The sequence below is a fragment of the Hypomesus transpacificus genome, chromosome 13 (assembly GCF_021917145.1).
Source record: "Hypomesus transpacificus isolate Combined female chromosome 13, fHypTra1, whole genome shotgun sequence".
NCBI lineage: Eukaryota > Metazoa > Chordata > Actinopteri > Osmeriformes > Osmeridae > Hypomesus > Hypomesus transpacificus.
The window spans coordinates 12,087,687-12,307,686 of NC_061072.1; the positions used below are offsets into that span (position 1 = coordinate 12,087,687).

Consider the following 220,000-nt stretch of genomic DNA (forward strand, 5'->3'; position numbering starts at 1 on the left):
CAATACAGATTTGGCTCCTTAAGAAGCAAGAAGAAGCCCTGCAATTGGTCGACAGGACCCAGACACGGCCCAGCCTATCACTCACCCCGACCTGATTACCTTGACCTGATTGGCCCTGCTCTGAGGACACATAGCTGCGATTGGGTGATTTGCTTAGGCTAATGCAACAATGTAAATGACCGCCAGCGCCATATATCTTCATCACACACACATACACGTGTACACACCATGTATCTTCATCATGCACACACACACACACAGAGACACACCAGGCAGGGGTCCTAACCCCCCTGGAGACTGTCTCATTCAGTTTCCCAGCCCTCCATCTCAGGGTCTAGTGGGTCTGAATGCTGGCAGATTGTATTGGGGCCACTCTGAGCATTGAGGCTATTGATCATAGCAGAAGTTCTCACTTCAGCATGGTGATACAATCCTCTTTGAATCACAGACTCAATACTGAGGTCATTCTTTTTCTTCATAGTGTTTTGTTGCTCCACCAGATCTCTCTCTCTCTCACACACACACACACACACACACATACAAACTACTAACGGAAAGTATGGACTACTACCCCCATCTAGTGGTTCAAAGTAGACACCAAACAAGAAGCTGTAAAGTACAATAATTCCGTTCTCAACTTCAAAGGACGCATGATGTGTCTTCACACAAGTTAGGACACACAGTTTACTATAGACAAAACAGAATCTGCTCGTCTCAACAAATACTGATGCATACAAGTATTTATTCTAAATATAACATAACATACTTTTCCAATGTTGTAGCGAAATAACAATATGCCTTTACATCCACATGGTGGCAATGACTCCTAACTTTCAGTCTGAAGTTGTTGTAGTCTAAGTCCTGTTTTCCCCATGGGACCACAATTCCCATGAACACTTGCGGTTCTCCCTCATTCCCAAACGCTCTCCCTTAGTAGTGGAGGTCAGAAAAAAAACTTTGGGAAAGAATCCCTGGAATTTGTTTCCTGTGAAATTTGGCAAGAGTAGCAGCGGACGAGCGGACGGCCAAGAACAGGGTCGCATTGAGCAAGGTCTGAGGAGATGGGAGCTCAGAGCAGCGCAATTACAGACGGAGTGGGGAGAAAGATGAGAGCGAGCAGGGTCTAGGAAAGTTTACTTCTACGGGAATTACCCACTTTCCAACCTCGATCGGAGCGGACAGACTTGAGGGATTTAGACATGGCTGAGCCCTTGCTGAAGCGAACCTTCTCGCGGCTGCGGGGAAAGGACCGATCCCGGCGGAAAACGGACACCAAACTCAATGGTAACTTTATAGCCACATTTAAATCCCCATACTTTTAAAGGTGTTCTGATGTATAAGACATGGACACAGTGTCGCTCACAAGCCGTGGATTGTGGGAATAAATATCCAACAGATATGTTGTATACATGGTACCCCCCCTATTCCGAAGTTGGGACATGATTTGTTCAGTAGCATTAGATCGTTTTTCACACATCAGTTAATAATTAGGGAAGAGCGGTTAGTGTAATTAATGGGCGATAACCAGAGTCGACCTTAGGCTACATCAGTGATGTAAATAATGTGGAATGTATTTGTAAAGTTTCTCAAAAGAAAAGTCTGTTTTTGCATTGTTTACATTCCCGACCAGACAGACGGACTAGGCTATCGGCAGAGCGGCACAAAGAGGGAGGGAGGGAGGAGGGGGTGCGCCATGAGAAAGAAAAGGGCTACCGTTATCTGGGAACGGGCCATAAGCAGACATCGTTTGCATAAGTGCGAGCATTACATAATTGATCCATTCACTACTGTAGCAATACTGAACTCCGACAGGGTGGGGCTGTCCGCTTCAGACCCGGGAACCCGGGGTCTTCCGCTTACCGCATGTGCCGGTCTGGCAGGTCCTGACCCCTGACCTCTTGATGAGCGCTTGAGATGGTGTCCTAGACTCATGAACCCACTCCTTCCTCCTACTTAGAGTAGATGTATGAAAACCATTGTGTGTGTGTGTGTGTCTGTGGTGATGTCCATGTGGTGATGTCCATGTTATCACCACTCATGGTTGGGTGTGAAAGAAACAAAGCAAGGGGGCCTTGGGACTAAGAGTGCATTATTCACTGAGTCACTACTACAACACATAGAGTTGTGAATCCAGTCTTTCTGAATAGTTGGCTGGAGTTTCGCCATGTAGGGCAGGGCCAGAAGTCAGCACCAGGCACTGACTTGGCACCGCTGTAGGGTGGGCCTGGGACAGATAAACCTGTGTTTGCCCCCAGGTTGACCAGAGCAGTGACAAACACAAGTGTTGTGTATATGTCTGTGTGGGTTTTCTCTCCTTCGTTGTCTTTAATTGCAGCTGACAGGCCAGACCAGGGAGTGACACCAACATTACCTCCAGTCAGGAAAGGGTTGGCCTGCCTGTCTATCTGCCAACCTGCCTGTCTATCTGCCAACCTGCCTGTCTATCTGCCAACCTGCCTGTCTATCTGCCAACCTGCCTGTCTATCTGCCAACCTGCCTGTCTATCTGCCAACCTGCCTGTCTATCTACTCGCATTCCTGCCTGCCTGTCAGTCCATAGTCTCCCATAACTATAGAAGCATCCCAGTTAAACAGCCTGCTGACAAGTTTTGTTGAAGGCAAACTTAAAGAATTCACAGCTGGCAGCTTTTCTCTCTTTCTTTCTTTTCATCTCCCCCTCTCTCTCTCTCTCTCTTTCTTCCTCTCTCTCTCCTCGGACTGGGAGCTTCCAAGACAGTTGACTGCGAAGTGCTGAGCTTACATATTTTTCTCTCACGCGTGTGTCACCGTCAGCCATGTGCATGTTTGAGAGAGGGGCAAGCTGTTTCTGCAGCCGGACCTGAGTGAGTTTTGTTAGTTAGCTGGTTGATGTGCCAGGCTGCCAGAGGGTTAGTGTTAAGGTCAGGGGTCAGGGGTTAAGATCCGGGGTACTGTGAGGACAGCAGTCCTGGCCTCCGCAGTGTTCCTGACCCCAGAACTCAGGGGAATGTTAGCCTCTGTATCACATTTCTGCCCTCATCTCTCAAGTCTCTCTACCCCCCCTCTCTGCGTCCTGGTCTTGTTGTTGTCTTTCCACATTCTAGTGTCCTTGCCTCCGGTGCCCTCTATCCTCTCCCCCTCTCGTCCTGTCTGCCCTCTGTCATTCCCCCTCTGCCTCCCTCTCTACCAATCCCCCACCCGTTCTTTGTCCTCTCTCCTCTGTGCACACCCCCCCCCCCCCTAGAATGTCTCTGTGTTATGTCTAAAATAGGAAAAGTTGCATGCTCGATGGTTCACTGTGTGTGTGTGTAAACTCCATGCCACTTGAGCACCATAGTGTGTCTGTGTGTGTGTGTGTGTGTCTGTCGGTATAAACGCCATGCCCCTTGGACACTAACACTTATCAGATTGAGAGCCAAAATTAGAAGCATTACAGACCAGAGAAATTTGGCAATTTTCTCCAAACCTCAGCTTCACACACTGAGGTGACTGAGGTGTGTGTGTCTGTGTGTGTGTGTGAGAGAGAGAGAGAGAGAGAGAGAGAGAGGAGAGAGAGAGAGAGAGAGAGAGAGAGAGAGAGAGAGAGAGAGAGAGAGAGAGAGAGAGAGAGAGAGAGAGAGAGAGAGAGAGAGAGATGTTAAGGCTGGTGTCAGCATGTTGACCTTGCTTGTCTGTCCAGCTGCAGGTCAGAGCAATAGAGAGGTGTAAGCATATGCTCCACAACAAGTCTGCTGGCCTTCATACTGAGCTTTTCGTGTGTGTGGTGCTTGTGATTCTTAGCTCACCAGGAACTGTCAATAGAACTCTTTATCTTTGACCATCTGTGAACCACATGAGTTCTGACACACAGAAGACTCTTTCTCTTCTCTCTCTTTCTCGTCCTCGCTCGCATGCTCTCTCTCGGTCTCTCTAATGCTCCATCTCCCCCCTCATTTATGCTTCATATTCTTTTCATGCTTAGGGAGGGACTGTCTTTCTGCAACCGTTCTAAGTCCAGATCCCCAGCCCTCATGGTGGTGAGTGTCTCTCTATGACTCACATTCCCATAGTTCCTCTGGTCCTTGGCCGTCACACTGGGCCATGAACTACTGTTGTTGCTCAGTGTCTGTCCCCGCACTCCCAGTGTGTGCTACACCAGACCTCCAGCCAGGTAAATGGGGAGGGCTGACAGTTAAGACTGTCTGCTTGGGATCAGGAGCTTGCTGGTTCCTTCCCCAGCCTTGTCACCCGGCCCAGTGCCTCTACGCAGGGCCCTCAGCCTGATGAGCTGACGTGGGGGTGAGACCCAGCAGCAGATGTCAGGGTCCTGTCCCGGGTTTGGACCCGTACACCAGGCGAAGGAAACAGGCTTACTCCACAGTAGCGCAGCCTAAGGCCCACCGCCATTATGCAATGAAAACAAGAGGACTGGTCAGACACAAGCTCACTTCCTCTACTCCCTGCTTCCCCTCTTTCACTGTCGAAATATTTATATTTGCAACTTTTTTTCTATCTCTTTCTTTTTTTACTACTTCCTTTTCCTTCACTTCCTGTCGGCTGCTCTGTTATAGTCGTTAGATTTTTTCTACCCCATTAGGGAGAGAGAGAGAGACAGACAGGGGCACAGAGGAGGTGGCAAAACATTGTTTCTAACTCATGAAAAGGTACACATGTACCGTGGATGGTTGTGTTTGTCTGGTCAGCGAGACTAAGTCCAGGGACACTGACCATTATGTTTAGGCTTGGTGTCACGTGCTACATTCAGAAGTCTCTGGGTTGATATTGATACAGCTCTTGTCTGTAATCACTGACCTCTCTGGAGCTCCTTTATTGACCCCCCCCCCCCCCCCCCCCCCCCCCCCCCCCGGGAGGTCAGATGACCAGTTCTTATTTATTTCTAATAACGACCTGTTCTGGAGAAAAACTCAGCAACACAACATCACATGCAACATCTAGGATAATGTACCGTATGTTCACTTAGCAGGGGGGGAGGTTCAAATGCTCTACCGCTGAGCTTTACCCATCCCCAGGAATCTGTTTAGTCCCCAGTAAAACAGATGGAACAGAGGTTAAGAAGGTACTGTACAGCTACAAAGGGAACTGGTCAGTCCTTGCATGCATGCAGTGGTCAGAATGTTGTTAGTCATAAATGGGTCAGTGTGTGTGTGTGTGTGTGTGGTTTACACGTTGGGATGCTAGGGAGTTTCTCTGTCTTGTATCTGATGATCATCCACACGGTTCCTGTAATTTAGCCCGTCCAACTTCCTCTCTAAGAGCATCCCTGGAGGGGGTGTGTGTGTTGTTAGTGTATTTGTTTGTTTACCGTATATCTTTAGGATTTGGAACCAGGGCTTGACTGAATGCCCTCTGCCTGGACTAAGACAGAGCAGTGGGGCAGTGACTGAATGCCCTCTGCCTGGACTAAGACACAGCAGTAGGGCAGTGACTGAATGCCCTCTGCCTGGACTAAGACAGAGCAGTAGGGCAGTGACTGAATGCCCTCTGCCTGGACTAAGACAGAGCAGTGGGGCAGTGACTGAATGCCCTCTGCCTGGACTAAGACAGAGCAGTGGGGCAGTGACTGAATGCCCTCTGCCTGGACTAAGACAGAGCAGTAGGGCAGTGACTGAATGCCTTCTGCCTGGACTAAGACAGAGCAGTGGGGCAGTGACTGAATGCCCTCTGCCTGGACTAAGACAGAGCAGTGGGGCAGTGACTGAATGCCCTCTGCCTGGACTAAGACAGAGCAGTAGGGCAGTGACTGAATGCCCTCTGCCTGGACTAAGACAGAGCAGTGGGGCAGTGACTGAATGCCTTCTGCCTGGACTAAGACACAGCAGTAGGGCAGTGACTGAATGCCCTCTGCCTGGACTAAGACAGAGCAGTGGGGCAGTGACTGAATGCCCTCTGCCTGGACTAAGACAGAGCAGTAGGGCAGTGACTGAATGCCCTCTGCCTGGACTAAGACAGAGCAGTAGGGCAGTGACTGAATGCCCTCTGCCTGGACTAAGACAGAGCAGTAGGGCAGTGACTGAATGCCCTCTGCCTGGACTAAGACAGAGCAGTGGGGCAGTGACTGAATGCCTTCTGCCTGGACTAAGACAGAGCAGTAGGGCAGTGACTGAATGCCCTCTGCCTGGACTAAGACAGAGCAGTGGGGCAGTGACTGAATGCCTTCTGCCTGGACTAAGACAGAGCAGTAGGGCAGTGACTGAATGCCCTCTGCCTGGACTAAGACAGAGCAGTAGGGCAGTGACTGAATGCCCTCTGCCTGGACTAAGACAGAGCAGTAGGGCTTGACTGAATGCCCTCTGCCTGGACTAAGACAGAGCAGTGGGGCAGTGACTGAATGCCTTCTGCCTGGACTAAGACAGAGCAGTAGGGTAGTGACTGAATGCCCTCTGCCTGGACTAAGACAGAGCAGTAGGGCAGTGACTGAATGCCCTCTGCCTGGACTAAGACAGAGCAGTAGGGCTTGACTGAATGCCCTCTGCCTGGACTAAGACAGAGCAGTGGGGCAGTGACTGAATGCCTTCTGCCTGGACTAAGACAGGAAATAGTAGGGCAGTGACTGAATGCCCTCTGCCTGGACTAAGACAGAGCAGGAGGGCAGTGACTGAATGCCTTCTGCCTGGACTAAGACAGAGCAGTGGGGCAGTGACTGAATGCCTTCTGCCTGGACGAAGACAGAGCAGTGGGGCAGTGACTGAATGCCCTCTGCCTGGACGAAGACAGAGCAGTGGGGCAGTGACTGACAAAACTCACTTGTCAGTCTCTCTCAAACATGCACATGGCTGACATACTGTATACACATATTTATTGAAAGTCTAAAACACAATAGACATAGTATAGGGATTTAGTGAATGATACACGTAGTATACAGAGAATAAGTAGAAAAATAATTTATAATAGACTTCCATCTGACTGAAGCCTAATAAGGAAACTTCATCCAGCCATAAGGAGTTCTATTGTGGTCACTGTGCAATGCATTGTGGGAAGGCAGTAAAAGGATTTTGGTAGAGCCACCGATCTGCTGCAGGCTGAGAGAGATGTATGATCTCTCGTCTCACCCACCTCCATCTCTCCCTCTCTCTCACCAAAGCCTGTCTCTCCATTTTTCCTATTGCTCTCTTTCTTTCTCTCTTTACTCTTTTAACCACAAATTTGGCCTATGTTCAGAGAGAGAGAAATAGAGCAAGAGAGAAAGAGAATCAACAGTATATCCCTTTTTATTTTCCCTTCATTCGTTATTTGAGCATCTATGAGACTTACACAGGACAGGATGGAAACTTCCAGAACCCCAAAAAATCCAGCCAGCGTTTGGAAAGTGGCTCAGTTTCCTGGCAAGGTTGGCCAGCGAGTAGAACAATTATTACTTTACTGGTTATAGCCGGGAGGGAGAAATGTGGAGTTGAGAATATCATCGAAAGGGAAAAACAGAAGTCGGAGAGAAAGAAAAAGAAAGGGGGGAAGATAGAAAAAGAGTAGAGAAAGAAACATGGCTGTACTGTGGAGAGTGTAGGTCACCGGGGCTCTGCAGTCTGTGGGGACTTCAGTTCATGACTGCAGACCTTGTGTGTGTTAGTGGGACTTGGTGTGTATCTGTGTATTTTAAGGCACTGCCATGAATGGTGAATGGATGCATGTGTGTATGGATGTGAATTTGAGTGTGTGTCTGGGGGGATGGTGTGTGTTAGAGTTTGTGCGTGTGTGTGTGTGTGTGTGTCTGCAGCTGTGCAGAGGCCTAAGCACAGAGCGGTCATTGACATCTGCAGGATGACAGCTGTTTGTTCAGCCAAGGCCTTAGACCCCTTCTCTCTCTCTCTCTCTCTCTCTCTCTCTCTCTCGCTCTCTCTCTCTCGCTCTCTCTCTCTCTCTCTCTCTCTCTCTCTCTCTCTCTCTCTCTGTGTTTCTCTCTTTCTCTCTCTCTCCCTTTAGTCGTCTAGACCAATCTATCAGAGAACAAGAAGTGTGTGTGTGCACTCTGATAAGGAGCTCCACATTTGTTCCAAACCTCAGCACTTTGTGCCTGTTTGAGATCTATTCTTGGACTGTCTTTTTAACTTTTAACCTCACCAAACACACACACACACACACCTCTCTAAGGCCCTCTGATCCTAGCGTTGGCCCTGCAGTGAGCACAGGAAGTGGTGTGCAGTCTTAGTCCCCGCCTCACTTCCTGTGAAAAGGAACAGCCAATCGGGCTAAGTGTCAACCCAGAAAGTTGTCCTCTCCCACCCATGTGTCTATAGTTTGCTGGAGCTCTGCCTAGTCTGCACTAAAACTCCTACACTTATCCGGGTCTAATCAGATCTGTGTATTTAAGTCAACAAAAGCACATAGAACAGCTATCCTGGACCCCACTTGATTTGTTTTTACAATCATATGTTTGATGTCTGTCATTGAATGAGGACAGTCACAAGGTACACACACACATACATACATGTACACATACACAAACACATACACACACACAGCCAAGTGGGAACAGAAAGGGAGGATGAGGGCAACAGGAAAGAGAGCAGAGAAGAGGTAGGGGGAAGGAAGGAGGGAAGAGAAAAGAACAGTATGCAGAGAGAGAATTCCAGATGTGCAGGATGTCAGAGGGAAAGGGAGAAAGAGGGAAAGACAGGGGAAGAAGGAGAGAAATGGGGTGAGGGTGGAAGAAATATTTATCCAAAAAACCACTAAACTTCTCTCCATCACTCCCTCTCACATTCTCCCTGCCCCCTCCTCTCTTTCTTGGTTAGTGCCTCTTCATTCCCTGGCTCTCTTCTCCCCTGCTTATGGTCATCATGACTCACAGCAGAACACAAGGCTCTGCAGCAGAGACAAGCATGTTTTTCTAGAGATTCAGTCACAAAGATTCATCATCGTCATTTTCGCCCCTACCTTCATCTGACCAGTCCTGCCCTGCTCCAACCAGTTCTGCCCCCCTGACCAGTTCGGACGGGATGTGATTAGTTCAGCCCACATCTGGGCAACTCCAAACCAATCAAACGTGATTTCTTATCTTTCTATTCACTCTTGAGGAGGAGGATGATGATGATGATTTTTGTGTGTTTATTCTACAGACATACAAGGGAAGAGCGACACCACTCCGACCTCGTCATCGTCATCAGTGCTGGTGTCTGCACCCCCCCCGGCAGAGGATTCCCCCCCCCTTCGGACTCAGATCACCGTTGCCAAGAAACGGCAGTGGGCCAAGCAAGCTTGCTCCTTCAGGGACCCCCATGCCCAGGCCTCCAGTCTGGCCTACAGGTCTCAGGATCGGGAAAGCAGCTCAGGAAAGGCCCAGGCTTCTCCACCGGCCTGGAGCCAGAGGACAGTGACTGAGGACGGCTTGGAGAGGGGACATGCCAACTCAGGCTGTGAGCAGACGCTCTCTACGCCCCCCTGTGAGTCTCCCAGCGTCGGCACAGGCCTCCCAGAGCTCACCCTGCCGCTGGCTGGCATCCCTGAGATCTGTGTCCCCTGTAGCACGGTCAAGCTCTCTGGCCAAGGAGCCTACCTTCAGAGCCTGGACAGGAGTAGCCGAGCCTGGATACTGTCCACAGGAAAGTCCCAGGCGTCGGAGGAGGCCAGGTGGCTGCTGCCCTCTGGCTGTTTGTCAGAGGGGAGGCAGCAGGGCCTGGAGGGGGACAAGAACATCTGGTACAACCCCATCCCCGAGGAGGAGGACTCTGGGGGGGGGGCGGGCAGGATAGACCGAGAGAGGGACAGAGACAGAGAGAACCCCTGGCGAAGGAGAGGAGAGGTGGAGGGAGGGGGGGACAGCGTGCTAGACCCCCAGACCAGAGCGCAGAGGCGGGCAGGGCTGGTGGTGACGGCCGACATCAGTGGAGGGGCAGCGTGTCTGGAGCGCCATGCCACCCAGTGTCCATCAGGTGGAGCCAGTCCAGGGAGTGCCCACCGCACCTCTGACATCACAGCAGAGAACACAGGTAGAGAGAAATCACTAACAGGAACAGGATAGTAGTTCAATCGTCTTTAAGGTTTGGTTAATGTTGATGTTGAATTTGTTTTGTTTTTCCGTTTATGTTTAATTCCGCACTTTTCTCTCTCCTCCCCCCCCCTCCCCTCCTCTCAGACCTGCTCCAGTGTGAGCCTATGGTGTCCGCGTCCTCAGACAGCCCCGCCTCTCAGAAGAAGGGAGGCGGGGCAAGCCCCAGCGGGGCCTCAGAAAGCCCCGGCTCTCAGAAGCGTGGGGGTGGGGCCAGCAGCATGATCGACAGGATCAAATCTCCGGGCACCGTCAGGAAACTCTCCATGAAGATGAAGAAGCTTCCGGAACTCCGACGTAAACTCAGCCTGCGCTCCTCGCGCTCTGCCCGTCAGACGGCCACCAGCTCCTCGGCGGCGAAGGATGGCGAGGGGTCGTCGGCGCCCCACTCTCCCTCCGGCGGTCGCAAGGAGGCGTCCAGTAACGTCATCAGCCGCTATCATCTGGACACCAGCACCCCGGCGCGCCCGCAGAGACGATCCTCCAGGGGGCGCCACACCAGCAAAGGGGGATACCTGAGTGACGGGGACTCCCCTGAGCTGCTCCCCAGACAGGCCTCCTCCTCCTCGGCCCCCCGGGGCAGTGGGGGGGTTACAGGCCAGGAGGGAGGGGTGAGGGAAGTGAGCGAGTTCACCCTCTACAATGGAGCCGACCAGCCCAGGTGTGTCCACCGGGTGTCTGGCCTGCTGACTGTGCACCTGCTGGGGCTAGGCGAGCTGCTCAGGTGCTCTGTCTCCCAGGGCCCTGGTTCTGTTGTCCCTTGTCATGGTTCCATTACCCCACCAAGCCTTGCTCCTGGTTCGACTGCCCCTGCTCCCTGTAGGCCTGAGGCCAGCAAGGAAGTGTTCTGTGCCATCCAGGTGGACGGGGTGACGCGCGCCCGCACCTCCCTCCTCACCTGCCGCGGCCCCGCCCTCCCTCTGAACCACACCTTCCACCTGGAGCTGGAGAGGGCCAAGCTGCTCCGTCTGGTGGTGCTCAGCCCACACACACCCAGTACCAACCAGGGCCAGGGCCAGGGCCAGACCCGCAACCGGGTGTGTGGCCTGGGGGCCATCTCCATACCTCCTCTGTTCAAAGGTAGGCAGGAGGTGTGTGTGTGTGTGTGCTGCTATTCATTTGGAAGTACTGCTGAAGCGTGCATAGCTGAGGATGGGCTTAGTGACAGCAAGAATTCATCGAGGACTTTACTTCCAGAAATGACAGATAACCACTCACTCTTCTCTCCTCCTCTTTGTTCCTCCCCTTCCTCCTCTCCTCCTCTCCTCTCCTCGCCCCAGCGAGTCGTTCCCAGCAGCTGTGTGTGCGTCTGGAGCCCCGGGGCCTGCTGTATGTGAAGCTGACGCTGCAGGAGCAGTGGGACCCTCCGTCCCCCCGCCCCTCAGACCAGCAGCCCCCTGCCGTGTTCGGCCTGGAGCTGCGCCACCTGGTGGACAAGGAGGGCTCTGCCTTCCCCGTGCCACTCCTCATCCAGAAGTGTGTGGCTGAGATCGAAAAGAGAGGCCTTAAGGTACGTCTGCGTGGAGAGTGTGTCACTGTATGTCTGTCCTTGTCTATGTATATGTGTCCAATTAGTTGTGTGTGTGTGTTTAGGGGGTGGGCCTGTATCGTCTATGTGGCTCAGCTGCCGTGAAGAAGGAGCTGAGAGACGCGTTTGAGAGAGACAGCGCTGCCGTGACCCTTAATGAAGACCTGTATCCTGACATCAACGTCATAACTGGTCAGCACTCACACACACACACATCCTACATCATACACTAGCAGTATGTCCTTCCTGTATGAGTCCATATGTTGCATGTTTGTGGGCAGGCATTCTGAAGGACTACCTACGGGAGCTGCCGTCGCCCCTGATCACCAGGACCCTGTACGAGGTGGTGCTGGAGGCCATGTCGTTGCGTGCCTCCCGAGCTGCAGACCTGCGTGCTGCAGATCCCCAGCTGTCCCAGAGCACGGTGGCCTTGCTGCAGTGCCTGCCTGAACCTGAGAGAGTGAGTCAGTCTGTGTGTATGTGTGTTCCTCTCTCTCTCTCTCTCTCTCTCTCTCTCTCTCTCTCTCTCTCTCTGCCTTTCTCTGTCGCTCTGTTTCTCTCTCTCTATCTCTGTCTGTCTCTCTCTCTCTCCTCACCCATCCCTCAGGGAAACAGAGATGTCCTGTCATTGTTGTGGTTGCCTCTTCTACCTATCCCCTGGGAGATCCGGGGGAGACGGCTCGTCCTACTGGGCGGATGGGGGGGACGAGGGGAGGGGAGGGGCGGAGGGGTAGAGAGAAGGCAGAGAAAAGAGGAGGCATGTGTCTGGCTCGGGGCCACAGAACAGAATGTTTCTCCCACTCTCGACCTCTCACTCTCCATTTCTCTCGTACGCTCTCCCCCTCTCTCTCCGTCCTCTGCGAGCTCTCTGATGGCCAGTCCGATGTTTGTTTGTACGACGCAGGGGCTGACAAGCTTCACCTTCTGTTGGCCACTTCCTTCCAAGATCAACAGCATAAGATGGATCCTCCCCCCTTCTATTCCCTCTCTAAGAGGAATGCTGCTGCTACATCTCGGCTCGAACATACTAGAACATTGTCCTCTCTGTGGTATTTCGATCACCCAGCGAGTGTTCTAGTTGATCCTCTTAGAAACTCTGAGGTCACATGTGGTTTAGCTTCCCCATCCATCCTGAGTGCGGGTCGGAGGTCAGGGGTATGAGTTAGGGAGGCTGTGGTGGTGATAGTTGCGCACCAGAAGGCAGTTGTACCAAGGATACCACTACTGCTCCAAAGCATGACTCTTCCCCCTGCTGGTGATACTGTGTAACTACCCCTTGGTGTCATGTCTCCTGGGTGAGACTGTGATGCCACCTGGTGGACACCTGAGTAACGGCCTCCTCTCCTTCCCCCTCTGTCCTCTCCTCCAGGCCACTCTGTCGGTACTGCTGGACCATCTCAGCCTTGTTGCCTCCTGCAGCCATAGTAACAGGATGACCCACCAGAACCTGGCTGTGTGTTTTGGCCCGGTGCTGCTGACCCCTACCCAGGAGGCCTGGAAGCCCTATCCTCCTGGAGGGCCTGCTGGGTCTGTGGCGCCGGCGGGCCGAGGGGGGCGGAGCTTTGCGCACAGTGAGGAGATTGCCAGTGCTGTGGACTTCAAGAGACACATTGAGGCCCTCCACTATCTGCTGCAGCTCTGGCCAGGTGTGGGAGGTGGGGGGGTTGCATGTGAGATGATGATTATGTAAACCACATGGCTCAGTTTTAATCCTTGTTTTTCCCCTCCTCTCCCTGCTTTCCTTCTCTCCAGTCCCTAGAGCCAGAGACAGCAATGAGCCCCAACCCCCTCCCTCCTTACCCAGCCCTGGTACCCAGAATCCGTTGCAGCGGCATTGTCAGCGTCTTCCCCTGCGCCTTGACCTGCCGCAGGATGTAGTGGTGTCACGGAGGGGGCGTGGCCGCCTGGAGAGCCCCCCTTGCAATCGTTACGCTGGCGATTGGAGTGTGTGTGGTCGAGACTTCCTATCTGGGGAGGAAGCTGATTATGACGAGGTGGCAGGTAGCGAGAGTGACCCAGAGGAAGAGGAGGAAGAAGAAGAGGAGAAGAAGGAGGAGGGATGGTCCTCGTATGTGGATGACTTTGCCCTGGACTTTGATGCTCCATTCAGCTGCAGACTAAGTCTGAAGGACTTTGATACACTGATCTCGGACCTGGAGAGAGAGCTGTCTAAACAGATCAATATCTGTCTTTGAGGAGAGGAGACAAGACAAGATGAGAAGAAAAGGGGCAGATAGTAAACAAATATATATACTAGTCAATTACCAGAGAAAGACGACAAGCAATACTCATTGCTTCAGTAATGTCCACACGATCTTTAAGTCTTGTGATATAATCTTATTAGAAATCTTACTCCCTGTCAGACTACCACAAACGAGAAATATTCTGCACCAATAGAGGGCAACATTCCAGTTCCCCTGGCAAACATCATGTGTGCATCAGCTACTTGGTAGACCAGTTTCTGTGCCTTTTGAACAGGTGCCAGTCAGTTTGACTTGCATACTGGCATTTGTTCAGTAAAGCTTGTGCCAAAAAGTATTTATTTATTTGTCCAATCCAAAGAAGTTCAGTTGTTTATCCTTAGCAGAAGGATTTGAAGATGTAATTCTATGAGAATTACTTTGAGAAATCCCCAGGAATATGGAGGGCCGATAAACAATTTTATTGTTCTCATTTCTGACTAAGAACATTGAAAAATCTGACATTTGATGATGTCGGAGATGCTGTGTGTTTCTGGTCTTTTGCACAGTAGATGAAAGCACACTCACACATGCACACACACGCACCATTCCGTGCCAAAGATCCCCAGTATGATCCAGGTTGAGTGTTATACCTGAATGTGAATTGATGTGAGTTTGATTGAAACGTAAGCACAACTCTCACTGTGGACACACACACTTCTGCTTTAGAATCACATGCTCTGACCAAAAGCTCCATTTACAAACTGTGTTGCACTTGAATTTAGAAGGAAAAAAACACCCATCTGTTGTTTAGTGATGTTTTGCTGCTTACTGTGTCATGATGCAGTACACAAGGTAGTCAGCGTTTAGTATTTTGATGTGTGCACGGTACAATATTTGATCAACTGTGACATTTGAACCCACATAAGGAATGCTATGGCCATAAATTGGAGCAGTCGCTCCCAAAAAAAAAAAGAGACAGCTTCCTTTGTTTGTTTTTGTACTTTGTTATTGAGTTGCATTGTTGTATGAACAGTATTACTTGGTATTGCACAATTACAATAAGCACTTATGTTGTTTTCTATGCATATCTGTAACCAAGGCTTCCAGTTCACTTTCTGCCTGGGCCTCGGCAGCAAGCCAGTGTTATATCAACCCCAAAAAAATAAAGCACATTATTCTATTTGCAAACCTCCCTTGTGTATTTGTTATTCGTGTGTGTATCTGTGTTTTGAATTATCCTTGAGGTGATATTGAAATTGTAGGCTATGGGGAACTATTCAAAATAATGTCCATTGATCAAACAGCTGCTATGATTGTTTCACCTGACTTTAAATATATGGGTCTTAACGAATCTTAATAAAGTACAAATAATGCCAGAAATAATTTAACTTCAACACATCTGAAGATGACCATCATAATCATGTAAACATTCCTCACAAAGATTAGCTTAAAAAACAACCAGCAGAGGTCTCTCCAGTGTTGATTTTGCACCAGTGCAGCCAAAACTCACCAACAGATGGCAATGTTGAGCAATAACATGATTAAGGGCCAAATACAAATTTGTGAAATACGTAATAAAGAGGCCCCTTATCCACTGAGATGTTTTTTTTGCGACGATCAGCTGTGTTAACGATAGCGTTAAACTCTCTGTCACCTTCAACCACTACCTGCCGTACCTACATAAGTGGTTCCGTCTTGTGGCCCTCAGCGGTGTTTTATGGAAATTACACAGGCGACGTATTTTTGCTCCAGTGCTAACATTCTGTGGAACAGGAAGGGCACGAGCCTCTGTATTTGCCCTCTAGCGGTCGATTCATGTTTGTTTTTTTCTGCTGGTTTGAAATTTTCTATTCTAAGTCATTCTGCAAGCTACCTAGCTAGATGAACTCTGCGTGTTTCTCTCTTGCCTGCTCCTCAGTCGTTACGGTATGCCTTTATTCCAAATGCTACCTTTTCTGCAAATAATATAATAAGTTGTCAATTATATATTTTGTTTCGATACATTGTTGCACAAATTCTTGTTTAACGCTCATTTTTATGTGTATTGAAATGGTATGAAGCTTGCGAGTAAGGCTAACCATAGCAGTCGATAGGCACTTAGTTAGTGCATTAAATGTTTTCATGACAAATCAATTCAATTTCGTTTAGTTTGTCTGATTAGGCAGGGGCCTAAAATAAATGTGTGCGTAAGGACTGCCACATTGACATTTTGAGGAATGAGAATTGTGGCTACTTTATGGCATTTAATTTCTGACGTGTATTTTGGAGTTAGCTGTTGTGCACTGAATATGTTTTAGCAACTGCTAACTTAATTGGAGTTGCTCACGTACTTCTTGGTCACAAAGATGCATCTGGCAGTGTCCTATCTAACTATAAAAATGTTGTGGTTTAATCGCCACTGGTTGAGACCCTAAAACGGAATGTATGTCAAATGCTCATTCTCTCCCCTCCCCCATTCTGCAACGTATAGCTCAGCTGAGCCCCTAGTAAACACAATAGAACATGTTAGACGGTGCTGATTGCTTGCAGCTCCTCCATTGGATGTCATCCGTGGCGCACGTAAAGCATGCAAATCGACCGCCAGGCTACTGGTCTCCAACTCAGAGCGTTGTCAGTGGGGCTCAAGCAAGGAAACCAAGGGGACTGGGGCGAGCAGTGCAATAATCCGGTTCTTCAGACAGAGTAGAAGTGAGATGGCGTTATGAATGTTTTCTTTCGTTACCACTTCATCAAGTCAGTTGGTTTAACATCATACAACATTCCAGTTTCTTGGAACTTTTGAGAGTTTCAACGTTTTCCAATGAATTGTACCAGGTAAGCTTGCCCGTAACGAGTGACAGTAGCTGTCTTTAACTGCGCAATAGGTAACATAGGATTGTCAAGTGTCAGTTTGAGAGTTCAAAAATCATCTGCTGGGCATTGACCATTTTGTCATTTGAAATTAAGTCATTTTAGTTGGACAATTGTTCTCAATCACTTTTGTTTTGATATGTTATCTTCAAATGCATGGTAGGCATGTCCGGTGCACATATAGTTACACTTGCAACTAACAAACTTAAGATCGGGAAATGGCTGAAATTGTATTTCTTATTTTTGCATTACTCCCTTTTTTCTAATTAAATGTATAGGTCTTGAGTCACAAATAATGAATGATTGGTGTCGATTCCTTGTATTGTGGAGACATTTAAGTAGTTACACAGCCTCATAATTATGTGTGATCCCCTTTCTGTTTTCCTACATCCTTATAGAAAGCAAATATTTGTAGTTTCTTTGGGGTCTGATGTCCTTCTATAGCATTGATTGCGTGCAAGCAATTGTGCTTGTTTTCCTCCCTGCCCCTTGCTCTCTCGCTGTCACTTTCTTTCAGGCTATCTGTTCTTCTCCAGGGTGTTTTATAAGCTAGACCTTTTGCCGATGCATAGACTTACCTTTGAACTGACTTCTTTCCCTGTCTGTGTCTGTACAGGGTTCTCCACATACTGAACCCCAGACCCCTCTCAGGCCCCATCATGCCAGTGGACATGGCCATGCGGTTCTGTCTGTCCCACTCCCCGCCCGTCCGCAGCTTTCTGAGCTCCTACGAGGACTGCCACTCCCTCTCCAATGCACCCCACGCCACCCTGCGACCCTGCATTAACACCCGAGGAGGGGCAGCGGCTGCCAGCGACCCCTCTGGAAGCCCCCGCCAGAGCAGGGGCAGCCCCACCACCAGGCCCAGGACCATGCCCAAGAAGAGGGTGGTGTTTGCAGACTCCAAAGGCATGTCCCTCACAGCCATCCACATTTTCAAAGAGTTTGAGGAGGACCCTCTGGCTGAGCTGCAGTTTGACCTAGCAGACCTGGAGAAAGCCACCGCTGGCCTGAAGATCTCCATGGAGCGCAGCCTGGTGTTGGACTTCGCCCAGCCTGCCGCGGACTACCTGGATTTCCGGAGCCGGCTAAAGAAGAACCAGGTCTGTTTGGAGAACTGCACTGTCCAGGACCGCACGCTTACCGGCACCGTCAAGGTCTGCAACGTCAGCTTCGAGAAGTCTGTCTCCGTCCGGATCACGCAGGACTCGTGGGCGACCTTCCAGGACGTGGAGTGCAGCTACATGAACAACGTGTACGGTGGGCCAGACACCGACACCTTTGCCTTCTCGGCGGAGCTGCCAGCCGCCCCGGCAGCACAGCAGTGTGTGGAGTTCTGTGTGCGGTACCACACCCCGGAGCAGACCTACTGGGACAACAACGACGGGAACAACTACCGCTTGGTGGCGTCGGATGGAGACGGAGAGCAGGCCAGCGGAGGGCTCTGCTCCGGCCTTGCCTCCTCTGCCGCCATCCCCACCCCGTCATCGCAAGAGTTCAAGCGGGACATCAAGCAGCCGGAGATGGAGTTTGATCAGTTTGGATCGCCCAGGACGTCCAGCGGCTTCTTCCCAGAGTGGCAGAGCTGGGGCCGGATCGAGAACACCACCATCTACTGGTGAGGAGGCCTGGCCGCAGGCGTCCTTTACATAACCACCTCACCCTGCAGCATCATCGACTCGAGGAAGAGAGGGGGTGTTGTTTGAGTGCTAAGCCCTCAATACCCTTGCGTTACCCTTACCACCACCCTTCCTAAGGATAAAGTGATGATACAAACAGCCAAGTTCAAGAAAACCAAGACCTCCGACTCAAGGACACTCCGAGTTGATTCCTATTCACTCGGGGACCCCAGTAACAGAGATCAACATGTTGTTCATTTTTTTTTCTTCACTCTTTGTAAAGAAAAAAGGAATGGATAAGAAGAATGGGCCTGTCTGTTCATGTTGAAGGTGAACAGAACAGTATGTGTATGTTAATATGCTGAGAGATCTTCAACAGTGGTTAGATCCTCCAACTATCCCTGCCTCGCAGTTACCCTGCCGTCACTTTGAGCTGAAAACCACAACCACAGCAGTGGCAAACAAAATGGTTGTGACACAAACTGTTGTAACTAAAAGAGATTATTAGGGCATTGGGAGTTTTAGAAATGTCAAGACGGTGGGCTTTAGGCTTTAATCGTTTTCCTAAATTTATGTGCGTGTACTAAATCATTTTTATAGACTTAACATGAATCACAAGTCTTTATAATATAGCCTAGATGCCTTCCTTTGTAATCTGATATTGATTGTCAGTTAAGCTGTATGTAATATGCTGGCATTACTGCTACACCTGAGCACAAAAAGCTAGTTTTGGGGAGGCCAGCTCTACACATGGGAGTTTGCACTTAAGTCAATCTTTTTCAAGGGTGTTTGTTCAAGGAGGTTTAATCATGTTTTGTATGTGGAAACTGTCTGGCAGATTTCCATCACTAATTTGAACGTGCCGTTTGTGCCACAAGGACAGTTGTTTTACTGGCCACAGTCAGTGTGTGGGCATGTAGTGTATGTAATGTAGCCCTGTCATGGGTGGCAGTCAGAGCAGGTGGCTTTGCACTGACAGTGAATGATGGAAACCCTTGATATGTGAGAGAATGAATGGAGACTAATGTAATGGATGGGTTCTCGTGGTACAAGAAGAGGGAGGTGCTTCATATTGAAGTTGGCACAGCAAGTTGTACCAGTTTTCAGGAGTTCCAACAGAGATTTAGGTGAAATCGCTTGATGGCAAAGCTATCCCAGTCACCAAATTAGAGTTTGTTTGGTGTGAAACTGAAAAGCTCATGTTTTCTTATGTCAGCCATAATTCTGTTAAGCCTTCTTTACGTGCAAGCTTGCACTCCCTTACCTTCCTGTCTATGTTGCTGCTGGAACATGTCCGTGTGTGTGTGTGTGTGTGTGTGTGTGTGTGTGTGTACATGTATAAGTATGCATCTAGACTATAAGCTGCTTGTCTGCAGTCACATTCATGGACTCAAGGAAGGCAGAGCTCTTCCCTGTGTGAAACACTGAAATCTGTAGATAGATGGGGGGGGGGGGAGGGGGGAGGGGTTTGAGGGAGGAAGACAGTGTGGGAGGTGACAGAGACATTAAGTATGAGGGGAGGGAGGAAGACAATGTAATGGGGGGATAGTGAGTAGATGGGGGGGGGGGGGGGGGGTGCTTTGGAGGGACGAAGTCAAGGGGAGAGTAGAATAATGTGAAGTGATTGGGTGTAAGGAGACGAAGGAAGAAAGTGATTGGGGGATGGAGAAGGAGAGGGAGGGAGAAGGAAAAAATGTTATCTGAGGAATGCAGTAGCAAGTACAGGAAGTTGGAGAAAGGAAATGACACGGGACAGTGTTCAGGACAGAGGATCAGGGTCTCAGTCCAAGTCTGCGTGTGGTTGTCAGGGGCGACAGCCTGTAAGGATTGTGATGTAAAGAATAGGTGTGATGTAAAGGGCAATGACCGGACACCTGATGACGAAGCATTTTTTGTACAGAAAGCAGATGTCTTTGTGTGATGAGTTTTAATGTAGTTTTCTGTTTTTCAAAAATAAATACATCTGAAAATAAAGAATGTCTATTTTGCGAGAGAATTGTGTCTTGATCTTTCAGATTTGTTCAAACGATTTCTGAATATGACATTATCCATTGAAGCTAGGCCTATTTACAAGTGTTCATCACAAATTGGAATACATGGGGGAGCTTGTGAGCACACATGGACCATAGATAAACACAATTATTAAGACAGGTGGTCTAGAGTAAGACTGGAGGGACTTGGAGGGCAGACAGGTGGTCTAGAGTAAGACTGGAGGGACTTGGAGGGCAGACAGGTGGTCTAGACTAAGACTGGAATGACTAGGAGGGCAGACAGGTGGTCTAGAGTAAGACTGAGACTATGTTCAACACTGCTGACTCTTGAAAATATTGTCCTGCCTTGACATGGGAAGAAGAGCCAGTTGCTAGCAGGGTCACATCTTCAAAAGGCAGCATGGCAGAAACCTGGATGTTCGGTGACAGCCTGTGGACAGTCTCAGGGTCACCACATGTACACACATACTAATATATGTTTTTCTGCCAGTTCAAATACAATACATTGATAAAACACAGAACGTCTGTTCAGGGCAGGGCATGTCCTGAGAGGGACCTTAGACTGGTTCCAATATTCTGTTGTCATATTTTGATGGTATCTCACTGTAAATATAGATAGAATGTATGCATACTAAATATTGTTCTATACTAATAAATATAAATACAAGAAGCCGAGTATAACATCAGACAGTAGATTGCATGTGAGCCAGACAGTCATGGTCACACTGTGAAGGAAGACAGATCACTTTTCCTCCTCAGACCTGCAAGTCCTACGATGACGTGTGCATGTGTGTGACTCATGTGGTGCTAATGGTCCTGATGCTTCTGAAAATAGCCCCTCCTTTTTGGAACAACCCCCTCCAGGTCAGTGAGCAGAACAAAGATAATCGTCTGGCACCCTCGGAATCGCAACACTGCTCTACGCCACAGCCTAGCTCTACGCCACAGCCTAACATAGCTACCTGACATACTTACCTGACCCTACATTCACTCCCAACAGGTAAGTAGTTCTAGAACACCCATTGTGACACATGCAGGGTTCAACCCCTCTTTTCCTTGAGTGTGATAGAACATGAAATGAGATGAACACGTTATGTGCATTGTGATGACAGGGCTGACACATGACAAATCCGGCTGTTTTTCATGTGACTACCTCTTCTAATTGTCACTTATTTCTCTGTTTAACCATTACTTTTTAAACATGCTTCATTTTCCTCTTTCTTAAAGGTCAGATACAATTCCAAAGCAAAGTTTTCTTATATTTACAGTCCGGTTTGCACCAGTTTGACTGTGCATGTTTGGGCCCAGACCACTGAGGACTGAGGACCAGAGTGAGAACAGCTGTCCAGTCACCCCACTAGCCCATGCTGTTACGTCAAACATTCCAGCTCACTGGAGCCTGTGTCTTCGCCTACCTAGCCCCGGCCCCGGTCCCCCTTTTCAGACACACACACACACTGGCACATACATAGGGAGATGCACACACACATAAGCAAACGGTCATGGAAGCCAACTTAAAGAGATCCACACATGCCCTTACCCTTTGCTGTCCCCTCACACATCCATATCCCTGTCTTACTATTATTAGACTGGGAGTCAGTGTACGAGCGGGTCTGACCACTTTCTCCAAATATGTAGCTCACTGTGCGGAGGAAGAGGAAAATATGTAGGCAAGAGCTACATGTCTGAGCTGAGTCTGCTGGTGTTAACCCTGGGCTAGGCTAGGTTAACCCGGGTTAGTCAGGACTGTGGGTCTGTATAGAGGTTTACCTGAGTTAGTCTGGGCTGGTGTCAGAAATATTAGTCTATCAATTATTGCACAGTCAGTCGGTGAACAAGTTTAAGAAAGTTTTATTGCTTGCGGCCAGCCCGCAAGGAGACAAAAACATCACACGTCATTGTACTACAAAGTTTGTCTGCTAGCATGTTGTGCTAGCTAGCTATTTAAGCAGCCCCGCTCTTTAAAGTCATTGGTTAAGACAAAGGCATGCAGATGTCCCATAGCTCTTCTTCGTTGGCTCCCTTGCATAGACCTGGTGTGCATGTTTGAGTGTGTGCGTGTGTGCGCTCTTTGACCCCAATAAGCTTGACCACATGATTCACCAAACACAGATAAGGCCAGACATCTTTTATGGCCTCTCCAGTAAGAGAGAGTGGTCAGCCCAGGTCACCTTGTTTACAAATGCTTGTGTTACCCAAATGTTACCCAAATATGCTGAACACAAAATCATTCTTATACAGGATGAATGTGTTACATCTAAAAAATTTCCAACAGCTGTAAATCTGCATAGAGGTTTACCTGGGTAAGTCTGGGCTATGGGTCTGTATAACCGTATATCTATATCTGTATATATGGGTTAGTATGTGGGTTTGTATGCAGGTTAGCCTGGTTTAGTCTGGGCTGTGAGTCTGAATGCAGGGTAATTTGGGTCAGTATGTGGGTCTGTATGCAGGGTAACATGGGTCAGTATGTGGGTCTTTATGCAGGGTAACATGGGTCAGTATGTGGGTCTGTATGCTGGGTAACTTGGGTCCCGAGGAGGCTAACAGTGGAACTGCTTGGTCATGACTGGGTGGGGACGATGACAGAGGGTTTGACACAGACAGTGAGACATTGACACAGACAGTGACACATTTGAAATTCAGTTTCTCACATACATGGTGAATTTGTCATTCGGGTAAACGATACTGAATGACATTAGTACTGTATAGTGTGTGGGCGTCATCTGAAGAACTTTGAGCAATAAGTACAGTGTGGTTCTGACTTGAATCTTCCTGCCCCTGGTCCTGCCCCTGGTCATGGTCCTGGTCCTGGTCCTGCCCCTGGTCCTGCCCCTGGTCCTGCCCCTGGTCCTGCCCCTGGTCATGGTCCTGGTCCTGCCCCTGGTCCTGCCCCTGGTCCTGCCCCTGGTCCTGCCCCTGGTCATGGTCCTGGTCCTGGTCCTGCCCCTGGTCCTGCCCCTGGTCATGGTCCTGGTCCTGGTCCTGGTCCTGGTCCTGCCCCTGGTCCTGCCCCTGGTCCTGCCCCTGGTCCTGCCCCTGGTCATGGTCCTGGTCCTGCCCCTGGTCCTGCCCCTGGTCCTGCCCCTGGTCCTGCCCCTGGTCATGGTCCTGGTCCTGCCCCTGGTCCTGCCCCTGGTCCTGCCCCTGGTCCTGCCCCTGGTCATGGTCCTGGTCCTGGTCCTCCCCCTGGTCCTGCCCCTGGTCCTGCCCCTGGTCCTGCCCGTGGTCCTGGTCCTGCCCGTGGTCCTGGTCCTGCCCGTGGTCCTGCCCCTGGTGCCGCTCTCATTCGCGCTGAGAGGAACGTTTAGGATGACTCAGTGTTGCACAGCAGGATGTTTCCTCATGGTTAACTCACTGCCAACGTTGGGACACATTCCTGCTTTACTGTAAAACTTTGTGTCATCTGAACTTTCTCAACCCTGAGGCTTGCAGTTCTAGTGTAACACATCTACCCCTGGGTTTACATCAGTGACTTCTCATGAGTGTAGACAACAGTGGTTTTCTCCTGAGATGATGGAAGTCTGCATGCTGCTACTAAAAATACCATTGTTGGCTGTTTTGTGCTTTGTACAGTGGTGTTGTCACCCGAATTGCTACATTGTGTTCCTAGTCTGTTTGCTCAGAGGAACATACAAGAACAAACAAGTTGTTCTATGAACCTAAAGTTGAGCTCAAGTGACGATTATGTTCTTGTTCTACCTGTGTGTGTTTACCAACCAGAGCACAGACTGGTAATGGTGAGGTTGTTTGATCAAGCAGTGAAAAAGTGTTCAACTGTTCACATAGCATCAGCCTGTCTCTTGCACATCCTTTCCCACACCTCTTCTCCTCCCACACCTCCTCTCCCCCCGCCCACCCCGCCCCTCCCCACCTGCTCCCGGCCTCCTCTGATGAGAAAGGAGGGTTGTTGTGGTGATTGCCTAATCAGACATGACACCCTGGCAAACCGAGGCTTGATCAACATTCCGTTCCATTATCTCCTCATTACAAAGATGGCTGCCGCTAGGCGAGGAAACCACCCCGTCCAAATACCATCTCTGATCTGTTGAAATGGGTTCTGAGTGCTCTATTTGTTGTCTGTATTTGCTGTGTTTTTGGCTCTGGTTTGTAGGCCAATGCTGACAGCCAGACAAACAGTGTTGTGTTGTTGTGAGGGGCTCGGTGTGTTCTCTCCTCCTCCTGGGATGGAGGATGTATGCGTGGGAGGCCTCTCCTGCCCCTGAAGGTGTGGCAGGGAAGCCCTGTGTTGCCGACCCGGGGGATGGTAATAATGTGTTCTTTCAGCGTCAGGGCACGCCGGTCTGGCTCAGTCTGGACTGGGTTTACAAACTCAATTTAAACCCAATTTAGAACTATGTTTAGACAATGATACTATGACTTCCATTAGTCTAAGTTGGTGTGCGTGGAAGTGAGGATTGAAAATCTGTCACTGTGAATGGAATCAAATCTCAACCTGTTGTGACATTGTACAACCCACACATCTAACACAGAGGGGTTGGCTGATGAATGGTTCATAAGATAGTTGATTAGTTAATAAGATAGGCACGTCACCATGATAGGGACATTTCCGGCCTTAACTTGTAATCTCTCGTCAGCGTTGGTAGGAAATCCCCATGGCCTCAGCCAGTAACCCTGCTTTAGCTTCTTTCCGAGCTTTGATCTTTGTTTCTCTTACACTATTTCTGGACGGCCGTGCATGCCAGACTTGAACCAAAGTGGCAGCCGTCCGTCACCTGGGTCCAGCTCCAGGGCTGTAGGAAGCCTCCACATGGACCCACCACTGGCAGTTACACACAGAAAAATACAGAGAGAATGTTTGTGTAGCTGTATGTAACTGTTGTCCTGTATACGGTACAGGCTTTTAAGACACGGGAAATGATGTGAAGTCTTCATGAGGAAAGTGGAATAGAACATATTAAAACGCTGCAATGATAACTATGGATGATATAAGAAAGAGTGCCCAGCAGCAAGTGAGCAGAAGAGAGAGACAGTAAGATAAAGAGAGCGAGATAGAGAGAGACAGTAAGATAGAGAGAGCGAGATGGAGAGAGACAGTAAGATAGAGAGAGCGAGATAGAGAGAGACAGTAAAATAGAGAGAGACAGTAAGATAAAGAGAGCGAGATAGAGAGAGACAGTAAGATAGAGAGAGCGAGATGGAGGGAAAGAAAGACAGCCTCAGAGCAAGAATGCGGCCTGTTGCTCAGAGGAAGAAGACAGCAGCCAGAGGAGCAGTTTAAGCGTGGCATGACTTTGCAACTCGGCAACTCAGCATTCCCTCATCCGCCACGGATAGCCACTTAAACTGCATCCATGGAAACAGTAACATCTCACATTAGGTATAATATCGTTTGTCAGTTCAACCATGTGAATTCACATGTGCCCAGTCAGCTGTCCTGAGAGGGGGAGGAGGAGGAAGTCTGGCTGGGGGCACAGTGTCTGATCAGAGGGTGACTGGAACTGGTGCATGTGTGCATGCATGTGTGTGTGCTGAGAGAAGAAGGACATTCCGTGCGAGACAGGGACTTCCTTGACTCCATAGAACTGTCATTAAACAATGTGATGTTGAAGATAGGAACTAATGTACTATTCCTTGTCTTTCAATGCTCTGACATGTTGTGTGTGTCTGGTGTGTGCGTGCATGCGTGCGTGTGTGTGTGTGTGAGAGAGAGAGAGCGAGAGAGAGAGAGAGAGCAAGAGAGAGAGAGCGATAGAGAGAGAGAGAGAAAGAGAGAGAGAGAGAGAGAGAGAGAGAGAGAGAGAGAGAGAGAGAGAGAGAGAAGGGGGGGGAGTGAACAGACACTCAGGAAAACAGGAAGGGATTAATCCCTATTTCAGATGAACATACATTAGCTTTATCTAATTGTTTATCTAACTGTCTACAGGCCAGAGAGTGCAGACTTGTTTTTTAATGTACAGAACATGTATGTTGATGTATCCTCTGTTTGACCCATGTGCCATGTGTAATGTGTTCATTTAGCAGACACTTTAATAAAAAACTAAACATGAGAGGGATGGTGTGATAGTGTTGCACAATGAGCCGAAAATCGAAAAGCTTGGCATGCAGTGTTGGACAGTAGTGACCTTAAGTATGACTGTGTGAGAGAGAAAGAGAGATCCTGGGCAGGTTCACAAGGTGAGAGGTCATGTTAAGAACAACCTTCCTGACCAGCACCCAGGTGTGTCTTAGTGCTGGTATGTTTGATCACACAGCTTCGACTCAGAGTGGACATGGAGCCTTACATCAACAAGGGGAAATTGAAACACGTCGTTCAAAGACTTTGACTTATTCGTTTCTGTGAAATGGCACGCTCTCTTCAGACTCAGTCTCATCCTCTCAGGATGATACGCTTCTAACTGCCTCAGGGCATCACTGCCCTCTCCCCTCATCCCTCCATCCGTTTACCTGCCATCTATCCAGAGCTCGATCTTTTTCTCCCATCCTTTTGTCCCTCCTCCTCTCATCAATAAGACGACATCCCACCCCATGAAAGAATAACAACTTGTTATCCTTTTAGATGTTGGTATTTATGACAAAGTCCAAAAGCCCTGAAGAGATATACAGTACAGCCAAAGAAATGAATGAAGATATGGATGGAGGTATGGACAAAGCTGTACATACCCCTGGAAGCCCCTCGATCTGCTGTGACCTGAGGGTCAGAGGCTGCAGGTATTGGGGTTGAGTTTGCCGGAGCGAGAGCCTGTGTGATGATTGGCTGATAGGCCTCAGGGTGTGACTGACCAGACCACATGGTACCACTCACCTCCTCTGTTGTTGATGAGAAGAGAGGAGAGGAGAGTAGAGGAGAAACTGGCCTAGCACCCTCCACATTGTGTACATGGTGCCAGCTTGTTTACAAGATGAGTGGGCATGATGCCAACCTGGCCACAGTGCCACCTAGACATGTGATAGCTACTTATTGACCAGGGACACAATAGGAGGCAGTGTTCAAATACGTGTTCAAAAGGTATCTGATGTAAGCTGAAGTGACTTCACATGCCTGCCAGTCTCCAGCCTCCCCTCCGTTAAGCCTGACATGTCTGATAACAAAGCAGGGAGAGAATGAGGGATGAATTATCTGTCTATACACCGTAACCAACGTCTCATTAATGATGGGCTGATGCTTGAATGGTCCAGGGTGCTGAGCGGTCAGCTGACAGACCGGATCTGTATCTGGCTCTCTCAGTGACTCCAAGGAAGCATCAGGTCACAACACCGTGACAGCAAATGAAAACACTTCCTCATTTAGCTGATCAAATCCAGTGCACACATACATACACACATTGTTCCAATTTGTGCCTTTTTTGATACCATATTGATGGTTCACCAGTTAAGCAAGTATAACAAAATGTGTTTTTCCAAAACACTCTAGCCATCTTTTCATGCAGGTGTGGTTGGTAGGAAAGTCAAACAAAACAATGGAACGGTGATGAATTATCTCACTATCATGGTATTGTGTGAGCGAAGGTCAGAGGAACAATGGACTGTTGATTGTGCTGGCAGCCTACCAGAACCACTGACCTGCCACAGCTGAGCGGACCAGAGAGACAGACACCGAGACACTTTCATGAACTGCACTTTCATTGGATCTCTCGGCTGGCATTTTATTGACTGACAAAGCTTGGTTCCTCAGCATTCCATCCATGTCTCTGAGTACTGGTCCAAATCCAAATTGGGTCAAGACCCAGGGGCTGGTTGCATAACAGAATGTTCAAATGTTTGAGTTCAATGTTCGTCAGTGCCTTGCTTTGGGAGTTAGGATTGTTTTGTTGGTTTCATCTATTATTTACATTTAGTCATTTAACAGACACTCTTATCCAGAGCGACTTAAAGTAATTACAGGGACATTCCCCCCGAGGCAAGTAGGGTGGAAGTGCCTTGCCCAAGGACACAATGTCATTGGGCACGGCAGAGAATCGATCTGGCAACCTTCTGATTACTAGCCCGACTCCCTCACCGCTCAGCCATCTGACTCCATATTATGCATACTAAATGCAAGTCTGCAGGTCTAACAAGATATTTACTGTATATTCTAATCTGCTTCCTGTTCAGCTTTATTAAACAGGAAGAGGAATGAAAGATTAGACAGAAACACAGCCTCAAGTTCAGATGGAAAGAGAGACACAAGACACAGAGAGAACTCTTACCTAATCTCATTTTAGATGTTCTGGTCTGTCTGGTGAGTTCCCTTCTATCCAGATCTGTGGTGTGTGTGTGTATTCAGGATATGTATAGAGCAGCATACAGGCATGAGCCAGCAGAATCTATCTATACACACCGCCCTGGGTGATGAGCTGTCGCTTAGACTGGCTGGTGTTAGAGTGGTTTGTGAACGTGCTCACTGCTTCGTACAGAAGCACAGAGAGAGAGACAGGTCTGCTGCTCTCCATGACCTGCTGTTGCACTGTTGGGGAGGAGGGGAAGAGAGAGAGAGGAAGAGAGAGAGATGGGGAAGAGAGAGAAAGACCCAGAGAGAGAGAGAGAGAGAGAGAGAGAGAGAGAGAGAGAGAGGAGAGAGAGAGAGAGAGAGAGAGAGAGAGACTGGGAGTGGAAAGAGAGAGAGAGAGAGAGAGAGAGAGAGAGAGAGAGAGAGAGAGAGAGAGAGAGAAAGACCCGGAGAGAGAGAGACAGAGAGAGAGAGAGACTGGGAGAGAGAGAGAGACTGGGAGTAGAGAGGAGAGAGATAGAGAGAGAGAGAGAGAGAGAGAGAGAGAGGAGAGACAGAGAGAGAGAGAGAGAGAGAGAGAGAGAGAGAGAGATGAGAGAAGAGAGAGAAGAAAGAGGAAAGAGAGAGGAGAGAGAGAGAGACAGAGATGGAGAGAGAGAGAGAGAGAGAGAGGAGAGGAGAGAGAGAGAGAGAGAGAGAGAGAGAGAGAGAGAGACTGGGAGTAGAGAGAGAGCGAGAGAGAGAGAGAGAGAGAGAGAGACCCGGGGGAGTGAGAGCCTGTGATGACTTTTCAAAACTGAATCTGAGAGCTTTCTGTCTGCCCCTCGGGTCTGCCTGTGTGTCTGTCCTCGTGTCTGCACAAGCTTTTGTGTTTTGTGTTGTTCTGTGTGCCTACCTGAACCCATTTGCATGCTGGTGTACATTCCTGTTCATGCATATGTGCATGCATGAATGAGATTGTATGTGTGCGTGTTTGTGTGTGTGTGTGTGAGACGTTGCAGCAGGGGCAGAAGCTGGGGCGTGTGTGTGTGTGACATTGCAGCAGGGGCAGAAGAAGCTGGGGCGTGTGTGTGTGTGTATGTGTGTGTGTGACGTTGCAGCAGGGGCAGAAGCTGGGGCGTGTGTGTGTGTGTATGTGTGCATGTGTGTGTGTGTGACGTTTGCAGCAGGGGCAGAAGCTGGGGCGTGTGTGTGTGTGACATTGCAGCAGGGCAGAAGCTGGGCGTGTGTGTGTGTGTATGTGTGCATGTGTGTGTGTGTGACGTTGCAGCAGGGCAGAAGCTGGGGCAGACGAGGCCTCAGTCAAACTGATGGATGAAAGCTGACTGCTTTGCCTCCCACCTCGTCCCTGTGAAAGACATGCCCCAGATGCAGTCAGAGAAGGCCCTCTGCGTTCCATAAACACACACACAAAGACACACACACAGACACACAGACACACACACACATGCCATTCTCTCTTGTCATTGAATCATCCTGTTTGGGCATGCTGAAGGGAGGCTCTCTTTATTAGCTGTTTAGTTTCAGTAGGATTCACATGATGTGGTTTGTCAGAAAGGATAACTACCTCTGCCTGTGTAGGCAGTGTGTCATATATTTAAAGTGAGTTGTTGGCAGCATGACATTCCATAGGTGTCTCATGCAACGTCCGGACACCCTGGTCACATGACTTGTGTCTAGTGTAACAGTGGAAATGCCAGGGGTGCGGCAGGCAGGTTCCATGCCACGGATAAAGCTTGCTCAACATGCGTGTAGCTGACTGTATGCTATCTACCTTGCAAGTGAAGGGTCAGCTGGATTGTGCAATACTGTCAACTTATCTGTGAGCCAAGTACTTAAACAGGCAAAAATCAGGAGACATGAGCTGAGAGGGAGCAGAACCAATCCATCTGTCCTCTCTACGCTTCTCCCTTCTCTGTTCCTCTCCCTCCCCCTTTCCTTTCCTCTCCTCCCCGTTCCTCTCCTCCCCTTTCCTCTCATCTCCTCTCCATCCTCTCCTCTCTTCTCTTTCCTCTAGTTTCACACAGGACCGATTCCTCTCCCACCAAATGTGGCTTATATAAACAAGATATATTAATCTCTCTTTATCTCTCTCTCTCTCTGTCTCTCTCTGTCTGACTCTCCCCCTCCCTCTCTGTTGTTTTCCACTCTCCAGTCATCATGGATTATGCTGTTATGGTCATCGTTTCAGGGAATCCTCCCTGTGACAGATGTGTGTGTGACATGGCATGACTCAGAGCTTTTCACGTTGACAGGGTTCACAGCATAACATGTCTGGAACACTGGCTACCAGCCTCACTGTCCCTCAGCAAATCACTAGGAACTGTGTGACAGAGACCTAAAAATGAAGACAGAGTGAGGCAGGAAGGAGGAAGCAGCTATTTACACACGTATACAATGTATAGAATATTGTAAATACCGTAGTCTTGTTTGAGTTGGTTTTTACTGTGTCTGTACGATGGCCATTCCTACTTGACAGGGATCATATCATCTCTAAGACCAAACTCCATTCATTAGACCAAGAAGAGGCTTGATGGTGGTATTTGATTTAGCCATACCAGCTTGTCATGATACTGTAGCATTGGTTCCACACATAGAACTTCACATCGCTCCCCTACGTTTCTAAAGGGAGGTTGATGTACCCGTGTGCCTCGTTTGTCAGCTTCAGACTAAGAATGTTGTCAGTACACGTACAGCCAGTCATCTTATATAAGAATCCTATGAGACAATGGAGTGGAGCGTGAGGTGGCTTATGCCGTTTTTATATTTCCTGTCACATTCTCCACCTGTAACTGGGGTCTAAGACGGCATGTAGGTTGTAAGCTGTAACTTGTAACAACAAAGTAAGTGGTAAACTGTTAACTTCAAACTGTTCCAACCCCTCTCATTCTCCCCTGCACCTCTCTATGCCTCTCTTTCTTCCTCATTCACTCTCTCTTTCCCTTTCATTTGCTCTCTCTCTCTCTCTCTCTCTCTCTCTCTCTCTCTCTCTCATCTCTCTCTCTCTCTCTCTCTCTCTCTCTCTCTCTCTCTCTCTTTCTCTCTCTTTCCCTTTCATTTGCTCTCTCTCTCTCTCTCTCTCTCTTACTCTCTCTCTCTCTCTCTCTCTCTCTTACTCTCTCTCTCTCTCTCTCTCTTACTCTCTCTCTCTCTGTCTCACCGTCTCTCTGTCTCACCGTCTGTCACTTTAAAATAGATCCCATCAAAGAACATTTTGTCTCAAGCCAAGGTTCCACAGTTGATTTACTGGATCTCTTCACCGTTATGTAAAGCATGGGAAGATCACTGTCCCTGAGAAGCAACAGTGACTGTTTAAGGGTGAACTCTGAGGCTCCTATATAGTATTTGTAGCATTTGACATTGTTGTATTTCTGTTTGTGCAGACTGGTGGGAATCTTGTTCCTGATGCCGCAGTGCAAATACTCACATGTGCATGGGCTAATTACCCAGGTCAACAAGAATGTCCTGTTGGCCTGATGTTGGATGTTTGGGTTGATATGCAGGAGACCATGGTTTGATATCCGGTCAGTCAGATCAGCATTCTCTGTATTATGGTCTGGCCATGCTTCCTGACCCCGATCGTAACCCCAGGATATAGATATGTGCAGGGCTATGTACATCTGAGAGTTTAATTTCCCTTTCTCCCTCCAGTGCCCCTCCTGTCCCTCCCTCTCTCTCTCTCTCTCTCTCTCTTCTGATATCCTCCACTCTTCCCACCCCTCTCGCCCCACTCACCCCTCTGCTCCCGCTCACTCCTCTCTCCCCACTCCCCCCTCCCCGTCCAGCATATGGACGGCACAGAGCAGAGACGGCAGGTTTGGAGCTGGGGGAGGTGTTGTATTTTGGAGAGGATGGAATTTCGAGTGAGAGAGTCAAAAGAGAGAAGACGTGGGACTGGTGGAGGTAGAGGAAAGGGAATGAGAGACAAGAGGTTAGATAGGATTATGACAACAAGCATGGAGAGGGGGAGATAAGAAGGAGAGAGAGAGAGAGAGAGAGAGAGAGTTGTCTTCCAACAGACAGATTCAGGCCAGGCTGCAACGCGTTCTTTGTCGCCAGACAAAGACAAACAGCCAGACTGCATAGTAGCTGTGGAAACCAACTGTCAATCTAGAAAAAAAGTATTTGAGAAAGGGCAAATAAACTGCAGACGAAGAAAAGTGTAGATAAAGCCCCAAAACTGTTTTCTGCTCGCAGTGTTGGCAGGAACGGGTCAGGATCCAAACTGCTCAAATGTATCAGCAACTTTACTGTCCATGAGGGGTGATTGTGAGGGGTGATCATTAGTGCAGAAGGAACAGCATTCTTCTTGCACAGAGAACTGAGTGCCATAAATCAGGTGATTCCAGCTGCTCTGTAATAGGTTGGTCTCTGCTACCATGGGAAATGCAGTCGATCTCAGTTTCTGTCCGATTCACTGAGAAAGAATGCATAAATCAGCACAATTTTGTCGCAGATCCTTTTTTAAATAGAAACGGATATTTACTTTAAAAGACATACAAAGACAACTATAATACATATGTATAATGTATACATTGTATATTTATATACTGTACTTAATAAGTATTTGCTCTACTTCATCTTTGATGACAAAATATATGCACTGCACAGCTAACCAATTACACCATTTCCTGGTTCTTTATGCAATGTTTAGTCATGACATATCCCTCAGCACACTCTGGGCCGGTCTGGCTGTGTTCTGGAACAACATGTACCCAGAAGCATACAGAACATATAGAGTTCATATGAAGCTGCCTGTTGTTGGCTGGGCGGGCGGGGGAGCTCTGCAGCAGTGGAGGAAGGAGAGCTTGGAACAGTCCTTGTTCCTCTGTACAAACACACTTTAGACCTGGTGCTGTTTGCAGGACATGTACTGGGAAGCATTGCATGGACACGCTCCTCTTGAGATGGTTATAGACCATGAGAGAAATGGGGTAAACCTGAACAGAACGTTTATGGAATACTTCATAGTAAATTGTCAACAATATATGTTCAGCCCCCCCCAAAAAAATGCCTTTAAAGAAGTGCATGATCAGAAGACAATGAACAGCATTGTGTAGATAGATTTAGTCAACAAAGTGGGCTCTTTATGTCGGTATCAGGATTATATTTCTGTAACTCGGTTGAACCCGGCAGCCCTACCCTGCTGTAGACCTGCTGTGTTCTACGTGTCTCTCTTCTCTTAGGTGTGCTGGGGCCAGATCATGGACAGTATACAAGCACCAGTGTCAATATGTGGGCCCTTGCCCCACAAGCAGCCTCAAGCACAAGCACTGGTCCCTTCCTCGTCGTCTAGTCTCAGCCCCAGCCTTCACCCGCAGTCCCTAGGGCAGCCAGCCGCCCACTACCCCAGCCCCAACCATGAGCCCATCTTCAGCTTGTGACAGGGGCCTCAGCCCTCCCTCCACCCCAGGTAACTTCATTGGGACATACCTTTCTGTCCTCCAGTGACCTTTAGATGGGAAGGGCAGCATCTTGTCACCACGCATACCTGCCAGTCCAGCATGTGATGAACGACAGCAGTATTTCAGAGCGTTCTAAACTTGCCTCTGGAAGAATGTGGTGTGACAGACATGGTCAGTCGGCCAAAGATAAGAGTCTGGCTGGGTGTCCAGTTTTTCTTGTCCACTCTCACACTGGCCAGAAATAACCTTAGATAAGGAATAACTGCATTGTATGTACCAGTGGTTGGCTTCTTAAATCTTCTTTCCCTTGCGACAGCACATGATTTCACACTTCTTAGACCAACTACTAAATGTTACTAAATGCAAATCACAACTAGCATGGAAGAAAAAAAACGTTACTAAAAACCCATAAAAGAATCTTACACAAGAAAAGTAAACAAAGAAGCTTTTTTTAGCTTGGAAACTCTTTCACATGACCATACAATTTAGGATGTGGATAACCTGAGAGTGGACGCCGCAAAAGATATTACATATAGAACACCAAGATGCTACATAATAACATGGCTAATAGCAACATGACTGACAATTACTTTATCACGTTCCCATACAGTATTACACATTTGGTGCCAAGTGACTATCAACAACAAATGTTACAGGTACATTTATATGGCACAACCTTCAGTAACATTTCATATCATCCTATTTAGCTTGACAAACTACTGAACAACTTGGGAGAATAATTTCCCTCTCTCGTCCCAACATTTAAAAGCCAGAAAGGAAAGTCGGATCATAATACTCTGGCACACAAACTGCCTCTTTCAATATGGTCCCAACATTTCTGAGGCCAAGAAAATATATATTAGTTTAAATATGTTAAGGTTTATTCTTTATAATTTACCAGCGTCAGAGCGTGACTGAGTTTATTCTTCCAGGCATGCAGGCCTTGGTCAGGGAGAGGCATAACTCTGGTTGGGTAGCTAAGGGTTCTCTGTCTCTTTAAGAGAGTCACACCACCCTCTTGCAGAACCTTCTTCAAACTACTTTAACACACACAGTTATTCCTACACACACTCACACACCCTCCTACCGGCACACCCAACTACAGAACACACACACACACATTCCTATCATGTCCCACATTTAGGTCATGTCTTTAAAAAGCCACGCGGCAGTTCTGTTACAACGTGCACCCCCTTCCCTGTGACCAGTCTGGTATCAATGAGCCAGAGCTTAGTGGAACAGTAGCTAACTACCTGGCAGGGCTGCCAGTCTCTGGAAAGTGTGACCTTGATATGCCTTCAGGGTCTTATGGTAACAGGTGACTTGAGCAATATCTCTTTGTGTCGTGGGTGACAGGCACCTGCCTGTGGACAGATCTCTACTGCAATCCCTGGCAGTCTCTCAAGGTGTGGAAATGTCTGTGTGCACGTGTGTGATAGTGTGTCGGTGGGTGTGTGTGTGCCAGCACATGGGAGGTTACTCCAGGCCGAAGCCTTCTGAGTTGGACATGGCGATGGTTATTTTCTGCTTGAGCTCCTTCTTGGTCTTGTACGGAGGCAGGCAGATCTGGTTGAAACAGGTGTGAGAGACCGGCAACCTGGGGATGACAGAGGGATGATAAACATGACAGACAGACAGGCAGGTGGACAGACCAACGGGCAGACAGACAGACAGACAGACAGAGAGAGAGGTCTCCTTCCTCACCAGTCCGTGGAGACGTCCATCCGGGAGATCTTAAAGTTGAGGTCGGCCACACCCCCTACTGGCACGCGGTCACTTCCTGTGGAGAAGTGCAGCAGCTTCTTCTGCATCTCGGGAGGAAACGCCAGCACCACCTCCCAGAAGGCCCTGCAGTGTGTGGGGGTGGGGGTGGGGGGGTGGCAGGTGTTACAGAGGCCTTTATTGTCTTGATATCCCATGTATCATTAGTCATTTCTATTCCTGTCTTGGGCATCAGTAATGCAAGGAGAGTCTGGACATGATGGTATGATACCTGACAGTGGGATCAGTCTTGCTGTAGCCCTCATACTGGGCCAGTCTCTGCAGGGTGCTCATGTCCAGGTTAGGACTGCCACACACCAGCACCTCCACCTCCTCTGGACGCAACAGCTGGTGGGACCACAAACACAATCTCTGTTACAATCTTGACCACACCCCAACCACTATACAACCACTGTTAAAGTCATACAGGTTTAGGTGCAGTTCTATGGGCGTGTGTGAAGCCCTCTGTGACCATTTTTGTCAAATGGTTGCCGCAAATAACATTTGATTTGATTTGATACTCAGACCTCGTGCATGCAGCAGAATGGAATTCAACTTCCTGTTCAGTTTTAGACCCCATTATACCTTAGTCATGCCTCCTCATCAGTAGACTCTCTCCATGTAACCTTCACTCTACAAAACGTATATATCTTGGCATCAGTTCACTTCGCTAAAGTAGTTAAAAATGGGAGTTTATTTCAATTTACTACAATGTATTATGCATCAGATCAGATGAATGCATGGATATTAGATGTGCTTGGCTTCATGTTCCAGGCCTGATCTGATTGAGTTTCTCCTGTGAGGGGCCACAACGTCCTTGACCAGTTTCGACCGAGCTGGGCCGGTCCCAACCTGTTATCACCTCCCAGCCCACAGCCTTATCACTGCTCGGAGCAAGGCTCCGATGGCTCCCAACACAGACACGCCCTCTGTCTCTCACCCTGTCTCTCACCCTCTCTCTCACCCTGTCTCTCACCCTGTCTCTCACTGTCTCTCACCCTCTCTCTCACCCTCTCTGTCAGCCTGACTCTCACTCTCCCCGTCTCAGCCTTTCAAATAACTCTCCCCCTCTCTCTCCCCCTCACTGTCACCCTGTCTCACCTTCCCATCCACTCTCACCCTGTCTCTCACCCTCTCTTACATAATCTCTCACACTTTCACCATTTATGTCACCCTCCCTCCGCTTACCTTTCCTATCCCTATTCCTGTGCCTTGTACCCTACCCCCTCTATCTACCAACCAATTCCCTATTCCTCCATTCCCCTGCCTCATACCCTACCCCCTCTATCTTCTATCCACTTCCCTATTCCTCCATTCCCCTGCCTCATACCCTACCCCCTCTATCTTCTATCCACTTCCCTATTCCTCCATTCCCCTGCCTTGTGCCCTTCCCCCTCCACCTTTGCTCCACTTTCCAATTAAACCATTCTCCTGCTTCAACCCCCACCCCAGTTCCCAATCCCTTACGACAAGGCTTGTTCAGGCCCTAGGATTGCCTATGGCAACTTCCCCCCAGTAGAAGGTCAGGGCAGGCTAGGGTTACCAAACCACCCTCCAACACACCTCCACCTCTCCCTGACACACCCATCCCCCAACCCCTGCCAATTCCCCTCCCCCAGCCCTCCCCCAAAACTCTTCTGCAGCTGACGGTCGGGTGGATTGTGGTCGCTTACGTAAACACAGAGAGTTTAGACAACTGTTGCATGAGAGGAGGAGGAGGGGGGGGGGGGGGGCTAATTGCTTTCTCTAGTGCTAAAATATGTTCAGCCCTCTATGTCTTGTCACTGACCAACCTAGGTGCTGGTGCATGCCACATGCATATACACATATTGATACACACTCACACTAACAAACACAAACGTCTGAGAATCAAGATTATAAAGATAAAGATCCTTTGGTTAAACTGATGACATTACAGGCTACCTAATACCAAACGAGCTACAGGATCTTCTGTCAGGGCAGATAGGTGGCCCTGGGGCAAGTAGCCATAACAACAACCCCACAGAAGAGCTCCCCCACCCCTTCATGTCATCTGGTAACAGTGAGGGGGATTAGGTTCTCATCAACCCTCCAAGAGAAACCCTTTTAAACCCTCCTGAAACTCCTTAAGGCTGCAGCACTGGAAACGCTGACTGCTGTCCGTCCAGTTTAGCTGAGCTACTGTGGCACACTACCAAGTGCTTCAGTAACAGGCCCAATAGTGGGAGGAATGCTGCTTTACTGGACACTGTGCACGCGCACACACCAAACGTAACTTTTCTTACTTAAGGATTCGGTACCTTTGGATTCAGTACTTCTGTACATGCTGGTTTGCCGAAAACCACTGAAACATGAACTGAAGACACACATGCACACATACAATCAAACGGTGGAACGTTCTCTTATTTTCTCTGAGTACAGTTAACAGCTATGATTAATGGTTAACAGTAGAGGTTTGAGGTTGAGATGGCTGTGGCGCAACAGACAGGCACTTCATTGCCTTTGTCACATACACACACGAACGCTGAGGGTTGATCAACTACCTAATATTGATCTTTAAGGTGTTGCTTTGAAGCAAAAACCGACAGGAGACTTCCATCAGTCTGACTTCTGTCATCCCTGAGTTAGGTTTATAGAGCATCACACTGCTGGACCACAGTGAACTGGAGGGTTTGTGTGGAGGAAGAACGCCTGCAACACTCATTTCCAACCAAACGTTGTGGCAACTCACTTCTCTATGTAGCTACTTTACTCTCACACAAAGCATTATTATACAAGTGGTACAACAACACCAGCCTACAGTGTGTATCCATGTGCAAACACGTAGGAGTCTGCTCCAACAGGCAGTCTAGCTGCAGTTCATTAAACAGCGGTCTGACCCAGACCAACCATATGGACAGATCATAGATAGGGCCCGGGTGTAAAACCCAGCAGGCTTGTGTGAGTCTTGAGCCTGTGTCTCTGTGGAGCCCCTGATTGATATGCATGGCTGGGAGTCCAGCCTCTGTACAGTGGGGCGGGGAGCGCAGAGGGTTTCTATAGGGCACCAACTCTCTCACTGCTCAGGCCTGCCTCTCTGGTGGCTCCAGCAGCCTGGATACTGACTGGAGACAGAGCATAGACAAACACGCACATGCAGGCAGACCCACACACACACACTCACCCACAGTTTGCCCAAATGATTGCAGTGAGTGAACAGGCACGCATACACACAAGCACATACACCCACACAACTTAGTCACACAACGTGCATGCCCACACATGCGGGGGTAATGGAGAAAACAACCAATATCACCCAAGCACGTACACACCGATGCATATAGACAAGAATGCACCCACACAACAGATACACACACCCAATTACGCACACAACTTCAACCATTAGAAAACGGTGCCAAGAGAGGGGGCGGGGTACCCCTGTGAACACATTTAGCAAGCCCGGAGAAACAGTAGGCTCTCTCACACACGTGCAGGAGCATGTGCACACGCACGCACACACAGACAAACACACACACTGAGTTTCCACTGAAACTAACACGCACGAGTGATTATGCACAGTCAACACACCCACAAATCCACAGAAATGCACGCACACACTCACGCACACACACAGTCCCCCAGCTCTTTCCCCTTCTTTCTGTTCGTCCTACCCAGGCCTCCCTGCTGCTTGATCTGGAAGTTTCGAAGAGCTCTGAGCAGCTAAAGACATGACACCGCCTGGCCTCTGTCCTGGGAACCTCCCCCACTCACTGAGAGAGAGGACGGACATCCACAGGAACTCCTCTCCTCCTCACCTTTCCCGAGCAGCCTGTCCCTCAGTAACACACAAACTATCTTTGTTGTGTTTTTTGTCTGTTGGATTATATACTATATTGTATTATATTATATTATATATAATGAATCTATGATGAATTCATCCAGTATGCAAGAACTCAAATGTTTCCCAGAGTCCCAGAGTCATCCAAGCCCTCACCATGAGTGCGTCTGAGGAGCAGACACTGTGGAAGCCGTGGTAGAAAGCAGCAAACTGGCGGTAGATGGACTTGTTCAACAGGAAGTCTATGTACAGCTGGACAAACTCTGCAGGGGCGGAAAACACATCACCACATCATCATCATGAGGAGGTCTATCAGTATGTCATGAGCAGTGACATGGTTAAGGGATGAGGAATCGCTATGCATGCAACTGGTTGAGGAGGTGCTTGAACTCATGGTGAAGCCACCAGCATGGTCCACTTACCTCTCCTGTTCTGGTTGGTGACTGGGATCTTGTCTCCTCCAGACTTCAGGTTGTAGGACTTGACGATTCCCAGTTCCTCATGGCAGACCTGTCACATAATCGTCATCATCCCCATCTTCATCTTCACCATTGTCACCATTGTTATCATCGTCATCGTCAACTTTAGCTCTATCACACTAGATACAATGCTGTGTGTGTGTGTGCTCCTACCTGGAAGTTCATACAGAAGTCCTCTTCTATGTTGCCTTCATAGTTGAGGAGCTCAGCCAGACCTCGAGCTAGGTCCTGAAACCCATCATCACTGTGTTACTGACATACTGCACCTTTAACCACATCTATGTCCTTGAGCACGTCACCACTGTGTTACTGACATACTGCACCTTTAACCACATCTATGTCCTTGAGCACGTCACCACTGTGTTACTGACATACTGCACCTTTAACCACATCTACGTCCTTGAGCACGTCACCACTGTGTTACTGACATACTGCACCTTGAACCACATCTATGTCCTTGAGCACGTCACCACTGTGTTACTGACATACTGCACCTTTAACCACATCTACGTCCTTGAGCACGTCACCACTGTGTTACTGACATACTGCACCTTTAACCACATCTACGTCCTTGAGCACGTCACCACTGTGTTACTGACATACTGCACCTTTAACCACATCTATGTCCTTGAGCACGTCACCACTGTGTTACTGACATACTGCACCTTTAACCACATCTACGTCCTTGAGCACGTCACCACTGTGTTACTGACATACTGCACCTTGAACCACATCTATGTCCTTGAGCACGTCACCACTGTGTTACTGACATACTGCACCTTTAACCACATCTACGTCCTTGAGCACGTCACCACTGTGTTACTGACATACTGCACCTTTAACCACATCTACGTCCTTGAGCACGTCACCACTGTGTTACTGACATACTGCACCTTTAACCACGTCTATGTCCTTGAGCATGTCAGTACTGTGTTACTGACATACTGCACCTTGAACCACATCTATGTCCTTGAGCACGTCACCACTGTGTTCCTGACATTCTGCACCTTTAACCACATCTATGTCCTTGAGCACATCACTTTAACATTTCCCATCAGACAGACATGGACTACATGGAATAACAGTGCTGTCCTAGCATCATGATTTTCTGGATATGCCTGTAACTAGACGCCTGCATCAATTCAAACACTTGCTTTATATCTTTCTATGAGAACTGTAACAGCACCAGAGTTATAAAGCATGAGCTGACTTCATAAATCAAAGGAGTTTTTAACACGCTATGCTAATGTTGCCAGTGGAAACCCTAGCCTGTGCAACGTCACCTTTACAGTTTTAACGAAGGGAAAATGTGACTAGCAGATTACTTCACTTCTTTCTCTATTCATTGATTCCCTTTTTCATCCCCTGTTCCTTGTTTCTTTGCTGGATCCTACAGCAAAATTTTCCTGGCAGTACAGTGGAAACAGCACAACTAGAAGGGTGGTTCTCCCTCGTACAGTAGCCATGCATAGGTATGTGGGATGGACTGGATATTGTGAGTCATTACAGTGACTTGGCTTCTCAGAGAGAGGTGGAGAAGGTTAGCCCTTCTCATCTGAGTCAAATCCAGTCCAACAGTCGTTTCACAAAGTGCAAAGTCAAACTGACAATGCACTATGTAGAACATAGTTACATAAGTGTTTCTTCCTAATAAGGAATTTCCAGTGGCAGCTTTAATGTTTTAAATAGTAAGTACAATATACATGTTCTGCTATTTTTTCCATGTGATATAAGCTTGTTAAATGACACAAACTGGAAACCATACAACATCATCTATTGGGATCACTGGACAGACAACTGTTTCTCACACGTTAGAAAACCTTTTTAACAAAATCATTTGTTTTGGGAATTGTGTTCCAATTCTAGTGGAGAGAGCGTATGCCCAAAAGAGAGATAAACACATGTAGAGGCTGTTATATAAGCCTGGAGGCCCATGGCAAGCTGCCCAGCCACACACACAAACACACACACACACCAACATCTGGCTTCAGCAAGACTGACTTGACAAATCCCACAATTTGGAGACAGAGTCATACTCTTGTATCATAATATACAATGAATATGTAACACTACTCAAAGATAGAAATAAATAATTAGTATTAGTATCTGGCTTTGTTTCGATAACATCATCGAATCCGGGAAAGCATGACACAACAAATTGTTGCGTGTTCTTAGTTTGTCAAGCTCAGTTCGCAGTTTAAAAGTGAAGCATCAGAGCCCTCTGCTGGTAAGTAAAAGTTAACATACACTATTTATGTATTCATTTATTAAAAGTGATATAATATTAGATGCTGTTTCATGACAGCATCTGTTTTTATGCTGACTCAGCAGTGAGAGCTGTGAATCTGACACCTCAGCCTCAGTGTGTGAGTGTGTTTATGTGTGTACCTGTGTGTTTGTGTGTACCTGTGTGTGTGTGTGTGTTTGAGCGTGTGTGTTTGAGCATGTGCGTGTACAGCAGCAGATTGATCCCATCCCACTCCTGTGCCATGCTCACCCTTCAGCACCTCCTCATGAGTCATCTGCACGTCCCCCAGTCCTATTACCAGCATCACACTCTGCTGTGGCCAGGTACTAATCACACTGCCAGTACAGAACTCCTCCCAGCACCCCCCCGCTTGACACCCAGCAGATAATTGTTAACAAAGTGGGGAGAACTTGACCGACTGTTCTAGCTTGGGTCAAAACCGGGTTCACCCTCTTCCCTTCAATATATTACGACCAATGATATCATCTCAAAATGACACTGCAACTCTGACCAGTCAATGCACCAACCCAGATATATAAAGTATACTTTCAAGACAATATGTTACTCAGAAGTACAATTTGACCTGGGTGGAGCTACATACCGGCATGACCTGCTGCAGGTCGTCCAGGGAGAGTGTTGCCATGCCGACAGGAGCATCTGGATTGCAGGGTGGAACCGGTGGGGTTAGAAGCTTCTTGTAGACACAGGGCGGAAAGCGGATGTCCAAAGTGATGCTGTTGTACACAGCTAGGCCCATCAGCTGTTATACAACCAGTTAAGGTTAAACAACAGTGGCAATGCAACATGCACACACATACACACAGGAAATAGGGAGGCCTCGGGGCACTGAGGTGGGACTGGAAAGGAGGTGGGAAGGAGGAAGTTTGGCCTGGGAAAGGAGCTGGGGACGGAGTGGGGACTGGGGTAGGAGGAGGGACTGAGAAAGGTGGGGAGAAGGGAAGAGGTAGGGAAGGGGAGGAGACAGGGGAGGAGGGGAGACTGAGGGAAGGAGTTTGGGACTGGCAAACGTGGGGGTGGGGAAGGAGGTGGAAAAGTAGAGACGGTAGAAAGGGAGAGACGGTGGGAGTGGGGAGGGCCTCTGGCAGCTGCTACTGTCTACATGTGGAGACCAGATGGAACTACAGACGAGAGGAAGGGGGAGGAGCTAGTGCTATATACATAGCGGTACATTCAGAGAGAGAACAAACTGATAGATGGAAAACAAAAGAGAGAGAGAGATAAGGCAGTAAGAAGAGAGACCCAGATTGGATAGAGAGAGAGAAACAATGGAGGAGAGAAAAAAGAGAAAGAGAGAGAGGGAAAGAGAGAACGAAAGAGAGAAAGAATATAGGGAGACTCATATGGGAATGAGAAAGAGAAATTAAGGCACTCCCTTGATTTCTTAAAGTCTGTCCCCTTAAAGCCCGGGGCAGTGTGCTAGCTAGGTAGACAGCAGCTTAGAAACAGTCTGAGGGTTCCTGGCATGGTCATCAGGAACATTCCACAGGATCTGAAGATGAGACTGAGCAGCGGCAGACGCACAACTAGAACTCTCCTTCATCTCTCCATCACACACCACAAGCCCCGTCAAGCCCATCCAGAAAAAGAGCACAAACACACACAAATGCCCGATGACATCACAAGCTGTGTGTTTCTGTCTGTCTATCTCTGTTCACTCTTTCGGCAACTTTTTTTCTACCATCCTTCTTATCCTCTCTCTTTCTTTTCTTCTCTCTCCCCTCGCTCTCTCTCTCTCTCTCTCTCTCCCCTCTCTCTCTCTCTCTCTCTCTCTCTCTCTCTCCCCCTCTCTCTCTCTCTCTTTCCTTCTGTCTGGCACCCCTCTGACTTTTATTCGGATCTCCCTAAAGTGACATGGCACTTTTCTATTTCTTCACATCAGTTTGTGTCCCAGACAGTGTTTTATGTACAGACACAGACTGACAGACACACACACACTCACACACACATACACAAAGAGACACATTCAGAAACCAGAGAGGGACGGACAGAACCACCTCTGTGAGAGGTGAGGTGGAAGGGAAGTGGGCAGGACAACATGTCCCAGGAGAGGCGACAGTGAGCAGGGTGACAGGAGCCCTGCTGGCAGGCTGCTTCCCTCCCTGCCCCTCATCTCTTCTGTTGGGATTGTGCAGCGAAGCAAGGCTAGTCAGCCGCAGAGAGAAACACTGCCACGTGAACACTGCTCCACAGATGACAGGCTACCGCAGAGGACCAGATATACACACACACACCACCACAGCTAAGATGAGCTCCTGTAATGTTAACATAGTGCCTTTCATCACAACATTTCTCTGTTTACAGTTAAATTTTGTAGGACCATAGACTTGGCAGCATTTAATCTAGAGAGACAGGAGCTGGATCTAGACATTGATAGGATGTTACTGTAACACGTCCTCCCTCACTGATAGGTTGTAAACATCCCACTATAGAATCAAAGGATACAGTACCAACCAATCGGAACTCAGAGTTGTTGTCACACTTCCAGCTGCTGAACCAGTGACAGTGGGAGTCCTTCTGGAATGTAAACATGCCTGGAGAGAAGGACACACACAAAAAACACATAAAACTGTAAAACATATGTCCAGATATGACACAGAACACACACACAGTCACACACAATCTCTCTTTCTCTTTCTCTCTCTCTCTCTCTCTCTCTCTCTCTCTCTCTCTCTCTCTCTCTCTCTCTCTCTCTCTCTCTCTCTCTCTCTCTCTCTCTCTCTCTCTCTCTCTCTCTCTCTCTCTCTCTCTCTCTCTCTCTCTCTGACACACACACAAACACACTCTCTGACCTGGGAGGGAAGACTACTAGAGAGCACTAGTTTCTTTTTCCAGAATCTAAGAGTCCCTGAGAGAATGAGTGTGTCTATTAATAAAGTAGTCAGCAGCGGCTGGGCTTCTCTGCCATGGGAACCTTCAACAGGCATGAGAACTAAGTCTAATGTGTGTGTGTGTGTGTGTGTGTGTGTGTGTGTGTGTGTGTGTGAGTGTGTGTGTGTGTGTGTGTGTGGGCCTGTTGAGTGAACAATGTGTGGGTGTGAGAAAGTGAGAGCAAATAGGGAGCTTGATAAATAATGGCTATTTGTATTCTTGTAGAAGAAATAGAGCAAACATTCGTACCATAGTCCATGTGAAAAATCTGACGAATCAGGAGGAGGAACCACTCCTTGGTGAGTCCGCCCATGTCTAGCCCCGCCTCTCCGACAAAGGTAACTCTTAGCTTCTTCTTCAGGTCTGCACGGTTTCTGGTCAACTGATAAAAAAAACAAAGCAAGATGGGGGTCAGATGACACATTCAACTCTAACATGAAAACCAACAGTGGCTACTGCTGAGCCAGTCACTGTGACAAAACTTGGTAAAGTGGCTAAGATTATTTAAGGTTCTGTTACATCCAAGAAGGGGTTTCTCTGGGAGAATCTACATTTCCTCTTTGGTTCCAGCCTTCAGAAGACTGAGATAACTGAAGACATGATCTCAGGACAGTGGAATCCTCCATGATTCACAATCTGTGTTAGCGTCACTGCTCAGCCCAGCTACAGTTATCATGACATCATTGTTAGCTCCAGACCTCAGCCCCCGCTACAGGTCTAACGCTCTGGCAGACAGGACAATGAGTGTGCTGCTGTTACCTAATGTGGGTTTATGTGTGCGTGGGTGGGGGTTGCACGTGTGTATGTGTGTGTGTGTGTGTGATTACCTCATCAAGTGAGTCTGTTACCAGCTGCAGCCGCCTGACCCTGATGTTGAGGAAGAGAAGGCTCATGTCCACTCTCTGTCTACGACTCACCTTGTCCACCAGGCTTTGCTGAAACACACAGCAGAGACACTGCTTTTAGCCAGGTGTAACCAAAGTGCATTCTGTGTGTACAGGTGTGTGTGTGTGTGTCTTTGACTTACTCTAGCAGTGCTGATCATTTGTTGTTCTGAGTCTCTCTGGATGATGGCTTTCTTCACCCCAGCAGACAGGATGAAGGGGAATTGGCAGAAGGTGAACCTTGGGGACAGATCATGAACACATTGAGACACATTGAGGTTAAGAGCAATGAGAAACCTGGAGTACAAATAATAGTAGAGAATGTCTGAAACAATAGGAGATGCCTTCAATGGGAGAGGCCTTCAATAGGAGAGGCCTTCAATGGGAGAGGCCTTCCTCGTACAGCTAGCAAGAGGCTGCCTCCTATCTCCTGGTGGAGCTAGCAGGAGAGTCTGACCTGGTGGAGCTAGCAGGAGAGTCTGACCTGGTGGAGCTAGCAGGAGAGTCTGACCTGGTGGAGCTAGCAGGAGAGTCTGACCTGGTGGAGCTAGCAGGAGAGTCTGACCTGGTGGAGCTAGCAGGAGAGTCTGACCTGGTGGAGCTAGCAGGAGAGTCTGACCTGGTGGAGCTAGCAGGAGAGTCTGACCTGGTGGAGCTAGCAGGAGAGTCTGACCTGGTGGAGGGGCCCTGGGCCTGCCAGGAGCGGTAGTCCTCCATGTAGTCAGTCAGCTCCAGACTGGGGTTGTAGAAGTCTGCGTAGGGCAGCAGAGGACGACTGGACAGACTGTTGGCTGCATCTGCAGAGGCAAGGAACCACAGGGCCCGAGGTCAGGGGTCAGAGTTAGAATCAATGAGCTTGGAAAAGAGGTGGAGGTGGTTCTAGAGACTCACTAAGCAGAGAGAGGACTTTTGTGGCGGAGGGGATCCACCAGGAGCACTTGGCCAGGGGCGGAAGCTCCTCCGGCTTGGAGGGGAACAGGCGAGTGGAGATGAAGAGATGCACACGCTCCACAAGGTGCTTCAAGCGCTTAGAAGACAATCTGGAGCAAAGCACAGCTCGATCAACACTCCTCATTAGCAGCAGAAACATATTACGGATAGGCGGACGGACGGACGGACAGACTCACTTCTTCAGCCAGTGCATTAAGACATGCAGATCTGCCTCTGCCAGCGCTGCCACCTGTCTCAGTAGATGAGCATAGATGACATAGGTGGCTGGACTGGTACACTGTGGGTTCTGGAAACAAGGGAGGAGGGGGTGACCGACAGAAACAGAGAGAGGCAGAGTGAGAGAGAAAGAGAGAGAGACATTGACAAGTGATAAAGAGACAGGGAGAGCAAGAGAGTGGGAGTAAAAGAAAGAGAGGGTTGTTTAAATAGAGCTCCGTCAGAAAGGAAATATGTGTTTTTCATTGCGACGGGGCAGAGAGACGTCTGGTTTGTAATAAAGAGGCTGAGACAGATTGGCATGACCGAGCAAACCAGACTGCTCTGCTCCGACATGACCTCATCTGCTACTGCAGGGGACGGGGAGAAAGGGAGAGAGAAAGAGGGGAACATGAAGAAAGGAGAGAAAATAGCTGGAGAGGAGGAAGAGAGTGGGAACCGAGAGAGGGGACAGAGAACAGGAGAGGGGGAGATAGAGGGGGTGATTTGACATGGAGATGAGGGAGAGAGGAGTGTAGAAAGCGGGTAGCGGGGGATAGAGGTACTGGGGTAAAACGAGAAGCGAAAGAAAGAGAGCAGGAGGGGAGAGAGAGACAGAAACAGAGAAGAGAGGGGAGAGTCACACAGGCCCATACGTCCAGATGGAGGGGGGAACGAGGGCGCAAGCTCGAGAAAAAGGTCTGTTTTAATAGGAAAAGCAGGTTTCTGGGTGACATCACCACCACACACTTCCACCACGCAGCCACTGCCCACTGCCTTTTAACATCACACAGAATCGGCTGCTATGTGGGTCAGGCAGACCATCAAGGGCCCACACATCAATGCAGCAGACCACCATAATCACCGTCAGACTACATCTAAACCAGAGAGAGAGAGAGAGAGGGAGAGAGAGGGAGAGAGAGGGAGAGAGAGAGAGGGGGAGAGAGAGAGAGAGAGAGAGAGAGAGAGAGAGAGAGAGAGAGAGAGAGAGAGAGAGAGAGAGAGAGAGAGAGAGAGAGAGAGAGAGAGAGAGAGAGAGAGAGAGAGAGAGCTTGGAGCGCTCAGTTAGAATCACAGTAAAACTGTTTTTACTATTTAACTCACTGCCCTGTTGAATTAAAGGAAACCATGTCTTTTAAGAAACAGAGAAAAGTAGTTTCCATCCTGTCTCCCAGACTCTGAGACTGACGTTTATGTCCATATTTGGATGTTGCCGAGCCTGCCTTTCTAGCTCATGTGTGAAGTAAACACTTAGCTATCATTATGGAGAGTGTGGTGTGTCTGTGTGTGTGTCTGTATGTGTGTGTGTGTCTGTCTGTCTGTGTCTGTATGTGTGTGTGTGTGTGTGTGTCAGTCTGTCTGTCTGCCTGTCTGTGTGTGTGTGTCTGTGCGCGCACGCCTGAATTATGACTGGAGCAAATGGTCCATGTGGTGAGAGAGGAGATCAAGAGTTTTCTCGAGTTTCTGACTGCCTTGCCAGTGACTCTGAGACAGCTATACTCAACACTGAATTTCTAAAATGACAGGGCTTAACTGTACAGCCCAAAGAGTATGTGTTTAAGTCTGTGTGTGTGTGTGTGTGTTTCATGAAAAGTACGATGTAACTTCTCTAATGAGAAAATTGCAGCTGTTTAAGGAAAGTACTCCATGTTCTACAGTCATAATGGCCTATTTATAGTCTGGCATTTGCTATCAAGCATCAATTTGTCTGTGAGTGAGTGTGCGTGTGTGCGTGTGCGTGTGCGAGTGTGTGTGTGCAAGTGTACATGCAAGAGAGTGCTTACCTGAACAAGGATGAAATAGGCCCTGAGATCATCTTTCGTCCGACGCCTGAAACAAAGGCCAGATATTTAGCCCTGTCTGCTACTCTAAGTACCAAGACGAGTGTCTACATTTAGGTGTGTAGCGATGATCGACGCCCTCACCCCTTCCATTCTCTCAGCAGACAGTTGATGATGCCCTTGAGCACAGCCTTCTGAGTGTCAGGAGGCTGGAGAAGCAGCAAGAAAGCTTCTCCGTTATTTAGACCCAGAGTGTGCTTTGCATTGGACATCGAATGCATCATCGATGACCCGAATTCTTACTTTCCCCACCATACGTCGTAACAATCGGTCATGTGAGTGAACGTACTGTGAGATTTAGTGCATCGTAGACAGCATTGACAAACTTGGTGTTGATTCCTGAGTCCTCCGTCGTGTTGAAAGGAGCATTTGCTTCTTTCTGAAACATAAACACATGTTCAGGCAGACACATGGCACAGCCATGTTCTTTACCAGGCTGACTTCTTTACATAGTCCACACCACAGTCCCCCATTCACCAAGTCCAAGTCTCTACCATTAGACGAATAGGGCTTTCTGGGTTTACAGACAGATAAGTCAGCCTCATGGTATAGCTCCAAACATCTCAGTGTAAATGTCACATTCACTTCCTGTCTGTTAGGACTCTGACGGCTGTTAAAGATGTTTTGACATCTCGACTCTCATGACCTCCATCAACTAACATAACAAGACATTTTACTGGCTATTACCTGCCCAACCCCCCAGCCTTCATGACCATCCACTCCCTCTATACCTCTGTGCTTACAAGGAATGATCACCATGGAAACCAGGCACAGGTGCTGTTTTTTTAAACGGCCTCCTGAATGACTTCATTCATTCATCTGCAGACTGAATAACAACTCGCTAAATGCCCCTTTTCCTGTGCCTCAGAAAGAGCCCATTCACACACTTAGCTCCAACCGAAACAATGACCACCTTCTGTTCCACCTATCAGCAGCAGATCACATTTAAAGAAATAATACTGAATTGTGCTATTCCAATTGTACTGTACATCATATATTAGTTTGTATTAAGGTAGGATAAAGCAGAATAAATCATGGATTAAAGCACACATGATAACTGTCCACTATTACACAATCATGACATGCAGTCAGGATGGACCAGTTCACAGCCAACCAATGGTGTCATCCCACCTTGAAGGCTGCGTTGAGTTCCAGGAAGGAGCCAAACGTGGTCCAGTAGAACTCATGGACCATCCTCCAGTCTCCTGAGACAGTGGCCCTGTCCATGTCCTCCCTGGACCAACACAACAGAAACACACACACTGTTGGACTGTCTGCTGTGATGATGATGATGATGATGATGACGATGATGATGATGTGCGTGTGTGGGTGCGTGTGTCTGTGTGTGTGTGCTCACAGGAACTCTTTGGTGGTCTTGGTTCTTAGAGGGATGACAGGGTCGGAGGAGAGGCGTGCTTTAACCTCTGGGGGCAGGATATCGATGGTGATGCGATGTTTCTGTTTGACCTCAGGACACAGTGGGGGCAGCTCTCTACCTGCAATATAACCTACTGTACATCAGTCACGTACTAAACACTATGCAGCTATATCATACAAACTGTACTTGACTTTGTATCAACTGCTCCTGTACGGTTCTACACAATGCTGTATCACAAGCTCATACATTAAATCACAACATCAAAACAGGCCGTGACACTGAAAGGCAATGGGTCCAAGTATAAGTCTCCATGTCTCCAGCAGTTTTCACAACAGCTTGTGTTGTGAAAACACTTCGGTCTGACTCAGCAGCTACACAAGACAACTACAGATGCAAACACACATTCTGTGCGCACACACACACACACACACTCTCACTCTGTTCATTCAGCTGCCACTATGCACAACAACAGACTTCTGCCTATTGCATCCAGAGCCACTTCCCCTCTGCAAAGAAAGGCCTACCATGATAGCTGTCCTTAATCCTCTAGTCTCCCTCAGCATCTTTCATCTGAGAGGAGCAGCTAACACACATCTGCCTCCCAGTTATTGTCAGTTCATTCAAACCAGACGGCCGCCGTTCACTTTGAAATTCAATAAGACTCCTTTGTGAAACACAGTGAAAGAGATTCATCTTGAAAGCTCCTCACTGATGTTTCTAAATGTCAACGTGTTCCTCTAGCACATGAGTGTTGTCATTGAGTGGAGCCCAGACAGTTGATACAAAACAGAACATCTGAATAAGAGGTGAGTGACCCCGCAGACAACACCTGGAAGCTTCATTAGCTTTAGAAGGAATTAGCTTTACATTATAAAGCACCCTTTGTAATTAAGGCTGTTACAAGCCCACAAGCTGCACCCAGAAGCACTTCTTACATCTAATTCCCACAATATATTGGTGGTTTACTAAAGAGTTTAAAATCCAATAAAGACATTACCGCCAGTGTATAAAAAACCAAGACACAGAAGAACTGACATGCCATGTCTTGGGTCGTATAAGGGTTTCAAAGTACCTTACTATGTCAGCCATTACGAATGTGTTGTAAACATGTTAACCTGTAGCTACAACAGATGGAACATACCATGTTTGATGCTGGGCAGGATAAAGGGGGAAGAAAGACAGCGACCAGCAGCATCTCTCTTCTGATTGGCTGAAGACATGAGACTGCTGATGGAAGGGTATGGCAGCTTTGGCCCTCGCTCTAAAACCTGTCAGAAAACGCATCAGTAATATCTCATCATTTATCAATTATAAATCAAGATTTTTCTTCTTTATTAGACCCTCACAAATTATAATATGTTTTGCACTCTCTAAAATTAAAACCTGCCATGGCTTTTCCACCATTGTCATGGATAGGTGATTTATAACAGTGATAGGTTACCTACTGCTAGTTTATGTACCCTTAGTATAGATAGTACACATATTTAAATTTTAGGTCCCTATATGTTTATTGTATGCACCTTCCTGCCAAAGTAAATTCCTTGTTTGTGCAAACTTTCATGGCGAATAAATCACTTTCTGATTCTGTTTCTGTGAACCCCTGGATTTACTCATTTGTTATGTATTATTATAACTGCCTTAAAAACTAATCACCATACTCTAAATTAGGCTACTCAATTAGAAACCACATTAAAACCACTGAAACCACTGCTATTTAGAGACTATTTGGCCCCTTTTATAGACAGCAGTGATAATGTTACTTCATCTGGTAGAAATGATGACTCACACAGTTCCAACAGTATATAGTTAGAGAACACAGAAAGAAGAGTTGGCCAAAACGTCCCACCCTAAAGTTTCAACACTGACACATTCTCCATAAGGCAAGCTCAGATATAATAAGGGGACATTTTACACAGGGTGAAGTATGTCTAGCTCATCTTTGCATCTTTTCCAAAAGGCAGCAAATTGAAAGTGAATGCATTTCCATACATCCTGCACTTTAGACAATAACGATAATTGGCCAACAATATTGCTGCCAATGACACAAATTAGTTAGATTTTTTATTTATTTATTGTGAATCGAATGTCATATAGTCTATAGTCTTGGTAGGTATGCTATACTTACGGATGTGGAGTGATTGAAGATCGGGGGAAGTCTGTCTCTCTCCTTCTCCCTCTGACACAACGGCGTGTTATTCTCCCTCATATTCAACAGCATTTCTTTTGCTTGTCTCGTTTAAGTTGCAGTCACAGACATTTACGCTAAAGCATATGCCCTAACAAAAAAGATACATGATACCCGCATACTCGTTAACAAAATATTCAAGAATCGGTATCTGTTATAAAGTAACGGTTATGGACCGAAAAAGGTCCAAGTCTTCATGGCAAGCAGGTGAGTACTGTAGGCTCGCTCAAAAGTTATCGAAGGCGCGCGGGCGGTCTGATGCTGCGAACTAGTATTAAACTCCGACGAGTCCGCGTCCAAATTATATTATCACTATTCTAACGAATTATCTATACATACATCATTTCCAACGCAAGGAGTCTTATCGTCTAAGTCTGTAGCGCAGCTGTAGACATGCGCCATATTGTTTGAAAAGTTCATAGTTACAAGCTTGGATACCAGAGTTGCCCTTACGTAAGCGCCCGACCCTCTCCGCGCCTCTGTAGTTGCCGTGAATGTACTGAACTTGAGTGAGAACTCAGCCCCTCCTCAGTCCCTCCACCCTGTTCTAGTGAGACGGCGAGGAAAATACTTAGAGGACGGACATGTTAATCTGTAGGAAGTTTGGCGGCTGGTAGAGATCAGAGGTCAATGGCAATCATATAATAAATGAAATATTATTTCTCCCCTACTTTAGACTGTGTAGTGGAAATGTTGTATTCTGCAAAAAATTCTAAGAAATTAAAAACGATTCAACCACTGGGCAAGCAGGATGTCTGCTCTTTCAAACATATATTAAACCTGGTTCCAAACGTTAACAACTGGTGCTGTGACAGTGAGATCATTCTCAGTTCACATTGCATTTTGCTGATTTAAGTTAACAATGACACCTGTCTTGTCTTAACTTGCTCTACTGTAGTCTGTTGCACTGTCTGATATAAGTGCCAGCATTCGTTATTTTGCATTAAGAATCACTGTCTACCTTGGTTCTAATCTAGACAGATGAGAAAGTATAAATACAGCCGTGGAACAGTCAAACTGGACTTCCCAGGTCCGTAAGGATCCTAGGTCTGTGTTAGGGTCTGACTCCAGCAGGGGGCAGAAGAGGCCTCTTTACAGACAGCCTTCCAACGGTCCTATCCGCGCTGCCCGACAGTGCAGTTTTGTACTGTTCCAAATGGGGCTGGTAGTACCTTGAGATAATTATGGACATTATTGATGCGTACCATCATCTGAAAAAGAAACAGGAGGTCAAATCAAATAGGACATTGAATTACATTTCCAGAGCAGAACACACATGCTGTGCATAGTTCAATCTGGTCCCCTATGGTGAATCAAAACACCAAGGGACATACGAACCCTAAGCAGTCAAATGAATATCTCCTGGCCTCACTCCTGTCAATCACTGCAGTCTCTCACACACACATACAAGCGGGTTTTTAGGCATATGTGTATGCGTGTGTTTGTATATCTGTCTACATTTGTGCATTGACATTTGTATGTGTGTGTGTTTATTAGTCCTGAACACTGGTTATAAAGTGGCAGCTGGTGTCCATGGGCTGTCTGCAGTCCCCTTGACCGTTGGTCTATTTTTCAGGTTGCCACTGTGTCGCTAAGCCTAAGGTAACACCATGTCCCTAACCCTAACACTCAGGTTAACACCATGTCCCAATTCCAACAGTGACACTATAGACCATGTTCATATCGTCAGCCTATCTGACAGCGTCCAACACGTTTTTTACAGTTAGAAATGTTTATGGATTCAGATTACCGGGGTTTATTAACTCTGCTCTCAACGGCAACCAGACCCTGAAACCGGATCATTATGTTTTAATGAACAAGACCAGCGTTATGGGTTTTTCCATGAAGACACCTGAGAGGCGAAGGGTGTGCTAGTCCATGTTTAGGATCCTCTGTTTTTTAATGAGGCTAGAGGCTGGAGGGTCTCCGCCAACATGTCTCACACGTTTACTTGCCAGGGAGAGAGAGAAAGAAAGAGAGAGAGGAAGAGGGAGAAGGAGAGATCGGACTGAAATCCACATTGGGGCAATGGAATGTGCCATCACTGCACAAAAGTCCAAACAAGATTCGAGGACAAAGAGAGCAAGAGCGGCTTTCCTTCACCCTGAGAGAGTAGAGGACAGGACGCTCACACACCAGCACCACACACACCAGCACCACACACACCAGCACCTCACACACCAACACCTCACACACACCAACACCTCACACACACCAACACCTCACACACACCAGCACCTCACACAGACACCAGCGCGTCACACTCCAGAACACGCACTAGTCCACAGCCTATCTGCACCTCATATATCATATAAGCACAGCCCACACTCACCCAACACCCACCAAGACTATTTTCTATTATAAAATATGTGTTTAATAATTACCACCATCAGTGCAACAGGTATTACACATGTGGACATCCTACACAGCTAATCGTTACAGTAACTAACTAACTAAATCCTATATTATTTTACAGCATGAATTGTACACAGATTACCCACATGCTCTGCATGATGTACACCTGTGAATAATAATTACCTCTGGCTCATTTATTATTTATTGTTAATTATGATCATCCCCTGTATGGCTTATTTGTGTGTATTGCTGGTTCTGCTGCCTCGTGTCCTGTCCTCATACTCTTGATGCTTAGCAACCGTTGAACATCACATGACAGATGAATCATGCTCATCACCCCTGAGAGGAGAGGTATGTGTGTGTCTGTGTGTGTGCGTGTGTGTGTGTCTGCGTGTGTGTGTGTTTGTGTGCCTGTGTGTATGTGTGATAATCTCCACCTATACTTGGCACAGCCATGCCTCAGTATAATAGGCTGTTTTTCTCTAAGTAGGCTGTGAGCTCTAAGTTGACTAACAGTTTTAAGGCTGGGTTTGCCACTGTTTTGTTATATGTCAGATTTACCAGTTTATGGCCTTGAACTGCCTTTGATTCATTTACAGAATAAGATCATAATGTAGCTCTGTTGTGAACATGTGGTTTAACAGGTTAACAGGGACACAATTCACAGTCTGGTCCCTATAACACGTAAATGCATGTCATGCAGAAATCATACCATCACATGTACGCAGATGGTAAAACATGAACAGAAGTCTTTCCTGTGAACATTTAAAAAAGTAAAATCTACAGGTTTTAGTTCAGCAAATGAATCTCTTGTCTACTCCGAGGAGAATGTTCCGGTATGAGCTACACCCTGCTTACTTACTCTTCCCTAATGTCGAAACTGAGTGAGAACAGCTAAAGGGGTAGGACAGAGAGGAGGGGAGAAGTAAGATTGAGAAAAAGAAAGGCGGGAGAGAAAGACAGAAAAGGGGTAAGAAAATAGAGTAAAGGGAGCAGAGAGAGGAAAGTGCGGGGACAGAGACAAATCCAGAAGTGACGTTCTGCCACTGAGCAATGCTGGTGTCTGGGAGCTTCACTTCAGCTTGGTAATGAGCTCTATCAGTCAGAATCCATCCAGCAGGAACTGACTGATTTACAGTTGCCTTAGTTAAACAACCCCGCTGCGACATGCATGAGCACCACATTCCATTGCTAATGATAATGTTTTCAGAGACCAGACCTTTCCAATGCCAGGAACCTCATCCATAAGGCTATCAGATGATAAGCTACCATGAACATTCTTTATGATCGATGGTTGCTGCCTATAGAAGTCTGAACTTCCTGATTTAATCCATAGAAATGTAGCCTCTGCGTTTTCACTTCTGACAGACGGCTTGTTTATCTTTGTTGCTACATAAAGAGCTCTTTGAACCACTTCCCCTGCCAGCCCTGGCATATAAGAGAGAGGGTGTGTGTGTGCGTGTGTGTGCATGTGTGTGCGTGTGCGTGTGTGTGCGTGTGTGTGTGTGTGTGTCTGTGCCAAATGTACAAAGCTTTTCCTTGGCTGGCAACCTCATTGCAGAGAGAAAGAGAGAGATCCCTCACCCTCTCTTTTTTGCTATCTCTCTTTCCCTCTCTCTCTTTCTTTATGAGGCCTAACTTCCTTTTATATGACTTGCATTGTACCTACATGGATAAGATATATGTTATGTGAACGTCATGTGTTGACTTAGTTTGAAAAGTTAACCTATTTTCTGAACTAGCCTACTGCAGTAAAATAACCCCCCCCCCCCTCTCTCTGTCTGTCTGTGTCTCTCTCGCTCAGGCAAGCATGGTAAGCTACATCAAATACTCCATACACCTCTGTATGGTCACCAGACCTGTAGGAATGAGAATGTCTTTCAGCGAGACTTAAATCTGTCCGCGGACAGGGAGTGATTGATCTGAGCAGTCAGTCAGCTCAGTCCCTATCCCAGCCGGATCTTAGAAACTGGCTCACTTCATTCGATCTATTGTTCACACTATGATCTATAGGCCTACGATCTGTCTGTGAGCTGTAGCGCGTTGTGTTCTCAAGTTCACTCTGCCTCTACTGTTGCCGCTGGAACGCGCCGTCGCTATAAATCGTCGGTCTAGAGTGAAGGGTCCTGAACTCTTAACAGGCTACTGTGCCTCTGAGGCGGGACAGAACGAGATGTCCTGCTGCCAAGCTGTCATTAATCAGTCAGTTAAGGAGTCTGATGCTCGGAGAACACAGCCTCTGTCGGTATGATGACACCAGGGTGGCATTTTGTCATTTTTGACATTTGACTGACTGCTGATACCGAAACTATAACCTGATTTTAGGCTGACTTCACTACCTACTCAGTTTTCCCGCTCCCACACATTCACTCTCATACAGTCCGACACACTGGCATACCCTCACGTTTTCTCTCTCTCTCTCTTTCTCTCTCTCTCTCTCTCTCTCTCTCTCTCTCTCTCTCTCTCTCTCTCTCTCTGTCTCTCTCTCTCACACACACACATACACACACACTCACACACACTCATCAAACAGTATGTTAGGTCTCTGGTGGTATATTACAGAGAGATGCCTTTGGGTATGGTCCTTGGGGTGATGTACCATGAAGCAGATCCATAAGGTCATCTAATGACTTGTTTTGAAACTGCATCACTACAGTTTTTCAGTAAGGCTGAGATGCTTTCAATGAAACTGGGATACCTAAACTGGGGTACCTAAACCTAAGCACAACAGTAATTTTCCCATTGCTTTCACACACACTGCAAATGCTAAGCAAATTTAAGACATTTTGTTAAAACATTTCTCAAATGCAAATCACTCCAATTACTGGAAACCTCTTCTGACTGTGTTGTTCAATCAGAAATCAGTCCTGATTCATGCAAGTACACATTACTCACAGCATTGCAAGGGAAAACATCTAAAAACTAAAATACGATGAAAAACTGTCATCATTTAAGTCTGTATACCAGTTTCCTGTTCAGAACTAAGGGAACTGGAACTCCTCAGTAGAAATAGAAAAATGGTGATGGAGAAATACAGGGACAAAGATAGAAAGAGAGCTGTTGGAAACTGTGACGGTTGGCCTGCAGAGCTGAGTGGAAAGGCAGAGCCAGGGTGGGTGAAGGAAAGTGACTGATTGTTAAAGAGATCAGAAGTCAGAAAGCCTCATCCACCACAGCAGGCATTCCAGGAAGAACGATAAGAAACTCCACCTAAAAGTTAGTGTGGTTCTGACACCACAAAGCATGTGTGTGGGTGGGTGTGTGTGTATATACTGTGCGTGTATACATTCGACAGCTGTGATTATGGAGACCTTTCATAGTCCTCCCTTTAAAAAATGAATCCCTGGCACCTCCTTCCCAGAACATTCCAGCTGCCATGTGTCCAGTAAGAGGAGGCCCAGGGCCCAGGAGGCCCAGAAGGCCCAGGAGGCCCAAGAGGTCCAGGAGGCCCAAGAGGCCCAGGAGGTCCAAGAGGCCCAGGAGGTCCAGAAGGCCCAGGAGGTCCAGGAGGCCCAGGAGGTCCAGGAGGCTTAGGGCCCTGGATGCCCAGGAGGTCTAGGGCCCAGGAGGCCTAGGGCCCAGGAGGCCCAGGAGGTTCAGGAGGCTTAGGGCCCTGGAGGCCTAGGGCCTTGGAGGCCTAGGGCCTTGGAGGCCTAGGGCCCTGGAGGTCTAGGGCCCTGGAGGCCTAGGGCCCAGGAGGCCCAGGAGGTCCAGGAGGCCCAGGGCAGAGCACCACATAATGCAGATGGCTAAACAGAGCAGGCTGAACAGAGCGGCCCTCCCTCCATGGCAGCTTTGTAGCTTCTGAGATCATGGTGGAACTATGAGCTCCTGTCTTACGGCCTCCTGATACAGAAGATCATTCAAACATGCGGAAAGCTTTATTGTCCATACAGGGGGACGTTAATTGTCCTAAAGAAGGAGGTGTTTGTTTAAGAAGGTTTAAAGACATGCAGATGGCGTGAGCCTTGCTGATTCCTGTATTATAAACAATTGGTTATTTAGGCCAAGATCCTTCAAGGAATCTATCAAAAAGGTAAAGTCAATAAATACTGTTATAATTCTGTACAATTGCGACCACCTTTGTCCTTCGTCTGGAGAAACAACCGATCTTCACCAGCGAGATTGGCAACAAGTGTACCTGACAAATAAAAGACTTGAACTTGAACAACAAGAGAAGCACGTTTTCACCTATTTCATTATGGTACATCAAAACCCAGAGGGAAGGAAAATAGTCATGTACATTTGAACTAAAAGGAACAATCAATCCAAAGACTCAGTTTAACTCAACAACATCTGTATTAATATTGTATCATGTATCACATTTAGAACAGCTCTTGCTTACACACTTCTACTGTGTCTAGGTAGGCAGATCAGGCACGTCGACATTGAAAAATAGAATAGATCATTGTAAGCAGCATTAGTTAAATATACACCATACAATTTCATTTTTAAAGATAAAATATCTACAAGGGATTATTCTCATTACAAAAATACATATATAGTCCATTGCAACACAGGAACATACATGGAACTATCCAGTCTAAAATGATCAAGTGACATTATTTTACATTCCTACAGAATGTTCTTTATAGAGCGGAGTTCCTTTTCGCATACTGTTTATGACCCCTGGACATTTGGACTAATCAGAAAAGTTGTGGAAATATTTGTAGAAGGACAACATTACCTACACTGTCATGTTATTACTGTAGTTGCATGACAGTGTTTTTGTGTTGCATTATGGTTGTAACATCAATACAATGTTACCTACAATGTTACAGCATGACTGTAACATCACAACAACTTTACTTACTACAAAACATTTCATAAAATGACCAAGGAGTACAGACAGCAGCAAGCGTTTACATAAAAGGTGTTAGCACAGTACGATGCTTTAGTTAGACTGGATGAATGAGGACCTACACTCCCATTCAAAGACTTGTGTCTAAATTGGATGTACATAATAGAATGCACAGAACATTGCTGTCAATTAATATCCACATTTGTTACATGTTCAGAACATCTTCTAAATGTTTGACATGTTATACATGCTGAGTCTGAATTTTTCTAAAGCACACCGTTTTGCTTGATTCTACATCCATTTCAGTAATAGTGCAGGGGTGTTCGAACACAGGGACTGCAAAGGAAATACAAACCAGAATTTTAGAAATAATCCCATCTTGTTATGATCCCATTTCTGTCACGCATGTCCATCTGTCTGTCTCTGTTCAGATTTTTTTGGTGTTGTTTGGAGAATGAGAAAACAGAGAGTCAAGGCGTGGCTAGACCTACATGTCAAACATGTAATTTCCTGCCTATATGACCAGGCTTTCACATATAAGGAGGTATTGAGCAGGTAAAGTGTTTGAACCCTAATTGGCAAGCGGATAAGCAGGACCCAGTGAAGCACAGACAAAATCAAAGGGCAAAGGCAATAAATAAAATCAATTCTTAAAAGGATGCTGGAGTTTGAAACCAGTCTTTACACATCTCTTAACAATGTACAAGTCTAAAATAATGCCCGTAACGTTTCAACAGTGCACAAACCAACAGCTAGGCCAGTCAGACTGTAGGCAGAAGTCTGGTTTCTTCAGTAACCCTTGTCTCATAGTAGGCTACTCATATTGCATTATACAGTCTATATGAGGACAACATCCATACGGTATGAAAAAAAGGGTAAATATAACTCGATAACAACCCATAGATATGCATTATACATGATTTAGCATGACTCACACTGACCTCCGAGAGCTGGACCTGGCAACAGGTGAAAAGCAGTCCTTGGTGACACGTATCTACCTTTTGTAAATGGACTTCTTACTGTTTTCCATAGTATTTGACATGTAAAAGAGCAGACCCAGCCTGGTCATGGCGAGGCTAAAACCAGTGAGGCCAACAGTAGAACCAAGGAACATTTAAAAGAAAGAAGTGTCCGATAAATCGCCCATGTGGCTCATGACATTCACAGAGACTCACTGAACTTGATCAATTATCTGACACTTCTTTATATGTTCCCTGTGTAAAACCAATGACAGGTATGACTGATGTGAGCCCCTTGTGCCTTCCAGGCTTTCTATAGGATGAGATTCGACTCACAAACCATGAGGGAAAGGCACTACAAGTTGAGGATGACAAACCAGAGGTGGGGCAAGGGAGGAGAGGAATAAGACACTCAATCCAGCATATAGAGGGGTCTGATATACAAGAGTTCTGTCTGCCAGTGTATCTCTGTCCTTACACCTCTGTTATTTTGCATAACTGGCCTACAAGACTTACTGCAAACTACATTTCCCATACTGCATGTTTCTTAGAGTCACTGCACTGTTGGCTTAAGTCAATTATTCAGTATGTCTGATACAACGGCATTGTAGTGATACATGGTCAAATCATGTATCAAGCAGGTAGGTTGGCAGGTCCTTGTGGTCCTCACAGACGATCATAGAAAAGTAATACAAATACTAATGCCACCAAATAAGAGCTGAATCAGAGGTATAGCCGTAGTACTGCATGCAGATGAGAGGAGATGGCATCCATGTTTAAAAAACTCAGTACATCCATTCACTAGTCAATCAGTCAATCAATCAGTCAGGTCTGTCTCAGATTTGAAGATCTGTATGTGTATCAAAGGGCTGTGAGATAGTGCAGGCTTCCCTCCCCTCCTCGTCAGCCAAAGTCTATCCGTGGACGATACTCCAACACCATGGGATAGGCCTGAAACACAAGGAACACCATTGTCACCTCCTCTGCTGAAACACAGGGAACACAGCTGTCACCACGTCTTCTCCCCAGCCCCTCGGAGCTCCAGGCAACATAAAGGGGCATGTCTGGAGACCCTGCTGGGGTTGCTCGGGGCTTCACTGCATGTCCTCGTCCATCCTGTCCATGCACCGCCACCGCATCACATGCCATGTTTCCTCAGCCTCCACTGTCCCACTAACCCAGTCCAAGCTCACTTGGACACGTAGACGACACACATACTATTGAGGAATGTGAGCGTGGGCGTCTGGCCCAGGGGACAGAACACTAGTTCAGAAGGGACTGTGTTTGCGATGGCAGCACCCTGTTGACAGGTCATATGGGTGAAGACAGAAAGAGATGGGGGGTGTCATTGGTTCGTCTCCAGATGTAGCCTATATAACACAGGGCTATTTATGGGTTGGAATAGAAGGGGATTTTTTTAACTAGTTTCTGTGATCAATGTCTAACTGGTTCTAGCCCTGGCCAAGTCATTAATAAAAGTCTCTACAACTAAACCTAAATTCAGGGACTGCATTCAGAAAGCTTAGCCTGATCTTGGATCTGGTCCTTATACACAAAAATAATCATATTCAATGTGGGGCAATTGATCCATCAGCACTCTGAGATGGCTGGTGAAGATTAATTAAGATGCATTTGTTTTGAAAATCCTGTTTATGTTGATGTTTTTGTTTACAGGAAGGCTACATTTACAGATGTCTGATTGGACAACGGGAGCAGGCATACGTACATTTTCTCCACGGAGTCTCCAGCGGGTCATGTAGATGAACTCCATGGTGTGGTCCTTCCCCATGATCTCCCCATTGCATAGGACATCTAGCTGCAGGACAGAGAGAGAGAGACAAGCTGGGACATGAGATATCTAGCTGTAGGACAGAGAGAGAGACAGGCTGGGACATGAGATATCTAACTGTCGGTCATAGCGAGAGATATGCTTACACTACCATACCTCATAAGAACTTGGAAGCTTTAACTTGAGGCTGAGGAACTTCTTGATGGTTCCCACAGTAACTCTTGACGAACAGCGTATGAACCTCTTCATCAAGCCCTGCAAGTTCACAAAAAACAGACAATTACAAAACAATCACATAACCCTGCTTAAGACATTGGCTTAACATAATCTCAAAGTCTAACCAAGATGTTTACAACATAGTACAGTCGGTCTGAATTGGATTCAACTACGGTTTACTTGGTAGACGAAAAACCACGTTTTTACAGTTATTCATTTAATTATAAACTAACCCTTTTCAGAGTTGAGGCTCAAGGCTACCATAAAGCGAACTGAAATCTATAAGTTTCATAAATGGATGAACATGTAAAGTACAGGTTCAAAATGAATCATTGCTTTTTCAATAGATGCAGGAAGGGTGAGGTCCAAGCTCAAAGAAGCAAAGGCAGCCAATGAGTGTGGATGCAGATGTATAAAGCCTGACCTTGACGATGCTCTCGCCCACCATTGCATTGTTCCGGAGACAGTCCAGACAGATAGCTATCTGAGGGTCGCTCCGGTGGTAGTCCCCATCTCCACCACCATCATCATCCTCATCTTCACCAACCAGCCTGGCCCGCTTCGACCTAGGGCCATTGTCTAGGGGAGTAAGCAGGATGTGACATCACAATCTGCACCGTAATACGTAACCACCTCCTAGTCCTGGGCCTAGTCCCAAATATGAGTACCGTAGTCTCGACTCGTTGACCTTTCTCCCTCTTCTCGATCTTTCTCTTCTCATCTGTCCCTGCCTCCACCCTATGCCTCTTTTTCCTGCCTTTCTCTGCCTCTGCACCATCCTTCCTTCAATCAGACCACCTTTTACTAATTTCTCTTTACCGCCTCTCTCCCTTGTCCCCTCCTGTCCCAGCATCTCCATATTCTTGCTTTATCTCCCAGCCTTTCACCATCTATTTTTCTCACTCAGTTTTCCCTTTCTCTCTACGTCTCATTTCTTTCTCTTTCCCGGCAGGCTATGACTCACCTCCACCTACAGTTCTGGGCAGCAACAATGCGACCAGAGTCGCACACAGATTCATCTAGGTCACACACACGCACAGATTTCTTCCCCTCTCAAAACACAAATACACTTTTTGTCCTGTGCAGCCTTTTATCTTGCTTCCCCCTCCAACGTTACTCTAATCCCTTCAGCACAGCACAGAAAAGTTTTGTACCTTCTCCATTCTCTTTCGACTTGTTTAGCCTCCAGAAGTCTATTTCCTGTTGTTCCTCCCCTAGTCAGAAAAATATGAATGTATGCAAACACACACACACACAGTATGAATCCACAAGGGTCCTATTATATTCCTGTAACTGTACATGGGGGTGTCATGTTCTCCACTCATTTAGCATGAGCGGGAACAGTTTGCTTGGCCTTTAGGCAAAACTTCAAAGTAATGTGCAATTGGAGGATAGTATGATGACATCACTCACTTTCTCTGAGGCCAGGCACCAGTTTAAATATGATCTCCTCTAAAGTGTTGTCCAACCTGAGGAAAAACATGATACTGAGTTAAGCATTCCTCTCCCCGTCTTTCTCTCTCTCTAAAAACCGTTATTTCTGTCAATGACACTCTCTCGCACACACACATTGTTTCTGTCATCCGCACACACAGCCATAGCGCTATCTTGACCCAGTTCTCTACGACTCTGCCATCTCTCACCTAGGAAGAAGGATCTTACCTCAACATCTCCAGAGGGTTGGTCTCGTGGACCTGGATGCCACACTTGGGGCAGTCATTGCTGTCTTCAAAGTGCTGGACGATGCAGCTCTTACAGACTGGAGGAAGAGGAAGAGGAGTTCAGGATAGTCAGGTTACCATTTCTCCAGTGACGTTTCTGTAAAATAGGCAATTGATGCTCTTGGCCAGCTAGAAAAATGGTCAAATTAAACCGTACAGTAGTTCCTACTTGCCTGCTAGCCTGTCTACCCTCCCTCTGCCAGTCTACCCACCCACTGCCTGTCTTCCCTCCCCCTATCTGTCTGCCAGTCTGCCCACCCCCTGCCTGTCTGCCTGGCCTCCCCCTGGCCTGTCTGGCCACAGTCTCCGTCTACTAAGCTGAGCTTCATCACTATGAGGGATCACTTCCCCACACACATCCTATAGCGTGATGTCACGAAGCAGTCACAAACAATCAGGTCAGCATTATCAGTTGAGATCAGCCACAGAAGCAGAGATAATAGGACATGCTCTGCCCTCTGGCCAAATACACACAAACACACAAGGGAAGACTATATGCTACATATACTCTACACTTGCATGCGCAAACAAACCCACACACAGAGACACTAGCACACACATGCATACATAAACACACAGTGGAGAGCTGTTGCCAGACTGAATCAGCCATGGATGCCATACTAGATAATATAAGTCATCGGAACGACCGACATAACAGCTTCTTTGAGACCCACTGCTGATCACTAGCCACTCACGGGCCACTAATGCTTCAATACATCTTTATATTGCACCCCCCCCCCCCTTAAAGCTGGTACATAATAAAGAGAGAAGGAGATGGCACAACAGAGAGAAAATTGAGAGAAAGAGAGATCAAGAGAAGAAGAAGAAGCTCACAGGTGTGCAGACACTCGGTGACAGTCGTGGGTTTGATCAGATAGCCTTTACACACGTAGCAGGTGATGAAGTGGTTAAAGTCCTTCACCAGGTGTTTCCTGGGTGAGGTGGTCATGGTGGGCGCAGTCTGAGAAGGGGCGAGGGGTGTTGTGGGTAAGGTGGATGTGTGCAGTAAGTCAGAGGTGAGAGTTCAGGGGTGGTCGTGCGATGCTCCACGCGGCAGGAGGGAGCTCCTAGGTCGCCTCATCTCACCCCTGGGTTGACCTCCAACCCCTGGTCAGGTGAACTGCATTGTGGGGCATTTGTCTGGAGCTGTAGGAGGAGAAAGGTGTAAGTATCCTGAGACAGGGGGACTTGCACTCTGTATAACAAAACAAAGTGACATTTATTTAATATTCTCTTGAGTAGTCATAACATTATACAGTACAGAATGAAAACAGAAATGTTATTGAAAGTACACAAGTAAACCTTTGCACGACTTAACAATAATATGACAACATTTTGCTGATCATTCGGTCTTCCAAGATGTATCCTGGTCAATAGAAGACCATATCTTTAAATAAACTCTTAGGAAGTGACATGCAGGCTGGAAGACAAGTGCATGTCGCGATTCACCTTTATGCCCCGCCCCCTCTCTGTCAGGAACGAGGAACTTTAGTCCCTACAGTAGACTGTTGTGACACGGTGGACATTTGATTATTTTCCCAACATACCCGGAGACGACGTTTCGCCAATCGCTATAGAATGAATTTGCTACGAAATACAATAGCCAAATAATTTCGTCAATATTTTGTTCAGATTGTTGGTCGTTCAGTGCTTTCGTACAGTCCAGTCCATGTTGGTAACATAGTAGATATGATCAAACTGTCACATGATGAGATCCGCAATGTATGTGTGTACAAATCTTCAGTAGGTTACGCAGTAGAGAAGTAAGTCGTGCTATCGGTGACATAACCGTGGCTTATGCCCATCACCATCACCAGGAAATCAAGAGCGTCATACTATGCGTCACTCTCGGCATGATCCATTACGCAAATAACATTATAGATGTCGCGTTACAACATGTACACAGTCCCTGATATAAAAGAGCGACTTTAGAATCAAGTTGCTGCCCTGGAAGTCATGTGGGCAGCGGCGGGTACTGTACCCCACATACCATCACCACTAGTTACTGAGAAATATATCAGACTAGCGCCACAACACACTTGACTATCACTAAAACGCACATGTCCAGAACTTGATCGCCGAAACGACACATGATCGCATTCCCAACCCACCCCAAACTTTACTATCACTGACTGATGTGAAAAACGACACACAGCCGCATCGTTAGGTTATGAATAGTATACACCTTACCATTCAGCTACGAGTCCATCGCCGGGCCGGTGTTAGCAAATGCAGTTCTAGGATCCAGCGGTAAGCTATAACGCGAGCGGACGTTACTGTAAAGTAGCGCCGAAGACGGAACTGGCTAGAACTGAGATGAACGGGGAGAGGGGCGGAGGAGGATCCCAGGCAACGCTTGTTTACGCATTGCTGCTATTCACTCCACTGTAGATAGGCTCTGATTGGACACAAACTAGGGCGCAGCCTACAGTTACCAACTACCATAGTATACATCCAGCCATAGACATCTCTAAGCCCAGCGCTCTGACAATATGTTATAATATCCACTGTAGCCTAGTTCTCTAATTGTAGTGATGCATCTCTTGCTTAAGGTACTGTGTGAAGTCCAGTTCTCAGTGTTTTTGTTTAGTCATAAGTGTATGCTGACTGGAGGTTATGCTGAATCCTCTGAGTAAGATAGCAACAATAATATATATTACCCAAAAGTCAGCTACAGATTTTAACAGGTCAATCAGCCACCAGAGTCAACCTGTTGTCCATTCTATCCTGGGGCGTGTCACATATGAGAAAATCATAGTCCCCTTAAACTATGTTGTAAAGCAGCTGAATCACAGATATGAGTACCCTCAAACAGCTGAGTTGGAGGGATGGACATCCTAGTGGTCCATCTGTCTGTTTGGTGACTGTATGGAGCTCCACAGTTGGCCCCCCTGCTTCACGGCTGCAGGGTTGCCAGGTCTGACCAAATATGATACCCTGACGTGACAAAAAAGGAGAATTCCTTTTTAGAACATAGAAATGGGGAATGAAACAAGGACAGTTTCCACCTATGCAGAGGAACTTTATGATGCTTTTGAGAGCCATAAAAAGCCACTTTCACAGATAGTGTTGATGACCAGATAAAGACAAAGCAGCAACCAGAATCTGCCTTTCTCATTGCCTCTCAGCCTGCTTATAAGTCAGTTAGCCAGTCAGACAGTCAATTGTATTTATTTATTTATGTTCATTTAACCAGGCAAGTAATTAAAAACACATTATTATACAATGGCAGCCTGGTAAGTGTCCAAAGTCACTTGAGATTAAAGGTGAAAATGGCTGCAAGATAAAACCAATAAAACAAGGATTCTAAGAGGGATAACATTAGTTGTGATTCGTTACATTAGGTAGTGAAATCAGTTAGCCAGTCAGCTAGCCTGCCACTCAGTCAGTCAGGCTGTAATTTGCAGGCCTGTGGACTGACACTGTGGGAAGCATGAAGTACAAGAGTCATGTTTGAAGTTTATGTCAATGGTGGTGGTGGTTGTGAGGTGGGGGTTCACAGGGTTAAATCCCACAGAATGAGTGGGTGGGAGTCTTCTATATAAACCTCTAACCTCTTCATGGAAAGCTAGACCACTGTCCACAGAGCTGTCCAGTCTGCCTAACTACTACTTGAGCAAATCTTCACAGCCCAGACTCCAGCCACTTCACTCCACACAGTTCCACACGGACCTGAGACAAGTCACATCATGACAGAAACCTTTCCCCCCATGGAGAGGCAGAGGTGAGATGATTCCTGGAAGATTGTTGATGGCTATGGATTAGAAGAGTTCAACTGCTTCTGCATGGAAACGTGGTTTCATTTGGTCTTGGTGACTGTCAGTAACTGAAGGAGGCATTGCTGTACCTCAGGGTCAGTTCTTTTCACATGGCTCATACTGTTGGAGAGGACGTTATCCTGGACTCACTGGTACAGTGTTCACCAGGACACATACCGTACATTCCTGCTGTCTCTTTCTCTGTGTCTGGACCCCTCCAGGCTCCAACACATGCAGCACCTCTGGCCCGCCCAGGGAGCCAGAGTAGTACAGGGACATACCACACACACACACACACACACATCTCTATTCTCTATGACACACACATATATTTATGCAAATGCATTTACACACAAAGCCTCTGTTTAAACACTGCAAAATATCTAAAACCATGTCATTTTGTTCATTACCAAATGCATGCACACATACACACAAGCAACTATCTTGGCCATGATTTTGTCCTAATGTGACTTTCTATCTCTGCAGGTCAGACTTGGCTTTCACACACCTGCCCACTCCCTGGAATGTGCCATGTGACAAAGAGGATGAGGAGATGAGGGTCTTTATTGTATGACTTTTATCATCTCATTAATATAACCGCTATGTGTGTATGTGTGTTTGTGCATGCGACCATATCTGAGTGTATGAGCGTACTTTAATGATGTCAGGTCTCATGTGACTTCGGCCTTCTCTCTTCGGTTTACTGTCACCACTTACCCTTTAACCCTTCCTCATGTGATGTGAGAGATTGTGACATTATGACTGACAACTACCCACCAGTTGCTTTCATGTCTTTTTCCGCACCACACTCTCTCCCCATATATTTGTATCTGTCTCTCTCTATCTCCCTCTTTCAAAGTTATTGATTAGATCTAAATCAGTAGATCAGACACAGCTGTGTTGGGGTACTCTAATGGCCGTGCCCAATAATTCTTCTCTAGTGACCCAATAGCATAGGCGGAAATCCCGGGGGGGACAGGATGACACGACCCCCCCTTCCTGGGAAAAATATGATTTGTCCCCAACAATAAATCGCTGTAAACATAAGGACATTTTAATAATATTAATAATATACATTCAACATATTACAATGTAGGCTATGTTTTACCTGCACACTGTAATAATTGTTATAAGCTTTTTGTCCTGCATGTTTGCAGTGAAAGAGGTGTTAGTCTGCCTTGTACTGCTCTGACATCCACAGAGCTGAGGGTGTGTGTGTGTGTGTGCGTGTGTGTGTGTGTTTGTGGGGAGAGAGGGTGGGTGGGTGGTTGCGGAGACCAGTAGAGAGAGAAATGTGTGGTGGAGACTGATATCTACATACAGATCCCTCAACATCTGAGTTACAGATTTAGTTTTACAAGATGTCCTTGGGATGTCTGGAGGTCCAGGAGGACTAGGGACAGGGACAGGGTGGTGAGAGAGACAGGGGGTGGGAGGGAGGGGCAGAGTAAGGCAGAAGTGAGGGACAGGATAAAAAGGGATAGGACATGGGATAGGTGATCTGTAGAACCTGATCCCACACCCCACCAGGTCATCAACCAGTAGTGCTTAACCCTGATCCTGGAGCTGAGACCTTTTACTCACCAACTTACTGATATTGTCTTTCTACATCTCCTTCCCTCCCCTTCACTCAGATAGGTGAAGTGTTCTGTTTCTCTCTGATTACTGGATTTTCCACAAAGGCCCTGACTCATGGCTTGCTGCATTTTAATTTATTTATAATTTTCAGCTTCTAATGAGAACATTTCTGAGGAGTCATTCATGAAATTGTATAATTGTCTCAAAGATAAGAACTCTCGGCTCATCCTGATGTTGTCACAGGTTGAATCTAGTAATTGTACCATTAGAGATCTGAAAGAAGTCCCTAATAGTAAGGTTAAACAATCAGTTTTAAGGTAAGGCAGATGCCTATGAGAGGGAATGAACAACAGTGTGTGTATTCCTTTGCAAGTAAATATCAGCTTGCTCTTGTGCCACTGTAACACCATAGTTACTCCCTATTGTGTAAGTGAATACACTGTATTATAGTGATAGCCTAGCAATTACATGGTTAGGGATGTGATTGGGATTTTTAACATGGAGGAACGTAACTCCTGTATGCTCCTTTGTGTAATTAGGGTGTTACATCATAGCTTAACATAAAGTGCTTCCTAGCTCATCTCATCTCTTCCTCCTCCTGCTCTTCTTCGTCCATCTCCTCATATGACTGTGAGTTATTCCACCAATGCCCTGACACATGACTTACAGGATTTTACAACTTGACAACATGAAAATATGTTGTCCTCTTACAAGTTGTCCTGAAACTGTATCCCAGTCTTTATGCTTTAATGTTGATAGCTCATTCCCCCCCACCTCACATATATGGCATCTTGTGGTGGTGATGTGTGTGTGTGTGGGGGGGGGGGGGGGTTATTGCATATTGGGGGGGGGGGGGGTTATTGCATGGCCTTTAGTCCACTCCATGTTCTGCTTTAGACATGGCACAATTTAATACTAAATTATCAAACAAGTGAAGGACGTATAAAAACTGATATTTGGTATGACATCACATTTTTCTTAAGTGTTACAGAGAGGGGGGGAGAGAAGCAGGGGGGGGGGCTGATATTTACCCACCCATCGTTAGAACACCTAGGTGAACTGTGAGAGTGTTGTGATTGGTAGAGAGGAGGAGACAGGTTGTGAGCTTTGTTGTGAAGAGGATAAGAGACCAACCTGACAGCCCGTAGTTCACATCAAACTCTGTCTCCTGTATACTACCTGACCTTTGGGTTGAGAACTGAGCTACTGAAGCAGAGACCAACAAATTAGAGGCTCCATGGATCCTGTGCCCACGGAACAAGTAAATATACTAGTCACCAGTGACTATATAGTACAACAATGCTGGCTATAGTGAGTGTGTGTGCATGTAAAATGATAATAGTTTCATGGCATTATGAGTTATAGTTACGCTGATTCCGAATTTGAAAGAAAGTTACACAGTTTCACCTTTTGCAAATGTAGTGACTTTAGGTGCCTCTCTTGTCAACATATGAAGCACACTTGTACTTACAGTGATAAAAGATGTGGAGTGTTTTGGGGTGAGCTTTTCAAATGGCAGTTGTCAGCTGTATAGCAGATGCAAAATGCCACATCGATAATTCACGAATGAAGTATGAAGACATATATTACTTGCTCTGATGGTGGTGATGAGTGTATCTCAAATGTATGCTGTATACCAAATGAACCAGAATGCCTACAGTTTATCTGTGATGTCCTTGTAGAGTACATTGTAGGCTTTCTGCTGGATTATCTAGCTCTTCTATGAGAGCAAAAGATAGCAAGAGAGAAAGAGATAGACGACAATGTGTGTGTGTGGGAGTAAAAAGGTTGGAGAGAACGAGGGATAAAGATGTGGCTTTCCAGACATAGTATTGATGCTAGTGAATTCTCTAATTGAGAGACTTGTTGCTCTTGTTGGTTAGTTGTAACTGATTTAAATGATTGTACTCGCTGTGAAATATTTTCCTGTTGCTTGCTTTTCTACAGGTACACTCTTGCACTTTTTGAGGTTCATGTTGTTTAATTGTAACTTGTTTAACTACATGCTCTTATGGTTCTTCCCTTTGGAACTTATTTGATTTTTCACAGTGTCTGCTTCATGTTTTGGCTAATCTCATTGCTATGATCAGTGACCTGTGCACTTTTGTAAAGCTCTCTCTTGGAAGTCGCTTTGGATAAAAGCGTCTGCTAAATTAATAAATGTAAGTGTCATGTCAGTTCTAGGAAATCAGATAACCATGTCCAGATAACGGTTATGTCTTAATGTGACTCATCATAAAGACGTTTCCCATGAAACATGGCTCCCTGTGGACACATGTGGCACAGCTAAAGATACATTCTGTAGCCTTTACGAGCTGTCACTTTTCCAGAAGACCATTAGAAATGAACAAGGGGAGGATTTCACCGGGATGACTTCTGTACGGACAGGGACAGACTCTGAAGTCTAACCAGATCAAACTCAATATGTATGTGTGTGTGTGTGTGTGTACTTGTGAAACCTGGACAGCAGTGAAGTATGAATGTCTCCAGGCCTGTGGGCCATTAGAGAAGATGATTTATTACAGTTCCTTTCTAATATAAGCTCATGTAGTAATATCTTTATTAGCTCATACAAGTCATTGTGACTAGAAACCCTAGAAGAAGAAAACAGGCCAGTAAAGACATCCATGCAGTCAGCTAACAATCTGGCCAACCAGCCAGATAGCCAGACAGCCCATGAACCCCTGCAGTGGTCAAAACCAACCAGCTTTTCACCTCAGTGTACCTCATAGTTAATCATATGAGGCAGGCAGGCAGGACAGACAGTTAGCTGTTATAAATAAGTGTTATGATGTTGTCAGCCTCTCATGTCTTCCTGTCCACAGGGTGCTGCTACAGGAATGGTTAAGGGTTGGGTTTCTTACCTTGAGCCAACTGCTATTGGGAAGCTTGATGATGGTGGTGTGTGTGTATGTGTGTGTGTGTGTGTGTGTATGGAGGGACGGGGGGTAGCTGAATGTGTGTCAGTGACGTTCTCAAGTTTCACCTCCAGTCTGGGCTACTGAAAGGTAATGGCAGCAGCCACAGGCATCTCCTTCCAGCACAAAATATTCTTTAGCTGACACACACACACACACGCACACACACACACACACACATTGCTGTACCCTGTCCCAGACGTGTTCAGGATGACAGGAAAGCATACTATGTCTCAGCAGGGGGGTCAGAGGACAGCAGTTATCCTGTTAGAACATGAGCTCAGCCTTGTTGAGCTCCACACATATATAAGAGGCAGGACAGGGACATGGCATCACTTCAACTGTAAGCTTCGGTAAGCTGCAACTTCCAGGCCTGAACATGATGAGAATGAGATTCCAGAGTGTGGAGGAGCTGGTATGTTTACTACTTCATCACTGGATGAGAACCTGATTGTGGTTATGATAGAGGGATATGGATGAAGAAGGAAAGACAGATAAGAGTCTATTCCCTCTATCTTCACACTTCCTCACCCTTTCTCTCTCCCCCTTCTCTGTCCAGGTGACAGACAAGAGAAGTGAGGGGAAGAATCCAGGAGAGGCAGGTTTCTCAGAGAGCCAGTATGAGACCTCCATCAACCAGAAGCAGGACAACCGCAGGTCTCACAAAGACCACCTGACCGACACGGAGGTCCCCCTCACTCTGAATGTAAGTCCACTCCAGAGGAAGGAAGGCCTGTGAGAGCTACCCTTTATTTGAGTTTATGGCATTAATAAAATTAATTAAATTAATAAAATATGGGGTCCTTGTTCAAATTTGTTTTGTTTATGTGCTCAGTTGTTAGAGAGAGATAGGAATAGCCCATGGCTTGGGCCGCATGTCAGTGTACTATTCAATAAAGTCAAACAATGAGAGTGAAGTGCTGTTTCTTGACAATCAGCCCTTTTTACTGGAAAACCAACTAAACTCTGGCTGCTCAAACCCGCATGCTACTACTCTATGGGTGGGTGTGTGTATATGTGTGTCAGCCAGTCAACCTCTACTACCCTTCCTGCCTTACTATGGTACACAGGTGGACAAAGCTGGGCACCTGAGACTGGAGAACCCGGACAATCTCCAGAACATTCTCCAGCTGAGGAAGAATAAGAAGGCGAGGAAAGCTCCAGTCCGCAAGACTCCTCCCTCTCCAGAGGCTGTGGTGAGATACTCTATGAGAAGATGGTTTAATCTCAATCAGACAAACCTGGTAAAATAACAATAGGTCTGACTGGCTGTATAAGCTCCTCATGGCTGTCATCGTGAAGGCGGCAGCTCAGAGGAGAAAGTGACGTAGCCCAGCTGTTAAGCTGTCTGTCTGTCCTGTTCAGCCTTACTATGTGGACGAGGAAGACTTCATGAAGGCCTGTGAGGACAACAAAATGCCTCTGATCGAGAGATACCTCACTAGAGGAGGGGACCCCAACGCCTGCGACAATGTGAGCATGTGTGCTAATAAGAAAGAAAGCACAAGAAAAAAGTGACATGAGAAAGTGATACAGTGAGTGAGAGGGAAAAAGAATGAGATGGATAAAGTGATAGATGGATGATGGATGGAGAGAGTAAGTGAAAGAGTCATGTGCAGGAAGATAAAAAAAGATTGACCAATGGATGTGTTGTGTCTTCCCTCCCCTGGTGTCTCAGTTTGGACGCTCTGCACTGCACAAAGCCAGCTCCCACGGTCATGTGGAGGTGGTGAGCAGACTGCTGCAGGCAGGGGTTGACATCGAGAACAAGGACAAGGTAGTCAAGAACCCCATACTGCACACACCTACAAGGGTGGGGGGGGGATTAAGAAGCGATTAAAGAGCTACTCTAAGCTGGGATGATTGAACTGTATGTGTCGACCTCTGTGCAAAATGCGTATTTATTCACTGTCAAAAGTACCCCCTCCTCCATTTCCAGCTGCAGGCCACAGCAGTCCACTGTGCCTGTCGGGGGGGCAGTCAGCCTGTGTTGGAACTGCTGCTCAACCAGAATGCCAGCTTCTCTACCAGAGACAAGGTGAGAAGCTGTACGACATCACAATGGATTTTGTTTAGGTAGTGTTGGCTAGGCCTGGGCTAATTTACCTACAGCTGGACCAGCTCTAACAAGACTTTAATACAGTATTGTCGTTGTCATTACTGTTTTTGAGAACTTTGTGTTTTGTCCTCTCAGCTGCTGAGCACCCCTCTTCACGTTGCCGTGAGAACAGGTCACTACGAGTGTGCAGAGCACCTCATCGACTGTGGAGCTGAGGTCAACGCCAAAGATCGAGTGAGGACTCACACACACACACTTTCACAATAACAAACTACAGACTACCAGTAGGACTGACAACACCACAGGACAGTAGTCTTAACCTTCCACAGTATCCTCAGACCGGCGTGTCAGCTTGGTGTTTTGTGTGTGGTCCTGTCCAGGATGGGGACACACCCATGCATGACGCCGTCAGGCTGAACAGGTTCAAGATCCTCCAGCTCCTGGTGCTGCATGGAGCCAACCTCCAACTGAAGAACTCTGTACGTCCCTGCTCTCACATGTGCCACTCCAGCTCCTCAGGATCTGCCACTAACCTACAACTTGTCTTGACTGTTTACTAACATATATTATACTATTAAGGGACGGTTGGAAACCTAATTGATCAACTTTTATCATTAGAATTTATAGTTTAATTTGGAATCGATAGCACAAGACGGACCAAATACAAATGTTCTGGGCTGAAGGGTTAGGATGCATCATGCACACCCTCTTGTGGTGATTTGATGGATTAAAAGAATGAACAAAATGACAAACGTGACACTGGTTCATTTTCCCCAAGTTAGGATTTGATGTGTTTGGTAGTGAGGAGATTCATGGAGAGTAACAAGTATTGTTTTCCTCTTGGCAGGTGGGCAAGTCCCCAATGGACTGTGTCTTGGAGTGGCAGAATGGTGCCAAGAACATCCTGAGCAAAGTCAAATAGAACCTGCAGGAGCTGAGGAGCAGGAGATACATGGAGATAGATGAGGACTTGAGAAATGCCAGATGTCATGCGATTGATATTGACGCTTCTGAGCTTACTGATATGCTACTCTGATCACCTCAAGCGAACGAAACCAGCTAACTTGAAACTGATGATGGAGATCCTATGACAGCCATCTTAATGGAACTTGCATCTCACAGCAGATATGGTTTACTATGTTCCTATGAACCAGCCATTGTAAAATATAGTTTCCATACTACGAGTGACAATCAGAATGTTTGATCACAGAGGGGGAGGACAAAAAAGGATGATCATATGGAACGCTAACCCAGGAATGTGTTATGAATCTGTCTGATTAGGTACATTACTAAAACTAGCTTTGTAGAAGAATAACTGAATTTTGATTGCTTTCTGTTGTAAAAAGTTAAAACATATTCAGTGAATCCCAGCAGGTTGCTTTGATTGACAATGTACCAAGTAAAACAAAAAAATATATATATAACAAATAATATATATATATGTACATATAAATAAAAGACTTGCATACACTTGGGGATTTCAACTGTACATATTCTACTATATTCATCTGTACATTTGCATGGTTTTTACATGATCATAAAATAAACAGCAATGTTATAAGTTTCTGCATTTGTTAAATGATTTAAAAAAAGGATACTTACTGTCATTTACAACCATACAGATAACACTAAGTTGAATACCCATTAAAAAAAGAACACGTAATAGAAGGGTCTGTGTGAAAATCATATGAGAATCTGAGTCTATATCTGACTATACAGTTTCTGTCTTGGCTCTCTTAGAGGGAGGGGCTTCCCCCTCTGTCGCCTCCTCCTCCTCTGGTCTCTTTCGGTCTTGTATCTCTGTCTGCTCATCTTTCTTCATAGTGTGGATGATTCCCATAGCAGTCTTCCTGGTCTCTGCAATGAAAATGATACATCGACATGATGACCTTCCCTTATCATGTCCAACCATGTATAACTAGTATACTGTATTCATGTTAAACTCAGGGTAACTCTATACTGCCTATTTGTTGTTGATACAGTGAGTTGGCTCCCCATTCTAGAGTGTTTCAGGTGATGCCTTGCCTACCTCCATGCAGATACACAGAGCGGCAGTTGGTGGAGACGGCAGATTTGGCATCTCCCTCGGAAAGCCCAAACAGCAAGCCTCTGGATCACACTCAGGACAATAGCCTCACCGCAGACGTGTGACACACACACACAAATAGTATAAACAGCTGTTACTATAAACAAGTTAAGAGGCTCCTGAGGGAACGACATATAGATATTAGAATCCTAAAGGATACAGGTTAGCGATGTCATATGGTCCTCTCAGATCCAGGACCTAAACAAGAAAGGAACATTTTAATTCAAAAAACAAAAACCGTGTTTTGGTAGTCTAGTTTAACGTGGTCTACTTTCAAACTCACGTTTTCTGCTCCACTACATACAATGACATTCTGAAAAAAATGGAGATACACATGTATAAATTGATAAACCGAGTAAAAGTGAGTCAGTAATGCATCGTTTTGGTATAGTCAGTCATTGTCATCAGATTACCTTTCCCTTGCAGGTCTCTATGAGGCTGAGGGAGTTAGAGATGGTGTACCTCCTCATGGTGGAGTCTCTGATCGCTGGCGTGTAGCTGATCTCAAAGAACACACCTCTCTCTATGGCCTGACACATAGAGAAACACGCACAAAGGGTTAGAGAAACACACACATAGGATACAACCTCTGCCCATTAACAACCAGTTACAATCAAGAAAATCTTGGATGGAAGTCAGATGACCTATCCTACCCCATTAACTGGAGATCTCTTGAAGAAGAAGGGCTGTCTTTCTGTCACCTCCACACAGATGATGTCAACATCGTATGTCATGCAGGCTGCCTGTCAAAACAGACAAGTCAGCATCCTGTATAACTTACACCCGAGGTTGGGGAGTAACTACAGTGAATCGCAACCTGCAAAAGCGAAAAGGGAGTCAGATGGCTGAGCGGTGAGGGAGTTGGGCTAGTAATCGGATGGTTGCCGGATCGATTCCCCGCCCCGCCAAAATGACGTTGTGTCCTTGGGCAAGGCACTTCACCCTGCTTGCCTCGGGGGGAATGTCCCTGTACTTACTGTAAGTCGCTCTGGATAAGAGCGTCTGCTAAATGACTAAATGTAAATGTAAAAGCAATCCCTCTTATACACCTCCATCTGTGTTGATGGCAGTTAAACTGATGGAGCCAGTGTGGAACAGAACAGGCCAGGGAGGAAGAGAAGGTTCCTCAGGACATTGAGATGCAGTGAAGGAAGGACTTACATGAAACAGCTTTTCGGATTTGGGGAGGACAGCTATGATGTCGTAGAATTTGTATTCCCCCGTAGGCCTCTGATGTAACAGAACAGACAAAGATCGAAATGTTTGTCTGTTTTACTATCAATACTGTCCCACAAACACTAACAGATCTGCTGTGCATAGACTTACAAAGTGACTAGCCTGCGTAGCCACAATCGTCAATCGGTTCAGCACTTTGATAGGCCTGGATTTACCCTAGAGGAAAAATAATGAGGAGTGGGAGGCAGGTGAGGTGAATATCAGCCCAATATGGAGATCAGGTAACCATTGCTCAATTAGACATTAGTGGATATCTCATCACAGCAGTCAACGTTTTTCTTGCTTGTTTAAAATGTATGCTTACCTGTATTATGGGCATCTTCTCAAACAGCTCAGAGATACATGTTGGTTTAGCAATTTTCTGAAACCAAACAGAACACTTTGCTATACAGGGTGAAGGAACATCCTTGCAACAAATGCTAATAACTTCCTTGCAAATAACTTATAGGGACTTCTTTTCAGTTACCTACCTCTTTCTTGTTTTGCTGCTGATCATAAACATAGTTGATGGCAACTGTGGAGTATCCAACTAAAAATATGGAAACGTTTTTATATGATTGTTGGCATTCTTCCTACATTTTTCAAAATATGACAGGTTTGTTGATGACATATTTAAGTCTAGATACATATCTAGATCCTGTAAATCTGACAGTGTGTGATACTGATAGGAATGAAAATGGGTCTTACGATGAGCTGCTTTTTCAATAACACTCTGTAGTTTCTTGCTGTCTGTAGTGCAGCTAATGTTTAAGTCCATGAACACAGACATTTTTGCAGATGCATGTATTGAGCTAGCTACAAAAGTGTCTCTTCCCATGCGGTTTGAAGATGGCGGATGTAGCCGTTTGCGATGTATTGTGGGACGTGTAGTTATTTTTGACGGACGGGTGAGACATCCGCTTCTGGTAGTTCTGTGCTGTGGGCTACTTGATTGGTCAAATTTGAAAAACCAGAAGGGTAATGCGCCAATGAACTGGAATCCAACTTCCGTAAAACAACGAGAAGAACAAGCCAACCAGAATCCAAAGAAGAAAAGCCAGAGGGCGGTATTTTTAAATGTGTGTTGAAAACGGGATCAATGTTGAACAACGCTCGATATAAACATTTATAAAGTGAGTGTTCGTCTATTAATATTCTTTGAGTCAAGTGTTTGTATATACTCCTGATTTAATTAACGCTACATTGCGGGTTTCTATTCACGTGTATGGAAAAACAATAAGAAAACATGCTACAGTACAGTAGCTAGCGACTAGCGGACTATATCGATATAGCGAAACACATACTAGTTAGCTAGTTATATATTAGTTAGCTAAATTACATGCATTTCGTTCTTAAAATATTGAAAAGTTGCCTCGTACTTTCAGAATGATGGATTCGTGCTTCAACAACCAAAAACCGGGGAGAGTTGGACCCGTGGTTGTTGATGATTTAAAGAGGGATCTGTTCGCAGATTTCTCTGCCGTCCCCTCCATGCCCAAGGTCGGATTATTATCTCTATTTTAAAAGCATAGCTGATTTTATGCCAGGCTTGTGTTCTCCCATCCAGTGTTCCAGTCAGACAAAAACAAAGCTCGGTAAAGTATGTTTAGTTATGTGTTGTTGTCTATGCTTCCTCCAGAACTCAGTGCTGTTAGAAAAGGAGCATTTACGGGTCTACCTCCGCATACGTCCTTTCACCTCTGCGGAGGATGAGAGCGGGGAAGCTCAGGTGACTAACCAGACTGCAAAATACGTACTGCAAAATACTTAACATTAATTGAGGATCACAGTCTTTGCCTTCTTTGTACTGTCAGCCTTAACCAATATGTACTGTATTTGCCTACATTATGGTCTGTCTCCAGGATTGTGTCACCATGGAGCCACCCGACAAGGTGGTTCTGAAGGCTCCCAGCTGCTCTCTGTCATCCAGGCTCAGTGAGAGACCTGTCTCACACACTGCCCAAAAGTTCCAGTTCTCACATGTAAGACACACATGCTAAACATAGCTACTGCTAGCGCACACAAACGTACCCTGAGTAGAAGGTGAATGGTCCAGTCATTGTGTTGCCTATCCTGTACGACTGTTGTTAACATCGTTATTGTATTTCCTGGTAAACATCCCTGACTGATCTTGACATGCTGTTATCGCTGTTGTCTCTCCAGGTGTATGGTCCAGAGACCACCCAAAGAGAGATGTTTGACGGGACAGTGAAGAGTCTGGTCAAAGATGTGCTTGAGGGAGGGAACTCTCTGGTCTTCACCTATGGAGTCACCAACGCTGGCAAGACCTTCACCTTCCTGGGTAAGGATTCTTCTGTCCTCCTCTCCATCTGTCTCTCTTTGTCTTTCTACGTTTCTGAAACAGCTTCAGCAAGTGTCATGTCAGGTGTCATATAACAGTGTGAAAGCCTTGTAAGGCCGGGCACAATTGGTTTTGCTCATCTCTGACCTGAAGACAGTTTACTATGAAGGCAAGGGATCAACTCGTTACACATGACATTTAAGCTGTACAGAACAACAGGAACACAGCTTTTAATGATCATTTCTGAGGCTTCCTCATTTCAACCCATGTTATTTGGCAGGTTCTTAGTTTTTTTTTGCTTCCACAGGGGGAATAGGGAATTCTCCCTTTTTCAGCATTTAGTCATAAAGGTGTAAATGATCAAATGTCTTGAGTGTCCAGTGAGAAAGGGATTTGATTATTCAGATCTCTACCAATACAGCCATACAACCTTATAATAACGTTGCTGTTCCTCCCACTCTGCTCTCTTCAGGCCCAGAGAGTGACGGAGGCCTGTTGCCCAGGTCTTTGAACGTGATCTTTGGCAGCATTGAGGGCCATGTGTTCACCCAGAACCACATCAAGCCTCACCGCTGCCGAGACTTCACCCGCCTCACCAAGGACCAACAAGAAGAGGAGGTTACCAGCAAGCGGAACTTATTCAGGCTTCTAAAGGAGGTGAGGCTGGGATTGAGCTCCCAAGTGCTTCATTCCTTGATAATGACCCAAATTTCCCACAATCCCCACAATGCAATGTATTCCCACAATACAACGAGAAAGAAAAGTGAACTGTCATGTAAATGAGTGTACCGATTGATTTATATGTTTCACTTCCCTGCACACGTTACATGACTTGTTTCTTGTATAAGAACAACTCCTGCTCTCTCTCCCACCAGAGTGACAGCCAGAGGAGCACATCAAGTCTGAGCAGTTCCAACTGTAAGTCGACCATACTTGAAAATTCTCCCAAAAATTCAGACACTGGTTAACAACATTATGGATGGTTGGTTGATGGTGACCAGCCTGTTCTGAGGCCTCTAACCTGCTGTGGTGTCCGTGTCCAGGTTCTTCTCTGAACATGAGTGACAGTCTGGGTGAGGACAGTTTCTGTCTGGACATGGACACGCACACCAAGTTCTCCGTCTGGGTGTCGTTTTGCGAGATCTACAACGAGAACATCCACGACCTGCTGGAGCCCCTCCCCAACGGAGCCCAGCGCAGAACCGTGCTGAGACTCTCTCAGGACATCAAGGGAAACTCCTTCATCAAAGGTGCCCCTTCAATACACACTAGGAAGGAAACGTCTTCATTCAAGGACACTTGTCATGACGGACACTTGGTCATGTCCTTGCTGTCTGTGTGGAATGTGGAACTAGTCTGATGAGAGCTCTTCTGTTTGGGTTGCAGATCTGAAGTGGGTACAGGTCAACAGCTCAGAGGAGGCCTACAGAATCATGAAGATCGGCAAGAAGAACCAGAGCTTCTCCAGCACCAAGCTCAACCACGTCTCCAGCAGGAGGTCACTAGTAAAGCCACCCTACACACCACAGTTGTAGAGTTCAAAGAATGGGACAAGCACTGTTTTATTGTGTTGGCATTTTCTAGAACAATCTACAGCTACACCAGCCTTGTAGAGTAGGCCTGTTGAACTTTATCCAGAACCGTCCATCATCCCATTACCTGGCGGCTGGCAGCTTACTCTAACTGTGTGTTATTTGCAGCCACAGCATTTTTTCCATCCGCATCCTGAGGATAGAAGATGTGGGAGTACCCAGAGTTCACACCATCAGCGAGTGAGTTATGTGTTTGTGTTTGTGGCTGTTCTTGTGCTGTGTTTAAGGTTGAGTCGGTGTGACGTAACTGTGTTGTGTTTTCAGGTTGTCCTTGTGTGATCTGGCTGGCTCAGAGAGGTGTGCCAAGACTCACAACAGAGGAGACCGCCTTAAGGAGGCAGGGAACATCAACACCTCTTTGCTGATCCTGGGGAAATGCATCACTGCCTTAAGACTCAACCAGCAGGCCAAGTAAGTGAAGCCTTACCTCTTCTGGATGGACTCACACACACATACCCAGACTCACACACCTGGATGCATGCTGTGCACACACCTGAACACGCACAGACAACCAGAACGTTAACACAAACGCATATCAAACTTCAAAAAGGTTACGTCTAAACATATAATACTTCTGGTACTAATTTCACATTAAACTGAAGATTTAAAACTCCATCTCGTCAACAGTCGATTTTTAGAGCGAACTATCCCTTTAACCTCCACCCAGGTTCCAGCAACATGTGCCCTTCAGGGAGAGCAAGCTCACCCACTACCTGCAGGGCTTCTTCTGTGGCCGGGGCAAGGCCTGCATGATCGTCAACATTAACCAGTGTGCCTCTATGTATGATGAGACACTTGGCGTGCTCAAGTTCTCGGCCGTTGCTCAGAAGGTAAGGAGATGGACTGTGGTATTTTCACTTCTATCTTTTCCCTCTTCCATTCTTTTCTCTCTCTCATTCTCTCTCTCCCACCCCCACCACCCTTCTCTCTCTAACACCTGTCACGCTATGTACTCTTTTCATCTCTCAGGTGGTGGTTGTCAACCCAAGGCCATTACCCATTGTTGCCCCCAAGAGGTCGGCGAGGGAAGTGTCTCTGATCATAAACAACGCCGACCGTTCCTGGGGTCGTAGGAAGAGCTCGCTGGTTGCCTGGGAAACCACACTGGAGGATGTCCAGGAGGATGATGATGATGATGACGAAGATGATGATGAAGAGGATGAGGGGAGCTGTGAAGAGAGCATGGCAGAGGAGACTATTCTAGAGGCTGGAGAGGGGGAACAGACAGCAATGGAGGAGGACTTGGACCAGGTGTGTGTGTGTGTGTGTGTGAAAGAGAGTGTTGCGTGATTTAGAAGCAGCTGTCCCTATTGGCGTGGTGTGGCGTGTGTGTGACAGGTGTGTGTGTTTCTGTGCCAGCAGTGTGAGGTGGCAGAGCTGAGGCAGAGGCTTCAGAAAGAGGAGGAGGACAAGCTGGCTCTGGAATCCCGTATCAGAGAGGAGGTCACCAACGAGTTCATGGAGCTCTTTTCCAAAATAGAAGAAGATTACAAGTAAGTGCCATGCCTAGACAGTCTGAGTGAGTATGGGCGTATGTCTGTGTTTTTCAGGCTCTCTATTTGCGGTGAAGCCATATAACAAGGTCTATTTCCCTCCCTCTCTTTCCTCTCCCTCTCTTTCCCCTCCCTCACTCCCTCTCTCTCTTTCCCCTCCCTCTCTTTCCCCTCCCTCCCTCCCTCTCTGTCACCAGTGAGCGCCTGCTGAAGGAGCGTGAGATCATGGAGGAGCGTTCGGACAAGCGTCTGGAAATCCTGAGGAGCCTGGTCAGCAAGAGTGTCAATGAATGTTCTAGCGTCACCTCCGACCTGGACACCACCAAGGTGACACTCCCCCATCCCAAGTCCCTGTCGCACCATCACTCCCTACAGCCTTACATGCCATTTGGAGCAGGACTAATACTCTATCCTCTACTATACCACATCGATACATGCTGTATGTTATCATGTAGGCTTCCAGCCGTCTGTTCGCCAGTGGGCTCATACATCTCCATGTGTTGACTCTGTGTTCCAGGAGGATAAGGTGTCTCTGTTGGAGGGCATCATGGAGACCATGAGGCTGGACCTGGGCCGGATCAGACGGGAGGCGGAGGCCGCCCACACCTGTCTGGCGGAGGCGGAGCCAGCTGCGTCTCCAGGCGTCCCATCCCGCCTCCAGGCCCAGGTGGAGCACCTGTCCGCCCAGCTGCTGCACTCACAGCAGCAGCTGCACCTGCAGACCAACGGTAGCACACACACACACACATCTGGAGACACGTTGGCTGGCCTACCTCGTCTGTTTTAACAGCGTCTGAGGCACACACACCGCTATCCAGAGCCAGCTGGCACTCAGTCCCTCTGTTCCTCCCTGTTACTTCCAGAGGTGGAGCAGATGGCTGTGGAGAAACAGACGATTCAAGACCAGTTTCAAGAGACCAAGCAGGTACTGTAACTGAGCCTCCCGTTGAAAGTTGTCATTTCTGTATGGATGAACTGCTGTGTGGCTCAGTAAAACAATTTTTTGGGGTGTGCTTATTATCGACAAGCGACATCTAATAGCAATGGGGTTAGTGAAAACATAGGCCAATATCAATGGAGTATTGCTACAAACCATGGTGTCCACATGCAGTGGATATCGGGTACACACAGTAATACAATAATTTTGCCTGATGTTGCAGAGTGTGGAGCGACAGATGGGGAAGGTGCAGGAGCTGATGGAGATCTGTCTGCAGAAGGATGAGATGATCTCAAAGTTGCAGACAGCCATGGGCCTCACTGTGGAAGAGGCCACCAGAGACGTAAGGACTGGACTTGCATGCATGATTCTCCTTGTGGATCTTGTGCATGGCGTTCCATTCATTAACTGTGTGTGTGTGTGTGTCCTCAGAGGGAACTGGTGGAGTCCATCAGACTGGAGATCCTGGAGCTCAGAAAGACCTGCAATTGTGTCAGAAAAGACCATGATGGAGCGATGCGGAGGAGTATTGAAGATGGGGAGATGAGGAAGAGTGAGAGCAGGAAGCGCAGTGCGGACCCTCTGGAAGAGCCCCTCCACCTGCCGGCCTTGAAGAGAGGTAGGATGCTTAGATGATTTGATAAATGGTTGGAGTGAGTGATGAGTTTTTAGTCTCGGGACACCAGATGTTGACCTTCCTGTACATGTTCTTTCTCTCCCTATCCTTATTTTCCCCTCTCTTCCATCTTCCAGGTGTAGCGATGGAGGAGTGTGTGTCTTCAGGCCCGGAGGAGCTGAGGAGACTGCAGGAGGAGTGTGGTCGTAAGGACCAGGTCATCTCCCAGCTCCAAGCTCAGCAGCAGGCCCTACAGGAGAGGCTGGAGAGGATGGAGGCAGAGGCTGGGAGGACCAGTGAGGATCAGAAGGAAAAGGGGGAATTGAACATGAGGGTGAGTGCAGAGGCCAAGCAAGCACGTGTGGCCCTGCAGCAGACCGTGGACAAGTTGACCTCTGACCTGGAAGCTCAAACGGAGGAATGGGAGGTGCTGGCGACCTCCCTGGAGAAGGAGAGGAGGGACACAGCCCGTCTGACTAAGGAGAACAAGGCACTGGTCAACGGAATCTTCCAGCTGCAGGTTACCTCTGAGAAGGCGGGGTCGGAGGTCACTGAACTGCAGGCTAAACTCCGCCTCCAGTCCCAGACAACCAATCAGCTCTCAGAAGAGCTGGCCAACGCCAAAACACTCCAGAAGGAGCTGGAGGACCAAGTAAGGGATAAGACCAAGACTGTGGAAGCTCTGACACAGGAAGTGGACCGGCTGAAACAGGAAGGAGAGAAGCTGAGCAAGGAAGTAGTCCGAGTTGGACAGGAAGCCGAAAACAAAGTCGAAAAGGTGTCATCAGAGCAGAAGAGCGCCACCTCTGGTTTCCACGCCACCATGGATGCTCTGAGAAAGGAGTGCGAGTTCGCTGTTGAAAGGTCGGCCCAGAGGGGTCGGCAGGTGGCCGACCTGCAGCTGGAGGTCACGGAGATTAAAGGTCATCTGTGTGAGAGGGAGGAGGAGTGCGGTCAGCTCAGACTGGAGCTGGAGACCCAGCAGGCCCTGGCCCAGACCCAACTCAACCAGGCTGAGACACAGACCACAGCCAGGGCTCTGCAGACCTCCACCGCCCTGCAGGCGGAGGTGGGTCTCCTGACGGAGCAGCTGAGGGCCTCTGAAGCGAGCTGCACCAGAGGGACTGAGCTGCAGAGGCAGCTGGCTGAGAGAGAGGCTGAATGCACAGCTCTGCAGGAGAGACTAGATGAGGCCAAGAGAGAGGTGGGCAGACGAGCAGAGGAGGAGGAAAACCAACAGAGTCACCGTAAGTAAGAGGGAAAAAAAATCCAAATGTATTCATTTTCATTTATTTGAATATGTGCTTGACATACAATTTGAGTTTGGTTCATTTTTACATGTTGGTGAAATGTTGTGGTTTTAAGTGCTTGCATGGGTTCCGTCCAGCAGGCACCCAGGCTAACGAGCGCCTGATAGCAGGCATGCGAGAGGCTCTCTCGGAGCAGGAGAGGACCCAGAAGGAGCAGGAGGACGCTCTGGAGGACCGGGTCAGGGAGATTGAGACGCTGACCCAAGGTGACAGTCTCCCAGTGTCCCTTCTGTAACTAACCCGTTAGTTGACTGTACGGGAGGGATCCAGTATGTGTGTGTGCTGATGTTGTTTTGGGTTTCCAGAGCTGACCAGCCTGAAGGATGGCTGCCTCCTGAAGACCTCTGCAGCAGCTAATGAGGTGAGATTCTGGGGGATCGAGAAGAGGTTGGAGGGAAGGGTGGAAAGATGGAAGGGAGGATAGGACGGCTGGCAAGAAGAGATGGAGGGATGGAGAGGAGAGAAAGAGGGAGTTTTAGAGGAAGGTCGTTAGTGATCTGCTTTGATCAGCCAGCACTCTGATCCTCACCTCCGAGCATCTCTCTGTAGCCCAGCCCTGTCGCCAGGGCCCCCTTAGTAACTAGGAACACGTGTGTGTGGACGTGTGTGTTCCCAGGTTGTGCATGTACAGTGCAGAGTGGCACGCTTGTGAACTTGGTGCGTGTGCGTGCATGCCTATTGGGTGTACTTTGGAAGCAGCCAGGGAGAGTTGGCAGGCAGCAGAGACTCTCCTTCAGTGCATTGATCTCCAGTAACAAGGTGTTCCTCCTCACAGCTCCCTGGTGGAGAGGAGCTTCTGAAGAGAAGAGAGGAGGAGGAGGAGAGGGCTCGTAGGGCGGAGGCCCTGAGAGAAGAGGACAGGGCGAGGGCGGAGGAGCGGTGGAGAGGAGAGGTAGAGGCCCTCGGCGAGGAGGTGAGGAGGCTCCAGCAGAGCGGTGCTGAGAAGGAGCGCAGGCTGCTGGAGCTGCAGGAGCAACTCTGCCTCCAGACACCAGAGGTCAGCAGAGAGCACACTACATGCTTGATTGTGTGTGTTTTATGTGTTTGTACTTGTGTGATAAGTGATGTTTTTATTTGTTTTGTCTTCCTCTATTTCTACCTGTCTGTGATTGTCTAGGTGTTGGAGATGAGTACAGAGGGGGGCCGGGAGTCTCGGTTCCCCAGACCGGAGGTAGAGATCCAGTTCTCTACCCTGCAGCCCAACACATTTAACCTGCGTCGTCAGGGAGACGCACACTCCACCACCGTCAAGGTCACAAAGAGAAAGAGTGTTGAGATGGTAAGTGTACTGTGTTTGCGTGTGGGACATCAAATACACCACAGCCTACAACACACACTCATACTGAAGCACTTTGCGTGCTTGTGCCAGTCTGTTAACCCCTAACATGATTGATATCTGGGTTTCAGGTGTCTGTAGGGAGTGAGAACAGGAAGAACAAGCGCCTGAGAGGAACCCCCAAGGTCAACCTGCAGGTCAGGAGAGTGAGCTAGCACACCAGTGCTACCCTTGGACCCTACCATCTCTGCCCCTAGCTAGACCCTGGTCCCTCACTGGTCTATTAGAGAGTTGAGAAGAAACAACTGACCTGGAATGTGTTTGTGGTTCCTGTTGCCAGTCTCCCACAGTGCTGCGAGTGAAGTCGGAGCAGAGGAACCAGCAGTCTCCTGCCAGCCTAAAGGCCAAAAAGGACAAGACTCTGCAGAAGATCGGAGACTTCCTACAGAGCTCACCCACTCTGCTGGGGAGCAGAGGTCAGTCAATCTTATGTCCCTCTCAACATACCTCCCACTCAACCTACAACTGTATATCATTCATCTGTAGCACAGAAACACACTTCCATTCTGTATGTGGATGAATTCCAACCTTCAGTTAAATTTATATATTTCCACATACATCTTGACTGTCTGCTTCTTTCTCACTGCCTGTCTACCTTTTCTCTCGTCCCGTCTGTCTGCCTATACCTTTGTCCCTCAGCCAAGACCATTATGGGCATGGTGAACGGCAGGTCTGTGGATCAGGAGAAGCCCTCAGGCCCTCACACCAAACCCAAGAGGACCAGGAGGAAGCTGTACAAGACTGACATCTCATCTCCTGTGGACATCCTCTCCCACCCGGTCAGTACACTATCGCTTGCATGTCATCAACCTTAAGGGTCAGCTGTTAAATGGATTAAACAGCCCCATACACCAGGATGATTCCAATGGTTCAATATTCCATGGTTCTGATCGAGCTTATCTGATTTTTTTTAATTATTGTCTGATTCCAGATCATCGGACTAGATCAGGAAGAGAAGGAGAGCGATCACCTGATTATCAAGAGACAGCTAAGGTCCAGGACGATCAAGAAATGAACTAAACAGCAAGTGATGGCACATCACAAGCAAGAAATGTAACAACAAAAAAAGTATTTGTCTTTAACATACTCAAGTGGGGTTCTTGCTCCACTTTGTCTCAAAGTGCAGCTGTATTGTCTCGCCGCCTCCATACACTTGACCACAACCAAGATATGACCAAGCAATCAACAGGACATGGCAAGACTGAAATTCAGAGTTTTGAAACTGAGAGGTCTGTGATATAAAGACTGACTCCTCATCAATACTGGCAGGGAATTGATATGCATACTTGCAGTTTGAACATTAGAATACTTTTTTGTGTGTGTGTACTATTTTTATATATCGCATTTCTTTCACGTCACAAGTTTGCTTCATCGGAATCAAATGGGGAATCAAAATGAGTGTCAGCTGCATGTATTTATCTTTTAGGGTAAATCTGTCTTTGTAAAACAAAACATGCTGGGTTTGTCAGACCATGGGACAGTCGGAGAGGACTGGTGTTTGTAGTTTTATACAGTTTTTTCTTGTGCTGTATATAGTTTTTGTGTATGTCAAAGGCCAAGTGTAGAATGTCACTGTCATCTATCTTTTGTTGTCAGTAGTCAGACAGGGGGGGGGGTGGAGACGTACTCATTTGTCAAACACAAGTTCGTTCTGTCTACACTCTCCCCATCTCTCTTTCTCCCTCAGAAACGCTTGTGTCCTGGACAGGTCACTGGTCTAGCCAATCAGAGCAAGTCTCAGGTGGCCTATTAGCGTGCCATTGGCCAGTGTTTGTCTTTGTCATTGCAACTGTCTTTGTATGTGTCAGTGATGATTAAATACTTTGATCTCCTGCAGAGATTGGCTTGCTGTCGGAATGTCTATCTTTAAATAGATTTTTTTGTTGTTGATATTTTATTGTCTGAGGTTTGCTCTGAACAGCTAATTTGCTGATTAAGCACAAATGGGTTTAAGGTAAGAGAGCTAATGTCCTCTGTTGCCTCCTTGGTGCCATTAGCTACAGTGGGCCTCTTTATGTCCTAATTTAACAAGGACCAGGAGTTCTCAAGAGAAGATTACCATCTGTTCAATAAACGTGGGATAGTATGATCTGTATCCAAAGTCAGAACGGAAGAGATATTATTTTGGGTCGCACAAGAAGCTTGTTAAGACAACATTGGTGGACAACATCTAGTTGAACCAATATTATGCCTCTTGTATTTGGACACAAGCAAGAAACAGGAAATGTATGTGTGGGGTGAGATTTGTTTACTTCTGAAAGATGAAACAAGTGACTTTCTTTCCCAGAGGAGCATCTATCAGCATGCATTATGGGCTATAGCCTGAGGCCCCAACGGTCCCCATGGCAATGGGGATCTAAAATAAATACATGGATGTATAGCTACCTGGTGTTTGTGTATATGTGTGTGCAGGTGTACATGGCAACACACTCAGTCCTACCACTGAAAACATTCCAAGGAAATTGTTTGGTCAGCGTTGGTGTGTATAGCCACGTGGGTGGGTGTCATCAGGTAATTAATCAAGGTCACATACTGCAAAACAAGAAGACAAACCGGCTTATATTTACTACCTTACCCTTTCCTTCCAATTACCTGGAGAAAGTAATGGATTCATAGGAACTCTAGTTAGGCTCAGAGAGTGTGAAATACCTGAGGCAAAGATAGATGAATGTTTCATGCTGCCTCAGCAGAGCAGAGAGGAATGGAATATAGGCCATGATTTGTGTGTCCCTGTGTCCCCTGGTGCATCCCTAGTGTGTGTATGAACAGGGAGATGCAAACTAGTATCTCTAAAATGCTGGTTCTCTCTGATGTCCTCTAAATGTTCTTAATTTACAACATATTCAGTTCAGTTTGACTAAATATTATTACAGCAGGTGAACAAACTTAGCGTCCATCTACAATCTAGCTGCATATTGATGCAGTAAAGCATGTGTGGCAAGTGATTGATACCCCCCCCGCGCCCTTCTTGACCGATCAAACGCCACTGTGTCAACCAGCCAATCAGAAAGAAACATGGCTCATGCTGCGGTGGTTATTGATTTGGTCGGTAAGGGCTTTCAGTGCAAGGTATCGACGTGGTTGCCTATGCTGATCTAGCTTTGATTTAAACTATACACAGTCACAGTCATTAACAGACAAAAAGCATTCGTCAATATGTGATGCTAAGGTGTTTCATCAGCCGTAAACCGGATTTTGGATACAAGCTGGACACATTGTTTGGATACGTGACGTAGTGGTTATCGATGCGGTCGTTAAGGGCGCTCAACCGCAAGTCAGCATGTGGTCAGATTTGCTTAGTTAATTGAAATTAACCTTATTTCCTCAAATGAAAATACATTCGTTCAAAGGCGCAGAGCTGTCGACTTAATCGTGATTGATAGCCGTGTTTCATTAGCCATGAACTAGTGTTTTCCATGTATTAGATGTTCCCATGTATAGCGGTGCTTAAACTTGAAAGGAGTTTGTTAGCCTATACTGTACTCTGGTTCGTGTAGGTATTTGACAAGAGAGGAATTTCAGTCTAACTCAGGAGAGCAGTCAAGTTCCTTTTATTTATCTTTCTGACTTCGGACTTAATCCAATGTGTATATTGGATTGAGAAACAGTATAGCTGTTAAAATCGTTTTGCCCCAGTCTGTAATTCCTGAAATGGATTTGGTTGCGTTTTTAAAATTGGCCTTCCAGGTTTCACCCTTGGTGAGTAGACAGATCCGTTAGAGAGTCATGTCCTCTCACGGAGCTCCGTGTACCCTAGTCTGATTGTCGACATAAAATATCTGCTCGTCTAATTCACCGAGTCATTCAGTTTTATAATTGAAAATCTGTCACCGGCGAGGAGCGTCCCGGTTTCAACAGCTCATCTAAAAAACTCAGGGATAAACTCAATGTAACTGGGGGAAGCATATTTGAAATATCTTCTTCACACGTCTGAGGACAAGGCTCGTGAAGTGTTTCTAAATAGGTACGCAGAAACATTGAGGTATTTGATGGCTTCCGATTGGCTAAAATGGAATGTTGCTTGATCAGAAGGTTATAGCCAAATCTCCCCAAGCAGGGCTCTGTCCCCAAGGAAACAGAATGACCTATCCGAGAAGCTGTTTTTTGTCATCAGCGCATCGCTTGCCTCTCTAGCATACAACATGTAATTTCTGTCAGCTTTCTTTCCTATTCCAAATCAACTGCACGTGGAAAAAAATGCTTGTGAGAGATATGAGATACAGTCTTACTTTGTAGATGTTTATCCTAAGATCACACTCTTTGAGTCAGACAAACTCAGAATGCACAGCTGAGGGATTTCCTCATGGCTTTGCTGAGAGTCAGGTTCTTGTTTCGGATCTGAACAGTGTTTGTTGATCTGGATTTGACTGTACTTATCAACCTTTGCAGACCTACTCTGACTTCCGTGTCACATTGCAGGGGCCTGTCCACATGTTTGGCAGAAGGGCTTGGCCATGTAGACAGACCCCCAGCATGGGTCACTGCTGGAACCTCCATAAATCTCTCCCAGCTTTTTTAAACCAGTCTATGCCAGAGGACAAAGTCATGACAGTGAACAACACAGCTGTACTTTAGATGGTATACCATAGCTGCTCCTTTACAACTAGCACCAGCACACCAAAAGGATGTCCATCTGGTCTGAATAACACACACTGACCTTGTTACAAGACCTCACCACAAATGCAGAGCCCAACAGCTGTAACGTGTTTGTCCTGCTGAAGAAAAGCTTTGGGTCTGTAGAATGGATGTGAGTAGAATAATATGACCCCCTGCTTCGCACCGCTGCATGAAAAAGAAAGAAAGAAAGAGGAGTACTGTTTTAAATTAGGTCCTCATGCTATAAACCTGGTAATAGTAATCCAGGGTATAAACCCTTCCACCCTCCTTTAGGAGTCCTTGAGGAGCCCAAAGTGGGTAACAAGTGCACCTCACCTCAAACAGCCACGATTACTGTGAATCTACTAATGTTCCTAGCCACAGATGGGGTCTAACCAACCTTGGATTGAGCGTGGTATCCAGAAGGGACTATAATGATCTGTAGCAAGTGATTTTGTTAATTACTCATCTGTGGTTAGCGACAGTAGACATGTCTCTGAGGAGGTGTTGCAGCCTTAATGAGGTCACTGGATATTCAGACAACATGCCTACTAAGTCACACAGACCCAGGGACACAGAGACAGATGTAAGTTGCATTAGAAAGGGCCAGTCTTAGTACACCAGTCACTGATGTTGGGTTAGGGCTTGATCTAACCTGAGTGAAGGTGGAATTAGACCCAATGGGGTCGTTATGATATCAGGTCAAAAGCTTTTCCTGGTCTGTGTAAGAAGGATTTCAGAGCTTTCTTTTCCTCGCTTCTCCTGTCCTGTCCTCTCCTGTGCCCTCATCATTCTTTCCTTACGACCTCATTTGAACTACAGGCTGATGGGAGAGAACATGTCATCCTACTTTACAGTCTACATGCATTCACTGTTTGGAATGTATCTGCATGTTCTGCAGAGCCAACTTGTAAAATCTCACAAATGAATTACATTTTTAATTGGGAGGTCAAATTTATTACTGAGATTGTGTGAAATGTGTCTGTTCTTCCAAGCCCCTGGACAGACTGTGATTGGGCAGGATTAGATAAGTACTTTCTCCTGACACAGTGCAGATTCACAAGGCCTTGTTTGAGTACTCAGGATGTGTCTTTCCTTCCTGCCGCTTCTCATCCCTGCTGGTCATTGTACATGTTGGATCAGTTGGATCAGGAAACAGCATAATGATGAGATTATTACAACTGAACATCTCTAGAACCTTTCTAAAGCTACAGTAAATGGCATTGAAAAGCTGTTTTACAGATTGATCGGGTGTGTTTGGCAGCTAATCTCATGTTCTCTCAGGATCTGATAACCTGCTTTCCGGAAGTGGGGATCCTCTCTGTGAAACATTAAAAGAGAGAATGTATGTGTGTGTAATAACACGGTCTCTGACAGTGGCGTTCATTACATGTCATCATCTTTCAGCTCAAAGGTTGTCTGTATGTCAGACCAGTCCAACACTTGGTCACCATCACCCTGTGTGTTAGAGGGGAGAGAGGAGGGGAGAGGGGCAGACTGCTGTGTTTGTCTTTTGACTTGAAGTTATGCAAATCCAGCAGTTTAAATTCAATGTCATCTCAAACTGAGCATGATAAATCGCAGCCTATTGACTGTGTTATTATCTTTAGCAGATGCAGTGTGAGCGAGAGAATGAGAGTAAATCACAGAGGACACCAATCCTTTTTCTTTCTAAATTGCTGTCATCTCTTTATCCCTGACTTATGTCCAGAGGCATTAATTACAAACTTCCTTTTCTTTCCTCCCCAGTCTCACAGGTGCCATCCCAGGTGCCCCTGCTCCAGACAGAGAGTGCAGGGCAGGGACATGCCATGGGTCCTCACAGCAAGTCAGGGGCCCAGGGTCAGCAGACCAGTGTCCGCGCCGCTCTGTCACCCGGTGGGGACCCAGTGAGGTCAGACCAGGTGCATGTCTCTGTGGAAGCGTCGGAGGATTATACTGCACTCACAATAGCTGTGCTGTGTTTTCCTGTACAATACTGTGCTCCATGCATCACACTGTATTGTGTTTTGCTGTACACTAGTATAGCATGTCTACACTGTGGCACCAGACATAGCACTCTGCACAATAGCAAGGAAACAATATAGAAGGATGAGTAGCAGCTGAATAAAGAACCATTGACATTCCCACACAGCATGTACATAAAGCCGCTTACAGTAGGCCAATTTGATGTGGGCTATTAGGTCACTCCCCCCTCTACAGTGATTGTATGCACAGAGGAAGTTGCATGGCAGAAACCCTCCCACTCCTGTGTAATGATGACCATGATGGATTCATTTTCAGTCTCCTCCTGACGCTCACAATGCCCAGTGTCACCTTTTTCGTTTCTACGAGAATTGTCCGGCGGGCTTGCGTGCCCAATTTGTGTCAAAACTCCTCCACTGGCGGTGGGTCTATTAATATGGAGGCTTCTTACTCTGGTAGCACCAGGGAATATTCTGCTGGACGGAGTGATTTATGTGTGCAGAGACTTTCGTGTCTCCGAGCTGAGCTAGTTCGCCCAGGTTTAGATCACTCAAGATGAGGCCAAGCTAAGACCTGTGGTCCTTGCCACCAGGCAGGCCACTCCAGCTTATCCCAACATTCTGAAAATGACTCTGTGCCATATAATCAAAGTCTGACTCTTCTTACTAACTCTAATTAAGTCTGGTTGTATTGCAGATTGCTTTGGGATTATAATCAGAGCAGAAAGAGTTCCAATCTTCCACATTCAAGGGACAATTTCTACCCAATCAAGGTTTCTAGTTTTCACTTCAACTAACAATATTCTTCATTCCACAGAATAATGCACAATAGATAATACAGAAGCTGCAGGGGAAGGCTTTCCAGTGATGAATAAGCAATGAACCAATTGTCTCATTATTTTTCCATGCAAAGGCAGAGACTAATGGCACGCCATTCCAAGCTATACCATCCACCTGTTCCTAGTTATACCTGACACACACACACACACACTCCCCATGTGTGAATGCCATATGTAAATGCTCTTTAGGGTATGTTAAGCACTTTAGTATTAGAATCAGCTTTTATTTTACTTAAAAAATAAGATTGGTATCTTGAAAAATAAGATCCGTATATGTTTATTGTATGCACCTCCCTGCCACAGTACATTCTGTGTTTGTGTTAACCCTCATGGCAATACAAACACTTCTGATTCTGATCAATTAGACTGGATAAGAGAAGTGGCACCTGAACGGTCCACATTCATGTTCTAACAACTTACCACTGAATACATCCATGTCATGTGTCACTTGTGTAACACAATTATTACACTTATGTGAGACAAAGAGCATGTGTATGTGCATGCATATATTTGCACTTGATTGTGTATTGCAATGTCTGTGTATACCAGACATCCCCCTGTCCTTTAACATCTCAGGGGACCCCTTTGGTCTAGTGGTTAGATTTCTGGGTTCCCAAGCGAGATGTTGAGCAGGTGTGTGTGTGGATTGGGGGGTGCTCTACTCTATGGTAGAATAGTTATAAGGCGACCAATTGAGAGGATAAGCTGTGTGTTTGATCCTGGGCTATGCATGTTATGTGTTATGTTATGATGTTATGATTCTAGATACATCTGTTAGAATGTAGAATACACCATTGTATCTATTGGATGTCTCAAAGTTAAAATCAAGTTGAGTGTCTTTTATGAAAAGAGTATAATGATAGCTAGAGTCCCTTTTTGTGAGATAACCTTTCTTTGTTAATTTGTGTGTGCGTGCTCACGGGCTGCCTTGCGATGGTTGAAAGGAATTAACTTTTTTATTATTATACGTCAGCAAAACACCTGGACCCTTACCTAAAGATGCTCAAGGTGATGTCTAAGCCCAGGAGAATAGGAACTTGCTAACGTTGTGGCAAATTTGAAAACAAAGCACTCACCCGCAATGTTTCTCTGTCTATCTTTCTCTCTTGTTCAAAACACACACACACACACAACCAAGCACTCTCTGACAGATGTGGACCACCCAGACTGAAAAGCGTCCATGGTGATTGGGATAATTATTTGCAGGAGTTGAGGAAAACTTTCAGACCCACCAGGTAGAACAATTACCCTGCAGGAACACCACTTTAACCTAGCTTCCTGAAACCTTCTTCAGAGCAGCCGAGGAATGGTGAGCAGAGGAGAGGAGAGGGGGAATAAAAGAGTTGAATAGAAGAATGAAAGGGAGGAGGGAACATCTCTTCCCCTCCCTCAAACCTACACCCTTACTCCCTCTCATACTATCAATCTGGATGGAGTTGAGCTGTTTTGTAGGGACAACTGCATCTGTTTGGGAAGGTCCCCCACATGTCTGATTTATGTGGTTTACAAGGACTAATGTGAAGGTTGTAGTTAATACTTACTGCCTCTATCACACAGTCTGCCCCTGCTCCAATGATGCCACAGTGTGTCTGGATGCCTTCCTATCCACTTATCTGCTTGCCTGTCCATCCCTTTGTCTGCTTGTGCCCCTGCCTGCCTGTCTATGTGTCCTCTGACCCACCAGTCTACTTGTCTGTTTTGTGTGAGATCTCCCTCATAGATGGGCACATTCTACACGAGCCTGGCACCCAGTGGACAGGAGATCCGTTTCCTGTCTTTCATTTCCTTCTCTAAATCCCAAATCACTGGGAATTATATCTGTTCAATAGGCGTAGTCTAGACACTTCAGGGGTAAACTACAGGATTAGAAAAAACACTGTGGATCTGCGGAGCGTCAATCCTGTCATCACCTACTGGTTGTAGACCGGTTCTCAGTCTCTGAAATATGCCCTTCCTTCCTGCCCTGATTGGATACATCACTGATCTGACATAAGTGGATTGGTAACAGCTGTGTGGAGAAGAAATTCGTTTTCAGCCATTCAGAGTAGTTAGATCAGTGATTACCTTCAGTAGGGAAGGAAAGTTGAATTTTCAGAGAACTCAGGGGGCTAGTTCAGACTGGTGTCCTTCACAATACATTGACACTTAAGCACAAATTGTACGATCCTCCCTATAGAGGAATGACTGCCAATACCCTATCATGACATATGGGCAGAGAGAGGTAAACAGCAGAGATGCATCCAAGAATATTTAATGTATTTATTCAGAGTCAGTGCCCGCGCTGTTTCAGTCACAAGGTGTTTACCCATATGTTGCACAATGAAGGTGGTCGTGTTTCTTGTGGGGTGTCCGTTATGTGTCGTGTCTGAACAGGTCACAGATAAGTAGCTGGTTTGTGTGCCACAGACTGGCATGCCAGACAGAATACCTGCTGCCAGGGAGAAATCCTGATGCCAGAGAGAGAGAGCCCACTCCTCACTGGTACAAGACAGCAGGACTCGCTCATGTTGATCTATGGTTTGCCATCTGTTAGCCGAGCCCACAACTAGGCAGGGGGGTGCAGTGGGGTGTTCGGGGTGCTTACTTAGCCCCCATCCCTGCCACTGTCTCCGTCAGCCCACATGCCACTTTAATTTATCATCCCTCACCATGTTTCGCCCCTGTATTCGTATTCTACTTCCATCTGATCCCGTGCATCCCCATTTCTCCTCTAACTGATTCACCTCCCTACCTCCCGCTATTCTTCCTCTATCTGATTCCCCTCCCTGCCTCTCCGTATTCTACTTCCATCTGATTCCTTGCCTCCCCATTTCTCCTGTAACTGATTCACTTCTCTACCTCCCCCATTTCTCCTCTAACTGATTCACCTCCCTACCTCGCCCTATTCTTCCTCTATCTGATGCCCCTCCCTGACTTCTCCTCCCTGCCTCTGTTCTTCCGGCACAGCGACCCTGTCCCCTGTCGTCTTTCGCCAACCATTTCTTTCTGACCTCTCTTCCCGCTGCCTCCCTACCCCCCTCCCCCTCTTCTCGGCCTTCCTCTCCACAAGACAATTACTGGCCTGATTCTAATAATAATACTGCTCTCCTCAGGTGCGAGGCAGCCTGTGTGTTTCTCCACATTAGAACTGCTAATCACCACAGCTACCACAGGGTTGTCTGAAGGAGACCCACACAGAAGACTGCCCACCTGTGGAGGAAGCTCTGTCATCCACTAGTCTGGTTTACTCAGTGAAACACCGCCCCATGGCTCTTCAGTAGGGATATGTGTCATGTGATGTGTACTGTACACACAATGAAGGCAGACTAAACCAAAATATTGCAAAAACATTATACACTTTTACTTTAAATAATACAAGAAGACATGTTATCTTGCACAAAAAATTACATTTCTGACTTCCCCTTCAGTTGTCCATCTTTACATTTAGTATTCCTTTAGTATCCTTTACATACAAAAACGTACAAACATGACCAGCCACCTTGACAACATCAGTTACCTACATTTTGCTCTCCACAAGACCCTCCAAAAAAGATATTTTAATGACATAATGTTTTACATTAAGCTACAATATCTCTTCAAATCATGTGAATTCACACCACTCAAATGATGCTGTACAGTCCTGTACAGGATAAATGGGTTTATCAGATCTTATCACAAATAATCAACATTTCACTTCTACTTGTTTACGCTTAGAGCAGGGGGAACATTGAATTTGACCAAATATGTCAGTGTGACCAGCTGGAAAGAATATTCATAGGATAAATATAGATGACTGACATAGTGCTGCTTCTGACCTACAGATTTCTGTCAGAACGCCATTACTCACACATGAATAAATGCATTCACATGCTGTAGGACAGGTTAGAGTGGACTGTTTACAAACCTTTAAAGGAAAGAACGTCCGCTTATTCTTAGTATGCTGTATTGTTATTTGATATTTATTATTCAGATCTAGAATATGACTTATGACCCAAAGTGGCAAATGGTTGCATGATATTACTGTCATAGGTTGTTCATAAATGATGTAAAGGGTGACAGTGTCCTCATTAATTGTTTGTGGAGTGAGTCATACTTAACATGCGTGTGCAGTGTAATTTTGCATGCATGTCGGTGTCATCTCAATCATATCTTAATGTTATTGAGAAAATCATTATAGGTGACATGTTAACCTTGATTGGTACAGAACAAATTCAGGGGATGAGTCCTCAACATTTTTGAGGGAGGGGGCATTTTTTTTATCTTTTGGAATGACTGTATCTGTCTAGTCATCTACAGGTCTGTCTGTCTTTCTGCCTATTTATCTCTCTTGCTGTCGAAGTCTTTGTTTATCCAAGTGTATCAAATATTGTATGTGGATATCCTGGTGAGATCTTTCCATTCATACCTTCTATTAATAGCTTGGGTTATCTGGTCATGCTAACATGATGAGTAATCCAGCCTGAAGTCAGGAAGTGTTCCAGACTCGAGAAAAAACTCAAGATGTTGGCTCTGCACATGGATACTGGCATGCAGATTACCTGTACACAAAACCCCAACTGGTTCACATAATTGTCTCAGAAATAGTTATTTTAATGTACAAGTATCAACCACTAAGACCTCTCTCTCTCCAGTTCATATAAAAAGAAATTAGAATCTCTCCAGGTTTCTCTCTTGTTAGGAGAGAAACCAGTCTATTCACCAAGTGTTGGTCTCACTTTGACCTTAATGACCAATATCTGTCTATCTCTCTCTCTTTAGACCTAAAAGGACTGGACTGACCCTCCCCTCTCTCTCCTACATAACCTTAATGACCAGGTCATGTCTCTCTGTCAGTTTGAGCGCCTCCTGCATGCTGGCTGCAGAGAGTTTACGGTTAATGTTGCGGTAGCGGCAGAGGAGGATGTTGCGGTAGGTGGTTCTCAGGTCGCGGTTGAATAAAGCGTAGATGAAGGGGTTGATGAGGGAGTTGGCGTATCCCAGCCACAGCAGGATCCTCTCCACCCACAGAGGCACACAGCTGCACTCCACCCCACAGATGAAGGGCCGGGCCGTGGAGAGGAGGAAGAAAGGCAGCCAGCAGACACCGAAGCACCCCACCACGATCCCCAGCGTGGCCGCTGCCTTCTGCTCCCGCTTGAAGATGGAGATGTTGTTCTTCCTGTCGTTTCTGAGGAGACGCGAGAAGCGGGCACAGTCCTCCACCTCCCGCTGGAGCTTCAGGGCTGCCGCCACGCAGTCCACTCCCTCCCCCGCCTCCCGCACGCCCTCTCTCCCACCCCTGTCTCCTTCCCCCGGCTCCCGGGGAAAGCCAGCGATGGTGTGCTTGGCCGCGCTGACCTTGGCGGCTCGGTAGATACGATAGTACATGATGAGCATGACAGACATGGGGATGTAGAACGCCACAGCGGTGGAGTAGACGGTGTATCCAAAGTCTTGGCTGATCAGACACACACGGTCGTCATTGACGTTCTGGGCCCAGCCAAAGAGAGGGGGCAGTGTGATGGAGGCAGAGAGGAGCCACACCGACAGGACAATCTTGGCCATGCAGCGGCCACTCTGGCGGACAGGATAGGTGAGCGGCTTGGTTATACCCAGGTACCTGAGAGGACGAGGAGCACAAGCGGAGAGACAATCAGATCGATACTCAAGGTGTAAATAAGAGCACACAACATTTTCCTCCTGTATTCATCAAAAGGCTTCATCACGGGCTAGGTGTGTTTTGGTAGCCTGTAATTCTTTGGTCTGAAAGGAGGCATTTGGCAGGAAAAGGAACTGGCCTGATTAGTAGCAGGTGCATGTTGTCTCACCTGTCTATGCTGATGACACACAGCGTCATTATGGACGCAGTGCAGCACATCACGTCCATGGCGATGAAGACGTTACAGAACACCTGTCCGAAAATCCACCTGCCACCGATCAGGTCCGTGATGCTGACAAAAGGCATTACAGCCACCGCAACCGACAGGTCCGCCACTGCCAGAGACACGATCAGATAATTGGAGGGTTGCTTAAGTTTCTTCACAAAGCACACAGATATAACCACCAGTAAGTTTCCGCAGATGGTGAGAAAAGTGAGCATGGTGAGGACTGCTCCGATGAGGACCTTTTCCATGCTCCCGTGGCTAAGAATCTGCTCACCGCAACTCGTGTCGTTTTCGGCAGGGTACAAAGTTGGTGAAGTTGCGGCGGTTGAAACTGGAGACCTGAATAAGCGCACGTCCATCATCTCCGTAGTCATGCTGTTCCTTACAAGGTCCTTCATCTGTCCAACAATAATCTTTGATGATCAGTTTATTGTAATTGTATCCACTGAAGTCAAAATGTCTTTCATTAGCAGTTATTTTTTATTGCAATCGGCTTTCCAACTTTATTTTAACCAACTGTATTTTCAATGTAATTAGCCTACCTGTACACCGTTATCCGTGCCCCAGCTCCACCAACGCATAATAAGGTTAATAAGGATGGTAGGGAGGATTACAGGGATAACACGACTCCGGTTAACAAGCTTGAAGAGTGATAGTGTGAGGCGATTCAGTGATAGTTGGTGGCAGTCACTGTGGAAATCTGTGGTTTGGTTAGAGAGAAATACACCGGGATGACGTCAGAGAACGAGGATTCGATTTAGGCAATTACTTTAGCTTAAAAGAAAAGTAGACTGCACACATTATTTTATATTTGCTGCCTGCAGTTGTCTTAACCATTATTTTGTGGTAATGAATGGAGAGAAATCAGAGAAAAAAAATTGTCAACTGTAATTGATGATATCCCTCTCTTTCTCTCTCCCCCTTCCCCCCGTCTCTCTCTCTCTCTCTCTCTCTCTCTCTCTCTCTCTCTCTCTCTCTCTCTCTCTCTCTCTCTCTCTCTCTCTCTCTCTCTCTCTCTCTCTCTCTCTCTCTCTCTCTCTCTCTCTCTCTCTCTCTCTCTCTCTCTCTCTCTCTCTCTCTCTCTCTCTCTCTCTCTCTGAATGGTAATGTCAGAACCTGTTTCTCTGGTAATGTCTTTGAATCCAGGGTATTTAACTTTTAGGCCAGCTACTATGTGGCGCCATCATGTGGTATCATAGGCTATAGCACACAGCGAGATAGGAACAGCCTTACACTTATGACAACAACACACGAAAACGAAAAAAAGTATTGTTTACCCTGCTATTTATGCAGATAGACCTACTTTTACAGTGTTTTGATAGTTCAAGATACTATGCTGCACGTTTGTTTCAATTCCAAATAGTTTAGGTTACTAGAATATGCTTAGGTGGTCATTGTCGTTTTATCTAGGCAACAAAGGACAGCAACAGCCTTACACGAATAACGGCTAAAGGTTGTAGAGAACAATGCTTTAGGAAATTACTGAAAGATGGAGACATTATTTGGCCACTAGTTTAAGGGATGTTCCATTCGAAACCTGAGCTGTAGATACAATGACGTAGGCTGTCGGCTGTTAAACTCTCGGAAGCTGCCGCAAGGGGAGAATGAAGAAGCAAGATGACCGACAGTGACCTCAGTTGAACGGTTAGCAGTAAGCAGTAAGATTCCTTTCGAGAGGTATTAGAGAAAGATAGGCTACGTTTCAAACCATTTTGAAACGTTCTAAACGCGGACTAATTTCCCTTTTCCAAGGCTTCCTGCTGCGCTGCCGCTCTCCTTCCTCATTGAACATGGATCATAGCAACACACCGGACCTGACAAGGACGGGTGCCTGCCACGGGAACGGTCTAACAAACGGATTTCATTCTACGTCAACCAGCAACGGGAGTTTAAATGCCTTAAGTGTAAACGGAACGAGTTGCAGCGGTAGTGGGGGCGGTAGCAGTAGCAGTGGAAGCCATAATGGAATTGAAAATTTTCGCCATCTTCAGGAGGATGTTCAGAATAATGGGTCGCCAGCCAAACGATGCAGACTTCGGAGAAGAATGGATTCGGGTAGAAAGAACAGACCACGTAAGTCGATGTTGCTGTTGGAACTGCTGTCAACCTCGCAGTTCTCAATTTGACAGCTGTCAAAGAGCAGTCGGTTTCAGTGGAAGCCATGGTCATTGTACTGATTATGTTAATTAGAAGACGCTTAGTCTGAAACCCAAACTAAATTGGCCCCGGTTAATGATCTCTCTTAAATCAATGACTTCTCAGGAAATAGAGCATTGCTTCAACATCGCAATCCAAGCATGACACTAAAAAACAGTTAAACTGGCCGGCTGCAGGGAAGAATAAAGCTTTGTACGAGAGCCTTGGCAGAGAATGTCAGTAAACCCACTTTCTCCTGTTGTTCAGTTGTCTCAGCACAATACCTAAGCTGTAGGCCTAATACTAATACTTCTGGCATTTAGATTCCTACGAGTCTTATCGACTTTAAGATGCTGTCAGCAACATTTCCAGCACATTTCCAATCGCTACTCTTAAAAGATAAACCGTTTGCTATTTGTATTGCCTTGTGAATAATAATTTGCATCGTGTCTATATTGACACGGTGGATAGTATCTGATATAATGTCCCACCAAGATTAATGATGCTATCACCATTTTACATTATATGTTGAATGTTATCCCCGGTCAAAGAGTATGAGGAGTAACTCTCCTCCCTCTCTAGTGTTTTTGTGAGGCCTTTGACATGCTCTGGTATTTCATTGGCTTATGCAGAGTCAGGCGGTGTGCAGAGGGCACTGCTGTTATGATAGACAACTGTTCATAGCCAATCACAAGTCAGTACTTCCCAGGAGGGCGGTCTGAAGGAGATGCAAGAGCCAACCCCTAGATAGCAAAGGGGTCTCCCAGCTTCCTCCTTTACTCCCCCAGGCCACTAGATACATGCGACAATGTCTGAGGGGTAGGATAGTTTGCTGCCCTGACACCCTCACACCAACAGATCATAAGCTCTGTATTTGACTACTTATGTCTTGGATGGTGGCGTAGACTGTCCAAGCATCTGAGACTGAGTGTCAGGATGAAGCTCATAGTAAAAAAACCAGGTAAGACAGCACTGTCTTTCATTGGTATGTTCCCACAGATGCGAAATGCAGATAAGGTTTAGTTTTGTGTATTTTTTTTTACCGTGTGTGTGTGAGAGAGAGAGACACACACACACACACACACACACACATTCTGTCAGTGTGTATGAATGTGTACATATGTGAGATAGATAAGATGTGCTCATTCTTAAAACCCAGCCTTGTGTTCTAGAGGTTGCCACAACAACTCTAGGCTGCCTGTCTGCATTCCTCTAGCGACTGAGCAAATATGACTGGAACGCAACCAACTCACTGCTATTATGGTTTGGAATTGGAGAATATTGGGAATCAACAGATGGCTGTAGGTTGCTAAGAAGCTGTTATCAAGATGATATCATGACATTCATTAGTTTTTGATCCATAGATAAATAAAAATATTTTGTTGTTGTTTTTGTTTGCTATCCTTTTTATATAATGTTGTCTGAAATTATTCTTAGTATTAGTTTGTGAGTGTGAGTGAAAGAGTATGACTACACAACAAATTGAACACCGGGAGTGTTTGTGTGAGAGTGGACCGAGGGTATATAAACTCAACCAATATAATGGACACTCCTGGTGAGTGAGCATGAGAAGGGAGTTTGAGAGAATGAATGAGTGAGAGAGTGAGAGAGAGAGAGAGAGAGAGCCAGCCTAAGCAGGGCTGTGGCAGAGTGCCTCTGGCCTAACCTGGCTCTACTGGAGCAGGTAAACAGGACTATACAGACCTTTAACCCACATGCGGCTTTCCAGTCAATTGACTAGTCAATGAAGTAGCCATTTAATCAGCCAGTGAACTAACATGACAAACAGTAAATCAGCCAGCCATGGAACCAGCCAGATCTAATCAGTCAGAAAGCCAGTCAGTGATTTATTTAGCCGACCCCCATCAAAAGTTGCACCCTGACCTGCCCTAACCTCTGACCCCTGTTGACCCTAACCTCAACCCCTTGTGTGTGTGTGTGTGTGTACATGCCTTTCAAATATGAAAAATAATATTTATCGGCTCATACAGAGCTGTACAGAATGTGTATCCTTGATGCTGTAGGGACAGAACATTTCAGTCTGCTGGATAAGAGGGGGTTAACAGAGGGTTGGTTGGGATCTCCAGGCAATCTTCTCTCCATTGCCATGTTTCCATGGCAACAAAGCCCTCTGCTTTTGTTGCTGAACTTGGCTGCTCAGTGTGTGAGAGCCCTGCCCTCCCCCCCTTTCCCTCTCATTCTTGTCCCCCACACTCTCTCCTCCCCTCCTCCCCTCTTCGTTCTCCTTATCCCTTCTTTACTTCCTCATGCTCTCTCCCTCTTCTCCCCTGTCTCTTAGCCTCTCTTCACCTCCGGGCTCCGGCCCCCCTTCTCAAGTAAAATAACCTAGAAGCATTTCATTAGAATGATGTGTGCATCGTGTCACAAGTCCTTTGCTCATCTATTCTGTGAAAGACTGGTTTGGATGAATCATACAAGGAAATACCATTGTCATCCCACACACCTTACAGGTGTACTGGGACTGTGTAGATACCAGTGGGCCTTTTCCTAGTGTCTCACCCAGTACCTATTATGACCGGTGTCCATCTGTCCCCCTCCAGCCTTCCCCTGGTTCGGCATGGACATCGGGGGCACCCTGGTGAAGCTGGTCTACTTCGAGCCCAAGGACATCACGGCGGAGGAGGAGCAGGAGGAGGTGGAGAACCTGAAGAGCATCCGCCGCTACCTCACGTCCAACGTGGCCTACGGCAACACAGGCATCCGCGACGTGCACCTGGAGCTCCGCAACCTGACCATGTGCGGCCGCACGGGGAACCTGCACTTCATCCGCTTCCCCACGCACGACATGCTGGGCTTCATCCAGATGGGCCGCGACAAGAACTTCTCCAGCCTGCACACCACGCTCTGCGCCACCGGGGGAGGGGCCTACAAGTTCGAGGACGACTTCAGGACGGTGAGAGAATGGAGAGGGCGAGGTAGAGGTTAGGGATCCCTTACAGAAAGAATAAAAGACCGACAGAAAGAGAAAAAAAAAAACGAAAGCAAGAAAGGGAGAGAGAACAAAAGAAAAAAAGAAAACAAACAGCGAAGGGTAATTACTGGGTAGGACTCAGGCCCGGAGTGGCCATCGGGAGAATTACCAGTAGGCCGCTCTGCCCACTCAGAAATTGGGCCAGCAGATGCAAAATAGTTTTTTGAGCTTTGTGTAATATAAATGGGTGGGTCAAATATGTATTCTCAAAAGCCCCGAATCTTTCAGGTAAAAAATTGGGTTGTAATTTCTGGCAAATATAACAGTTTGAGTCCAACGTAATGTTTGTATTACATAAGGCTCCAAAAACTATTTTGCACTGAAATTAATGCAAAAAATCTCGCTTGCGCGCTATGCGCCCTTGCATTCCAGTAAAGTTCCGATTTTTGCTCACATCAAAACCTTGACTAGGTCCTAGGTTCGGGTTAAGCCCGAATGTTTACAACGTGTGGCTCGGCCCCCTGGTGGGGATGGGCTGGTTTTGGCCTTTACACTCCCGGGACGAAAAAGCTTCCCACTCCGGCCCTGGTAGGAATGGGTCATATTCTGCCACCCAGTCTGACTAGGCTTGAATAAATGGGTGATCTGAAATAAAGCCTATTTAGTGAATTGGAAGTCACGTCCTGGTTCTCTGTATCACTCAGATAGCCGACCTGGAGCTTCAGAAGCTGGACGAGCTGGACTGTCTGATCCACGGCCTGCTGTACGTGGACTCAGTGGGCTTCAACGGTCACCCCGAGGGATACTTCTTCCAGAACCCGTCTGATCCAGAGCACTGTGTCAAACAACCTTGTTGCCTTGACAACCCCTTCCCCATGCTCCTAGTCAACATTGGCTCAGGAGTCAGCATCCTGGCTGTCTACTCCAAGGACAACTACAAACGGGTCACAGGCACCAGGTACACACACACACACACACACACTTGCACACACTGCCCTGTACTTCACTACTGCTGGATCAGTATACTGTGGGTAAACAGAGATTGCACTGTTGTCAAGTAGACCATAATATGTGTGTTTGTTTTGATATGGTGTTGATACCAGTCCAGTTTGAATACCATGCTCCCTAAGGAATGGGTAGGTTGTGCGTGTTCATATTATGGAGTCAGCATAACGCAGTACAGAAGATCTTGATGTTAGTTGACGTGGCACACAAGGATGCTTTTTTGTACATAAAAGCGACCAAGTCTGACTGGTTACATTTAAGCGACACCAGACCCTGTACACACTGGGTGTACTGTAGAGGACTTACAGAAGATGGTTCCTTCTCTCTCAACCCCCCTATTAGCCTGGGAGGTGGTACGTTCCTGGGGCTGTGCTGCCTGCTGACTGGCTGTGAGACGTTTGAGGAGGCGATGGAGATGGCTGCCAAGGGGGACTCCACCAACGTGGACAAGCTGGTGAAGGACATCTACGGAGGGGACTATGACCGTTTCAGCCTGCAGGGCTCTGCTGTGGCCTCCAGGTAAGAAGCAGGGGCACACGGACATGAACCACCGAGGCGGCGAGGGCTGTTTTTCCTGAGGGCTCTTTGTGACGTCATTGATTAATGGATGCGTGGGTGGATGGATTGATTTACTGATGGATTGATTGCAGCTTTGGTCACATGATGAGTAAGGAGAAGAGGGACAGCATCAGTAAGGAGGACCTGGCCAGGGCCACGCTGGTCACCATCACCAACAACATCGGCTCCATCGCACGCATGTGTGCTGTGAATGAGGTACTGTCACGTGTTCATATATAGGACTTGTATTGAACTGGTCTTTTACCAGTTGCATGCTGACATGTGTTGTGTAGTCATGAGCTCGTCTGGTAGATTGAAGCCAATGGGCTTGTTCCAAAATCTCCTTCTACTCAGCTGACAGTCACACAGACTCAAGTTCATGCTCTGTTTTTGAATGGATTTGAAAAACAATTGACCTAAGCTCTAGTGGTAGATAACTCATGTGTCCTGATGTCCCTGGTTAATCTCAAACATGAAAGAGGAGGAGATACGTTGATTAAAGTCATTTAGAATAATCAATTTTCGGCTGGTTAAGCTGCAAGGTTAGTTTGAGGGGATGCTCTATGCTGCTGGTCAGTCCACTTCCTGAACCCTGAGTTTGACCCCACCCCTATCAGACACAATAACAAGACAGTGCTTAACAATCATGTCTAGTCTCACAGCTTGGCTTTTTCTGAGGTAAGTTTTCCACAACAAGACTTGACTTCCTTGTGGAGGTGTTAACAGCAGAGGAGGTGTGTGCATGTGGAGGACTGGGAGAGAAGAGCACTCTGTGTGCTTTCAGCTTCTTTACAGTGTTGCCTTGTGGACTGGAGATCAAGCAGCATTGTACAGGGCTATCAAAGCACACAGTACAACCGCATTGACAGCATGAACACACACAAACACACGTACATAGACATGTTGAAAGATTTCATGACCTGTAGGTACCCTGTCAATATTGCATATTGCTTTTTTTAGCTCTGTGTCCTCAGGCTTGCCTGACTGCCACCCCACTCAGTTTGTTGTTGTTTGTTGTTGAAGTCTTTTATTAGAACGACAGATGGAGTTGTGATGCAGTGATGCAGTTGGCAGGAGCGTAACTTCCATTGACTTGCGCTGACATGGGCTTTTGGCTGTTGCTTAACCCTAGTTTTCCTCTGCTGAGTCACCATGGTCAGCTAGGATTCAGTTTGGATTCTCATACTGCAGTGACACGTTCTCTCCACCAGGTGGCAGTCAAATCTCACTGCACATAGTCATAAACTTCTGGCTTTTGTAAATTCCTTTTGTATTATCTTGCTTTTGAAACGTCAATCTCTTATCAGTTTTTTGGTGCAACAGACATCGTGGTGAACTTTCCATTTGATGTTATGTTTCAGAAAATTGAGAGGGTGGTGTTTGTGGGGAACTTTCTGAGGATCAATACTGTGTCCACCAAGCTGCTTGCATATGCCATGGACTTCTGGTCTAAAGGCCAGCTCAAAGCCCTCTTCCTGGAGCACGAGGTCAGTCACAAACTTAAATAACGCACGCACACAAAATACACATTCACCTTTTAGTGACGTGATGGTATGTGATGTTGCTCCTGGTCCGCAGGGTTACTTTGGAGCTGTGGGTGCCTTCCTGGAGCTACTCAAGTTGTCAGATGACCTCTGAGGCCACCTTGAAGACCTATGAGGAACCCACAGAATGAAATTTGAATCCCTCTTAAACCTGAGATGCTGCTGGAGTACTGTTCCACTACAGCACCTGACCTAGCCTGGGTCTAACCTGGGACTCACCTGGTGATGGGGCCATGGGGCAATTATGTACATAATTTAAAACAGAACTTTTAAAAGGTTACTAATTATTCTAATCAACACGCCCTCGTCGTCATCCTTTTCCCACAGAGGTGGGATCATCATATTTCCACACAATGCAGGTCGGTGGAGAGCTGTGTGGGTAGGGGTTGTGGGTAGGTAGGTGTTGTGGGGTTATATCAACCGCTGAGAATCATCAGCTTCCTCCTGGTACTGTTTCTATATCCCTGCCTGTACATAGACTCAAGCCAAACACTACTGATCCTCTCATAAGTGTGTGTGTGTGTGTATATATTTAAATATTTTTGTTTGAGAATTAATCAAATATTTTTAATGACGTCTGTATAATTCCCCCCCCCCCTGTCATTTAAAAAAGGATTGACCTACAGTATATGCTGTAAGGGGCAAATCGCTTAAAAATGTTGCAGCATTAACTTTCTCACTCAGCCTTTGCACTTTCTACCAACCAGTCAACATGACCGTCAGCATTCTCCCGTGTGACTACCAGATATGGTCGTCATGGTACCAAGCATGGTTTAGAAGCCTTTGTCCCATACAAACACCCTAGAATAATGGATGGTTGTATTATGCCAGTTTACAAAACAAAGACCATGATGCAGTATGTTAAATATGACTGGAAATAATGAGTGTACCTCCTAATATATGAGTGGAGACCTCTGGAACCTGCTAGATCTGTATGACCAGGGATCCAGCCTCTCCTGTGTTGGCTGTCACCCAATCTCCTGTCTTTCCTCATCTGTCCTTCTGCCTTATAAATGGCCCTGTTTGTGTGTGTGTGTGTGTGTGTGTGTATGTGTCACTGAAAGCGTTAAGCAGGGACCAAGTCTTGATGAGTTAGTAATGACCCTGTCAGCCCACTGTAACTAGTCCACGCTATCCTAGTTCTGGACGGAGGAGAGACTTGACCACTCGGACAGCTTGGCCTGGTCCAAAACAAAGCCCTGATCTGGTGCTGAAGCAGATCTCACAGGAAATGGTAGGCTTCATCAAGAGGCTGTCGCTCAGTCTGACAAACTGTTAAGCGTAAAGCTACTCAATAACCTATTACATCTTCTCAGATCTACATGTCAGAGGTTGTTTTTGGATGACCAGTATTGCAATCTTAAGTCTTTAGTTTATAGACCAGTTTATATGTGGCACTACCCACTAGTATTGAGTTCTATTTGTATGACTGCCTTCCTTCTTTCCTTCCTTCCTTCCTGCCTTCCTTCTTTCCTTCCTTCCTTCCTGTCTTCCTTCCTTCCTGTAAACTGTGTCTTATGTTTATGATTTGGGGTTCTACTGTGACTTTTTTGAAAATCCTATTTTGTGATTCTATTTTATTGTAAATATGACATGGTGTTGTTTGGGTTTATGTTGTGTAAAGCAGCATCTGTGGCCTGTGTGTTCTGTGTGTATTGTCACCTTCCTGACTGACTCAGACACTCTTCTTCTCTGTCTCCATCAGCCATCCTATCGCCCCATCTAGGAAGACTCTGCTCTTCTTGAATTCAATGTGAATGAGTTCAAATGATTAGAAATGCTGTTTAGTATCAGCCAAGTTCATTTTCCTGCACTATGGGGTTTTCCTGATGCGATGACGTTCTTAAAAAGTGTGGCCTTTTATTAAGTCAGTTGGACCATTCTCCACTTATGCGCAAGTGATCACATCTGTTCTGCAGGAGCAGTAAGGCATGACTGGAACGGTGTCAGTGGTTTATCCTGTTTGTTTGCAAACTGACAGAACACGCTGAGACCTGAAAATAGTCCAGTGAGCTTGACTGAGCCACAGGCCATTACCACACCCTTCTAAATCAACAGTCTCCTGCCTTCAACTTGTTTTTGGACTGCCTTGTTAACTCATTGGGTTTTTAAAGTTCAGTCAAATATCATTCAGCCTAGCTTTCAGAGACAAGCTACACAGGAAACTATGGCATTCCTGCGCCACAGTACCCCCCTATAACGACACACTGAAACTCCCAGACAGAATGGGCTGACAAATGATAGACACCAGGCCTAACTTCTGTGTGTATGCATGTGTGCAAACAGGCATGCATGTGTGTGCATGGGTATGGATGTATTCTGCTGTTTTTAATTTAGAGCTAAGTATGGCATGCAGCCACTGAATCCCCCTGTCCCAGTGTCTACTCTGCTCTGAAGTAACTCTACACTTGTGGAGTTGGCCAGGGTAGGTGTCTGTTAAATTCACTGGAAATGTTCAACATTCACACCCTGTGTAATAAAGTATTAAAACTGAGAATGTGTCCTGCTCTGTCTGTCAGCATCAGTCAAACCAAAATGTTGGTCATTATTCTCAGTTTTTGCCTCTCTGGTCATGTATGATGTAATCTGAAATCCCTGCCTTTCGAATTAATTTACATGTATTCATTTAGACGCTTTTATCCAAAGCGACTTACATGAAAGAGCTTTACAAAAATGGCATAGGTCAATTATCATAAACAACAAGACCCAAAAACATTGCGGGTAACTAAAACATGAAGCAAATAAGTGCCAATGAGTAGAACCAAAAGAGCATGTAGTTAAACAAATTACAATTAAACAGCATGATCTTTGAAAGTGCTAGTGTACCTGGAGGTAAGCAAGCAACAATAATTTATTCACAGCGAGTACAAGTAGTAAAATCAGTTACAACTAACCAACAAGTGCAACAAGTCCCTCGATAACTGTCATTGTGTTCCTGGGGGAAAAACTAACATATGATCCAACAAATCTTTCTTAAGTACCGTTGTACTCCCGGAACAAGTGCGTCTTTAGCCTTTTCTTGAAGGTGGAGCGACAGTCAGTATCTCTGATGAAGGTGGGGAGATGATTCTACCATTGTTGGGCCAGACAGGAGAAGAGCTTGGGTTGGGGGCGGGCGCTCTTGAGAGGTGGGAACACCAGAATTAATCCACAATATACAAGTGTATTATTTTCAATAATTCTCCATCCATCCATCATCTGCCGCTTTTCCGGGGGTCCTCCAGCGTGTCCTGGGTCTTCCCCGGGGCCTCTTCCCAATAATTGTTCCCATGTTATATAATTATGTGCTAATGATTTATTTTTGTCCAATCTCAAGTGTCAAACATGAAAAAGTCACTGCATCTGTTTTGCACATTTAAACAGATGTTGAAACAATACTAGACTGTGTCCATGTGTGTTGAGGTGTACAAAGACTGGAACTGACCTTCAGTTGTTGGGTAAAGTATATTCTATTGTCTTGGTCTGTTATGTGTCCCTTCCCTCAGACCATTATGTCCATCCTTCCCTTCACCCATCCAGGTCTTTCACATGAGAGTCAGATTCAGGACCGATATTGGGCCTAACCTGAGCAACTAGCCATGATTCATCATCTACAGTACATTCATGACACCACACCATCATGTTGGAAGTTAGGATTGGGCGAAGGGTCCTTTTCACGCTCTTTACCCTCAGAGAAAATGCCTCAATCCAGAAAAATATCTGTGATAAATTTATTTATGCAGACAATTGATAGCAGAGGGTAATGCATGTTGTTTTTATTTGTATATAATATTATTGCTTTAACTTGCAGGCCTTACACATTGTATGTGAATGAATGTTCCTGGTTAGGAGCTGTAGGGGATACAAGAAATAAAGGCGTTTTAAAACTGGCTGTCATAACGGTTATTGAATAGGCCAGGGCACATGTTGTGTACCACAGCTAATGGTTTACGCCGATGCATAAAACTTGTTGGAAATCGTCAATTAAGGTAGTAAATGGCCACCAGCCAACAATCTCTAGTTCACTGACGCACAGTAGCCAATTCCGAGGTGTCCCAGTCTCCCATTCACTGTCAGTTAGGAACTGTACATTAGGGTACATTTGCTCACGATGTTAAGACGTGTATAATTGCATAATTTATTTTCACGTGTTGGGAGGAGTGTGTTAGAAAGAGTGGGGGTTGGCGATTTCTGCCCGGCCACTTTCGTATGCTAACTTCAGCCATCCTTATAGCGCTATGAAGTTCAAAGACAGGATCAAAGGTTCGGCACAGTGGAATCGAGGTTCATCCTAAATGCTACCGAGAACGAGCTGGTATTTGGAATTGATGAAGCTGCTGAGAAGAGGCTTAACAAGTGACGAAAAGCTGGGTAGGCTGAGAGTGACAAAGAAAAGGTAATGACGGATAAAATCATGACACAAATCAAAACGACTATAGTCTGGCTATAGCCCTACAAATTTCTCTGAAGTCACGCAAACTTTTCAATAGTTTTTTTATGCTGCATTCCTTTTCACACATTTATGTTTCAAATGTTTTTTTTTCTTTTCTTTCTGCAGCCGTCTTTTTCAGGTGTTGATGAATGTTGTGTTATCCTAATAAATGATGTTCCAGTGTAAAGTTTTAAAACTATCGAAAAAGGTTAACTTTTTTCCAAGTACATTATTTATAATATAATCAAGTCGAGAAACATTACAATTAACATTACATCTTTCCCACATGTTTCACGTCTGCACGTTGTACTTCATTGGCAATTGAACGTGTTCCACTTGCAGTAGCTACTGTAAGTGGAACACATCGGCTAGCCCGATAGGAAAAGATGTAGGCCTACGACTTCGAATAAACAACGATTAGGCTACCGAATGTTGCATACAAAAATGAGTCTTTCACAAGCTTAAAATAACGCAAAGAAAAATGTCTCAGTTGGACATATTTTTGCAATGTTCAGACCCAAGCCAGTGGTTAAGCTGCAGCCGCGTGACCAGTCCAGTAGGCTACAGTATGTTGGGGTCTATCAACGGACGCAGAACAAAGTATTCTTATCATGTTATTACTAGCCTGCCTTTACAGAATCTTTCTGGATTATTGGTCATACAACTTCAGAGACATAGTACAGCAACTGCACTATTCTGAAATCATACGCGCCCACAAAATACCGAAAACGTTTTGACACCGTGGTAATTTCAATTATCCATCAAAAATAATATTTTAAAATACGATATTTAACTAAAAATACATTTTCGTATAAATCAATTTAGTTATTCAGATTGGACCCCACTACAATTGGATTGTTTTCTATTAAGTGGTTGGCTACCATATCAAATATAATTTCTGTAATAAATCTCCAGGTGTATGGCTATATAAACTAGATATACCCTCAAAGTTGTGCTGGACTCTTTGAACCCAGACTGCGCAGGCCCCCTGCAGTGCAGCAGTGTAACTGCACCCTGGGAGACTGCCTGGGGTTGCCACGGGCTGGCCAGCTGGGGCCATGCAGATATGCAGTTCAATCATTCACACTCTCCAACTGCCTGCAAACCAGCCTTTAGGATAGCTTGATTAGAGAGCTTAAAGTAAAGGAATGTTCTAAAACTGTATGCTAATTTTATGCATATGTGCTGAGGGGAATGTGTTTTTGAAACAAACAAAAGTCAGAAAGGGCAGTAGTGTGAGTGTATTTTCCTCAGTTAACATGTATTTAATGATAACCAATGCAATACTATTATTGGAATGCTTTATATCACAATTGATTGGATGTTCTTTAGCAAATGGGGAATCCTGTTGTTATGCTCCTTGGGGTGAAGGAGGATGTTGTTCTAACGTGTTAGAGCCAGGCACGTGGAACATGTACTCAAAAGGGTCTCATAGGATGACAAGGTCAGAGAGTAAAACTGGATATCTGGAGTTACCACACACACAGGTCATAAACACCAAATTAGGACCGTCTCTTCTTAAAGGAGTGGGTGTGTATGTTTGTGAGTGTGTCTAAGGACATGTCAGCATACACCTACATTCATTAGCTGACTTAAATTGTTAGGGTTAGGGTTAGGGTGGTGGTGTCACTTGAAGAATCAGACCAGACTTGACCAGACCAGAAGAGACTTTTCAGTCACAGCCAGCACACTTGGTAACAGATCACATTTACTGGACAACTTTGGGACCTAGATTTTCCCGCAGACGTTCGAAAAGATCTTGGTGGTGTTGGTTAATGCATCATCATCATCTTTCCAAAGGTCAGTTAATGATTGCTGTCCACTTTGTGATTTATTAATGGAGGTCCAGCCACGGTCCAGAGTGGGTATATCCTGTACCTATCAGCAGCTGTGGTAACTAAAGGCTGAAGGACCATTCCTGGGAGCTCTGGGTCTGCCTAGCTACTGCCTCCACTCTGGAACTCCCTCTCCAAGCTGCCTGAGCTGAGAGCTAGCCTGCCTTGGGACACCTGCCCTTGGGAATTGGCAGACAAAAGAAGAGAAGATATAGAAAAAGGAGCCTGAGACAACAAGAGACACCATAAAGACAGATAAAAGGACAGAAGAAAAGAGAGAGACGGAGAGCGAGGGCTCCTAAACATGGTGCACGCTGCTGCAATGGCTCAGGGGAGGAAGCGGGCCCCAGTGCCCCCTCCTGATGGGGGCTGGGGCTGGGTGATCGTGATGGGCTGCTTCATGGTCACCATCTGCACGCGGGCCGTCACCAGGTAAGCAACATCCTTCGACATACACACACACACATCATCCAGGCCACGCTATGCCTGAGCAAGTTCTGGGTCCAACCCACCCCAGGGTCTGAACAGTATGAATGGGTCTAATGTAGGGGACCACTGACCCTTAAGCTGGCAATGCTATTAAGACTACTGGTTGCATCATAATGTCAAAATTACCAGCAATATCATATAAAATATGTCCTTATAGTATGTGAGACAAATTCAGTTTTGTTTTTGTTTTTAAGTGCAGTACAGCAACATGTAACATAATATCTCAAAAAAGAGATGTAGCTTTCTCCTTAAGATGAGATAGCATTGCCAGGTCTATATTATGGAAGATTATCTTGGCTTGAGTAACACACTGGTATTCAAAACAAGAGGAAACACATACATCGTCAATATAGATCATAGCCAAGTCTATGTTTAGCTTACCTTGAAGCAAGTGTCACTTTCAACCAGACAGGGTTACCAGACTGACAAGCAGACTGGGTTCACGATGCGACACAAGGAGAAAGTAACCCACCGAGCTCAGGTTACAGAGGTGTGTGTAAACAACATGCACAGCTACTCTAGCAGAGGGAACAGCTACAGGACAACATGCTAAAGTGACCCGAAACCTTGGTAAACACAATATAGAAATATCACTGCTGGAACGTTAACCCCGGTCTCATGCCTACTCCTTTAGTGATTGCCAAAATAAGAACTTTCATGTGGTTTCATTATGAGTATGCTGGCCCAAATGACCTCTGCTACACCCTGATTTTAACGTATACTAGTTAGACAACTGTAACCCAGCAGTCTGAGTCTTTGACTAGTCTGATGTTTGACTAAAACAAACACACACAGACACACACACCCAGGGTGGTTTGGTATGACAACACCATCTGGTCCCTCTTGGCCCTTTAGATCTCTGTTTGGTTACAGAGTTCTATTAACCGAGGTGACAGCTAATGTGGACGATTGTGTAATTGGTTGTAGGAAGCTGGTGAAGAGCCTGGTGTATGCATGTATATGTGTGCATGTGTAACTATAGTAGGTACGTGCTCTCATGCATCAAGGCTAGAGAATAGGGGTAGACAGTGGATTAGAAGGGTGTGTACATCTCTTTCAAGTGTCATATTCCAGTCAGTTAGTCCTGATTCAGGGACTGATCTTGACAGACTTGTATGACCACGGCCCTGCCCTGATCTCTGTCAGATCTCTGGTCTTTCTGGTTCTGTCTTAGCTGTGAGGAAAGAAAGCAGGGGAGGGGGCTTGGGGGCAGTATTCTCACTGTTCAAAAACAACCTCTCGCCGGTACACAGTGTTCAGGTGCCCTGCACATTTATTTGACCCTAAGTGACGAACAGTTTATCGCTTGCTCACCCCCCCTTCCACACACACACACACACTCACACACACACACACACACACACTTATCGCATGTGTGGTGCTGTTTGTTCAGGTGTGAACTGTTGGGGAGGCGGGAGGAAAGGGAGGTTTAACAAATTGCTCGCTAGACCCCCCCCCTCCCACCACTTCTCTCTCCAACATCTTTCCACTTTTGCTCTCTCACTCCGTCCCCTGCTCTCTCTGAAAAGTTCACTGGTGTTGGCAGGTTTTAACCCTAGAGCACCACAAACAAACTAAGTTGCAAGTAGAATTCCGTTTACTATTCAATCCGGCAAGGTCAAAACCAGGATATCCGTCAAAGAGGCAAACACATACTGACAAGGGCCAGCCAGGGGATCCCAGGTCCAGAAAGCAGGCAAACAGGGTCAAGAACAGGCAGCTCTGGGGAAAACAGGACTGAAGAAATCTGTCAAACTTGATGAGAAACATCTATCAGAAAACTAAGAAGATCTATAAGTATATTCAAGCTTGGGGCCTAATGAGGGACTGAGCTGCAGGTGTGGAGATGGACGGGGAAGACCAAACGAGGTCAAGGCAGGGCGAGAGCGAGTGGTGGGATCTGATATGACATGGGGAGTTTCAGTGACGTGGCATGAGAACAACCTTAGGTGACCCAGACGAAAGTAAAGAAGAGTTAGTGGGGTCGTGACACTCGCCCCCTTCTCTCAGGACTGGCCTCTTCTTCCCTTTCTCTTTCACTCTCCTGTCACTCCTGTAGCTTTTGCTCTGAGCCTTTCCCTCTTCAACAACTGACCAGCCTAGAAAGGTACCTGCTGTGTGTGGTTCAGCTCAGGATGTAGGGTATTTGTGGAGGCATACAGAGTATAACCACAAGAACATACACCATGTCCCCCTCTTAAACAGCACAGGCCACCCAGCCTAGTCTTACACAAGGCTAGCCTATTGCATCACGACCCCCAGCCTCCCAATCTCTCTGTGCGACCTGCTAATGACATAATCCTGGAGAGAGCTCAAACAAGATCCTGAGAAAGCCTATCTGCATGCTAGCTGTGTGTGTGCGTGCGTGCGTGCGTGCGAGGCAGAGAGATTTGTTATCAACGTCACATAGATAGAAAAAATAAGGAAAGATAAGGAAAAGGCAAGTCATGGAAGTAGATATTTTACCTCAAGTCACGTTGTATGTTGTATCAGCATGTGTAAACACATATAACATATTATATAAACATATATATGTATATTAATAATCTGAACAAAAAGTACACAATGAACTGTATAGTTTTGTATACTGTATAACTGTATTTCCCTCCTCTGTGCTCTCGATCTCCTGGTGTTATTCCAGATGCATCTCCATCTTCTTTGTGGAGTTCCAGATCCACTTTGGGAAAGACTACTCTGGTACCGCCTGGATCCACTCACTGGTGGACTGCACCACCATGCTTTGTGGTAAGATTGGAAGCACACACGCACCCCAGAGGTTTTGCCCATAAACCATTGGGCCTTTCAAACGGTAATGGTGCTTCACAAGTTATGTGTGACTGCCTCTGTCCATATGACTAGAACAGTTAACAACTTGGTGTGATGTTCTGTTGTGTGGTGTCTCCGATAGCTCCTCACACTGGCCAGTAAAGGAATTGCAATGTTGAGGTGCTGAATAGGTACTGTAGGCTGCAGCATGGTTCTTGGCTGACTATAGAGCTATTAGATTGGCACTAGGGGATCAGGGATCACTGATGTGTACTTGCTGCCTGACATATCATGATAATAGAAGTAGAAGTAGAACAGAAGATAAATCATAGACTTTTCACAACAGTGTTTTTAAACAACAGTTTACTCATCTAACACAAAACGTCATATTTATTATTTATCACTGTTCAGGAATTTACGTTGAAGTGAAACGTTAACAGATATGTTTGTTTGCGTTTATATCTACAGCCCCGATGGGCAGCTTCATAGGGAACCGTCTGTCCTGCAGAGTGGCTGTGATCATGGGAGGCTTCCTCTCCTCCACTGGCCTCATTCTCAGCTCCTTTGCCTCCAGCCTGGAGAACCTCTACCTCACCCTGGGGGTCCTCACAGGTAAGGACATTTGAACAGGCATCTCACAGGCCACCTAACCTCTACCTCACCCTGGGGGTCCTCACATTTAGGCGCTATGGAACAGACACCTTAGAGGCCACATATCAGTAAGTTGTCATGAAAAAACAAGACACTTATCGAAAGGGTCTTTATTTTAGATTAGATAATCCTTTATTTGTCGCGCAGTGTGGAAATTGCAGTTTGCAACTGCAGCAGTACAGCACTCAGAGTAACAATTTAAATATAGAAAATATCAAATATACGAGATACAAGTTACAGGGAGTCCTATAAATATGAAGATAAAGATCAAGGGTATAAAATAGTAAGACCTAAGAAGGCACTTCATTCGATCCTTAACCAACTGGTGTCTTCATTTCTAAAAGTCACATTTATGGTTGCAGGTGTAGGCTTTGCCCTGTGTTACACCCCGGCCATTGCCATGGTGGGTTCCTACTTCTGCGAGCGAAAGGCCCTGGCGTACGGCATCGCCATGTCTGGCAGTGGTATTGGTACTTTTGTCCTGGCGCCTGTGGTCCAGCTCCTGATTGAACACTACTCCTGGAGAGGAGCACTGCTCATCCTCGGAGGCTTCGTCTCCAACCTCTGCGTCTGTGGTGCCTTGCTCCGTCCAATCACGCTGCGGGAGGAGGAGGAGCCCCTCCCAGTGGACCCTGAACGCGGGTCATACCCCGTGAAGGTGGCCACGGTGACAGAGAAGGACAACAATGGCGTCCTTGTTAGCCCCGCCCTGCAGCAACGACCCACCAACTGGCCCTGTTTCCTGTCCAGTAGGGATTACCGCTTCCTGCTGCTGCCTGACTTCCTGGGTCTGGCTGGGTCCTTCCTGTTCCTGGCCAGTGGCTGTAGCCTGCCGTTTGTATACCTGGTGCCGTATGCACTGGACGCCGGTGTCAGCCATCACCAGGCTGCTTTCCTGATGTCCATACTTGGGGTCATCGGCATCGTAGGAAACATCACGTTTGGCTGGCTCACTGACATGAGGTAGAAGGAACACTGTCTCCTGTGTTGTTATTTGGTATAGAGATGTGTACACAAATAATATTTACATAAAATATTATTTTAGTATCACAGTCAAAACAACTCACCCTCCCTCCCTGTGTTGTTGTTGTTGATATTTTTTTGTTTAGAAATGTGTAAATCGTATGCTAATATTGTCGAGAACACGATTGGCTAATTGACAGGAAGTGAAAAGCTTGTCCTGTTCCCCTCAGATGCCTGAAGCCGTACCGTGCCGTGTGCTACATGGTGGCTGTGGGCATGGAGGGCCTCTGCTGCCTCTTCATCCCCCTCCTGAGATCCTTCGCCCTCCTGGTCCCCTTTTCTGTCCTGTACGGGTACTTTGATGGTGCCTACGTGGCCCTCATCCCCGTGGTTACCTCAGACGTGGTGGGAACACCTTACCTTTCCTCTGCGCTGGGGATTGTCTACTTCCTGCATGCCATCCCTTACCTGATCAGCCCACCAATAGGAGGTAAGCTTTCCAGTCCTAGTCCCAATATTTTTTGCATCGCCAGAGATGTAATTAAAGGGTATAGTATATTCAAAAGTAATGTCATTGAGTTCACTGTGTGGACCTCACTGGTAAATGAATGACTTTTTACTTTTTTTACTAATTTACTTTTACTTTACTAGTTTGACATTAGACCTGTAATCCTGAATCTCATCAATATATAACTTTATCACTTGAACAAAACGTATTCAGTTATGTAATTTCTGCCCTCCACATGTAAGAATGATTTATGCTTTGAATGTGGCATAACTATAATATAACCTCCCTCTCCCCAGGCTGGCTGGTGGACACCACAGGCACCTATACAGCCACCTTCTTCCTCAGTGGTTTTGCCCTCATCTCCAGCTCGCTGGTCTTAGCCACCGTCACGGGAATACGCCACTGCAGAAAATCCATGGCTTCACGCACCGTCCCCCCAGAAACCAAACAGGAAGTCCAATCACCTGTCCAGGAAGTCCTTAGTAAGCCCCGCCCAGACAGCACTGCGGCAGACTGCTACATAGCCTTCAACACGGAGGCCAAACTCTTAAACAACAACACGGCTGATTCTTAGTGTTTTCCCAGAGGTGTTCTTCTCTGCCGTTTTCATGTGTCATGCCAAGTGTATTGGCGGAGGTGACAAAAGGGTATTTTTTGGAGTGTTGTATCAGCTGACGTTTTGTGAAGATTTGTTGACAATCCTTCATAGACAGCGCCATTCAAACTGACCAAAACTCCTGTTTTTAAAGCAGCATTTGCAACCAAATATACAGACCATCCCTCTTCAACCAATCTGTCAGCGTGCCATCATTAACGTGCCTCTCTTGCAGGGATGCCATTGGTTGATAGAGATCATTGTTGTTGTCTTGTTGTTGTTTTTTACAAAAATGCACATGTGCTGGACTCTTTATGAAGCTGGCTGATGCTCCTAATTCAGTCATGAAATGACAGATCCCATGTTGATGTTACAAAAGACTCTTACTACACTGAACATTATAAACAACTACATTGAGAAAGAAATCATTTCCACTATCACCCTAACCCAGAACTTCTGTTCTACATTAGAACAACTCTGACCTGGGTCCAATATTTACATCAAGTACTCAGTGTTTGAGATGTGATTTTTCTCTGTACTTTTGACTGTTCCACTGGGTTCATAGTAATGTTTTACAGAGTCAAACCGCTCCAGGTTCTTGTGGTAACCTCTTAATAGCAGGTGAATCAGCATAACCAATTTACATTTAACCAGATCTGGTGGGAATATTTATGATGAGCAAAGTTTTATGAGGTGGAAGGTGCTTCTGGAAAAGTCATGTGTATACTGGTATGGCTGTTTGACACAAGTCTGTGATTAATTAGCTGACACTCACCAAATATGTTAGTGCTACATACGCAGCTCGTCTTGAAGGTATCTATGCTGAGATACTAAGTTTATTGTGTCCAAACAAGACAATGTGTCAAAGGACCATACTTGTTTTGATAGAAGAAGATAAAACAGCTGGACTGGTCTCCAGGTGATTTTATTGATGATCAGGAAACATGCTGAGGACAGTTGTGAGGTTGCAGTTGTAGGACTGACAAGCATACGGTGGTAACTTGATTACAAGGTTCTAATACCCTCTGTATAACTGCATTGACACTGACAGGTAGACTACACACACACATACACTGATGTCATTGTTCGCGTTAACTCAAAACAGCACAAAAAGTAAACTGTCATGTTCGTTTCTAATTTTATGTTTCATTCAATATAAATATTAAATGTTATAAAAAATATGAACAATTTTTTGTTGTCTTTAAGGATGAAAATGCATTATGGTTAAGAGTAACCTTAAAGCAGCATAGCATACCAGGACGATACGAATATTACAAATAGATCATACAGAATCACAGTGTTACAGATTTAAGATCATTACATGTTTGAATTAATGCACTATATATCAACGGGCTAAACATGAACTTTTTTATATGATCATCTGGCTTTAGTGATTCATATTGGGTCAATTAGAAACCACATTATAGTGTCTGTAAATAGCTGAGGTGTACTGATTTTTAGAACTTGGCCAATGGGTTACATGAACGAAATCTTGTTAGCTTTGGCAAAGAGGGTTTTGAACCATATCTGGATAGCATGGTATTCAGACAGTTTGTTCATGTAAGTTAATATGTAGCTCAAAGAGAACAGAGAGGTAGTCTTCATTCTCCATGTCAAGCTCCAGTGCCTTCTTGTACCACTCCATGGCCTGGCTGTTCTGCTCCTGTATCTTGTATACCAGCCCCAACAACCCACACGCTTCTCCATCACAAGGGTCCCTGGCCACCCTCGCTTCTGCAATCTTCCTCAGCTTAGCCGCACATTCCTTCCCCTCCCTGGAGTCCTTGTCCAACTGTAGGCCAGTGGTGTAGTGCTCGATGGCTCGCGGCTCACACTTGGCCTGGTACTGCAAGAACTGAGCGTAGAAGGTGTGGACAATCTGGGCAGGCTCCTGATTCTCATCGCTTGTTTTCAGGGTGCTCTTGAACAATTCCTCTGCCCTGGAATGTTGACCATCCTCCCCGTAGTGCAGAGCCAGTTCAGCCATAGCAAAGATGAAGAAGGATTTCAGAGAAGTGGCCTTAGTAAGGTGTTCAATGACCAGACACCTCAGCCGTTTGACCTCACCCTTTTTTGCATGATAACTTCCTTGTTGTTTTAGCATCTTAATCTTCTTGCTCTTGTAGCAGAGAGCCAGCTGATGGTGGATGAAAGCAGATTGGCCTGTGTGATCAAGGGCTCGTTTTAACAGGTCAATCGACTGGTCGACATCACCGCGCTGCCTGAGATACTTACTCACGTAGCGCATTACATTTGGGTCGTCAGGTGACATGTCTAGGGCTTTCTCCACCAGCTCTTCTGCCTCTTCAAACTCCCTGTAGAGGGACAGTTGTATGGCCAGCAGGGCCAACAGCTCCCCATTTTCTGGGCTGGTCTCTGAAGCTCGTCTCAGCTGTTTGATAGCCAGGGAGTCCTGGGGACTGGATCGCTTCTCCTCTGTACGATGCAGGGCAATAGCATAGCCTATGTTCCATTCACTTTCCTCTGGCTGTAGTTCCAAGGCCCTCTGGAAGTACTCGAGGGCCTGGTGGTAGTTCTTCCGTGAGAACTTGAGGAAAGTCCAGCCTTTCTCCCCATACACCTCAGCGTGAAGGCATCCCGATCTCACGGGAAACTTCTCCTTGATCTGCTCCAGTTTCTCCAGGTAGCCCTGACTCTTTGTGTAATCTCCATTGTGGTAGTGAAGCCAGGCCAGGTCACCATAGGCAACAATAAGCTGCTTCTCACAGTCTCTGTGTTTCTTTCTGATCAGGTTCTCAGCCTCACACATGTGTTCCATGGCCTCCTCAGGGTAACCCTGGAGATACTTAACATAAGCCAGAAAGATGTAGGAGCGAGAAACACCTGCACCTCTGCCCAGATCTTGTTTAATGTTGTTCTGTAGTCTGATCTGGAGGTTTCTAATATCGATGTGATCTTTCTTCAGGTCCCAGGTGAAGTGACATTCCAGCTGGCATAGTTTAGTTTTAAGATCACTGTCTTTACTGGAATTGAAAACATGAAAAAAGGCTTTTGATCAACCAATGGTAAATCACATTGACAATCTAAGTATGCTACTTTGGAGGACTTTGAAGCTAAACAAATACACAAAGATGTAAACGTGCCACATTACTAACTTTTTTGGATCCTCTGTTTACAGTGCAGATCACCGAGTAAAGAAAAGTTTTATTTTCAACATTCAACATGCATTCGTTTGCTGCCTCCCCAAACTTCCACAAAACACAGCAGATTTTTTCCAAATGAGACTGTTTGCGTTTCTGAACATACTTTGTGTTTTTGTTTTTCATAATTGTTTTTCTTAATAGTTTAATACAAGAAACCAACTTGCCAAATGGCTGTGGACAACCTTTACTACCCTTCATTTTGACCCTAGAATTCAAGAAATTGACTAAATGTCTTTTGATACTTTTTAACTCTTCATTGGTACATTATTTAAAAGCATTTAAAATCTGGACTTTTTCCCCCCTTTCTCCACCCATACAATCAAAATGAATAGTTGGTTAAATGTAGGTTTTGTGTCATGTAGTTCATATATATATATAAAAAAAATGGGTATTAGACAGAGCAAAATAACCCCTGCAATACTCCTACCTGAGAGCCTTGGCCACATCGTGGGTGTCCTGGGGCACGCCCTGAGCCCGGCTGATGGCCTGCTGTTCACCAGTTTCTTGGCTCAGCAGTTTGACCTTCAAGAGATCACTCACTTGAAACTTGGCCACGTAGCGTGTGACCTGGGGCACGTCTGGAGCCAGACAAAGGGACTGCTTTACCAGCCTGGTGGCCTCCTGTCTGCCTGTGCTCTGGTTCTGCAGCTTCAGGGCCAAGAGGGCCATCACCTCCGCATTGTCAGGATCCAGGACTAGGGTCTTCCTCAGCTGTTGGATCACATCTCCAGCCTCCTCTCCTCCTCCTGCTCCTCTCTGCCTCCCCATGTTCTCCAACCGGCACAGCAAGAAAGCATAGCCCACATTGAAGGACACGCTATCTGGCATCCCCTCTAGGGCTTTCTGGAAGCTGTCCCTGGCCCTCTGGTAGAAGGTGACCCCTAACCTCAAGAAGCTCCAGCCCTTCTCTCCATGGATGATGGGAAGATCACAGGGGTTCATAGAGACCTTGGGATGGGCCTTGTAAAGCTCTTCCAGCTTCTCAAGGTAGACCGTCACCTCATCCTTGTTCCCAGCGTGGTAGTGAACCCAGGCAGAGTTACCATAGGTTACCAGCAGCTCAGTATCATCCTTCCTCTCTCTCAGCACCTTCTCTGCCTTTTTAAGAAATCCTAGCGCAACACCACTGTCTCCCTCTAGGTGGCTCACAAATGCTAAGATGTTGAAATAAATGGGGTGGTAGCGAGCATGGCATGACATTTTAGCGTTTAAGAGTTCTCTGAAGAGACTTTTCAGGTCTTCAATGTCAGCCTTGTCAATGCCCCATGTAAAATGACACTGGAGAGCTTTCAGTTTAGCTTCCATATTGGATTAAAGAGAGACACTCTGGAAAACAGGTGATGGTTGTTTAGTTTAGATTTAATGTATGAAGTATAACTATTGTTCTATTGCAAAACTGTTATTAAAGTTCTGTTATATAGTTTCATTTATCTTTATCTTAATGAATGTCAACCATTTGCAAGGCCATCGTAAATACAAAGTATTTTAGTTTTGACAAATAGTATTGCATACATCAATTCAATTCGTTTTTGTATTACTAGATTATTAGATTTTACAGTAAGCTAATATAGTTTAGACTAGCACTTTTACTAAACAACATCCTTACCTTATAGGCTGTGTATTACGTAAGTCGATCTGTAATGATAAGGCAACATGGTCAGTTGTCAAACACATAATTTATGTTTTAATCAAAAACGAAACTTATAAACATGTGACGTGGCGTGGGCCAAAGACAATGGGCTGTGACATTCATTGTAGTAGGCGTGTGTAAATAGCACGGTTGAGTATCAGGTTTGGTTCTCGGAAAGTAAGATTGTGTCACACGATTGTGTTTTACGTTGGGATTGAATTGCTTGTTCCAAATGTAAGCCCCCTACTTGTTTTATAACCCTCACTCCATTCGCAATTATATTCCAAACTACGGTACAAACTAAATTTCACAGAACTGAGAACTCCCATCTGGAATTACAGATCAGGTATTTTTGGAAATAGCCATTTTGAGGTGCGAAGTCGTCAGTCGTTAGCGCAATCCCAGGTTTGCTTTGCCTTAGCTATAGTGTCAGGTGTCTTGATGAACGAGTAAGTAAACAATGTTTCCTTTAGTTTCGTTTCCTGTTTAGTTTCGTTTGCAGTGAACATCTTGAAACGCTATGGTGTACATCGCCATCAAAGCAACAGAACAACCTACCAACCTAAACCCTAGAGAAAGACAGGCAAACCCATGTCATTTGAGAGTGTTTTATTACATGGATTTTCATTAGAGTAGAGAATCACAAACTGCATTCTAAGCTACCATTCATTCATTATAAAAGTACATGTGAAATGTAAATGTCATTGATAATGATATATTAATCCATACACCCAAATATGTATTCAGTACCCTTTGCAAGAGACAGATTAGGATATGTAACTGGACTGATGAAGCTACAATGTTGATGTCAATCATCTAAGGCCACAATAAGAAAGTAGTTTACAATTTTAAGTAATAAAATATAATTATGTTACTAATTAAAGGATCTTCAACAAAGAACTGTCTGCACAAACTGCATGACCAGATGTGTAATAGGACAGCCTTTAAAAATAGAACAGTTATACATTAGATATGTTTTGGGGAAAAAAGCATCTTATCATTCAAATCTCAGGCCTGTATCACAGGCACTAGCCAGGTCATCAATGATTCCAGCCGTCTCTCTCTTCTTCCTCTCCTTCTCCTGCTTCCCCCTCTCCTTCCTTTCTGCTTGTATTCTCTCCACATCCTTTTTGTCTTGGTCAGTGAGGAAGGCCTGTATCTCCTGGGCCTCTCGTGGTTTCTGCTTGGTCCACCTTTCTGCTATCATCCTCAGCTTGTTCCCTGCTCGCTCACGGTCAGCGCTCTTGGCTGGTATCTGATACGCTGCTTTCAGCTGAGTGACGGCTGCTCCCTCAGTCTTCCTCTTGTAGAGCAGGTAGAGCCCGTAGCAGCAGAGGAAGTGTTGACGGTCAGACTCCAGCAAGTTCTTGTCCTTCTCCAGGGACATGAAGATTTTGGTGGCTTCCTCCATTTGTCCGTGGTCAGCGTAGGCCTCAGCCAGACTCACCCGGGCGTGGTTGTTGGAGGGCTTCAGCTCCACGGCTCTGGAGAAGTGACGGATGCAGTCAGCTGCCATAGCCTTCATCTTAGCCACAGGGACCCCCCCTCCCACAGGCCTTCTCCCTGGCGCCCCCCTCCCTTCCTCCTGCATCTTGATCATCTGCTTCTTGTGGCAGAGGCCTACTTGGTGGTGCAGGAAGGATGAGTTAGGGCTGAGCTCCAAGGCTTTCCCCAGCAACTCCAGGGACTCTTTAATGGAGCCGTCCAACCTGAGAAACTTGGCCACGTAGCGGGTGACCTGGGGCACGTCTGGAGCCAGACGAAGGGCCTGCTTTACCAGCCTGGTGGCCTCCTGTCTGCCTGTGCTTTGGTTCTGCAGCTTCAGAGCCAAGAGGACCATCACCTCCGCATTGTCAGGATCCAGGACTAAGGCCTTCCTCAGCTGTATCACATCCACAGCCTCCTCTCTTCCCCCTGCTCCTCTCTGCCTCCCCATGCCCTCCAACCGGTACAGCACCACAGCATAGCCCACATTGAAGGACACGCTATCTGGCATCCCCTCTAGGGCTTTCTGGAAGCTGTCCCTGGCCCTCTGGTAGAAGGTGACCCCTAGCCTCAAGAAGCTCCAGCCCTTCTCTCCATGGATGATGGGAAGATCACAGGGGTTCATAGAGACCTTGGGATGGGCCTTGTAAAGCTCTTCCAGCTTCTCAAGGTAGACCGTCACCTCATCCTTGTTCCCAGCGTGGTAGTGAACCCAGGCAGAGTTACCATAGGTTACCAGCAGCTCAGTATCATCCGTCCTCTCTCTCAGCACCTTCTCTGCCTTTTTAAGAAATCCTAGCGCAACACCACTGTCTCCCTCTAGGTGGCTCACAAATGCTAAGATGTTTAAATAAATGGGGTGGTAGCGAGCGTGGCATGACTTTATGCGATCTAGGAGTTTTTCCGAAATACCTTTCAGGTCTTCAATGTCAGCCTTATTTATGCCCCAGGTGAAATGACACTGGAGAGCTTTCAGTTTTGGTTCCATACTGGATTACACAGAGATGATCTGGAAAACAGATGAGAGTTGTTGTGATTATTATGCATATTATGTATAAAGAATGACGATTGTAATGTTGCAATGTCAAAGTTATGTTTTAAGTCTGCAATTGTATATAATTTAATGTGTGTAAACCATCTACTTGGATATAATAAATAAAAAGTACCAAATGGTGTTAAATATTGCATACATCAAATCAATGGGTTTTTGTATTATTAGTATTATATTATTGTTAATAAAATTATAGTTCAGAGCAGTTTTACCAACAGCATTCTTACCTTAGCGACTGCAGTATGGAGTTAGATTAGTTTCATAATTCAAACAAACAAACGCAACACGATTCAAACAAACTTAACACGATCCAAACAAACGTAACACGATTCATACAAACATAACACGAATCAAACAAACAAACGTAACACGATTCAAACAAACGTAACACGATTCACAAATGTATTTCGTGATTTGGAACTTTCCTCACGCGCTTTGATCCACAAATGCATTTTTTCTAAAAGATATCCTCAGCAGCCTATCAGATCGTCTCTTCCAATTTAAGCCAATCACATTAACGTGTCTATGTGGACTTCAACAACCTGCCATAATGACGGACATCGTCTCCTTCAGATCACGAGCAATGTCGTCTGGTAGCATGTAGGTGAAATATTGCTTGTTAATCTTATTAAACCGATGATCATACCTGATTAAATATTGTTGAGAATGGCAGGATTCATGTTTAGTCATTTTCCGTGTTTCCTAGGCTAACGCAGAGCCCGTCTACCCATATTAGACATTTTCCGGTGATTGGCTAAAATTGGAGACATCTGATAGGCTGCAGAGGATATCTTTTAGAAAAAATGCATTTGTGGATCAAAGCGCGTCAGGAAAGTTCCAAAAATCCACACGAACGAATGCAAGGATTCACACCAACGAATGCAGGGATTTGTAACTTGTGTTTGTCAGGTTGCAAACGAATGTAATAGGGTCATTTATTTGTGAATCGTGTTACGTTTGTTTGAATCGTGTTATGTTTGTATGAATCGTGTTACGTTTGTTTGAATCGTGTTGCGTTTGTTTGTTTGAATTATGAAACTAATCTAACTCCATACTGCAGTGTCAAGTGCGAAGATTCGATCTGAAATGCTACTGTAATAAGAGAGAAAAGCTAATTTTTCAACCTACGTCACTGATGTTTGAATCGAAAACGAAACTTATGATAAACATGTGACGTGTGCCCTTGGCAATGGTCCTAAATGATTACGTTGTCGGCAGGTGTGTGCCACTAGGTGGCGGAATGCACTGACAAAAAACAAGCATACGGGCTTTTCTTCTATACGAAATTACAGAACCAATAGCCTAACAATCGTAAAGTGAGAGTGGAAAGAGAAGAAGAAAACTGGGCAGGTGGGGTAGGCCGGGCACAGATGTATACCACATGATATAACACAGGTGTATACCACATGATATAACACAGGTGTATACCACATGATATAACACAGGTGTATACCACATGATATAACACAGGTGTATACCACATGATATAACACAGGTGTATACCACATGATATAACACAGGTGTATACCACATGATATAACACAGGTGTATACCACATGATATCACACAGGTGTATACTTCATGATATCACACAGGTGTATACTTTATGATATAACACAGGTGTATACTTCATGATATAACACAGGTATATACCACATGATATAACACAGGTATATACCACATGCTATCACACAGGTATATACCACATGCTATCACACAGGTATATACCACATGCTATCACACAGGTATATACCACATGCTATCACACAGATGTATACCACATGATGTAACACAGGTGTATACCACATGATATAACACAGGTGCATACCACATGATGTAACACAGGTGCATACCACATGATGTAACACTATAGACTGATCCAATCATGTCTGTTGATGTAATCGTTGTGTCCAGATTAAGTGGTCGAACCACTAATGTGGTATGAGATTGTGAAATCATTCTTTTCGCTGCTTTATGACCGGTTCTTGGATCTCATATCCTCAAAGGAAAGCACCCGATGGTGATCTATACAGAAGTGGGACTTTCCATTTTACATTCATGGACAATGAGAAAGTATGTGTCTGTATGTAGGCTAAGTGTTCTTTTAAATGCATTGAATTCTTGTGTTCGTAAAAAGAATATTGCTTCTAGATTACAACAGGTTGTTCTTCATTAAGAAGTCTCGGATGGATTCTCAATATAAAGATAAAACAATGTCAAAATAAAATGTGACAAAATTAAAATATGTTGTATACATCAGATTTTATTGGTAAACATAACCAATTGTTCTTCATCTTACTTTCCATTTTCTCATGTGTTTTTTCACAAACATTGATAAGCCACAGGACATTCAAAGTATTCAGCAGACACTGTTTGAATCCAGCACCCCTGAAACTATACAGCTCCATAACAGTGTTGGAAATAAATACTGAAAGACATTCTGGAACAATCAACTACATATCAAGAACATCCAAATCAACAAAAACAACAAATGATTGAACAGCACAGTAAATCCTGATGATACTTAAAAATAGATAAATAAATATAATGATGTGATAGCTGTTTTAAATAGAATGCATACAGAATTCATGCAATATATTACAGATTGCTCTGCCAATGTCTTTTAATGTAAAAGATACTCGTCATTGTCATACTCATAATTGAGTACTGCTACATCAATGTGTCTCAATAGACCTCAGTACTTCATCCTGCATCATGACAGAAGGGCTGGCTTCAGTGCATCAGAATTCCAAACAACCCGTCTCTGAACAGAGACAGCATTCAGGAAGCTGTATAGTCCTTTCCTCCATTTAACAGTTCATCCAACTTGTTCTTTAGTGCTTAGTTCCATCTCTCTCCTTTTCTGTTAGTGTTCATGCAGGGTCCCAAACAGACGGTCCCAGTGTGTGAAGTAGGGTGCAAAGTTGGACTTGAACTTGAGGTGGTGTAGGTCGTGATGCGGAGCTCCGCCATAGAGTCCAAAGGGCACCAGCCTGTGAGTGGCCCACGGCAGGTCGTAGCCGCAGTGGTCCTCCACAGACAGCCAGATGTTGAGCACGTAAAAGAGCATCTCTGTCAGTGGGTGGCAGCCCATCAGGTAGGGGTTGATGGATGCGAAGAAACCCAGAGAGAGAGTCTCCCAGACCCCAGAGTACTGGGTGGTGAGGACGGAGGTGGAGGTGTGTTTGTGGTGCACCTTGTGGAAGGTACGGTACAGCCAGGGCACTCTGTGGTGCAGCAAGTGCCAGAAGAAGTACTGGAAGTCGAAGAGCAGCAGGCAGGCTAGGACATCCCAGACCAGGCGAAGGCTCTCTGGGGCCTGGGCAGGCAGGCTGATGGGCCGCAAGTACCAGTTAACCAAAATCATATGAAAGAGGTAGACCACGTAGTTGTAGAAGAACAGACCCAGGCATTGGCCCATGGTAGTCCAGGAGATTTGGCTCTCACCCTGGATCTTGTATCTCCGAACCCAGGCCAGGTGAGGAGAGAGTAGGTCCAGTACGATGAAGGGCAGGCTGAAGGAGATGTAGACGCAGGGGTTGAAAAGAACTGGGAAAAAGGGCGAGCTGAGCAGAGCCGAGTGCCCCAAGATATAGTCCCATAAGCTCTGTAGAAGCATGTCCAGTCTTTTGTTAGTGAACACGTGTGAGAATGTGTGGAAGCACCTCTATCTGAGCAATGCCATGTGTGTTGTATTTATTGCCTCCGTTTGTAAATGGGCGGGACAAATGGGCAGCCAAAGGTTCAACCCCCATATGCCCTTATAAAGACAGCTTCCTGTAGTGTTAGGATTATGTTACACTTGCTCATTACTTCCCCCTGCAGGCATTTCGTCTCACTCCTTCATTCAGAATCTCAACACATTTAATGTGTATTTTGTCAGTCATTATTATTGAGCTGCAAATATGCTGCAATGTGGGGAAAAAAGTTTAATCACTAACGTTTGTCATTCGTGAAACCCCGAATAGAGTGTGTCATAGTGAACGTTTCCACCGTACACGGTTTACTTTCCCAAATCGATTCGGTCCTTTCTTAGGGATGTGTTTCTTGTTTTGAAAACAGATTGACCCCAAACATTTAAACTTGTCTATAAAGTTATCTAAACATCCTGGTCAACAACTGGACAAATAATAACCGGGTCAATAACAGTATCACACCAGAGTAATCCTAATAAGATTTGCACTTTGCTTTTCGTTCCATGACATGGAAGGAGGTGGGTTTGGATACCGGTGAGAGAGGGAAGGAGGTGGGTTTGGAAACAAGTGAGAGAGGGAAGGAGACAGAAGGCTTATCGTTGATCAATCAGAGGAAGTGATGCGAGAAAGAATGTACTCTCATCTGCTTTGAGTAGAGCCTCTATATGTCTCATGAGGGAAAGTCCATAATAGTGACTCACCATGACTAGAAAGGCCAAACTAGAAATTCCATAGAGAGACAGGGAATTCAGCTTGAAGCACAAATATAGGAGCGAGTTGCCAGCTAAAAAGGAATGCTTTAATTAATTTTGCATTGGTTTAGTTAAGTTCTTTCGACAATGGTCCAAGTCCCAGATGCCCTTTTAAAGTCATCTTCCTGTTTGTGTTTCCTGGAACTGCCAGACTCTCTTCCAAGAGTACAATCAGGGACAGAATAATGCAACTATTCATGAAGTGAACTTGGGAGTCTGAAATGGAAAGTACTGTCAGGACGTGTAGGCTAGCTTGACTGAGTTGTTACTGTTCAATAACTAATGCTGGTATAATGACTTTGCTGGTAGCAAAGTCAAGCTCCATGTTAGATGATGAGCTGGTAGCAATGTCAAGCATTTATCACCCTGTAGACACATAGAGCAATGCAATATCAAGAAACAAACATTGGATGCAAAAATTATATTTCAGTCAAGATACTCACGTATTAGGTTTGACCATTCATTGATAACCATGACATGGAAATAGGTTTGACTTTGGCGGAGTGGATGATCTAAGGGAAGCGCTGAAATATGAGGCAGGGAGCAGTAGAGATATAATCCCCCTGATGAAAGAACATACAAACAGCAAGGGGGAGAAGGGGATGGTGGAGGGGGGCAGCAGCACAGATCATACAGAAACCGGGGCTAAGTGTGTGTATATCTGCATATACAGGGTTAGGGTTAGCAGATATATGTATATATAATATATATATATATATTAATGCCGCCTCGTCGGACGTGGCCCAATGGGCTAACACAGGTGTAGATAATGAGCGGATGACACGTGCTGCCCGAGTGACATGCCTGAACTAGCTCCGCCCACATGTTGATTAAAAAGCAGACAAAAAACTCTGGGTGAGGCAAAAAGTCCCTAAGGCCGCGGCTGAGCAGAAGCACAAGCAGATCCTTCCCCTGAGTGCCTGGAGAGGATATAGCTGGAGAGCAGGGCGAGGCAATAGAGGAAGGGAGGGCTGTGCAATAACATGAGGGAACAATGACGGGAATCTGAGAAGAATAGACAGGGGAAACCTTTGTTAAAAGGGGAGGAGTTTAGGTGAGGTCTTCTCCCACCAAACCTAATTTCTATCTAACACCATATGTGTGCTCACCTCATGCCTCAGGTACAAGGTACAAGCCCCTATGCCGAGAGAATGAATGCTGTTAGACTGTGAGGCTATTCCAGTGGGACATGACCAGGGTTTACATGGGCTTTACGAGGCACACAGTCAATTAAGTCAATTCCTGAAGGGAGTTCTTTTTATAAACAGTCTTTGTGGGGTTTCCAGTAAGTCAAGGGGTTTCAGTAAAAACCCCACAGTGTGTTTATCGTCTGCTCATGGCCAAATCCCCTAATTGCTCCCAACAAAAGGAACAAGGAGCAATAATCCGCCCATTAGTGTAAGTGAACCTAATTTGCACTGACTGGTTTCTAAGCATTGGAATATTTTGAACATGTTGAGTTTCGAGTCTGGTCAATATCTGCATTACCAACTGAGTTCAGCTTTTAGACTATCTTACATCTTTTAACAGGGAGGTGGATTCTAATTATTCTGTCTTCAACAGAACCTGACCTTTTTAGAACTGGCTACTGATGAAAGCAATCATTTTTCAGATTCAAGTAAAGTCCGGGGACCAGTGAGATTCACCACCTCACTTTTTGTCCCCGGTTCTGTCTTTTGGAGAGATTAACCGCAGATATGCGTCTGTGGTACCAAAGTTTGTGTGCATCAAATGGCATCCGAAACATACGTAAAACTGTTTCTACGTGTATCATAGTTCATCAACATAGCTCATAGTTGACAGAACCCTGGTGATTCTAGTTGTGACCGTTCTTGGCCAATCCTCATTCTGATTCTCTTGTTTTTGGACTAAGACCATCATCCCTAAGGTTTCTGGTTCAAATCCAGAATCAGCAGGATGTACGGAGTGACGAAGAGGGAAATGATGGCCTGTTCACAAGGGTGGGGCTTGTCTGTGGCCTGTTAAAACATGAGTGATGCTCAGATAATCTACATCATCTAGAACATTTCATCTTAAACGATTGATTCTCTCAAGAACTCCCACGACAAACATCACATTCTACAGGACTGAAGTAGCACTGATCGTTCCAGACTAAAGAATAGCAGGAATGACTAGAAGTGAAAAACTGATATGTTACACTTACCATAGATCAATAAAGGTCATTCACAATTTTCCTGGCTGGAACGTTTTACAAAGCTAGAGATGGTGTTCTGAGAAACAAAAGACAAAGAAAACAAAGAAAAAAAGAAAATTTTTTACAGCAACCTTCAACCCCAGACTCAAGCAGAAAACAACACACAGATGTGATGAGAAACAGATGCTGGAGGTTTACAGTTAGTCCTAATCTGACAGGACATCTCTAACTAAAGTTAGATAAGAATGTTATAGAATATAAGAATGTTTGTGTAATTTCACTACAATGTTTGTGTAACAAATCACAGTTTTCAATTTTGCAGTCACCATGTAAAAGTCTCCCAAATCCATCTGTAACCAATGTACGGTCAGGCATGTACAGGGGAGGGAATAAGACATGCAGCTGGGGAAAATCCCGCCATTGTTTAGACTGGAAAGCATGGATCAAGACAGGAGTTACGCAACCGGGCCCTGAAGTGCAAGAACATGGTGTTGTGAATAAAGAATACATTGACTCAGCTTATGTCCCAATAATACAAGTGCTCACACAGTCAGTGTGTTAACTACTAAGATAAACATACATGTTCAGCCTGCAAAGGTTCTTTCAGACTTTATACATTTATCATTGGATTAATCAATTAATAGATTAAATAAATGATTAGTTACATACAGATAATGCTTATATTACTTAATTTCATGTGATCAGTTTGCACAAAAGTGAGGAGCATATAGAACATATTCTTCTTGCCAGTTTTTCTTCAAAGACATGTTGCAATCAATCTGTTTTCTCTCTCTCTCTTTCTCCGCCCCCTCACGCTCATCCCCATGAAGAAATCCCCTGCACAAACTTGCCACAACTTCCCTACCTGCATTCTCAGAGCCTACAACTGTTCATCTCCTGTCTCTGGCCTCTCTCTCTCCTTTCACTTTTCTTTACGGATCAACGAAACCAGTTCTAGAAACAGAGAGGACAGTAGACATGTTGGCATTCAACACTGATGTATGTCTCAGGGAGTCAGATGGCTGAGCGGTGAGGGAGTCAGGCTAGTAATCAAAAGGTTGCCGGATCGATGCCATGGCAAATGACGTTGTGTCCTTGGGCAAGGCACTTCACCCTACTTGCCTTGGGGGGAATGTCCCTGTACTTACTGTAAGTCGCTCTGGACAAGAGCGTCTAAATGGAAATGTATGTGTGTGGGTGTAGGCCTTGAATACATGTATAATCATTGGCATCTGACTATGCAGGTTTGGCATTCTGTAAGTTTCTGCTATTCATGTTTTGTGTGTGCGGGAGTCTCATTTATTGGACTTCATGTGAAGTGAGATAAAGTGAAGGTCATGTTTACCTAAGGTTGGATCTGTGTTTTTATCTATGAAGCACACACAGCCTCCAGTATCTGACGCTTGTAGTTTCATGGGCAGGCTGATTTGGGTTCAGAATCGTAGCAGTGTTGCACAAGTTAGGACCATGCAGGTATGTATTGGTTACACGAATCCCTACCAGTTGTAACAAGACTCCTTTCTCCTCTATTAAACGTCTTTACTCACGTCACTCCTGACTGCATGCGTAAAGTGTTTGGCACCTGATGCACAATAATAATAATAATTATCTCCTGCACTTCTATCAAAATACCCTGAAGTCTACACTGTTGCCCTGCAGGTATTAAAGATAATCAACTGACTCAATCATTCATGAAGAAATAAGAACTTTAACACTGTGCCAGTGTTTTCCTAAAAGATTCCAGGGAATTCGGTGAAGTGGTTTGAAGAAATTGAATTGAATCAAACACAGGGAATATCCATGGGCTGGGTAATCATCATATTATACATATCCAATCACACAAAATTTCATAGGCCGGTCTTAAAAACACCACATGCTGACTGCTGAGTAAGTGTGTTACTGTACATGGGAAGGTCCATGTTGCTGCCTCCACCACCACAGCTCTTACTGTCCAGCGGAATTATGGATATTACAGTATTTAGCTCTCAGTCATGGTGTTGTCTCTAGACTGTAGAAGAAGTTTTAGAAATATAGTCTCAAGTTTAGTTTCTAAGGGGTTTTGTTGTGAAGCAGAACCACACATGCTGCATGTCATGTTTTTGATTTATCTCTGTACTGTGTCCTTTAGTGCCAAGCAAGGCGCCTTGGAAAATAATATGTATTATTATCGTTATAGAGATCATTACAACAATTCATTACATAGGAATATGCAAGGAAAGCAGGGCTAAAAAAGGCTCTCATGCCAGTGTTCCCAGATCTTAGAGGTGTTCTTGACAGAGCTGCGGCCAGGGTCTGTCATCAGATTAATTATAACATTTGCAGAGCGGTTCAGCCGACTCATAAACTTAAATGTAAGATTCCTCAACAGGCCATGAAGGTGGTTAGACCCACATTGCAGAACAGCTCACTAGCTCTAGTACTCCTGGGTTTCTTCAGGAGTATCCTAAGACAATTATTATAGGCTACTTTCAATTTACGCAAGCTCTCCTTGTATTTCACCCAGAGTGGAGCTGTACAGAGAGGGATGTAGTAGGCTCTAAACAAATCAATTTTAACGTCAAGTGTTCAGTGGTGGAATTTTCCAACCAACATGTTGGCTTGGACATACAGTAATCCCCCCTGTCTGAACATGTTGGCATCATCCTCTAACGTGTCTGTCATAATGTGCCCTAAGTATTTGGTACTATTGGACACCCCCAGAGTTTGCCCAGAAAGTTGAAAGGCAGGCAAATTAATATCCATGTCATCGTTAGTTCTACAGACCATTACCACGCTCTTCTTGGCATTATGGCTATCATCAAAATCGACCCCACAGTTAGAGCAGATGTTAAGCAGCTGTTGAAACCCACTGCTACTAGGGGATGGTAAAGCTAGGTCGTGGTTGACCAGGAAATCACCTATCATACAACCTGTTCAGCATCCCCCCAGCTGCCTGGAAAGGTTGTCCATATAGATATTAAAAAGGGCTGAGGATAATATAGCCCCCTGCTGGAACCCGTTACCAACTTTAAACTTTTGATAGGTGTGATGGTTGGATTTCTCATATAAATACTATATGTTCAAGAATGAATGACCAAAAAAACATAAGCATTGACAGCAAAGCAGAACTCTTATCGTATCATCAACAGCAGCAGAGAAAAACTCTCAAGTAAAATCATCAACGGCAGAGTGGAAGCAGACGCAGGCCTGTTTCAACAGCGCCACCTGCTGTTTGGCTGCAGTCATGCAGGAGTCAGACAGAGGTCAGTCCGAGCTGGTTAGTGTACTTACATGTGACCTCTAGGGGTAGGCCAACCAAGCAGACCACAGAGAAGCACGTTTTGAGCCACTTCAGAGATTGTGAGAGAGTGTACAGTTGTATGTGTGTATGTGTGTGTATATGTGTGTGCATGTGTGTATGTGACAAAGAGGTATGGGTTGTATTGATGTAATCATTAATGTCATCAATCCACGTCTACCTCATATGAGACTAAATTTGATTGTGTCTTTGTCAAACCTCTATTGTTGCTTTATCATTTTTGTTTGCTGGCAAGCAACCATCCCATAAGCAAGTGAAAACCCCTGTAGAGATGACTGTGAAATGATCTTAAGCCTGTTTTAGACCATCCCCTGCGGATGTGGTAAGTCAGTATTTGATAGTGATCGACGTTTTTCTACAACCCCCAAAAACTTTTTTTGAATGTGAGTTGATATCATCATCCCATTTTACAGTTGATCACACAAACATTTATATTGCTAAACAATTTTGATTTTATTCTAACATACAGATGGAAACTCCAAAATAGCTTTTTAACAGGTTGACAGGCAGTCAAGGTTTGAGTGACTACACAACTTCCTTCTCTTGAGATTTGACTAGACATCTGTGTTTCTATAGGTCCTATTCTGGGTCTTAGTAGGTTTCTGTAGGTGGCGTGTTTCCCTGTCACAACTACTAGAAATAACAGAGCTGGTCCAGGTGCAGAGAAAGCAGATGGTTTTAGTCAGTCGACCAAGTCAGTAGTTCTTTGAGTACTGGGACCCCCCCCCCCCCCTCTCCCCCTCTCCCCCTCTCCACCGACCCCCCCCCCCCTGGCTGTGTTCCTGCCTGTGATAGAAGGGGGAAGTCCCAAACAAGTTGAGATGTGGTTGTACCCAAATCATCCCCCATCTGACATAAAGCCCAGAATCACCATGTGGACCAGCCTTCAGACTGAGGACCTGCCACACACCTGCCAGATGGTCATCCCTTCCACTTAGGTAACTGACCGTCCTGCTGTATTCTTAGCTGTTTGAATTAGAATTATTTGATGGCTGATATCCAAATTTAATGAATCAATGTCAGACCTTTATTGGGGAATGTTTGTGAAGTCAGAATGCAGTGGTCCATCCTGTAACACAGACAGAGTTAGTGTTACTGTGGAATACTGGGGGTATGAGGTGGAATACCTGAGCTATCAAAAATGTAATGACTTGGTAAGAATTCATGAATACAATTATGCTGGAAGAATAGAAATAACAGTCAAACAAGTGAAACACAGATGTGAAGAGTTGTGAATTAGCAGAGCATCTGCAGTGCTCTGCATTAATGTTTGTCAGTGGTCAGTTTGGGAAGTGGTCAGCTTCAAGGATAGGAAGCATAGGATCAGCATAACACCACAGGATGGTCAGGTAGGAACCAGGAGCTCAGTGTGCACCATCAGAGAGCATCAGAGACCTCATTGTCGTCCAGTTTCAAGATGGTGTAGGAAGTCTAGGACCACAAGAGGATCAGGATGGGGCCGGAGCTCTATGTTATGAGGCCCCATCTGCATATCTGTAGCAGTGTATATCTGTAAATCTGTTACACTGCATATCTGTAGCAGTGTATATCTGTAAATCTGTTACACTGCATATCTGTAGCAGTGTATATCTGTAAATCTGTTACACTGCATATCTGTAGCAGTGTATATCTGTAAATCTGTTACACTGCATATCTGTAGCATTGTATATCTATGAATGTTACACTGCATATCTGTAGCATCGTATATCTGTGTATCTGTAGCACTGTGTATCTGTATATCTTTAGCACTGTACATTGGTCTCAGTTGAGCATGTGTACATTTCACAGCTCACTGGGTTTGAACCCAGCAGAGCAGAGCACAGTAGGGCCTCTGTCATGAAACTGCACGCATGATCTCACTCCACTAAAGTAATGTCTTTAGGTTGGGTCACTGAGATGATAACTGAAAGTATTGGAGAAGAATGGATCAGTCTTCTGGTCTTTGAGTATAAACTGAGTTCTTGCAAGTGTCTGAGAACTACAATATAACCTAATAATAGGTCCATAGATACATTGATATAGAGTTGAATGAACTCTACAGAAGTGATACTGTCCTCAAGAGTCAACCCTGATTTACCCTCTGTGTATTCCACCCAGTGTGTGTGTGTGTGTTTGTGTGTATGTGTGTTTGTGTGTATGTGTGTTTGTGTGTAAGAGGGAGAGCCATGGTTGAAGTTTGTTCTGAGGGCCACTACTGGGATGGTCTGGTGAAAAGATGCATCTCTTGTCAGATGGTGTGTAAACAGACCCAGCACATTGTTAGATGTACAGACTACTGTGGTGAGTTTATACATACACACAGACATTTTCCACAGACCTTTCTACTATCACACTGTACTACAGTAATACTTACTGCCACGGTGTGTGTGTGTGTATAAACTCACCACAGTAGTCTGTACATCCTATAATGTGCACCTGTGTGTATGTGTGGCCGCAGTTTCCCAGCAGTGCAGGGCAGTATCTGGTCAGTACTATGACAGGCTTCTGAAGCAATGTCTGCGTTGTGCCGAAGTGTGCGGCAGTCACCCCTCTGAGTGCTCTCACCACTGTCAGAGTAAGTGTAACACATCACACTGATTCTCTGCCAATCAAACCCCGACTTCTAATGCTCTCTGAATCCTAACCGTCTCTGTAACGACACCCTCTCCAGCCCAGGGACCAGTCCAGCCCTCTCTGAGCCCTGTGGTTATCACTGCCCTACCAACTGCCCCCCATGGAGGGCACTCTCCACCCAGAGGCCTGCACCATTCTGCTGTACTGATCTATTCTCTGCTGGGCCTGTGCCTGGTTCTGCTGCTGTGTACTCTGTCCCTGGCCCTGGTGGTGGTGCTGAGGAGAGCCAGGGCCAGGGCCCCACCCTCCAGACCAGGGGTCACAGCAAATGGTGATGCCCAGGGATATGAGGGGCAGGTGGAACAAGGGCCCAACCAGAACGGTCTGTCCTCTCAAGGTTAGTCTGTGTACATTAGCATGTGGGCACAGTGTTACCAACATTGTTTGCGTGTATCTGATGATATTCATGTGTTTGTCTTCATAGACCGCCTAATGAACCCTGGTGGGTCTCAGTTCAAAGTTCTCCCATCTGTCCGGAGCCCGAGCCCCACTGAGACCTGTGAGTGTGTACACTGCTTCCCCGACCTCCGAGCACCGCCACGGGGGGACAACCACCAGCACCCCCCCTCTCTCTCTGTCTACCAGGCAGTCCCACCGACGACAGCCCCATGCTGGGGGGAGCAGACGTCTCTCTACCCCAGGAACCAGGGAGTGGGACTTGGGTCGAGGGGTTTCCCTGGGAGGTCATGCAATACGAACGCTGCCCACAGGATCACCATCTCACCGTAACATGTGACCACAGGACAGAACGTCGCTCGACACCATTGAGTCATAGCACACCAACAACACCACTGAGTCATAGCACACCAACAGCACCACTGAGTCATAGCACACCAACAGCACCACTGAGTCATAGCACACCAACAACACCACCTCTAAGCCAGCTGGCTTCAACACAGATCCCGTCAGACCTGGTGTAGAACGCTAGCATGCTTCTCTGTCTCTGTCCAGGACCTGAACATCAAACTCTGGACACTGACCTGTTTGACTTTTAACTGCACAGCACAAAGCTAATAAATAGTTGAACATGTTACTGTGACTTTAAAATGATTCAGCATTTGGATTTTCTTTGTGTGAACACTAGACATTTAGAAAGATACCTCCTAAACTATTTAGTTATTCATGTCATAATGGAAGTTACCATTTTCCCCTGGCTACACAGTCACCTCATTACCTTGATTTTAAAGAGTTGATGCCAGCGATAAAGAATGAAAGCACAGCCAGATAGAGATATAGAGCTTTATTGAGTGTTTCATTGTGTCCAAGTCTTGCAGCAGAAGTGTGTGGAGGATTATAGATCAGACCTGCTCTATTAGGGTCATTGGTCCAGGTAACCCAGCAAACATGGAGGGCATTTGGGATTTTGAACCATGTTTATATTTTATTAACATACATACAAACTGTACATAGTCAACCTTTAACATACATACAAACAAGTCCTCTGACCCAACTTAGATGAATCTTCGACAGCATGCTGAATGCAAGTACTGATTCAGTACACAAACATGCGCACGCGCACATCACACGTGCATACGTACACACACACACACACACACACCGACTGAATGAACACACAGGGGCACACGCACGTCACATTTGCATACACGCACAAACACATACACACACTGATTTAGAACACAAACATGCACACTGACACAAACACACCTGTTCTCTCTCTCTCTTTTACAAACCCACACATCCGTACATATGGAATTGGAGGACCCCGTGGCTGAAGTGAACCCAGCAGGATGGAGCCAGACACGGGCAGGATACAGATGTGAGAACAGCGCTGTCTCATGGTTTCACAACCCTTTACACCCAGGCATCCTGCAGACACACACACAATACGCCATCATCATCACCACGACGACAGACACACACAAACCTAACGGACCGTTGGAACACAGGTTCCACAACAGCAGGGTCATGAGAACACAGGCTCCACGAAAGCATGGTCATGAGAACACAGGCTCCACGACAGCAGGGTCATGAGAACACAGGCTCAACGACAGCAGGGTCATGAGAACACAGGTTCCACGACAGCATGGTCATGAGAACACAGGCTCCATGACAGCAGGGTCATGAGAACACAGGCTCCACGACAGCAGGGTCATGAGAACACAGGCTCAACGACAGCAGGGTCATGAGAACACAGGCTCAACGACAGCAGGGTCATGACAGAAGCATGACCTGGCTTTCTTCTTCTGAAAAGGACGCAACGACACGGCACAATGAACGCCAAGCTTCGGAAAGATGGTCGGGGGGGTACACCGTAAACAGAGCTTTGAATGACGTATAAAAATATACCTATGTGTTGTCCCTAACCCTCGACATGACTAAAGAAAGAAGGGAAAGAAAACACGCGACAGACTCCTCCCCTCCCCACAGACTCCTCCCTTCCCCACAGACTCCTCCCCTCCACAAGACTTCTCCCCTTCACAAGACTCCTCCCCTTCACAAGACTCCTCCCCTTCAGAGACTTTGCTTTTTTTTCATTTAACAAATAAAAATGTGTGCTAGGTTCATACAGTATTTTGCAACTGAAATTCACAATGATTTCCATATTCACATCTGCCATACTCTTAATACCATTTCTCTGTAGTTTTTGTTGTTGCATTTAGAGCAATAATGCATGTCCAGATACAAGCCAAACTTGTCTCCTCTTCTTTAAATGCTTGGTCGAGATGATTTGTGTGGTCAAACGGAATTAAGGATTCGGAAATAAAAAAGGAAAAAAAAGACTGAATGTGTAATGTTGACAATAACTGAGCTACTATATTCATTGTCCATTTGTCTACGAAGAGGCAAAATATGCTTCCTCTTCTAATACCCTGCACCTCCTGTTCTATCAAGTGGATCCTATAGCAGTTCAGTGCAGATTGTTCTTGTTTGTTTATTAAAGAGGAGGCATGATTCTGATCCATGATTCTGATCCATGATTCTGATCCATGATTCTGATCCATGATTCTGATCCACTTCCCCATCTCCCCTCTCTCCTCGTCTCTCTGCTGTTTGGATGTGTGCGTGGACATCTTCATGCAAAGGAGGGTCTATTCGTACTCGAGGAACTGTTTGTGGTAGAACAGCAGGTACCTTGAGGAGGGGAGCAAAGGAGAGGCACCAGTCAGACTAGCCCCAAAGCTACAGGACAGAACTTACACACACTTTAGCATTAAAAACTAATTCATAATGGAATTGACTCCATCCATCCATCCAGGGCTTGTGGGTGAGGGTAGGAACAACTCTCACCCCTCACTGTCCAACACGTCCTTGATGGTTGCTTTGGTGATGATGGCGTCATCACACTTGAACCACTGGTCCTTGTGCTGGCGGATGAAGGTGGTGTAGTGGCCGCTCTCGAGGGTGCCCTGGTGGTTCACCACCGCAAACAGACAGTACCTGAACGGGAGCAGAGGGAGGGAGACAAGACGAGAGGGACAGAGAGAGAGGAGGGAGAGTCACGTGTGTGTGTGATGATAACAGGGGGTTCTGACCGATGTGTTCCTAGAACACGTGTCGCCGGGTGGACACTTACTTGTTGTCGTTGTTAAAGGGCTCGACAGTCTGCTGGTACTGACCGTTCATCCTGCTCTCCTTACTGGAACACACACGGGCGCAGGATTAAACACACACCCGCATCACACTCAGCTGACATTGCTGCTAAATAAGCTTGTCTACTGGGCATGGGACAGTTGTCTCTCTCTCTCTCTCTCACACACACACACACACACACACACACACACACACTAACCTGGAGGCCATGAAAGGGGTCATGTCCAGCTCCAAAGGAAAGGAGACATAAGTAGTAATCTTCCTCCTCAGCTTGGCAGAGTGCTCAAACCTCTGGAGGAGAGGGGGGGAGGGAGACAAGGTGGAGTGAGGGACAGGTGAGAAGATTTACATACATTTGCCATTTGGACTATAAACAAATATTTCTCTCACTCAAACACACACACACACACACAGACAGAGACTAACTTTGAGGTGGAAACAGGCAACGATGGGGAGCTTCTTCATAGTCAGCTGTTTGGTGGACTCTTGGTAGCTATGGCAACTGCTGCACTTAATCTTGGCGCTGCTCCCTAGGTGCTCGGGCCGGGTGAACCTGCAGAGCAGAGCAGGGGCTCAATGCACCGGGGCGTGTGCATGCGTGTGGCACACAGATGAGACAACGCCATGGCACACAACTGGACAACATCCACAATGGGTGGAGAGAGGAGGACAGAGAGAAACAGGGAGAAGCACAGAGCTGTGCAGAGAGAGGGGGACAGAGACAGCAGGATGGAAAGAGGGGTGGAAAGAGAAAGAGAGAGAGAGAGGGGGGGGAATGAAAGAGAAGGCCCGGGGTGGCCCGTCTGGTCCCACCTGCGCAGACAGTCGGTGAGGGTGGTGGCACCGCTCATGTGACTCTCTCCGTTGAGCAGGGTGCCGTCGTTGCCGGGGCTGAGGGGCCAGAAGGGCGTGGAAGAGCCCGGCAGGTCCAGACTGATGTCCCAGAACGGGTCGATGGTCGTGGACACACCACTGGAGGGAGAGAGAGAGAGAGAGAGAGAGAGAGAGAGAGAGAGAGAGAGAGAGAGAGAGAGAGAGAGAGAGAGAGAGAGAGAGAGAAAGAAAGAGAAAGAGAGGAGAGAGCAATATATATATATAGAGAGGAGAAAGACAGATGGGGAGTGAAGGGCTAGTTAAACCTGTCTGTGAGATGGTTGAGGTGTGAAAAAAGAGGGAGGGGAGGGGCAGAAGAAATGAGAGAGATGAAAGTGGACGGAATGATTCCGAGTGGTAGCGGAGTGCGGTTGTGAGCTAGTAAGGGCTTTTCTATTTACCCAAGCAGCAATCTGTTTCGATGAGTCATCTTCTGGAAATTGCTATTTTTTACCTATGGATTTTCACATTGAATTGAATCAACGCCCTGCTCTGCCCAGTCCAACCACCAGGTGGGGATAGTGCTCTCTGTTTTCCACTGGGCACGCTCTGCTGCAGAGCTCCAGCAGGCCTTATCAGGTGTGAGGGTGTGTATGCCACAGTCATTCACGGCAGGAGAGAGAGCAGGTCAAACCAGGCCAGGGAGGAGGGAGTTACTTTAGAGCACTATGGCAAGAGAGGGTACCCTAGGGAATTAGCAGCCTATACCTATATACATATCGGTATTTCTCTCTCTTTCTTACTGGCAGACTTGACAGGTGACGTCTGACTGCAGGCCCCCAGTGAAGATTTGGTCGATGATGCAGTTGCAGTGGTTTGGGTTGTTGGCCTTCTTCCCATTGTCATCTGCTTGGACACACACACACACACACACATTTGAGGATCAAAGCTAAAGCTCCTGAAGACTATCCTCTGTGCCCTCATAAGGATGCACACTGCGTGTACACATGTGTGTGTGTGAGAGAGAGAGAGACCAACCCTTGCAGTGTCGATGCAGCACGTCCAGCGCTGCGATGAGGAACTCATGGGCGTCCTGCTGCTCGTAGCCCGCTAGGTGGCGTGCGTGAGTCCACACCAGGTGCAGCAGGCGGAAGGGAATGTGGGGCGAGCGGTGCCCCGAGTAGAACTGAGACACGGAGGGAGGAGAGAGAGTGAGGGGCAGAGAGGGAGGCAGAGAGGGAGGGGCAGAGAGGGAGGCAGAGAGGGAGGAGAGAGAGTGAGGGGCAGAGAGGGAGGCAGAGAGGGAGGCAGAGAGGGAGGCAGAGAGGGAGGCAGAGAGGGAGGCAGAGAGGGAGGCAGAGAAGGAGGGGCAGAGAGGGAGCCAGAGAGGGAGGCAGAGAGTGAGGTAGAGAGTGAAGGGCAGAGAGGGAGGGGCAGAGAGGGAGGGGCAGAGAGGGAGGCAGAGAGTAAGGTAGAGAGTGAGGGGCATAGAGGGATGGGCAGAGAGGGAGGCAGAGAGTAAGGTAGAGAGTGAGGGGCAGAGAGGGAGGCAGAGAGTAAGGTAGAGAGTGAGGGGCAGAGAGGGAGGCAGAGAGTAAGGTAGAGAGTGAGGGGCAGAGAGGGAGGCAGAGAGTAAGGTAGAGAGTGAGGGGCAGAGAGGGAGGCAGAGAGTAAGGTAGAGAGTGAGGGGCAGAGAGGGAGGGGCAGAGAGGGAGGGGCAGAGAGGGAGGGGCAGAGAGGGAGGCAGAGAGGGAGGCCAGGACAGAGAAAAAGAAGAAAGGTAGAAGGACAACATTGGAGAGGAGAGAGAGAGAGAGAGAGAGAGAGAGAGAGAGAGAGAGAGAGAGAGACATTGAAAAAGAGAGGAAGAGAGATGTTGGGGTGAGGTAATTGAGAAAGAGAGATAGGAAGAGGAGGAGAGATGAGCGCACCCCCACACAGCGACCCGTCTCACCTCCTGGAACAGCTGGGACATCTCACACACCAGGCAGGAGTTGGCCTGCATCTCACACTTGTGTCTGTCGGACAGGAAGAAGTCCCTGAGCAGGGGGGTGTGCGTGAGGGCCTGGACGATGCAGTTCATGAAGCACGTGTTGCCCAGGTTGATCAACCCTCTCAGCCCTGCGGGGGAGGGAGGGAGGGCTGGTTAGGAATTGAACTCATCCTTCACGGCAGTAACAATTCAGATGGTGTTTAGAGAGCACCTCCTCTGAATGTGGAGCAGACCGTAGCACACGCTCCATCTGCTCCTGGACAAACCGCTCTGCAGCTGAATCCCAGAGGATGGGTTGAAGGAAGGGGGTAAAAAGATGGAAGGATGGAGGAGAGAGTCTCTTGCTGTGAGCACCTGCCAGAGTGAGCAGGCTCCTGCCCCCCCCCCCCCCCCCCCGCTGGGCTGTCCTATCTGTGTATTACTCGGCTTCACACACACACACACACACACACACACACACACACACACACACACACACACACACACCACACACACACCACACCTGGGGCACTGGGCAACTTGACAAAAGACAAATTGGATTTTCTCCCTCAACTCATCTTCAATCCATTTTCTCCGACCGCATTCCATGTGAAGAAGGTGAGAGCAAGACGGGAGTAGAAGGAGCCCAGCGGGACAGCAGGCATTTAGCACCACACTGCAGCATGCAGCCATGCCGTTTAACACCATCACCAAGCCTGGGCTGGCAGGCTGGGGGAGGGGGGAGGGGCTGGGGGAGGGGGGCGTGGGAGGGGCTGGGGGAGGGGGGCGTGGGAGGGGCTGGGGGAGGGGGGCGTGGGAGGGAAAGAGGAAAGAGAAAGGGCATATTTGTGCTCTGAACACCTATTCACCTATGGTGCAATTGGTGGTGATTTTCCTCCTCTTGGGGTTGGGTCTGAGGAGCTCCAGCTCTCTCTTGGTGGGCTCCCACGTCGAGTACTTCTCCCCCACACCTGCAGGAGGGGGGCAGGGGCAGGACAGGGGGGCAGGGGCAGGACAGGGGGGCAGAAAGAAAGAAGGAGAGACAGAAATCATGAATACTAATTTCAGTGAAGTACATTGACTGAGCCACAGCACAGAGAGAGAGAGAGAGAGAGAGAGAGAGAGAGAGTGAGAGAGAGTGAGTGAGTGAGTGAGTGAGAGAGAGAGAGAGAGAGAGAGAGAGAGAGAGAGAGAGAGAGAGAGAGAATAATAATAATACCTTGCAATTTCCACGCTTTCCTTTGTTCCTCTTTGGCGATCTGTTCCATGTCTTTGTCATATATGTAGTCCTGGCACACAAAACAGTATATTCCCCCATATAGTAAGTCCATAGCTGGAGAGAGAGGGAGAGAAAGAACGAGAAGGAGGAAGGAAAGAATTAAACAGGTTTATTTTCATCATGACTCAAGGCTATGTAGGAGCATTTCAGTTCATCTGTAGGCCAAAATTAAGATTAGTCAGAGAGAGAGAGAGAGAGTCGGGCTAGTAATCAGAAGGTTGCTGGTTCAATTCCCGGCCGTGCAATATGACGTTGTGTCCTTGGGCAAGGCACTTCAACCTACTTGCCTCGGGGGAATGTCCCTGTACTTACTGTAAAATGCTAAATGACTAAATGTATATGTAATCTTTTCACCCATGTTCTGTCCTGTCGGCCTGCAAGGCCAGCTTAGAGCTGACATCCCCACTGTGTATGAGCAGGCCTGGAGCTCCGCTGGCAGGGCAGGGACAAGCCCAGGGCAGGGACAAGCCCAGGGCAGGGACAAGCGCCCAGCGGAGGAGAGGACCCAGTGATTACACCTACTACCAGGTGAGGGGTAAGCACCACTCTCTCTCTCTCTCTCTCTCAGCACACCTAAGCTTAAGGCAGCTACCTGTTGGCAGTAGCTATGACAACCTGCGTGTGGGCCACTCGAGGCGGACGCTGTCATCCTCGGCAGGTGGAGGAAAGAGGGATGGATGAAGACAGAGAGGTGTGTTTCAGAGGGAGGTAACGAGCTGCAGTGAAAGATGGGTCTAAAAAGGGAGTTTGACAGAGCGTGTGAGGGAGGGAGAAACGTATAGAGATGGAGACCAGCAGTAAGAGATGTATGTAGAGTGAGGTGTAGAGAGAGAGGCACAGAGAAAGAAAGAGAGATGGAGGGAGAGAGAAAGAGGGCTATAGAGATGGCAGTGAAAGAGAGGTGCGAAGGGAGAGGTAAAGAAAGAGTGGACAAAAAGCTCCTGTCTAAATGGTCTCCTTGACAAGTGTTTCAGACAGTAGGACTGCTACCCTCTCTGGAAATGGAATTCAATGTCACTCTCCCTATTTCTCTCACACACCGACATACACACACTCACACACCAATATAATACAGCTGTTCGTGAGAAAGCATACATTAACAGCATCTCCTGCTGTTTCACCTGCTGGGAGGGAAGAAAGGAGGAGAAAAGAGAGAGGTAGCATTTCTCCCTCTCCTTCCCCCTCCATTCCTCCTTCGCTCCCTCTATCTCTTTTTCTTAACAATAAACAATTCCCCTAAGTGGAAAAGGCCTGCGGGTAACCATGGGAACCCAGTGAGGGATGAGAAACGGGGAAGATAACGAGAGAGAGAGAGAGAGAGAGAGAGAGAGAGAGAGAGAGAGAGAGAGAGACCCACCGCCTGGACAAAGGGCAGGAGTCGAAGAAAGAAGAGAGGGAAGACAGGTGGAAGAGAAGAGAACGCGAGAGGAGGAGGATGAGAGCTCTGTGTAGCTCCGTGGGAATTTACCACCCGACTTAATTACTCTGCACTCGTCTGGAGAGATGCCTTCTCCTCTCGTCTCCTTCTGGGAGGTTTCCTTCAGGAGTTCACTATCATTTATCCTGTCTCAAGCCAGTGCGTACACACACCAATACACACACTGCTCGTACACACCCACACTGCTTGTATTCCTCTTGATTAAGTGCACTCACACAGGCTTCGCGGAACCTCCGGAGTATTCTACACAAACAACACCGTGTTGCGTATGAAGAACAACAGCAACAAAGGAAAACAGAACGACGGGATAAGACATAGTGCTGAGGGAGATTTTGAGGCGCACACACACACACATCTCCTCCACCCCGTGTTTATTTACTTTTCACTCGTCTGGGTGCTAATTACAGCTCTCTACAGAGTAATTATCTCATTAGCAGCCTGTGTTGGGGCACATGGTGTTTGTGGGAGCTGCAGAGAGGAGGAGGGTGGAGAGAGGGAGGGAGAGAGGGAGGGAGAGAGGGAGGGCCTCCTCAGAAGACGCTCTTTGATGTTGCAAGGGTAGAGTCGCTTCGTCTGTGAGACTGTCAGTGTATGTGTGTGTGTGTGTGTGTTCACATCTGTGCACTGCTACATGGATGTGGGTTGTGTCTTCGTTTCAGGCGACCTGGCGCATGTGTGTTTCCTGGGTGTTGGCGTGTAGGAGCGTGTGTGTGGCCGTGTGGGTGTGTGTGTGTCTCACCCAAGTTGTGTCGTTTGTTCTTGGCGTGCTCGTGGATGTGTTTCTTGGTGAAGCAGCCGAAGAAGACGCAGTAGAGGCAGGAGTGGAGCCGGTTCAGCTGAGCGCCGCACATGTGACAGATACACGACTTGGCCTGCAGGGGGCGAGAGAGGACAGTGAGGGAAAGGGAGAAGAAGAGAGGGAAGGAGAGCGAGAGAGAGAGAGAGAGAGAGAGAGAGAGAGAGAGAGAGAGAGCGAGCGAGAGTGAGAGAGAGAGAGAGAGAGAGAGAGAGAGAGAGAGAGAGAGAGAGAGAGAGAGAGAATCACAGATCCCAGCCTTTCAGACCGAACTGGGAACAACTTGGGGGGACAGTTCCGTGTTTGCCTGATGGAGGGGGCAAACGGACGGAACGAGCTGGGAAGGGGCGAGAGAGTAAGAGAAACCATATGGAGAGAGAGGACGCGTGGGGGAGGGGGGGTGCCCATCAGGAAGCAGGAGGCTGAAAGAGAGAGGAAGGGAATCGTATCCTCGCCCTGCCCCCACGCTCCTTCTCCTCTGGTGACACAAATGTAATCTAACCTTTCAGAGGAGCACCCCTGGGGTTAGGGCTTCAACCAGACCCTGATGACACACGCGTCAGGCAACACCTCCTCCCCTCCAGCCCTGCTTTCATCTTCTCTCCATCTTCTGCTCTCTCACACTCTCATCTTGATGCCCCTTCCTTTCCGGTCCTTTCCATCCATACCTCCTTACTACTCACAGTCTCCGACGGAATCACACACACCCATGCATACTTACACAGACACACACACTCTCACCACAGGTGTCTTCGTACAAGGCTGCAGCACTTCAATTGAGGATATCAGATATAAACACACACAGCACAGCAAGTTTGTTGTACTAGTAGAAATATGGAGTATTTGGCTTGAAAGAGGATGGCTTGAAAGAGGGAAGAAATAAGAGAGGGAGAGAGAGAGAGAGAGAGAGAGAGAGAGAGAGAGAGAGAGAGAGAGAGAGAGAGAGAGAGAGAGAGCGAGAGAGAGAGATGTCAGTGGAGGACAGATAGTGGCAGTTCAAAGCATGCAGATGAGAGAGCTTTGCACGCCGATGAGCCAGCGGAACTGTGAAGGGCAGAGTATTGTGGGATGTCAACTGTGCATGACAGAAGGAGAGAGAACAAATCTGGGGAAATGAAGAAGAAGAAGAAGAAGAAGAAGAAAACCCATCAAGCTCATTGCAGATGAGCCTGAGAAAAGGAGACTTGTGGAGAAGCACTGTGTTCTTCCTGCATCATTGATGAAATGGCCTCATACCTCCTTTTCAATAGTAACAGAAACGAGAAGCGCCAGCCAGCTACAGCAGTGAGAAACACTTGACCAAACCACTATGTCTCTTGACATGTGCACTCAGCAACAGACTACCCCTACATACATATACATGAGATCACTTCAAATGCCAGTCTGCTCACTGCTGCATGGTTAAGCATTTATAGAACCCATGAATTATGAACACACCTACAGTACTCAATTGACTTCCATTCAAGACCAGGACAGTCTAACAACCAGTCGTCCACATGGGTCATGCTGGATGGTATATAAATTCTACACACGCTCTCACTGGGTGGATAAGTATGAAGTATGGCCGCTGGATCCAATGAGTTGTATGAATTATAGATGGATGGGAGAAGGATATATATCATACACAGCCACAGAATCCATATTTCTTGGCCTAGTCCTGCCCGGTCGAGGGATGATCCCAGGGAGGTGGTTTAGGCAGGGAGGGGGGACACATTATGTCCCACAACACACCCAGTGAATCACTGGAAGGATGTACTGGGTCCTGGGTCTGTGCTTGTATAGCTCCTCTGTGCAGGAGTGCTGACCTAGTGCCTGTTTGATCCTTTCAGATCATTATGAATGAGGTTCTAGAATGCACTACGGGACCTGATCCGAGACCAGCCGTCCTAGTCAGAGCTTTGTGGATGCAGGTCCAGCCCTGGTCACCAGACCTGGCCAGACATCAACAAGCCAACTCCCAGTATTGGGAGAAGGGGATGGAGAGACGGAGCCTAATGCTTAAATGATGTTACTTGCCATAAGGGCTAATACGATAATAAAACAATAATGATGCCATGATTGTCCTAACATCATATCTGTCAGAGAGCCATCTGCTAGATGGAAACGTGCCACAGTAAGATGCAGGATCCATTCAAGGTAATAACTGGAACATCACTGTGTAAGTGTGTGTTTTCAATGATGCATGACGTTTGTCATTCAGCGAAAGAAGTATTCCTTGGGTGAGGTCACAGAGAGAGATTTTTTCAATCATACTCTCAGTCATTCATGGAGTCTCTCTTTAATTCCAGATGGTCAATAGATTGTTCGTCAATATCAGCATCGATAGCCATTATCCTCACTGTACTCCTGTCTGCCCTTCTAGCCTGCCTCGCCTCCTCCCTGCCTCTCCCACTGTCTGCCTCTAAAGAAGACAAATGAGCCAATCAGCTTCTCATTAGGAAACTCCCAAAATGCTGAGATCTACAACTTGTTTTTTTTTTGGCTCCTTCTCTCTATCCATCCACCCTTCCATCCTCCATCCCCACTCCTGCAGGAATGACAGCGCACGGAAAAGACAGGAGGAGGGGCGGATGGATGGATGGATGGATGGGAAGGTGAAGTAGCTGGTGTAATTTCTAGTACACAATCAGATTAAGCATTACAAACCTATTTCAGGACCAGTTCCGAATACAGGTGTCCCCCTCCATCACTCACTGTCTGCAGAACAACAACACATAACCAAGCACACACACACTTCCATTCACACCTGCCCCCACCAAAGCACATTCACTGGCCAATGCATACATGCCCTGCATACAAGCACACAACACAGACGGAACATTTCTCTCTCAAAAACATAATGTAGGTTTCTTCCAGCACACAAACTCTCCTCTAATGTTGGCCTTGAGTTATATGGTACAGTGTTTCCCACACATAGACTAATTTGTGGCGGTGCGCCACAGAATCAACACCGGCCGCCACACATTGCGTTTCGTAAAACATTTTTTTTTTATCGCTATTTTGGTAAAAACACGCAGCGTATTCGTTCAGCTGCATTTCCTTTCCCTGCTCTCCCTCCGTCTCTTTCTCGCACGCGTCTTTCTCACATACACACACAGTCACTACGTCAGCACACGTTAGCAACGATGCATACGCCGTTCTAGTGAGACCGACAGCTACATCAGCGAGCCTTCAGCATTAGTGCCGTAGCTAAAGGTCTAGGAAAGTTGAGGCTACTTTTCGCTAGGTACCGACGGACATGTCTTAATCGAAGGTTCCCCTTCGTTCTTTTGGTGAGAAGTTTCAAGAGCTAGCTCCTTACCCGGCGTCATGGAGCTGACCTGTTAAATAGTTATTTAGCACCCTGTATGCAGCGTCGCTACCTGCATATGCAGAAATTATTTGTTTGTTGTTGTTGATTTAGTGAATTATTTCGACCCCCCCCGGTCTGACATGAAACAACACCCCCCCCCCCCCCCCCCCCCCCCCCCCCCCTGTGGGAAATCTGTGGGAAACACTGTGGTATGATAGAAAATATCAAGTAATCTGATTTTGGGAAGTAGTATGATGTCAGCCAAATACATTGTTTTATGGTGCTTCTGTCTTAATGTACCATTGCTGTATTTTTTATGGCCTACAATGGCATTTTGGTAATGAGCTGTGGTTTGTATGTAGCATCACTAACAGGGAACAAACCAATACGAATTCCAGAACATGGGTAGGGAGGGCTGGATGGAGCAGATCATGTTTCAATAGATTCATAAGGTAGGAGAGACTGAAAAAAACACTGAGTGATTGTGTCATATGTCACGAGAGGGAATGTCACGATATTACTCATTATTATGTCTAATCTATAACAGCAATAGCCTCTACACAATAGATTATCTTCCTAAAAGGTGACGTTGGAACTACTGCAGTGGCTGCAGTGGCATCGGGATCCTAAGACTACGAGCTGTCCTCAGTACCTTTCATCAAAAGGTTCTGAGACAATTAGACTGATGAGACTCAATATCCCTGTATTGGCCCTAAAGTCTGTTCCACTGAAAAATGTATACAAGAGAGCAAACCGGGTTTTACAGGCATTATAGCTCTCCCTACCCATCAACCAGACACACACACAATAGTGGCAAGCCACCAAAATGATCGCCTATACAGCCAGTTGCCTCCTCGTGTGTCTTGGTCGGCGGTTGATGGCCTCTGGATAGCTGTCAACACATCACGCTTGTTGCAGCGCAGTCTGCGTCTGGTTGCACGTTCATCTTTCTTTTTAATTTTTACCTTGCGTTTCCTGGTCTCGGCTGATCCGCTCCACACAAAGCATTGGTAGATAACCCTTAGATTTTGTTTCCAGTTATCCACTTTAAAACTGTTCACATGAGGGCACCCGCCGGGACTCATGATGGACACGACATTCGGTTGGACTATTTTCAGCAAGGAAAAACGTGCTTCTTCCAACGATCCCTCGCACTTGCAAACCCCCAAGTCACTTCGAATTAGCCAGGTTATCCACCGATAGTTTCCAGTGGGCTAGCTTGAGAGGTTGCTAGCCAGATCAGAATAGGACGTAGGCAAAGCACACATCCAGACACTTTGTATCACCTCCGTTTTAGCAAATAGAAATTCCATCTACAAATAGATTCATGCCTGGATAAAGTATCTCCCGTTTTCTCTGTCTGGTATTTGGGGGTTAATACCTTGCTAGCTTGCTTGCTAACTGACAGATACAGTAGCTATCCTTGCTAAATGGTTGGCAATGGAATTTTAACAGTACACCGCGAGCTTTGCAAGACCCACCTCATTCATGTCTCTGAGTACCAATGGAAAAGCGGCGGGAACATGATTGACATTAGAGAAAGAGGTTTCCATCTTAGTCCCGCCTCCCCTGTGGGGGAGTCTATACTGGGATTGGCTCATGTCTTTATTACGATCCATATCCGTCTGTCAAATGTTGGTCGCATAAATAAAGCCAGAGTACTGTACATTTACAAATGAATGTGAGAATATTCAACGGCATCTGTCCAAGAAATCATTTCAACAACCAAGCACAATATTCTGAAACATTTTATTACAACAGATCGACAATCGTAAAGCGCGATCCCTCTAAGATTACATCATGACAATAGCTGTTTACCACACTTGCTCCTCAGTCAATTCAATCCACAAGACAATGCGTGGGCGCCCTCTAACGGACCTAAAAAACAGTGCACCAATTTTGTGAATAGGATACTCCCCTCTTTACATTTGGTCAAGGACAGATTTAGATAATATACCATATGATATCAAATCTACATTATGTTTCAAGAAACTGCAATGGAAGATTTTTACAAGAAGAGAACACTTGGTTTTCTTAACTTGTAGCCATATCTACCTAGAATGTGGTGCCCTCCAAATAGATGACCATGCAACAGAAACAAACAGTGATTATCCACACATAACAATTTTTGAACAAATAAGTCCAGTTTTTATTATTGTGGTTGTTGATGCAGCAGTGGTTCTCCCACTCGAACATTGATAAATAAAACACTGACAAAATTTAGTTTTTTTTCTTTTCGTTAAAGTTTTCCTCAAGACACCATGAAGAAATAACCAAATTTATCATTCCACACATTTAGATTTTCCCTGACCAATGTCCATACTCTATAGAATGTTTGTAGGTTTTCCTCTTTAAAAAAAAGTATCATCCAATGAGAACCTGTTATCAGGCAGCGTTCACCCTGGCCCTCAGGAATAACTTGATGTTTTGCTGCCGACATCATCCTCCTGGGTTCCCATACTCTGAAACACATCAGAGACAACCCATTGTCTTAAAACACTTTGGATCTACAATACTGAACCAGACACCCAATATGTGATTGTTCCTTGGGAGATTCTGGGACATACACGAGCATTCAAACACACTTCTCATAATTTTCACACAATCCAAAATTGTCTTAGTTGATTGCAGTAAATTGCTTCTCACCTTCTGCACAAACTGCGGGTTTACTGTGATTTCTTGATCCATGGACTTTAGTTTCTCATCCAGCTCTATACACTTTAACATCTACCAGAAGAAAAGACATTTATAGATTCTTGTTTTACAACAAATTACTGATGCAGCTTTCATAGCATCATTTTTTCAATTCTAGTATAAGTTGGGTATGTACTGTGCATACATAATGCCATTCACAGGTTCTTACCTCTTGGTCAATTTTGTGGAGCATAGCAGGGTTGTTGTATTTTTCTGGGTTGTCGTGGAAACAGACCATGCCATCCTTCTGGTTGATACTAGCATAGATCTCACCATCTTCAATCTGCAGAGAACAGAAGGCGTGAGTGAAAACGCACAGGATAACCGAAGACTGATATAGTTACAATGCTGCGTTTTTGCCCTTCTGACTGCTGTAATCAGAACGTGAATGTCAATCTCGATTCACATGCTATATGTGTTCTTTGGGAGGCTGGTTAGGGTTTAGGAGTTGATCTGGGGCAGACCAGTCATTTGATTTCCATGTTGGTCTACTCACCATGTGCAGGACATACTTCTCAGCCTCTTGGGGGCCAGACAGCTGCACTCGGCTGGCCATGTCCTGTAAGGACAGTGTCAGGAAGGTCTGCAGGAAGGGGGAGAGGAGAGAGGACAGGTGAGGAAGGGGAGAGAAGAGAGGGAAGGTGAAGAGGGGGAGAGAGGACAGGTGAGGAAGGGGAGAGAAGAGAGGGAAGGTGAAGAGGGGGAGAGAGGACAGGTGAGGAAGGGGAGAGAAGAGAGGGAAGGTGAAGAGGGGGAGAGAGGACAGGTAAGGAAGGGGAGAGAAGAGAGGGAAGGTGAAGAGGGGGAGAGAGGACAGGTGAGGAAGGGGAGAGAAGAGAGGGAAGGTGAAGAGGGGGAGAGAGGACAGGTGAGGAAGGGGAGAGGAGAGAGGACAGGTGAAGAGGGGGAGAGAGGACAGGGGAGGTGAGAAAGGGGGGGGGGAGAATGGAGGTGAGGTGGAGAGGTGACAGGAGAGAGGCGGCAAAGAGGGTGAGAGAGATCAGCAGGGAGGTGAGAGCAACATTTGAGTAAGGAACACCCCCTTTTAGACAAGTGTGAACTTGAGGTGGTTGGTTCATTCGTGCGATCACTCATCAGAGCTAACCTTTGTTAACCTCTGGATGTTCTTTTTGTAGAGGGAAGACAAGCACTGTTTGACCAGGCCTGTGTTGTTGTCCCGTGTGAACGTCTCGCCGTGTCGGTTGACCAAGCTGCGGAGCTCGGCAGGGTTGTTGGTGGCGTACACCTGGGCCAGCTCGTGGTAGGCGTTGCTCAGGGGCTGTTTGGAGACACAGAGCAGCAGTTAATATATAGGACATGTATGGCTTTATACATATATACAGTGCCCTCCAAAAGTATTGGAACAGTGAGGCCAATTCCTTTATTTTTGCTGTAGACTGAAAACATTTGGGCTTGACATCAAACGATGAATGTGAAACCAGAGATCAACGTTTCAGCTTTTATTTCCAGGTATTTACATCAGGATCTGATGCACAAATTAGAAAATATCACCTTTTTGTTCGAACCCACCCATTTGTCACGTGAGCAAAAGTATTGGAACATATGACTGACAGGTGTGTTTTGTTGCCCAGGTGTGTCCTATTACATACATTATTCAATCAATAAATACCACTGAATGTCTACACTCAGGTTCAGATTGGGTAAGATAGGTTTTGTCTATGCAGACTGTATTCAGAGGTGAAAACAACATGAAAACCGGAGCGCTGTCTTTGGGTGAAAAACAAGCAATTGTGAGTCTTAGAGAAGATGGAAAATCAATCAGAGCCATTGCAGAAACATTGGCCATAGCCAGTACAACCATTTGGAATGTCCTGAAGAAGAAGAAAACTACTGGTGTACTAAGTAACAGACGTCGAACAGGTAGACCAAGGAAAACATCAGCAGTTGATGACAGAAACATTGTGAGAGCTGTAAAGAAAGACCCTAAAACAACTGTTAGTGAGATCAGCAACAACCTCCAGATGGCAGGAGTGAAGGTATCACTATCTACTGTTCGCAGAAGACTTCATGAACAAAAGTACAAGGGCTACACCAGAAGATGCAAACCACTCATTAGCAAGAAGAATAGGAAGGCCAGGCTGGAATTTGCCAAAAAGTACAGAGATGAACCTCAAAAATTCTGGGACAAAGTTTTATGGACTGATGAGACAAAGATTAACTTTTACCAAAGTGATGGAAAGGCTAAAGTTTGGAGAAAGAAAGGAACTGCTCATGATCCCAAACACACAAGCTCATCTGTGAAACACGGTGGAGGTAATGTCATGGCTTGGGCTTGCATGGCTTCTTCTAGGACGGGCTCATTAATCTTCATTGAGGATGTAACACATGATGGCAGCAGCAAAATGAACTCGGAAGTCTACAGAAACATTTTGTCTGCCAATTTAAGGAAAGATGCAACCAAACTGATTGGCAGAGCCTTCATCATGCAGCAAGATAACGACCCAAAACACACTGCCAAAACAACAAAGGAGTTCATCAGGGGCAAGAAATGGAAGGTATTAGACTGGCCAAGTCAATCTCCAGACTTAAACCCTATAGAGCATGCATTTTACCTGCTTAAGAGGAGACTGAAGGGAGGAACCCCACAAAACAAACAACAACTGAAAGAGGCTGCAGTGAAAGCCTGGGAAAGCATCAAAAAGGAAGAATGCAAAAGTTTGGTGACATCAATGGGTCACAGACTTGCTGCAGTTATTGAAAGCAAAGGATTTGCAACTAAATATTAAGTCTTATTCACTTAAATATGTTTTAAGTATATCTGTTCCAATACTTTTGCTCACATGACAAATGGGTGGATTCAAACAAAATGTGATATTTTCTTAGTTGTGCATCAGATCCTGCTGTAAATACCTGGAAATAAAAGCTGAAACGTTGATCTCTGGTCTCACGTTCATTATTTGATGTCAAGCCCAAATGTTTTCAGTCTACAGCAAAAATAAAGGAATTCGCCTCACTGTTCCAATACTTTTGGAGGGCACTGTATATATTAAAAAATATATGAATTGGTAAGGGGTCGTATGATGTATTTGACTGAATGTGACAGACATATTGTCTATAAAGTGAATGGATGTAATACATTTGATCTTTACCTTGATGAACCTGCCCACTATCTGTGAGGTGTATTTGGGCAGCTGCTGCACTTTGCCGTGAAGGATGAGGGACACAAGGATGTACTTCTTGTAGGCCTCCAACATAATGTGGCTCACTGCCATGGCTGGAGTGGTTATTGCCTGTGGAGAGGAGACCGGAAGGGAGTCTTACACTAGGATAGCCTAAAGTATTCTTTATAGGCATTAATGCTTTGGTCCGTGCCACAATTAGGGTATAAATCTCTCCTTTGCAGAACCATACCTTACTAAACCAAACATCTAAAGTATAAGGAGATCATCAGGTATTTATATTCTTCAATTCAAAGTCATATCCAAGATCCATATATTCAACTTTTCAAGCACTAGGAAGACCAATTTGCTATTGGGTTTGTACAGGACAAGTGAAGCAACCAGTACCTGTTCATAAAAATACAGTGCTCTTTCAAAGTTCTTGAGACCTGTGTAGATCATGCCACCGTAATAGTAGTAACATAGAAAGTGCTTGGCATCGTAGGCACCGTTCTCCTTACAGATGTCCATCATGTCCTGCTCCAGAAAGGGCAGGACGGGCTTGAAGCACTTCGCTAACAAGCACAGCTGTGTGGGTGGAGACAGAGGCACAATTGTGAGAGCGGTAGATCAGAATGCAGGCAGAAATAACCTAGGTAGAGGTCTGGTGTAGGTGGCTTCTTAACTGAGGCCCAAGTTGTGTCCAGGATTCCAGTCTCTAGCAAGTGAGTACATACCTGACACAGGTCTGCATGAACTGAGGTAAGTTGGTTTGTGTTCATCTGCATTTTGTCTATTGCCTGTTTTAGGACACCGACACCCCTCAATGGCTGTGAAAGGAGAAGAGGTGTTAAAGGATGATGTCACTCAAGGCACATTAAAAAATGAACTGGTCTTAATTTGACAACTTTCCCTTCAGGTCTATGTCAATCATATTGCTTGTTCTTCAAGCGTGATGAGTGTACCAGAATTTGAGTAGAATTATTCGACATCCATCTATTTGAACCATTTCAGTTGGCCAGGACTCAGCAGTACTAGTAACTGTGAGAAACACTCTCGGAATTCAATATTGAACTTCACAGAATAATGCTTGGGGTTGAGGAAGGTAAGCTTTTATTGAGAAAGTCGTACCTGTTTTCGTTCTACAAGGGCATTTGTTAACTGATGACAGAGGCCGGCAACTGGTACAAAAGAGAGGCAGAGGAAACACAGTCGGTACCAATCAAGATCAATTTCGGACCATCACCATACTTGACCTTGAAAAATTTGTAACCACGTAACTTTGGCACTTGCATGCTATCACACTGACATTGTGCACAGAGGAAAAACAACAATCTGTAACACATCAGAGTAAGGTCATTTGGTGTAAACTTACAAGTGTCTGTTGCATATCTAACGTGCTCCCCGTTGCAAGTGCTGATGAAGAGCTGGACTTGGGAAAAGAGTGTCTCAAAGTCAGGGATGTTTGGCATGGAAAATTTTACAAACCTGTAGAAAAGGGAGAGAGGGATACAAGAGAGATAATGGTAAGGAATGTTATAAAAGAAGCAAGAGAGAGGGGTGAAGGTTTGGAAAGAGAGAGAAATTAAGAAATGTAAGGTAACAAGCAGGGAAGACAACTATTTCAATTACAAAAGGCAACAATGAAGAGAAGAAGATAAAGCAGAGTTTCCAGATGGTTCTAGGGCTACTCACAGCACAGCCAGCACACCTAGGGAGTGCTCCTGGATGTCCAGGGCCCCCAGCACGGTGTCCAGGTGGGACAGATTCTTGGCTAGCAGCTCCCCACTCTTGTTGATCAGTTCACACAGCTGAGTCATCTGACCTGGAGAGACAAATTAGACAAAACAACCCCTATTTAATGAAAATGGCTTTAACTCTAGATGCAAATAACAACGCCATTAAAATAAGAAGAAAAAAATCAACAAAATGCTGTATATGAAAGTAATTGATAAAATAGGATATCCCAAAAACAAATAAATGCATGGAATCAGTTACGTCTACGGAAGGTATGTTTACATGATGGAAAGAGACTGAATGAGCTAATGTAAGCTCATGTGATGATGTAAGCTAACCAGCTATTTACTGTAAAATGTAGCGCCAGGTCAAATATACTCCTGTCAAGCCAAGGCCTCCACTTTAGCAATAGAGGTAGTGCACATTAGTTAACAGACTGGGTTTCTATCCAATGACATTAAACAATCGTACCCCTTGGCCAATGGTATGGGTGATGGGTGGGACTACCGGTACACATTCCCCAGAAATGATTTTCTCTAACAAAAACAAAAAGTGCGATTTTGCAAGATATATTCAACAGCAGTGTGGTCCGAGTTCATTACTGTACATATGAGATACTACCATATTCTTTGGTGCCACTTTAGTAGAGTCTTGTCGTCTTAAACGCATATTCAAGCGGCGTGTTTACATGATCAAGCAAAAAGGAGGACCTAGCTAACCAGTTTGGCTAGCTGGCTAGCATGCTATCAACGGCAAAGCATTGGTTAGCATTAGCGGAGAGTCCCAGCTCATCTGATAAATAAAACCAGTTTCGTTCACAAACCTTGAGCGGAGAGCTGCCGCACATTGTTCACGAACTGCTCCAAGGCTGAAGCCATTATTTCATCTGTCCAAAGTGGAGGTAAAACGCACTGTTTTTCATTCAAATGTCAGAAATAACTCCGTCCGGACTGAAACACGGGGCCACACAGCCGCCTCAGAGAGGAAAGTATCGTGAGACCGAATGTTGGGGTTGCCAGGTCCCTTGTCACTGCAACTGAGGTGTGGTAAACCCCCTTAATGAGTCTTTAAAACAAATCTCAACACTTTAGCATTTAGTCATGTTACATCCTGTCCTTCAGTTCTTCACCAAATTAAATATACGCATTAAAGATCACATGACACCTTATACATATTTACTGTTCATTTTTGCATGTGTTATATTTGAAAGAGACTCCTAGTGCCAAAGGAACATCTATCAGTTACCATTATAAAGTTGTATAATACTTCTTATTAATAAATACGAAAGTGATTATTACAGAAAACCTGTAAAACCTGTAACGCACATGAAAGCTTTGGGTAATATTCGCTGCTGGCCCTTTAAAAATCTATAAATACAGGAACTACAGTAAACACTACCGGGTTGCGGGTTGATGGGGAATATTTTATGAAAAGGAATACTAGTATAAAACGCTTGTTAGCCAGGCACTTATTATCCCATTCAAGGATTATTGTAATAAAAGTAAATTATGATCTGTAGCTGGGTGAAGCTTTAAGGCATTTCTGGAAATCTGCAGTATATCGACATTAGACCAAGTAAGAGGGCTACACCACTCTTTAGGCTACCTCATTTGGCGAGATGCAATAGTAGTGATACACAACCACTTGGACGCAATGTACATTGAAGCAACACTGTTCAAGGGTGCCTAAATTCCACATCGGATATGCAGCACTCTAGTGTTCGTTGTACAATTGTGCGTCACAGTATTAGTCCACTATCTGTAAACACGTCTATACAGTTACCAAAGGCATGTCACATTTGACCTGCTTCTGGTCAAGAACACTGCACCACTCCACTGCTGGCACTAGCTAACAAAGAATGACGGATTTGAAATATAAACATTTCGCCAAGGAAAAGCAATATTAAAAACTAGTTTTATTTAAATAGTACCAAACTAGGACGTTATCTGTGTTAAATTTAGTATTCCATGCGGACTTTTAAACGGATTTGAGTCCTCTCGCTTTTTCGCCGTGCTGTTCTTGGTTCTAGAACCGATAGTTGCAACATCACAATAATGTTACTACTGTCGAGAGTTGTACGCCTGCTCGGAAGAGAGAGAACCATGCTCTATGATCAGTGTATTTCCGCGAACATGTCGTCGGCCTCATCAAGTAAGAGGCTCCGGGTGCTCGTGGACATGGACGGGGTCATCGCTGACTTTGAAGGGGGATTCCTGAAGAATTACCGCGCAAGGTACCCCAACGATCCGTTCATAACCTTGGAAGACAGGCGGGGGTTCTGGGTGTCATCACAGTATGGACAGCTGCGGAGTGACTTGTGTGTAAGTGGATCACAGTGGCCCATTGGAGGCTCTGCAAAATGAGCAACATGTATTCAAATAGATTTGAATCGCCAAGTTGAAATGGCTTGATCAAAAGTTGGTCTTTTATATCGTTTCCATTTTTGCAGATCTTATTAAACCCAATTGAAATACATGTCAGATCACGGCAGCTATCATTTGATGTGATTGCTGTGCGCGGTAGTACCTAGATCATATGACTCACTTTTTACATTTACAACACAAACGCACATGACCACAACATGATTTAATTTACTATTCAACTACTATTAAGTTACTATTACTTAATTGGCAGACATACAAGTGTAGTTAGCTCAGTAACATGCTCCAAGCCTTCCACAACCTCTGAATGACTTCTTGGTATGATACTTTGGACAGGTGGAGCAGTCCACCATGGCCATGAATCCTGTGTAAGATATGAGTGGAATTCTCTGTCAGGCACTCTTTTTTTTCTCTCACTCACTCTCTCACAGACACATAAGCAACCCCATAAAAACGTGTTAATTATACACAATATGTATGCATGTATTAACTGCAGGAGAAAGCCATCAGTATCTGGGAGTCAAAGGACTTCTTTATCAACCTGGAACCACTCCCTGGAGGACTGAAGGCTGTCAAGGAGATGGCCTTGCTGGACAAGTAAGAGACTACCAAATTTAAGATCTCTTTTGGCCAAGCACGTGAATTTGTATTTATGAAGGGGGGGCTGTTTAACGCACCATTCAATCGTATCAACTCACATTGATACAAACAAAGCTAGATCAGAGGAGCTTGAATAATGTACACAAATATTGAATACAAATCATTCTTGGCTGCTGGAAGACTAACAATCATTAACAGATAATGTAAATGCTAAAATGGGGTGGAAAGTCAGTAGATAAAAATACAAATAGTAAGATAAAAATTGCCAGTAAAGAACCAGTAGGGATGCATGGGTCCTCAGAGACCAGACCAGTCCAGATCTGACCAGTCCAGTCTGTACCTTCAGGAATGCACCACATAGTGAGTTATGTAACTGTACTATATGTCTCCGACAACTATGTTTGGTGTTTACACAGTGAACAAGTCATCATCCTTTTCTCTCCTTGTAAACAGACTCAGTATTTGAAGGAAGTTGTTAAAGTTGGGTCTGTAGTACCTACATTTTGCGCTAGATATGTGCTATGGTACACCTTGTTCAATCAGTGTAGTTTGCTGTTGACAGCTGTTTTCTTTTCCACAGCACAGATGTCTTCATATGCACCAGCCCTATCAAGCATTACAAACACTGCCCATATGAGAAGGTAGGCTTGCAATCTGACACAGCACTGTGTTTATACAGTACTTTATGGTGTTCTGTAGGTACGGTGGCTTGTTTGGACAGTGGTTATTGGAGTTGTTTGTGTATGTGATGGGTGTGTGTGTCACATCTGTTTGTTTATATGTGTGTGTATTTTTTCAGTATGCCTGGGTAGAAAAGCACCTGGGCCATGAATTCCTGGAGCAGATCATTCTGACCAGAGACAAAACGGTGGTGTCAGGAGATATCCTAATAGACGACAAGCCAGACATCCTTGGTAAGTTTGTGTGTTGACTCTGACACCTTACTCTAAGTCCAATGCCTTTCCTTTCTATCGATCTGTTTATGAGCTGCAATCTAATGTGTCCCCCTCCCCTCCTCCAGGAGTAGAGCCTAACCCTGCCTGGGAACACATCCTGTTTACCGCCTGCCACAACAAGCACCTGCCCCCCAGCCCTACCCAGCGACGCCTGATGTCCTGGTCCCATGACTGGAGGGCCATCCTGGACAGCAAGAGGCAGTGAACCCAGCAGTATCCTCACAGCAGGGACCATCCTGAAGAGCCACACTGCACTGGGATCATGAGTCCAGAAGTGAAGACCACAGTGAAGGCCACCAAATGTGTTTCCTGTTGTACCTCTAGATGGTGCTCTAAGACTTACATCGAAAGCCCTCTAAGATTCTCAAGAATTTCAATATGAACCGGGGATGAATCTTATTTATGTTTTATTTTTATGACAACTTGCTCAAATGTTCTTGGTTCTTGTGTACATGTTTGATCCACACATTTCCCTTTGGATCATCTTTACATGCATGCTCATGCAATTGCTGTCCTTATCACAGCATGGCCACACTGTATACACAGAGAACGACGATCACAGAAGAGATCACATTTACAGGTTTCAGTGCACTAACAAAAGAGGGACTCCCAACTGCAAATAATCCTCTGTCATTAGTCACAGAGATCCACCAGTGTGCCAACAGTATATACCTTTGTTCGTTCCTCTCAACTTAGGTTAGGTTGATGTTTTTAACGGTTGGCTGGACTATAAGAGAGTGGACAGAGACCGGGTGATTTCAATGCTACAAATTGCCGAAAGGTTTTTATTTTGATTATGTGTAATTAGTTGCTACAAATTGCATGTTGGTACAAATTATAATGTAGGAGGTGTGGTTTTATAACTGGGGGTGGGAAGCATGGAAATGGAAGTCTCATCTTTTTTACTTCTGTAATAAGGAGTTATTAAGAGTGACAACATGTTCAAGATGATACAGCTCACTATTATATTTGGATAAATAGAAAGATATTAATAAATTGAAACACAATTATGTTTATTTTTAGAGTATGTTAGAATATATATATATTCTAGCAATAATAACCCTTTTTTTTCTTTTCTTCATATTAACATTTAACCAAGGTAAAAGTTATGTTTTCATTCTGACTCCATGTGTCAGTTGTATGAGACAAGATAATGGTTGACCTTGAGGAAAAGTTGAAGAATCATTCTTCTCCCTGAAGTGTTTTGATTCTTCTATATAGGGAATGTCTCACCATGTAAAAACAAGCAAAACGTGAACCTGGTGCTAATACACTGTCCACTTAGTTAGGCCCAGTTAGTCCAACCCCTGAAACATGCTGTCCTATATTCTTCAATAAAGGCACATACACCTTGTTACCCTAATGTAGGCACTGAGTGATACAGCTGATTGTCACTGTAACCATTACACTTAAGGAATGGGTCTTCTTGGGTAGGAGACAAGGAGACAGAGCTGTATCTGCTTGTTGGGATGTGCTCCAAGTAGTGTGAGTCCTGAGATCTTGTCCTCATTATGACTATGTTTGTCAAGGTGAGTTTAGCAACCACATAATCTCACCAGTGTCTTACATGTCGGCAATCTTGTCAACGAATGTTTCTTGTTCTTGGTGCTGAACAAGTATCTGTCAGTGCTTGTTTTTTCATCAGAAATTTTTCAAGCATAATTAATAAAAGATGAATTCATTTTTGTGAATTTTGTGCAATCATCTGATCTAATAGTTTTTTTCTTTCTATTCCAGTCTAGAAGTCAGTATCAGTAACAGACAGTAGGGGTCACTACTACCCTTGCATTTCAGGTACATAACACATAACTTGCAGGGATCCATGTATCCTGCTTGGTAACATTCACAACCTTGTTGTTAACCAGGTGCAGTCATATCATCATCCATAGAAACATAGTCATGATGCATAAACACAAAAACAACACAAAGGATGTACCTGAGTAGCCTCCTGCTGTATGATGAGGCTCACCTAGTTAGTCCCTTCAGTTTGTGGAAGACTCACCTACCACAGCCAACGGCCGCAGGTCTGTCTAGAGCTGTGTGGAAGGCCCTCTGAGGGCAATGACACAGCTAAACTTGACTCACATAGCACAGACAATGCTCGGTGTTGTTAGGTTGTTTGTGTTGTTGCAACCTGCTCTCTATGATCAAAACAGAAAAGATTACAGTATTATATGTTCTAACTACATTGGCAATGTATAGTTACACCATAACTAGAGTATCAATTGCAAATTAATCTTGTGTACAAGCACTATGTTGACCATGTATAAGTTTAGTAGGCAGAGCTACTTGCCATGTGTTTGGCTGTGTACAGCCATATAACTGGTTTTATTACTGTCTATGAGAATAGAGAGGTACTATTGTAATCATACAGAAAGTAATTTTTTTAATTTTCTGATGCCTCGCCATAGCCCATCCAGAAAACAATTTTTTTTTCTAACTGGTTGTATAAGAAGGACAGCAATCCTTGCTACCCAAGCCAGCCAGCACACACACGCACACACAATGAAAATTAATGATTCTGAGAAGGACACAAATGCCACACTGTCTGTTTTGTAGAATCTACTTCTCTTCCATTAGTGCTGGACGTACACTGGCAGAGCACAAAACACAGGGTCTTATGTAATGGTCGGATGTTACAGACTTCCAACTAAAGTGAGACATCCAACCAACCGCCAACTTCGTTTGAAGTGGCTTCTTAGGCTGTTTACTGTATCTGGGTGTGGGACTTTTGTATTAGAAGACTAGTGCTCTATCCATGTCGTTGAATCAATCCTTCTGAGAAAAAGCAACAGTTGATCTCCTTTCCTTAATCATGCACACCCCAGCCTCCGGCGCAACCGTGGGGATGTTTTACAACAATGATGTCACAACAACGTGCAGAGTAAGGCAATGTGATATGAGCAATGTAGAGCTGTAACAATGTGCCTTTACCACCCCTAATTATGATGTTGAAGCAGACAACAGATAGGCAGACAGTCAAGTATCCAGACAGACAGACAGACAGACAGACAGACACAGAGACAGACAGACAGACAGACAGACAAGAATATATAAGAACATACAAGAACCACATAGCATCTGAGGATCATTCGACATTTTCTTTGAACTGGAATAGGTATGAATTATAAGCGAGGAAAGAATATATTGGAGTAAATTTGACTTAAATCTTTGTTCTGTGTTTCTACTCACGTCCAGCATTGATAGAGCCATGACGCAGTTTGGGTACTGTAAATGGGACTTCATTTTCTCTTCAGAAAAAAAGAATGCCAGGAATTCAAAATTAACAGGGTGGGAATTCATCTTTGGACAAATTATTGAGCATTAAACAGCAATTAGTACTTTTCCACCATTCAGGCAGATATAGCTCCACAAGGCCCCTCTATCAGAAAGTCAGACAAGTTAGAAATAATGTTTTTCTTACCAGTCAGTTCCCAGAAAACGTTCAACAATTTGTGGAAAAAATTAGGATGATTCATACAATGAGAGATGATAAAGTGGGAGGCGGGGGGGGGGGGGGGGGGGGGGGGGGGCGGTGGGCTGGAAAGGAATATTTTGATGATTGTGAGAAGAGTGTGGTGGTGTATTACATACACAAAGAATGACTGGGAGATGTACGCACTGAGGGGTAGTGACGAAAACATGCCCCTCCGCTTGGTCTTGACTGTGCTCTGCTTCTCACAGTGTTGACAAACCACGTCTGTTTGTGAACGGGGCTCTCCTTCTGGGGTCCTGGCCATTAGTCAGGTTGACTGGAACAGCAGGCATACTGTATGAGAGGTGTGTGTGTGTGTGACTGGAGGGGAGACAATTTTCCTTTACAGGGGATGACGTGTCTGACGTACATCTCAGATTTAATTAGAAAGGTTTAGGGGTGGCACACACACTCATACACCCGCACACACTACACAATCACACAGTCTTGATTCATTGGCCTGCTCACCCTAATTAAGTTATAGCATGTGGGAGAGCATGGGGAGGAGAGGCGAATGTATGAGTATGGGTCCACTCAACAATAATGTAAAAATTACTGTCAGAGATGAGCTTTCACATCAAAGACAAGATAAAGACACACACACACAAACAGCTGTCACAACATCTACAACTGTGAATGTAACATATCCTAAAACGACATACACCTACCACGTCTCTCTCTATGTCTGTTTATCTGTCTCTCTAACTCTCCCTTTCTCTCTGTCTCTGTCTGTGTGTCCGACTCTGTCATTGGGTCTGTATCTCTGTCTCTCCCTCCCTATATTTCTGTATCTTTCCCCCCTCACACACACATCTCTATACACCAACACCATAGCACCTGCCTGACCTTCTGTCTGCCCCAGCACTGTGCCCGCAGCTGCAGGTTATTGGGTCAAATCTCTCTCGCCCCTCGTTATATAAGAGGAAATCTCTGATCCAACACAGGAGACCTCATCCATACCCATGCACAGGGTGATTCAGCAGTGGACTGGACAGCTGCCTGGCGGTAACGGAGGTTTTCCTGTACATAAGCAGAGGGGATTCAAGGTAGCATGGGCCTCAGTACCCAGACCCAGAAGCTGTGGAGTTTTCCATTGTATGAATAATGCCAACATGCATGCATCATTCACGAAGCTCTGGACCAAAGAAGCAACAACACAATCATTTGAAATGCTGTGGAAACGTACAGACGAGCCTCACACACACAGGCACGCACACACGCCTCAGTGATGTCCTTCACACCCTCTGGTGTGTGTATGACTGTGAGCAAAGGGGCGAAAGGAAGTTTGAGGATGTGAATATAAAACGTCAAGTTCTATAAATGGGGGGTCTAGGGGTTTGGAACCATGAATCATTTATCCACAGAGAATACAGTATAGGTGTCAATGTATTCACTTTTCCCTATTTTAGTTGCGAGGAGGACTTTTGAGTCACACTTGGAGTTGGCCACTAATAGACTTGGCTAGAAGGAGAGGGAAGTTTGGGTTTCAGGAAAGTGTTTCTGCTGTGGTGCATCTCCATCTCTGTTTCCATCATCCCCCTGAGGTGTGAACGTGTGCCAGGGAGATTCACAGACTGACGTGATCCGCTTAGCAGATGGCCCATCTAACGCAGAGAAACACACACACAGATACCAAGCGGATTGTGCCAAGGCAGATGACAGGGTATACGTGTGCACGATTGCTTACGTGACAATGTATGTGTTTGCACATGCTTATGTGTGTATGTGTGCATGCATGTGTGTGTGTGTGTGTGAGAGAGAGAGAGAGAGAGAGAGAGAGAGAGAGAGAGAGAGAGAGAGAGAGAGAGAGAGAGAGAGAGAGAGAGAGAGAGAGAGAGAGAGAGAGAGAGAGAGAGAGAGAGAGAGAGAGAGAGAGAAAGAGTGATGGCAGTGGAGGTCCTAATGTATTGTATTGTCTACTCTGTCTTCCCATTGGGCTCCTCCTCAGTTATGACGTCTTCAATGGCTTCTCGTCACTGTCACACTGTCGCATGAAGAGGCTATATCCAGCTCCTGATTATTATTATCATCACCTTGTCTTCTGCCCACACTGCCAATCTCAGCAGCACATACAGACAGAGATAGAGCTACCAACTACTAGAGGAGGGAGACACAGAAAGATGCAACCAGTGTGGATGCATGATGTCATTTAAAATGTCAACAGTCAGAATGTTTTCCAGGAAGTCAAGCAGGACCCTAACACACCAGTCTTTGACACCTAAAGCAGTTTGGGGAGCATTCCAAAGTATTCCAAGTATTTTCCACTGCAGAATTAGGTTTGCTGGAAACCATTGAATTGCTGTAAGTGAACTTGTGCTGTGGGCAATATGTGTTAATGTGGAATTTAACAACATGCCTTTCAAGCATAGCAGACTGGAAAGGCATGGGTTGAAGAGAGGGAGTGGTGGGAGAAGGAGGAGGAGATGAAGATGGAGGAGGAGTACATTCAGGAGCAATTTCAACAGTATTTGTGGCCTTTTCACAACTAAAACTTAGAGCGATTTTCTAAAGCGGTATGATGGATCGATATCTACTGTACATACATTTCAGAAGAAATTATGTTGATGGGAGGATGCTAATCACAGTATTTACAGACGGTATAAAAAAACTTTAGGAAATTCAACTCTCCCAGGAAGTAACTCCACTCCACATGCACCTCCAGTGGTAAGAGCATGGTAAGAGCAAGGTAAAAGAATGATGAAAACAAATTCTCTCTCTCGGGTGCGCGCTATTTATGTACAGTATGTACATACATGTCTTCTAGAATCAATCTTTCCTTACATCCTATCTTTCTTTCTTTCTCCCTATCTATCTCTCTGAACATACATACCATGGGTGCAGTTGCTGGAAGCAGAGCAGTCGTGACTATGTCAGTTATCCCAGACAACACAGGGTTAACCAAACAGAACGCTCCCGTTTGTGACTCCAGTGGGCCTTGGACCGGATCAAGGATGTGTGCTCTCTTGTTGTCTCTCTCTTGTTGTCTGTCTTGTTGTCTCTCTCTTGTTGTCCCTCTCTTGTTGCCTCTCTCTTGCTGTCTCTCTCTTACTGGCTCTCTCTTCCTCTTGCATTCATGCTTTCTCTCTCTTCTGTTATCCTTGTCTGTAAGGCAAACACACGTTACAAAAAGGCTCCCAGGCACACAGAGGACTCCAGCCTCTGGAGGATTGTATGTGAAACATTTAGCCTTTGGAGCATGAGATTCCAATGTCTGTTTATACAGACGGTCTGTTGTCCAGCCAGTTGTTATGGTGACCTGCAGTTTCCTACCGTACAACATACTCCTTCCAGAGAAAAATGTAACATTATTGTGATGCGACAGATGGGACATGTTTTAAACAAAAGCCATCAAACCTCAACTGTCGTGACAAAAATAATGAGATCCTGCCATGTTCCTTGTCCTCGGCAATGTCTACATGAGATATCTCTCTACAGAATTCCCACAGCTACCTGAGCAGATGGATGGATCCGCTCATCAGAAGAGATCCTTTACTGCTAGGATGCATGTTCTGAGTTGCGCAACCATCATGATGGTGGCAAGAAAGGAGGGTGTGTGTGTGTAATTTGGCATTCCATATAGATGAATACACTGTTTATGCTGTAATCTTGTTCCGGGAGCAAGACGAACTTGTTCCGGGAGTACAATGGTTTGCTGGACACAATGTTAGTTTCCTCAAGGATCACAATGACTCTTGCTTAAAGAGCTTGTTGCTCTTGTTGGTTAGTGGTAACTGATTTAAAGTACTCGTTGTGAACTTCTGTTGCTTTTCTACAAGTACACTTGCACTTATAGCGATTCATGTTGTTTAATTGTAACTTGTTTAACAACATGGTCTTATGGTTCTTCCCTTTGGCACTTGTTTTGGTTGTTCACAATGTGTGCTTCATGTTTTGGCTACCCGCAATGTTTTTGGGGCTATCTTGTTGTTATTATCAGTGACCTATGCACTTTGTAAAGCTCTCTCTTGGAAGTCGCTTTGGATAAAAGCGTCTTCTAAATGAATAAATATAAATGTAATCTTATGACCATGGTAATTACAGGGAATTTTTAGATCACATAGGGCAGGCAAATTGAAGAATCTCAGAATGGAAGGAGAGGGCACTTCTGGAGGGGGTTTGCGTGTGCTTGAGAGCTGGTCCGAGGTCATGGGAGAAAGAGAAATTCAGATAGACAGAGAGGGAGGAAGAAGAGGAGCAATAACACATTTCACTCTGTGCCTGTGAGAGCTGGGTCACGGAGATAAGACCAGTGACATTCTGCATCCACCCACAGCCATGTACGTAGGCAACATGGGCGCAAGCCTACCAGCACGTACACACACACAGACAGACACACAGACCCACACTCACATGGACACAGATACAAGCATGCACACAAAAACACAATTGAAACGTCACCCCTCTGCAGCAGTGTTGGCCATTAGCAGATACAAAAGTCTCATCTTTGTCAGCCTCAACACCGCAGTAGCACAACCTCAGTGTGTACATGATGTGAATGTAGCAGAACCAGGATGAGGTATCTGGCTGGTAGGGAGCGTCTCCAGAAGCCCTGATGGGACTGGAACAGTGTGAATCTGTTGGCATGGCTGATCTCAACAGCAACTGGATCATACCCTTGGGTTGGATACAGACAATTAGTAAAAAGTACAGACAGATTCTGAATGTGACAAACAAACAGACAAACAGGGTCAATTTACATTTGCTACACCTGAGTGCTCAGGCCTTTCTCAAGCCCTCTTCCAATAGCTAGCCCGTGATGTCCTTTTTGAAACTAGTTAACAATTGACCGAGGTCCCCTGCAGCAAGGGAAGGACGGAAGGAAGCTCTTGAACTTTCTTTGAGGCAAGGGTCAAACAATGGAGCAGCATAACACTTTAGTGTATAGGAGAGATTAAAAGAATGAGAGAGAATGAGAGAGAGAGAGAGAGAGAGAGAGAGAGAGAGAGAGAGTGAGAGAGAGAGAGAGAGAGTGAGAGAGAGAGGGAAGCAGACAAGTGTTAAGATCATTCGATTGAATGATTGAATTCTACTCATTCTATTCTACTCAGGGATGTCATGAACATGTTGGTGAGCTTGGACTATGCTTATTTGTGGAGGTGTATTTTATTTCATGTTATTGAATTTGTATTCATGAGTTTGTAGGACAAATGGTTGAACAAAAGCAACCATTTCACAATTTCCAGGAGAGGCATGTTCCCATAGGCAATACAAACAACATTTCAAGATATTTGAGACTAATGTGTTTGTGGCCCAGGAGCTGGCAAATGCGAACTTTTCAAACAAACTTGAGCACAAATGCTAGGTGAGGAGCCACACTGAATCTTCCACAGTAACTGCAAATCAGGCTGATAGCACATTACAATAACTGAATGTCAACATTACAAAACCAGAATGCTTTGATTGCTTTGTTAATATACGACCCATTTTGTCATGGCAGTTTCTTTCCAAGATTGTTTTTCCGACATCATAAACACAGCTCAGAGAGGAAGGAGACAGTTGAGAAGAGAGAAAGGAAGGAAAAAAAGCTATAAAACGGGGATGTGCTTAATGAGAAACTGTGACTCATGAAATATCAACTGTTATGGAAAAAAGGAAAAAGAAACAAGGCGCCAATAGCAGCTCAGATCAAATCATAAAAACATCCATCTCTCTCGTGCTGTTTACACCCGTGTTTGTCTAGGCAGGGCAGCCATGACAGGGAACTGTTACTGATTAAGTGCTAATTATCGACTGGCAAATCGCTGCTGCTGAAGATGGAACTACCGGTGACAACACAGCCTCAGGTAAATACACCTAGGTATGAGGAACATGTCTAAAACAAACCCTGAACACAATAACACCATGCCTCCATCCAGAAAATGAAACCAGCATTTTCCGGATTACAGGTGTAAGTAGGACAATGGAAGAAAATTAAATGGACAGCCAAATTAAAAATTCAATAGAATTGGCTTAATTGGAATTGGTGAAATATGTTGCAACATGTTGTTTGTCAAAATTGTCCTGTGTAAAAGCAAAACAAAAACACGGGGTTAAAAATCTATAAAAACTTCACAGACTGTTATCCATGAACTGGTCTTGTGGAGTCCATTGGGGATTGTTCCACAACAGACTTGCAACACAAAAACAAGATGTTCCTGTACACAGGATGTTAGTGCAGCGTTGTGGATTCCTATGTCTATCTGCTCTCTCTGTAGATTCTGCTCCTTCAGTGTGCAGACACAGCAGTAGCAGCACTGTTTATCACAAACAGCACAACCTGATTGCAAACGTGAATAATGACCTACCATATTATCACTAAAGTGGTGGCCAACTATACGATCAAAATGACCAGCTCATGGTTGTCTCAACTCTTCTGTTTCTTGACTAGACGTCAAGGGGACACAACCTCAAGTGCTATTTTCAGGGTTTATGGTTAGGATTAGAATTTGTGTTAGTGTGTGAGATAGAGAGAGACAGGTACATTTTGTCAGAGACAGAGAGAAAAAGAGAGAAAGAGAGAGTGAAATCCCGCAATACGTAACTTGTTAACCTGCTAATGTAGACTGTTATGGAGGTATGTTATTTCTCATAACAGTCTCAGATTATCAAGATAAGATCAGTAGAAGCACACAGTTACAGAACCAAAAGCACTGCAATAAAACCATCACACTCTGACAGGGTCAACAATTGCATCATTTGTGTCTTGCAAGACTATTTCTGTTAAATTACATGGAACACTACATTTCAGAGACAGTTATTTCAGGAAAATTGCCTGATGTTTAAGAAAAAACACGAGCAGGTTTCCCGTCTTCCTGTGGATTTCAGGTGCCAGAGTTTGTCTATGGAAAACTAGCTTTGAGTAGAAGACTGCAAAAGAGGAAAAGCTGTTCATACTGTTTTCTGCCTCAACCATCACATGACCTTTAAGAACAGCATCCTCACCATATGCAAGAGCTGATGGGTTTTCTCTAAATCTTTAAAGTAATTCCCGTTACTTCTAAATTAAACTATTATCATCAAATAACCTCAGGAGACAGTAATGGGGTGCATTCACTGAGTGCTGACTCACTCTCAGTCATCATGAGTATATGAAAAAAAACTCCAGATTTAGAATATCTCTGAGAAGACGAAGAGATTAACAGAACCATGTCACATTTGGTCTCATCGCTGTTGTTTCGGCTCACTGGTGCTGAACTCTGCTGGGATTGTGTAATGGTTGAGTGATTGTGATCCATGAGATAACACAGACATGGGACTGTCACTAAAGTTAGAGGTCAACTCTCCTCTGGCCCAGTTTGTAAAATGTGTGAAATTACAATTGTTTGCCTCCTTGGTTTGACCTACAATCAGAGAGGGCAATGTAAAGAAATGGGTCAGTTCTAATCTACCTTAGCTCTGTTGTCTATTGAGCTGTCAATCTGACCTTAGTTGTGTGGCCAGACACTGTAAGTGACCCTGGCTCGTGAATGACCACCTTCATGTTATATTCAGGTCAAGGTACATCTTGTTCAAATCCTCATGGAACCAATAATCAAGTTGTTACGCAATTGAGACATGTAGGGTTATATTGAACATATTGTTTGTGTCTGTGGTGTTTGTGTCTGTGCTGATTTTACATAAATACGGGTGCAACTGTTTAAAGAACCCATTGAAATAGAATTTAATAAAATTGAAAAAACACCTTCTAAAGATTTATTGTAGAACCAGTTTACTTTCTGAAAGGCTTTAGCTCAAACATTTACTTGCAAACTCATTAGAAGAAAGGGGATGGAATTTAGAACCTTAAGGTTTGCTTTTTGAAAGGGTGCTTCTATTGTTACAGTTTATTCTATATATGGCAATGTTTTGCTTTGGTTTGTTTAGGAAATTGTGGCATATCTGCAGCGGCGTAACAAGGACTTGGCGGGCCCGAGTGCAGATCTCACCAACGGGCCCCTTACCGACCTATCGTCAGGCGAAATTATTGAGTTTTCAGTTTAGCGATGCGCAAGGAAATTTAGGCTACTCATGATGTACAATTAAGGGTAACGACTGCTCCTTCTATGTGAAGATAGATTACGGTTTTCAAAAGTGAACGGCTCTGACTCGCGAGTCTCTGGCTCTAGATTATGCTTGCTACAACACGGAATGAGTATAATGGAACAGTCAGTCATGAGCCGACGTATCTGCGACATTTGAAATAGAGCACAGAGATGAGAAGAAAATCTGATCATTTACCAAGGCTTATCCGACGTTATGAATGACGTTTCGATCTGTCATGTGTGCTATCTGGGTACTAGTAAAAAAAACTGTCACTTCGATGGTGAATATTTGATTTTATGTTCGTTAAATATGCTAGTTTACATTTAGTCTATCTAGCTTCAGCTATTTTCCGACTACATCCTGCACATAGTTTACTATATCTAACCTGGCTGCCTGGTAGCCTAGGCCTATATGTGCATTTTTATGACGTTTAATAGCCATGTCAACTGCATACACCAGACAGTAAACGTTATGTAATTATTAGCCTACCCTGGTGGCTGAGTTTCACACTCATTGCTGTTGCCGAGCTGGGGGTCAGACGTAGCGTCCTCTTCAACACGCTTCGCCACAATCCAAATGAGGATAGTTTTGACAGCTTTGCCCCACTTACAAATTGCTCTTTTCGTTCCTGCCGCTTTCTGGAGCCACTTTTATGTTAAAGGGCATGGCATGGGGTAGCCTAATTCGCTTCAAAACGCTAATGCAACACAACTGTAGTATCCCAACAACAACTGTCTGTGGTATTCCAACAACTGGATGGGAACAATCGTGTGTGGGTGGGCGGGAATCTTTGACAACAATATTACCCAGACATCCTTGCTATTTTTCGAGGGCAATATTACTTAATAAAAACGACATTTGTTTCATTCAGCAAAAGGCAAATGAGGAAAAATTAATTATTTGCTGTTGTTAACACTGACTGTTTTTAAAATGTTTATTGGGCAGGTGATAGCTCATAATTCTGAATAACTGACACCATAATTGAGAAATGTTTGCGAATTGATAACACTGGATCATATGGGATCTTCAACTTACGGTTTTACAGCGGTGCAAGGGGCCCGGTCAGATTGCCTCAAGGGGCCCGGTCAAGTTGTCTCAATTTAACGGTGAGATCGAGGACGGGCCCCCTTTCGCCACGGGCCCTAGTGCAGCTGCACTCCTTGCACTCCCTATAGTTACGCCACTGCATATCTGGTTCCTAGTTAAGTTGGGTCATGTTAAGTACAGTAAAACATAACACTCTCAACTTATGACTCACTCAACTCTCAGATGGTAATTGCACTTTAGGGTCACATATTCTGTGACTCTTACATAACATTATGTAACATAAACATGTTATAAATTTTCCCTCAACAAACACTGTAGGAAGCAAATACCTCATGACAAACATCCATTAGACTAGCTGAGTTCAACAAATTAGCTCCATTTCTACACACACAAACAACAGACAAACCTAATCGTCATGGAGGATTCACACAGACAGCGCCCACTAACATGTTACAGCCATGAGCTGGGACAGATCACTGCAACATGACACACAGAGCGCATAACTGCTACTCATGCTAGGGTGTGAGCCAGTCCCAGTCCCGTCAAAATCCTGAGTCATCATCACATGGTCATCTTCAGAGCAATCTTTCGTGCAGCCAAGTCAATTTGCATGGTTCTATGAGGACAGCTTAGACAGTGTTTGTGTTTGATTGAGTGAGTGCGTCACAGAATAGGCCCCCTGTTTAAACACTGGCAGTGGGATCTGATCAGAGGATAACATTTGTGATTGCATTATTTGTCCTAATTTGCTCCCTGATGTGAGTAGGTTAAGGTTAGGAGAAAGACTCAATGAATTATGTGTATCCTGCATAATCCTTTTTAACATCTTGTTGTTCAGTCCAATGTGATCTCAGTGATCAAATTCTGGACTCCCAGAGTAATTTGTGTGCCGATGTGAAAGGATGCCACATATCCCAATTGCATAACATTGTATTTCCACTCTACAGAAGAAAACAATGTATAAAGGAGCTAAAAGACCAGGAGCAGACCTACTTGCCTCCAACACACTGGAGTTTCACTGCAAACATCTTCTCTAAGCTGTTCTGATGCTGAACAACAGGGACATTGTTATCAGATCCAAGCTAACCTCCTGATCCGGGCCATGTCTGTTGGTGCTGCTGTAACAGGCTTACAGGCAATTTCGAAGGATCATAAGTTTACTGGGGTTGCTTAAATCCAGCATGTGCAATATCCCAGTAGGTTTATGGTCTGTACTGTATTGTATCCTACTCCTTTCTATATCATTCTGCCCATCTCTCTCTCTCTCTCTCTCGCTCTCTCTTTCTCTCTCTATCTCTTTCTCTCTTTCTTTCTTTCTCTCACCAACAACTCTCTTTCTGTGACGCAAGTTGAAGTAGATGAGTGCAGCCGCTTATTCCCCTTGCATGCAAGCACTTTAGCAGGCTGACTTGAGCAGTTTACCGTGTCGTTTGAATGAATAGAAATTTGCTAGAGCAGACCATTAATGACTGGTATTATATGGAGAAAAAAAAACATCAGAGCTTTGGCATCGCATTCTGATGACGTATAGGACTCTGTCATGGTAGAACGATGGAGGTGGAGACAGCGAATCAAGAGAGTTCATGGCTTCCGCTTATTCTTGAAATTGTGAAATGGTAAATACTTGTTATTGTTTGTGAACGTGCCACAGTGGTACTTAACCGTAAATGGGTGCTTGTGCCTTATCCTAATTGTTTTACTCTTGAGACTGGCAATGCTAATAATTCGTTAGCGAGGCTAACAACAACAGCTAGCTGGGCTAGTGCATGACAACAGCTATAGCTGGGCTACGTTAAAATAGCAGCTGGGTCATTCAATCCGGTTCTTTTTTGTGTCCCCATGATTTAGTGCTACATATCTCTCTACTATAAAATGAAATTGCATTTCACTTGGATTTCTAGATTTTCCGAGACAGATTCACTCACAGAAACACTTTGAAAGGCTATCATTAAGCAGTCTCTTCTTCCTTTCCCCCAGCATGGATAAAGACAACCAGGATGTGAACCAGGAGCTTTCGAAGCTGAAGAGCCGTCTCCAAGAGACCAGGGAGAAGATATTGGCCATGCCCGAGATAGAGAGCAGTCCTGGGGAGCAACAGGAGCAGCTGAGGTCTATGAGGGACCAGGTGGAGACCAAGACTCAGCTCCTGCAGAAATACAAGGGCCTGTGTGTATTTGACTCCTCCACAGCACAGAAGGACCAATGATGAACGGATGGATGGACGAACCATAGAGAAGGTCCATTGGCTGGTTCGTTAGAGAATAGTTGAAGAGAAAGAACATGCCTGGCATGGACTACAAAAAGATTGTTCATCATGCTGGAAGGCTAGATGGCCATTGGCATTCGTAGATTGCACATACTTCAGCTCTAGCCGTAGCTAGATATACTTTGTAATAGCAGCATAAAAGTGTTGATCATACAGGCCAATAGCTTCTGATGTATAGAGTATATATTTAGCTAATTCTATTGTCATATGTATTGCAAAACAAAACAAAAATCTTAAGTCAGCCTCCTGCATTTACTGTCTTTTTACCTCTCCCAGCTGAAGATTGTGATAAGAATCAATAGGCATACCAAAGCAAATTCCTGGCCAAATCTATAGCAGTCTCCTCATTGTTCAGGCACAGTGAAAACACTGTTCAAGTGTACATGGTGATGTCTACAGATCCCTATGACGTTAGCAGGCAACACTTTTACACATGGACTGGGGGTGTGTCGGGAAATTGGGATTGGTTCACATCTGTTATTTGTATGCACCATATGGAACATCCCAGCCTTTGGGAAATTCTTGTTAGATATGTGCAATGCATGGATTGTGCGTTGACAGTGCATGTATCAGATAGTTCCTGGCAGGAGGCCAATAGCACAACCTGCCTACAATACGCCCACATCCAAAGATAAGGAGTCATTAAGAGCCATTGAAGGTTGCCAAACATACACCTTGTCCCCATCCAACCGAGCCAGTCATGAATATTAATTAAGACTTTAATTATGTATGCAAATAAACCCCAAAGGAACAGGGGGGTGGAGTGTTACAGTTGTGTGTGTGTGTGTGGGAGGGTAATGATTATGTTTCCCAACAACAAAGAGAAGGCCCTGTTCCTTCCTCCACACAGACATGAGAATGAAGATGTTCTCTGGGACCGCTGCATGCATTGACAGCACACACAGGATTATGAGGATCTGGAAGGTTAGAATGTCCCAGAGGAAAGTATTTTTTCACACTGTTCCAGTTCACAACTTGGCAGGAGGGGGATGGGGGCGATCAACTGGCATCTACAGTATAGGTTAGATAGCTGTGGTTTCTGTGTCCTGTGTGGGTGGGTACAAGTACATGAAACCTAGGTTTCATGTACTTGTTAAGATCGCTGGGAACATCTGTCGAAAGGGTCAAAATAGGAACTATTCTCAATAGCTCTCATATCTATCAGCAAACAGCATTGAGACCTTCATTTATGTTGCTGTTGTGTTAGCTTTGATATGTGTGGGCTAACAATATGATGTATAATTGACAGTGAAGAAAGGTATATATTGTTGTCAATGTATTGGGTGTAAACTATAATGTTACTGCGATTGGTCAAAATAAATGAAAAGCAGTTTCTGACAGAATTTGAATTTATTTTTTCAGTTCTCTTTTTTTCTTTGCAAAAGTAGACGAAACATGAGAATAAATATACATGCACAGTACAAAATGTTGTTCAGATGCAAACATTCAAGTTTAATTATTTGTTATAAAATCTATAAGTAAGGGATAATGCCCAACGAGGTGTACATTATCAGCTGATAATGGACGATGGGGAGGCGTGAACCGTCCGACGCGCAGCGGAGAAAATCAGAAAAAGAAATCCGAAAATCAGAATCGAGTATTCACCCAGACCATGGTACTATGTAAACAACTGGCTAATGAGAATGCATATCATTCCGTACTGGAGTAGCCCTATCTTCAGACGGTCTGTTTAAAGCCAGATGTGAAAGCAATACATTTTACGCAGTGGTGTACTGCAACTCAGAAGTATATCACAAGATTTGAAGCCACATCACACTCTGACACAACAGAACAAAACAATGTTCTTACGTGCCCTCCCATGTCTGATAGGTGTCCTAAAGACATCCTTGCACCCAAGACCATGTAGGGTGGATCGCGGCATCTGTCAAGTGTCCCATCATGGACTGCCCGGAGACAGTTCAACTTTGATGGCTACAGCTGAGTCAGTTGTTGCCTGACAATCGAAGCATACTGCAATTGTCTAATTTCACTGGTGTTTTCCACAGGTTGTTTTACCTAACAACACTCTTAGCTTATCACACACCTCTCTTTATCCTTCCCCTGCCCACCACCCATTGCCTTCTCCTTTATGTACAACAAGTCGCTGTGGACGCTCGGGCGCCGGGCAAATGGCGCAACGATGCCGTACGCGTCTCCACTGTCCTTTTGTTTCTTATTTTTCAGTGACTTTCTGTGCAGCATGTCACAGTACTGCACCGAAACCTTCCGATGGAGGTCCGGGCTCATCTCGTGTGGCAGCTTGGCCATGGTGAACAGCGTCTGAAACATCTGATCAATGTTTGTGTTGCGCTTAGCTGAGATCTCAAAGTAAGCGCATTGTTCATCACCGGCCACCAGTTGCTCAATCTCTTCGCGTTGAACCTCCCGATAGAATTCCCGGTCTCCCTTGTTTCCGCAGATGACTAGAGGCACGTCAATGTTCTCTTTGGTCTTATTTTTCAGGCACGACTTGGTTTCGAAGATCTGGCGTTTGAGTCGCTGGACCTCTTGAAAGGAATCGCGGTTGTCCAGACTGAAGACCAGAATGAACACGTCACCTGAAGGAAAAGACAAGAGGGGCATGGTTAAGTTTCAGTGCTGTCATTGAAAATATATAGGCTAATACAGTATTTGGATTGTGAATGCATGAGGTAAATGGAAAAAATAAACAACTTTTGGGGATTTCTACAAAGAAAATACTGAACATTCAGCTTCTGATTTTGCATAAATGAACTTGTTAATTACCTGTCAGTATAGATAATCTCCTCATTGCAGGGAATGGGTGGTTGCCCGAAGTATCCAGTATGTCCAGTTGGTATACATCTCCCTTGATGCTGTAAAGTTTCCTGTGAAAGTCCTCGATCGTCGGCGTGTACTGCTCCTCAAATCTTCCGTTCAGAAACCGGGACACGATGGCCGTTTTGCCAACTTTCGTGGACCCCAAAATTACCATCCTGTAGCAGTTCTTTGCAGGTATGTCAAAGTCATTCTCCGTTGGTGACATTTTCTTTATCATGTTTGTTAAGTGGTTCGTAGAGTGTTTCCAATGTATGCGCACTGACCGTTCTACAGTTAAAGCCAGAGCTGATTTTAGTAGAGTTTCGGCAAACGTTCTGAGTTTTCTCTGAGGCGTCTCTGTCTCAACTTCGGAGAGCGCACGGTATTTAAGCAAGTAGTGAACCCCTCCTCCAGGCGACGTCACTGGGCACTCGGCGCTCCATTGAGCGGAGAGGAAAATGTAACAGGTGCCTGCTGATGCGTCAATCTGTTCCAGTGAATGTGAGAGCATGGGAACTGCACGACTACCGCGGGGACAGCTAAGCATAGGGGACATGGGTAAAAGCAACTGGATTTTGGCGATAGCTGGAAGTCTGATTCTGTATCACCCTGTTGTGTGGAAATCTGCATGGCTCCATGGAATATTCCCCGTGTTAATAATTGATCTGTTCTTCCGGCATTTAGTCTGCACTGGAACACTTAGTTTAGGATAATGTTGAACATTGGCCATTTCTTACAATAACAAAGCTCGAAAACGGATATTAGGTCTTGTACTTTAAACACTGTGAGCAATTGGCTTCTGTAAATTGCCTGGGTGCGTAAATAACGAAAAAACAACATCAGAAGATAACTCTCCTATAACAATGACTAATTAGCAATAGGCAATTTGAAGTTTATTCCATAAGCATGGAACACAAGTCCTAGTGCTGCGGGCTGTGTGTCAAAACTTAACACAATTGGCGGAAACACATGCAACAGAACTAGATGGATACAAAACATATATTTATATTCTGTCCAGTTATAAAATTCTCCGCAAATGTATCCCCCCCCCTCTCTCTCTGCATGGTATTTTGCTGTAAATGACAATCTAAACAGGGCTAATCGTTCTTATAACATTGATTAATTTAGCGCCTTTTATATTAGGCATATGCATTCTCTTGTGTCGGCAGCCCTGCTGAGAAGCACAAGCTGAGAGAGTTCAGCGTGTGGCTGCAGTGCTGGTGTTACCAAGTGTACCAAATGGAGGCGCTCATGTCTCAACTCCGAAAATATCTTTTGAGAGACGGACTGCACTGAAAAAGTTCTTAAATGTATTACTGGGATTTTTGGTAATGTTTGACTTTAGAGTGTTGACTCAAATTATTTTATTCAATATTTGTGTGTGGGATGTGTTCCTCTGATATTTTCTGCAGCATTTCTTCCATCTTTAAGTTTCAATATTTACAGGGCATCAATGCTCCACCAAGGAACTGATCCACCTGAATCATTCATCTATCCCTCGATCCATCACTCCATCCTGTGACCCAGGTAGCAGTGTGATCAGAGCTATTTTGACGTTCTGCAGTGTGTGTGTGTCAGGACGAGCTTCTTAGAATATATTCAATGTGGTTCTGCAGAGGCATGATGACCTGATGTCCTCCACCCAAAACAAGACCGGTATGTGTGTGTGTGTTTCAGCGGAGAATCAATGAGTTGGCAATGGACAGCTAAAGAAAAGGAGGGGAAAAAAACAAACAGGCAGTTCCTTACTTTACACCCCTCAGTAAGAAAGATGGGTTCAGAGTGAAAGAGAGGACAATAACAAAGTCACAATTTGTTTAAGTGCTCCCATTCTGAGCAGGTGGCCAGGTGTGGTCTACTGCTCTCCCCCTGCTCTGATCTACCCCCAACAGGCCAGCTAAGGTGAGAATACCCAGATTTGAAGTAGTAACCTTCTGGTTCAACTTGACCTTAAAACCCCCTGGTTCTAGACCCGGCTTCCAAGCTATCTTACCCTGGGTGGAGGAGGAACAATACAGGCCAAAGCACCTGAACAAACCAGAGACAGGAGAGTAGTTAACAAGATCAGTTGTGTATTCACAGTTTCGGAATGGTGACCTGTACAGTTTCCAGGTAAAATGTCTGGAATGATTGTCCTTGCTTGTACATACAGTGAAAAACCACTGGCTATGACTTATATTGCAGACTAACTATGCCAGTATCAAACTAGGCATGACATATTCTGGACAGTCTAAAAGGATCTCCCTCTCAAACCTCCCAGTAGCTTGAATTGTATGATCCAGATTTCTAGCTGACAAAAAAGCCTCTTGCTCAAATACTCAATTCAATCAGGAGAGAAAATGACAAAAAAATATATAAAGAGAAAAAACAATTAGGCAGACAAACATTCATCATCATTACCTAGAATAGGCTACATTTTTTCCCCCCAGCACACCCCTCACCCAACCTGCCCTCCCTTCCTCCCGCTCCCCTCTTCCACTGAAAGTCCTCCATGGCGAGGCGGGGGTGGTTTGAGGTTGACCGGTAGTCTGGCAGCTCCCTCTCTCGGGGGTGTGATCCCTGGACAAACACAGACCACTGTCCAGGCCCTCATTTGTGTTTGCAGCACTGGGCTCTCTGCCGATAGATGTTCTCAGTGAATGGTCTGCAAATACAAATGGCACCATAAAACACAAGCTCCCCTGGTCCGTACCTGCCCGTGTCAGGACCTGTGTGTAAGAGTGCTTGTGTAGAGTGTGTGTGTATATATGTATGTGTGTGGACTGTACATGCTGCATGTATGTGTGTACAGTACACTTTGTGTGTGATGTGCGTGTGTGCGCAGATGTCTACCTTCCTGCCTGATATCCACTGTTGCACGAATGGATGCACACCCCAACACCTCTATCCTTATTTAAACAAGCTCTCATTCTCCATGCCTGTTTGTTCTCCGTACCCTCCTGTCTCCATATCAACAACCCCACCCCCCCCTCTCACACACACACACACACACACACACATCCCTAGCCCCAGCAGTCTCGGGGTGACATTTTTTCACAGACTTTGATTACATATTGGTATGTAATATTGCTAATAAATCGTAACTTAGGTCTCCATGACGCCACAGCACGTGCTGTTCCTGCGGTAGGTTCTTTAGGTAGAAAAACTCAACAAGACATAGTTATGCTTTACCGGAAATGACATCAAGTGGATCATTTTGTTCAGTAATAGACCTTGCAAATGTATGCTAACAATGATTCAAATTTAGTCGCAGTTTAATTTTAACATTTCACAAGAGGGCCATGTGACAGGAATGAAGACAGAGCTGTGAAAACCAACCAGAGAGAAGGAGAGGATACACTAGAGGAAATGCAAGAATAATGAGCCTGAGAAGATGAGGTGTGTAAGTGTGGAGGGAACTATCAAAGCTGCATCTGGGGTTTGGGATGCATCAGCTATTCAAGGTATATTGGGTTAAACGTGTGTGTGTGTGTGTGTTGGTGGGTGAGTGAGTTAAATATAGGTGATCATGATTAAAAATAAATGTAATCTTCCATCCTGTCACATGTCATTTATCTGTCTGTCTGTCTGTCTGTCTGTCTGTCTGTCTGTCTGTCTGTCTGTCTGTCTGTCTGTCTGTCTGTCTGTCTGTCTGTCTGTCTGTCTGTCTGTCTGTCTGTCTGTCTGTAAGATGTCTAGTCTAGCTTATATTCTAACTCTAGAACTACAGCCACATGTGCGCACACATACACACACTTAAACACGCGTAGCCATCTAGTTGGTACATGGCTCCAGTTCCATCTCTGACTCCTCTGGTGTGTGTACGTGTGTGTGCGTAATGTTTACATGTGTATGTGGTGTCGAGGAAGAGAAGAAGGCCAGTGTCCTGTTCTTACTGTTCATCTCCTCGTAACAAAAGAAAAGGTAGAAGGGAGTAATGGAGTGACAGAAAAATTGGCATGGGATGGCTGTCACGCATCCTTTCTCTGATGTCACAAACAATTTCTTTCTTTTTTCTAAACCCCCTACTTTCCCTCCTTCAGTGTCAAACTCATTGAGATGAAAGTTTTGAAGAACAGTTTGAAAGAGAAGAGAGAAAGAGGGTGAGTGAAAGTAAGGGATATTGTACTGTAGAGAGAGACCTGGACCATGCACTGTACATGAAAATCCTATCAAGTAACCTCTTTTGGAAATGCAATGAAATGAAGCAAACAGCTACCGTCAAGCTGACATGCAGATTGACGGAGAAGTAAAATAGATGCAGAAATTGAGAGAGAGAAAGAGAGAAGGGGAAAGGTATACACCTACCCTTCAAAGATGATGGCTACCTGGTATGTGATGGCGACCACAGCAGTCAGGATAACACCCACTGGGCTGGCATTCCTGAAGGACACAAAAATATGTTTTACCTATATAACACACACACACACACACACATAGTCCTGGCCCTTGCACTTTTGATGCCTTGTCAAGATTTTCTGGACCACCCAGAAGAGCCATGCTCACAAACCCATGCCGTGCCCTCTACACACGCTGCCCCTAAAATCTTTTTCCTGACCAGGGGCCAGTTGCATAAACTTAGTTTAAGACTAGTCTTAGCCTTAGACTGTCTTAAATTGTCAGGTAAGACTAGTCTAATTAAGCCTGTCTGTTGCATAAATAGTAAGACTGACTTAATTTGAGGTAGAAAAGTTAGCCACCTCTCCCCCTGGCTAAACCTTGCCGTAAGGGCTGAGTTGCTATGCCAACGATCTGTTTTAGTAGGCTACGTCATTATCTTAGCATAATGTATTACGAAAGGAATTAAGTGTTATTTGTAACTGCAGAAAATGTTAACGGGTTTTGCTTTTCCGCAGAATAAAATGTTTTATTAATCGAGTGAGTAGATGACAACATAACTCACTTTATTGACGCTAGCACCAGCCATCTGCCGTTGTTGTTGATAAATGGAAGTAGCGTTGGGGTTAAATTAAGAAGCTTAAAAACGCATACACTATTTGTTAATAAGAAAACTTTTTCAATACTGTATTCCTCCAACAGATATAGATTTTCATAAGGTAAAAATGTATAAATCTTTCGCCGTTAAGTGTCGCTGTTTTGTCCGCCATCTTTTTTTTTTTCGCAAAGTGTCTTATTTTACCCGTAATGCAAAGCGCAACAGGCTATCTAAATCAGTCTTACGTTAGTCACGGATCTTAAAGCTTTACGCAACAGGTTAATTGAAGTGTCTATGGCAGGGGTGTCAAACTCATTTCGCATCGTGGGCCACATACGGCCTAGGGAGATGTCAAGTGGGCCGGACCATTAAAATTATACCATACTCTGCTATAAATAACCAAAATATCATGTCTTTCTTCTGTGTTATCTAGTTTAATTGATATAAAGACCATATCGTATAAAGTCCGTCCAACCGCTTTAACAAGTAATGATCTCTTCGGTGGTGTAGTTGGTTAAAGCGTTGTACGACTACATATTGTTAATGCGAATCTGGGATCCCAAGTTCGCGCCCCAGTCCAGTGAATCTCGTACGATATTCTTTAACTTTTACTGTGAGAAAATGACATAATTCTAAAGGCCTACGGATGTATCACAACATTTTAATGTGTGAGCACTAATATCAGATCAAAATGAACACATGTAGCCTTAATTAAATATTGAATAACGTAGGGTAGTCTACCGTCGGAGACAACCACTACACCTCATTCAGCCAGTTTAAACGGCTGCTAGATGACGCTGTTCATTTTCAAAGCGCCGATAGTTCGGCTCTTTGGGCCGGCACAATCCGGAAGAAACCACCAAAGCTTTACAAGGCATCGTTCGCCCATCCCTAGTAGAGACCAAGGTATTAATTGATACCGTCTGCTGTTTTCAGTCTGTCTCAGTGATGCGGCTTGTCTTCTACTCTGATGGAAAGAGTGCGCCCCTTAGCGGATAATCCATGAATTGCAGCGAATTAAAAATATTAACTTTATAATAATATTAATAATATTATAACTAATAATAATTAATTATTTTTAATTATTAAAAATATATAAAAATTATTAATATAATTAATAATAATATTAACTATTAACTTTTATGCATTTTTTCCACTTTCAAATTATCCTGCGGGCCTGATCGAACCTCCTTGGGGGCCGGTTCCGGCCCGCGGGCCGTATGTTTGACACCCCTGGTCTATGGTAAGTCGACTTTTGCATTTAATTCTAAGACTAGGTCTATTTTTATGCAACTGGCCCCTGGATTTGAGAGTCCTACAGACAACATGCCCGGTAAGATCTGAAAATAGATGGAAGCCAAATGACTTAAGTGTGTTGATACATATCCCGTTGTTCTCTCATTAGGTCTAATTATCTAAGTGGACTAAGTGATGGTGGAAAAGGCATACGAGGGGGGTAAAGTAATGGCTGTCTGGATCCAGTATCCTGCTGACCTCTTGGCGGTGTAACCAGTTTTGACCTGGTTCCTTGATTACTGGGGTGCTAGAGGAAGTTCACACATGATAGTTTAAATTGCTCTTTTCCTTCTTTTGATTGCTCTATTCTATACTTTCCCTCAGCGTTTTTAATTATCCAACCCTCTTGTTCTGATTTCAATGTGCCCTACTCAGCCTCGTTGGACCCAGGAATGTTCCCAATGGCACAACAGCACCGGCTGCACACACACTCATACACACATTCGACCAGTCTGGACGTGACTCAGCGGCACACGAGCAGAGTCAGAAACATTCAGTGCTAATATGGGTTGTTATTCAGTACTATCTGTCTGGCAGATGGAGGGTCCGGTACTGAAGCCTGCAGGCTTGGCTGGGCTAGACTAGGGGATGGAAGAGACAGACACACACAGAGAGGAGACACTAACACTAATACTAAGACAGATATACGAGTCCATGCATATTTTAACAGCAGGCTGTTGGTTAGCCTTGGTAAGCAGACACAAGACTGTTAACACTCAAGTCTGGGTCAGTCAGCTCTGAGGGCTGTACTTCGCATTCTAAATGTTGGGTTCTAAATGTAGTTTTCAAGAGAGGAATCCAACCACCATGACACTTTCTTTGACTCCGGCACAAACAAGTCCAGTCCTTGAGGTGTTGCTTATCCACTTTGTGTAAGTAAGCTAGTTGTTTTCTCTCTTTCTCTTACACAGAACTGACAGAACTGATCTAAGGCTACAGAACATGGCCCGGTTGGGAGCTACTGTTACAGTAGGACAGGTAGAAGTCTGACCTAGATGTATAAAGTATTCAAGTAATAGCTCACGACAGGCATTGGTATATGGTTATTATATCCCAGCTAAGGTGGCCAAACAACGCACCGTAGCTGTGAAATAATCACCATATCCCATGGCCTGTCATGGGCTATTTATTAAATATCACTTTGTGGAGAAAAAAAGATAAAAGACAGCTGTCAAGTAGGACCAGTAGATGACCCGAGTAGGATCAGCAGGGGACAGTGGTGGGTCAGTTACATAACAACAGATTATAAAGTATAGTATTATGCTACAGTGAGTGGATATGCTGATAAGAAATCCTATCTGACTGCAGGTACATCAGCTGCTCTTGACTATTAGATAGAGAAGCCCCTGTGTATGTGTGTGTGTGTGCGTGTGTCTGTGTGCCAGTGGTTCTCCTTTGTCTTCATCTCAGAGATATCTAATTAGCCTGGTATATTGGCCATGAGAGCTCAATGGTAATATGATTCCTGCTGCAATACCCTGGTCTGGGAACAGACAGAGACAGGGGAATGAAGTGAGGAGTAAATGACCGGGTAGGTGGGTCCTTATAGGTCACGGTGATCACAACTTATTTGAGGAATATATCATTCAATTGAATTACAACTGAACCGCCCACCTGTGAATACAATAAACACACACAGCACACATTGAGAGAGAAACAGAGTTTACTACATCCTAACTGAACAGTTTTTCTTCTTTAAAACACACTTAAAACCATCTTGGGAAAAACAAAGAGGTCATTAGCAGCGTCTGCCACTAACCCCTCCAGTTGTCTACTCTCACATCCAATATCAAGACTAGTGAAGCCAAACACACACTCTGAAACAGCAAGGCCAGAGAGAGGCAACAGACACACACAGAGATGTTTACAGAGGTCTCTTGACCCACTTGAGGTTCTTTGTTGCAGGACGATTGCTGTAGTGTAACAGAGCAATTACATCCCGGGACTGAGGGAAGACAAAGAGGATAAGATGGCGGAAGGCCTTGTTATGGTCTTTCAACCCCCCGCCATCAAGGAAACACTCACGAGCCTGTCTTCTGTGCAGTCATTATGACGGGCTCAGGAGAAAGTAGGTTAATTCATTTCTGGGTGGAGGAAGAGGTGGTGAAAAAGGCGGAGCATGTTACTCTTTCTGTGGGTGTTTGAAAGGCTATGTGCGTCTATTCCTCAGTGTCGTTGACCTGTTGCCCTTCTCTTTCTTACTGCCTGACCAGCCAACCAATACAGTCACACACAAATGTGGGTTAATGACATGCTAACATGGAGGTGGCACATCCAGTTGTCCTCAAGACGAGTGGGCGGCTGGTTGTGTGTATGTGTGTGTGTAGGCGGTTGGTCAGTGATGGATGACACACACCAGCTCTCGGCTCCGTATGGCTTAGTCTGCAGGCCACAGAGACTGCTGGGATAGTGAGAAAGGTCCCTGGAGGACCATAGACAAATCATGATAAAGCATCATGAGCAACCTTAACTGTTCATGAGACCCTAGGCTGTTCTAGCTCAAACTAAAAAAACTTAGGATGAATATGGTACTGTCTCGACAATCTTCCATTCCAAAACAACACCTGCCTGCATCTGTTCTGCAGAATGTTGACATTTCAAAGCCCAGTTGGACTTCTGAGTTTCTACTTATGTGGTTTATGTCAGTGGTTTACTGCAACAAAAACATGTATGGGCTTCCATGGTGACACCAGTATTAGAGCCAGATGTGGATGTTTCTGCCTGCTAATTATGCAACAAACACACACGCACACATTCATATTTTCACACGTGAGATGTTTGGGTCAGCTTCAACAAAGCCTGATGTGCCTCTTCTTCTTGGGGTCTCTGAAGCAAACCCGCAAGGGATTGTAGGCATTGAAGTATGGCCAGATTGAGAAAATATAGAGAGGGATGTGGGATATAGAGAGGGGAGAGAGGGATAGTTAGAGAAGGAGAGCGAGACAGGAAGAGAGAGTGAGGGAGAATGGAAGAGAGAGGGAGAGAAAGAAAAAGAAAGAAAAAGAGAGGGAGAAAAAGGGGAGAAAAACAAGTACTCATGGGGGGCTCATACTTGGGAGGCGATAGGCCGTTTTCCTCCTCAGTGACTGCCTAGCAACAACCCAGTTGCCGTTGTCATGGAGGCTGTGACAAACTCACGCGCATACAGTTTACGCAAAGATCTTCTATCTATATCTCTCTGAATCTTCTTCCCTTTGACACGGGTATAGAATAACGTAGTATAATGACTATTATTCTGTCTCTATTTGTTCAATCAATATTTACATATGATTTACACAATGCCACTCAAGGGTTTGCATTGTGAAAATGTTCTTAATTTTCTTTTCTATGCGTGCCATTACAGTACATTACTATTATATACACCGATAAAACATTATGACCATCTGCCTAAAGTGCTGTTGGTCCAACATATGCAGCCAAAACAGCACCATCCCGCAGACGCAAGGACTCTAGAAGACCTCTGAAGGGGTCCTGCTGTATCTGGCACCAGAACATAAGCAGCACATCCTTCAAGTCTTGTGAGTTGCAAGGTGGAGCCACAGTGGATCAAACTGGGTCCAGCCCATCAATTAATTGGATTGAGATCTGGGGAAATAGGAGGCCAGGGCAGCACCTTGAACACTTCATCATGTTCCTCAAACCATTCCCAAACTGTGTGCAGTGTGGCAGGGGGCCTCATCCATCTGTAAGAGGCCACTGCCATCAGGGATTATGGGGGGAGGGGGGTAAAAACAAACCTAGGATCATTCACATTCACGTGCAGGTAGACAGGTATGCATGCATGGCACTGATGGCAACACACACACACCTACACACACACGTACACACACACGTACACAAACACACACACACTTACATGAGTGCCAGGCCCAGGTAGTTGGCAGTGCTGCCCCAGTACATGGGGTTTTCTGTCACATTGAAAGGAAAGCTGGTTACCTTCTGATCCATCAGGATACCAAAGTAGTCTCCTAAAACAAACACACACATGCAGTCAGTACAGTGAACAAAGACTCTTGCACAGCATATAAGGAACCATCTCATTTACAGTGTTATATTCAGTGTTTTAAATTGCTTAAAGATAAATCAATGTTTTTGGAAAGCAGAGGAAGAGAGATATGGATTGAAGGAGAGAGGGATGGATGAAAAGAAAGGAAAGAAGGGAAGTCAGATGACCAGATATGGGCCACAACTCATTGTAACATAAACACCTATCTGAGCTACATAACCTTTCCTATGACACACACACACACACAAAATCTGTTTAACATGACCCATTTTAGGACAAAGATAAACAGTTGGTAAAAGTGCCCTTCAGAAGTATTTTTCTTCTCCCATAAGCCTTATATAACTACATAAAACATCACTTCTGGTTTAGTTAGTGAAAATATTATGCAGGACAAGCAAAGTGTTAGCTGCTGTGACCTGTCTTCATAACAATACCGGGATAACCTACTTTTTGACTTGAATGGCAATTCAGAGGGAAATGTATTAGTCTTTAAACAAAGCAAAAAAATACCTGCGTCACGAAAAGGAGAATTGCAGTTTTCAATCAGTTTATGTGAATTGCCAGGCTGGATTTAATGACAACTGAAAAAAAGTCACTCAGAATGTGAATCAGACATTTGCTCTGATTTTGTACTGAACATTTCAGGGAGTTGGCCTGCCCTCTTGAACCAGCCCCTTAAAAAACAGCAATCCTTCCTACCAGAATACAAAGGAAAAAGATCCTTTGCGTTTCTTTATTCAGGCGCCCAGAACATCCAGATTCAGAGTCCGAGTGCCTTATGTGAGTGTTTTATGCAAGCCACAGTCCCCGCAACACACACACACCTCAGAATTCCCCTTTGCCAACAACCAAAACCAAAACAACAAGATGCTGTGATTCCCTTGACTAACAAACATCATGAATCTCTATAGGATGTTTTGGAGGCCAGAGACCTGACGTCTATTAGAATCATGCCTTGTTGATGGGCCTGATTCTATGTTTAACACTACCCCAGGGCAGTCTTCTCGAAAAAAAACACACACACACACTCAAAACAGGCCATGACTCGATTGAAGAAGCTGTGTTTGCAGTTCCATCTTCATTATTCTACATTGTTAACCTGTTTCAGGTCACAATAACCATAGTGGAGCAAGTAGGGTGTGTGTGTGTTGCTATAAAAAGGTTGGATGCTGTGTATAAAGGTTGAGATTGTTTACCAGTGTGTATCAATGGACCGCTCCTCACCATAACATATCAAACGCACAGACGCCAACAGAACATTACTGACTTGGTAGTTGAAGAAGTAAGTGAGGGAGAGGGAGAATGAGGGTTTATCAGGGCATGAGTAGGAGGCAAGTCACTGTGAGAACCAGTAGGTGTGAAATAAAATGGTCATCTTTTTTATGACGATGCTTGAGTAGTGTATTCTCTTCATTCCTCATCCTCAAAGACTAATCCCTGGAAGAGCACTCACACAGAGGACAATGAAACCAACACACAGACTGTTGCTCTGGTAAACAATTGAAGCATCAGAAACAGTTCCCCCCCGCCACCCCCATCCTCCTTCCAACTACCAAACACAATGACCCTCTCAAAGCTCCACCATGGCCTTCATGAAACAGCAGGAGTTGTGGATGTTATCTGTTTAATAAGATACTGTAACCACCCACAACGCAATCTCTACAAATGCACACACAAAAAAAACTCAAAACAGGACGAAGGAAGGAATAGATTGAGGAAGCCATGTTGGAAGTTTCATCTTTGTTCTTCTACACCATTAACCTGCATCAGGGCACACTGACCATCGCGAAGCAAGTGGTGTGCATGTGTGCACGGTACTGGATGTGACCTGTGTGTGTTTGCACAGCAATGTCTTCCTGTGGAGGGGAGCATGAGTGTGTGTGGGTGTGATGAGGAACACATACATCTCAGGTCAAGGTAACCTCGTTCTGTCTCTAGAGAGAAGACACTGAGCAACAATGTTAACATGCACTTGTAATGAACTAAGAAGCAGGTCTGTAGGTTGTGGGGGTTTATATCCGGTCGGTGTTCGTCAGCAGGAGAGAGGTTTGTCGTAATAATGACCCACTCGTAACACAAACATCTCCCTTTCTTCATCTCTCTTTCTCCCCCTCTCTCTTAATCTCTCTTGGTACACTGTGACCCCCTTGTCTCTCTTCCGGTGGTCAGGTCAGAGTTCAGCAGGGTGGAGAGAAGGGAAAGGGAGCGAGGGAAGGTAGGAGAAGGAGACGGAGGGGAGGGAGAGGAGGAAGGAAAAGAGGAGGGGAATGGAGAACATGGGTTGGAAAGGGGAAGGAAGGGTTTATCAAATGAATGAGTGAGAGACTAGATCATATGAGGACTAGAAGGTTTGAATGATAATGGGAATTCTGTGATGATGTTTGAGAGTAGTGTGTTTTCATTACCCATCATCCTCATAGACTAATCACTGTAAAAGCACTCACACTGGGGAAAATTAAACCAACGCACAATATTTCAAATTGTGGAAATTTGATTTTTGTCTTGATTAATTGTGTGTGACTACATGCATCATTTGCTGATGTTTTACAAAAAGTGTATTACAAAGAAACCTACTGTGTAATAGAGGACTTAACAACACAAATAACTTATGCAATATGTTACAAGTATAATGATGAGTAACAGCCTTTAATTACACACAGCAATAATATAGTCACCACCACTACTCCGAGCACCGCAGCAGTCTTTCACATAGTTGTGGTAAGGTTATATTCTATTGATGCTTATGTACATATTACTTTATACCTTATTTATGTAATTAGACTGTAACAGCAACACTAATGTACTCTAAAAATGTTACCCAGTGTTTTGTATGACATTATGTTTTTGTTCTTTACTCTTTGTGTGTGTTTCTTTTTGTGTTTGCGTGCCACACTCACCAAGGAAGGTTCCGGTAAACCCCAGTGCCAGGAAACTGGTCACCACCAGGACAGACCCCAGCACCATGAGAGCTGCCCCCAGGTAGAAGACCTCCTGGCTGGACAACACCTCCCACCTCACCTGGGCCCTCATCGCCACTGTAATACTTGAGAGGAGGTTCATGGATTAGATATTGTTTCTGAGGAGAGACTGAGGCAGTTCAATCTGTTGAATACATGCATGTGAGTGAAGACCAAACTCCGACCCAGTTCTCGCTGGTTAAGATATTGATTACATCACACCAACCCATCTGGCTCCACCCCAGTAAGAACATCCTTTATGAGGGCTAAGTGTCATTTTAAATGGTATGTTGCATCCTTTTGATATGCTTTTCTCTCCAAACTTTTTCATACCTTCATATTATTGCAAGAATTAAAGATAATCTGCTCCAGTATTATGAGGTTTGATCTTCCTAGATGACTGGTGCCGCAGTAGTTTGATCACTGTTTTATCATTTTTTATTACCAATCATCACATTCATAGAAAGACCTTGCTATAGGGTAGATGGGCCTAGGGAGATGTTGCTATGGAAACACTGGGCCAATCAAAAAGCAGGGACTAGGCTACTCACTGAGAGGCACATAACTAGTGAAGAGTCTCACATGTAAATGACTGTAATGGACTGTAAATTACTTCTTACTTAGTTTAATGCTGCCAATCTTTGATCAACATGTTCTTTTATTAGGCTACTCAAAGTAAGACAATAACTACTGTCCATTAAAACCGGTGCTTTGAATAAAATTAAATAAAAACTGTAAAATGTACAGTTACAGTTAAGACGCAGACAGATCCAATCAGATTCACAAGTACACTTTATTTAAAAGAGTACCTTCGGTAATTAACTTTGATTCGATCACTTTTACTTTACCTACATTTTTTCATCAACCCCCACCACTAAACCAGACAGGTCCTTTTAAGTTCCACCACGATCTTGTTAGAGAAATCCAACACCTTCGGCTCTAGGATGACTTCAATTGCAACAGAGGCAAAGTAGTGAGGCTACGTATAACTGAATCATAGATTTGGCTGGCAAAGTAATGCAGGCCAGTGTTTAAGGCTTAAGTCTTCATGGTCACCACAACCACTCAAGAACATGTCCCTTTTAATTTCACACAATAGTCAGAACTAAAACATGATTTAGACAGGAAGGCTGGTGCTCTCTCCCACATTCAGCGTGAGGTAAACATACAGGAACCGGTAATCTGTCTTTTACAAAAATAAATGATTGGATTTTATCCTATTCAGGTGATGGTCCTTTTCATCTGCAAGGCCATGTACAGTACCAGACTTGTAGTCACTACAGGTGTAGTGATTCAGCTGTCCCACCACAGGAGAAACTAGGTGAATTGTTGGAGGGAATTTGGGTCAGCAGGCCATATTAGACCTGCTGGTCTCCTTTCTGTGATGTGGTTCCTGGTGTTGCATCAGGAATGAAAGGGCTACCACTGGGCTCCACGGTGGCCTGGAGGGGACAAACAGCCTATGTCCTACAGAGTTCAGGATTGGATGGGAGATTGGAGAGCAGGGGGAATGGGGCAATGCAGAAGCAGCGAGTTGTCATTTTCAGTGAACCTTTTGGACATAGGGTCACGTTTGACTTTAAACTTCAAATTCAATCTGGAGGGAATTATATTGGCCATAGTGGAGAGGATTTTCAATGCACTCTATGCATGCAGGACACTGCTAATGTTTAGATAGAAGAACACTCACTTCAGTGGTTCTCCTGGTGAAATAGATTTATCAACACATGGCCATAATTCTTATTAGTACTGCAAACACTTATAAACACACACACTTGTCCTAGTTTCATTGTTGGCCTAATGGTCTCTATGGTGAGCTAGGTGAGTGTGCCAGAGTGGAAGATGTGATGGCAGAGGTTGCAAGAGGCCCAGCGTGAGCAGATAGGAAAAGGTCAGCAAATAAATATGGGGGACGCATCTAAGAGCAGTCAGAGCACATAACCAAAACAACACTGGCCTGATTTTGATCCTTTTTCAGGCTCATCTCATTCGACATAACAATACCTAATTAACACCCTTTATTGACCAAGGCATTGGTTAGGAGGGAGAAAGAGAGAGAGAAACACAGAGTTTACTACATCCTAACTGAACTGTTTATCTTCTTTAAAACACTCTGAAACAGCAAGGCCAGAGAGAGGCAACAGACACACACAGAGATGTTTACAGAGGTCTCTTGACCCACTTGAGGTTCTTTGTTAAGAGAGACAGACATAGAGAGAGAGAGAGAGAGTTTGCCTCAAATCTATTGTTTTATAAAGACTCATTTGGCATACAAATTCTAAACTACAGTACCTATTTTTATCCGGCAAAACTTTATTGATGTAATTAAACTTAGAATAAATCTTAGCGCTTTGAGTCATCCACTTGCACATGCCAAGGCACTGAGACACTACTGCAGCTGCTAATTATACATTTACCTTTAATTATTCAGGGCGACTTACAGTAAGTACAGGGACTTGTGTAGGGTGAAGTGCCTTGCCCAAGGATATAACATCATTTTTGCACGGCCAGGAAACGAACCAGCGACCTTATGATTAATAGCCCGACTCCCTAACCGCTGAGCCATCTGACCCCTGACAGACACCAGCTTTATAGACACCACCTCACGCACAAGCAAATAAGAACAGCACACTCACAAATAGATACTCATAGATACAATGCACACACATAATAACTTCATTGTAGATTTTCATCTCAACTGAGCAGGCTAGAGGGAACAGGGTAATGGATAAGTTAATTTAGAATGTAAATGTAGGAAGGTTACTGGGCTCTGATGAATGACAACTGGTTTACAACTGGAGAGAATGGCAGTATTTATATTTAAAGAGATTTAGGAGACATTTGTGTGTGCTTGTCTCTGTTTGTCCCTCTCCCTTCCTACATGTGTGTGTGTGTGTGTGTGTGTATGTGTGTGCAAAGAAAGGGAGAGACAGAAATAGATAAATGAGACAGGAGAAATATTCTACAGGGGAACAAAACAAATTCACACAAACCAGATCCACACCAAGGAAATTCCCACCTCAAACCATAACAGATAGTCCACAACATAACAATCTCATGTGACATCTAAAGTCAAACACTGCACATTGTTCCAAACACAAACTGCAGCTCGCAGGCCTGGGAACTAGAAGACACCAAAGCCTGAAGATATCAATGACAATGTGCACTGAGAAAGTGTCTGCAAAATAAATACACTACTTGTGTTCAAAGTTAAGATCACAAGATATCTTCCTGTACTGTACATTGCTTGTGTATTGTTACCCCTGTGTGGATAAGCGTAGCAAGACTCTCTAAGACTACAACGGGACCTTTAAATTAGGCTATTGGAGGTATGCTACTGGACACACACACACACACACACACACACGTGCACACATTCAAAGGCGTGCACGCATGGATACACACAGGTAAGCATGAGTGGTGGTGAGAGAAGCTCAGTGGCTGCTGGTGCCATAGCAACAGTGACATATGTAACGAACGAGGGAGTGTGTGGGAGACAGAAGGGGAAAAGATGAGGAACAGGATGAGGAAGTAGGGTAGGAGGACAACCGGGGATGTTATGGTGTCACAGTACACACAAACACACCCCTTACACACACACACATGGACACGGTCATAAGGTGTTTATAAGAAGTTAGGATAACCTGACTGACATTAAGCATCTGATGAATGGACGTGAATGGATGGATGAATGTGGACTGCAGGTTAGGGAAACCTCCCACGGACAATGACTGCATTAAAATAATTAAAGATGACTTGTCCAGCAGTATGTCTCCCTTATGAATCAGCTTGACCTAATTAGGGGAAACATGCTGGATTTGGTCGGTTTGTGTGCACGTGAGAGGAACAGAGAGAAAGAGACGGTTTGCTACAGAGGAAAGTATAGATGTCATTAGAGAGGGAGAGAGGTGCACGTGAGGGAGGTGTAGATGTCGTTTGAGAGGACCGGTGAGAGTGAGATGAGAGAGACAAATGGAGAGAAGGGTAGCAGGTAGAGAAGGAGAGTGAGTGTCCATGGATACCTGTGGCTGCGGTAGACATTTAGCAGTATGATGAGGAAGCCTAAGCAGTAGCAGGCCAGGTAAGGACCTCCAAGCAACCTGGTCAGACCCCTGGTCCTGTGCTCCCAGCGCGCCATCTGCACACACACACACACACACACACACACACACACACACGCACACACGTACACACACAAAACATACATGATATTAGATATAGTGGCGTAAGACCTCAGATATGTCCAGAGCAGGTGGTGTGGACAGTACATTGATTTGGACGTATCAAATATAAGTGGCTGAACCATACATACAGTAGGACCCTCTGTGAACAACACATTTCATGTTGTACAAAAATCCATGTTGTTTGGACCAAAAGGACTATTGTATTATCCCCTCGTTGGTGCTTTTAGGAGCACCAGCCTCTCTTTCTTTCCTTTCTCTATAATTTGTCTCTTCATTCACAAATACAGATCTATTTTCAGCATCTCTTTCTCTTACCACAGCTTCATAGGTGGGCTGTAAAAGACAGCGTATATAACCTTGCTTTCTATTCTCGCTCCCTCTTTCTGTCATATAACACCATGTAATTAGGTTCATAAACTGTATCTACATGCTGCATGCTGCTCTGCTGACAGAGCTCCAGCAGGCAGTACAACAGGCCTGTGGTGGAGACAGAAATCCCATTACATGCTGCAGACGATACAGAAGACTGGGAGGAGTGTGAGGGCAAGGCTTGTGGTCAAGGCGCTTGACTGACATGAGTGTAGGGATATGGCAGCAGCCTCTCCTCATCACAGTACTGCTTTTACACATGTGTGCATGTGTTACTTGGAGAACTAACATGAAAAGATGGGCTTCTACATGGCCATCAAGTTTTGAGGGGAAAAGCAAGATGAACATTTTGTCCATGCCCATGTTTTAAAGGATAATTCTACTGAAATGCACTATCCCTTTCTCAATTTATTCAGGTCGTCCAACATTTCTGGTGTGTGCGTCCATCTGGGTGGGGCATCTAGACTGACATTTCACATTTCCATTGCAAAATGAACTACTTGACAGGTTTTGTAACAACTGTCGGTACATAGGCTTTTATTCTGCCAGGAGAGAAAGTAGGACAAACGAAAGCAGGATACTAAGTCTGTTAAGTCTTTAGGATCTTACGTAACACACTTAGAAATATACATGCTGCTTGGCAGCTCACTCTGTGGACTAGGGGTGAGTGGCACCTGGGCATTTTGTTCTTCCATCCACTGTACTACACAGCAGTAACCAGAGCACAATCATATTCAGTCCTCTGGCCGTCAAGCAGGGTCTTAGGTAACAGCTCACTTCCGACTCCTTGTCCAACCTCTTAGTACTTGGCATCTAGGCTATTCCTGACAAGGACAGGAAAGGAGTGAAGTGGAGAGGAGAGGGAAGGATATTGGAGCAAAGGAGAGCAGAGTAGAGCAGACTAGAGAAGAGTAAATGGAAGCAAAGTAGAGTAGAACAGAGTAGAGATGAGTAAAGCAGGGTAGAGGAAATGGAAGTAAAGGAAAGGAGATGTAAGTGGAGTAGAGTCGAGTCTGGTACCGGGTGTCTCAGTGGGTATTAGACCCAGTCTGGTCCGGTGGCTCCCCTGGGCTGTGTCTCCGGCAGGGGGCCTAGCTGCGGTCTAATCACTTTACCAGGATTAATGCACAGCAGTGCTCTGTCCCTGGAGCCAGACCCGGGCAGCAGAGAGGGAGGACAGGAGAACAGTACATGCCCTGACCACATGATGCACCACGCCTGCTAATCACTCTTCCTGAGGCAGGGCCGCTGCTGCATGGTTAACCCTTCATGGGGGGGAACTTGGCAGCACATCTGACAAAGATCTCTGGATTTCTACACTGGGTTTCTCACATCCTAAGCCTGTCACAGACCACATGAACGAATCAGTGTACTTACATTAGAGTCACACCCAACCGTGTCGAGTTACAGCTCGTCTCTGACAAGGTCAACAACCTCTCAAAACAAGGACTTTCCTGTGCTCTGTGCATGTTCTTCTGTCGCCTCCAAACATCCATCTTCTCCATCACGCGCCAACCTTCTGATCCTTTACCCTTCTGCATTTACTGGTCCAGCAGCACTATGCTGGGTGCAGAGGGTTTATAGTACATTTCACATGTAAGCGCTACTGGGCAAAAGCTGCAGAATAAGGTCATTATACATGATACTACTGTAGTGTTACTGGGAGACAAGTAAAGTGAGAAAAGAGGAGAGGGAGGAATAAAGAAAGAGATTTACTGTGTGTAGAGAAAGATAAAACTGCTATTCACTGAGACTTCTCTAGTTTGTTTGGGCCCACGACTGGACCACCCTTTATCAACTCCACAGTAGAGGAGGACACAAACCTTATACAATATACATATACAAACTTTCTCTGAAACCAAAAGAACTAAAACAACTATAGTGTACTGGATTTCCAATGCAACCCAGAAGGCAAAACACACTCTCTCACACACACAGAAGAAGCACACACCACATATACACAGATTTACTTTGCATAGACGTGCTAATCGTGGCATGGGCTTAACAGGTAGTCTGAATTTGGAGGAGAACAATAATTCCATCTGTAACCATGACAACAGATCCCACCGACAGATCCAAAGATTTGATGGATTAATCTGTAACCATGATAAGAGATTTCAATATAGACTGACAGCAGATCGATTCAGGCAGAGATATTAGTAGGAGGACCCAGATTGTGTTAGTTAGTTAGTACAAGATCTCATTCGCCCGAGGAACTGGGAGCTGTAATGCCCCTCATGATATGCTTCCTCCTGCTTAGGTCCTTATTGAAGCTGTTCATGCATGTGGGTGTTCCTAGCAGTGCTAAAACAAGTACCTGGTTAGAGTGTGAAGTGCAGAAGTTCATTAGCAGCACAGCAAACTCTCAACAACAAGTAATACATCACAACAGAGAGTCAAAGAACGCCCCTGCCCTTGAGAAAACTCCTGGATGTTTGAACTGAATATTGATGGCTGAATCAAATATATTCTTTGTGTGGCCCACCCCTGGCCTAAGCCCCTCCCATCTCTTTGAGAGGCAGGAGAGGGTAATGTATGCACTTAGATGAGTCTCAGCCTAGTCAACATCACAGAGAGGGGCGACACTGGCACAGAGATGTAGGTCAGACAGAAGGGTATGGGGAACTATGATATGCATGCCAAAACAAGTGGTCACAGTACCATTCGTTTTCAACGTCACAGATGTCATATACGACAGCAGATAGAGTTTCTGTGGATAGTCACACCAATTATCATAACAATTGTTAAGTAAATATAGTACATTTACTCTCTAAACTCAACTAAATTTCTGTAATTGCACGAATACAGGCCCACATGAAATGAATATTTATCCATTGGAATGCTCCCATCTCACTCCGAACCCCGCAATCTCTCTGACGCAGATCACAGTGGGATAATAATGACCCTAAAAAGAACCCTACTGAAGAGTTGTAGAAGGAAGACAGAGACGGGAGCCCCCACATGTAGCACCCTGTGTGTGCGTCATCCACACACACATCACAAGACTTTAGAAACAAAGATGTTCATTATTATCTCCACCAGCATCAGGAGTTGAGTTTGAACCCCACAAAACACTGAGCTGTTATCAACTGAGGTTAGACAATTACTGTTACATAGAACAGAACAACACACAGAGAGACTACTACAAAAGGTGACCCCTGCTTTGAAGCTCTGGCTCAAACATGGACAGCAGCCGGTGATGAGGAACAACAATGTTCTTCCAAGGAGCTCAATTAATTGAGAGAACATGTTGCCCTAAATGCTACCCAATGCTTTTATAAAAAAATGTTCTCTCTCTTTTCATGCTTCCTCTCTAAGGTAAATAGTCCTTGTAGTTTTCGTTGTCAGTCCCTACTCCCTGACACTGTGTTCACCCACCCTGTCTTTCATCCTATGCCTACTCCCTAAATTTCAATTACATGTATGTTCCTCTATTTCTGTATCTCTTCAATCCCTCCCTCCATCTCTCTCTCATGTCTAATTTAAATTCAAATCTATTGCCTCTCCATCATCCTACATCATTTTCGAACCACAAGCTCTTGTGTATCTCCCCACTCTTCCTCCTCTGTATATCTCTCTCCTTACGTCTCTTCTCACTGACTCATACCTGCCTGCAGCTGGGGCTAGGCCAATCAGGATCCCACAGTAGCATGCAGGCAGACAACAGGACACCCGAGGGGAGGGGTCCTTGTGTAACACCACCCTGCCTTTGGATTGGCCTGTTGGTGTGGCACCTTGACCAGCCCAGCGCAAGCTATTTCTGTCTTCAATCCCTGCTTCATATTCCTGCCACTTTAAGGGTCCTGGAGGGGAGTCTAATCAAGCTCTGAGCACCTGGCAGAACCTGACAAAGAAACAAGATTGAGAGAGAGAGATACATTCTGATCAACACTTCCTATCCTCCCCTCGTGCCTCTCCTTTCAATCTTCTTTCGTTCTGCTCTTCGACCATCTCTCCCTCTCTCACCTCCACTTCTCTCTGAGATACTGAATTTGTGGGTGACAGAGCGAGGCTGTAATGTTAGAGAGTCTATAAGGGGTGTGTGTACAGTTATGGAATGAAGAGTGCTGTGGAGTGTGCATGTCCACATGTACTGTTCAGATTCAAGACCTTGGTACTGACCTTCCGAGCAGTGAACGGGACTGCGCCCGACTACATCAAGTCTCTCCTGCAGCCTTACACCCCCACCCGCCACCTACGGTCTTCTTCAGACAACCGCCTGGTGGTCCCACCTCTCAAGACCGCCCGGTCCCAGCAAAAGCTCTTCTCCTGCCTGGCACCCCAGTGGTGGAATCAACTCCCCACCTCCATCAGAGACACGGACTGTCTCTCCACCTTCAAGAGAAGGCTCAAGACACACTTGTTCCGGGAGTACAATGGTACTTAGGAATGGTTTGCTGAACCCAACGCTAGTTTCCTCAAGGTTCACCACAAGGTTCAATGACTCTTGCTTAGACTGTTGCTCTTGTTGGTTAGTGGTAGCTGATTTAAACTGTTGTATTCTTTTTTAGTTAATCCTATTTTTATTGCTTTCCTACAGGTACACCTGCACTTAGAGATTAATGTTGTAATTTAATAAATTTAATTGTGTAATTTTTAACTTGTTTAACTACATGCTCTTATGGTTTCTTCCCTTTAGCACTATTTTTTGGTTGTTCACAATATGTACTTCTTGTTTTTGACTACCCGCAATGCTGTGGGGCTATCTTGTTGTTATTATCAGTGACCTATGCACTTTGTGAAGCTCTCTCTTGGAAGTCGCTTTGGATAAAAGCGTCTGCTAAATGAATAAATGTAAATGTAAATGTACTGTATAGTATATCAAAGGCTGTCTAGTTGTTCGGGTGGGGAGGTGAGACATGGAACACATATGTACAGTACACATGCCTGCACCCAGACACACACACAAACAGGCACACACACAAACAGGCACACACACAAACAGGCACACACACAAACAGGCATACACAAAAACAGGCAAACACCCTTCACACACCTGTGCGAAGAAGAGAAGTATCCAGGCACCTGCACAAACCCCACATGCAAACCTGACAACAGCTTGTTCATAAATATGCCTTATATTAATTGTTATTTCACAGCAGAATGCAGGAAACAATGTCTGTGTTACCCTGGCAACACATAAAGAGGACCGAAAAGAAAAAAAACAAGGTACCACTTTATGTTCATGTCTTATGTATCCTGAGTGCCCACACCTCATGTAGAGCAGACAAGCCTATAGTACATCTATTCACATCAGCCATCAGAGGCTAATGAATACGCTTAAAATATCTTCACTCTCTACTCCTTCAAAAGGGCAGGTGTCATACTGAAGATTGCTACATTTATTGTTCTCTCTATTTGAAAGCTCACTGGGAGGCTTTTAGCAGAGGGAATAGAAAAAGGAGAAGGAGAACAGATTCTCTGTATGAATATGAGTCCTAAAGCAGTGGTACTAGCCAGCTATGGAGTAGCACAGTATTTAGTTCAGGGTGACTCCCTAATCTGTTACTAAGGCTGCTAATGGATCGGCCACTATAAAAGTGTGGGGAAAATAATCTATAACTGTCAATATTGTTTAGGTGTTGTTGTAATGCCTCTTTGTTGCAACATGTTATAGATTTGATAACATGTTATAATGTAAGAAGATGATAATAGGAGTATGGGTCTTGTGTAACCACACACATTCTCTGAGCGGTGATCCTTATAGTTATCACAGCTGTGATCATTATAGTTAGCGCCAATGAAAACAGGATCAGATGCTCTGTTTCTACTTTGTCTAACTGCTAATGTTGCAAGTGTCACATGTTGCCTGCCATGCTGGACAACAACCCAACCTGTAGATGGTTCTAGATTTACATTAGAAAGTTACTGATTGGGACATGGGCTGGGAGCAGGTCAAGCCTGACCAGGATAGGAGAACAGCCAGTGCAGGGCCCAAGACACAACACATGTCTACAAGACACAACACATGTCTACAAGACACACACACATGTCTACAAGACACAACACATGTCTACAAGACACAGACACGTGCAAAAGACACATGTGTACAAGACACACACATGTACAAGACACACACGTGTACAAGACACACGCACACACACAACATCCCCTAATTACATACTGAAAAAAATGACGGGAGCACCTAAATTCTGCAAACACAACAGGGGAGAGATAGTCTCAAACACAACAGGTGGGAGATCAACCCAAACACAACAGGGGATAGATAGTCCCAAACACAACAGGGGAGAGATAGTCCCAAACACAACAGGGGAGAGTTAGTCCCAAACACAACAGGGGAGAGTTAGTCCCAAACACAACAGGTGAGAGATCGTCCCAAACACAGAAAGCGAACCAGAGAATAGAAGGAGACGGAGAGAGTGATAAAGGAGGAGTTTCTTGGTGTTGTGAGAACACACAAGAGAAACCTCGAGAAAGAGAGAGGGCCTCTTTTTCATCCACTTGGGTCTATTGTACTGTATGGTTCAAACCCCAGACACACACATACACATGTGCTGTCGCCAGTGAGAGGAAGTTACATTTTAAGTAATGTAATTAGTTGTCATAGCAGCTAATTGACAGTCTGTCCTCAGGTAAGTGATGTTGTTAGAAGTTTGAGTTTCTGCATATCGTATGGAGAACAATACCAAAATCAACCACAGCCTACGTAAGCTAGCAATAAGTGGGACGTTCAGCATATCCCTTTGTCTACTGCCTCAGGAACACACCTCTTGGTGTTTTTGTTTCTGGAGGGAACAATTTGTGCTGCTCATAATTTTAGGAGCACCAATGTGCCAGTGCTGTACACTCCACCCTCACAGTATGGACCCGGGGATACCTTCTCCCAGGCTGTCTGCCAGCTTCACACACACATTACAATCACGGTGTGCTCACACACGTCTCTCTCCCTTTCTCTCTCTCTCCCCCCCCCCCCCCCTCTCTCTCTCTCTCCCCCCCCCTCTCTCTCTCTCTCTCCCTCTTTCTCTGTCTCTCTCTCTCATATACACAAATGCAACAGTGCTTCACACACAGTACATCCACGCCGTGCTCACACACACACACAAGTCTCTCTCTCTCTATCTCTCTCTCTCTCTCTGTCACAGACACACGCCCGCTCACATTCACACACACACACACACTGTATATACGTACACACATACAGAGCCAGATGCCTGAGGGATGCCTGAATGATACACCGAGTACCATTATGCTACCACAGAAACCAGGTGCATTTACAGAACAGTACATACAGAATCCTGTATTACTGCTGTCAGCTGTATAACAGCTGACAGCAGACACCCAGTACATTACGGCCCTCCATACAGGGAAATGTATCCATTACACGCACGTGTACTAATATTATCTCTGTGTTAGCCAGCTTTGGGTGGTATTATTTTAACGTGTGACATTTTAGACAGCTTTTGTGTTTTGGTAAGCTTCATGACTGAGCTAGGCATCCTTCTCTCGCCCTTCACATACCCCTCTCTCTGTAGCAGTGATGATTATGGCGTGAGAGCCCACATTTTGCCAGTCAGCCAAAGAGTGGGAGCCGTCCATCCAGGAAATGGTGGGGGCCATGGTCAATCTGGGTGTATTTGCTGTGTTGGGATAGGGACATACGTGTGACATATGGTGCACGTGGAGAGGGTTGGCGTCACAGGGTCAGCCGAGCTCTCCGGGCCATCAGGCAAACATGCAGGCCATCCGTGGTAGTGTGGGTAGAAGGTTCTGGAAACCTGCTTTCTCTATATTAGTCTCGGTCTCTCACACACAGATGTACACATGAGCGCACTCACACAGAGTCACGAGCGCACACACACACAGTTATGAGGGCTAAACAGGTATGTGGCATCTCTCCTTTTCTCTTTCTCTCTCTCTCTGTTAGCATTTAAAAAGATATGTTCAAAATAAGGAGGGGATTTGACACCACAGAGAAATGACTTCTGAAAGGAAGGAGCAGTCGAAGCTAGGTGGATAAATAAGGGGTCAATACAGTACTGTTAGCAGCACTTTGCCAATCAGCACAGCCAACTCTGATTAAAAATAATTCCATCCATGGGCCCCATCTTATTTACAGATAATAGGTTGGAGATCCTCTCTCTGGCACACAAAAGCATGGATGCTGCCTCTACTCACACCGTATATCCGGGGGGCCATAATGTCCGGTGCTATTAGATAAATAAGGGTGATCAACATGAATCAATGCTGAGTCATGTACAGGTGTCCAGGAGGTGGGCAGTGAGGTGAAATAAGGCCCCCGTTTGTGAGGGAGTGTGCATGCTCTCTGAATCATACAAACAGGGGTCTCTGTTTTAGAAGACATCGACAGCGCATTAATTTTGAAAGAGGAACAGAGAGACGCAATCAAGGCATTTGTCGATGGAAAATATGTTTTTGCCGTCCTTCCTACGGGATTCGGTAAAAGTTTAATTTATCAGCTGGCCCCGATGGTCGCGAAGAAGATGGGACACAATGAAAACCCAGTGGCCATTGTGGTTTCTCCTTTTCTTTTGTGGAGTTGTAATCCTAAACGGAGAACTTGTTCGTATATGCATTGCCCTTTATTGTTTCGCTCAAAAAGGTTACCGTGTGAACAAGTACTCCCCCTACCCTTAAATTAATTTTACAACACCGGCAAAAATTGTTTGTATTCATTCTTCAAGCATACTGCTTGTAGTTTAGTTCTGTTGACAACAACTATGCGGTGCTTAACATACGTCACATACTCTGTTGCTCTGATTGGTTGTAGATCTATCCAATTGAGCGAAGAGGCATTTGTTTTCCAGGCTCGTTTGAAACACGCCCTTTAGTCAAAGCTCAACGGAGAGTTCTCAGACTCATATTCTGACTAGAATTATGAGTATGACAACGTCAGGCTACATGAAAAGTGCATCGTAAAGGAATCATCTATAGAGAGACCAAGTGTGTTTTTGTTGGTTGGCCCACACTCACCACATTCCAAAAGAAAGGGTTGAAGAGGATGGCGATGACGGCCACACAGAACCTGGGATCACACACATCTACGAGCCCCAGAACCTTGTCCATGACTGACAGGTCCACCTGGAAGAGAGAGGGAGATGGGGCAGGGGGGGAGGAGATGGGGCAGTTGGGGGGGGGGGGGGGGGGGGGGGGGAGGAGATTGGGAGAGGTTCAAGTTTCAACCTTATTTGACCCCAGAGGACAGTTGGTTTTGGAGAAAGTTCAAATACATTCTTCCACTGTCAAACCACATGGACATAAAACAGTTCATAGATTTCAAAGCGTGGGCTAACTGCAAATCTTCAACTGATCTTGTGATGGCTTCCCTGCAGGGTATTTGTTATGCTGACAGTCATACACACCAAGCTGAGTTATTATTACTATTATTCATACACACTACAACCTCCCATAGTGGTGAACTCCAGCAACATAGTGTCCACAGCCTGGCCCCAATCTGTGTGGGAGCGCTTGGGAAGTAGCTGATGGGGTTGGTTGACTATGGGGTTCATTTGATTGTCTTGACATCCATAAACAGTATGGAGACTCAACAACTTGAACCCCTAGGGCTTCATCCTCACAGTATACACTTGAACCTCGGCCCTGTCCTGTAATTGTGCACACAGGCTGCATGCTTTTCAAAAAAAGTACACATAACGGACGTAAAAAAAACTAAGAAAACTTCACACATTGTTTTGAGTCCTGCTGTTCCTTCTTGTGTAAAACAGGTTGCAGTCTAATTCATTGTGTACTCTATTGCAAAATAGCACTAACTGAAAATAGGAGCTGTTCACGTGTGTATTATTTACCGCACAGACTCTTGTATGTTTGTATTTTAGGCTATTGAAGGACTATTGAGAGTGCAGTACAGTAGCCTACTTGCTACAAACACCTTTGTTGAAACACAACAAGCTAAATAACAAGTGATCCAACAGAGCGCAATCATTTCCTCTCCAAGCACCGCTATAAATACAACTTCACAGACACCCACGCACACATGAGCTACCTGAACATGACTTCATCTGTCCACTTCAGTTTTTGCTAAACTTTTATATATTTTGTATTTGTTCACTTTTTCTGCCGTCGGCCTACATTGTTTAGTTTACGTGACAGTTAAGAAGTTATTCAGTTACTGACTCCCACACAGTTCAACAGCCGTACGAGCATGTTGCCGTCTTAAAGTATGGACCTTACTAATCACACAGTGGGTGCAGATCTTCACAAATGACCACAGGGACAATCAAAGCAACACAGTATGCTCTCTTTAGGGGTTGAATGCAAGTTGCTCCAAATACAAATTTTAATATTGTTTTTGTAAACTATATTAAACAATGGAAGTGTGATGTAATGTGACTGCTATAGAAACTGTGTTTTTTAGGGGGATGGCTATGGGTGGCTGGATAATGTCATTCCAAAACAAAACCAAGCAGAACATCAATATATTGGCTTCTAAAATCTATTTGAGTGGTTTTAAACCTTATTAAGTAATTACAGGTTACACAATTGATCAGTCTGCATCAGGGAGGCAATGGTGTATTATGCATGTTAAATAAAATGATCGATGCACTGCTTCGCAAAGCAACCAAAATAGCCTTCATAATGAAGCTGGCGACTAAAGATTATAATGTGGGATTAAAATCGACAGAAGTACATCCCCGTACAACACATGAAACTATCTGCCATAACAAGACTTTGTTAAAAAAAAAATCTAAATGATAAATAGGCTGTGCACATTTGGAAGTTCTATTGCCAGGTGATCAGCATTCTTGTCAAACACCACCCATGAACGCCACTGTATTGCTCTGTAATGTAGGTACCTTGCTGTAATCCACGTTATTAAACCCTCCACAACAATCCAGCACGGGAGGAGTCGCGACCACGTTAGCGCCGTTAATACACATAAACAAACAATCGAAAAGAACGTGGACACTTTATCGAGAGCGCGTTTCACAATCTACGGTTTACATAACTCTCTGTGAAAGTGTTATAGATTGAAATTGACTCGATATCTGGATTGAGATTAGGCTACAAAACAGCAGAACTGCTGGACACAAAACACACTTCTGACCCTGTGACGCGGTGCTTTCTGGGTAAGGTGGTTCAAAGTTCAGTTTCAGTACCAGAATAAGAAACGTGTCTGCCAAACCAGACAACGGCCAAAGCATTTTGCCAATATATCCAGAGATGTCTCTGTAGCACAACATGGACAAAAAAAAGATTTTCTTGTTGGTACAATAAAGTGAATTTTGTCTCCACAGTGCCCCCTAGTGTCTTTGATCACAGTAATACAGAAGGATTGACTAACAAATGTAAAGTGTACGAAGAGGACACCCACACACGCACACACACACACACACACTCAAATGTATCACTGATGAGCCCCTGTTGATGCCAAAGCACCAGCTGGTCTATTAGTCTTGGTGATGCCAACAAGAGACGGGTCAAGTGTGTAATGGAAGAAACATGTTGTAGTTCCAGGCCAGCAACCAGAGCCAGCAGAGTGCAAATTACGGGGGGGGTTGGGGGGGGATCTGACCCCCCTAATTAAGACTTGCTCCCCCCCAAAAGAGGTAAAAACAACAGGTCAGATGGGTCGATACGCGCCCTGGAGAAGAAGTTGACCCTCCCAATTGTCATTGTATAATTCGTACTCTGGCCATCAGCATACCACAGTGTTGTTTGTAGCCTTGTGCCTTATCTTCATCATCTCTACTCCTCTTCTTTCTCCCAACCTCTCCAGACCTCCTGTTGTTTGTGTGTGTGTGTTCAGACCAGTATGTCATATTAGAGTAGACTCCCTAGGCAGGCCTGGAGGGAAGGGAGCAGGTAGGGCTTCTTCGGTGACTGAGCGCAGTGTTCATTAATACATTCGATTTAACATCAACGTTGGTCTCTTGAGGTAAAATGCTCTAGAGAAAAAGTAAATCAACATGTTTTAACATATCAAATAAAAAACATACAAATACAGTTGCATACATTCAGTCCCACAAACACACACAGACATGCACACTCTTTCTTTCTCACCAGCAGAAATGATCAACAGAAATCAGATGTCAGACAGAGTGAGAGCACAGTATTCCCCTGCCTGTCTGTGCATACATCCTCAACAGGACTGTGAATGTCACTGTACTGTTGAGAGCTCAACTCTAATCAATACTCCGGCTAGGGGAGTTGTTCTTATTCAATATTTTGTTCTTCTCTCGTCTTTAATTTGACAGTTCTAAAATGACTCTTTCCTATCTCTCTTGTGTGTTGTTAAGGTAACAAACTGAGCTGAGACTGTAAAGCATGGCCGTTCACATTACTGTGTTGTTGTTGGTTTGCTTAAGTCTTTGAGTGTTGACTGGAGGATGTAAGGGACAGGACCTGAAACAAAGAGGAGAGAATAGGAAAAGAGAGAAAGAGAAACAGAGAGAGACATGACCTATAATATAGGCATCATTACATCAGAAAGAAATTGAGGCTTTTACAAATTCTTGCAATATTTGTATTACCATTATCAACAAATGTAAGTATTAAATCTTTTAAGTTCTAAATGATTTTTGTTCAAACCTGTGTATAGGGTGCTTGGTAGGTACAGCCATAATGAAATAGAGAGAGTAAAAAAAGATTGAAACATGGAGAGAGAAAGGGAGAGGGTATGTTGTGTGTCTGCCACTAATCATTCAGTTGCACAGACACATGAACAAACCCACTCCTGCAGGTAGCAGTGATGTTTATGATTGCCAACCCCCACTCCCATCTATTGACACACAATCTGACACGTGTACAGAGACAGACAGAGCTCTACTCTATCCTAACAAATCCCTCTCTTCATTTATTTTGCACAATGGAGGCCTATGATGGAGAGAACATTGAAAACAACAGGGAATACAAGTTCTCAGGTTATGGGAATAGAGAGGTAAGAAAAAGGGGGTGAGATAAATGAACGACAATGGAGGGGAGGGTAAAGCTTAGTGGTTAAAACACTTTGGATCAAGAGGTTTCAGGTTCAATCCCCCCTGTGCTGTATGTTGTTTTAGATAAAAGTGCCTGCTAAATTGTTATAACAACGAAGGAAAGAAATATAGAACTCTTCTTGAATCTGTCAAATCGTCATCCTTGGCACTCCACCATTTCCACTGCTGATTAAAGTCAGAGGGGCAATTAGGGAGCCGCGGTGGTCTGGAAAGGTCATTGTTCCCGGGGATCGTTAGGGTGCTGACTTGTAGCAGTAAGGGCCTGGAGAGAGTGCTGCCTGCCCATATGGAGCCCAATCAGAAGGGTACTTCAGCAGGGGAAGGGCTATCCCCTGCTATGACTATAGTGACAGGAAAAAAGTTGTTTTTGTGCCACACATTTGTTTGGGCAAGGGTATATTTTTCAAGCTTTGTCATGGACTTTATTGTCCTGAACGTTAGGTGGTTGATGTCAGGTGGATGAGGGGAGGTGAATGCTTTTGATGAGGTGATAGGTTAGAAAATGAGTGCTGTAAAAGGAAACTTGGCCACAAAATGTATCTCTTAAACTTTGTGGCTTTGCAAAATCAAACCAGTTTACCGGACATGTGTCACGAGTTGTTTTGAATACTTTCTGCCACCAGGTAGTTCTTCCACCTCTTCACATCTGTTAAAGTTACTTCACTTTATAATCACATTTATACTATGTAATCATCATCACAATCCACTTTTTTTTTCAGGACAGACTTTAGAAGGTGGGGTCAAGTAAAGTCCAAGAAAGGGACAAGTAGGTTGGCCATGTTTGTTTGGGTGTACTAAAGTCTGCCCTTGAGCAGATGCTGTTCTGCCAGTATGTGTTGTCAGAACACTGTACAGCAGGGGTTTGCAGTCTAAAGTCAGCTCATGCCCCCAGCAGAGCGAGGCACATCCTCTAGGTCTCACTGAACAAAAGGTACAATGTATCAGTTCTGAAGATAGAGATAAGGGAGACAGAGCGAGGCACATATGGACTGGATACACACAGTATTTATGCACACACCGACCATAGGAGAAGAATCCCTTATAATTGTAACATTGTGTGTGTGTGTGTGTGTGTGTGTGTGTGTGTGTGTGTGTGTGTGTGAGAGCGGGAGAGAGAGAGAGAGAGAGAGAGAGAGCGAGAGAGAGTGAGAGAGTCACAGTAGGACAGTCACACCAGGCGCACTGTAACTAAGTTCTCTGTTCTTTCCTCCTGTCACAGTTGTCTTCTTTTCTGATATAAAACATCTCAAGAAAATATCTAGTATATTTCAACGCTTTCTGTTAGTGTCTACAAACTGCATCACGTCTCGTGTGTGTGTCCGTTCTGTGAGGACAGTATAACTATTTACGTCTGTACAGTATCTTGTTACCATTGTATTCACCATGATCCCAAATGTGTGTGCTGGGGTGTGGGTTGTGCGTTCGTGTATCTGTGTGCTTGCTTTTGTGCATGAATATTGTGATGCAATCTGTATGGGAAGTGTCACTGTTGACACTGTTGAACGCTTGAGGGGTGGGGATGGGGTGGTGGGGGTCACAGAGGCCAGCCTGGCCTCATTAGGATGCAGCCCTGTGCCCAGGGGGACTAGGTACCAGCTCATTGATTAGGAATGAGCTGGAAAGGCCAGCCAGTACAGGTAAAACCTGTTGAACTCTGAGACCATTGTACCGCTGTGGTCCTGAAGAAAAGATACTTCATATTATGTTGACTTACATATACATCCAGACTCACGTGTCATTTTGAACTCAGCTAGGTCAGTTCTCATCAAACCTCCTCAGAAAGAGCATTCCCTTTATCTTGTCTTGAGAGCTCTTTTCTCAACCAACTAACACCTGACAGCCAGAGCACAGTTATCACAGGAGCACAGAGAAGAAAGTTACAACCACCGCTAACACAGTCCAATGAATCCATAGCTATCAGCAACTCAACTTGCGCAGAGGAGAAAGTATCTCTTCAGCCTAGTAACTGTACGGACACAGCTCTGAGAGGCCCTACTGTCTACCCAGGACACTCACAGAGGAAAACACATTCAGAACCCCACACTGCCTAGACTCTCCTGGTCTCAAATCAGCCAGACTCCCCTGGTCATCAATTTGCATGTCCTGGCTCTACATACAGAACCTGCATGTATGTGTGCTTCCACTGTAATATACCACTCAGCCATCTCATCTCTGCTACAGCAGGGTAGCTGGAGAACTACAGAGCTGCTAATGGAAGTTTTCTTCAGATAAGGACCTCTTGGTCTTAGGAAGAAGGAAAGAGACTATCCATATAATATATACATATATGCAGAACAGATACAAACGTAAATGTAGGAATTTGACCTTGTGAATATTAATATACACCATGTAAGTCGACAGACAGTCCTCTTGGGATCTCCTGGTGGACTTAACAATAGCTTATTGAAGTGATTGACCAATGGGCAAAGAGATAGAGAAAAGAGAGCCAGATGGAAGTCTAAAGCAAAATAGACACATATTTGAACAAAAGGTTAAGCTGTCTGTTTCTGCTGCCTGAAAACAGAAGACAAAACTGTGTGTGAGAGGAGAGGAGAGCAGAGCAGAGAGTAGAGGGGCAAAACGAGTAAAGAAGAGGTTTCTCTGTATGGTAAAAAACATGACTTCAAATTTAAAAGGACTTTAAGGTTGAATGTTTAAGAGAATAAACATATTATATGTGTTTGGGTAGACAGGAACATTAGCAGAGTGTAACAAATTTCAAGTGACCTTTAGCTAATGTATTTTGGACCCAGTATTGCCACTGTGGCCAATTTTGTTAACCAGTCATAACATGCAGAGGGGAAAATACGTTATTTCATGATATGGCATGGTCAATTAGAGATGATCAATTGTGATATTTTTTTACTCGCTCATGTCTGTCTTGTCCTTGTATCAGATTTATCATCAGGTATTTATCATTAGAACTGCAATAAGTGACAAAATCTATTCAAATATGAGTGTCAAGGCTTCATTGACAGTAAAACACGAGTTTCATTAACAGATGTTTCCCAAAATAAACCGAGGAAAGCATGACTTGCCGCCAAAGCCAATTTGCTGACAATTGTCCTTTCTGCAGTGAAACAGCACAACCAGGACTGTCCTGAGGTAAAACATCATGTGAACAGGGTGATATTATCACAATGGAGGCGGTGCAATGAAGGATTTATTCATTTCCACAAAAGGCTTCCTGTTCTAGGTTGAAGGTTAGAGCTCACCACTGTGAGGATACTGAAGGGAATGGGGAGAACCATTTTAATAGACTGTTGGTTTATCCCTCCCAAAGTTCTCCACAAACCAACTTTCTAATCCAAACGGTTTGGTAAACAGGGACAACAGTCAATGTTGTTTACACATAAGCATTAGATCACCAGCTAAAATGGTAAGACACTAAAATTATTATTGAGTTTTCTTTGTGCTCTTTGTGCTGGGTGGGCACACAAGGTAGACATTCATGTCTGAGATCCTTAGTTCCATAGCCTGTTCTCCTGAAGCACTCCAGCTCCTCCACCGTGTTATCCTGAACCACTCCAGCTCCTCCACACCCCCACACCAGTATCTTGTGTACTGAACCCTTGGCTCACTCATCTAGCACAGCTAAATCAGCCGCTAGCCACTGCCTGTGTGGTGTGACAGGAAACAAAGGCCAGAACCAAGCCCCTCAGCCCCACCCCTATCCTGACCCCTGTGTTGATGTTGTATGTGTCTAATCAGACAGTGGATGGAGGTCCATCAAATCCCACAGTTGTCTGTCTCTAGTTCTGTCACATATCTGAGGGATTATCCCTGGTTCCATGGTTCGCTGTTGTGAACCGTTAAAGGATCTTACTGTACAAACTCACTTCTGAATGAGTCCATCGTGTTCAGTTAATTCTGTCTTTATCCGACACCCTTACAACCATCCCTTGTTCCCATCTCCTTCTTAGAGTCCACGTGAGTGTTCTCTCTTCTTCCTCTCTCCCTCTGCCCTCTCTCATCCTATTCTATCCTTCTAGGATCATAGAGACTTCAAAGAGCTTTGTTGTGGTGGCTCTGACAGACATGCAGTCTTTATCAGACCCCTGTAGTCCCATCTCTTCATCCCTCCCTCCATCCTTCACTCTCGAACCGAACAGTTACGTCCTTTCCATCTCAACTGTTGGAGAGTGAAAAGGAAGAGAGGGAGAGAGAGAGAGAGAGAGAGAGAGAGAGAGAGAGAGAGAGAGAGAGAGAGAGAGAGAGAGAGAATGAGAAGAAGTACGAATGAAAGTCAAAGACTGCCACAGCAGCAGAGAGAGAAAGCCCCCTGTCCTGTCTCAGAATCTAAATCTGATTACATTTGATTACCTGATGGGTTGCATAATGCTGTCTCCCTTCACTTGGGCAGGTATTCGATTACAGACATCACACAGCTGGCCATAATAGGGTTACACAACTGCAGGTAGTCAGTGGTGCCTAGATGCCTGTTCAAAAGCAATCAATTGTTTCATTGTGTGAAGGATTGTAGTTGTTGGTAGGGGTGGGCAGATAAAGTATCAATAGTATCGATAGCAACGTTGGTATCAGTATTGATTGATACTGTGATGAGATTGATACTTAAGTTTCCATTTCTCTTCATTCAGTATCAGTACACAACTCCCTTACATCATAGTGGTGGTACAAACACTGCACCTCTCACTTTTCTCAGACTCACTTTGCCCCCCCCCCAGCTCCCCTGCTATGTTGTGAGTACACGTACAGTAACACGACTCAGTAGCACACCACACTAACAGTATTTTTGACAACACTCTTTGTCCTGTGTTTTGTTATGATCATAATCATGATCAATTAATTCAAGGAAAAAATCACAATCATCATCATTCAATGATCATGAACATTTTGAATTGTAATTCAAATTTGCATATTGATGATGAATTCACTTCACAAATGATGAGGCATTGCTTTCCCGACACGAAAGTAGATCAGCTGCTTTTCGAAAGTAAAAATTATCGGTATTGGCAATACTGGTCCTGTATTTACTTGGTATCGGATCTTTACCAAAATGTTGCAGTATCGCACTCCCCTAGTTGTTTGTTCTTGCTGCTGGTGGCTTGTTCTAAAGTCTTATTATTGTGTAGTCTCAATGGTCGTTATGCCCTGAAGGCAAAGAAAATACCCCAAAGAGCAGCCACGGTCTTACACATGGACCATGTCAAAGTCAGTATCTGTCTCACTGCACAGAATGATCTCATCCAGTCGATGTCTGCAACTTCGGCATTTTATTGTACAGTTTACATAACCCTTTGAATCATTAGTGCTCCTACTTTCTGTATTCTCCTCAAGGTTGATCTCAAGATTTAAGACACTGAGATTTTGTGCCTGCAGCCAATCAAACCCTCCCATGTGGTGAACTTGATTTTGTCTGATTTCAAAGATTATGTAATAGTAGCATCTCCCACATTCTTTTGAAGAGTCACTTAAAATCCCCTCACTGCTAGTGGAAGTACTTGTGCAAAACTCAGAGACATTGTTGAATCAGGGTTTTCATGATTGTTCTTGACAGTCTCCAAGTGTTTTCCGGCTGTTTCCTTGATGAAAAGTAAGAATCAGTAAGAGATGGAGGGATGGAAAAGGTGGTGGAAAGAGCAGGAAAAAGTGTTTCTCAAACACACAACAACACAGAGAGATTACAATGATGGTTAAAATGTATTTATCCAAAGGGTTGTGAAAGCGTACATGTTAGGTACAGCTTATAATCAAGGATCAGAAGTAAACAGTTCTAATAGTCCACTGGTTATTTTCAAGAAACGGCCTGTATTTTTTTTACCAAACACAGTGCAACCATGGCAATCCCAACTGTTATATTATATATTATAATGATAGGAAAATGCTACAATAACAACAACATCAGAAACCCAATCACCCACACGCGCCCACACACATGCATCCAGACACAGAGAAACAAACACACCTAAACCAACTTCAGCTAACAACAGCAAGTTCAAAACGAGAGGGGGTCCAGCCAAACAAGAGCATATTTGCGAAAACCAGACCTGCATACATAGCAGTCTATTGTGTAACGTCAAGCGCTGTCATTAGGTGCTCCGTGTGGTGATGTGTGCTGTGCCCGTCTCCTCCTCCTGACCAGGAGCCTCCTGCTGGGGGTGCACAGCGGAGGCTCCATGGCGTTCCAGCCTGCAGCCACGGAGCCGCTCTCATCAGACCCCCACCCACGCCCCCCACTGCTGACGCAGGCCCCCTCAGATAGGCCGCTCTCCAGACCTCACATGGGCTGAGGCTCCGGATGGTGTAACTGTGCTTTACGTTTGTCTTTGTTTGTTGGTCTGATGGATTG

The 220,000-nt window shown here is 45.4% G+C and overlaps 19 protein-coding genes and 1 long non-coding RNA gene across 29 annotated transcripts; 9 read left to right on the forward strand and 11 right to left on the reverse strand.

The window, feature by feature from the left end:
* The first annotated feature begins 916 nt into the window (after nt 1-916).
* On the forward strand, nt 917-14,851 carry LOC124475714 (rho GTPase-activating protein SYDE1). Its single transcript, XM_047032509.1, has 8 exons — nt 917-1,284; nt 9,032-9,901; nt 10,048-11,040; nt 11,241-11,470; nt 11,554-11,680; nt 11,770-11,948; nt 12,858-13,134; nt 13,241-14,851. Exons 1-8 carry the CDS (start codon nt 1,200-1,202, stop codon nt 13,681-13,683), a joined length of 3,204 nt encoding a protein of 1,067 aa, XP_046888465.1. The 5' UTR covers nt 917-1,199; the 3' UTR covers nt 13,684-14,851.
* Nucleotides 14,852-16,258: 1,407 nt separating this feature from the next.
* Nucleotides 16,259-19,700, forward strand: ppp1r3cb (protein phosphatase 1, regulatory subunit 3Cb). Its single transcript, XM_047032017.1, has 2 exons — nt 16,259-16,485; nt 17,138-19,700. Exons 1-2 carry the CDS (start codon nt 16,472-16,474, stop codon nt 18,141-18,143), a joined length of 1,020 nt encoding a protein of 339 aa, XP_046887973.1. The 5' UTR covers nt 16,259-16,471; the 3' UTR covers nt 18,144-19,700.
* A 13,173-nt stretch (nt 19,701-32,873) lies between these two features.
* Nucleotides 32,874-52,828, reverse strand: hectd2 (HECT domain containing 2). 2 transcript variants are annotated; one of them, XM_047032016.1, is made up of 21 exons: nt 52,254-52,828; nt 51,270-51,396; nt 50,108-50,246; nt 49,882-49,984; nt 49,040-49,129; nt 48,835-48,899; nt 48,694-48,739; nt 46,891-47,000; nt 46,655-46,803; nt 46,437-46,560; nt 45,907-46,003; nt 45,707-45,814; nt 45,129-45,261; nt 44,454-44,542; nt 42,592-42,750; nt 39,896-39,970; nt 39,686-39,773; nt 39,420-39,526; nt 35,700-35,815; nt 35,411-35,554; nt 32,874-35,303 (listed from the first exon to the last, which is right to left on the reverse strand). In XM_047032016.1, exons 1-21 carry the CDS (start codon nt 52,344-52,346, stop codon nt 35,183-35,185), a joined length of 2,283 nt encoding a protein of 760 aa, XP_046887972.1. In that variant the 5' UTR covers nt 52,347-52,828; the 3' UTR covers nt 32,874-35,182. The 2 variants fall into 2 exon arrangements, with proteins under 2 accessions (XP_046887972.1, XP_046887971.1); XM_047032015.1 differs by having other exon boundaries at nt 50,108-50,258.
* A 7,180-nt stretch (nt 52,829-60,008) lies between these two features.
* pcgf5b (polycomb group ring finger 5b) lies at nt 60,009-66,492 on the reverse strand. Of its 2 annotated transcripts, none has more exons than XM_047032714.1 (9): nt 66,345-66,492; nt 64,989-65,300; nt 64,096-64,192; nt 63,847-63,902; nt 63,588-63,647; nt 62,858-63,012; nt 62,374-62,472; nt 62,155-62,244; nt 60,009-61,379 (listed from the first exon to the last, which is right to left on the reverse strand). In XM_047032714.1, exons 2-9 carry the CDS (start codon nt 65,101-65,103, stop codon nt 61,332-61,334), a joined length of 720 nt encoding a protein of 239 aa, XP_046888670.1. In that variant the 5' UTR covers nt 65,104-65,300; nt 66,345-66,492; the 3' UTR covers nt 60,009-61,331. The 2 variants fall into 2 exon arrangements, with proteins under 2 accessions (XP_046888670.1, XP_046888671.1); XM_047032715.1 differs by lacking the exon at nt 66,345-66,492 and adding an exon at nt 65,604-65,964.
* A 6,304-nt stretch (nt 66,493-72,796) lies between these two features.
* Nucleotides 72,797-75,824, forward strand: LOC124475860 (ankyrin repeat domain-containing protein 1-like). Its single transcript, XM_047032703.1, has 9 exons — nt 72,797-72,823; nt 72,968-73,114; nt 73,479-73,604; nt 73,774-73,881; nt 74,087-74,185; nt 74,348-74,446; nt 74,603-74,701; nt 74,848-74,946; nt 75,315-75,824. Exons 1-9 carry the CDS (start codon nt 72,797-72,799, stop codon nt 75,387-75,389), a joined length of 879 nt encoding a protein of 292 aa, XP_046888659.1. The 3' UTR covers nt 75,390-75,824.
* Nucleotides 75,825-75,882: 58 nt separating this feature from the next.
* On the reverse strand, nt 75,883-78,626 carry rpp30 (ribonuclease P/MRP 30 subunit). Its single transcript, XM_047032320.1, has 11 exons — nt 78,477-78,626; nt 78,260-78,318; nt 78,094-78,150; nt 77,880-77,945; nt 77,715-77,783; nt 77,207-77,296; nt 76,967-77,083; nt 76,837-76,866; nt 76,714-76,751; nt 76,497-76,576; nt 75,883-76,324 (listed from the first exon to the last, which is right to left on the reverse strand). The coding sequence occupies exons 1-11, from the start codon at nt 78,604-78,606 to the stop codon at nt 76,179-76,181; spliced, it is 882 nt and encodes a 293-aa protein (XP_046888276.1). The 5' UTR covers nt 78,607-78,626; the 3' UTR covers nt 75,883-76,178.
* A 169-nt stretch (nt 78,627-78,795) lies between these two features.
* Nucleotides 78,796-89,192, forward strand: kif20bb (kinesin family member 20Bb). 3 transcript variants are annotated; one of them, XM_047032785.1, is made up of 28 exons: nt 78,796-78,901; nt 79,154-79,268; nt 79,408-79,497; nt 79,631-79,750; nt 79,932-80,070; nt 80,543-80,727; nt 80,946-80,988; nt 81,114-81,320; nt 81,457-81,568; nt 81,771-81,842; nt 81,927-82,073; nt 82,330-82,492; nt 82,632-82,913; nt 83,022-83,155; nt 83,353-83,482; nt 83,673-83,883; nt 84,019-84,080; nt 84,316-84,435; nt 84,525-84,711; nt 84,846-85,955; nt 86,096-86,224; nt 86,324-86,379; nt 86,794-87,015; nt 87,136-87,297; nt 87,426-87,491; nt 87,635-87,770; nt 87,994-88,133; nt 88,286-89,192. In XM_047032785.1, exons 2-28 carry the CDS (start codon nt 79,155-79,157, stop codon nt 88,367-88,369), a joined length of 4,623 nt encoding a protein of 1,540 aa, XP_046888741.1. In that variant the 5' UTR covers nt 78,796-78,901; nt 79,154; the 3' UTR covers nt 88,370-89,192. The 3 variants fall into 3 exon arrangements, with proteins under 3 accessions (XP_046888741.1, XP_046888743.1, XP_046888742.1); XM_047032787.1 differs by having other exon boundaries at nt 86,099-86,224; XM_047032786.1 differs by having other exon boundaries at nt 83,025-83,155.
* Nucleotides 89,193-98,157: 8,965 nt separating this feature from the next.
* LOC124475731 (5-hydroxytryptamine receptor 7-like) lies at nt 98,158-101,397 on the reverse strand. Its single transcript, XM_047032534.1, has 4 exons — nt 101,139-101,397; nt 100,871-100,994; nt 100,540-100,705; nt 98,158-100,331 (listed from the first exon to the last, which is right to left on the reverse strand). Exons 1-4 carry the CDS (start codon nt 101,175-101,177, stop codon nt 99,527-99,529), a joined length of 1,134 nt encoding a protein of 377 aa, XP_046888490.1. The 5' UTR covers nt 101,178-101,397; the 3' UTR covers nt 98,158-99,526.
* Nucleotides 101,398-102,143: 746 nt separating this feature from the next.
* Nucleotides 102,144-110,013, forward strand: LOC124475730 (pantothenate kinase 3-like). Of its 2 annotated transcripts, XM_047032533.1 has the most exons (8): nt 102,150-102,240; nt 102,349-102,669; nt 105,294-105,646; nt 106,369-106,622; nt 107,012-107,188; nt 107,320-107,443; nt 108,589-108,714; nt 108,806-110,013. In XM_047032533.1, the coding sequence occupies exons 2-8, from the start codon at nt 102,387-102,389 to the stop codon at nt 108,863-108,865; spliced, it is 1,377 nt and encodes a 458-aa protein (XP_046888489.1). In that variant the 5' UTR covers nt 102,150-102,240; nt 102,349-102,386; the 3' UTR covers nt 108,866-110,013. The 2 variants fall into 2 exon arrangements, with proteins under 2 accessions (XP_046888488.1, XP_046888489.1); XM_047032532.1 differs by having other exon boundaries at nt 102,144-102,669.
* Nucleotides 110,014-112,817: 2,804 nt separating this feature from the next.
* Nucleotides 112,818-122,174, forward strand: slc16a12b (solute carrier family 16 member 12b). The gene is made up of 7 exons (XM_047032530.1): nt 112,818-113,146; nt 115,026-115,449; nt 118,148-118,251; nt 118,741-118,884; nt 119,286-119,886; nt 120,117-120,376; nt 120,691-122,174. Exons 2-7 carry the CDS (start codon nt 115,322-115,324, stop codon nt 120,966-120,968), a joined length of 1,515 nt encoding a protein of 504 aa, XP_046888486.1. The 5' UTR covers nt 112,818-113,146; nt 115,026-115,321; the 3' UTR covers nt 120,969-122,174.
* Nucleotides 122,175-122,352: 178 nt separating this feature from the next.
* ifit10 (interferon-induced protein with tetratricopeptide repeats 10) lies at nt 122,353-126,274 on the reverse strand. The gene is made up of 3 exons (XM_047032529.1): nt 125,760-126,274; nt 124,581-125,479; nt 122,353-123,973 (listed from the first exon to the last, which is right to left on the reverse strand). Exons 2-3 carry the CDS (start codon nt 125,456-125,458, stop codon nt 122,533-122,535), a joined length of 2,319 nt encoding a protein of 772 aa, XP_046888485.1. The 5' UTR covers nt 125,459-125,479; nt 125,760-126,274; the 3' UTR covers nt 122,353-122,532.
* Nucleotides 126,275-126,384: 110 nt separating this feature from the next.
* ifit9 (interferon-induced protein with tetratricopeptide repeats 9) lies at nt 126,385-128,588 on the reverse strand. The gene is made up of 2 exons (XM_047032531.1): nt 128,547-128,588; nt 126,385-128,277 (listed from the first exon to the last, which is right to left on the reverse strand). The coding sequence occupies exon 2, from the start codon at nt 128,254-128,256 to the stop codon at nt 126,781-126,783; it is 1,476 nt and encodes a 491-aa protein (XP_046888487.1). The 5' UTR covers nt 128,257-128,277; nt 128,547-128,588; the 3' UTR covers nt 126,385-126,780.
* A 1,968-nt stretch (nt 128,589-130,556) lies between these two features.
* Nucleotides 130,557-132,010, reverse strand: ch25h (cholesterol 25-hydroxylase). Its single transcript, XM_047032536.1, has one exon. The coding sequence runs from the start codon at nt 131,936-131,938 to the stop codon at nt 131,186-131,188; it is 753 nt and encodes a 250-aa protein (XP_046888492.1). The 5' UTR covers nt 131,939-132,010; the 3' UTR covers nt 130,557-131,185.
* Nucleotides 132,011-134,194: 2,184 nt separating this feature from the next.
* On the reverse strand, nt 134,195-135,341 carry LOC124475733. The gene is made up of 3 exons (XR_006956963.1): nt 135,248-135,341; nt 134,931-134,997; nt 134,195-134,745 (listed from the first exon to the last, which is right to left on the reverse strand). It is a non-coding gene; the product is annotated as an uncharacterized LOC124475733 (long non-coding RNA).
* A 4,851-nt stretch (nt 135,342-140,192) lies between these two features.
* On the forward strand, nt 140,193-143,047 carry LOC124475411 (tumor necrosis factor receptor superfamily member 13B). The gene is made up of 4 exons (XM_047031997.1): nt 140,193-140,499; nt 140,657-140,773; nt 140,870-141,169; nt 141,257-143,047. Exons 1-4 carry the CDS (start codon nt 140,340-140,342, stop codon nt 141,559-141,561), a joined length of 882 nt encoding a protein of 293 aa, XP_046887953.1. The 5' UTR covers nt 140,193-140,339; the 3' UTR covers nt 141,562-143,047.
* On the reverse strand, nt 142,058-155,459 carry usp22 (ubiquitin specific peptidase 22). The gene is made up of 13 exons (XM_047031995.1): nt 154,940-155,459; nt 150,626-150,758; nt 148,389-148,502; nt 148,039-148,140; nt 147,152-147,318; nt 146,236-146,383; nt 146,001-146,103; nt 145,198-145,356; nt 144,811-144,937; nt 144,584-144,675; nt 144,368-144,430; nt 144,082-144,231; nt 142,058-143,925 (listed from the first exon to the last, which is right to left on the reverse strand). The coding sequence occupies exons 1-13, from the start codon at nt 155,057-155,059 to the stop codon at nt 143,883-143,885; spliced, it is 1,521 nt and encodes a 506-aa protein (XP_046887951.1). The 5' UTR covers nt 155,060-155,459; the 3' UTR covers nt 142,058-143,882.
* Nucleotides 155,460-156,097: 638 nt separating this feature from the next.
* Nucleotides 156,098-162,525, reverse strand: cops3 (COP9 signalosome subunit 3). Its single transcript, XM_047031996.1, has 12 exons — nt 162,348-162,525; nt 161,483-161,612; nt 161,163-161,275; nt 160,919-160,968; nt 160,525-160,617; nt 160,196-160,375; nt 159,779-159,919; nt 157,774-157,947; nt 157,165-157,251; nt 156,838-156,951; nt 156,621-156,701; nt 156,098-156,436 (listed from the first exon to the last, which is right to left on the reverse strand). The coding sequence occupies exons 1-12, from the start codon at nt 162,400-162,402 to the stop codon at nt 156,383-156,385; spliced, it is 1,272 nt and encodes a 423-aa protein (XP_046887952.1). The 5' UTR covers nt 162,403-162,525; the 3' UTR covers nt 156,098-156,382.
* A 231-nt stretch (nt 162,526-162,756) lies between these two features.
* On the forward strand, nt 162,757-167,165 carry LOC124475412 (5'(3')-deoxyribonucleotidase, mitochondrial-like). The gene is made up of 5 exons (XM_047031998.1): nt 162,757-163,845; nt 164,402-164,502; nt 165,086-165,146; nt 165,305-165,419; nt 165,527-167,165. The coding sequence occupies exons 1-5, from the start codon at nt 163,579-163,581 to the stop codon at nt 165,664-165,666; spliced, it is 684 nt and encodes a 227-aa protein (XP_046887954.1). The 5' UTR covers nt 162,757-163,578; the 3' UTR covers nt 165,667-167,165.
* A 12,275-nt stretch (nt 167,166-179,440) lies between these two features.
* Nucleotides 179,441-180,493, forward strand: med9 (mediator complex subunit 9). The gene is made up of 2 exons (XM_047032228.1): nt 179,441-179,600; nt 179,962-180,493. The coding sequence occupies exons 1-2, from the start codon at nt 179,536-179,538 to the stop codon at nt 180,188-180,190; spliced, it is 294 nt and encodes a 97-aa protein (XP_046888184.1). The 5' UTR covers nt 179,441-179,535; the 3' UTR covers nt 180,191-180,493.
* Nucleotides 180,494-181,488: 995 nt separating this feature from the next.
* Nucleotides 181,489-211,916, reverse strand: LOC124475531 (dexamethasone-induced Ras-related protein 1-like). Of its 5 annotated transcripts, none has more exons than XM_047032225.1 (7): nt 211,549-211,911; nt 209,708-209,815; nt 200,225-200,340; nt 196,143-196,288; nt 193,096-193,207; nt 187,336-187,390; nt 185,084-185,672 (listed from the first exon to the last, which is right to left on the reverse strand). In XM_047032225.1, exons 1-7 carry the CDS (start codon nt 211,630-211,632, stop codon nt 185,661-185,663), a joined length of 633 nt encoding a protein of 210 aa, XP_046888181.1. In that variant the 5' UTR covers nt 211,633-211,911; the 3' UTR covers nt 185,084-185,660. The 5 variants fall into 5 exon arrangements, with proteins under 5 accessions (XP_046888178.1, XP_046888181.1, XP_046888179.1 ...); XM_047032223.1 differs by having other exon boundaries at nt 187,316-187,390; XM_047032227.1 differs by lacking the exon at nt 200,225-200,340 and having other exon boundaries at nt 187,316-187,390; nt 211,549-211,916.
* Nucleotides 211,917-220,000: the final 8,084 nt, after the last annotated feature.

Bases quoted from the DNA above. Each gene is read 5' to 3' on its own strand.
- LOC124475714 (XM_047032509.1), top strand. From the start codon at position 1,200: ATGGCTGAGCCCTTGCTGAAGCGAACCTTCTCGCGGCTGCGGGGAAAG. The intron at 11,041-11,240 runs GTAGGCAGGAGG...TCCTCGCCCCAG, and splicing joins CATACCTCCTCTGTTCAAAG to CGAGTCGTTCCCAGCAGCTG. The intron at 11,471-11,553 runs GTACGTCTGCGT...GTGTGTGTTTAG, and splicing joins TCGAAAAGAGAGGCCTTAAG to GGGGTGGGCCTGTATCGTCT.
- hectd2 (XM_047032015.1), bottom strand. From the start codon at position 52,346: ATGCTGTTGAATATGAGGGAGAATAACACGCCGTTGTGTCAGAGGGAG. The intron at 48,900-49,039 runs GTACGTTCACTC...CTGCTTCTCCAG, and splicing joins ACGATGCACTAAATCTCACA to CCTCCTGACACTCAGAAGGC. The intron at 35,304-35,410 runs GTGAGGAAGGAG...TGTCATCCCCAG, and splicing joins ATGGACGTCTCCACGGACTG to GTTGCCGGTCTCTCACACCT.
- pcgf5b (XM_047032714.1), bottom strand. From the start codon at position 65,103: ATGACCACCTCACCCAGGAAACACCTGGTGAAGGACTTTAACCACTTC. The intron at 63,903-64,095 runs GTAAGATCCTTC...GTTTTTCCTCAG, and splicing joins AACCCTCTGGAGATGTTGAG to GTTGGACAACACTTTAGAGG. The intron at 63,648-63,846 runs GTGAGTGATGTC...TTTTCTGACTAG, and splicing joins GGTGCCTGGCCTCAGAGAAA to GGGAGGAACAACAGGAAATA.
- LOC124475860 (XM_047032703.1), top strand. From the start codon at position 72,797: ATGAGATTCCAGAGTGTGGAGGAGCTG. The intron at 72,824-72,967 runs GTATGTTTACTA...TTCTCTGTCCAG, and splicing joins TCCAGAGTGTGGAGGAGCTG to GTGACAGACAAGAGAAGTGA. The intron at 74,702-74,847 runs GTGAGGACTCAC...GGTCCTGTCCAG, and splicing joins AGGTCAACGCCAAAGATCGA to GATGGGGACACACCCATGCA.
- rpp30 (XM_047032320.1), bottom strand. From the start codon at position 78,606: ATGGGAAGAGACACTTTTGTAGCTAGCTCAATACATGCATCTGCAAAA. The intron at 77,784-77,879 runs GTAAGTCTATGC...CTGTTACATCAG, and splicing joins CTACGCAGGCTAGTCACTTT to AGGCCTACGGGGGAATACAA. The intron at 77,084-77,206 runs GTAGGATAGGTC...TCTATGTGTCAG, and splicing joins AGAGATCTCCAGTTAATGGG to GCCATAGAGAGAGGTGTGTT.
- kif20bb (XM_047032785.1), top strand. From the start codon at position 79,155: ATGATGGATTCGTGCTTCAACAACCAAAAACCGGGGAGAGTTGGACCC. The intron at 80,071-80,542 runs GTAAGGATTCTT...TGCTCTCTTCAG, and splicing joins CAAGACCTTCACCTTCCTGG to GCCCAGAGAGTGACGGAGGC. The intron at 81,843-81,926 runs GTGAGTTATGTG...TTGTGTTTTCAG, and splicing joins AGAGTTCACACCATCAGCGA to GTTGTCCTTGTGTGATCTGG.
- LOC124475731 (XM_047032534.1), bottom strand. From the start codon at position 101,177: ATGCGTTGGTGGAGCTGGGGCACGGATAACGGTGTACAG. The intron at 100,706-100,870 runs GTGAGCAGATTC...TGTCTCTGGCAG, and splicing joins CGAAAACGACACGAGTTGCG to TGGCGGACCTGTCGGTTGCG. The intron at 100,332-100,539 runs GTGAGACAACAT...TCGTCCTCTCAG, and splicing joins TGTGTCATCAGCATAGACAG to GTACCTGGGTATAACCAAGC.
- LOC124475730 (XM_047032532.1), top strand. From the start codon at position 102,387: ATGGATCATAGCAACACACCGGACCTGACAAGGACGGGTGCCTGCCAC. The intron at 102,670-105,293 runs GTAAGTCGATGT...GTCCCCCTCCAG, and splicing joins GGGTAGAAAGAACAGACCAC to CCTTCCCCTGGTTCGGCATG. The intron at 105,647-106,368 runs GTGAGAGAATGG...TGTATCACTCAG, and splicing joins TCGAGGACGACTTCAGGACG to ATAGCCGACCTGGAGCTTCA.
- slc16a12b (XM_047032530.1), top strand. From the start codon at position 115,322: ATGGTGCACGCTGCTGCAATGGCTCAGGGGAGGAAGCGGGCCCCAGTG. The intron at 118,885-119,285 runs GTAAGGACATTT...TTATGGTTGCAG, and splicing joins CACCCTGGGGGTCCTCACAG to GTGTAGGCTTTGCCCTGTGT. The intron at 120,377-120,690 runs GTAAGCTTTCCA...CCCTCTCCCCAG, and splicing joins GATCAGCCCACCAATAGGAG to GCTGGCTGGTGGACACCACA.
- ifit10 (XM_047032529.1), bottom strand. From the start codon at position 125,458: ATGGAAGCTAAACTGAAAGCTCTCCAGTGTCATTTTACATGGGGCATT. The intron at 123,974-124,580 runs GTAGGAGTATTG...TTTCAATTCCAG, and splicing joins GATGTGGCCAAGGCTCTCAG to TAAAGACAGTGATCTTAAAA.
- ifit9 (XM_047032531.1), bottom strand. From the start codon at position 128,256: ATGGAACCAAAACTGAAAGCTCTCCAGTGTCATTTCACCTGGGGCATA.
- ch25h (XM_047032536.1), bottom strand. From the start codon at position 131,938: ATGCTTCTACAGAGCTTATGGGACTATATCTTGGGGCACTCGGCTCTG.
- LOC124475411 (XM_047031997.1), top strand. From the start codon at position 140,340: ATGTGTGTTTGTGTGTATGTGTGTTTGTGTGTAAGAGGGAGAGCCATG. The intron at 140,774-140,869 runs GTAAGTGTAACA...CACCCTCTCCAG, and splicing joins GTGCTCTCACCACTGTCAGA to CCCAGGGACCAGTCCAGCCC. The intron at 141,170-141,256 runs GTTAGTCTGTGT...TTGTCTTCATAG, and splicing joins GAACGGTCTGTCCTCTCAAG to ACCGCCTAATGAACCCTGGT.
- usp22 (XM_047031995.1), bottom strand. From the start codon at position 155,059: ATGAGTCCCGGCGGGTGCCCTCATGTGAACAGTTTTAAAGTGGATAAC. The intron at 147,319-148,038 runs GTGAATAGGTGT...CCTCCCCCGCAG, and splicing joins CACCACCAATTGCACCATAG to GGCTGAGAGGGTTGATCAAC. The intron at 144,938-145,197 runs GTGGGACCAGAC...TCTGCTCTGCAG, and splicing joins CTCACCGACTGTCTGCGCAG to GTTCACCCGGCCCGAGCACC.
- cops3 (XM_047031996.1), bottom strand. From the start codon at position 162,402: ATGGCTTCAGCCTTGGAGCAGTTCGTGAACAATGTGCGGCAGCTCTCC. The intron at 161,613-162,347 runs GTTTGTGAACGA...TTGTCTCTCCAG, and splicing joins GCGGCAGCTCTCCGCTCAAG to GTCAGATGACTCAGCTGTGT. The intron at 156,702-156,837 runs GTAAGAACCTGT...TTCTTCTGGTAG, and splicing joins TCCACAAAATTGACCAAGAG to ATGTTAAAGTGTATAGAGCT.
- LOC124475412 (XM_047031998.1), top strand. From the start codon at position 163,579: ATGTTACTACTGTCGAGAGTTGTACGCCTGCTCGGAAGAGAGAGAACC. The intron at 163,846-164,401 runs GTAAGTGGATCA...TATTAACTGCAG, and splicing joins AGCTGCGGAGTGACTTGTGT to GAGAAAGCCATCAGTATCTG. The intron at 165,147-165,304 runs GTAGGCTTGCAA...GTATTTTTTCAG, and splicing joins AACACTGCCCATATGAGAAG to TATGCCTGGGTAGAAAAGCA.
- med9 (XM_047032228.1), top strand. From the start codon at position 179,536: ATGGAGGTGGAGACAGCGAATCAAGAGAGTTCATGGCTTCCGCTTATT. The intron at 179,601-179,961 runs GTAAATACTTGT...CCTTTCCCCCAG, and splicing joins ATTCTTGAAATTGTGAAATG to CATGGATAAAGACAACCAGG.
- LOC124475531 (XM_047032222.1), bottom strand. From the start codon at position 183,584: ATGTCCCCTATGCTTAGCTGTCCCCGCGGTAGTCGTGCAGTTCCCATG. The intron at 182,809-182,995 runs GTAATTAACAAG...CTTTTCCTTCAG, and splicing joins GAGATTATCTATACTGACAG to GTGACGTGTTCATTCTGGTC.